The 287,224-nt window shown below is 46.7% G+C and overlaps 5 protein-coding genes, 1 long non-coding RNA gene and 1 other non-coding gene across 12 annotated transcripts; 2 read left to right on the plus strand and 5 right to left on the minus strand.

Moving 5' to 3' along the window:
- Nucleotides 1-30,723: 30,723 nt before the first annotated feature.
- Nucleotides 30,724-113,885, minus strand: SH2D4B (SH2 domain containing 4B). Its single transcript, XM_010984087.3, has 8 exons — nucleotides 111,683-113,885; nucleotides 90,164-90,323; nucleotides 88,901-89,048; nucleotides 77,410-77,557; nucleotides 62,005-62,221; nucleotides 58,945-59,069; nucleotides 38,649-38,869; nucleotides 30,724-33,264 (listed from the first exon to the last, which is right to left on the minus strand). The coding sequence occupies exons 1-8, from the start codon at nucleotides 111,864-111,866 to the stop codon at nucleotides 33,172-33,174; spliced, it is 1,296 nt and encodes a 431-aa protein (XP_010982389.1). The 5' UTR covers nucleotides 111,867-113,885; the 3' UTR covers nucleotides 30,724-33,171.
- On the minus strand, nucleotides 56,420-56,493 carry TRNAS-GGA (transfer RNA serine (anticodon GGA)). Its single transcript has one exon. It is a non-coding gene; the product is annotated as a tRNA-Ser (tRNA).
- Nucleotides 113,886-126,301: 12,416 nt separating the features above from the next.
- On the minus strand, nucleotides 126,302-180,645 carry TSPAN14 (tetraspanin 14). Of its 3 annotated transcripts, none has more exons than XM_031461046.2 (10): nucleotides 180,524-180,645; nucleotides 154,152-154,249; nucleotides 137,329-137,379; nucleotides 135,390-135,536; nucleotides 135,218-135,292; nucleotides 133,802-133,972; nucleotides 131,770-131,895; nucleotides 130,614-130,658; nucleotides 128,692-128,811; nucleotides 126,302-127,992 (listed from the first exon to the last, which is right to left on the minus strand). In XM_031461046.2, the coding sequence occupies exons 2-10, from the start codon at nucleotides 154,230-154,232 to the stop codon at nucleotides 127,921-127,923; spliced, it is 888 nt and encodes a 295-aa protein (XP_031316906.2). In that variant the 5' UTR covers nucleotides 154,233-154,249; nucleotides 180,524-180,645; the 3' UTR covers nucleotides 126,302-127,920. The 3 variants fall into 3 exon arrangements, with proteins under 3 accessions (XP_031316906.2, XP_031316907.2, XP_010982390.1); XM_031461047.2 differs by lacking the exon at nucleotides 180,524-180,645 and adding an exon at nucleotides 170,128-170,147; XM_010984088.3 differs by lacking the exon at nucleotides 135,218-135,292.
- On the plus strand, nucleotides 160,412-174,530 carry LOC135321815 (uncharacterized). The gene is made up of 4 exons (XR_010381909.1): nucleotides 160,412-160,544; nucleotides 169,411-169,460; nucleotides 173,335-173,466; nucleotides 174,321-174,530. It is a non-coding gene; the product is annotated as an uncharacterized LOC135321815 (long non-coding RNA).
- Nucleotides 180,646-206,925: 26,280 nt separating the features above from the next.
- Nucleotides 206,926-226,569, minus strand: PRXL2A (peroxiredoxin like 2A). 4 transcript variants are annotated; one of them, XM_031461056.1, is made up of 6 exons: nucleotides 226,370-226,569; nucleotides 215,550-215,712; nucleotides 214,551-214,642; nucleotides 211,313-211,453; nucleotides 210,577-210,741; nucleotides 206,926-207,679 (listed from the first exon to the last, which is right to left on the minus strand). In XM_031461056.1, exons 2-6 carry the CDS (start codon nucleotides 215,692-215,694, stop codon nucleotides 207,566-207,568), a joined length of 657 nt encoding a protein of 218 aa, XP_031316916.1. In that variant the 5' UTR covers nucleotides 215,695-215,712; nucleotides 226,370-226,569; the 3' UTR covers nucleotides 206,926-207,565. The 4 variants fall into 4 exon arrangements, with proteins under 4 accessions (XP_031316916.1, XP_031316912.1, XP_064344059.1 ...); XM_031461052.2 differs by having other exon boundaries at nucleotides 215,550-215,729; nucleotides 226,370-226,563; XM_064487989.1 differs by lacking the exon at nucleotides 226,370-226,569 and adding an exon at nucleotides 221,603-221,620.
- DYDC1 (DPY30 domain containing 1) lies at nucleotides 225,970-269,210 on the plus strand. The gene is made up of 12 exons (XM_064487990.1): nucleotides 225,970-226,052; nucleotides 230,240-230,460; nucleotides 232,443-234,589; nucleotides 234,717-234,848; nucleotides 243,524-243,755; nucleotides 245,968-246,156; nucleotides 256,957-257,126; nucleotides 257,591-257,692; nucleotides 263,433-263,525; nucleotides 265,910-265,963; nucleotides 266,444-266,545; nucleotides 269,129-269,210. The coding sequence occupies exons 7-12, from the start codon at nucleotides 256,980-256,982 to the stop codon at nucleotides 269,156-269,158; spliced, it is 528 nt and encodes a 175-aa protein (XP_064344060.1). The 5' UTR covers nucleotides 225,970-226,052; nucleotides 230,240-230,460; nucleotides 232,443-234,589; nucleotides 234,717-234,848; nucleotides 243,524-243,755; nucleotides 245,968-246,156; nucleotides 256,957-256,979; the 3' UTR covers nucleotides 269,159-269,210.
- On the minus strand, nucleotides 244,821-253,920 carry DYDC2 (DPY30 domain containing 2). Its single transcript, XM_010984092.3, has 4 exons — nucleotides 253,810-253,920; nucleotides 249,321-249,476; nucleotides 248,858-248,980; nucleotides 244,821-244,983 (listed from the first exon to the last, which is right to left on the minus strand). The coding sequence occupies exons 2-4, from the start codon at nucleotides 249,465-249,467 to the stop codon at nucleotides 244,954-244,956; spliced, it is 300 nt and encodes a 99-aa protein (XP_010982394.1). The 5' UTR covers nucleotides 249,468-249,476; nucleotides 253,810-253,920; the 3' UTR covers nucleotides 244,821-244,953.
- Nucleotides 269,211-287,224: the final 18,014 nt, after the last annotated feature.

Raw genomic sequence — 287,224 nt, forward strand, 5'->3', positions numbered from 1 at the left:
GAATTCAAGTCCAAATGGGCATATTTAGGAAGATGTTTAAAAGTGATTGATTGATCCCCAGACTTCCCGCATCTCAAGGGCAGCTTCTGAGCAAGTGGAATTGGCCAGCTGCATTCAGGGAGGATGTTCCTTCCCTGGTTGGTGGGGAGCACTGCAGCCTGTTCCAGAGAGAGCGCCAGGCTACTGGGGGAAAGCAGAGCCTTCTGGTTGGCCCTGGAGCCTTGCCCACTGGCCACCCTGCCAGCAAGCCCAGGGGCCACACAGAAGCTCTCCGTCTCTCCAGCAAACCCGCGTGTGGAGGCCGTATTTTTCCTGGTTATGATAAATAACCTCGTCCTCACTCCCCAGGAGAGAAGGCACCAGGCCAGCATCCTCCCAGTGGCAGCTCCTGGAGGCCTGCAGTTTGGGAAGTCCTCATGCAGACGTTTTTTTTTCCCAGCCAGTTTGCGCTCCTCAGATAATCGGCTGGATGGCGCCACCTGCTGGAGAAATGGAAGATCTCTCTGGCCACAGCACCAGCGACCCCAATTCCTACAGCTTCTTGCCCTGGTCCTTGTCTACGCCCTCCGCTCCAACCCCGACAAGAGAAAAGCCTTCAACAGAAAGCTTGTGCCAGGGACACAAGTATCAGCATCTGCATCTTCCCCCGGATCAGTCAGCAGGATTGTTGGTTTATTTATCTACACTGCTTTCTTCTTCCTGCTTCTCAGGGCTCTGACCTGCCCCCTCCCAGACCATCCTCACTGTCACCCCATGGTTAGGGATTGTAAGCCCTTAAACTCTTTGAGCCTCAGTTTCCTCATTTATTAAGATGCAGGGCTGTTGTGAACAAGATAGCACACCTGTTTCAGGCATTCAGCGAGGTTGAACAGAGAACCAGTGATTGTTACACATCCGCCTACGTGAAGCCATGTGCTGGACATACGCCACAGCAGATCCGTGGCAAGTGGGAAACGTGTGTCACTAGATGTTCTCAGGGTCTCACATATTACTGGACAACACCATTTCCTCTGTGAAGTGTGTACAGAACAGAGCCCTTTGGAGATGGGGTTCTAGGCAGTTCATTAACTACCTATGGGCTCGCAGGTGCAAACTCAAATCATAGCCCCAGCGAGAGAATGAATTATGTAACACTGGCTCTCCTGGTCTTAACAGAACCGTAGAGGTTATACCTGAACACTAAGCTCTACTATTTCACTTAATACACATTACTTTTCTTCCTTTTCTCTTTTGCTCCTTGTTCCCTATAAGCCTATTCTTTCCTCTTTGTTGTGCGCTAAATTGTCACCCCCCCACCAAAAAAAGTTCATGTGTTGAAGCCTTAACCCCCACTATCTTAGAATGTGACTGTATTCGAAGATAATTACCTCTGTAAGGGCCCTAAGTTAAAATGAGGCCATTAGGATGGGTCCTAGTCCAGTCTGACTGGTGTCCTTTTAAGAAGAGAAAAATTTGAAAACAGAGAAGTAAGCCACGGACTGGAAACAAATTTTCAAAACAAACAGCTTGTTTTCAGATTAATTAAAGCACTCTTACAACTCAGTAAAAAAAAGAAGGAAAAAAATTTAATAAAAAATGGAGAAAAGTTTGGGACAGACATTTCTCAAAGGAAAATCTACAGGTGGCCCATAAGCACATGAAAAGATATTCAACGTCACTAGTCCTCAGAGAAATGCTAAATAACTCACCAGGTGATACCACTGCACACCCACTAGAATGACTAAAGTTAAAGTCAGTCAGTATTAAGTGCTGTGAGGTTGGTGAGAATGTAGAGCAATGAGAACTCTCTCCGATGTTGCTGGTGGGAATGCAAAATGTTACCGCCATTTTGCAAAACAACATAACAATATTTTACAATGTTAAATATTTCTTTACCATATTGTCAGTCAATTCCATTTCTGCGTATTCACCCTAGAGCAATAAAAATGTATGTCTCCATGAAACCATGCATATAAATATTTATGATAGCCTTATTTGTAATGACCCAAAACTGGAAACCACATAAATAACGTATGCATACCATGGAATACTACAGCGCATTAAAAAGGAACAAAGCATTTAAGACATACAACAACATGAATGAATCTCAAAAACATTACGTTAAATAGAATTCAAACAGAAAAGACTAATATTGAATGATTCTACTCATGAAATTCTACAAGAGGCAACACTATAGTGACAGAAAACAGATGAGTGACTGCCTGGGACTGGAGCAGAGGGGCACAAGGAATCTTTTTAGGGTAAAGGGACTGTTCTTAACATCAGTTACAATGAAGGTAACATGATTGAATATATTACTCAAAACTCATTAAAGTGTACTTGGGAATGGGTAAATAGTATTACATACAACTATAACTATTTCCATAACAAACAAAAAGAGGACCAAAAAAAAAAAAAAAAAAGAAAGAAAAATAAATTTGGCCACACAAAGAGACACCAGGAGTGTGTGCACAGAGAAGAGACAGTGTGAGGCCACGGCAAGGAGGCGGCCGTCTGCAAGCCAAGGAGCGAGGCCTCAGGAGAAACCAGGCCTGCCGACCCCTCGATCTTGGACTTCCAGCCTCCAGAGCTGTGATGAAGCCACTCAGGCTGGGGCGTTTTGCCACAGCAGCCCTAGCAGACTAACACACCATCTTAGGAGAATAAAGACAGCGGCTGCTCCGTGATGCTGACTTCCATCCCTGTGGAGGTCAGACGGGAGGCGTGACTCGGTCTGGACTGGACTCGCACTCACAGCCGCTCAGGGGCTGGCGGGCACCGGCCGACAGTGGTTTCCCATCGTAGTTCCAGGCCCTGCGCGGGTATCGAACTGAGTGGGATCACTGGGCAGCCTGGCCCTGGAGGGTGCCCGCCCGGATTTCTGCTCCTTTCCGTCCTTACTGGAGAGTCAGCAAGTGCCCCCGCAGTGGAAACGACACATAAACCACGGTGCCCAGCTGCTGGGGCCACAGCAGGGCAGGGTCACCCCTCTGCAGGCCCTGAAGAGAAGCTGCAGTTTATGGCTGTGTGAGATGTTTACAACAGAAACATTTGTTTCTCAAACTGCGCTTGGGTTGCTGAACTAAATTTCCTCTAAAGCTGAAAAGTACCCATCCATCTGCTTGATGGCAACTTCCCGGAGGCAGAGAGAGCAGAGGCTTGGGCAGCTGGAATGGGGTCGGGCGGGCAGGGGGTGAGGACAGATCAAGCCAAGACTGGTGGCCCTGTGGATGTCCCTCTGCAGGCAAAGCAGCTGCATTTATGACCAGAACATAGTAAAAGTAAATAAATAAAAATGCGAAAGATTGGCCTTGAGATATGAATTTATTTATATGGAAAGTTTTACAAAGATTTATAAAAGTTCAATCATAGTTAATTACACATTGAAACCACTTTATATTGAAAACAGTATAATTTCATTAAAGTATACCAAAATCATTCAAAAGCTAATTTAAATCAAGAATGTCACTAGACGTATGATTATAAGTGATTTTGTTTCTTCTTCATACTTTTCTAAAATTCCCCCATTTTTCTTCAAAAAAATGTGTTACTTTTATAAACACATAAAACAATAACAGTAACATTTTGGGAAAGAGTTAAAATCCTAACGAGAAAATGTGACAGAAATTCATTTACAGCCGTAAACACACACACATACAAGAAATGAGAGGTAGAGAGAGAATGCAGATATCTGCATTAGAGTCACTAGACAGACTTCTTCTCCAGGCTAGCTGGAGCATGGTGGTTAAGATGGTTTTCATCCAAAATAGGAGAGAGAGCAAAAAAAAAGTGTCACTAGAAAACAAACTGGTTACCGGGGGGGACAGGGGTGGGGGAAGGGAGAGATTAGGATTTGGGGATTAGCAGATACACATTACTATATGTAAAATAGATAAACAACAAGGACCTACTGTATAGAACAGAGAAGTATATTCAATTTCTTGTAATGAGCCAGAAGGAAAAAGAAATTGAAAAAATGTATATGTATGTATGTATGCATATGTATAACTGAACTGCTTTGCTGTACACCTGAAAATAACATTGTAAACCGACTACACTTCGATGAAAAATAAGAATTAAATATATAAAGAGTGTCAGGTGTCAGCTTGAGCCTAAGCTGGATCCAGATCTGTGCAAAAGAGGCTGGTGAACAGGGCGGGGGCTTCCCGCTCAGCGAAGAGGAAAGCAGGCAAGACAGGCTTGACCCAGGAACAGGGACATGGGAGGGCAGGGGACCACACAGATGCTGCGGAATCTGCCCACAGGCCAGTCCCAGGAACTCTCTGGTTCCTAAAGGGAACAAAAATCACATCAAAGAGCAGCCTTTCCCTTGAAATTGCTGAAGACCCAGGCGTGGGCAGCACCTACATTGGTCCCGAGGCAAATTAGACTCAAAGCATTCATGGATTTGTCTTCTGTGTACTTCCTTCCCTTCCCCCGTTCATCCTGGGGGCAGCCCCCTTCTGAAACAAAGACACCAAGAGACAGACCTGATCTTGGTAAAAGACAGCAACTCTCCAATGTGTTTTTACCAAAGCAGAAGCTTTTATTTTGCTTCCTGAATTGGTTTAAGACTAAGGCTGGAGAGAAGGAAGGGAGTGGCAGATGGTGACAAGGACAGTAGAGAAAAGTGAAGAGGAAGCAACGTCCTTGCAGTGGGAAGGCAAAGAAAGACCAGCAGGCAAAAGATCAGGGAACCAACCGAAAGGGACCCCCCACAAGCTGTTCTCCAAGGCGACTCCCTCACCAAGCCGTCCCGGAGACAACAGTCCTGCGTCCCTGTACACTCCTGTGAAAGATGGTGTGGGCCCCGGGTACCACTGAGAGGGAGCACGGTGAGAAGACCTAGGCATGACCGTCATGGAATACTCGTACGGTCCAGGGAAAAGATGGGCCTGGCCCCAGTGTGAAAATACCCTCTTAGCGCCTGGGAGCCACAAGGAGAGACAGCATCCCTCCCAGCCTGCCCTGGGGTCCTGCAGGGCTGGCTGCTGCCCTGAAGTCTTCAGAGCACTCAGCGGGGTATCTGGCAGAAGTCTGCAGCCCCCAGTGGGAGAGGCCGGCTCGTGGTGAGAGCTGAACGGATCAGAGAAGCCAAAAGCTCTGGCAGAAGCAACTGCACAGCAGAAAATGGCCAGAAGCAGAGCCATTTGTGAGCACCCTGGAAGTCCAGGAGCATCTAGAGCAAGGAGAGAGGGCCCTGGCCCTGGGGGAGCAGGTAGAGCAGGGGCTTTCAAATCACAAGATTCCCATTAGTGTCACCAACCAGACTGATGAGGAACGGGGCTGACCCAAGATACAGTTGAAAATGCAGCTCCCGTTTGGGAAAACCCATTGGTCGAGGTTATGACATATCTGATGGAGAAAAAAATGCTGCCCCGTACACCACAAATTATGCAAGTAAAAAAGTAATGTGCAATTTTTAATTCCAGGAAAATGAAAATGTAATCATAGGACCAACTTGACCTTCAGTGAACAGTATTTTTTCATTAATATGAGAGGAAGTCAATTGCTTAAAAGTGGGAGGTTGAGAAACAGCAGTCTAATCTTGTAATTCAGAAAAATAAAGATAAATACTAAAAAAAAAAAAAAAAAAAATCGCCAAAGAACTAAGAAAGGTTGTGCTGGAAAGTGGTGTTGAGTGGGATGGGAGGAGGGGCAGCAGGGACCTGCTGGGTCCTGCCTCCAGCTCCGGGGTGACCGTGGACCTGTGAACTCTCCACGCTGGGGCTCATTTCCCCATTGTATCATCGTGGTGCTATGTCCTTGACCGCCAGTGGCTGCCCAGCTCTGTAGTGCGGGGCTCTAGGTGTGTGGGGTTCAGAGCTTATCGGTTTTTGAGGATGGAGGCATTCTGAGCACTAGGTATGAGAATCAGTGCGTTTTTCATGATCATAATAACCTGAATGTCACACAGACCTGGGCCAGACCAGCCCCAGCACCCACCTTAGAATGGTGCTCAGACTCCAACAGGCGTGTGGTCTACCCAGGGCAGCCTCAGAGCATCCCCAGCTCAGGCAAAGGAAACTCTGCCCACCCGCTCCCAGGCTGAGGACCCGGCCACAGGAAGGCCCCTGTGGTGTCACTGAACCACACCTGTCAATTGCTGCTCTTTATTGCGGATCCTGACAGTGACCCCAGCAGGACCCATCTTTACCTCTGCAACCTCCTCTCTGCACTCCCAGCACACCCTTTGACCTCCTCCACCCCATATCCCACATCCCACCCCCACAGACAGGCCACGTTAGTACCCTGTCTGGTGAACAGGACGTGCATCCACGTGTGGAGTGAATGGATGAGTGAGTGAATGAATGAAACCACACGCTAGCCCCCTGAGCATTGACTGTCCTTGTTCCCCAGAACTGAAGGAGATGGGAAGCAGGTGGAGACTGACATGCACACTCCACTGAGCCATAACAAGGAAATGATGGTGCAAAAGACACCCGCTTCCTCGTACGGGCTGTCTCTAGAGGCAAAACTATTGTGGGAAAATGAGGGACGCAGTCCCTGTAAACAGTAGATTTCTACAGATCTTCCAGGACATCTTCCAGGGCCTGGCTGCATGTAGCCATCAGGCCAAACGGCCCTTTCTTTTACTCCTACGGCAGGACAGGCTGGGAAACGCAGACGCTCTGAGGGGCAAGAGAACGAGCATGTGTTTAGCACCTCCCAGACGTCACCGATTTCTTATGTATTTTCTCATTTAATCCTGACAATGACTTTGTGAGGCAGGAATCATCACCCTGACCACAAATAAGGAAACTGGACCTCTTCTGTTAGGGCACACAGCTAGTGTGCGTCAAAGCTGGTGTTCAACCCAAAGGCCACTCTTCTCTCCCTTACAACTACTGACTTGTGCAGACCCGGCTGAGGAAGGACACACGGGGTCAGAGCCCGGGAGGGAATGTGTGTTAGGTGACTTCTCCGTGCCCAGATGACATGCCTGAAGACTAAGCCACGTTTTCCAGGCTACGGTGTGGATGGAAGGTCACGGTAGTTTGTCGGCCAGAGGGGGGCCGCGTGGAAAGGGGACCAGGAGGGGCATTGGTGTGACTGTATTCCATTTACAAATGGAGACTCAGTCACGTTGTACTAACTCTATTCCCTACCAAACAGATCACTCTGATTTTTTCCGTTTCCATGTGTTTTAAATGCATTTAAATGAAGTGATTATTTAACGGTTTCTGTGGGTTTTCTGATATTTGTTTTAGGGGTGGGTTTTTTTTTTTAATTTTGTTTTTGTTTGACAGTGTTGAATCATCAAAATATTGTAAAGCGTTTTTCTGGCTCACTAATTGATACACTCCTGCCTAATTGCCTGCTGTTTCATTTCTTCTTTGTTAAAATGACACAAGGTTTTCTGTCTTGTTGCTTCCAAAAAACAAACGGTGCTGCTTCACTGTGCCTCCATCTGTGCCTTCACCAGGATGGCAGAACACGCCACAAATCCCACAGATTACCAGTCCTGGGCAGGGAGTGGGGAGCAGGCACTAGGAAGGATGGTGGGGGGACAACGTGCCCGGCCAAGCAAGCTCCTTGCGTTGCTGAAGCTCCTTCCCGGGCGCCCCTGCCTGACAGTGTCTAATGGAGCTGCTCGCATTCTCCGCAGGTCGTAGTTGCCTTTGCCCAGAATTGCCTGTGTTCTGAAGTTGGCGGCACCTAGAAGCCCCTGCCTTTGGCTACAGAGACTCCACATGCAGCCCTATTCATGCATCAGAAACCACAGCCTTAAACCAGCTGGCCTCACCCATGCCACAGAGCTGTGCTCCACTGACACCTGGAGCAGGTACATGTCCCATCTGATGCTCAGCGCGTGGACCCTTCCCAGCATCCTGTTTCTGTCCTCTCCCTGAGCCTCCCTCTCCCAACTCCTCTCCAACAGAAATGGGAATCAGGGGCATGGGTACATTTTCCTAAGCACACCTCTGCCCTTTCCAGAGAACCTTGCCAACCAGAGGTTGATTAGAAGCCAGTATTATGATCCTGGCCTCTTACATTACAGAAGAGAAAATACTGAGGCCCAATGAGGGGAAAGTGGAGTCCACAGTCACAGTGTGAGTCAATGGCAGAGCTGGGACCAGGCCCAGGAGCTGGACTTTGAACCCAGTGCTATGCTAATTCCAGACTTCACTCCTGCAGAAGAAAAACCCTGATGTTCCTCTGAAGACCTGGGGATGCCTGGAAAAATGGAGGCTGTTAGCTGGTGGGAACAACTGAGGTCCTCCCTCCCCCATCCTAAGTATTAGCAAATGGCACGAGCTACCCTGAGACTAACAGGAAAAAGAAAAGATCAAGAAAAGCTAGTGAGTGGGGCAGAAATCATGGGGTAAGTCACTCAGTGCCAAAATATAATGATTTTTATGGAAAATATTTTTGAATGTTATTCTAAAGCACAGGGTATGATTCTGCAACAAAGAAGAAGATGATCAGAAAAACACATCAAGTGGCTATTATATGACAACCATTCTGTTAAGCACTTTATAAGCATTTAACTTCACAACAACCATGCAAGATGCGAATTAGCCATTTGCAAAAAAAAAAATTGGTTAAAAATAGAAATTATTCCTAGTTTTATTAATAAGTGAGAAAATTAGAATTCAGACTTAAATCTGACTAATTCAAGGACCAAAGCTTTCCAGACTGAATATAAATATATACATAAATATAAGATGATGGGCAATAAGAAATGAGCACCCAAAATCCTAACCATAGCAGTTAGAATTAAGTTCACCTGCGACTAACAGTGACACAAGATGACAGTGGCCTTAAACCAGTGAGATGCTTGTGTTTCTCTTGTTTCAGTGTCTGCAGGTTAGCGGGCTGGGGCTGGGTTAGTGTCAACAGAATCATTAGTCACACCATTCCTAGGGGACAGCCCTCCTGCTCCTGTTCCAACGTGAGGCTCCAGCTGTCACATCCATATTCCAAGAAGCAAAGAAGGAAGAAGGGTCACCGCACGCCAGGAACTATTATACAACAGTGCCGCTCAGTCCTACCGCCTGGAACCGAATCGCAAGGCCTCATGTAAGTGCAAAGGAAGATGGGAAGTGTAGTCTTTACTCAGCGCAGCAGCATGCCCTGCTAAAAACCAAGGATTCTGTGAAATGGAAAAGGATATTGGGGTAAACAACTAACTGCCTCTGCCACAAGCACTTAATATTAAATATGTCATCTACATTATTTCACAATTATTATATTAATACACCACTGTTTCTGCAGCAACAACCAAAGAAAAGACACATTTTTATACTAAGGTGTGCTCTTTCCGAAAGACTCCAAGCCATGTTATCAAGCCTGGCAAGTCTGAAAGTGAGTGACTGTTAAATTCTAAGTGCGCTGGGGTGAAGTGAGGAGGGGAATATGAGTTTTACCCTTAACTTTGAGAATAAAGAGAATGTGGGTATTTGTAGCATACATACATTTAATGGAAAGCCCTGGAGGCATTTACCCTGCAGTTAGAGACAAGACAAGGATGCCCGTTTCACTGCTCTCACTTTACACTCCTGGGGAGAAGAGCCAATTCAATTAGACAAGAGAAGGAAACCACAAAAGCAAAACAGAATGTATGGCTTTTACATCAGCAGAGAAAAACTGAACCTACCCAATGAAAAGAGGAAAAGCACAACAAACAGAAAAATATGGCATAAGATGGCAGAAATAAGTTCTAATCTAATGATAATAAAGAACCAAGATGGTTAAACTTACGAATGTAAAATGAGACTCCCACATTGGATTCATTAAACAATAGTCACCAATGTCTTGTCTTAGACACATTTCAAACCAAAAAATAGAGAAAAGCTTAAAAAAAATCTTAAATGAGGGAAAAATACACCAGGCGAATATGAAGCTAAAGAAAGTTGGGAGGGCAATCTTAACACCTGACAGAATGGAATTCAAAACAAGAAAAGTAATGTTATATATTGATCAAAAGGAACAGTGAGACAGGAGGGAAGAGGGCCGGGCACAGCCACTCAAGGAATGACAGCAATTTGACACCAAAATGGTGGAAGATTCACCTCCCAGTTGGCCTTGAGGATGAAGAGGTTTAACTTCTCGTAGACCTTGAGCTTCATTATGTGCTCAATGTAACAGCGTGATCAATAACACGCCCGCAGGCGCCATGACAGCCCCAAGGCTAACCGCCAAAGGCCAAAGGATGGGCGGAGGCCCAGTCCCTGGGAACCCCAGCCCCTGCCCCCGGGCAGTTGGATTGTTCCCACCTGTAGGCATGTGAAGCTACTGAGCCCATAAAACCTGGCAACACAAGCCTAGTGGCCTTTTTCGCTCCCTCCCCTTCGGGGACGGCCCGCACTCTGTCTATGGAGTGTGTACCTACTTTTACTCTAACCTGAGCACCCAATTCCCACACCTCTTTCCTTGCCTTTCTCTTGCCTTACACTCTATGCAGTATGCATCTCTCTAAATAAATCTACCTTTACTCAGCGATGGCTCGCACTTGAATTCTTTCCTGCGCAAAGCCAGGACCCACACCTGGCGGGGCACGTCCCAGGGGTTCAGTCGAGACCTGGGAGAAGGCCCTCCTCACGCCCCACATCCGTTTTCTTGCATCAGTAGCAGAGTAAGGAAATACAGTTAGGAATATTTATGCACTTTACAATGTCATTTCAAAATATACGAAACAGTAACTGTCGGAACTGTGAGAAGAAATACATAAATCAACAATGACAACTGAAAATTTAATACTCCCTCCCAAAAACTGATAAGTAAAGCAATAAAAAGGAGTAAAAATATAGATTATCTGAATAATGCAATTATTGAATATAGAGAACTTCATACCCAATAAATATAGAGTATGCATTCTTTTTAATTAAGCCTTAAACATACACCAAGAAATAACCATGGATTAAGCCATGAATGTCAATAAATGCTAAGGACTGACTATCACAGATGACTGTTCTCTACTCATATTACAATAACACTAGAAATTACCAGCAAAAAGTTAAGTTCAAAATCCTATGTATCAGGAAACAGGATTACATGTTACTAATAAACTGAGGGCTAAAAAAATCGTAACTGAAATTAATAAATAGGTAAGAACTCAGTAACAAGACACTCCATTTCAAAATTTGTGGAACAGTGGAAGCAGAACTTTTCAGATATTCATAGATTTATCAAGAAAAACAAATAAAAATAAAATGCAAACATTCAATTCAAGAAGTTGCAAAAATTAGGGCAAATAAATAAGAAAGCAGAAAATAATGTAGGTAAACAAAAATAAATGAAATCAATAATAAAAAATAGACATTTAACAAAAGCAAAAGCTAGTTCTTTGAATAAATTAGTAACATAGAACTTTGGCAAGTCTAATCAAGATAAAAGGGAGAAAAAGTTTTTTACTTTTTAAATTTATTTTTGGTTGTAGTATAGTCAGTTTACAATGTTGTATCAATTTCTGGTGTACAGCATAATGTTTCAGTCATACATATACAAACATATATTTCTTTTTACATTCTTTTTCATTATAAGCTATTACAAGGTATTGAATATGGTTCCCTGTGCTAGACAGTAGGACCTTGTTTATCTATTTTATATATAGTAGTTAGTATCTGCAAATCTCAAACTCCCTATTTATCTCTTCCCACCCTCTTCCCTGCCAGTAACTATAAGTTTGTTTTCTGTGTCTGTGAGTCTGTCTCTGTTTTGTAAATAAGTTCATTTGTGTCTTTTTTTAGATTTAAAAGGGAGAAAATTAAGATAAACAGAACAGAATGAAACAGGAACTATCTATGGACATCATATAAATGAACTGACAATAAGTTAAACTATATACTAAGAGGTCTAAAAACCCAGATAAAAGGAATAGATTTCTTGACAGTGCTTCAGCAGGGTCAGAGCATAGCCCTGACCCAGTGAGCAGCGTAGCCCCCTCCCCAGATCCCTGCCCCACAGACGCCAGCAGATACCCTGAGACCCACCTCTAAGAGAGCACCTGCCTTCCATCACTCTAGAGCCAGTTTTCCAAAACTCAAATCTGACCAGCCAACATCCCTGTGTAAAAACCTTTGGTGGGTCTGAGAAACTGTCACGGCCAAGGGGGGCCTAAGGAGACAACTAAATGTAATACCATATCCCTGATAGGTTCCTGAAACAGATGAGGGACATTAGAGAAAAACTCAGGGAGTCCGAATAAATATGGACTTTAGTTAATAATAATATCAATATGGGGTCAATCACTGTGGCAAAGGTACCATACTAATGTATGATGTTAATAACTGGGGAAATTGGGTGTGGGGCACTCAGAGGTTCTCTGTTCTATCGTGGCAATTTTTTTCTATAACTCTAAAAACTATTATAAAATTAAAAGTTATTAAATTATAAAGAATCTAATGGGGGAAAAAAGCCTTCAGTGGTTCTTCAACACTTCTAAATCCAAGTCCCTTATTTTGAGAAATGCAGCTCCTTGTGAGCTGGCATTACCAGGGGGGCAGAGACTAGTGACCAAACCAGCAAGAATGGAGAGAAACAAGAAGCCTGCTTCGTATTACTGCCCAGGCTATGAAGCAGAAAGGCAGGTGGGAACACTGAAAAAGAGAGGGTGCAGCAAAAGAAGAAAAGAGAATTCTGAGATATGCATTAGGCTTGGGAAGGGTCCTAGCTTGGATCAGCAAAACATTCTACAAGGTTCCCCCATGGGAACTTTGGCATGCCTTGGGGACTTGCAGTCACAGTTGGATAGACCCCTACTGCTCCACTCCCTAAGCTTGAGACCTAGGGAGGTACAGCACCCCAAACTGGAACTCCAACATTGGCTAACAGGGTTCCCTCCACCAGCCAAAGCATCTAGATATGGTCAGTTATGCTTCAGTCAGATTTTAATGGCCTGCTGTGATCAGATGCTGTTCCTCATTGCTGCAGCCACAGATCATTTTCAAATGTCACCCTCAACCCTTGGGTCATACCAAGCACCGGACAATAGCCCCAGGGGTCCTTGCCCTAACTTGCCCCTTCCGGGTCAGGTTCCCAGGGCTCTATCCAAACTTACTCAAAGACTGCTGCAATTTTATAGGGCATAGAATTGACGACTTCTAAGAACCTTTCCAGCTTTAAAAAATTCTCTGAATTTCTCCACCAAATCTGCACAGCTGGACTCTTAAATCCCCTTGCCCTTCCTTCTCCAGACTCCTGATTTTATTTTCAGTTCTTCTGCAGTCCTGCTGTAAAAGAATGAAACCCCTAAGAGCCTCCAGCTTTCTTTCCAACCAGGCCCCCATGAGAAGAGAATGTCTGTGCTTGAACACCCAGTGTGAGCGACAGAGGAAATGCCAGGTGGCCACACACAGAAGCTACTTTGCAGGTTACAGACAACATTTCCATCCGTATCCCCCTCACTCATCTTTAGGCAAAATGCAGAGAAAGGATTAAGAATGAGGAGGATTCCATCAACTCAGGCAAAATTAATTAGCTGCAATTTCACTGCTGAGCTGTCAGGTAAATTTCGCTGTGTAATCACTCCAACAATAATGTCTTATAAGCGTTCAGTATCCCATTTTCCTCCATGCATGGGCAAGCTTAAGAATTAGGTACTAGCCCAGCTGCCATGGTTTGGAGCTGCGGATAATCAAATTTTGTAGAATGTCTCTCAGAGAGAAACACAGTAGCTGCTGTCTCCATTTTGCCTCCTCCAGTCTTTAAATGGGAATAATAATACCCACCTCATTGGGTTGTTGAGATATTTCTAACACAGCACCTGATACGTAGTTAGCGCTCAGCCCAGCGCTGTGTGGCCACAACCATGCGGAGTGCTGCCAACTGCAGCTAACTGAAGACACCAGAATAAAACCTTTAGAGGAGTGAGGGCTTGTGGCATCTGGATCGCACTTTATGATTCAGAAAGCACGGAAGGAAACAAAGCTTGGGCCCCACAATGAGGAGCCGCAGGTGAACTGGAACGAAGACAGACGTCCAACCTCCTGTGCCTGTGGCTCACCAGCCAAAACAGCTTCCACAGCCCCGCGCCTGACTCCGAGAGCCCTGGCCACTGGGGAGTCGTCCCAGTGTCAGATGAAACCTTCAGCAGACCAGGCTGGGCCCTAGCCCTGCCCCTGCTGCTACATAGAGCAATTCTGCATCTGCTTCCAAATGGTGGCCCTCCTGTCTTCACTAAGGACCCCTCACTCCTTCCTCCGTCCCCAGTGCCCAGATGGAAGCGTGTTGCCTGGTGCGTACCTGCAAAGGCTCTGAAGTCAGACCGATGGGGAGGGAATCTAGCGTGGCCCTGGTCCAGTTATGCTCCCCTCTTAGGACTTAACGCCTCTTCTGTAATATGGGGAATCTAATAGAAAAGATACCTCATAGAGTCTTGTGCATAATTGAACACCGGTCTTAACTCATATTAAGCACTTACTAAATGTTCGTGGTTTTTATAAAATGGAGAATTTACAGGAGAAGAGAGCTTACAGTTTTGTGCACAGTGCAAGCATAAGTCTCAATGCATATTAAGCATTCTATTAAATACTAGTAATTATTCTTCCTTCAAACTCTCTTGTTTTTATGATTCTGACACCTTTAACCATTCTGGTAGGTAGGTATGTAGCTAGGTAGATAGATAGCTTACCAGAGTCTTTCCCAAAATATCTAGTGTTCTCCTCCCCCACTGGCTGATACCGACTGGTGTCCTTTGTTAATTCAGGCTCTTTGGATGCCTCCAAATGGTAGGGTGCCCAGGCTTTGTTCTAGGTCCTCAGACTTCCTCTGTCTAACCCTGGCTTTTAATAACATCCCTCTGTCTATGATCCCAACCACGTTAGCTGTAGCTCAGATACTTCCATTGAGCTCCGGCTTATACATCCAACTGTTTACTTCATATCTCCATTTGGATGCTCAGGAGCACTGAGACTAAAACCCTCCAGCCCTTCCCAGGCAGGTCCTAAAGCTCCACCCTTTCCAACATGTCCCGTCCCCCTGGTGGTGTGGTCCTCAAGGTGAACTTGGGAGTTATTCCTGTTAAACTTCACTTTATTGTATATAAATAATAGTTTGTCTCAGGGTGTATTTAATGACTCATCCAAAATTGGGTCAATCTGTGAGTTATTCCTGTTAGACCTCGTTGTATTTTATCTAAATTATCCTTTGTCCCCGGGGGTCTATTTAATGATCCATTGTATTCCATCCAAATTGAGTCAGTCCATGAATTGGTGCCCCCTCCCCTAGACAATGGGGAGCAAAACAGTGTTCTTTCAGCTCCATCTATTAACCTTGCCCCAGACTTCACATTTCGGATGCTATTCCTGTTTAACTAACTGCAGACAAAATTCATAGGCCCTTGAGCCCACCTGTCTGCATTCATTGTGCGTCTCGGACTCGGGGTGGGGGGGGTGGGGGGCTCAGTTCTTCCTGGCCCTGCCTGTCAAGGTCGGTGTCCTGCTACGCGTTCCTCCCCCAACCTTTGCCCCGCGGAGCCTCGGAAATTTCAGCAGGGCCCGTGGGTGTCTGTCGCTGGGCTTTGCCTCAAACACGCCAAGATGTTGAGCGTGAGTCTCTCATTTACTAGTTGTATGACCTTGGCCTCTGTTTCCTCTTCTGTGAGATGCAGTGACTGAGTCGTTTGCGGGGCTGTTGTGAGGATTAAAGAAAATAAAACGAGTGAAGCCCAGAGCCTAGCCCACAGCAGGCCCCCGACAGAGAAAGTTCACAACCTCAAAATAAGACCCCCCTCGTGGGTGTCTTTATGGCACAAGCATCCAGCGCTGTGTGCACTGAGGCAGTAGGGCTGACTGCCTCCTTCCTTAGAAAGGTTCGACGCTGGGCACGCCTCAGACATCATCAGGCGAACTCGCACCTCAAACGGGGGTAGAGCACTGACTCCCCACCAGGGATGGGCGCACAGTTCACGACAACATCTGAAAACAGGGTTCAGGGGCCTCAGTCCCTGCCTGGGCAAGGGTCAGGGGGCAGGGTGTGGGACAGACTACTGACGCAGGAGTTCCTATGGAACTCTTCACCCCTCTGCCCTGTGGGCCTGGCCAACCTCAGATTCTTTAAAGCTTCCAGAGAGCAAGCAAGAGAACCTGCCAGCCACCCAGCCATGGTCCGACGGACAGGCCTGGGGCCAGCTCCCCCTGGGGGAGGGACCCGGTGCTGCAGGGGGCGGGCTGCTTCCTGCTCACTGACTTGGGGGAGAGGCGAGGGGCTGATCAGGCTACAGGCGGGATGAAACCAGGTCAGGACAGGAGTCGACAACAGCCACCTCGCATCCTCTGCGCCCCTCCCCACACACACCCCAGCTCAGAGGCGTCCCTGCCCTGGGAGATTCCCTTCTGTACAGGCTGCAGGGAGAAGGCCTTCACAATAGAGCTGGAAAGAGCACCTCAAAGATACTCCCTCCGGGGAAAAAAGTAGCTGGAAAAGAACGAAAGAAAGAAATCTTGTTCTTTTCATTGCGGTGTTCTTTTCCTTCTCTTACACATCATTGTATCTGAAAGGTCACTCTTTGAAGTTGGCGGCTTTCTTCAGAATGCGCTGTCTTTCTACTCCTGAGGCGTGGGGTCTGCACGTCACAAGATAGAAAGGCTGGCGAGGGGGCGAATCTTCTAAAATCTTAAATTGCAACCATATGAACAGCTAAAATAAAACTTTCCAGAGCTCAGAGGTTCTGGCCTTTTTTATAATTGAATTTATCTATTTCTCTGTTTTCACATGTCCCTCACCAATTCTGGCTTTTGAAAAGAACTATAAACGCTGAGTAAGAAGCTGGTTTTCCAGAACCTCTCAGGAGGCAGTGATTCTGATTCATCCATCCGTATATTCATCATGTATCCAACCATCCATCCACCACCCACCCATCCAGGCATTTATCTGTTCTTACAACAGTGATTGGCTGAGTGCCAGCCTCTGCCCTGTTAAGAATCAACACAGCAGTGAACTCCCAGATGTGGTCCTGGTCTTGGGAACTGGCATTGAAGATGGATGGACAAGTTAATCAGTGTAGCAGGATGACTGGCTAGAAATATACTATAACCGAGTTTAGAAGTAACTGTCTCATCCCCTGAAGCGATAGCCAGGGATGTCATTCCTGATGTCTTGGGCTTCCTTTACCTGCTGGGTGTCCACATGGGTAAGCTCTTGTTTGAACAATTCTGGGCCATAATGAGAAAAGAATATGAAAACATACATATGTATGTATATGTATGACTGAAACATCATGCTGCACACCAGAAATTGACACAACATTGTAAACTGACTACACTTAAATAAAAACTTTTTTAATGTAAAAAAAAAATCCAGTCAAATGGTCCCACACTGGCCACTGAGGGCCACCCTGCAGCCACTGTTTCCAGCCTGCATAAGGCTTTTAAAGACACTGGATTGGGGTGGGTGGGAGATGCGAAGTCCTGTGTTGATGTTAACCACTCACCCCCTGCAGGCAGCTGGGCTTGAGAAATTGGGTTGGCAGTGGTTCTCAGCCTTAACTGCAAGTTAGAATCACCTGGAACTTTTAAGCGTCACTATGCCCAAACTGCATCCAGACCAATTAAATCAGAGAACCTGGAGGTGAGAGCCCGGCATCAGACTGTAAAGTTCCCCAGGCGCCTCCAATGAGAACGGTTAGTCTCAGGGGAGGAGTTTGCAGCTTTGAACCTTGGGGATTGTCAGAAGTGTTGTTCCAGCCCCTCAAGATGGGCCGCAGTGGGGGACGGTTCCGGTTTCTGCTCCTAGCGGGAACCGGATCACCATCACAGTGGCCTTCCCTGGGAAGCAGCAACGTCATTAGCAGATGCTGCAAAGAAAAGGAAACCGGCAGCCGCCGTGGGCGCTTGTCTGAGGAGAACTCAGGAATGGCTGGACCTTGTGAGTAGAACCTCAGAGCTGGATTTTATATTATTTAGAAAAATTAGGAAATGTGTCGCTTTTGTACCTTGAGTATCTTGTGAGTAATTCATCCCTTGTACCCACTCAGTGGTCACACAGGGTAGCAAGTGCTTCAAGGGAGAGAGACCACTGCTGCGGTGACAGAGGGCACCCACACCCACCCTGCTCGGCTCCCAGCCACGCCCCACCAGCTCACCTCCTCTGGGCAAACCTGCAGTGGGACAGAGGCCTTCATCTGGGCTCCCAGGGAGAGGGACACGTTAGCCCCAAGGTGGAGAGACGCAGTTGGCTGGGGACCTCAGGCAGCCGAGTCCTCCTCAGACTGAGTTCTTCCTTGAACTGCGAATCTCAAGGGGCCATGCTCTGCCTCAGGCTCCCCTCCTCCTGCGCCCTGTCCTCCTCACCCCTGCTCTGGCCTTCTTCCCAAAGAGGGAGCGTTAAAGCCTCTGAAATGACTGTCCAGCCCCTCTCCCTTCTGCGGAAAGGCTTCTACCCCACTGCTCTGAATTTCTCCTGAAGCATGTGGCTTTAAGAACCTTCCCTTGTGGCAGGGAGAGTTTAGCTTAAGTGGTAGAGTGCATGCTTAGCATATATGACATGCATGAGGTCCTGGGTTCTAATCCCTGGTATCTCCCCTATAATAAACAAGTAAATCTAATTACCTGCCCCCCAAAGAAAAATTTTTTTAAAACCCTGCCTTGTTTACTGCTGGGATTATTCACTGTATTTCACAGAAATAACAAACTATAAGCTGGCACAGCCAACAAGGAACAGTTGGCAGCTTTGTAAATGACTCCATTAAACCCCAGCTCTGTGGTGGGGCAAAGATTGCCACAGTCCAGTGCTTCTCAACCCTCGGCTGCAACTGGAATCATCCGGATGGGTTCTTTTTAAATAAGATGGCTGAGTCCTCACCCCCACCTCGCTGTAGATTTTGTTTGCGGGAAGTGGGGAGGGCTGTGCATGTGGATTGACTTTTCGGCCTCCCGGGTGGTGCTACAGTGTGCCGGGGGTTGAGAACCACCGCGGTGGAGAAGACCGACCACTCATCCACCAGGATGCCTCTCTCGTCATCCAGGAGAGCATCTCGGAAGTGCCGCGATCAGGGCTGGGTCGTGATGAAATAGAGCCACCTCACTCATCCTCCAGGGGGCCTGCAGTTTCCCAGCTGGTGCTCTCACCGCCTCCAAACTCAGCTCCCGTCGGTACAGGCACGGCCGGGGCCACCCCATCTCTATACAGATACATTTTCCAGGATAAAGTACCTTTGCCTGGTGTACTTTTCAGTCCGCCGAGCTTTTCTGAGCAGGTGGAATAAGAGGGATGCAGCACATGTGAGACCCAGGTCCGGCCCTTCCTCAAAGAGCCACATGCCCCACAGGGGAGCTGAGCAGGTGACCGAAGGCTGACCTGTCCGCTGCCTGTAAATTCAGGGTATACAGTGGGCTTTCAGGGAAGGGGTGGCAGTGTGTGCTGTGGTGGAGACAGCTTCCTAGAGGGGGCAGGTCAGAGGTAAGGAATACAGAGAAGGGTCAGGCCAAGAGGCAGCCTTCCTAAGACAAGGCAACGGAGTAAGTAAAGCCCATGGGCAAGAAAAGGTATAGCGGTGGGAGGAGATGATGGGAGAGCTGGAAAGAGAAAAATGGTTCTGTGGTTAGTCCCGTCCCGCTAAGCCCTCCCCACCCCCTGGGCTGAGGCCACTGTCATCGCCTCTCTGGATTTCTGCACCTGCCTTCTCCTTCCCTGTGGATCCCCTACAGCTGGGGGACGTGGGTAGTAGGGCAGGACCATTTACTGAATCCAAATCCAAACTATCACTGTCTCACACTCAGCCAATTAATTAACAAAAATTCCTTACTATCAGCTGATTTCCAGACCACGTTCAAATGTCCCTACCTGTTTCACAAATGGCCTTTTTATAGGTGATTGGTTCAAGCGGAGATCCAAACAGGCCCGCACGTTGCATTTGGTTGATCTAGCTCTTAAGTTTCTTCTCATCTAGAAATGACTCCCCTCCCCCCATCATTTTTTTCATGCCATTTCTTTTTTGAAGAAGTCAGATCATTAGTCCTGTAGTTTCTCTTGCTCTAAATTTGGCTCTCTGCATCCTCATTTGAGTTTTAATTTAAAAACACAAACAATTGTAAATCAACTATACTTCAATTAAAAAATAATACAAATGAAAAATAAAAATACAAACAGACCAACAAAAACTTAGGCAGAGAATCACCAGCACAGGTGAGAGGAAACCTACCTGAGAAATCGTCTCTAGAAAAATAGAATAACCAAACCAGTAGCTTCCGTTTATGTTAATCCCTCAATTTGTGGTTTGAAGTGAGAGGGGGAAAGTGGGATGCAGCTATTTCCACCCCAAGCCTACTCTTAGTTCCAGACATTGGGAATGTAATGAGAACGAAGTTAATGGAAAAAAGAGGACTCATAGGACAGGAGGGAAATGGCCCTGAGGTTGGAACCAGCTCAGAAAAGGTGAAGAAAGATTACAGCAGTGAAGGAAGTTCTTCCAGTCTCCCCATCCTTCTCTGACACCTTTTTGGGGCAGATCAGATGAAAACCTTGCTTAGCTGTAGCCCATGGCCTTCATTGCCCACCACCCCCAGAGAAAGTCCTTCAACAGCAGAAATGGAATCTCAGCCCAGATTCCCTCCAGAGCTTTGGAGAAAGCAGGATTATAGGAACGCCTTCCAGAAATACTCTACATGCTGACTCAGACGTCCTCTCATGGAAGTACAGGACCCCCAGGGCCAACACCCTAGGAACATGCCCTACTGCGCCTGGAAGTCAATGGAGAGTGAAGGAGAAACAAGGTTTAAAATGTACTGAGCCAGAAGTCAATCTGCGAAAAAGTCTTCAAATCATCAAATGTATACCATTGATGGTGGAGGCCCGAGTTCTCCATGACACTTAGTCAAAATAGAAGTTCTCTCCTCTCCAGAACAGACTCAAGAATACAGTGTAAAAAGTTATAAATGCACTACATATTTTGTCTGTGTTGATGGGACTTGGGTGAAATACAATTTCTCCCATTTTCCTGTAGCAGTACCACAGTGAGTATGTCTTGTGTGAAGACATACGGTTTATGTATTCTAAATATTGAGAATACAACATAAATTTTGATCAACGCTGTTAGAGGAAACAGTAGCTTATCTTATCTTTTTCTTTGTTTGAAAAGTATTACAAAATGACAGTTTTATAGAGAGATGGTCAAAGAGTATGAAGCCAAAAAATGTAGGAAGATGAAATTACGACAGAGGTGTGTTAGTTATTTGGTAGGAATGTTACAGCATCTTTCTGAATTTGAGGATGTTTGTGGTGTTTGGCAATGTATTCAAATGTGTTTTGTTGTGATCTCGTTTCATATTTTAAATATTCACTTTTTTACCCCCCCCAAAAAACCTTAGGCAGAATAAAAGTGAAAGTTATAAAACAGATGAATTAAGGAGTGTTAATTGGCTTTGCACAGTTTGATTTAACAAAATAATTCTTTTAAATAGAAAGTGTTCTCCTGGAGCATTTTAATTATGACTTTGTAGACTGTTGCAGCTTGAACAGACCCGAGGTGATCTTATGCACCTTATCCCTCGGATAGCTGAGGGAACTCAGGCTGAGGAAAAGTAATCCAAACCTCAAAACCACACGGGTGAGTTCGTGGCAAAGGCAGAATTAGAGCCCAGGCCCCGCCCCCTGTCCACACGCCCCTGCAGCCATGCAGTTTACAGGCTGCACAGAGGTGCATGGGCTGTTCCAGGGGGCTAGGGCCGTCGCTTACCCTGAAACACACACACAGACAAATACCCCTCCACTTCTGGGCCATTGCGCTACAAAGCCAGACCCCCCAGGCTAAGCAAGCAGAGAGTAAGGCTTTTTCACCGTGGCGTGACTTCCTGCAATACACCCTCCCTACTGCCAGTGTCTGAGCTTCCCACCTGTCTTCCCTGCTGCTGGGGAGGCTGCCTTGGCAGATGCTGCAGGTGCCCTCTGCTGGCCAAGCTGAGTATCACAGTCCAAGCCGCCCTCCCTTTTAGTCTGGAAACCTGTGCATAAGATATGGGGCTAAAGTAGAACAGTTCTTCACACAGAGGGAAAAGAGAATGTTCCGTGAGACATTGTCCTGTTCATGCTCAGTTGAGACTGTGGCCATAAGAACTGCATCCACAAGACCCTGAAAATATGAAGAGGAGCCCAGAGTGGTGCCCTGACATTTAACATGAACAGATGTCACCTGAGGATCTTGTTTAAATGCAGATTCTGGTTACCTGAGTCTAGGATGGATCCTGGGATGCTGCATTATTAACAAGGTCCCAGGTCATACCGATGCTGCTGGTCCAAGGACCACAGTTTGAGTAGCAAGACTGTGGGTGAAAAGTGCAGGGACTTTGGAGTCAGAAAGAATGGTCTGAACCGCAAGTTTTCCACTTACCACCTGTATTATCTCAAAGGACTTAACCATCTTGAACCTTGAATTCTCTGTCTGTAAAATGGACGTGTCCACACCTACCTCAATGCATTTTGCGTGGACTGTATAGACACCATATATTACTACCGAGGATGGCATCTGGCATGTAATGGATGTTTATAAATAGTGTCTGTCACCATTATGTGAATTTTCTCCCAAAAGGTTCATGTCCTCAGCTCCTAGACACTATAAAAGACTTTTGATTTATCCAAACATAAATCATAGCATCTCAAACTTACGGACGTCATAGTTTCATTTATTAGCCCCTCACTGCCAAGGTTAGATCTACATATAATTGTAAACCCGGAGACTTTTGGTCAGTAGAGCAGAATCCTTAACAGTGGTCTCTGTCCCTGATGAATGTACATCTTCTCTCGCATCCAAACTGGACAGACACAGAAGAAATAAGATTGATGCCTCACTGCCACACTGGAGGGGAGCCGTATTTCACATGTGCTCTAGGCAGACACTGAAACGTGAGCGGCAGATAAAATCTTCAGAGGAGCACGGAAGAGGAGACTTCACGCTGTGAGCTGGGAGGGTTGGGTTCGCATACCAGCATCAGCTTCTCTCACTGAGCCACCTCAAAAAACCTGCTCAGTTATCTGAGCCTCCATTTCCTCATCTGTAAAGTTAGATGATGAAAATAATGCATCCAGATTAGACAGAATGTGAACTGCTTTGAAAACGATCGTCCCCCTCACCTGGCTTCCCTGTGTGAGAGGGAGTAGAATTTAAGGTAAATTGGGACTCTTTTTCCACAGTTAGTTCTGGACTCAAGGACTTAGGAATTTAGAGGCAGCAGGTGTTACAGAAACGTTTGTTTGTAAATAAAATACACTGCAGTTTATTTTACATCAAAGAGATCAATAGGTGTCAAAAGTCCATCCCCCCATTTGGATCACATTTTTAAGGAAGAGTCTGAAACAAGGTAAAAGTCCCATCTTCGAGGCAAAGCCCATAAGAGCCTTCCACATTGGTCCTCTCCAGCCCATCCCTGACTCGACCCCCAATAACTCCAAACTCCCACATGGTGGTCCCCTTTTATACCCCCATGGCTTTTCACATGCCCATCCCTTATCCTTCCCCTCAATTTTCCCCAAACTTCTCACTCAAGGACCAGTCAGGGCTCTTGGTTGCAACAGAATCTGTCCCTGGGTGACGAATGCAGTAAAATCACGTGTCAGAGGCTATCAGGCAGCTGACAGTATCACAAGAAGGCTAGAGAGAGGAGGTGGAAGGGGATGGAGGGAAGCACAGCCAGAACCACAGCCAAGACGTCAGTGAAAAACAGTCCAGGGATGACCTCTCTGCAGCCACCGCCACGGCCCGGAAGCCACAGGTGTGAGCGCCACCAGTGCCCTGCCCCCACGGGCTGGCCCTGCCCCCACACTGCCGCCAGCACCGAGCCAGGAAATGAGACTCATCAGCGGCCACGCCAAGTCCCAGACAGATCTGTCCAGCTGGGCAAGTCTGGGGGATTTGCCATTCTTACCGGGAGGGCAGAGATTGGGGAAAGTGGGCTTTTCAACCTCTGTGGTGGAATCATGCATTCTAACCAGACCCACGCAGGTAAAGGGCTCAGAAGCCAGGTGGCCGAAAGACAGCAGATCCAGGTCTACAAGTCTGGCATCATGGTGGTTCTGAAACTTCCCTGATGCACTTCTCTCTCTCTTTCTCTCTCCCTCTCCCTCTCCCTCTCTCTCTCTCTCTCTCTCACACACACACACACACACACAGACACAGAATCCCTGAACTGTGCTCCCAGCACCCCTTAAACTTGATCACATATTTTTCTGGCTAGGTTTCTCTGACTGCCTTAGAACAGACTCCCCAAAAGCAGACCTTGAGAGGAGAAATCACACACAAGGGATTTATGAAGGAAATTCTCCAGGGAAGCTATTGAGAGGGTGGGGAGCCAGGACAGGAAGGGGAGACCGCCAAGCAAGGAGGAGATCTTGGGCAGAAGTGAAGCAGAGGGTGGCTTTAGGCTGATCCCCACAGGGGACCACAGGTGAGCAAACGACGCCTCAGAATTGGCTCAATCCAAGGCAGGGGGCTGGGCTCTGCGCCCAGCAAGCATGGGTTAATGGCAGCCAGAGCTGGAGAAGGAAGATGTTAAGTCCCAGGCACATCCTTGAAGGTGGCTCCATGTGCCCGAGAACAGTCCCCCAGGAGGAGGAGCAGGTGCAAGCCATCGAGAGCATGATGTTGACAGCGGTGATGGGGAAATGGGGTCTGAGTGGATGGGATGGAGCTCTGACACTGTCTACTCCCATGACCCCACTAGACCGGGAACCCCCTCAACTGCACTGACTGTGGCTGATATGTCCCCATGTCCCCAGCACCCAACCCAGGGCAGGAGCTTAGGAAACATTGAGGAAATGTCCCCCCAAATGAGTAAATGCTGGCTAGAAGGGGCATCTTGCTTCCGGGTGCAAAATGAAGCCAAGAGATGAGTGCAGACCCTGACGGCAGGCAAGAGGCAGAGGTCAGGGAATTCCAATCGGGACTTACCTTCCCTTCATTATCTTGCAAGTCCTGGCCACAATGTCTCTGTCAAAGAAAAGAATTTGTGGCGTTCCCCAGGTCAGGGGGCCTTTGTCATGAGAAAGGATCCAGTGTGGCGTGAAGTCTTGCCTCTAGAAAGTGAACAAGCACTGGGAGTTCTCAGACACGGCCGGCCCACACCCATCCCCTCGGGAAGAGGCTGGAAGCTGGAGCTGCTGCAGATGGCTCTGAAGTCACATAAAATCCCCAAAGGACACGGGCGATTTGCTACGGCAGCTCACGTCTCGTCGCCCACTAGCAGGTGGAAGGCAGGACTGGACAGGCTCATAAGCCCCTAATGAATGTGCTTTCACAGCAGAGACCCTAGAAGAATCCATCCAGGCTGACTTTGGAGAGAGGGCTATTTTTAATCCTGTGCCTTTGAATTGGCTGACCTCACAGAAGGAGCAGCGCCTGGTGGCAAGCTCCCTCTTTTACTTTAGGATCAAGAAGAGGGTAGAGTGATTTCACAAAGGCTTTATTTGGGATGCTAGAGAGATGAGTCCCAGTCCGAGGCACAGATGGTCGCCCCTGCACTGTGGCAGACCACCAAGAGAAGGGACCACCCAATTAGGCCCAGGTTGTGTCATCAGCAGGTCAGTGCTTAACATTCCTGTTGGGCTCTGGAGTTAAGGGCCACTGTGATGGTTAATTTTATGTGTCAGCTTGGCTGGGCCACTATGCCCAGATATGTGCCCAGATGTAATTCTGGATTTTTTTTTTTTTTGAGGATGTTTTTGGATGAGATTGACACTTAAATGAATGGACCTTAAATAAAGCAGAATGCCCTCTATGGTGTGGGTGGGCCTCATCCAATCAGTTGAAGGCCTGGATAGAACTAAAGAGTGACCTCCCCTGAGCAAGAAGGCCCCAGTGCTGTAAATCCATCCTGGGAAGGAGAAGGGTTGTGAAATGACTGACTTTAACCTGAAATAACCAAGTTTTATTTAGAGAATGGGAACTTGAAATAAATTAGGTTCAATTACAGAAAATTAAAGTTGGATTTCTTGCACAGCTAGCTGAATTATGAAGATTGTAAATGTCATCAGCTTTGCAAAGACAGCATGTCCACACTGTCCTGTGCCCCACAGAGGGGACACTTAACCTCAGAAACAGACAGCCTCCATTCTCTTAAAGGAGACAGGTGCAGCGGCCCAGCCCAGACACAGGGTGGCGGCATCTCTGCCTTCAAAGCAAGAGAAAGAGGACCTGGGAAGGTGACCATGGCGGATGGGACAGGTGGGCAGGCAGAGACACTATCTCTGAATATGCAAGAGGACTCAAAGTTGACAAGAAAACTGGGACACCCTCAACTAACTTTGCCCTCCTCCCCAGATATACTCTTGGCCCCTCCACCTGGGGTGCGGCTGACCCACGTAGTTCACTCTAAGCGTTTCAGACCCTCTGGCTATAGGCTGGTTCAGCCACTGGGGCGCCCAACAGAGATGAGAAGGAGGAAGGAGGGTGAAGCCAGTGTATTTATTTCTTGCCCCGCTGCCTCCCTGCAAGGTCACCTCATGCTGGCTCTGTCCCCGGATGCAGTCTTGACCCTCTCAAAACCCAACAGTATGTGTAGCTCCCTCCTCAAGCTGTAACTGCTCCCTCCCTTCTCGTGAGGGTCGGGGTGGGGGGTGTAACTGCTGGGGTGCCACCAACCCACAGGTCACTGCACTTTCCACTGTGGGTCCCCTACACCCCGACCTTTGTGAGTGAAACCTCATCAAATGACCCTTGGTTGAGGCCCCCTCTTCCTTCCTGCTGGGGCCCCCACTAATGTGGACACCGACAGCTCCTGGATCTTTTCTTGGCCGTTCTCCAGCGTCTGTGAAAAAAAAAAAATGACATATTCAGTGGGAGAGAAAAAAATGATTCCATCCAAAGAAGAAACAGAGACAAGACAAAAAGCTTGGGAGAGCCTATGAAATGTGCCTCTAACTTTTCCTCCCTTTTGAGTCACCATCGTGCTTTTGAGTGCAATTGGTTAAAAATTAGTGTTCAGGGGCTTTTAAAATTGCTGGGAGAAATGGTACCTCCCTTAAACCAATAATTGAATTGCTTAATTAGAGCATAAATCTGTATTGTGAATACTGAAGGTTTCTCTTTAATGGCTCTATGAGCTGCACCTCCCAGCCCGGGTTCTATTGTTTTATGGACGCGTCAGGTAAGTGCTTTTAACACAAAGTATTCCTCCCTTGGTACGTACTCAGTAATAAAAGTTAAGTTGTTCCTAACATGGGTTTTGCATTTCTGTTTCAGCTGTGAATTACCGTCTGCTTTTTAAGGTTAAGAGTGTTTCTAATGCAGAGTGTCATTAATTAGTTTTCCGATGGCCCACGTGTTCAGGGATTCCATGCCTTTTGAGCAAATTGCTAAGCGGTTAATGGAAAACAATATTTTGTTGGGCAGACTTGGGGAAAGTGTCTGAAACCTGTGTTAGAGTCAGGCTCTGGGCTACTAGATCACAGATGTTTTTTATAGATTTAGTCATTTATTAGAATACTGATTATTGTATTTCAGCGTAATATTTTGGTTGTTCTGTTTGTTTTTGTTTGCTTCTCAGCCACAAGTGTTCCTTACTTTTCAAAAATCCTGAGAAACTGGAAATGAGGAGAGAGGCTTCATTAGCTCAGAGCTTTCTGTAGTTCTGTTCAACAATCAACTACCAGTAGAAATAAGAGGCTGAAGAGAATACACATGCCTCATAGAAGGGGGTGGGGGCCCCACCTGATCAAACTGCCCAGCAGTTACCCAGGGGAAAAAGAATCATTAAAGAAGGGCCAAATGAAAAGCAGTAACGACAGCCAATTAGCACAAGCCAAAAGGAAGAACCCACCAAAAGCCTGTGAAGATGTGAGAATGAAAAAGAAATTAACCAGAGTCATGCCAGCATAAGCAGCAATACTGATGAAAGGACTCAAGAAAAGATAGATGAGGAACCAACCGAGTCATGGATGGTCTACGCTGAATTTTTGGCAACACCCAGGTTATCAGTACAAACTGTTCCTGCCCCAAAGGCTTGCAGAAAACATCTGGCTGATGACTGAGAATCTGGGCAGAATGTGTCCCTTGTGTCTCATGATGAATTTGGTTGTGCAGATGTTCAGTCTGTGTGATAAGGGAGGGGTAGATTAAGCTGAGGATTCCACTCATGTGCGCGTGCGCACACCTAGACACATACACACAGAGCCCACATTTGGCTCTGAAGGACCCCTGTGGATCATATTTAAGGCCTTTTCCCTAGAACATATGGAGACACATACTGACTTTCATGCCTCCATACCTTTGCTAAGGGACACATTGCTTCCTCTTCCTGGAAGCTGCTTCTGTTCTGCAATTTAGACTCAGATTTATATCGATGACCCCCAGTGAATCACTCTTCCCAGTATACCCTGCTGCCGCCTCCCATCTGGGTGGGGGACGTAAGAGGGGGTGTCCAGGGAGGGTAGAAGCCCCTTGGCCAATGCATTAAGGGTCCATCATAGACAAGCTTGACGACCCCTTTCTTCTACAGAGCACAGATGCTCTTGAGGCCTTTTCTCCTCCAGCTCCCCTCTACACGTTCCCTTTGATTGCCAGGCCTCTGACATTGGGTGCCCCCAGGGTAACAAATCTCCCTTCAGCAGAGGAGCGGGCACAACCATTTTGGAGTCTGGCTCTGGCTCTGCAACCTCACCTCCTCCAAGTTCCACAGTTTCCTGGGTAAGTGCTCACAGCCCAGCAAGTCCATGAGCTCATCCTGTGAGACGAGGGTACAAATGCAGTTATAAAACGTTCATGTGGAGTTACTGTTAGATCAGTTTGTCTGATGTCCTATTAAAACATAGGTCTGCATAGCTGGTTAAGAGTTATATCCTATATTGAAAAGGACTATGAAAAGGAATATATAGGTATATAGAATAATAGATATGTGTATGTATAACTGAATCGCCATGCTGTACTCCAGAAACTAACATAACGTTGTAAATCAACTATACTTCAATTAAAAAAATTTTTTTTTTTAATTTTAAGGGTTAGACCTTAGTTCCTGTTGCATGCCATGGCTTGGTTCAGCTTATCCGTTCTGCAAGACACAGAACAGTTTTGCCAAGAAGTGATTTCTGTTTCAATTCTCCCCATTTCAGACTAGCTGTTAGAACTGTTTTTGACTTTGTCAGTCTCATTGGTTTGTTTATCCGTCTTAACAACCGAACGTAGTGAATTCAGGGTTTCAGCCCAAAGCAGCCGTGATGCTCAGCCCGAGATTTTCGACTGGAGGGCTCCCCTGAAGGTTAAAGCAGCTCTTTGAGATCCACACTGCTTGTTTGTCCCTAATCTGTGACAAATGCCATTCAGCACCATTGACTGTTCTAGGCACCATAAAACACACAGGTCAATGGCACTGCCTGACCTGCAGGACCTCACAGACATATACACAGTGAAGTGCATGTAGGAAAGTATGACAAATTCTAGAAAGTAGATGAGTCCGCGCCCATGTGAAGCACTGTGCAAGTCCTTGCTTACACTTGGTTAAAATCCGTTAACAAAGAAATGAGCCTCCTTTTTGATTACTCGGGATGAGATGTGGTTCAAAGTAAAAAGAGGAATGTGTAACAGATTTACTCAGGTTTCTCTGAAGTAGAAGGGCTGATACTAGACTCTCCTAAGAGTAGAACTCAGACAAAGCAGAGAAAGAGAGCGAGATAATTCCTCACGAATGCACCGTAATTTAGAGCCGGGGTCAGCATACTTTTCCTGTAAAGGGCCAGACAGTGAATATTTCAGGCTTTGCAAGCCATAAGCAGCCAACGCCACAACGTAAACAAATGAGCGAGGCTGTATCCCGATAAAACTTTATTGATGACTGCTGACATTTACATTTAATGTAATTTTCACAGGTCATAAAATATTATTCTTCTTTACAATTTTTTCCAACCATCGGAAAATGTAAAAACCACCCTTGGCTCTCAGGCTGTAGAAACACAGACAGAAAGGCTGAACTTGGCCTTGGCAGCTTCTCTGCGTTCCGGCCAACAGTCCAGCAGAATCAGCAGCGCCCGGGGGCCGAGAAATGCACAGCTTCGAGCCCCACCAGCAGAGCCGCTGAGGGACCCTCTGCGGTGTAAGGGCATCGCCCGTGTTGGTTCGCCCACCCCAGCTTGAGAAGCGCCGTGGAAGGTCTACGCCGACCCCGAAGCCAGACGGGTGAATCTCAGTGCTGTCACACAACTTCCCGGAGAAGGAAGTGGCCCTGGGGAAGCTCTGGACTTCTCCGTGCCTCAGTTTTCCCCCATGCAAGATGGAGATGATAGCACTGTCTCCCTCGGCATGGTTGTGAGAATCTCACACACACACACACACACACAGAGCTTAAACAATCGTTGCTGTTATTACAAAATCTCATGTTATTTTCCCAGCCGCCCTCTGAGACAGCCATTGTGAAGAAACAGTGGCCCAAAGAATTGAAGACACTTGCCTAGGGTCACATAACAAAGGTCTTTCTGCCTCCAAATTTATCCTGAGGATAACAAAAGATGTAAGGCTACAGAAGGGGGCACGTGCCCCAGGCGCTGAGGTCTTCCCGTCCACGTGTCCCTTCTAAGGAGTCCCTCTTGGGAGCCTTTTTAAGCTCACTCTCCTTAGATCTCCTCCGACTCCCCAGGTTTGCAACTCTCCAACTCCACTACACAGGGGTCTCCTCAATCTGTACCCCAAGTACCCCAAGTTACCCTTTCATCCCTTGAAATTTATCTTCCATTAAGGTGCATAGTGTTTTTCACAACTTCTCTGTCTAGTTATAGACTGTAAATTTCCCCTCTGCTGAGTCCTGTGTCTGGCTGACTGTGTAGGGCTCAGGGGAAAAAAAAAAAAAAGGCAATTCCTTTATTTAAGAATCTTGACATTTATTAGCATAGTAAAACTCTTAAGATGAAATTGCAGTTTTCCAGACAGTAATTTCATTGGCAGGACAACTTACAAGGAATTTATTCTAAGGCCAGGTAACACCTAAACTCTGAGACGTGCAGAAAGTGCAGGCTCCAAATAAAAGGAAAGAAATGCGTTAGGCATGGAAGACTCAGCTGTTGTCTCTCACATACTAATTAGGGGTGACGGGAACTACAGCTCGGGGAGTCAGGCTCTCAGCCCACCTTGGTCTGTTTTCAAAGCTGCTTTGGAACAAGAAGGTTCTTCATCTTAGTTTCTTCTGACACCTTCAGAATCATCACATCCTATTCCCCAAATGCGTCTCTGCGAAGCGTGGAACTGTTTTGCTGTTAAAGCGGTTGTGGCTGGCAGTACCTTCCTTTGACAGAGCCTTCGTGTTTATCATTTAGCTGAGCTGCCGAAAAGCCTGGTGATGGCCGTACAGACAACTCTCTGGTTGGTCATACCGAGCTTTGGTGAGGTCAAATGACATGCGTACAGTCACACAGTTGGTAAGTCACAGCCAAAACTGTAATTCGGTTCCTCTGAGTCTAACAGAAAGAAGGTAATTTTAATCATCATCATCATCGTCAGTTGGGTTTGAAGCACTTTACAGTTGCAAAAGCAAGTTCCCTCCATCACTTCACCGTATCCATTCAGGGGCTCCGTGAGACAGCTGGGCAGGAAGGAGGCCGTGGAGTCCAGATGCAAACTTGATGTTACCGAACACGTTTCCACGACGGGGCCTTCCCCTGGCTTCCCCAGAAGGCCCAGCCTGCAGCACATGTTCTTTCAGGGGGAGCAGGAGCGAGAGAAAGGGGAGTGAAGCAGACAAGGAGGACGAGCACCCCGGAGGGCGTGGCACTGCTCCGGCCGCTGCTTGGTTTCATCGGGACTAGTTGCTCCGTCTTGCAGGACTGTCTTCTAAGAGGCCAGGCTTTTCGGCACTGCCTCTCAGAACAGCCCCTCCAGGAGGAGGAAGGGACGAGAGCTGATCTATCAGCCTGTCTCCCGGGGATCAACGGTTCCCTACGTGGGCAGTTAACTTCCCGGCTCTCCTGGGTTGCACGGTGTCTCCATGCCTCTGCAGCAGCAGAAGAGAGGCCCGTCGCTCCACGCGTGGCAGGGCACCAACAGCTGAAGCTCACGTGAAGCTGACCAACACGTGGGGAAGAACAGAGCCCACGTAGAACTGGTTTCAGTGGTGGTGACTGGCGCGAAACAAGTGTCCAAGGTGATCCAAGGAACAGGTGAGGCAAGGGGTGAAGTAGAACATAAAGAGATGTTTCATACACCCACGTGAGGGGACCAGTTGGCTGATGCCCAATCGTCCTTTTACTCCCACCAAATACAACGCTGCCAGCGTCATAAAGCAAGTCAGCTTCAGGGTGGGACTTGCACCCACATCTGCTTGATTCTAGAGCCTGTAATAGCTCCATCATCACATGCTGTCTCCCTGTACGTCCACAAATGCGTGCTGTGCGGAGGCACAGACACCACCGCTGAGAGCGACCAAGGAGGCACCGGGAGAGTCTAACATGAAGAACAGACCCAGAGTAAATGGGCAGCGAATCAAAACCAAAAGGACTAAGAGGGCAGAGGCAATCATGTGCGTAACCTGCATGCAGAGGGCCACATCCTGGAGAACAAAGGCCCTATCAGATGTCCACAAACCATTCTTGGGTCTATAATTCCCGCTGGGTCTTAGGCACATCTGTAGGAATGCATGAAACCACTGCCTCAGTGCTGCAGAACCAGGGCCAAGCTCTGATTCCAAGACAGAGGAGGGACGGCAGAAGAAGAGGTGAAGGCAGGGCAGGATCAGTCGTCTGTTCTGTGAGCTGCGGCTCAGAAGCCTTAAGTGGTTCCAGTGATAACAGCAATGAGAGGGATAATGAGCATCATTAACAACGCAGCATCTGTGTCTTCTACGCAAGTCCTTTACAGTATTTCTTCTCTAATCTCCACGCCTTGATAAGCAGTGGCAAATAGAAAATAACTTGCTAGAAATCATTGCTGATGGGTGTTGGAAAACTTTCAGAAGAAGTGTATTCATTCAACAAACGTTTGTTGACTGTCTACCATATGTTAAATTCAGAGTTCGGCACTGGAAGTATTTGGACTATTAAAATATGATCCGTGTACTCTAGGAACTCAGTTTAGTGCAGCTGTGACAAAAAGGCTTCATCTTCTGAGGTCCTATCTAAATTTTTTCAGGAAAGAGTTGCATCAGCTATTAGCAATTTCTGTCCTGGGCACTGGGTTAGGAACCACCAGCACGTACACTGTGTATTTCATATCCCTCGAAATATACGAAGCTACTTGTCTCTCTGGGTAGTGGTGGATCTTCCAGAAGGCCATAAGGATTTGAGCTGGGAAGTTCTTGAGTTCAAAAAAAGGATGCCCAAAGGAGTCCCATTGCTAAGGAGGGAAAAAAATCATTCAAACAACAGATGGTAGTCTGGGGGGCTGTTTCTCTGTCCACAGGGTTCCTGCAGCAACTCTCCCCCTGAAACAGTGATAATTTCCTCCTAAAAGGAAAAAAAAGAAAAAAGAAAATTCACTTACAATCAGAAAAAGGAAATAAATATCCACCAGAAAGAGAACAGTTCAAGATAGAAAGACTAAGAATATATATATCTGCCTCCTCCTCATTCAGATTTCTAGAAATGACAGGAAATTTTTTTTTTTGCTTTTAAAAAGAAACAAATCCATAAAAGTATGGAGAGATAAGAAGGAAGCTGCCGGGGGAGGATACAGCTCAAGTGGTAGAGTGCATGCTTAACATGCATGAGGTCCTAGGTTCAACCCCCAGTGTTTCCTCTAAGAATAAATCAGTAAGTTAACCTAATTACCTTTCCCCACCGAAAAAATTTAAGAAAGGAAGGCCACCAATAAAGCCAAACTGTTGATGAATACCTGAAAACCAGAAGCAACACAGGATGAGACTGTGAGAGGAGTAGCGTGGGACAGGGTGAGAGCATCAGGGGGACAGACAGGTTGGGGAGCCCTGAATAGCAGGGGTCTCTGGCTCAGGCAGGTCAGGAAGTGAGGAGAGAGACACGCGGTTCCCTGGGAGACCAAAGAGATGCAAAAAGTTCTGACACTTCCATGCCCAAAAGGTGAGCTACTATAACACAACAGGAAGAGATTGGATTTGGGAAACAGGTACTGTATCCACTGATGAATAAACAGGAATTTCAAAGTTCAAAGATTCTTTCAAAGCCCCAAATTTCTAAACATTTAAGGAAAGTCATAATCGTAAAAGAAAGATTCCAAACTCAACAACAGAAATGACTCCCAAGAAAATATCAAGTTTATTAAACAAACAGAAAGAGCCTTTAAGAGATATGTATTAATCTCCTCAGTGGAATAAGAAGATAAATCATCCATGAAACAGGAATGGACTATTATATAGACTTAACTCTATGATTCAGCAATCCCACTCCTGGGCACATATCCGGAGGAAACTCTAATTTGAAATGATACCTGCACCCCAATGTTCATAGCAGCACTATTTATAATAGCCAAGACATGGAAGCAACCTAAATGTCCATCGACAGATGACTGGATAAAGAAGTTGTGGTGTATTTATACAATGGAATACTACTCAGCAAAAATAATAATAATAATAATAATAATAAAAATAATAAAATAATGCCATTTGCAGCAACTTGGATGGACTTGGAGATCATCATGCTAAGTGAAGTAAGCCAGAAAGAGAAAGAAAAATACCATACGATATCTTTTATACCTAAAAATTAAACAAATGAACATACTTCAAAAACAGAAACAGACTCACAATCTGGGATTAGCAGATACAAACTACTATATATAAAACAGATAAACCACAACGTCCTACTTTATAGCACAGGGAACTATATTCAATATCCTGCAATAGCCTATATGGGAAAAGACTATAAAAAAGGAATATATAGATATACATGTATAACTGAATCACTGTGCTGTACACCAGAAATTAACACATTGTAAACCGACAATACATCAATTAAAAATTTTTTTTTAATTAGCCTCAAAACTAAAAAAAAAAAAAGGACTATTATAAAATAAAAGAATCCATTTAAAAATCTTGGAAATGAAAGGGATGCCCATTTAAGTTAAAAAAAATTTCGTCCCTTGATCAACAGTATCACTTGTCTCAGGCCAGACCTACTCAATCAAATACTAGGTGATCCTGATACATGTTAAAGTTTGGGGACTCCTGGAATAGTGGTCCTGGAGAGTCGGTTTATACTAAAGTTCTCCATCACTAGCTTGAATGCAATTCTGCCTGTTAAGTTTGAAAATGTATGAACGTTGGAAATGGGACACTAAAATAATGAAACCCAACATTTATACCTGGAGTTAAGTACACCAGTGACCAAGCCCGTGAATTATAAAGAAATGATGTGATTTATACAGCTGGTGTAGTTCAAAGTTATTGCACATTTACTTGATTGTCTGCTATGTATGTTTGCAGGATTATTTATAAACTTTGTATATGCTTAAACATTTTATGAAACTACATTTTTTATAAGTATGCAAGCTTGCAAGGTGAAAATAAAACTTGTTTGCCTGATAGTTGATGAATGTAGCATTTATACTGGCATTCAGTGAGTTTTCATCTTTTATTAATGATTTTTATGGTAGACATATAAGCTATCTTGGGGAAACTGGCTCATCTTTATCCTAAGGGGGAGCTTTAGGGAAAGAGTGACTTAATTTTGCTATTTAATGAAAATCTGTGGCCTTTTAATAGTAGGCTAACATTCACAGTACTATAGGATAGGTCAGTGGCACTCCACTCTCTTCCTTGCTACCAGCAGCCCATTCATTTTTTTATGACAAAATAATTACCAGTGTTTAGATAAAGGAATCAGAACTGAGCATGAAATATTGGGCTTGGAGTTTAGTTCTGGGACTTAATTAAAAGTAATCCCACTAAAAATTGACCAAAAAACAAAAAAGAATTTCAACAGAAGACCTTGAAGAGCAGAATGGACATAACTAAAGAGCCATTTAGTCATCAGAAGAATTGACACATCAATAAGAAAGACACAGCTAAACAGAAAAATGGACAAAGGATATGAACAGACAATTCACAGAAGAAATCCAAGTGGCCATTAAACATGAAAAGACCCTCAGCCTCAGTGGTAATCAGAGGAATGCAAGCTAAACAACAGTGAGATACAGTGTCTGCCCAGCTGATGGGGAAAAAATTAACATGACTGACGATCCCCAGTGCTGGCAGCCATGTGGGGAACAGCCTCAGACAGTTCTGGAAGAAGCGTGAGATGGCGCTGCATTTTTGGAGGGCAATCTGGCAGATCTTTCCAAAATAAAATGTGCCTAGTCTTCCATCCAGCAATTCCAGCATGAGGGATCCATCCCAGGGACAGATTGTGCATGTGCCCAGAGTGACACAAAAGAGCAAGTCTCTGCAGCACCGTCTGTGATTATGCAAACCTGGCAGCTACATAAGTGACCAGCAAAAGGAGGATGGAGAACGAAACTGTTAATACACATCCATACCAAGGATGCGCTGCCTGCATGGACGTGACAAGATTTCACAGCTGTATTTCACTAACAGCCAGCATGTCCTGATAACTTACAAATGTCAGGTATATTGTTTTAGCACCTTTACACAGTGATGGCTCATTGAGCCCTTCCAGGGACCCTAAGAGGAGAGTGCTATTATTAAGCCTATCTTTAGGAGGAAACTAAGGTCTCAAATTTGAGTAGTTACCCAAAAGTCACACACAATAATGAAGTTTGGATTTAAAACTTGGTAGCCTCATTTCAGGCAGCATGCTTTCAAAAATACATTCTATAATATAGTAAGCATGTTAAAAAAAAAATGAAACTGCTGAGCTCTTGGTAAAGGATGATCCAATTTGTGTGAAAAGTAACAAAACTGTGTACATAAATTTTGTTATGTGCATAACAAAAAAACTTATGCACATAAATTTCTACATTAAAGCCCGGGAAATACCTGGATAGGTATATGGCAGATTAATCATTCAAAGTGGAGGATTTAAAAAAAAAGGGGGGTGAAATGAACAAGCCTTTCACTTTGTATTGTATTTGATTTTCCTTAGAATGTAATCATAAATTAATTGTGTAATTAAAATTTTAATTTATAAAAGCTGGCCACCAGATCTCCACAAGGGCATAAATGAGATCTCTTTTTAGTGTTAGAAACTAAGTTGGCAGGCTCAAACCCTAGATTTGGGAGAGGATAAAGATCTTCAAAGACATCTAGTCTAGCCTTCCTAAGCAGGAATCTGTCCATAGCATCTCTGAGAGTTGGATGTTTACCCTTGAATACTCCCAGGGACAAGGAGATCATCACCACTCAAAGCAGCTTATATTGGACAGAGAAAGCACACAATGTGGTTTAGAGGAAAAAGCACAAGCTTCAGAGGCAGGCAGCTTGAGGCTCAGCTCCTGCACCTCGCTGGTTCCAGCCATGAAAGCTTAGACAAACCTCCTGACCATGGTTTCCTGATCTGTGAAATGGGACTAATACACCCCTCCCAGGGCCACGTGAAGCTCCAGTGAGGACGTGGAGCAGCACGCCCAGCGCCTGACACAGACGGTGCCCGCATCCACACGCCCCTCCCTCCTCTTCCCTGTAGTTGTTAGAAGGCTATTCCCGATGCAAGTAAAAATCCGCCTTGATGCTGGTTAGCCCTGTTTTCTGGGCAGCACTCTCCTTCCAGTGTCTAGATATTTGTAAATGGGCGATTTTCCATTAAAAAAAAAAAAAAGCATTACAAATCCAAGCATCTCTATTTTAGCACAAGCCCAGTGAGAAGGTCAAGTAATTCTGTGAACATTAGCTCAGGTAGATGGGGGATCTCAAGCTGCCACAACTGTGTCTCCCGGAATTCCCAGGTCCCTCCCTTCTGGGACACCGAGTTCCACCCTTGGCTTTCTCCCAGCTACTACTGATGCCAACAGCCACATTAACACAAGCGATGTTTCTTTCCATATACACTGTTTGGAAGGCAACGTCCTTCTCAATGCAAGATCCATGGCAGGGGAACAAACAACAAAGAGTTCTGGGAAATATGAACGTGCACACCACTTCACAGTTACAGGGTACCACTGTGTATACTTCTTCATTTAAGACTCAGAAGATGTGAGCTCTGTATTATTTACATCGCTTGCCCAGTTAGGAAACAAAAGCTCAGTGAGACTAAGGAACCTGTCTGAGGTCACACACCTACTAAGTGGTGAAGCTGTAGTTGGGACGAGAGGCATTATAACTGTACTGGAAAAGCTTCTCTGTGGGGGGAGGGTGTAGCTCAAGTGGTGGAGCGCATGCGTAGCATGCAGGAGGTCCTGGGTGCAATCCCCAGCACCTCCTCTAAAAATAAATAAACCTAGTCACCCACCCCCCAAGATAAAAAATAATTAAGTAATACAATCATAAATAAATATTTTTTTTAAAAAAGGAAAAGAAAGAAAAGCTTCTCTAACCACGAGGCTGCCTACTAAGCTTCAGCTGACTCTACGAAGCTGGCCTGCCTCAGATTTCCTCAAGAAGGACAGGACATCCTGGGAAGAGGGGGAGACATTGGCTTGGACAGAAGACGGCTCAGCCAGCTGCTACCTGTTGACAGCAGTGGGGGCTCAGGTACTCAAGGTGAGCAGAAGCCTGGGGACCAGGGCTGGAGGTGCCTGCACAAGTAGAGGGCCGGCCAGAGAAGAGCAGTGGCCCAGAGCGTGGTCTAGACACCCTCTGGTCTCTTCTACCCAGTTGGTCTAGATCCCTGTGACCCTAAGGACCTTCTGGGGCTGCCTGCTCACTCTGCATCCCCACCTCCTAGAATGCCTGCAGCCTGGCTCTCCCTGCAGCCCAACTTCCTACCAGCTTCATCCCCACGACCAGCACCCCGAAGACGGATACCTTGTGGAAATCAATGAGATCTGTCAGCGTTGCGTGGCGATTGGGGTCCACTCCCAGGAAGCTGTAGAAATCCCCAGAGGCATCCACCAGAAAATGCTTGAACCCTTTCTGTAGGCGGTAGGAGAGGGTGTAACCCCAGATTTTCTCACTGACTCGGACCAGAAATGCACCCTCAGTCATATTCTCAAGGAGATCTTCTGCATCTTCTCGGCTAATAATTCCTGGTTTAGAAAAGAAAAAAAAAATTAGTTACTGCTGCAACCCTTCCCCGCCAGCCACCCTCCCCAGCTCACCCTGCCCCTCAGCCTCAGGCCAAAGGTCCAGAGGAGGGAGGGGCCTCAGGAGCTGTCCAGCACTTGCTTCATTCCACTGATGGGACATCTTGGCCCAGAGCAACCAGCTGTGAGCCTGGGGGGCAGAGTTTCTACTAGGACCCCAGTTAAGCATGCTTTCCTCCAAATTAAGCCACATTAATTTGGATTAATTGAGTAAGCAAAGAATTAGCAATAAGCTGGAATTATATTATCTATCGATTATAAATGCTAGTCAACAAGCATTGCCCTGTGGAGAGACTTAAGAATCCTGCCTTAATGACGAGGCCAGAATGACTTACAGTTACTGCCCTCGTTATCTTTCTGGTACCCGAGAGTGAGCACCTGAAAACTATTTCCTCCTAAGAAGTAAAGCGACTTCCTCCAGCTACCTGGGAACACGAGGCAAACAGTTTCTTTATCGGGCACATAATTAAGCTCCACTGCAGCTCAAAGAACAAAATGTTCTCGGGTCCTACAGTCCTATACAATGTGGCTTCAGCACAGTATGAGAGTCAGGTCTGGCCTCCCAGGTGTTTGTATGTCAGTGTCAACCCCCAAAAGGCTCATAAGGAGCCGCTGTCCTCTGGGGAGTGCCAGAGGGATGATGTGTCGGGTGGATCAGGGTCTGGAGGGCAGGGTGGTGGGAAGAGGAGGAGCAATCAGGAGACCTAGACTCCCTGCCCAGCCCCGCCCTCACCACCTGCCTCTGGGACCTTCAGCCAAGCCTTCAACTTTCCCAGTGTCTTTTGACATTTAAGTGACAATCTTAACCTATCAACTTCAAGGGCACATTACGACTTTTAAGTGAGGGCAAGAATTTAAAATCATTTCATAAACTGAGAAGAGCTGTGGAAATGTTGGCTACGGCTCTCATCTGTTATTTGGCAAGAGGTGACCTGCAGCACAAATCCTCCTACACACCTGCCTGTGTACTGTCTACACACACCCCCAGTGGGATTATATACATACACACGTGTACATCACTGCTGGCCACACCACAGAAGGCAGACGGCAGCTGGGCTGCTCATCGCCATGACTCTGAAGGCACCGCACACTGTGACTTCTCCCCCACTGCACCCCCAGTGCCATTGCCACAATTACCTGTAGGAACATCCCTTCCCATGTCTCTCCTGCTTAACAGGAGGTGTGGCAGGATTTCCTCGTGCCCAAAGCAGAGAACATAGAAACAACCACATTGTCACCAGTCCCCCTTTTAAAGACAGCCAACAAACGGGGGCCACCTCTTTCCTCCTTGCCCAGGACTTACCAAGAGGCAATCAAGCCTGTCACCCCCTCTCCAACCAGGCTGGATAAGCAGAAAATCAGGGAGAGAGAAGGAGAAAGGAGTGGGAAACACTTCCACACGGGGCACCCGAAGAATCACACGTACGTCCCATGCAGGAGGATGCAAACTGGGTGGCCTTGGTGGCTTCAGCCAGAGAAGCAGGGACAGCCAAAAGAGGACCGACTATAAGGACACGCCCAGGATTTGTCAAAAGACTCAGCACTGTCCCTCCCCCACCTCCCTGCCCCTGTACCAGAGGATCTAGACCTTAAAGGTGGCTGGGACAGGGTGGTAAGTAACAGGAGACAGAGGCTGAGCCAAGAGCTCCGAGGAAGAAGGACCAGAAGATGTCACCTCTGTCTCAACTCCAAGTACCTCAAGCTGATGCCCAGTGTAGACTGGGGGTTGGAGAGGAGGGGAGTGTTACAATGGGTGGGAGACTGAACAGTCAAACTTGAATATGACTTGACTTCCTAATATGCAAAAGTGACCAGTAACACCAAAATGACAACGCCATGTCTTTCCATCATCTAAAGCCCTTGAATGGCTGACCTCCGGCAGAGTCCGGGCTCAGGGACAATGGACACCAGGCTCTGAACCTTGCCTCCACCCTACCCCTGCCCCGTCTCTAGACTTATTCACTCGAGCACTCATGCATCCGCTCCCAGCTGCTCACCCCAGTGAAGGAAGCCTCACCCTCATTCCCATCCCGCTTTGTCCCAGCTGACCCTGAATCCTCACTGAAGGATTTCTTTTTCCTCCTGGGAACCATAGGCTGCTGGTCGTCCACAGTCTACCTCTGTGCAGGTTAGAAAAAGATGTCCCTCTGGCTGGATGAACTGGGAAAGGGTGCCTCTCTGGGCCCAAATGGCTGAGCTTCTATTTCTGCATTTCAGTCCCTCCTCTTGCAAACTAGCCTCCTTGGCTTCCCTTTATTCAGTGTACAACCTGCTCGACCCTATCACATAATCATTTTGATCCCAGGAGGCTACTGGGACATCCCACTTTGGGGCTTTCATAACATCCTGCCCAGACTCTACTGTACGTTAGTAAACGGGCTGGGAACAGCTCAAGGCTGGGGCCTGTGGTGGCCGCGGGGGTGTTCTGCTCAGCCTCCCTCGGACAGACCCTGCTTCGAGGAGCAGCATCGTGAGCTGACAGCCTCCAGCTGCTGCCCCTTCGGAACCCACCCTGAGGCATGCTCCCCCGGCACTGCCTCCAGGACAGGGGGTACCATGTGCCTGACTCAGGACAAGGGGCACTGTGACTGAGCACGAGGGTACCAGAGCCGCCGCGTCCCCCAGCATGGGGCTCCTCTAGTGAGCGGTCTTTGCTCGGGGCTTCCCGTCAGCCTGACCGAGATGTTCTCTGAGCTGTGCTTCCATTTCAGGCTCTTCCTCCCAATTGTCTGTCCTTCCTTCCCTCTGTCCCCTCACAGGTGTCAGACCTGCACCATGTCCAGAAGACCCTCCCCTCCTGTCCTGCTCCTTCCCTCCCTTCTCCTGCACAGGAATTTCCTCCAGTAAATCTCTTGGGACTTTTACTCCTGGAAGACCTGAACAGACGAGGACACTTCATCTTTGAAGTCTAAGTGCCTGGGAGGCTGGGAGGCTTGTTTGGAACAGTAATCATACACATGAACTAAAATTTCAGCTCAGGGACTTGATCAATAGGTGGCCTTGGGCAGCTACTTGAGCCCCTCTGAAACCCAGTTCAGTGATCTCATCTATTAAGTGGTGCTGATATTAGCACCTACCTCATAAGGCTGTTGGAGAATTCATTACATTAATGCATGAGTGTGCTTATCACAGCGCCTGAGAACGTAATGGCTAGTCCAGTGTAACCCATTTGCCCTGAATACACTAAGTACACCACACGTGTGCTAGTGCTGGATGTTACCTTGTACTGGGAGCGGCAATGGTCACCGTACCGCCAGGCTGTGCAGCCCATACCAGGCACATCCATCCTCAAACAGAGGCGGCTGAGGGTGACGCCCTCTGAAGAAGACACTTGGGTCCCTGGGCCCTAGCCTGGGCCATTCCTGGAAGACTCCCCAAGTATCTCAAACAGTAAGGATCAGTGAACTCTGCCTCCTCTTTGACACCTACCTAGGAATCAGAATTTTAATTCAACCCGAGACCAAAGGTAATACAGCAAAGACATTTTACAGAAAACCTGACCCCCCAAGAGAATTAGTTGGTTGCTGGGGGCTGCTTGGGAGGAGAAGCTGCTATGTTTTCCTGCCCCATTCACTCTGCTCTCCATCCCTCTCTCCCCTGGATCACGGTTAAGCCAAGTGTACTGGGAATCAGCATTAATCACACCCCATCCCATCCCACCACACCCCTGCCTCTTTGAAATACTCTGCAATCTCCAGGCTGAGGGAAGGTGGGGGGTAGCTCCCCTCACCACTTCTGGCTGCAGAGTGAGCACACTGTCAGGACTGTGGAAACTTTCTACGTCTACTAACGAGCAGGATCTTCAGCTGAGGGATGTGGCCCGACCAGAAGACGTTCCAGGGTGGTGGCTCTGGAACGATTATTGGAGAATGCAGCGACCGACTCTTTCTGAGCCAGTTCTCATGCTCAGACAAAAGGAAACATCGTTTTTCCTGTAGTTTCCAGGAATATTTCCTCTCCTTCCTTTCTTTCTTCCTTTTTCCTTCCTCCCTTCAATAAATATTTATCAAGAACTCTCTAAGAGCCAGGCCCCATGCTGGGCACCTGGGAGTCAGCATTGAATGAGAAATAATTTCTGCCTTCCACAATCTCTGATTCTGGACCAAAATCAAGATTGGCAGCAATTTTTTTTTAAAGTTGGGGGTGGGAAGGACTCACTGTAACCAGTAGTGACCAAGGCCATGTTGGGTATGGACTCAGAGGGGCACCCCACCCAACTCTGGAGCCCAGGGATGGAAGGGCCAGTTAGACTGAGAACAGAAAGGCTAAAACAGAGGGGCAAGAAACGGAGGGCAATTTGCTAAAGGAATGAGCACATGATTCTCTGTGGCAGGAGGGAGGGGGAAAGTAGGAGCCGGGCAGTGACGAGACGTGTTTAAGTAGACGGGGTCAGGCCCCAGAGCACCCTCCATACCATTGAAATGATTACGGACTTAATCCTGAGGGCACTGGGGAGCTACCCATCTTTCCTAAGCAGAGGAAGAATGTGAGAACATTCAAGGGTGTGGAAAATGGATTGAAGGGCGTGGACTAGAGGAATCCAAGCCAGGGCTTTCAGCTGAGTGAGGGCTTCCTTGCCTAAGGTTTGCTTCACAGCTATGTTTCCACAGTTATAGTGCTGGTACCCAGCTCCCAGGCCACCAGTCTTCCAGAAAGGGCTTCCATTTTGAGGCAGAAAGGCAGAAGGACAAACCAAGGGTCTCACGAGAAGGCTTACATCAAAGCCAGCACAGGGCACTACCCGGGGACTCTGGCCCTCCTCTCATTTAGGCTTCCTGACAAGCCTACCATCATCAGTTCATAGCTGAGGACACTGAAGGGCAGCAAGAGAAGTGACCTACCCAAGGTCACAGAGCTATGAAGTGGTGGAGCCAGAACTTGAACTCAGGTCCTCAGACTCCAAGTCCAGTGCTCCTTGCTCTACACCGTGTTATCTCATGCAGAGGACAGCAAGGGCTGTGAAAGACACAAGAGGCCGGTAGAATTCAGGGCAGGATTTACAGAGGCAGCCAAGGGGGATGTGAAGTGCGCCTCGAAGGCTGGGTAGATCCTATGTGAGCAGAAAGGAATGGTGAGGAGGGGAAAGGGGAGGGGAGGGGAGGGATACGTGAGTGAAGAGTCACAGTGAAGATCAAGAATGACACGTCCGTGGGACATTCATATAAATGTAACGTAAGTTTAATGTAAGACTCGGGAGGTTAACGGACATGGAGGAATAAAAGGGTAAAGATATATATTAACTTTAACTTTAGAACATGTTAACTCGCAAGTGAAATCATCTGAATTAACCACAAAAAGATAGGCATTGAGAATGGTATAACTTCCCAAAAATAGAGATGGAAAAATGTAATGAGAAAAAAATTTTTTTCAATGCAGTGTGAAACAAGCTAATAACTGAAAAGTGAATGCACTATAGTTTCATGTATATTAAATTGAAAAACTCACAAAGCTAAACACTCTTAGTGTTTGGAGATCAATATAGAAACAACAGACAAAACAAAGAAATGATGGACGAAATTCTCAGGCGAGGGAATCACATCTCTGGGAAGGAAGAGGTCTCCAATCGTGAGAAGCACACAGGGCCTTCCAAGGAGTGTTATGTTTCAACCTCTTAATTTTTCTCTCTGTCCTTCATATATGTATGTGCACACACTGTGTACATTCAATGTTTAGTATTAAAAAATATTTTAACATCATTGCTCTGCAGCTTGCCACCCATCACCACTATGACATTCAGTCAAAATTAGTCAGTGTCTTTTAGGGATGGGGAGGTTATCACCTAGGGAAAAACAGTCGCTGCTGAGCTTTAAACATTAATGCGAGCTGTCTTGAGTCTCTGGAGCATAGTTCTCAGCCCTGGCCCATTCCCAGAGTCTTGTTTAATTCATTTTGGGTACACCAAGTCTCAGTAATGTTTAAAATCTTCTCGGGTAATTCTAATAGGTAGCCACATTAAAGGCTCACTGAGCTAGAGAGTAAGGAGTCTTGCAAGTCAGGATGGGCAAAGACATAAAAAGCGATTTTTCCATTCTAGAAACTCCTTCTGTATTCAGAGTGATCCTTGGAGATCTGAACAGAGTTTTACTCCGGAGGGATATAGGCAAGATCCTCAAGAAGCCCCTGCCAGACAAGAAAGGGCAGGAAAGAGCTTTTCTTGGGCTGGGGCTGAGCAGAGGGAGAGAATAATTGAGGGGCGGGCCCTCGCTTACTCCTCTGCACCCCACACCCCAAAGAGACTGAGAAGTAGCCGAAAGTAGAGGAATCCTGTACCCCAATTTTTGTTGGAGAATCTAGCAGGTGCCATGTGCCTGCACAACGCAGCTACCATCAGGTAGAGAAGGTGAATTGATAAGAAAACAGTCTGAAGATGGTGGCTGCCAGCTCCCCCAAGCCCACGTGAATCACCAAGGGGATGCAGGACTTCTACCATGCTCTAGTGTGGGGTTTGGAACATGGAAGTAGAGCACCCCTCATGTATGGCTGCTGAGAACCGAGACTGGATCAGCCTTCTGGAAAGCCATTGCATCCTTAGTCCAACTAAGACCATGTATACCCCCTGGCCCCACAATTCCATTCCTGAGACATAAAGAAATCCTTATGCAGGTCCGTAAGGGTCCAGTGCAAGGACCTTATCTGATTCTTAGGTTAATATATGTGGAGGTGATGAGGTGGAGGTGATCTCTGTGTCCATGACTCAGGCAAAATTAGGTGGATGCACCCTGTGGAACACTTTACAGCAATTAGAAATAATGGACCAGAGGCCATACAGCATGGATCTCCTAGCACAGTGCTCAGCGAGATAAAGTAAGAAACACAAATAATCTCAAAGCACCTCGCCTTTCCCATAAGTGTTCTTAAGTGCAGCAGGAGGGGTAGGTTCTGGGAGTCTATGGTGCCGGGAGCATCACCTTCCCATCTTTCCAAATCCCCAAATAAATACAAGCAGAGCAACTAAGGAACAAAACTTTAGTCCATGGGCTACGTTCACAACAAAACGAGGTGCCAAGATACCCCATGAACCCCAAACACAAATGATGCTGGGAACAAACGATCAATACAAGACCTTCAGGACTTACACGGGAGGAAGAAGAAAGAAAGGGGAGTGACCAATGGACCCAAGAGCAGTCAACAGGAATTCACTGGAAAGCGAGAGGCCAACCTGAGAATGAGCAGCTGAAAGGACGGAGAGATCTGCCCTCCCCAGTCCTGGGTGAGTGCAAGGGGCCCGTGGGCAGGCCCTCCAGGGCCGCCTTCTACCACTGGGAGTGGAATCGAAATTGAGCAAGAGAGGAGCAAAGAGAGGAAAGAAAGAGAAGGGCCAGACCCCCGTGGGGCGGGAGTGGAGCCTGGCTATCCCAGGAGGCAAGACCCTTATTTGTGGACACATCACAACAACAGCAGAAGAGGCAGCTCCGTGGAGTTCAATACACTTTTCTGGCCTTTGCCTCATTTGAACAGTTCAGGAAAACTAATTTCACGTGAAAATTAGCCACAGGAAAGCACCAAGGGCAAATCACATACAATATTATCATGATAAAAATATAAGGAGCGAAAGAACCTCCCTCCAGGTAAGGTGTGTACTATCATAGAAACAGGAACCCTTCCGACAGACGGAGGTTAAACCCATCAGAATGGCTGCTCACCGAGGAGGCAGGGGAACGTGGGTGGAGATGGGAGATGGAGGTGAGCAATTACATAAACAAATAAGGGTTAGTCTTGCCGCTTCCAATAATGGTAAACTGTGGGGCAGGGAGGGAGGGAGTGGCCGATGAACCCAGTCCTCACGACTTAGCCTTTTTCAAAGGCAGAGATCATTAAGATCATTTGATTGTCATAATAATCCCTGGTTTTTGGCAGGGGCTGTGCCCGGAGAGGCCCGATGTGGAGGGCAGAGCAGGGTCACAAACACCTGCAAACAGAAGCTGAGCCCCGTCTCCGGGGCAGGAATCCCCAGCTGGATAGGCCCGTCCTCGGGGGCAGTGGAATTCAGTACACTGCCGTGTCGAAAGCGGCGCTAACCCAGACAGATCTGAGTTTCCAGTCAGGTCTCTGCTTCTCATGGCCTGATGCTGCTGAGCAAGCAAATCTCTCATTAGTGGTGAAACAGACTCATGCTAATATCATCCAAAGTCACTGGCCACATTAAGTGGATCAATGCCAGGAAAACAATGGTGGGTGCAGCCATGTGGCTGCTGCCCCCGGGACAGGCACAAACCCAGCCTGGCCTTGACCTAGGCCACATAGGCCAAGGGTCAGCAGCAGAAGCAAACAGAGCTGTCACCTGGAAACAGAGGCAAAAGCCCAGCAGACAGATGGAGGCCTCTGATGGGGACCAAGGTGGGGACAGGGTATGGCACCTGGGCAGGCCCACAGGTCCCGGGTCCCACGGGGGCCCAAGGCTTCTCTGGGGGGTCAAAGGCAATCCGGCTAACTACAAGGGCCTCTGCCAAAACAGACAGGGCTGAAATCAGGGCACAGAGGTCCTTCAGGGCAGCAGCCCCCTCCCCATGGTTGCCCCGGGTGAGGGTGAGGAGGTGGGGAAGGCCGGAGGGAGCATGTACCCCAGCGTAGAAAGAAGTCCAGGCTCGCTTCAGGCTCCCGGCACCTGCTCATTAATATCACAGGTAGGAGTTCAGTATCCGGGTGAGGTGGGGCCAGCTGCTCGCGACTCCTCTCTGTGACCACACTGAGCACAAATCCCCATGTGTTCTTCCTCCCCTGTCACCTCCCTGGATCCCACGCAGAAGCTCTCAAACACCACCACCAACTCTGTGTTCGCCATCAAAAGATTTACTCTGTCAGTGCTAATCGGCGGCAGCGCCAGGAAGGGAAAGGTACTGTGAGCAGACTTTCAAAAGACGGCTCTGCTATAATGCATCCATAAAATCACATGTTCGCAAATCTTAACGCAGACCTGGGATTCAGTTCCCAACCCCTCCTCCACCTCCGAGCCAGTCTCTGAAATCATCAGCTTGGAATTGAACCTGAGTAACCAAATGAGCTTCTTTTATTTCTCTGTTAGGGCTTCTCCCTGAAAAGAAAGAAACGCAGGCAGGCCATACACGACATTTTACTTTTCATGGGTCTCAGTTTATCTGACATGCATATTTCTTAAAGCTTTCACCAAAGCTACACCTCACCGGCCAACGCCTCCATCACCGCTCAGCTGTTTCTCATTCATTTCCGTGACTCTCCTTTCTTATTGCCATACTTTCCAAACGATATCATTAAAGGGGCTGGAATTAGTAAACTCTTCTTTCTCAACAGTTTCTTGAAGCATCCTAAAGCCACAGAGATTGTGATGAGGGAGTTCCAATGCCTTCATTTTTTATAACTCCTAATGAAACTTAGCTAACTGCCGAAACAAGGGTTTCACTGGACAGGCTTCTTGGTTCCAGATACATTATGCACAAGAGGCAATGTTCCATGCCCACGACTGCCTACGCCAAGCTGACATGCCACTGATGCCACTGTTCACGACAGGGCTGCCACCACCAGCAAAACGACTTCTGAAACTGGCTACACAAGGATCCTGTGTAGCCCTAACCTCGACTGAAAGTACAACTTCGTTATCTGAGTCACTCCAGTCTCCCTGAGTGGCCAGTTTCACTTGGAGAGTTATTTTCCCTTCTATGGTGGACATCAATTGTTCTTGCCCACACAGGAGCATTTGTCCTTCTTCCAGCAAGGGAATGATGAGCGTCTTTTGGAAAACCACACCCTCCCACTCAGCCTATAGAGTTGCAATGGGATGGACTCTTCCCTGTTCCAGGGACAGTCATGTGACTCAAGCCTAGCCAATCAGAGAGCTCATCCTCTGGCTATGGTGACTGGTTCAGGAATGGGCATGTGACCAAACCAGACCCAACAAAGCAGAATATTGGGACCGATACCAGGACCATTGTGAGAAAAGTATGCCCTCTCTTCTGCTGGACTGGAACCTAGGAGAATGCAGGTATGCAACCACGGGCTGATGCATTGCTTGAGAATAAGAACAACATGGAGAGTAGATGGAGAGATGCCAGTTGCTGAAATCTTAAGCTCCCTGGATCAAACAGAGCCTGAAGCTGGACCTATGTTTGGGTTTTTCCAGTCATATGAGCCAATAAATTCTCTTTTGAGTATACTGGTTTGATTTTTTTTTTCTGTTAATTGCAAGTGAATGTAAGTGCCATGAGGGCAGGGAAGCTGTCAGTTTTGTTCACCACCACATGCCCTGTACTTAGCATGGTGTCTCACACACAACAGAGGCTTAATATTAAAAATCAACAAATTCTTTAAATGCCTTACACAGGGACCCTAGTGCCCCCACCCAAGCCATTCAACAACCCCAACCTGACAATTCCCTGTTTCACTCCATTTATTGCATTTACTCCATTTATGGTGTTTGGAGACTGTGATGGCATCCTTCAGGAATTCTATGGGAAGGTGGCACCAGCCTCAGGGGGAGCAGACACTTCCCCAGCCAAGAACAAGGCATGACCCCATGCAAGAAACAGCTGACCCCATGGCCCAAAAACAGCTGGATGTCTTCCAAAGGAACAGCCATCCCTTCATCCTCAAGGAGACATCCTGGACTGGAAAGGAACTGACCCTCCTGGACACTGCATGTCCCTGGACAGTTACTCCAGTTCCTCACCTGTGCGATGGCAGCCAGGCCACAGTGTGTCACAGATAAGCATGTGGACTGTGGAGCCAGAACAGCAGGGTCTGAACCCCACCCCACCCCACTTACGAACAGTGGACGGCAGACAAGTGCCTCCACTTCCTCATCTGTGAAGTGGGGCTGATGCCAGCTGCAAGCACACAGTGCTGTTGTAGGAATTAAAGAAGTGAATTTATGTGACGTGCTGAGCAGAGGGCCCAGAATACTGGACCAATATGTGGACCTAATTGCTAGTATTACTCCCTCTTCCAGAGAGTTGTTGTGTGAGGAGTGAATGAAACACCAGATATTCAATGTTTACTGGACGCAAAGCTAGCACAAAGTAACTGGTCACTAGTTACCAGTTAAAACACAAAGGCCAGTGGGACGCCACAGCTGAAGCCAACCCACCACACCCCATGGATACAGACCAGTGCACATCGCGGGGTGGTACCAGGAAAGGTGCCCCTTGCCTGGGGATGCCACCAATCCAAGTGGTGCCCCTGTGCACCTCTGGGTGGACACAGTCCCCTACAGGGGACAGGACTTAGAAGCAGAGTAGGGACCCAGATCTCGGCCTCTCTCATCCCCTCAGCCGCACACCCTCATGCAAGATGAAGTCCACACAACTGCAAGGCAGCCCTGCCCCGACCTCCTCCCCACAAGCCCCCAACACCCAGATGCACCTCTTATAGAGAAGCAAGGAGGGAAGGAAGGCAATCCTAAAGACCTAGCCTCCCCAAAGGGACCAAGTTCACTAAAAACTACCCCGCTGAATAGGATGAAGTTAAATAAAATGAACTAGAGTTTATTTTTTTCCCCACCACTTGAAGGGGGAAGGGGGCTGGTGATAACTTCATGAGCTTAGAGAAAGCATAAAAAAGTAAACTGCATTTTCTTGGTACACTTAACTAAGCTCAAAATATGGCTGTACAAATGTTGGTAACGCCTTACTGTCTGCAGGGTGTAGACGGTGTATTTGTGATGATTTTCAGGATAAAACACACATCAATTATAAGCCATGCAAGCCATGTGGATCCCCGGCAAGAAGTGTTTCTAGAAGGTGGCGTCGGGGGTAGGGGACACCCTCCTGCCTCATGCACCCCCAGGGGCTGGTGAGAAGGGGTGTGAATCACCACACCCAAAAGCAGCATCACTATTTTAAATGAAAGTTGTAAGCACATGACTCTGGCATGTGAATCTATAAAGAACTTTGGTACTAGACAGAAGGTAATTTGAGTCTGATAAACTTTCAATAATTAAGCATATGTATTATGTAAGTCATTTCCAGAAAGCTTCTCAACTACTGTAGTGGCTGGACTTTATTTTCTAGCAAATGTCAAAGCTGCCACATTTGCTCCTCAGACGAGCAGAGAAAGGACAGCTCACGGTGGGAAGGTGGGATGAGAAAAGTCGTGTAATCTGATCTAATCGCCATCAGACTGGACCACCCCTGCTTTCCCTGTCTGACTGAAAGGCTGTCTGGCCTCTGTTCACACATCCCAGCCGTGGGCGCTCACAACTCCTGGCGGTAGTTTATTCCACCACAGGACAACTAATGGCTAAAACGTTCAGCAGACTGAACCACAGTCGGCACTCTGCGGTTTGCGTCAAGTGCTCCATTTCCTGACCTTGCAGCCGCTTACAGGTTGGAGGTCATTAGTCATTTGAAGACAGCAACTGTGCACCTCCCACACATACCCCAAGTCTTCCTTCTCAACCCCATTCCTGCCATCACAGACCCGTGAGGCCAAGGGCTCTGGCATGAGCTGGGACAAGCCTGGGACTGGAAATCAGTGGGAAACTAGACTCCAGGGTCTGGAGCAAAGAAAATCCGAAGGCAGCTTCCTGGAGCCAAAGGGTCTAACCTTGAGAGAAACTTCCCGGAGTTAGGGAGGTAGGAGGAATCTCTTGTAACCAGCAGAAATATGATGGGACTGTCAGAAGTATAATAAGTCAATTACATCAACAGAAATCACAGTTTATTGTTATTCTGTGCTTTTAAAATAATCCAGATAAAATTTTAAAAATCAGTTCTATCAAATCCAAGTCGTCTAGGTCCCCCAACCTCTGCCCCTTCCCACATATTTTATTTGAGGGGGGGAGGGAAGCAGGTAATTAGGTTTATTTACTAATTTTTCTAATTTTTTAAATGGAGGCACTGGGGATTGAACCCAGAACCTCATGCATGCTAAGCACACACTCCACCACTGAGCTACATTCTCCCCTCTGTTTCCCACACATTTTTGTTACCCACACCTGGGCATCAGAAAACAAAGATCTCAGAGAAACATCCAAACTAAAAGTGTTAGGTAAATAAGACACAAAGGGTCTGAAGTCAGAAACACAGAACTATAGATGGCTGAAAGGACAGAGCTGAAATCTGGGGAACACCATTACAATCGATGCTTTCCAAAAGCCAAAAAATAATTTTGCTCTTCTTTGTAACCGTTTTCTGAGACTATATAGCCAGTGCACAATTTTTTTAAAAAGAAGGAAAAAAACTCCTTTATTTCTTAGTGGGAACAGCTTAAGCAAGAACGTTAGAGGAAAGTAGGTCAACTGACCTACTTTTTTTCTTCCTTAGAAATTTTGTACTTGGGAGCAGAGTTGGTGGAAACTTTCCCTTCCAAATTCTGCTCAGGGGAGGAAAATTAGCAACCTGCCTTGACATGATGGGTCATGACATGCTAACCGTCCTTCCAAAGGACCCATGTGTTACCCCTCACAGCTTCTTTTGAAAATTTCAAGATGAGTGTCATATTCATAACGAAAGAAAATTCAGACGTTTACTTTTTTGTGGGGAGAGCTAAACAAGTACCACCTTCCTTTTGTGCACAGTCATTTGATGTCATCTTCTTCTTTACTTCCAAGTGACAGCAGTGCCATCCCCTAAGGGTACGAAGCCACCATTTACATGCCTCAAATCCTGGTATGCATCTCCAAAGGCTACCATGTTTATTTTTTCCATATAACAAGTGGAAGCATTTATTACAGGTTCTAAACATTTCATAAATGTTATACATTTAACCCTCATGACACCGCCATACTTTTCTCTACCCCTGGCTTCTTCAGCTATTCCTCACCTAACGTGGATTTGGGGCCTGGGTCCACAATGCCCAGGCCCCCCATTCTGTGGTTTTTTTTTAAATTAAGGTATAGTTGATTTACAATGTTGTGTCAATTTCCAGTGTACAGCATAGTGATTCAGTTTTATATATATATACCTTTTCACATTCTTTTTCATTATAGGTTATTACAAGATATTGAATATAGCTCCCTGTGCTCTACAGAAGGACCTTGCTGTTTATCTATTTTATATATAGTAGTTAATAACTGCAAATATCAAACTCCCAATTTATCCCTTCTCATACCCTTCCCCCCCCCCCGGTAATCATAAGTTTGTTTTCTATGTCTGTGAGTCTGTTTCTGTTTTGTAAATTAGTTCATTTGTGTCAATTTCTTTTAGATTCCACATATAAGAGATGTCATATGGTATTTTTCTTTCTCTTTCTGGCTTACTTCACTTAGAATGACGATCTCCAGGTCCATCCACGTTGCTGCAAATGGCATTATTTCATTCTTTCTTATATTTGAGTAGTGTGTGTGTGTGCGCGCGCGCGTGTGTGTGTATGTGTGTACCACAACTTCTTTATCCAGCCATCTGTTGATGGACATTTAGGTTGCTTCCGTGTCTTGGCTATTATAAATAGTGCTTCTATGAACACTGGGGCGCATGTATCTTTTCGAATCAGAGTTTCCTCTGGATATATGCCCAGGAGTGGAATTGCTGGATCACAGGGTAAGTCTATTTTTAGTTTTTTAAGGAACCCCCTTACTGTTTTCCATAATGGCTGCACCAAAGTACATTCCTACCAACAGTACATGAGGGTTCCCTTTGCTCCACACCCTCTCCAGCATTTACCATTTGTGACCAGGTCCCCGGCTCTGGCTGCCACTTCCTAACAGGTTCCAAAGCTTCACCATACTTTCCTATCTTCCCACTGATCTTGGAAGACAAGGACGAGAGCCTCGGCGGCCTCACTCTCTCCATCCCAGCCCCAGACACTCTAGCTCCTGGGAGTAATCCCAAAGACCAAACAGGGCATTCCCAGATTTTCCCTCAAGCGAGGCCGAGAGACCAGCGGCAGCTCTGCTCTGCAAGGCCCCAGGAATGACGAGGGGTGAGATTTAAAATAAAGAACCCAGGCTGTGGGTAAAAGAAGTTCACATGAAGATACAGTAAGGGACTGTGAATCCAGACAGAGCACTTTTGGCCCCAGTCTCCCTCTCTGGCTAGCAGTATATTCAAGGAGCCACCAGGATGGAGTAAGAAAAACTGGGAGCCGGATGGAAATTCCTCCAAAAAAAAGCGGTGGTGGAGGGATAAATTAGGAATTCGGAAATAGCAGATACAAACTACTGTATATAAAATAAACAGCAGGGTCCTGCTGTATAGCACCAGGGGCCTATATTCAATACCTTGTAATAACCTATAATGAAAAAGAATGTGAAGACTGAATCACTATGCTGTACACCAGAAGTTAACACAACATTGTAAACTGACTACACTTCAATAAAAAAAAAAAATTAAAAATAAAGCTTTAAAAAGGATAAAAGAGAAAGGAAAGAAGGATGGAAGGAGGGAAGGAAGGAAGGAAGGAAGGAAGGAAAGGAGGAAGGAAGGAAGGAAAGAAGGAAGGAAGGAAAAAAAAACTGGGAGCCGAAAGCCCTGCATCTTGTCCCAGCTCCCATGCTTACTGCTGGGTAAACAGGGGTGGTATCTCAAGTTTTCTGGACCTCAGTGCAGTCAACTGTAAAGGGTTAACCATGACCAGCTCCAGGAGCAGCTGAGAGTATACCCATGAGATCAAACCACGATGCACAACTACACAGCCAGGCAAACACACAAGACTGCAGGGCAGCCTCCTGCCCGGAGGAGTGAAGTGCTCATCCCTGGTCAGCCAGTCCAAGCCCTTCCTCTTCTGTGCAGCTCAGAGAGGATGTGCTCTCCCAGTGCACGCAGCTGGGGACCACGAGACCCCATTCCTACTCAGCCTCTGCCTCCCCCAGGCACCATCCCTCCCACCTCCCTGGGGGCTGCCTCCCTGCAGGACAGCCTGGCGTGTCCACCCCTCGCCTCAGGACTCTTGGAAGGGCCATCAGAGGGGGTGCCCACTTCCCATGTCTCAGCTTCGGGACCAAAAACAGCATCAGTAACAGAGACACAAGCAAGGCGAAGAAGCCCAACAGCCATTGGAGGAACAGCCCTCCTTCCTCAGCCCACAGACTCCAGCCTGGGTGCCTGCTCTGTGGCCAGCCTCACACCCTGGCCAAACTTTCCCAGGCTCCTGACCACCTGAGAAAACTTTGGAGGCTCGGCGGAGGCAGGACTGGTGGTCCTGGATCAATGGCAACAGAACACACTCTCAGAATCCCACTACATCACCGACGCTAGGGGCAGGAAGCCCCAGCCATCCAGACTACCCAACAGTAACCGCACCCACCTTTCTTCTATGGAAATGAAATGTGTCTCTTTAGAACTCCCAGCCCCAAACCTCCGTTCCGTCCCCTCTAACAATCTCCCTTTCTCACGACAGGACTCCAGAGATTAAGGAGCGTTGGCTCTGTTCCCCATCCATCCCTCTCCAAGGCTTCTCTTTCGCAAGACAAACTTTCCCTCAAATAATCACTAAAAGTTACCGCTGTGACCTCTGCGTCCTTCCCTCCCTTCACACACATTCGGATGCACCGTGGTTGAGAGCAAAGTGGACAGGGAGTCTACAGGGGTGGACCCATCCTAGAACCCTGCAGCTCTGGGACCTTCAACATCCCTCTCCTCTAATTGTGCTCTGAAGTCACAGTGTGGGAAGGTAGGAGGCAGTGCCCATCCCACCTGGGAGTTCTCGCTTTGCACAGAAAGCCATCTGCAACTGCTGGGCCCCCTGCAGGCTGCACCGGCCACACGAATGGGGATTGCCCCGCCCACGTGCTTGTTAGAAAAGGCATGGTATTAACACCCCACCTGAGTGCGGGACGGGCCATCATGAGATCCACTTCCAGCACCTGAGCAGGGTCCTGTGGGAGTGGTTTACCCACATCAGCGCCACCATCCACTACCCAGTGACAGTCCCCACCAAGCCCCAAGGGCATGCCGCAGACAGCCAGAGGGTTGCTGCCAAGACAATAAACCATGGACCAAATTCGACTGTTTTCTAGAAGTAAAACTCAGGAAGAGAAATAGGTTCTGACTGAGCCAGTGTTCAGACAGAGAGTGTTCTTAATAGTTTTAGATACATACTGAAATCCAAAAATAGATTTTTCCCCCAAAGCCAAGTTTATATGCATTAGCTTTTCTCAGGAATATTTTTGTATAACTTGAAATCTCTCTTATAACCCCTGGAACATAACAATCAACAACAGAGAAATGAGGAATGACTTTGCCATTTTTATCTCCTTTTTTAACAGAAGGGCTTTTATCAAGAACCCTGCGGTCCCAGTGGGAAGCCAGCTCCTCCCCCTCTCCCTCTCTGTGCTCGGAGCCCAGGGGACGTGGGGGTCTCTGGTGGTCCACCTCAGACTCCAGGAGACAACAGCGCTCACACTAACATGGACAGAGCACACTTGTTGGCTTGATCTTCTTAAGTATCCTGTGGAGTTGATGTTATAATCACAGACGGGGAATTTAAAGGACACATCCCAGGTCACAGAGCTGCTAGGTTCCAGAGTGGGCCCCGTATCCTCAAACCCCTTGTCCACGCTGCTCTTTGGATTATACCTCAACACATCCAGATGTGTCTGATGGAAGGCGTGAAAACAGAAGTCACAGTAGTCATTTATTTTTTTTATGGAGGTACTGGGGATTGAACCCAGGACCTCACGCATTCCAAGCACACGCTCTACCGCTGAACTATACCCCTCCTCCCCCACAGTACTCATTTTTAATCTGCATCTCAAATCCAGCTAAATTAACTATACCCGGAAAAGAAAGGATTTATATCGAGATTGTGATAGACTGCATTATTGGCTCAAATTCTCCTCCCCTCCCTGTCTTCACACCCTGCGACACTCCGCTTTGCAGTTCCTCACATGAAAGGAGCAGAATGTATTTCCCCACTCCTCAACTCTGTGACACATTGTGGCCAGTGGCATGAGGGGAAAGGGCAGGGTGCTGGTTTGAAGACGAGACTTCGAGAGTCCAGCATGCTGCCCCTTGCTCTCTGGTCCCCGAGAAGAGCATGGCTGGGCCAGCTTTCTCTGGAGGAACCCAAGAGATACACAGAGCAGAGCCGCCCCCGCCTAGATGCCCAGCCACGACCAATCCAGAGCAGAGCCCGGGCCAACTTGCAGCAAAGAGTCCCTACCCATTACACTGCAGGGCAGGAGGCTCCTTCTCCTGTACAGATGAGCAAGCGGAAGTCCCACCAGGGATGCTGTAGGGAATTGCTACATTGGGAAAGGAATCGGACCACACCAAGAGTTCCAGACTTTTAGGTATAAATAAAAAGTCTGAAAACCAATATGGGGCTGTTATATTTTTGCTTTTCTGAGCAAAGGCAAAAAACAAAAACAAAAACAAAAACAAAAACAACTGCTGCTTGCTATCACCAAAAATTCATAAAAGATAGGACATTTTAACACTAAAACTGAGGGAAGGAGATCATCATAGACTACGACCTAGTCCTTTCCAAACAAAGATTGTTGGCCACCCTCCATATGCGCGCTTTTTCCTTTCCTTCTGTCACAGATCAATGAAAACTTTGTTACTAAATAGCCCTGGTCCTCGCATTAGCAACCTTCCCGCAAGCTTTATGGGAGAACTGTTCGAAGAACGTGACATCAGTTACGTAAATTGCAAGACTTAAATCGTGGTTCCGTTTGTTCCGTGACAATACAAAAATTACAGTTGTTTTTCATCAGGAGAGAAAATAAAGTGAAAGATAAATTTGAGCACCTCTCCGTGCCTTCTCCATTGGCTGCCACCAGCACGGCAGAGCAGCCAGCGGCCCCCACAAACCCCCACCTCGACAGAACTCCTGAGCTGCACCATGCAGGCGCCTAAGAGGCTAGTAATGTGCTTCTGGGATTACAATCACGTACAAAGGAGAAGGAGAGCCATGATTCAAGTGGAGGCTCTCTCGGGGGCTACAGGGACACAAAACCAGGACAGAAGTTAGAGGCAGGATATCCCCAGGACCAGCTCCGGGGCCACATGGCTGAGTCATACATGTCGACTGTCTTCTTTCTAAGCCATAAAGAGCCACCCCATCCTTCTGTTGGATACATGGAGGCCTAAGAGAAGGAAGGGGTCTAAAAGTGGGTGGTGGTCATAATAGACTCATTCAAAAGTATCCACACTGCAGATGCCAGGCTGGCTCTAGCCAAAGAAATGCATGTGTTCCAGGCAGAAGCTTCGGGAGCCAGTGCGTCAGTGGCCATGCCTCCCTCTTCTCTCTGTTCCCAATAGAGGTAGCTCCTTCAGTCTGAGGCCGATTAAAGTCCACCACGAACTCCCGATGGGCATGTAACATGGGTAAGAAATAAGTCTTGGTTGGCAGAGGTCTCCGAGACTTTGGGGTCATTTGTCACTGCAGCATAACTAAGCGTAATCTGACCAACACAGTGGGGATGCCATTGAAGTGAAGATCTCAACATCAGTGGCAACAGAGAAAGAGGCTGCATTTGTCTTGGATGTGTTTCTGTACCTGATCCCTGGGCAGTAGGAAGCAGAGGTGCGGGCTGCATACAGAGGTGCTAAGAGGTACGGCCCTGGCCCCAGTGAGCACACGGCCACTGAGAAGGCTAGCCTAACTCTCGTGAGGCTGGGTTTTCTGATTGCTCCCAGATTAACTTCACTCATCAGGCTCATGACACACCTACCAGGACGCAATGCAGAGAGAAGATGCCTCTGAGGGGCCCTTTTTGGCCAAGGAGGCTGCGAGGTGAGGGCAGCCAGCAGGAGCCATGTCCATCCCTTCCCAGCAGAGAGGGGAATGGGTGCATGTTCAGAACCCCGGCTGGCTCCAGTCTCCTGGACTCCCGCTCAAAGACGCTGTGGCTTGGTCTCTAATGGCCTCCATAAAGGTCACGGGCTGTTTCAGCATATGCCCTGGGAAAATCAAAACCTGCTCCTTGAGCTCAGAGCACTCAGTGAGCCAAGAAAGACAGACATGGGATGTCTCTCCGCTCCACTCTCAGCCAGGCGAGCCAGGAGTGCAGATCCTTAACCCTGGGGGGCCAGCCAGTCTTTGTGGGGACAGAGCAGAAACAGCAGAGTCTAAAGTCCCCTACTGCCCCTGATGGTCCTTCAGGACCTTGTCACAACCCCAGGGATAGGCTGAGATCCACCCCAGGGGTCGGAGAGCCATCCTACCGTGGAACCAGGGCGCGATGGACTTGGTGTTCCTCTCGAAGCCGGCTCGGCGAGGCAGCTGCTCCTCCTTAAACCACCGGACTATGACTTCCCTGGAGACAGGACGCAGGGGCCGCTCCCAAGTCCTGCAGAGAAGAGAGAGGAGTGTGGGAGAGTCAGGGAGTTGGGGAGAGAGGGAGGAGGGGAAGGAGAGGCCGAGAGGGAGGGGAGCAAGCGGAGGGAAGGAGGGGGCGGGAGAGCGGAAGACCACGGCGGTGAGAGTGAACAAGCCCCAGTGCCCACACTCACGTCTGGGAGAGGAATAAATGAGTCCAGGTACTTGAAGGCACTCTGCAGATTATAATGTACCAGCTGTTATTATTTTTCCCAAAAGAAAACTGTTATCATTTGCTTCGAAAAAAGCCACACAGGTGGGAGTGGGAAACAGGATACGGGATGTCTGAGGGAGAGAGAAGGCGTGTTTGCCCCAGGGCATCAGCAGCAGCATCTATGAAGAAGGCTGCTAACGTACTAGGAGCAAAATTATTATTATTTTTTAGAGGCATCCTCCACCCTCCCCAAACCCCCACTGAAGAGAACTCCTCTGGTCTTGCCCCTCCACGTCTCCCCCTGCCCGCCTTCTAAGGGGTCACCTGCCTTGGCCGGCTAGCCTCCATGCTTTATGGGACAGAATCAGAACAGTGAACACCAGCCTCAGTTTGCTCTGGAAATGGCTGAGCTTCGCCACCGAGAAATAAAAAGGATAAGGACAGAGGGAAAGGATGGAGGAGGGAAGAAGGCTCTGTAAGGGTTGAATTTGGACGGCAGAATCTGATGAGGGACTGAGGGTTCTGGGAGTGGGTGGACAGGGCATCGGGAGAAGTCACCAGTAATGAATTAGACGCTTTTTGATATTTTCTTACAAGTAAGCCAAGACTTTAATTGTCTTCGTGTTTAAACTCTGGCTCTTCAATGCAGGCAGAGACTGAGCCACATAAGACCCCTGTTGTGCTGGAGTCACACTGACGTTAAGCACAGTTAAGGGTTTGACAGCACACGACCCGTAACAAGCACGCACCCCTGTGTGTTGAACGAGTATGTATCAAGACCACATGCATTAATTTATGATATGAAAATAGAGCATCAGATGAACAGGCCTTGGGCCCAGCTTGAACCACACAGCTTTCTCACCTTTCCACCCGGCAAGGTGGCAAATGGAAACCTGGCAAATTCTCATGCCATCACTGCTGTTCATCTAGTAGCAGTGTCATTTAGAATTTCCCAACACTGTCACTGTCATCTCCCGTAGTCTTTACATTTGCCCTGAACCAACAATTTGATGCTCAGCCCGGCACCTAATGGCAAATCCCAGAATGAGCTTCTGTTTCTACTTGCCCTAAAATGAAACCACTTACACACACGCACACAGTAGTGAACACTGTACGCAGGTTTTAGAACACATGTAATAAGAAAGACAGAGGGTGAGGTTGCATCAAATGGCTTAAAGCCATCATCAGTGGTGTCTGTTCTCCAAAACTTTCTTCCCACTGCCTCCTCCCCAGCTCTAACTGACCCCCCTCCAACCAGCTCTGCTCCTACTGTATCTGCCCTCAGGGATTTCCCCTTCTCAGGAATCACGGATGCCCTCCCTCTGTGAAGCAGCACATGGCAGCCCTGCCCCAGCCTCTTCCTTCACACTTGGCGTCCTCAGTAAATAACTGTGCTGCGGGAGAAAGCCTCTGGTTCCTAGGACTTGTTCTCCTTTGAAGGCAAGAGGAGGTCATAAATAACAAACGGCAAGGAAAAGTCGTTCACTCTTATCCCTCTGTTTCTAAGCAGAGAATCTGATTCCCCAGTATATAAATGCTAGGCTGGGGTGCTCCAAAAGGCCACCTGGCCAGAAGCCTTGCTCCTGCACCTGGAGCTCTCTCCCATCAACAGTATGTCTGCCCCCAACACAGCCTGGTGAGGGCGTGCTGGCCACCGGTGCCCGCACCACGGTGCTGAGAGTGAGGCCGTGGGGACCTGTGCCCTGAGGCAGCCCCAGGAAGGAGGCTGATGCGTGGCCTCTTCCAGCGCCTGGGTCTGCCGCTCCATCTGCATGGTCCCTGGTCCCCCTCCGCAGCTCCCTGTGGCTGTCACTGCTCCCCTACCAACAGGGCCAGCCTGGAGCCAGACTGCAGTGTGGTCCATTCAACTCTGCTTCTGGGCCTGAAGGACAAATTATGTTCCCTTATAAAAAAAAAAACAAAAAAGCACAAGGGAAGGGGATTTTCTAACTATGTCCCCAAATCCAGGAAACATAAAGGAAAATCTGACCTCATAAAAATCAAGAATTCCTGCATGACAGAAAACGTAACCGGAAAAGTCAAAGGACAAATAACAAATTGAGGGGGGAAAATGTTTAACACCAAGAAAAGGATCCTTTTCCCTAACATTTAAGGAGTCCCTAGAGATAGCTGAGGAAAAGACCAATTACACAATGAAATGGCAGGTAGGGAAATGAACAGACAGACAAGGAAATACTGAAGGCCCTTCAATGTACACAAAATACTTCATCTCACGCATACATAGAAATGAAAATTTAAACTTTCAATAAACTATCAGAACCAGAGATGTACCAACACCACCTGTGGTTACAAAAGCAGCCAGCTCTGGTTCCCAGGCTGCTGGGCCACATTTCACACACCTGAGGTCTTATATAAGTTCTTACCCTGGAGTCTATAGATCATTACGAGCTTGAAATTATATGCAAACACTTTGGGGCATTTATATATGCACATTTTGGAGGGAAAAGGGTACATAGCTTTCTTTAGATTCTCAAAGGAATCCGAGATCCCAAAAAGGTTAAGCCTCCCACAACTCTAGAGTTATTAGAAATCTCCAACCCCAACTCCTCTCCCTGACACCTGCCCCCATTACACAGACTAGGGCACTGAGGCTCCCAGAGGAGAAATGAAAATGACTAGCCTCAAGTTTCACAGCAAGTCGGAGGCTGAGCCAGACTAGATCCCTGGAGCTCCACACCCCAGCCAGAGGACCTCCCCCAGCCACACCGCAAATGTGGAATCTGCAACCTACCGGCCAGGCACAGCCAGGGGTGGAGGCGGACCTGGGCCCGGGAGGTGGTGGCAGAGTCTTGCCTCCTGCTTGTGGCTCTGGCCAAGCTCTTGGAACCTGGAGCTGAGGCCGGCGACCGTGCCCTTCTGGATGGCACGGAGCGAGTGGCGCCGGTACTCGTCCCGGGCGCGCTGGGCTCGGCGGCTCCTCTCCTCGTCAGCTGCCTTGGACCGACGCACTGGAAAGGAATAGAGAGCGTGTTTACCCAGACCTGCAGCCCAGGCTGTGCACTGAGCAAGCCGGGACTGGGCCAGGAGCCCTGGGACTTATCCAGGGTCCCAGAATTCACCCAGATGCACCCACAAGGGCTGTCTGGAGGCGGGGCGCCTGGGAATGGCAGGGCAGGGCAGGCCCCGCCGGAGCTGACAGCCCTGGGTTAGCTTGCCCCTGTGGGAGTAAAGACACTCATGACAGGTTAGAGTGATCTGGCTATACCTGTGGCCCTGTTCCAGAATGAGCATGCAACCTTTGGGTGGAAATATATATCTCCATGTGTATTTCTTCCTGGGAGTGCCTTGCTCAGAGCAGCTCCTCAAACCCTGTGCCCACCCGCCCAGCCTCAAGGGCGCCTGTTGAAGTGGTTAGTATCACAAATACCTCCGCCAGCACCCGTGCTGATTATAGGCTTTCTCTCGGCCAAGCCCTGGACTCCACTCCCTCCCAGCAACATCTCATCCTATAGACACTTCCCCAGCTACAAAAGGGAGGAGGGCATATTTCTGCATCAGAAACCCAGCCTCCGGGAGGTTAAGCAACTTGCCCGAAGTTAAATAGTTAGTAAGGGGCAGAGCTAGGATTGGAACCCAGGTGTATCTGGCTCAAAACCCCGCACAGGTCTCTACACCACTCTATCCACCTCTCAAGCTTCCTTGGTTTTAAAACCGGGTGTATCTGACACCAGAGCCCCTGCTCTTTCCTACAAAAAGCCAAAAGAGCACTTCAGACCCTCTGGTCCAACCTCCACACGTTACTCATGTGGAACCTGAGTTCCAAGGAAGCACACTGATTTGCACAGCCTGGTCAGTGGCCACGCCCGGTCAGGAACCATCCTCTCTGCTACCGCAGGATGAGTGGTTGGAAACTCTGGTGTCCCAATTCTTGTGCCCTTTCTCTGGTTTCCTGCAGCCTTGACACCTGGTGGGTGATTGTGGTGGAGGCAGACGGAGAGGACCCTTTGCTAACTCTCACTCCACAGGTTCCAGAACTCCACGAAGCCCCTCTCTCTAGCCTCTATCTTCCTGTGTTCCTCAAGGCAGGGTGGACATCTGCAAGTTGTTGCTTCTGAAACCGAAAAGGGAGTCCTGGGGCTGGGCAGGTGCACCAGGAAAGGAAACAAAACCCATTAGAGTCACGGTCTAGAATTAAAAACAATCATTTTGTAGTCTGATCACATCTTGTCAGGCCCGTATCTGCCTCTAAAATCCAGTCCTTTTGTAGAGAACTCTTGGAGCTGACAATGTTGTTCCTTTTTTTTTTTTAATTGAAATGTAGTTGATTTACAATGTTAGTTTTAGGTGTACAGCACAGTGATTCAGTTATACATATATATATATATATATATTTTTTAGATACTTTTCCATTATAGTTTATTATAAGAAATTGGGTATAGTTCTCTGCGCTATACAGTAGGTCCTCATTGTTTATCTATTTTATATACAGTAATGTGTATCTATTAATCCCGAACTCCTAATTTATCCCTCCCCCACCGCTTTTCCCTTTTGGTAACCATAGTTTGTTTTCTATGTCTATGAGTACATTTCTGGTTTGTAAAATAAAATTTGTATCATATTAAGTGAAGTAAGTCAGACAGAGAAAGATAAATATATGATATCACTTATGTGTGGAATCTAAAAAAAAAAAGATACAAATTTTATTTACAAACCAGAAATAGACTCACAGATTTAAAAAAAAAAAAAAAAAACTATGGCCATGTTCTTCTAACTGTGCACAACTAGGGATTGCCCTGGCCCAAGCAGATCACCTCCCCAGTGGAGTAAAATCTTACCCGTAGCCTAATTCTGCTCCAAACGCCATCCCATACATGTGTGGCAAGCACCTACAACCTACTGATGTCAGAGAACTATGTCCTGTTAGCATTTGGAGGTTACAAGGGAAGTGGCCCTGGTTCTGAAAGAACGTGCTTCTTGGTCAAAGATCATTCTCAGAACATAATTTCCCCCAGATCTGAAGGCAGCAGGAAGACTTTCCCTCCAAAGGTATTTACAGAAGTGGAGGTCAGGTGCAGAGGATCTACCAGGCTGTAAGCTCCAGGGCAGGAGGGGAGTTTCTTTGGTCTTCTCACTGCTGGTTTCCAGTGCCTGGAATGCACATGCACCAGTCAGCAGGCGACACGTAGGCTGTGACGACTGTGCCTGATCGTGGTTACACACCTCACTCTGCCAGGCCCTGAGCTGGACGCAGAGATAGCAAAGCCTAGACCCTTCCCGCAAGGCACTCAGAGCCTAGCTGGGAAAATAAGACAAATTAAAAAGCTCTAACACAATGAGAACAAGGACCGACCAGGTACCATCAGAGTTTAGGGGCAGTGGCACCCACATTCTGCGAGGGAGCCAGGAGTCATCGCAGGAGAGGCAGTACCCTACTAAGTCTGGGAAGGTCAATAGGAGTTTTTCCAGAAAAAGAAGAGGGAGGAGTCCTTCCCAGAGAGAAAAACCTCAGTTTCAGTGCCCAGCTGGCTCATCTGTTAAGTACCAGGCACTAAGAACACCACGATGCCTGCCTCGCCTGTGGTGAGAGGCGCAAACAAGGCCAGGTTCCTCAGGCGTGGGCTTTGCAGTCATAGACCGAAACTAAACAGAAGCTCGTCCCCTACAAGGGCCAGTGACCTTTAAGAGTTGCCAGCCTCTGAGAGACAGGGACACTCGGTGACAGAAGGAAGTCATGCAAACTAGGAAGACAGGTTTTTGGAACTCAGCTAGGAGAGGGCGGGAGCTGGTGGGTCACACAGGGATAAAGCCAGCCTCCTAAAGCCCAGCTCCAGTCCTGCCCTTCTCTTCCTCAGAAGCCTGCAGCAGCTCCCAGTGCTCATGGGACAAAGGGCAAACTGCTTGGCCCGCCCACCCTACCCGCTTTCCCAGCCCAACAGGCCTCTGAGCTCTTCCCCACACTCTGGGCTCAGGCTCCCCACGAACTCTCCTCTGTGCAGCTGTGTCCACTGACTCAGACCAACCGTGACACACAGGCAGCCGGGCCAGCTCGGAAATGCCAGTGGCGACACAGGGGACACTCAGAGGTGAGGACGTGGTGAGGCTGCAAGCAGGAAGCTGGACTTCTGCCTTGGCCTTGGTGCAGCCAACCCTGCCGCCCAGCCCTGGTTATTATGGAAAAGGGACCAATGCCGAGGCAGACAGGGTCAAGGGCAGCTCTGAGAGCCCTTCCTTGGGTCTTTTTCTCTCCTTATGTTCTTTTTTTTTGAGACATAACTGACATATAACACTGTGTAAGTGGAAGGTGTGGTGTACAATGTGCTGATTTGATACACTCTCTATTGCAAAATGATCACCACCACCGCATTAGCTAACACCTGCATCGGGTCACATAATTGCCATTTCTTTCTTGTGGCGAGAACATTCAAGATCTAGTCTCTTAGCAACTTTGAAATATATAACAGATTACTGTTGCCTGTAATCACTAGGCTGTACATTAGGTCCCCAGAATTTATTCATCTTCTAATGGCAAGTTTGTACCCTTTGACCAACATCTCCCCACCTTCTCCCCGCTGCACCCCCCTCCCCGCAAACACAGCCCCTGGTAACCACCATTCTACTCTGTTTCTGTGAGTTCGGCTTTTCTAGATTCCACGTGGAAGTGATATCATGTGGTATTTTTCTCTGTCTGACTCATCTCACTTAGCATAATGCCCTCAAGGTCTATCTATGTTGTTTCAAATGGCAGGATCTTCTTTCTCATAGCTGAATTGTATGTGTGTGTGTGTGTATCTATATCTCTCACATGTTCCTTACCATTCATCCATTGACAGATGCTTAGGTTGTTTCCATATCTTGACTATTGTGAATAATGCTGCCATAATCACACGCGTGCAGACATCTCTGCAACAGCCTGTTTTCATTTCCTTTGGATATATACCCAGAAGGGAATCCAGATTGCTGGGTCACATGGTAGCTTTATTTTCAATGTTTTGAGTAACCTCCTTACTGTTTCCTACTGCACCAAGTATATTGCCACCGACAGTGCACAGGGTCCCCTTTTCTCCACCCCTCACCAACGCTCCATGCCAGCTTTCTTAAGAAAGTCTTTGATAAACAACAATTTTCTTCTGTATAGCACAGGGAACTGTATTCAATATCTTTCATAACCTGTAATGAAAAAGAATATGAAAACAAATACGTGTATGTACATGTATGACTGGGACATTGTGCTGTACACCAGAGGAATTGACACACTGTAAGCTGACTGTACGTCAGTTTAAAATAAAAGCCCTTGAATGCCTCTAGGCCTCAGTTTCTACTTCTGTAGAAATGATTGCCTCACTGGGTTATTACGAAGATGAAATGAAATATAAGACCCTATGAAATGTGAAATGCTGTGGAAAAGCAATGTCTTACAAAGTCAGGCCTCTGACCTTGAATCTCTCTTCAAGTTTCCCAAAGCCTGATTCTGGAGCCTGGGTTCGGATCCCAAGTTCATTTACCAGCCGTGTGACAGTGGACAACTTACTTAATCACGCTGGGCCTTCATTTCCTCATAAGTAAAATGGAGAAACTAACAGTCCCCACCTCATAAAGTTGTGAAGATTAGAAATTGGGTCAGATAACTTTTAAGCACCGAGGTACGTGTTAGCTAAAATGTTTGTTTTCATCAGCCCTGGTATTGCCATGTTCAAAAAGCAGCCATAAACAGTTCTTGGCCAGTCCAGGAGGGCACACCCTTGATGCTCGGTCACACAGAATCTGTTCTGGGTCTGTTTAAAGGCAGATCTAAGTTATGCTTTGAAATCTTAAAAGGTTGCTTTTGTTCCTTCTCTGAATCTGGGATAGATTTGAACTGTATCATATGAATCTACCACGGAAACCTCAGCCAGAATGCGAAGTTTTTTTCTTCTATGCCAGTGGCAACAACCACAAGCATCTTCTGTCCCAGAGGACCACTGGAGAGGTGAGGGCCTCAACCGAGTCCCCTTTTGCTTCCTCCCATGGCCCACGTTCTGGCCCAAGAGGCCCTCCCACCGGCCTGTCCAGCAGGCACTACAAGGCCTACCTGGCATGCAGAACAAAGGGGGACTATGGCCATTCCCACTGCTAAAGTAGGTTCCGGGGTCTCCTGTCTCCATCTGTTAAAGGGAGAATGTGCCTCATCTCTCAGAAATACTGTAAAGACAGCTGATGTGAAAACACTGAGGACCAGAAGAAGAGCTGAACTTAGATATTGAAAAATGGACCAAACACAGTGAGGCACCGCTTCACAGCTACTAGGAGAGCTACTATTTTTAGTTATTTTTCTATTTAAAAAGGATGAAAATAATAAGCATTGGCAAGGATATGGAGAAACTGGAACCTTGTGCATTGTTGTTGGGAATGTGAAATGGTACAGTTGCTGTGGAAAACAGCCCAGCAATCCCATAAAAAATTAAACATACAACTGTATGATCCAGCAATGCCAATTCTAGATATATACCCCAAAGAACTGAAAGCAGGGATCGGAACAAATATTTGTACACCCACGTTTATAACAGCAATTTATAACAGCCAAAAGGTGGAAGTAACCCAAATGCCCACTGATGGATAAATAAACAACATTTACATACAAGGAATATTATTCAGCCTTAAAAAGGGAGGACATTCTGACACATGCCACAACGTGGATGAACCTTAAAGACATTATACTAAGTGAATAAGCCAGACACGGAAGGACAAACATTGTATGATTTCACTTATATTCAACTTATTGCACTTAGAATAGTTAATTCCAATACAACAGAAAGTAGAATGGTGGCTGGCGGGGGCTGGAGGAGAGGGAAATGGGGGATTAGTGTTTAATAGGGACAGAGTTTCAGTTTGGCAAGATGCAAAGAGTTCTAGAGGTGGGGGGGGTGGTGGCACCGCAATGTGACTGTATGCAGTGTCACTGAGCTATATACCTAAAAATGGTTAAATGGTCAGTTTTGAGTTGTCTATTTTACCACAATTTAAAAAAAAAAGACATTCTGGCTTGGTGAGCACTGGGCTGAGAATAAAGGGGCCAGAGCACAGCAAGGTATCAACATTAGCTCGATGTGTCCCCAGCTGTGTCCCCACTGCCATCTCTCAGTTCTCACCTGCAGATCTGCGGGCAAAGTGCCTTCACGAGGATGCGCCCACATCTGCCAGCCTGGGGCCTCCTCCCAGAACTGAGACATCACTCTCCAGGGCTGCCTGGCCTGGAACCCTCCTGCACAATAAGAAACCAAGCCCCACAGTTTTGGGAGCCCAGCCTCACCCGTGTCAGACCTGGGAGTCTTGGCTGCCCCAGGCTCGGTGGTGGGAAGACAGCTGAGCATCCTGCTTGGCTTTGCTCCTAACTAACTCTCTGTCTAGCCTGGGACAAGTTTCCATCTCTCTGGGTCTTAGTGTTCCCTCCATGGAAAATAGAGCCCATCCCCTCCTTCATCCAAGGGATGCCCAAACTGCCAGGCTGCTCTGGAATCATGTCCCTGCCTATGCTCGAGACGCCTGCTCAGTTCTCTAACACTGAAATGGCAGGAGTCAGTTTTTCTCTTGGCAGGTTCTCTGTGAGCAGTTCCAGAGCTCCAGAAACATCTCCAGGCCAGTCACTGCAAGAGGCAAGGGTGTTAACACCTTAAATAACACATTCGAGCACTGAATACACATTTATTCAGCCCCGGTGTATTTAGTGCCTCCCTTGTACCAGCTCCATGCTGCGCAGGCCCAAGCTGTGAGTTGCACAATTCCAGGGGGCCCTGTCACCCGTGTTCATCCTTGACTTGTACAGATGTTGTAACAATTTCTGGGTAGATGGTAGTGCAGCATCTTGCAGAATGGGCCCCTTTCCCTAAGTTTCACAAGGTCACCATATCAGCTGGCCGCCTGGCTGGTGCTAGGGGATGTGGATACAGCAGTGAACGAGACACCATCCCTGCCCTCGGAGAGCTTACTGCCTGGGAGGGGAAACACGCCAGCAAATGGTGAATGGAGCTGTGTGGTGGGTGCACAGGGTGTGGCGGGGCCCCAGAGGAGGGGAGAGAAATCCTCTGGAGAAGGCATCTGAGCTGATGCCTGTTGGACACACAGAATTCAACACAGAGAGGCCAAGGAGAGGGTATTCTAGGCAGGGGAAGCTCGGGGGCAGAGGCCAGAGGCAAAAGGGAGTTGAAGCAGCCCTCTTGGAATGGGTCAGTGTGGCTGGAGGGAAGCTCTTGAGGGGAGGGGGCAAGAGGGTAGGATGCAGAAACAGGAAAGGCCGTTTAGGAGACCAATAAATACCGGCTAATGAATTTTAAAACTTTATCAAAGGATGGTTGGAAGCCACTGAAAGGTTTTAAGCAGGAGAGCAGGATGCTGTTTGCACTTTTCAAAGGTTGACTTGGCTGCAGTGTTGGGAATGAATCTGATAGGAAGGAGAATAAAGGCTTGGAAAACAGAAACCGAGGCAAAGAGCAATGCGGGTCAAAGGTAAGACAGTGTCACGACAATGGGAGGGGGAGTGTAAATTCAAACAATACTAAGGAGGTCAAACCTTTACACTTGGTGGGTTTAGGGATTGACAGTGAGCAAAAAGGAGAGACCAGAATGACAGCCTAGTTTCCGCCTTTGTCAGCCAGGTGATGAAGCAGACAGGGGCGGAGGGGAGGACTGAGCTTTGGACGTGTGGAGGTGGAGGTGGAGGTGCCTATGGGGTTGCAGGGGGGAAGGACCAGGGGGCACAAGGTTCCAGAAGATCATCAGCTGCCTCTCTTCATGAAACCCGTCCCTAGAGCACTAGCCCATGGTTCTCCTGCCCAGGTAGCAAAGACCCCATGCTGAATAGAATTGAGATGATCCACTTACAGCCTCCAGAGAAACCAAACGCCTCCAAGCAGTATCAATTTGTAGTAACCCCTTGGGTGAACAGCATAATGTCTCTGAAAATTAATGAACAATCCTATGTACAGGAAAAAGCACCAATAAAAGACTTAAATTGTGTATGTGTGTAGATGTGTTTAAACTCTGCCCCATTTTCTGCTTCATGTGAACCTCGGGCAACTTAAATGACCAGATCTATACTTTCATTTCCTCATCTGTAAAATGAGGACCTCACAGGGTTGCTTTAAGACATTGGTGAGATTGTAGCTAGTCGGGGCTTGGACAGTTCCTGGCGCACTGTAGGGGTTCATTAAGTATTATCTGTTGTTGCTGTTGTTGCGTTGTGTTTGCTGTGAGATGGGGACTGGAATACTGCCTTTAGAAAGGGCCCCTCCCTGTGAAGGCAGAAAGGAGGGGAGGCAGGGAAGTGGTGCAAGGGTGGGGTCTGGGTAGAGTCAGGCGCTCTTGTCAGGGAAATGGGGGAAATGAAACTCTGTGAGAGGGGAAGTTTCCTGACCCCTGGGAAAGGGAAACAGGTGGTCCAGGTGTTGAAGGGGATGAACACAGGCCCCTGGGGACTCCGCCTGCTGGAGCAGCCGTCACCTGGGGAAACGGTGAGTTTGGCACCAAGGCAATGAACCCTGATGAGCCTCAGGGAGACCAAGTGAGGGTCACCCACAGCTAAACAAGGCCAAGTTAAGGGGCTCTCTCTACCTGGACCCCAAGGCTTCAGAGGACAGCTGCCAACCATCCTTGTTCTGCCTGCAATCCTGATGGCTGCCAACAGTGACCCCTTGTGGCCACCAGGAGCAACTTCAGGGGTTCCTTAAGCCCAGAACGGTCCCCGATGTCACTGTGAACCTCCCAATGACTTCTCTTTGGGACAACGTAAAGTCCCCAAGGATTCTTGAGCAATTCAGGAGGAGAGAGAACCCTAAACAGGACATGAATCAGGCGTGTAGGGACTGGTATTCTGAGTTAGAAGGCCAAAAGTAGATGGCACCCGAGATGGGGAGTCATTGAAACTGGTAATTTGCAAGGAGCAACAACACAATTTCCCATCCCATCAGTGGAGAGAAAAAGCCCTTCTGTGTTATCCCTCAGCCTTCCTTCAAGCCCAAAAGTCTGCTCTGCCCCACCCTGTCTCCACAAGCACCTTCGAGTTCTGCCTGTCTCAAGCACAGAGCGTTTTGGAACCACCGACTTTATTAAACCCAGACTCCAGAGCAGACTCCCTTCCATGAGGGAAGAGACCGGAACCAACGTAACAACCCCATACTGGAACTGAGCACACATCTTCTCACTTAGCTTTTAACCACAACTCTGCAAGGGGGTGCAACACGAGGGTGCAGGCTGTGGGTTAGATGCCACGATCAGAATCACACAGTTCAGAGAGGGAGAGCAGGGATTAACAATAACACAGTCCCAATGTTTGTAAGTAATATCATTAACCAAGTCACGCTGGCTCATCTCTGGGCCCCTAGATGTTACCTAACTCACACTCCTGCAGGTTCAGAGTTGAGAAATTATTGAGTGAATTTCTGCCTAATATATTTAGAGCTTCTCAGAAGCCAAGCTCCCGCTCTGCTGTTTGAACTGAATAACTAACTCTGATTCCAGTGATTCTAAAGGGAACAATTCTCTTTTTTTCTAACTTGAAGAATTTAATTTAGGTGTTTTATCAAAAGCTGCTGCTCCCAGTAGATTAATGGCCCACTATATCTTTCACATTAAGTTAATTGAGTGCGGAATGGGGCTTTGCTGGATTTGAATGACAGCCTCCAGAGTTTAGCTCACCATTCTTTGAGAAAGCACACAATGAGGAACCAAAATCACGGGCCTGAATTACCACATTTTTTCCTTTGTTTGGGGGAGGTTTTTCCACTTTCAGTTGCCACACAGTAATAAGTTAGCAATCAGGCAGCGCTTGGGCCAAACGATTTCCATCCTCCATCCCCAGCGGAACACCAGTCCAGCCCGTAACTTTCCATCTCATGGTGTAGCTATGAAAAAGAGGACTACTTTGTGAGTGACAGCCCTTTACAGCTTAGAAAGCACCTGTGCCTCTGGCCTCTCGTTTCACCCTCCCAACAAGCTTCAACTCTCTGTGATGACCCTGAAGACACTGAGCAACCGAGCGAGAACTTGCTCAAGGTCACGCTCGTACGCGCTTCCCAGCCTAGGGCTCCTTACTCCACACTCCAGCAGCCTCCTGTGACTTCACTCTGTAATTTTTTACTATTTCTTTCACTGCAAAAATTTTCACTGTTTTTTTCAGTACAAGCTTTGGCCCTGCCTCCTTTTTTCACCGATCACTTCATCCGTTCTGAATTTAAATGAATGAATTCTTGTTTCGCTCTTGACCATCTCATCTTTCTAGCCTCACTTTCATCATTACCCACCATGAACCCCAGGCTGCAGCCACATCAAAACATGTGCTGTGTCCTGTGCACCTAATGACCTTGCTTTTGCTCCGTGCTGTTTCCTCTGCTACAGTGCCCTTCCCCGCCTTATTTACCTCCCCGCGTTTCCCACACCAAATGCCATTTCCTCCACAGGGCCTTTACAAATGTTCACATATTTTGTAACAAAATATTACAGGATTTTTGCATCTGTGTTTATCCAGGACATTGGCTTGCAATCTTTGTGTGTGTTGTCTCTCTCTGGCCTTGGTATGAGGACAGTGCTGGCCTCCTAAAGTAAGTTTGGAAGTGCTCCCTCCTCTTCGATGTTTCAGAATATTTTGAGAGGGATTTGAATTAGCTCTTTTTAAAATGTTCAGCAGAATTCATCAGTGAAGCCATCTGGTCCTGGGCTTTTCTTTGCTAGCAGATTTTTTATGACTGATTCAATGTTTTTACAGGTAATCAGCCTGCTCAGATTTTCTACTTTTTCATGATTCATTCTTGGTAGGTTGTGTGTTTCTAGAAGTTTACTCATTTCTTCTAGGTTATCTAATTTGTTAGAATATAACTGTTCATAGTAGTTTCTTCTCACCCTTAGTATTTTTTGTGGTATCAGCTGTAATATCTTCTCTTTCATTTCTGGTTTTGTTCATTAGCGTCTAATTTTTTTCTTAGTCTGGCTGAAGGTTTGTCAGTTTTATTTATCTTTTCAAAACCCAACTCTTAGTTTCATTTATCTCTTCTAGTATTGTGTTTTTCTAGTCTCCATTTCATTCATCTCTGCTCTGATCTTTGTAATTTTCTTCCTTCTGCTAACTTTGGGTTTAATTTGTTCTTATTCTAGTTGTTTGAGGTGTAAAGTCAGGTAGTTTATTTGAGTTCTTTCTTTTCTCTTTAGGTAGGCATAACCACTACGAACTGCCCTCTTACAATGACTTGTGCGTTGCATTGTTTTGGTATGTTGTGTCTCCATTTTCATTTGCATCAAGATATTTTTTTATTTCCCTTTCGATTTAGTCTTTGACCATTGGTTGTTCAGAAGCGTGTTTAATTTCCACATATTTGTACATTTTCCAGTTTTATTTCTATGACTGATCTCTAGTTTCATACCATTATAGTCAGAAAAGATATTTGATATGAGTTTAATCTTCAATTTGTTGACCCTTGTTTTGTTGCCCAACCTACGATCTAGCCCAGCGAATGTTTCAGGTGTGTTTAAGAAGGATGTGTATTCTGCTGCTATTAAATGGGAGGTTTTGTACATGTCTATTAGGCCCATTTGGTCAACAGTATAGTCTTATCCAATGTTTCCTTATTGACTTTCTGACTGGATGATCTGTCTACTTTTGAAAGTGGGGTTTTGACATTCCATACTAAAATTGCACTGTCGTCTCTTCCTCCCTTCATATCTGTTAATATTTGCTTTTTATATTTAGTTGCTCTGATGCTGGGTGTATATATATTTATGGTTGTTACATCTTCTTAATGAATTGACCCTTTTATCATTATACAAATACCTTCTTTTCCCGTGTTACCATTTTTGGCTTAAAGTCTATTTTGTCTGACACAAGTATAGCTACCTCTGCTTTCTTTTGGTTTCTGCTTGTATGGAATATCTTTTTCCACCCAAGAAGGGGGGCATTTGGAAAGGCCCTGTGGAGGAAATGGCATTTGGTTTGGGGAAAGTAGGGAGATAGGCAGGGAAGGACATCATGGCAGAAGGAACAGCATTGATAACTGCATTTGGGAACTCCACAGGAGGGAATCAATGAGTATTCATGGCTTCTTTGTGAAACTTCCTGGGCACAGACCTCTGGAGCCTATGAGGCTGATGGCCAAAGACATCCCTCCTGCATCTGGCTTTTGCAGGACACTTAATCTGCAGGCCAGACACGAGGCCAGGAGGAAAGGAAAACAAAGACCTTCATCTGGGCAGGATCCCCCATTGTGCCTCCTGAGGCTGAGCTTCAGTTTTCCTCATCAATAAAATAGAAATACTGATACCTGTTCTAAGCATATGAGTAATGTCTGAAGGCTTTGTGAACCCTCCGAATTTAGGGCATTCAGATGAATTTAATGAGGACACGGTTATTAGTAATATTTGGTAATTCTTGAAACAGTTCTAGACCATGTGTGAATGGGCATGGAACAGTTAAAGAGTCATTATTAACGAAGGGGTGGGACATTCTCCTCTCTCGTGCTAGAAATTAACAAAAGGCTTACAGCAATCTGGGGAACATTTATTCAAGAAAAATGTCTCAAAACAAGTAAAAGCCTTAAATTAGTAATAAAAAAAACCTTCCCACAAGAAATCCCAGGACTACATAGCTTCACTGGTAAATTCTACCATATGTTTAGAGAAGAATTAATTCTAATCCTTCACAAACTCTTCCCAAAATATAGTAGAAGGAACACTTCCTAACTCATTCTTTGAGGCCAAAATCACCCTGTTACTGCAACCAGACAAAAACATCACAAGAAAAGAAAACTACAGACCAAAATCTCTTATGAATACAGATGCAAAAATTTTCAGCAAAATACTAGCAAACCAAATCCAGCAACATATAAAAAGGATTATACACTGTGAACAAGTGGGATTTATCCCAAGAATGCAAGATTGGTTCAACACATAAAACTCAACCAAGGAATATAACATATTAATTCAAAAAGCAAAACCCACATGATGATCTCAATAGATGCAAAAAAAAAAATTTTTTGACAAAAATCCAAAACCTTTTCATAGTAAAAATACTCAACAATCTAGGAAAGAATGGAACTTCCTCAACCTGATAGTTTGTCTTAAAAAAAACCTACACCTAACATCATACTTTATGGTGAAAGGCTGAAAGCTTGACAAAGATGTCTGCTTTTACCACTTCTACTTAGTATAGTAGTGGAAGTTCTAGCCAGAGCAATTAGGCAAGAAAAATAAATAAAAGACATCCAGATTGGAAAAGAAAAAATAAAATTACTCTGCACATGAAGTTATCTCATAGATAAAAAGTATTAGTAATGCACAAAAAACCTACTAGCACTAATAAACAAGTTTAGTAAAATTGTAGGACAAAAGATCATAATTAAAAAGCCAATTACATTTCTATACATTAGCAATAAACAATTCAAAAATGAAATTAAGAAAATCATTCCATTTCCAAAACATTTATCAAAACAAGTTGAAGACTTCGATGCTGAAAACTACAAAATACTATTGAAAGAAATTAAATAAGACTTAAATAAATGGAAAGATATCCCACATTCATGGATTGGAAGAGAAAATATTGTTAAGATAGCAATACTCCCCAAAATGATCTATAGATTCAATGCAATCACTATCAAAATCCCAGCAGGCATCATTGCAGAAATTCTAGTTGATTCTAAAATTCACACGGAAATGCAAAAGACCCAGGATAGCCAAAACAATCCAGAAGAAGAAAAGCAACCTCGAGTGTCTCATACTACCCAATTTCAAAACTTACTACAAAGCTACTGTAATCGTAATGTTTTGGTACAGGCATGAGAACAGGCATATAGATTAAAGGTATAGAATTGAAAGTCCAGAAACAAACACTTACATTTTTTGGTCAATTGCTTTTTAACTAAGGGTACCAAGAGTATTCAAAGAATGATATTTTCAACAAAATGGTGCTTGGACAACTGGACAGTCACATGCAAAAGAATTAAGTTGAAACCCTACTTTACCCAAAAACTAACTCCAAATGCACCAAAGACCTAAATGTAAGAGCTAAAACTATAAAATTCTTAGAAGAAACATAGGTGTAAATCTTTGTGACCTTGGATTAGGCAATGGTTTCTGAGATATGACATAAAGCATAAGCAACCAGAGAAAAAAAATAGATAAACTGGATTTTGTCAAAATTGGAAATTCTGTGCTTCAAAGGACATTATCAAGAAAGTGAAAAGAAAATCCACAGAATGGGAGAAAATATTTGCAAGTCATATCTCTGAAAGGAGATTAAGGTCAGAATACATAAAGAACTTCTACAGTAGGTCATTAACAACAAGGAAGATTTTCAAAAATGAGCAAGGGATTTGAATAGACAATTCTCTGAATAAGATATATACATGGCCAGTGTGCACAGGAAAATATACTCAATATCATTAGTCATTAGGGAAACGCAAATCAAACTTCACAACCACTAGGATGGCTAGAATCAAAAACCACTATAAATGCTGACGAGGATGTGAAGAAGCTGGAATCCTCACACATTGCTTGTAGAAATGTAAAATGGTACGGTCACTTTGGAAAAACAGTGTGGCAGTTTCTCAAAATCTTAAACATAAAGTTACCTACCATATGACCTGGAAATTCCATTCCTGGATATATATCTGAGAGAATGAAAATATATGTTCACACAAAAACATAAACAAGTGTTCCGAGCAATATTATCTATATAGCCCCAAAGTGGAAACAACCCAAATGTCCTTCAACTGATAAGTGGATAAACGAAAATGTGGTAATATGCACACTTTAGGATTTTATTCGGTCATAAGAACAAATGAATTATTGGCCCATGCTACAACATGGGGCCTCCCTCTATAACTCCTCACCTGGAACCCCACCAAGGTAGCCACCCTGTGCTCCAACAGAACGTGGTACGTTTTCCCTCAAAGCCCTTGGCCTGTGTGCCTGTCTCCCGCCTAGCCGACGAGTCCCTCCAGGATAAAGACCATGATCCCTCATCTCCAGCTCCCCAGGGCTTAGCTCAGAGCCAGAATATTATTGGTAACTTAGCAAACGTAGGGTTTTATTCTTTAGTATAAGAAAACTCCCCAGCCAGCAAGTTAAGCCCCTGGAGGATGGCACCCTTACGCTCTGGGTCCTAGCAGGACCACCCACATACATGGTTGACCCTGGGCAGAGGCTTCTGGGTGAACTGGAATGATGGCTGAGCTCTACTCACACTGCTCTTCCCACTCGCGCTCCTCCTTCTCGCTGGCGTGGCTCTGCAGCTGCGCCTGCTTCAGGGTCCAGTACAGTTCCTTCGCCCTCTGCTCTTCCTGGAGGCGAATCTGCTCTTCTCCCCACTTCCTCTCCTCTTCCTCTTTCCTCTAAAACAGCCCGCGGACAGAATGATGTTAGGTGACGGTAACAGGTCACGAGAGAGGAGAAGTGCCGCTGGTCCTGCAGCAGGGCAGGGCTGAGCTGTCCCACGGGGAGGTGGCCCGGGGGTGGCCGCTCCCGTCTCTGTCTCTACACACATGAAATGGTGATAGTTACACCTAATCAGGCCGTGGTAAGGATCCAACAGCTTGAAATATGTGGAAGAATTTGTAGACTCTGAAGCCTTCCACAATAGTAAGAGGACTTGGGGCCATCCTTGGTCACACTTCCACTCTGGGGGGAGAGAGGCAGTACGTTAGGGGAGGGGTGCCGGGTCCTCCTGGAGGCTGATTCAGCAGGATACAATCAGGTCTGAACCTTATTTCCGGATGAGATATTTCAAAGAGAGAGCAGGTTGTGGGGGGCGGCCAAATCTCCAATTATGGTTCCACTTTCAAGCTCCAAAAAGGCTCCATGCGAGGAGGGGATATTTTCCTCTCCCTCTGTTTACATCAAAGCAACATGCACACACATCAGACATGCAATATGCACTAAAGGCTTGTTACAAAACACAGTAGTTCTCCAAACCACTTCACCCCAACCTACCCCACCCTCGTCTAGTGCCCAGAGGCCACCATTCTCAATTATTCTAGCTGCTCCTTCACGTGGTCACATCCATGTCTGAATAATGCTGCTAATTCTTGATTTACCAAATCTAGACATTAACTACTGCCTTTTTTTTTTTAGTACATGAGTATTTAGCATCTATATTTCCCAAAGAGATACACACCCATACTTTTCCTCTCCTCATCCTCACAATAAATTTACATCACAATTTGTGGTTACATCAATGATCAGTGCAGAACTAAATGTAGTCCCCTGCAGAGCCAAATAGGGTGCTATTTCCACTAATTCTAAGAATTACATTTTTTAACTTTCTAACATCTCTAAAATAAGAACATGTCCTACAACTTGCCTTTTTCATAGCCAACAGTTTTTTTCTTTCTTCCTAAAGTAATGATAGACTTTATAATTAATGGCATCTGAAATTCAGTAAAATATAATAGTATGATGGATTTTTCTTCCAAATAATTTCTTTTTATTTTTTTTCCTGAGTTACTAATCGGCTCATCTTGAAGTAGAGCATTGAATTTGGCCAAACTTCTCTCAGATCTGCAGTAAATCTTTCCTCTGTGTTTAACCAAGTGCTTTTTATTATAACAGACAATACAGTAGTGATCTTTTCCAGGGGACACCCTGACCCCGCATGCATCTTTCCTTCCTCCCCCATCTCAGGTGGCTGTGAGCTAGGCCTCCTGTCCATCCCTCCTCCTGGGACTCGCCTCTCAGCCTCCTCCGAGTTGTAGCCCCTGCTTCCTTGTTCCATGTTCTCTTTCCTGTCCATGTCTTCATTTTGCAGCAACGCAGCTCACAGCACCTCTCAGGTAAGGATGCACAGAGAGACACATTCTGAGACTTGTCTGAAAATACGTCTGTGCCAACCGCCCAAGTGACTGCTAACTTAGCTGGGCATTGAATTTGATTAAAACTCATTTTCCTGCAGAACACGGAAGACTCCACTTCCTTGTCTTCTAGTATCCAGTACTGCCACTCGGATTCTCATTCTTCTGCATAAGGCAATCATTTTTTCTCCATCTCTGAGTTCTGAACCTTTTTAAATGATGTGCCTTGTTGTGGATTTTCTTTCATTGATTGTGTGAGGAGTGGAGTTTTGGGTCCTTCGAGTCTAATACATCTTTGCTTAGGATTTCTTTGATAATTTTTTCTCCTCTCATTTCACTTTTTTCTTTCTAGAACTCCTATGTGTCAACTGCTGGACATCCTGAGTTAACCCTCTAAGTGCCTTATCATTTCTCTCCTATTTCCATCTCTTGCCTTTCTGTTCTACTTCCTGGTTGATTTCACTGACTTTGTCGCCCAAACCTTCCACTGACATTTTTATTTCAGCTAGTGTACTTGTAATTCCCAAGTCCCCTTTCTTATTCTTCGGTTGTTCCTTTTTGCTTCATTGCACCCTGTACTTGTTCCATGAACGCAATAGCTCATCTCTGAGGACTTCAGAGATTGTTTTCTTTCCCATATTTTGATTTACATCTATTTCCTCTGTGTTTTGCCTCTTGTTTTACGTTTAAGTTTGTTTTATTTGGTGCCTGTCATTCATGTCAGAGGCTTCCCTCTGATGTCTGATTTTTCCTGACTGCTTATATTCAAGAAAGTCAGTAAGTATGTATCTGAAACATAGACTCAGAGTGTGTAGTCAAGGCTTCCTTAAGAGGTAGGCTTCACCTAGGAAGACTGGATGAGGGACCAGCCATCTTGTTGAGGGCCCTCAAGTGTATCTGGTCCTTTCTCTGAGATTATTCAGTGTCTTCTCTGTCCTACCTGGGTAGTGTCTGACCACCAGCTTTCCAGGAGTCTGTGCAGGAGGCAGGCTATAGGTAGGGCAGCAAGCAGGACCCCTGGCCTGAGCCCCACACTTCACAAGAACCCCATGCTTTAAAGTGCCTTCTTTGCAAATTTCCCCTGCCAAGTCCCCCCAGCACTAGTCAGAAATAGTACCCCCAGGGCTGGCAGGAGCAGCAGTGTGGTCCAGGTAAGATGTCCCAAGCCCAGACTAGGTCCCACATGAGCCCTAGTCCCTGTTTCTCCCCTTCAGGGTGTTCTCCGACCCTCTCCTCCATGCAAGGGGTTACCCAAGTGCCCCAAGGACCTCCAGGATTCATATTTATGGAGTCATCGCGGGGCCCAGTGGCCAGGCCATGGTTCTAGAAGGATGGCCCAGCAAGCAAATGAATCCTACTGGCCAACACAGTATTTTGATCACAGGATCACTTGAGATTAGGTCACTAGAATAGACCTAACAGGCTGATTTTATATAGTTCAGATTGTTAATCTGCTCTAGACAAAAGCATCACCAAAAAAAAGTTGCCAGGCCTGCACACCCTAGGGGCAACCCTGCTGCAGGCCCTATTGTTCAACGAGTTCAGACCTTTACTTCCTCCCCATTTCCCACCTGCCCCCCACCTACTCCTTCAGCCTGATATTCTGAGCCCCAAACCTCTCTCTTTCAACTCCCCACCTCCTTCGGGTCAGAGGGAGGGATGAGGTCGCCTTGAAGAAACAGGTAAAAATGGGGACCTCAGGGTCTAGCCCCTCCACGTAGAAACTTGTCCCCAGTCCCGCATTCCCAGTACCATCCTTCTCTGTGTCTGCTGCCCCCAAGTCCTGAGCCTTAGGGTTCTGGACTGAGCCGGCTCAGTGCCCCAGTCCTCTTCCTGCAGGTGCCGGCTGACCCCTCACCGCTCTCCCTCTGACTTCTAGAAGCCAAGCTTCTGTGGCCACTTTCTCCTCTGTTCTTCCCTCCTCTCATCGTCTCTGTCTCTGTGGCTTAAAACTTTTTCAGGCCATTGCTATTTTAATAGATCAACAAGAAAAGAAAGAAAGAAAAAAGGTAACTGTGACTTTTGAATCCCTCATTTTAAAAAAAAGACAAGGTTTTTGTTGCTTCTGAAATGGCACAGATTGAGTACTTTTCGCCAATTCAATTGTCATTTTTTTCATTCTAAAAAAACAGACAAAAGTCTGACTTCCTAACAGCCTTTTCTCTAAGAGTTGGGAATTAAGGGCTAAGGAAGTTGAGTGGCTTCCTCCAGCCATGCACCAAACACTTACTGAGCATCTAAGAGTCTTGGCCCGTTCTAGACACCGGTGAGAAAGACAGACGCAGCCCCACCCTCTCGGAGCTTGCCTTCCAAAGAGGGGGAAACACTGATCAAGTGAAATAAAAAATATGTCAGAAATAATAAAGCATGCAGAGAATTAAAACCAGGTAAGTGATAGAGAGCGTCTAGGAGACGACTTTAGGCTGCGTGACCAGAAGTCCTCTCGGAAGGGACTGGTCTGAGATCCGGAAATAAAAGGAGGCTGATAAGTGCGTCTCAGAGAGAAGAAATTTCCAGAGAGAGGGAGACACAGGTGCAAAGGCCCCAGGAAGGGAAAGGGGTTTGGCATGTTTGAGTAGAGAGTTCTCCACTGCGGCTGGAAGGAAAAAAGTCAAAATTCTATCTTTAGTGTGTTTGAGATGCCATCTGGCCTCCAAGAGGCCTGCCATGGGCAGTGGGATGCAAGAGCCCAGGACTTGGGACAAGCTCAGGCTGCAGATGCTGACTGAGAAGTCATCTGTGTAAGGGTGACGCTTCTCAGCCACGCACTTAGTGTTACCACTGAGAGGAAGGACGTGGATCAAGAGAAGACAAGCAGAGTGCCTTGGGGCGCTCTGCCATTTCAAAGTTGGAAGAGTTGGAGCCGGAGGAGGAGACTGAGAAGGCAGGCCGAGGGGTAAGAGAAAAACCCAGGAGGGGTGGTCTGTGGGGGAAGCCGAGCGAGGAAAGCATTTCAAGTAAAGGGGGTGGTAAACCGAGCTGCACGCCGCTGAGACATCACAAGATAAGGAGAGAGAAGGGACAGGGGACATGCAGGATGTGGTCACAGGACATGATGGGAGATCTGTGGATGGGCAGCCTTCCAGGCGGCGTAGGGGAGGGAGGGGAAGTGACCACAGACAACCTTTTCAAGACACTTCCTGTAAAAAAGGAGCAGAGACAGGGAGTGGCAGCCAGAGGGGAATGTGGGGTTAAGATAGAAATGGGGAGGGAGGGTGGGTGGGTTGGCTGGATGTCTGGTTTTAAGATGGAAAACATTAAAGCAGAGAGTTAATGACCAATGCAAAATTGGAAACAAAGTCTGACCCAAAGCAGAATAAGCTGAGTTTTACCCCAGAGCTGTATTTCACCTTCATCAGTCACTGGCACCCTGGCAGCACGAAGATCACTCCTCACGCTTGCACAGCACTTCCCAGTTCACACAGCGGGTTTCCCACTGCTGCCCCGGGAGTCGCTATCTGACCGCAGTCACCACATCCCTCAACACATAGGGCACCCGTGGAGACAGCTTCCGCCCAGGGACTACAGCTCCATCATGCGCCCAGCGGAGTCTTCCAGGCAGGAGCAGATCTCAGGGAAAATCCGGACAGTCGAGGCATGTCAGAGCCAGAGGGGCTTTGACTCCTGGTCCGACTCCCTCGTAAGGATAAGGGGTGTACCAGCTTACCCGGGCTGCCATAACAAAGTTCCACGGACCGGGGGCCTCACACAACAGACGTTTACCGTCTCACAGTTCTGGGGGCCATAAGTCCGAGATCAAAGTGTCAGCAGGGTCGGTTTCATTCTGAGGCCTCTCCCTTCGGTTTGTAGATAGCCATCCTCTCCCTGTGTCCTCACACAGTCTTTGCTCTGAGTTCATCCATGTCTGTGTCTAAATTTCCCCTCCTCAGAGGGACACTAATCATATTGAATTAGGGACCTCCCTAAAGATCTCATTTTAACTTAGTTTCCTCTTTGAAGACCCTACCTCCAAATACAGTTACGTGCCGAGATTCTGGGGGTTGGGACTTGAACATATGTATTTTAAGTGGACACAGTGCAGCCCATAACAAGCAGACTGCATCCCAGAGAAGGGTCATGACTGGCATACTCTAACCAGCCCCCAGACTAACCTTTCCATCTCTGTGCTATGGGGGGAAGCGTGATGAGCTGTAGAAGTAGTCACTGTGTGTTGAACAAGCACGTAGGGATGTATGTAACATAAAAGTTGTATAACGCTCCTATCAATCAATCAATCAATGGCATTGACCAACCACGTCAAGTTAACAGCAGTGTTCCTGCCCCACCCAGCTCTGGCAATGTGAAGCAGCAAGGTAAACCGCAGCACCCACTTCCCCCGCCCCCACCCCTGGCAACCCCTTCCTACTCCCTGATTCTACAAGTTCAACTTTCTTAGAGTCCACATTTAAGTGAGACCGTGCAGCACCTGCCTTTCTGTATCTGCCTTATTTCTCCCAGCGCAGTGCCCTCCAAGTTCATCCATGTTGTCACAGGTGGCAGGATTTCCTTTTATTTTAAGACTGAATAATATTCCATTGTCTATATAAATATACTACTTTAAAAAAAATCTATTCATCTCTCTATAGACACTTAAGCTGTGTTCGGTGAAAAGGCATAAAGTTTCCATTATGCACGGCGAATAAATTCAGGAGATCTAATGTCCAGCATGAGGACTTCATGCTTACACTGTATTGTATATTTGACATTTTCTCAGAGTATAAACTGCATTCACATAGTGTCAACCACAGAAGAATGGTTTTTAAAAACAGGTTTCCAGCTGTCTGTGTCTTCTATTTTGAAGTTCCCTCTTTAACTCTACACAAGGTTCTGGGATTTTTTCCCCCCTTCTACCCCTCTCCATAGTCACAGACTCTGTCCAGACCCTCATCATTTCCCACCTTGACCACCACAAATATCTCCTAACTGGCCTCTCCCTCCCTACAAACTTCCATCACTTGAATCACACCATCACCACCAGCTAAAACTTGGTCCAGCCATGCCCCTCACAGCTCTGTTTTGCCTACAGAGAACAGTCCACCTTCTTAGCATAGCATCCACAGTCTACTTTTCCAGGTTTACATCTGGCTCCACCCATCATGTGATTTTTCTCTCCCCAACCCACCAGACCATTCATCACTCCACATAGCTCTTTTCCGTTTGCTGTCTTTGCTTGTGCCCAGACCCCTGGAGGGATCTTTGTCCCCTGTTGCAGTCCCCCAGGCATGGCTGGGGCTGTGGGTTGCTCATAGGATTGTCTCTCTCTCCCTGGTACCCTATGAGCTTTTTGAGAGCAGGGAGTTTATTACTACCACCACCACCCTCCCCCAAACAATCTGCACTTAGGTTCTCAGGGGGAAAAAAAAGAATCAAATTAAATGAACGTTATTGGTGCATTGTTGCATGCAAGACTCACGTTATTTTAGAATCTTGGTGTTGAAAGACATGATAAAAATTACCTAAACCAATCTCTAACCTGAGGTTTAATCCCTTTGGCAAAGCTGGTGCAGTGATCTATTGCTAAGTAACAACAAACTATCAGAAAATTTAGTGGCTTAAAACACAACTGTTGTAGCGGGGAGGGTATAGCTCAGTGGTAGAGCATGTGCCTAGCCTGCACAAGGTCCTGGGTTCAATTCCCAGTACCTCCACTAAATAAATAAAAACTTAATTACCTCCCCCAAAACAAAACAAACCACAACTGTTGTATGTGCTTGTGATGCTGTAGGTTATTAACCTAGGCTTGTCTGGGTGGCCCTTCAGCTCCACATTGTGTCAGCCAAGGTCAGTCACTTAGTTGAGGTCATTTACTGGAAGAACCATGAAGGCTTCACTCATGAGCCTGTGCCTCGGTGCTCTTCCGAGTGGCCTCTCTGTGTGTGGCTGGCTCAGGGAGTCTGGGGTGTACTGAGGTGGGAAGCCCCATGAAAAAGACCAGCAGGACCCCCAGGCAGGGCCACTACTCTCCTGCCAGCACCACCCAGTTCCCTGACCTGGCGGCATTATCTCAGCTTTTGCTTCTGTAAAATGGCTTGCTTCTAGAAAAGTGGAACTTATGCCTAAGATTCTATTGGTTCCCTGAGCTAACTCCTGATTGGTCCATATGTGGCACCTTATTTGCATGGAGCTCACTCCTGGTTAGTCCATTTCTATCACTCCTGATTGGTCCATTTCTACAAAGCTCGTTCCTAACTAGTCAACTTTGTTACAACTTATTTGCGTATGATGTTGCAAAGTGCAGACTGGCAGCCTATAAAAGCCTGTGTAAACCTACAAACAGGGTCCAGAGCATAGAGTGTTAACTCCTCTGGGTTTGCTGGCATAATAAACCTGAGTTCTCCAACCCTGAGTGCTGCCTGGTGTCTCGCCCGGATCCAGGTAGCTGTCACAACTGAGCTGTAGCACACTTTGCTGCAACAGTAGGATTTCTCACCAGGCAGCTTCCAAAGTGAGCGCTGCCAGAAGCGCAAAGGTAGAAGCTGCCAGTCATCTTACAGCCTGTCCTCAGAAGTTACAGTCATTTCCACAGCATTCTACAGACCAACGCTAGCCACGAGAAACAGGCCCCACCTCTCAAAGGGAGGAGAGGCCAAGAATTTGCCATCAGCCATATTTAATCCACCACAGATTCAGGTACCACTTCAGCCTATGCCTCATCATTTCCCTGTGATGAGGAGCTCATCACAATACAAGAGTGGTTCATTTACAGACAGCTCTGACAGAAAATACCTGGGTGCGTAAACCTGGAGTGTCCAACGCCAGAGTCTAACCTGATGTTCCTAACGGACGCTGCCCTTAATGAGCCCCTCCAGGGCCTCGCAGAAGCTACCTGCATCTCTGCGGCTCCTCAAAATGCAGACATGCCCATCAGGGTTACTGTGTGTACTCAAGTTTAAACATTCACATCTAGCAAATTAATTTTTTTATGCAATTAAACAGATAATAACAATAACTTTCATTGGAAATAGCACCAAAAGCCTGCATTTGGGTCCCTCAGTGAACCTGAGTGAGGGCCTGGCCACAGGGATTTACTGACCCCTCCATGAACCCTGACACAGAGCTGGCCCACAATATATCATCCCTCCAACACTGAGGTTCTCAAGGAGAACATCAACCAGAAAATCTCCGCTGGGAACTCAGTCCCTCCACAATATCCCTGTGAACCAAGCCCCAGGACCCCAGCTCCATGGAGCCCCCCTCCCAGCACTTGGGACTCAGCCCGCCTCTGGGGAAGAGGGAGATAGGCTGGTACAGGTGACTCTTGCTGTTGGAGATATATAAAAAGTATTGGTTTTCTTCCCCAGCAGACTTAAATAATCATATGCAAAATCCAGCAATAGAAGCTAAATATCTCTCCCCCGTGGACTGGATGTGAGTTACTATTATGGAATTATTGTTCATTTCAGTAGGTGTAGTAATAAGTATTGTGGCTCTGCTGGGAAATGACCTTTTTCATGAGAGATGCATGCTGAAGGATTAGAGTTTGATCAGGAGGCAGCAAACTAAGGCCAAATCTGGTCAATGTGTCTTATTTAAAATAAAGTCTTATTGGACCACAGCCACACCCATTTGCTCCCATATTGTCTGTGGCTGCCTCTGGGCTACAACAGCCTGGTTGAGTAGTCGCAACAGAGACAGTACGACCCACAAAGCCTAAAATACTGATGACCTGATCCTTAACAAAAATAGTTTGCTAACCCCTAAGTTAGAGTGTTCTATGTCTGCAACTTTCTTTCAAATTGTTCAGCAAAAGGACAGCAACAAAAAAATGCATATATGTTTACGTGTGTGTGCATGCACGTGCGCATGTGCATGGAGAAAACGAGAGAGAGGAGGAAAGAGAAAGAAAATGTGGTAAAATATTAATCATTGGTGAATTTAAGTGAAAAATATGTGTTCATTTTATTTTTCTTTCAACTTTTCTTCAAGTTTGAATTTTTTTAATAAAATATTTTGAGAGTAAATATTGCTTCACTTAAAACCTCAAGAGAATCTCCTTTAAAAAGTACAACTCATGGGAAAGTTATTGGGAGACCAATAACAATATAAATATGTAACTAGCAGTTTCAATGGGTTTAAAAATAATGAGCACAATCACAATAGCAGTAAAAAAATTAAACCTCAAGTTTAATTAGAAAAGAAATGGAGAGCACTTTTGAAACAATCCATTTTACAAAAGTCCAAAAAACAGAAGCCCATAGGCATATCTGTTATTGAGAACATTTGAGACTGGGTGGCCAGTGCATTTACAGGTGTTTTAAAAAAAAAATCTGTATCAAAGACAAAAAAAAAGAAGCTTTGAATAAAAAGAATATACTACATTCCTGAGCAAGAAGACTTAATGGTTCAGTATTATAAAAATGTTCATCTTCCACAAATACAGCTACAATGTTGATGCAATTCCAACGAAAACCACCATGTGGGTTTTTTTTTGATGTTGCAGGGGAGAAGGGGATAGGGACAAAATAATTTAAAAGTTATCTCTGAGAGGAAAAAAATGGATGAGATTAGCCAAGGGCATTTTAGAAATCAAGAGTAATGACAGACTCTGACTTTAGTAGATGGTAAAAATTACGTTAAAGCTGTAATAATTAAACAGTTAAATCTGGCTCAGTGATAGTCAAAGATGAAAAATCAAAGAGATACAAAAGGAAATAAGAAGCAAGAATCAAGGCTGCAAATCCAATGAGAGGCGAGAGGATGGGCTGTACCGTAAACAATGTGGGGATAACAGACTAGCCATTTGGAAGAAAATAAAGTGCGAGCCGTGCATCATACTACACTCCAAAGTGGAGGCAAATTAAGTGCAAAGAAATGAAATCAGGAAAAATATTTAAAACAATGTAGATCAGTGTTTTTAAAAACTTGTGATGGCATGGATCTTTCTATGCATAAAACAAATAATAAAGAAAAAGAGTGATATCGTTGGTTAATAAAAATTTTAATCTTCTGTGCATCCAAAAGCACTAGAACCAAAATTAAGAAACAGCAACAACACTGAAAAAAATATCTGCCATAGAAATGGTCTTGAGGGACCAGTGTCCCCAGTATCTAATCATTATCGGGGAAAAGGTTATTCAAAATTGAAAAGTGGGCAAAAGCTATAAATCTGTAATTCACAAAATAACATAATAGTTGGGATTCAGCATGATTTTTTTCTTCTCTTTATAGTATTTTCTGAGTTTTCTACCCCCAAAAAATGTACTATTCTTGTAGCAAAAAAAAAAAAAAAAAAAAAAATCTCAAAATAGGGACCAAGAAAAAAAATTTTTTTCAGGAAATCTAAGCTTCTTACCAGAGGACAGTAAAGCTCCTTTGCCAGCTCCAGACTCTCCCAGAATGAGTAAACATGCAACATTACAAACCTTCTATCCTAGGCAGAAAATGTATGTTTTTCATCTCTTTGGTATCTTACAAAAATCTCAAGTAGGGTGTTGTTATTACCCTAATATTACACACAAGAAAGTGAAGACTCAGAGAAGTTCAGCAAGCTTCCCAAGGTCACACAGCAGTAATCAATAGAGTTGGAACTGGATCCCAGGCTGGTCTGATCACAAACTCAGCTCTTTTCAAGCCCCATTTCAGGACCCTTGGTTTGGGATCCATAAGGCCTAAGTTCTGATGCTGGCTTTGTCCCCAGCCACTACTGCACATAGCCTTGGCAAGTCACTTCCCTTGTCTGACCCTCAATTGTCTCGTCTGTACAATAAGAAGTGCATTGGCTCAGATGGTGTATCAAGTTCCTTCCTGCGCAGACATGCCAGATTTCTGTTCTCATGAAGCACTCCGTACCAACCATTGGTCAAGGACTGGTCCAAACCAGAGATCAGCCCTGGGGGTCTGGGGGGGTAGAGCAGGTGGCCTCACACAGATGCCCATGCCCTGGCCCACCTTGAATTCCTCGTGGATGCGCTCCTCCAGGACTTTGGCAGCCTTGCGGTCCTCCATCTCCACTTTCCACTTCTCCGCCAGGATCCGGGCTTTCTCATTGGCCAGAGCGTCCCGGAACTTCTTGGTGATCTCTGCCTCCTTCTGTTTCCTTCCAAGAGAACACCAGCAGGCATCAGATGGTGTAGGAGACTCAGGGACCACATACCAACAGAACTTCAAGTGAAAACAATGCGCAATCATTCTTGGTCTATCAGAACGGCGAATATCTGAAGTTCACAAAACTCAGTGTTGGCAGAGGTGGGGAGAAATAGGCACTCTCTGGCATAGGAGTGTAAACGGCAGAACTGCTCTGGAAGCCAGGGGGAAAAGAAAGTCAGAAATCCCATTCCTCACTCAAGTTTACAAAGGTGTAGGGAGATGTTCATCAGAGGATTTTTATAACATAAAAAATGGCAAACAATCCAAATGTCCTTCAACAAGCCCAATAAATTGAGTTTCTTATGTAACGGGATACTATACAGTAATCTTAAGTAACATTGTGGATCTATATTAATCAATTTATCAAGGTGAGTCTGAAGCAGTTCACAGAGCACCTATTGCCCACACGCTCACTGTGGTTATCTTAGCTGGTGGGGACTGGGCTGTTCTTTAATTTATTCTTTATAGTTTTCAATGTTGTTTACACATTGTTACAATTTTGCGATGAAAACACTGTCATTAAAAATTGGAAGGAAAATGCTGGAGTCAACTTCATATGGATTTCCAAGTTAGGCAAAGTGTGCTCAAAGTTGTTTATGAAACAAGTCTGACCCCCGGTATCACTAGGGGCTCAACTGTCTGTCTTGTGTCAGAAATGGAGGTAATATGAAGAGGAACAAGCAGGTTTAAAACTGAATTCCAATTGCTCTGCTGTCCTGGGGACAACTCAGTGAGGGAAAAAGCAAAAGGATATCACATGTATTATCTCAATAAATAAATCCAATCTATATCCATATAGAAAGGATGCTGTGATGCCCAAACCGCAGATGTGAAAACTGAGGCCCCAGATAGGCTCGCCACTAATTAGTGGAGCCAAGAGTCGAACCCACAAGGTCTACCTGATGTAAGACTAATGCTTTGGTCACCTAATCTTAGCAGAATTCCAAACAGCCAGCTAGCTACCTGATGCCTCCTCCCTCCCACCTGTCACCTATTGTCCTTAATTTGAACCCACCCTAAGCCTCTGTGTTCAGGTCCCACTGCACACCCATGGGCGCCTCTCACCAGAGCTCCTCGGCCTCCCTCTGTGCCTGCAGCCGCGCCCTTTCTGCAATCAGCTCCTCGGAGATCTCTTCATAGGGCTTGTCACCGGGGCCCTCTCCCATGATCCAGACCCAGACCTCTCCATCTGCCCCCAGGAGCCACTGGATGTGCTTGTCACTCGCTGCCTCACAATAGAAGGAAGTAAAAGGAAGAAAATAATAAACAAGTCTGAGTTGTAATTAGCAAGGAATGACCAAGGAGAGCCAATGGTGCTCAGCCATCACCACTCTACTAAACGTGGTCATCTACACAGAGGGCTCCAGACAGTGACCAAGCGCAGGTCTGTGGCCATCTCTCCCTTCCCTTCCCTCTAGGGAACAACGCAGCAAAGTCAGCCTGCTGGAGCACGTGCTCAAGGCTGGAACTGGTGTCTGAAGCCCAGGGACCCAAGATCTTTGGCAGAGAGGACATCTGGTGACAGCACAGCGCTCTCTGAAGGAGGACCTGTGTCACTCCCAAGCCAAGGTAGTTAGTTGCCCGTGCATCTGCTCTCTGTCTCTCTCTGTCTCTGTCTCTCTCTGTCTCTGTCTCTCTCTCTGGCATGCTCTATTCTCTCCTGTCCACTGGCTGGAAACAAGGAATTGGAGACAGTGGTGTTATAAGATGAAGCAACTAGGCCTCTGAGTCTCCCTGACCCACATCAGCCTGTTAACCTGAACGAGAAATAAACCTGTGTTGTACAAAATCACTGAGATTTTTCAGTTTGCCTGTTGCAACAGACTCCATTGATAACCATGACTAAAATGGAAGTCTATCCCCAAAGTGAGGTCCTGCAGAAACAGGAATATGAATTATGTGCCACTGCCTTAGCATCTGGGTGGTGAGTGATGTTTAGCAGGCTGGGTGGCTGGAGATCAGTGTTACGCAGGAGCAAAACATTTGGTAAAGTTGTCAAACACCGTAACTTAAAAGGCAGACCTTCATGCCTTCTGAGCCTGTCCCTCTAAGGGAAGAGATTAGAAAAGAGAACGGTGGTCGTGCCTGCTGGTTGCTAGGCACTGTGCTTGGCACGGTGTTAGGGGAAAGAAATGAGTTCAAGAAGGAATTGAGCGCTTTGCAAATAGAAATGAAAGGGAATAGAAATTTGGGAATTTGAAGGATTGGAAAAACCATCTCTTTCTAGGGCCCAAATTGCAAGAGGTGGGATTTGTATTAAAGGTTTTGCATGACAGAGGCCAGTAAAACTTCTCAGGTGAATAAAGTGCCCTAGGGCACAGAGTACCGCGGCTCTTGGACATCCAATGACAGGGAGTGTAGCTGACCGAGCGTGCCAGCTCCGGTGCCCTGGTGTTTGTCCAAGGCCAGGCTTCCAGGGGCAGCTGCCAGACTCTGACTGAGCATGGGAGGCTGCTTCCCAGGAGACATGGGACTCCTCTGATGGGCAACCTCCCTGAGGCCCTGACAAACCTTCCTTGGACAGCAGGGTTGCCCAGGACACCTCCACCCAATCTGCCTTCCCCGTCTCCTTCACTCAGGGTCAGACCCACACCGCCGTGTGTCCGCTGTCCCGGCCTCCTCTCTCTCTCTCTCACAGGCCTTTCCTGAATAAAATTCTTGTGTTTAATCCTAACCTCTCTGCTCCCCAGGGGAGCCAGGCTACCACAAGAAAGCACCTAAGAGTGCACTGTCTCACACTTATTTCTCAAAGAGCCTAAGGTAGACGACCTTCAGCTGAAAGGTAGAGGCATGGGGGAAAGAGGCAAAGAAAAAGAGTCAATTTGTGAAACATGCCCAGAGAAGAACTTTAGATGCTGTTACTGCACATGGAAGCAAGCAGATCAGAAGCCTCCTAAGTTTCTGAGTCGGAACTAATAAAGCCCTTGATTGCTCAAGACTTAGCAACCCTTGGGCACCCAATCTCAATGAACAGGAGGCAGGTTTCAAAGGCTATACTGGTCCAAGGAGGGTGCGATCCTCAACACTCACTTGCAATGTGGCCAAGGGGAATCATGAACAAGGAGGCGCCCCCCTGGGCACAGACAGAGTCCATTCAAGGCCATCCCTTCATGGCCAGGGCAGGGGGACCTTGCAGTGCCTGACCTGCAGGACTTCAGGATGCTATAAACAGACACTGAGTGGGGTTCACATGCCCCCCTTTTCCACAGCAGATATGCTGACCCTGCTCCCAAACTGTATATTGTGTCTGAAAGTGGGCAGTGTTAGGATGACAGGTCTTTCTAGTCACATCAGGACCGGAGAGAGACTAATGCAGAACACGTGCGGACTGCAGACTGTGGGCTGGGTGCAGTGACCAGATGAGACTTGACAGCATCCCCATTAAGGAGGTGGTGAGTGGATTTATGTGCAGAACAAAATGAGTGAGTGACCAGACTGACAATGTGACAGTGACATGCTGTGTCCATCACCCCTGCTCCTCTCCCTGAGCCCACCAGATGACCACTTTCCTCAGCTTCCCTTCAGTTCCATGGGGCCATGTGACTGATTTCTAGCCTATGGAATGTCAGGGGAAGTGATTTGTGCCACTTCCAGGCTGAGGCTGTTTGCAGTCGGTGTGCCTTTTCCACATTCCCTCTCTCTCTCTCTCTCTCTCTCACCCCTCGGAAAATAAGTGACTCCAATATAGTGGAGGAAAAATGCAGCCTGATCCACAAGTCAGTGTTGGAAAGCAAGCCACATGGAGAGCCACCCAGCCCACATTAAACTGTGACGTAATAGGAAACAAACCTTGGTTAAATCAATCCGCTGAAATTTCAGTGTTTATTGCAGAAGGCAGTATTAATTCCCCTGGCTAGTTTACAAAGGCATTGCTATTTTTTAGGATGTTAAAAGCGATACGAAATAGAGGAACATAAGTTTAATGATGACTGATAGAGGCAGGGAAGCAATCATTACTAGAAACACAGAACTTCCAAATTAATAGTGGGCCAAAGTAAATTGGTAAGAGGCTTACCAATCCTGCAAAAATACTTAAAGGGCAAAGAGAAAACAGCAAAAAAAAAAATGTGTAGCTATTACAGCAGACACTGTCAGTTACCTCCTCACCATCCATTCCGGCCACCTTCCTCCCTTACTAAAAACCCCAATGTGTTTCCGGAGTAACAGACATCCCCCAGTTTCAGGAGAGGCAAGTTTCTACCCCAGCCTCAAAGGACAAATAAAATTGGCCTAAATCCATCATGTAATATTATTCTCATTGGCAAGTAATCGATCCAGGTGGGACCAGACATCCCCATTTCTTACTAGGGAGGTGTAGGCAGAAGTCCCAATGAAAGCCTCACCTTCTCTAAACTAAAGGTAAAGAATTCTGATGAGAAACCCTTTTTCCCTTTTTGCTCTTTTACTTCATCTCCTTCTTCCTCCCCAGAGTGAAGAAGTGATGCCAGGAGCTGCTGGATGACTTCTGCAGCCATGCGGACAAAAGCCACGTGCTAAGGATAAGGAAGCAGAAAGATGGAGGGAGGTGGGGGTCTTGATGGCCTTGCTGAGCATCTAAATTGCTCTGCCCATTGCAGGACTCCTCCAGACTTCTTACCGCTTGAGAAAAATAAGGAACTCCAAGGAATAAAGTTCTGTAGCTACTAAGTGAAATGTGGTAAAAGAAATATGAAAGATTTCTTTAATTAGGCAACTATTAATCATGTATTCTGTAATTTAAGGTCAAGCCCATCCCTAACTGGTACAGATAACAAACAAAAAGTAACACAGAAGCCCTAAACCCAAAGTATATTCATTAACACAAAAATCTGAGCAGAATTAATTTCCCTATTAAAAATCTGAGACTGTCAGATGCAAATTTTTTAAAAATCCAATTGTGTATTACTTAAATAAAACACACATGTTAAAAAGAAAAAGGTTCAAAATAAAGACTAGTCAACCAGACCATGCAAAGGCAAGCAAAAAGCAGAGGTGGCAACATCAGACAAGGCAAATTCAAGGACAAATGTGTTGAAGACAAAGAATATTATGTGATAATAAAAGATGCAACCCACAAAGAAGATGTAACAGTCATAAAACGTTACACAACATACAGCATGGCAGACAACTGCACAAAACAGAGGCTCCTAACAATGCAAGGAGAATTTGAAAATGTATATATACTCATGGTGAAGAGTTTTACTATATTTATTTCAGAAGTCAGTAGGCCAGGGGGAGGGTATATAGCTCAGTGGTAGAGCATCTGCTTAGCATGCAAGAAGTCCTGGGTTCAATCCCCAGGACCTCCATCAAGAAATAATAATAAAATAAAATAATAAATAAATTAACTTAACTACCTCCCCCCCAGAAAAAAACAATAACAACAACAAAAAAAATCTAAAGATTAAAAAAAAAGTTGGTAAGCCAAATAGATCTTAAAAATTAATATAGAAGACTTCAATAATATAGTCAACAAATCTTATTTAATAACTACAGAACTTTACTTCTTAAACACTGAGAATACACTTTTCTTCTGATCTTGCAGTTGTGAGAAAAATTTTCTAGGCCACATTTTCTAATAATAATATAAAAATTAGAAATCAGTGGGGGAAAATAGCCATCAAGAAAATATCTCCTAGATAACCTATGGATCTTAAAGGAAATCAAAATTGAAATAACACGTTATCTCGGGGGAAAAATTGTAGCAGAAAAAATATGGGCACGGGGAACAGTGAGCTCAAAACAAAAATTATAGGCTTAAAGGCTTTTCTTTTTGATGTCCCAGTAAAGATACAGCTCTATTCTCCAAACACATAACAATAATACAAAATAACAAGAAAAAAATTGCCTCCATGGAATCTATATCAAACACAAGTGTGAAATGGTGAGCAGGGCAGAAGCCTCAGGCTCCCATGTGGGTCCTGAAGCAAATGGAGGTCACCAAGAATATGACTCCTACAAGGTAAAGAGGGGTAAAACTTCTCCGGGGACCTGAGCAGGATCACTGTTGAAGCCAGGTGTTGGTAATTCTGCGGCAATTTCAAGAAACAGCAAGGAGGCCACTGTGGCTGTGGTGGATGAGCAAGAAGGGAAACAGGACATGCAGTCAGAGAAGCAGCAGTTCAGTTCATCCAATGCCCCATCAAGTTGGTCACTGTCGATCCTGGTAAGGGCTTTGGACTCGACTCTGAGGGAGATGGGAAGCCAGCAGAAGTGGAGACTGGGGAAACTGACATGATCTCATTCACATTTCAAAATGCTCTCTCTCCCTGTTGCGTAGAAAACAGATGGGGGACAAGAAAACCTGTAGGCCAGTTAGCATGTGTAAAAGTCCAGGACAAAAATAATCATTTCTTGAACTAAGGTGGTCCTGGTGGAGGCAGTATAAAGGGGTTAGGATATAGGATATATTCTGAAGGAAAAAGCAGTATTTGCTTAAATTTTGGATAGGAATTGTGAACAAATGAGAGCAAGAAATCTCCAGTGTTTTAACTTAAGCAATGGAATAAGCGGTTGTGTTACTGAAAATAGTTAACATGAAAGAATCAGCTTGGAGAAATCAATGTTTCTGTTTGGGCCAAGTTAAGTTTGAGGTGCTTATTAGAGCTCCAATAGGCAGCTGAATAAAAGAGAGTTCAGAGGAGAGGCTGGAACTAAGGTAATTTTTTGGAGGCATCATTGTACAGATATTTAAAGCCACAAAACTGGAAGAGAGCAGGTAGAGAGTGAGCACAGAGAGAAAACAGAAGAGGTCAAAGGATGGAAGCCCAGCACACTCCAACACTTAGACGAGAGGAGCCCCTCAAATAGACAAGGACTAAGAAGCCTGTGAAGCAGGAGAATAACCAAAAGAGAACAGTCTTCCACAGGCCAAGGGGGAAGAAATTTCAGGAATTAAAGGGAAGTCAACTGTGTCAAAGGCTACTGATGGTCAATGGGATGAAGATGGAGAATTGACCACTGGATTCAACAACATGGAAGTCACCAATGACCTTGACAAAGGTGGTTTCATGAGTTTGTGAAAAAGAACACCTGGAAACTTTTAGAGGAAAATAACGAAAGCATATCATTGTAACTTCGCAGAAGGGAAGAATTTCTTCTATAAGGCATAAGAAAGAATAAACTGTTGAGACAATGTTGATAAATTTGAATACAGATTAAGGTTTAAAACTTCTACACATAAAAAATACCATAAAAACAATTAAAAATCAAGCCACCAAAGGAGAGAAGATACTTGAATACACACAGCTGTCAAATGATTGCAGCAATTAATAAAAGCAGTAGTAACATCTGACATCTACAGATGGCTTATCTGCTGATCATGGTTCAACAAATTTTGCATGCATTAAATTATTAATGTCTAGAACAATCTTCCCCTATTGGGTTCTGTGAGAGAAATAAGCCCTACAAAACATAATTTGAATGATTTTTTTCTCAGTTCCCCCAAAGATTACAGTATATGGACAATACAGGTCTAGATGCACGTTAGAAAAGTTAACTCATTACATACAACGTATCCTTTAGGGCAGCCGTTATCAAATAATTTGCTCTCAGGATCCCTTTACATTTTTTAAAAATACTGAGTATCTTGAAGAGTTTTCATTTATGTGGGTTACATCTATCAATATTTATCATATTTGACATTAAAACTGAGAAATTGTAAATATTTATGTATTTAAAATAATGGCAAGGCCATTACATAATAACATATATAACATTTTGATGAAAATTAGCTATATATACTAAAACAAAAATATTTAATTGGGAGAGTGGCTGTGTTTTCCATTTTTGCAAATCTATTTAATTTCCATCTTCATAGGAAGCTGCTGGATTTTCATATGTTTCTGCATTCACTCTGTTGCAATATGTAATTTTAGTTGAAGTAAATGAAAAAAAAAGTGACTTCACACAGGTATATAATTGGGAAAAAGAAGAAAAAAGAAAAATTCATAGTTTTTCAGGTATTTATTGATAATCTTCTTTGATACCACACCAAAACTGATGTGGTATTTTCTTAAATGTTAGTTATGATGAGGAACATGAGACTATATCAATGAATTTATTGTATTTTGTTATATTAAAATTCACTGGTCTTGTTAATATCATAGTTTTGATCAGTGTATCATGATGACATAAGATGTTACCATTAGGGGAAGCTGGGTGAAGGGTGTGTGGAAATACTCTGAACTCTGCAACTCTTCTCTAACTGTAAAGTTACTTCAAAATAAAAAGCTTAAAAAATTTTTAAAGCAAAATAAAATAAAAATCCATTGGTTTATTTTGTACTTTAAATGAATCTTTTACTCATGCATGATTTTGCACCATTATTCATTGGTCCTCTGGAAAATATTGGTTCATTGAGTAAAGGAGATTTTCCAAATGTGGACCCATTTTATTTTACAGTATCAGAAAATCATATCATAGTTAATATCACTATGAATCTCAGAGAAAAACCTTAATGTACTGGGAATCTAATAAGCTCATTATGGCTGATACAAGTTTTCCAAAAATTCTAATTTCTGCATGAAAGCTGGAATTTTTTCACCGGCATAAATTCTGTCAGTTGTTTCCTGAAGTAACAGATACACTTTGTTCATTTTCAGATACCCAAGTCTGAAAAAAGACACTGTCTGTCAGTCTTTTTTCAAGTAAAAACAGTACTCCACAAATAAAGAGGCTAGTTCAGCATATAACTTAAAACATCACAGTGCTTTTCCACAAGACACTCGTCATACTTCAACACGCAGCAGCAATGCTTTATGCATCCCTCCTTTTTGTCATATAAAAATGAATAATTTTACTGTGAGTAAATTCATGTGTGTGTGATGATGAAAAAATACAATGACTACTTCTGCTAAGATACCCGCAGATTTACCTACCCTTGATTTTGCATCATGAGTACAAGTGTAAACATGGTGAAGTGGACAAATAATATTTTAGTGTTATTGTGAAAACAGTTTTGACACTGTCAACATGGAAAAATCTCAAACCACCAAGAATTCATGGACCACTCTTTGAGAATCACTGTTAGGACATCAGAGCTCAAGTTTCTCACAGAATTCTGATTGGAAAAAAATTTATCTAGAATATACAAAGAATCCTTATAAGTCAATAAGAAAATGACGAACAACCCTACAGGAAAAAAGGGCAACAGATATTGTCTCAAATGTTATTAGTTACCTACGGGTTATCCCTCCACCCTCCTTCCATTGCTTCCTAGCTTTTAGTACTATGAGTATCATCAAAAACAGCAATACGCTTATTTAAAATTCTCATTTTCAAAGATACATGCACCCCGATGTGCATATCAGCACTATTTACAATAGCCAAGACCTGGAAGGAAACGCAATGTCCGTCAACAGATGAACAGATAAAGAAGATGTGATATATATATATATATATATACACACACAATGGAATACCACTCAGCCATAAAAAAGAATGAAGTAGTGCCATTTGCAGCAACATGGATGGACCTGAAGAGCATCATATTAAGTGAAGTAAGTAAGAGAAAAACAATTACCATATGACATCACTTATATGAGGAATCTAAAATATGGTACAAATGAACTTATTTACAAAACAGAAATAGACTCACAGACATAGGAAACAAACTTATGGTTACCAAAGGGGACAGGGGGAGTGAGATAAACTAGGAATTTGGGATTAACAGAAACACACCACTATGTACAAAATAGATAAACAAGGACCTACTGTATAACACAGGGAACTATATTCAATATCTTGTAATAACCAATAAATGAAAAGATTCTGAAAAAGAATATATATATTAAGCTATACATATAATTCAGTTATATATATATATATGCATATAAAATTGATTCACTTTTCTGTATACCTGAAGCATTGTAAATCAACTATACTTCGATTAAAAAATTAAAATAATACTCTCATTTTTCTCAGTCTCCCTTTCAGGTAAGAGTGGCCATGTGACAAATTTCTAGCATTAAATGTAAGTAGAAAGTTGTAAGAGAGTTGTGAGAAATGTTTTGCTGTCCTGATACAGACACCACCCAGTCTTTCTCTGCCCTGTTCTTCATGACTGGGGCACAGACGTGTTACTGAGAAGCACAGGAACCACTTGAAGACCCAGAGTATGAAGCCACCATCTGAAGATCACAGAAAAGCCAGAGACATTAATGATACCACAGAGCCACTTACCCAGCTCAGGACTGCCTCCTTCTAGATTTTTTTGTCAGATGGGAGGAAAAAAACCTATTTATGGAAGCCCCTGTGACTGGACTTTTTTATTCCTTGCAGCTTAACACATTCCTGTCAGATTATTGATTTGAACAAGCATTTCACAGGAGAGAAAACACAGTGAACTAACATATTGAAGATACTTAACTTCATCACTAATTAGAGACTCGCCTATGAAAATAAGAATAAACTATCATTTCACTCCTACAAGATCGGAAAGAATTTCTTAAAAGCCTGATGAAAAAGTCTGATTGTTGGATAGGATATAGAGCAATGATAATTCTTACAAATTGTTGATTGGAGAAGATAGTGACATAACCAATTTGAAGGTATTTGGCAATATTTAGTAAAATTGAATATGCTATATGTTATTACCAAGGAATAGCATTTCCAGGGACCTAATGAGCAGAATCTCTTGCACAAGTGCCCAGAGAAACCTGAAGAAGATGGTTCAGGGAAACACTGTCCAAAATGTTAAAAATTGGAAATAACACAAATGCCCAATAAAGGAAAACAGATCAATAAATTATGGTATGTTTTTATAATGCAGTACTCTATAGCAAGAAAAAATAAATAGGTTTAAACAATACAAACATACCTCCTTTAAAAATGAAGAACCATAAAATTAAATTCAGATTACTTATAGTATAATGTCATTCATGTAGTGATTAACCAACATATTGCTTACAAAATATATATATTAAAGTATGGAAAAGATGTAAGGATGACACATGTTGGATTTGTAATCGGGCTGCACGTAGGGAGAGAGATGGGGAGTGAAATTTTAGAAAGGCATTAAAGTGGGTCTCAAGTGTATATGAAGAATTTAAATAAAAACAGAGAAGGCACTGATGTTAACACTTAATAAAGACAGTATGGGTCCATGAGTACTTATTGATTATCTTCTATTTTGCCTATATGTTTAAATATTTTATAATGAGAAATGTTAAAAGCTTTATTTTTAAATAGATATGACATGAATAAGCTAACTTTTCAATCTAAGACATTAAAAAAGAACAACAGAAAGAAAGTAGGAGAAACAAATTAATGAAAGAAAAAGCTAATATTAGTGAAGTGCTAAGCATATACATTATAAATATAACCATTTGTTCTTTGAAAAATGTAATAAAATAATCACCCAGCATGCTTAAAACATATATATACATAAGTTATATATGTTATATATATATATGCCATACATACGTTTATATATATGTAATATGTGTGTGTGTGTGTGTGTGTGTATATAAACATACATATGGCATTAGGAATAAGAAAGACAATTTAAAACAAGAAGTGATTAAAAGAGAATATTATTGTTAACAAATTTGGAAATATAGATACAGATATAGGCATAAATCTTCATGACAACAGCTTCTTAGAAATGACACAAAAAGCACAAACAACAAAAGAAAACATATACAATTTGGACTTCATCAAAATTTGAAATGTAAAACCTTTATGTTTCAAAGGATAAAGAAAGTAAAAGGGCAACTCAAAGACTGTGAGTAAATATTTACAGATAATACATTCGACAAAGAACTTGTGCCTAGAGTATATAAAAACTCTTACAACTCGATAATAAAAAGATAAGTCAGTCAAAAAAGGGGCAAAGTATCTAAATAGACATTTCTCCAAAGAAGATATTCAGATGGCCGATGAGCACAAGAAAAGATGCTCAACATTTCTACTCAACAAGGAAATGCAAATCAAAACCATAATGACATAACACTTCACACCTCCCAGGATGGATTTAACCAAAAACACAGGCAGTAACAAGTATCAATGAGGATGCGGAGAAACTGGAACTCTCATACACTGCTGGTGGGAAGGTAAAATTGTGCAACTGTTTTAGAAAACATTCAGCCAATTTCTCAAGTTACTAAACATAAAGTTATCAAACAACCCAGCAATTCCACTCCTAGGTACACACTCAAGAGAAATAAAAACATCTGTCCACACCAAAACTCATATGTGGATGTTTATAGAAGCATCACACATAATAGCCAAAAGTGGGAATAACCCAAATGTCCATTAAAAGACGAATGGATAAACAAAATGTGATACATCCATAAAATGGCATATTATTCAGTCATAAAAAACAATGACATACTGATACATGCTACAGTGTGGATGGACCTGGAAAACATCATGCTAAGTGCAAGCAGCCAGTCACAAAAGTCTACATATTATTCCATTGATATGAAAGTCCAGATTAGGGAAATTCACAGAGACATAAAGTAGATTAGTGGTTGCTAGAGGCTGGGGCAGGGAGAGAAGGGTCTGGGAGGTAATAAAGTGTATGGGTCTTCTTGATGTGATGAAAATATTCTAAAATTGACTGTGGTCATGGTGGCACATACATATGAATACACTGAAAAGCATTTAGTTGTACACTTTGAATGGGGGGCTTGTACGGTACATAAATTATATCTCAATAAAGCTGTTTTTGGCAGCAACAATAACAAACAAAAACTCTTCTGGTAATTTATAGGGTAAGTAGGAAGAATATCCATTAGGGTATAGAGATCTAACTTATCAGCCAACTTAGCCTAACTGACATTTATAAAACACTGCACCATACAGCAGAATATTTTGTTTTCAAGTGCACACAGAACATTCACCAAGATAGATCATATTCTCAGCCATTAAAAAAAAAATCAACGAATTTTAAACATTTGAAATCATTTATGGTATGTGTTGAGAACCCAACGGTGGTGGTCAGATAAGGAGCACGTCAGTGAGAAGACAGGATAAGGATAAATGCTCTCCGAGGCCCAAAGTCATGTCATTTTGAAAGGACACGGGGAAAACAGGTGTGGAAATGAGCCCCAATTATTTAAATCCCAAAGTCAAATGCAAAATTTGGTTCCCAATGGGAGAATCCTAGGAAGCTCTGCTAATTCGTATGTGAGAAAAACCTGGAAAGCAGTAATACTAGCCCCTGGGAGAGATAACAGAGAGGCAGGCAGCCGCCTGCAACCTGCTACTTCAGCCCAGCTCCCTGGAGTGGAGCTGAGACCTGGGTCCGGTTACAGGGTGCCGGGAGATAACCAGCTGGTGGCCTTTCTCAGAAGCTGCCCCTGCTGACCTCCAGGCAGACAGGGAAGGAGGGAGGTGGCAGGCATGGTCACCCCTAAAGCAAGGGAAGAAAATTACACCTGGGCAGCTAGCCTAGCATCCCCCAGCTGGGACCCTGCAACAGGCAGGAGAGGTGCTTCCTTCCATCCAGAGCTGAGCAAAACCCGGTCTGTTCAAATAGCCCATGGGCTTTTGGCAGCATCTGGGAGAAACTGAGGGGTAAGGAGAACTGGCCTTTATCGACCCCATCCCTGTGGGTTCAAGCTCTCTGGGAACCTGCAGAAACTCTGTCCCTCTTTAAATGTCCCTCCTCGGCTGTGTAGGTGACAATCTCCTTCCCTGAATCCTCATCATTATTACTAACAAACCTCTTTAACTTTTCCTAGTTTTACTGTTTTAATGTGCAATGATGTGCTTTACTAGTGAGGTTGAACCCCTTTCCTCATGGTCTTTGTGATTCGAAATTTTACTCCTGTGAATGGCTTCTCTACATTTTGCCCCCATTTTTCTACTGTTGGTCTTTTGCTAATGGATTTAGGGAGCTTTTTTATGTTCTCTGGATACGAGTCCTCTGCCCTTTACGTACGTTGCAAATATTGTACTCTCCCTTATCTCCTGTTTTGTTCTTTTTTAAACTCTGGTATCTTTTAACAAGATTTTAAAAATCTAGTCATATTTATCTTTCTTGTCCTTTTTTTTCCTAGTTGTGTCTTCTTTTAAGGAAGACTTCACTCTCCCCAGTATTCTCTCATATTTTCTTTTTATATCATTTCTCTAATTCTGTTTTGTTTTGTTTTGGCTTTTTCTGCACTGGTCTTTAATCACCTGGAATCTGTCCTTTGACCCTGGGAGCAGCTGTGAGGACAGGGAAGTGGTGCTCCCGCAGGCCTGGACCAGGATTCTAACTCCGCCTCAACTCAAACTGAGATAATAACCTGTTTCATTACTTTGAAGACATACATTTTAACAATTCTCAAATCAAGATGTGTCTTACACACAATGGTGTATCATGGTTTAATTTACAGCTTTCTAAGTAGTAGCTTAAAATGGCGTGTCTTTCAAGCTATGGCATCTTAGATATCATGCAACACAAAGGACCCAACCCCAGGTCCCTAAGCGGGTGAGATAAACAGGCACTTTGTAAAGCACCCCAGACAGGCCAGACGCAGAGGCAGCAAGGCGCTCCACCTGGGTGAGTTCTAAAGAATGCAGCTGCTCTGGGACCTCATTCTTCCTACTGCCCTGACCCTTCCTCCTTAGCTTCCAGAACCTGAGCCTCCTAGAGAGGGAACCCCTCCCGGCTCCCCCTTACCAAAAGCCTCCAGCCAGACGAGGCCATGCCTTCAGTTCTCTCCTTCCAGATACAGGCTGATCTCTCTCCACAGCCCAGAAAACTGCACCCTCAGCCCTGGGGACACCCATGCCTGCTGAGCACCAGGAGCCATCATGATGGGTTCCCCTGTGTTCTCTTACAATGGCTTCTGCCTGGCTCCTCCCTCTGCCCGCCCGGCGAGTCTGGGGCTTTGCAGCTTCTGCAAGGCTGGCACTGGAGATGGGGAGCCGTGGGCGCTGGTGGAGCTGCTTCAGTCAGAACCCCAGCACTGGGCTTGGGGAAGGCAGAGGGGAAAGGGGAGTGAGGGGTGAGCTACAGAGGCCCCCAGCCTGGGCTGCCTCTGGAACTTTGCCCAGTGGCTCCTTCAGCCTCACAGCCACCCAGAAACTCCAACCCTCATCACAGAAGACGGAAGTGAGCTGCAGGGAAACCGGGAGACATCATCCCTCAGCAATGCTGAGACTGGACCACTGAGAAGCCCAGTCACCAGCACTGCTGCCCCACCTTTCTGTCTGCCATGTGGGGGCAAACCGGGCTGAGTAGGCAGAAAGTGGGGCCCCACCAAGGTCAAGTCCACACACCTAGGCCGAGCATCAATGGCATGGAAGACCCACGTGGGGTCTCACAGTCCAGGCGGGTGGAGTGGTCTGGCCCCCAGCCCCTCTCTCCATGCCCTAAGCCACCCATGGAATGCAAACCATTCATACACACACAGAGAAAAAAACACACACAGCTCTCAGAGATTCCTAGGGTTTTTTTGCCCTGGTCGGGGTCCCACGCCCAGCTGCACAGTCATGACCAGGGTGGTCCCAGGCCATACCCTGTGCCTCCAACTGTCAGCAGATCACAGCAATTCCCCAAAGACAAGTCTTCCCACCCACATTAATGACCATCTTTGCTTCACCCATAGGAAGCTTATCAGCATCCCAACCACCAAGGATCGCCTTTTACAGCAGTTTCCTCCAATGTATCCTAAGAAGCAAAACCACACAAGGGGCAGTGACTTGACGGACTCAGTAAAGTCCCACCCCGACCTTCATCCCTGAGACTCCAAAAAACTGAGGTTGGAGAGGCAATGATGGAGCCAGTCCTATAGCCAGGGTTTCGTGGTGGAGCACACAGGAAGAGGCTGCACGAGGTCCAAGGGCACCTGCCATCAGAGGCAGATGTGTGGGGAGGGGGGTGAGGAAAGGAAGGAGGTGAACAGGACTTGGTGGCAGGAGCTTTCCCACCTGCTGAAGCTTTTTGAACCCTCCCAACCACTGTTACTCCCACTGCACAGGTGATGTTCCAAGGTCACTCCAGTGGAACCAAGATGACAATCCAGGGGACCTGATTCCATTCCACCATGCTAGAGGCATGCTGAAAATAGCAAACACAACCAAAGGGTCTGTAACACTGTCATTTCCCACGCTGGAGCCCCTCAGGAAATGAGCTAGTGGAACATCACTTCGGGTGTGGGAGTCTGGAAGACGGGGCAGGATCTGGAGAGCTGCAGGGCCTAGCCACAGGCGGTGGGCGCTAGGCCACGTCTCTGGGGTCAGGTAGACAGCCCCGTATCATCAGATACACTACTTCTCATGACGTTCTTCTTGCCTAATGTCAGGGCTCCGGCAGGGAAGCTTGCCGCATCCACCCCCACTGCTCATCTGCTGCCTTCACTGGTCCCTCAGACCCACACTCAGCCCCAGTTTACCAACTACCTTGGCACAGGGGACTTTTTACCTCTTGTCTGCCCTGCACAGGACTCTGGACACCCTCCTCCACCACCAAACACCTTTTTTTCTCTCCTTATTACATATATTCCCTGAAAAAGATCAACCATTCTCCCTCCCCACAGAATTAGTCTTTGAATATTTGCTGTGGACTGGAAACATTTTCTTAATAAAAGGTATGAGGAAGTACTGGTGGATAATCCAACACTGTGTGAAACCAGGGGGAGATTCTGTCAGTGGCGTCCCCCACCCTCCCCCCGATGGCACTGTCCTAGAAGCACTGTTCCCAGCGCCCAGGAAAGGGACCATGAGCAACAGCTCCAAAGAGCTACGGCCCAGAAATCCAGGCCATCCATGCCTCTGATTCCCCAGCATTCCACACAGTCAAGACAATCCAAGTGGATCTATCAGAAAATTGTTGGAACTCACAGAAGAATTCCAAACGGGAGTTGAAGAAAATCAGCATGCCCAGATCAGGGGTGTCCCACCACACTGTGACAGCAAGAACAGGGCTGGTTCAGGAGACAGCTTCAAACGTGGATTTCCCTTGATGTTTAATGACGCCCATGTGACGTGCAGAGAATCCTAACAGCGAGGGGTGTGCTGCTGGGTGGGCCAAATCGCTTGCACAAGGGGGCAAGGGGGGAATAAAATATTTATCACTTCCCCTCAGAGGGAAAAAGGTGAGGAACAAGGAGCACTAAGTGGAGATCATGTCCAAGTAATTATTGTTACTATGATTTGATTATGAGACTACTATCAGCATAAGAAAAAAAGGTCTTGAAAGATAAATAAGTAAACAAAATCAATCCAAAATTCTTGATTATACCAACAAAATCATGGAGAGGGCTATTAAAATATCCTTAAGTGTCTCACCTTCTGTAGATAATGTTTCACTCTTGATAAAGAAAATAAGCTCGAGAATATTTTTTAAATCAGTTTTTAAATGACATATGCTATTTAATACACATTTTTCAACAGACTTCCTTAAAACAAAATGGCATCAGTGGGTGGTGGGTATAGTTCAGTGGTACAGTGTGTGCTTGGCGTGCCCGAGGTCCTGGGTTCAATCCCCAGTGCCTCCGTAAAAGGGGAAAATTTTTTTTAATTTAATTTAATTAAAAAATTTTTTTTAATTTAGAAAAAAAGGGTAACAAAAGGTAGGGGGAAGAAAAGATCCAGGCAAAGCACACTGAGCAGATGCAAAGGAAAAAAAAGAGCATTGGTCAAACTAAAATCTAAGACAAAATCCTAAAACAAGAAATGAAAAGGAAATGAATAGTAAGTATGCAGCAAAAAAGTGACAGAATTGTCGTTACTTAGATATTATAGATTGTATCTCAGCTTCCACAGCGTCTTCCAGAACACAAGTATATGGGATTTTTATACCTTTACTGAAGATTTCCAAGGTCTAGGGGAGGGGTCCTTCTGCACAGCTCACAGCCTTTGACTCAAGAAAGAAATCCTTTAACACCTGCCTCTTCCATCACGCCCCTCTGGCACAGCTCGCATGCAAGGGTCTTAGCAGTTACTCACCCGCAGCCGCTGCCAACCTTATCCATAAGCTTTGTTCCAGATGCTGGGATGGGAAAATGCAGAAACATCCACCGTCTCACGGCACTTTCAGGCTAATGGAGGAGACGGACCATAAACAAGCAAACAGATACATTTGAAAAAGAAGGAGGAGGAAGAGGAGGCAAATCCATAGAGACAGGAAGCAGATGAGTGGTTGCTGGGGGCTGCAGGGAGGAGGGGATGGGGAGCGACTACCTAATGGGTACACGGTTTCCTTTGGGGGTGATGACAGTGATAGAGGTGGGGGCTGCACAGCATTTGAATGGACTAAATGTCACTGAACTGCACACCTTAAAATAGTTAAAATGGTCAATTTTATGTTGTGTGTATTCTGTCACAAGAAAAGAGAAAAAGATACTTCCAGATGTGGTAAGTGTGATGAAGAAAATCAGGCGGGGTGTCCTAAGAGGGAGGCTGGGGTGGGGTCCTTGAGAGTGGTGCTCAGTGGAGAGCTCAACACTGAACTGAGAGATGAAGGCGGGGAGGGACCAGACTCACAGGGACTTGGGAAAAGAACATTCCACACAGAGGGACACGAATGAGTGGAAATTAGGTCAGAGACTGGGCAGAGGCCTGTGACAAGCATTTGTGTTTCTTTGCGTGCAGTGGAAGCCACTGAGGCAGGGAGATGCATGAGCTAATTACGGTGTTAAAAGGGCACTTTGGCTGCTCTGTGGAGAAAGGTTGTAGGGCGTGAGGCAGGGGGACCACTGAGAACATGGGAGCATTGGGAATGTGGGCAGGAAATACAGGTTCCCATGACACACCGAGGCCAGGAGGGCCCAGGTCCAGCAGGTGAGGTTGCCACGGTTACTGGACAGCTCCCAGGAAACAGAGAGAAGGCAGATGCCCAGTGAGAAGGACTGAGTCACACAGCTTTCACGACAGCGTGGGCCAGGCCCACCTGGGCACCGAGTCCAGGGCAGACGTGCAGCGGCCGTGGCTGAAAGCTGAGGGACGGGATGCTAGGGAGGGCGTCTCCAGCCCCAGGTCAGGGCTGCTTGTGGGAGCGGCACAGGCTGGGCGGGCAGAGAGAGGTGGGCCCAGCAGGCGGGAGCAGCCTCTTGACCCCAGCTGTGGGGAATGGGAGCAGTGGGGGCTGGACAGCTGGACTCAGAGCCCTCCAGAGGCTGGACTGGGGTGGCCAGTGGGCCAGCGCAGGCGGGATGCAGGGATTCCAGCAGAGAGCTGGCTGTGCAGGTAACAATAAGGCACCTCCGTGAGGCTACAAGTTTGGTTTGCTGCGTGACGGGTGTCAGCCATGGTAAAGGAGAAAGTAGGAAGGAGGGTGGGGAGAGAGGTCTGGTTCCTAAGCAAAGGAGGTCTAGATGGATAGGAGATGGTCACGGAGGAATCGGTTTAACACTGACAGAAACTGCCAATCATGGCAGAACTGACAAGACCATGTGGGGAAGCTTGCTGGCTCACAGCAGCAGTGTGAACACGTGTCCTGTGTCCCAGGTGACACCCAGCTCCAGCTCCAAGACACTGGGATGACCGGGCAAGCAGAGACGGGGCCGGGAGGTTGTGAAGGCTGCAGCTCCTTACACGGGGTGTGGGTTCCTGCGGTGACAAAGGGCACTGAGACGGGAAGGGACTGAAAATGGCACAGTAAGGCTGGCGGGGCGTGGCTTAAATCTTGCAGGGACATAATGTGATAACATGCCTTCCCAGAGTCTCAACACACCACAAAAATCCCGTCAGACATCAAATTTTATCAGAAATGTAACACACAGCAAACACAATGGCAGATGGGAAAACAACATAAGCTGAGGGTCTGTATCTTCCACATCAGGGCAGAAGCCCAGAAGCTTCTCAGCAAAGTATAAAGCGAAAACAGAAAGACATGCGCACATGGTCAGGGGATTGAGGTGTGCCCAGCCGTGGGGTCATCGTTCACCCCAGCTTACTTCTGTGGACCCCAAACATGTGTCTGAGGATCAGTACAACCCCTGAGGGTCCTGTAAACTGGAAGAATCCGTATCACCAGCATTGACTCCCTCCCTCTGCAGGCACAACTGAAAAGCAGAGACGTTCTCAGGGACAAGGCACACCCTGTCCTACCTGAGCCCTAGGGATAGTGAGGGCAGGCTGCTTGGGGCTGGGAAGCGTCCTGATCAGAAGAGACGAGGGAGGTCTCAGGGGACGAGCAGGACTGGGCCGATGGGCCGGAGGATTTAATGTTATTCCAGGCTGACCAGCACTGAGTGAGCTGTGCTCAGGGATCCCAAAGGGCTGGCACACACGTCAACAGGATACAGCAGATGCTTCCTTCAGGATAAACTGGAGGGAGGGAGGCAAGAGCTGGGAAGGGAGCACCTGTGAAAGTAAGGAAGAGAGAAGCTCTGGCCGATGGAGCCTGTCTCCACACACACCGCTTTGCCCCGGAGCTCGCGCCTGACTCTCCAGGTGGCTGGGTCCCTGGGATCAGTTGGTAGGTCACTTTCAAGAGCCAGCGCTCTGTCCCGTTCACCCAGGTCAGCACTTAGTAATGTGGACGAAGGGAATGAATGAGTGAATAAATGAATGAACAAATGAATGTGTGCATAGATCATCAACTGAACTGAAGTCCTAAGTTCAGAAATGAATGAATAGAAAAACATCAGTCAGTGGACCAAGGCCAAAGTCACAGGATGGGTATCCCGTCTCCATTCGTAGCAGCTACGTAACTTCGGGTGGACTGCATCACTTCTGAGAGCCTAGGCTTCCTTACCCGGGACAGGGCCACAGAGCTAGGGGGCACTCAGTGAGGGCAGGCATCTGATACACGGAAAGGTCACAGACCAGGTCGGGGGCTGCTGCAACTCTCCATCCTGATCCCAGGACGGGAAGTGGGCACTGGGCATCCTGGACCCTTATCCAGAAGCCCTTCAGCCTCTGGGGCTGAGCCCATCCCCCAGAGCATCCCCGCGGTCTGTTCCACAGCAGGACCGAAGCAAAAAGCTGAGATCTGAGCAGGATCCTAACCTGGAAGACAGACATTCCTCCGTGTGCTTCCTCCTCTCCTCCATTCTTTATAAATCAGAAAATTAATTATCTGGAAAAAGAGTCTTCTGCACCAGAAACCCAAACGAACTTAATGTATAATTTATACGTGAAAATGTAGATGTCAATGTGTGACAGATCGCTATAAAAATATTTTTGCAGTTAAAGCTTCAGGCATCCGTCTTCCTTCCAGAAGAGCCACCGTACAGATGACAGGAGGCCCCAGGGTTCGGGCCGGCGGGGACAGGAAAGGCAGCCTGCCATTTTCACCATAAGTGACGCAGCTGCCAGCGCAGCCCCAGCCTTGGCACTGCCACGTGCAGCCAAGTCACAGCTCTGCCCCCTTAGGGTCCTGCTGTGTCTCATTCAAAGCAGGATTTAACACTGCGCAGCTCCGAGCTAGACCCAAGGATGGAACACAGAATGGATGACTGTCTCACACTCCCGTGGCTTTGAGTCTCCTGGCAGAGCCAGGCAAGCAGATGGTGAATGATACTGACAGTGTGGCAAGTACTAGGGCAGGGAGGGGACCCACATGCCAAGCAAGGAGCCACTGAGGAGCAAGTACTTCCCTGTGCCAGAAGCATCCCCAAGAGACTCTAAGAGGCAGGGTTCACTCCTGCAGGAGTATGTCAGGAGGATGAAGGTGGGAGAATATCCCCAATGGGAAGAACCATGCATGTAAAGACAGTGGTCAGATCAAGATGTCCAGATGGGGGCAAGGGTGGCCTGTGGCACACGGCTGGGGCTGTCTAGCAGTGAGCCTGGGGTGGAGAGAGCGATCCAGGTCACCAAGGGGGTCTGTACGTCCAGGCCAGAATCAGGACTTTGTCCTTGATTGAAAACTTAAAAACAGATCAAGTCTACACTTCGCTCTTGGTGAACAGTATGGAGGCCAAGAGGGGGTTGTGGACAGCAAGTGAGGCAGAAGATGAACAGGCTTTGCAAACTGTAAAGTGCAGCGTCCACATGAAGTACCCTCCCCCGCAGGATGCGGAGTCCTGCTCCAAGCCTCCAGCCCGACTGCTTCAGGTGCGCCCTCACTCGCAGGTGCCCCAGTCCTCGGGCCTGACTGGCATGTCACCACATGAACGTAGGTCGGGCCCTCGCTTCTGGTCTGCAGTTGCTGTTGTCACTGGAGCCGGTCACCCTTAGTGCCGGACTTTCCCTGACACCCTCTCTCCTGATGACTCGAGCACAACCTAAAGCATGCTCTCACACGGGGACAGGGAGGAGGGGCACAGGGCACCGTGCTGGCCCGAGCTGAGGACTGCCGTGCTGTGCACATAAGGGAGGGAGGAACTGCGTGTCTTTATTGCACTCCGGCCCTCTCTGTCCAGAGCCACCAGCAAGTGTCAAGAACATGGCTTCTCCCCCACCAGGCAGTCACCAACAGTGTCTGAGCACCATCTGAGATCTCGATGGTGTCTTCCCAGAACCTGGACCTCCCACAACAAGACACAGCAAGTCCCCGTGCCCCAATGCCATTAGGAAGCCCCCTCTGCAGGCCTACAGACCCTGTCAAAAGATAGACGCCCAGGTTAATGGGACGGGATGCTCACAGAACAAGGGTTTCAAGCCCCCAGCTCACATCACACCAGCGCCCATTTTAAAGAAGAACACAACCTGACATCAACAACTTTCCACCTCCTGGGAGGCCAGGGGTCAGCCCCTTGGTGACTCCCAGCCACATACCTCGCTTGACCTTCGGGGGCCTGAGGCCCTCAACCTGGGCCAGGGCCTCCCAGGCTTCACGCTCCCTCCAGCGCCTCAGCTGCTCCTCTCGCATTTTGTAGAAGAGGATGTGCTTCTGCACATCGCTGAGCTCGGCGAGGAGCTCGGGGTCGATGTACATGTCGTGCAGGATCTGCTGCAGCATCGTGCCACCGGGATGCACACGCCAGGCCACTCCTCACCCCTGGCTCCTCACGCCAGGGCCACTCCCAGAGTCCCCTCTCCGTGCAGCATCGTCACTCTGCCTCAGCTCCCAGCCAGCGACACACTCATCTCCCGTGCCCTGGACAGCAGCAGGGACCAGGCAGCGGGAAGTAAAGAGGCAGCTGGGACCCGCAACGGGGATCCAGCACCAAGAGCAATCTAGTCCTTCTGGTGGGTCACCGAGCACCACATCCCAGCAGAGCCTGTGTCCTGACTGCCCCTGGGCTCTGGGACAATGGGAGCATCCAAGCACTCAGCTCTGCAGGGCGATGCCCAGGCCCAGCCCTGCCGGGCCCAGCAGGTGTCGAGTGATCTGTTAGTGGAAGGTAACGATGACACCAGCTGTATCGATGACACTGCCCCGGCCAACCGGGAACTGATCTGTCCTCCACAGGTAAAAGGAGGAGGGGGAGGAAGCTTCGCCTATTAATTCCATGTCTCTTGAGCCAAAGTCGAACAGGCCAGAGGAGCCAGCCAGGAGCTTCTATGCTGCTCAGCCTCTCACTCTACCTGCTCCATCACTGCCAACCTTCCTCTTTTCCAGGACATCAGGCTACTGAGGTAATGCTTCTAACTGCCTTGGAGGAGAAAATAGCTCTCCTTCTCTCTGTGTTGCAGCCAAGGAAGAAAACAAAACGGAATTGGTAGGGACACCTGAAGGCACTTTATCTAGGAATTTAAGGACATGAAGGAGGCAGACATCCTCTCCCTTTTCCCTACAGTGAGGTTCTAAAGTTACTCATGTGCTGGCAGATTCACCCCCAATTTGGGGTCATTTTTGGTCGTTGCTGATGTCTTTGGTGTTGCAAGTATCCAGAGAGCACCGCAAAGAAAGCAGGAAAGTGTGGCTCCTCTGTCCTCCCCACGACCTGACCTGAAGGCCTAGACAGAGCCCATGTTGCTTCCTATTTGGAGGGAACCCACCTCTCTTTTGACCGTGAGGGGGGTAGGTGCTGCTCATGCTGAGACCCAAAGCTCACCCAAGCAGGTGCTTAGAGCTCCTCCCAGCTGCCCTTTTATGAAGACAAGGAAACTGGGGTTCAGAGAAGGTAAGCAACTTGCCTACCACCACCCAATCGATAGGCTGCCACCCTGGGACTCCATGCAAATTTCAGATTTGACATCCACTGGATACTATGACTCTTTGGATGTTTTGCAGCCCCACCAAGAGAAAACAAATGGGGTTTGGCACTGTGACCTCACTGGACGAGTGACTCTCATCTCTGCTTCCCTCTCTGTGAGGACCAAAGGTGGATCAGGCAGCCAAGAGTGATGGAGACCAGGTGTAAGTGGGCGCTCTTCTCCTGCAGGGACAACGCACCACAGGAAGGATTGAGCGGCTTCAGATGAGTTTTAAGGCCACAGGATCAAACAGAAGTGTGGAGGGCCAGGCTGGCCCTCCCCCAGGTCCGGCTGGCTTGTCCCCATGTGACCCAGACCTTGGAGCCTCCACGCGTTGGCTCCAGCCATGCAGCGCTGGCCCTGGACTCCTACCCGTCCTCTTCTCTTCTCCCACCAGACCTTTCAGTGACTGACCCCACCTGGCCTCCTGGCTCCCGCAGTTTCTTAGACGGAGGCCTTCCCCAGCCTCCTCCCGCCTCCAACACAGCTCTTAACGTCCTTGTCCTGACTGTGGCTGGGTGGGAGCCGGCGTGCGGAGAAGAGACGGACGAAGAGGGCACGAAAGGAGTGTAGCCTTCCACTGGTCGCTTCTTTCTTTCTGGGTCCCCCAGACGCCTACAAGAAGGGAGCGGAGAGCCCCTCACCTCCCCCATACGGAGCGGCGGGAATGGGCAGACTGCCGTGGGCGTCAGGTCCAGTCCTCTGGCCGAGAGGCGATGGTGTCACCCTTGCGAAGGTGACACTGTCGAGAGAGGGTGAGTGGCGGCCAGATGCGAACCACCCCGGTAGCGCCCCGTTTTGTGCTGCAGCAGGCGGAGCGGCCCCTGGCAAGCCCAGGTCAGTGGGGCAGGAGGCCCAGCGCGGAGCGCAGCGGAGGGGCAGGCTGGATGCGGTTTCCGGGAAGACACGCTCTGGCTGGCGCGGCTGGGAGCTGCCCTGCCCGGTTGGGCGCCACCTCTGGCCTGGCGTCTGCTTGCCAGCTGCCCCCCTCCTACCGAGGAAGCCGCTCGGCCCGGCCTAGAGCGCCCCCTGGTGGCCGATCGGAGCAGGAGCGTCTCCTGCACCTGGGCGAGCGGGCCCAGCAGTAACGCAGCGGCGGCCACGCGCGCCATCATCTGTGTGGAGGAGGACCCCTTCGGGCACCCAGCGCCGGTGCAGTGGGGACACAGAGGCGGTCAGCATCCAGGGGCAAGGGCCACACAGATGAAAGGAGCCCACGGCAAGGGGGCCCAGAGGTAATCAGACAGGGTTTTCTGCCGCCTTCCACCTGGTTTTATTTTGTTTTCATTTTTTTTGTTACAGCAAAGTGTTCACAGCTCAGTTGCCACAGCAACCTGAATCTGGGGGACAGATCTGGATCTGGGGAACAGACCACTCGGAGGATTGGAAAACTCGGGTTTATGATACCACGAAGCCCAGAAGAGTTAACACTTCAAGCTCTGGACCCCATCTGCAGGTTTACACAGGCTTTTTATAGGCTGCCAGTCTAGACTTTGCAACATCATATGCAAATAAAGTATAACAAAGTTGACTAATTAGGAATGAGCTTTGTAGAAATGGACCAATCAGGAGTGATAGAAATTGACCAATCAGGAGTGAGCTCCATGCAAATAAGGGGCTACAAATGGCCCAATCAGGAGTTAGCTCAGGGACCCAACAGAATCTTAGGAGTAAGTTCTGCTTTCCTAAAAGCAAGCTGTTACAGAGGCAAAAAGTGAGATAATGCCGGTGGGCCAGGGAACCAGATGGTGCTGGCAGGAGACTGATGGCCCTGCCTGGGGGTCCTGCTGGTCTTTTTCATGGGGCTTCCCACCTCACTTTGGCCGATTTGATGTTTTTAACTTTGCATGTTAACACACTTGCCCCTGGGGGCAGGAGGTGTTGCACGCAATGTTGTTGCAAGCGACTGGAAACCACCTGAATGGTCCTCAGTGGGTTGGGGGCTGCCCAGTAAGGAAAACTAACACTTGTCACAGAGCTTGGAGTCTGTCTGCTTTGGCCAGGGAAAATGTCCACGGTGGAAAAATGAAAAGGCCACATGCAGAATATTGGGTACTGTGCAATCCATATTAAAAATTCTATGTTTGATTATTTTTGTATAGACAAAGGAAAAAAATTTGGAAGAACACACACATGATTTCTTGCTTTCTTCCTGGAAATGGGAGGGAGACCACTTTAGAAAATTCTGTATTGCTTTGTACAGTGGATAAGGTATGTAATTCATGTGACTGAAATAAAATGTATTTTAGAGGTTTTAAAATGTGACCACAAAAAATTGGCCTCTGGAGGTCAGTGCTGGTGGGGCAGGATGTACACAGCCTTGTCCACACGGACGCCCACCCCCAGAGAGGGACGTGCAGGCAAAGCCAGACATAAGGTGTAGCCAGGAAGGCTAGAACTTGTGCTCCCTGGAAGGCAAGGTGGAGTGATAGCCAGAAAACCCCATTATTTTGTCTCCGGCAGCCCTGAGCACAACAGTCACCATGTTAAGATGGGCTGCTGGAAGCCCCCCCCTTACATCCCACCCACCTCCCTGGCACATAGTCACTTGGGGGAGTTGGTCCCAAGAGCACATTTAAAATCTTACCTGGTCTCAGTTTTAGGATCCAAGGGCTCAGTGAAAGTCTAGAGGAATTTCTGCTTTGTCACCAGTTAAGCTCCAGTGAAAAATCAGGGCCATAAAAATCAATCGTGTCCCTGTATGAGTGCAACCAACCGCTACTTAGAAAATACAATGTGAAAGAGATCCTCGTTCACAATAGTAACCAGCTATGAAATATAGGAACAAATTTAACAAACAATATGTGGACCTATATGAAGACAAGTAAAAATCCTCTGGTATAAAATTTTTTTCTTAATTTTCAAAGAGAAAATTAGTAGACATATTATAATGAGGATAATTATCAGACTGTACCCTTGGAGGATTTCCCCAAAGAGTCTTCCTGTTCCAGATGGCAACCAGGAAAATAAGTTTTGGAGTGAGCCCTCTTGACATAGATCTTGTAACTAAGTAGCCTTTTGAACTCTTCATAGTATTTATGAACTCTCCAGGGGTAAGTGTGTGTGTGTGTAGGAAAAAAATAGAAGCTATTGGCCACTTAAAAAAAAATACAATAAAAGTCCTCCCTGAGAGCATCCCTAGGATTTAAGTTAGTATAGGGACACACCATGTCATGATCAGAAAGACCTAATACTGCAAAACGTTCAGTTCACCTCTGTGCTAGTTTCAAGACGCTTCCCAATGAGCCCCGCCTCCCGGTATTCCTGACCTTGTTAACGCCTCTCACACATGTCAGGGTTGGTCTGTGCGATCAGTAGGGTCGGCCAGTGATGGTCTGTCACTTTTGAGATTAGGTTATAAAAGACTTTCCTGCTTCCACCTCGGGTTCCCTCTCTCTCTCCTTCTCTCATCATTCACTCATGGGAAAGCCACGTGTTGAGGAACTGAAGCCTCCTACCAACAGTTACACGAGCGAGGCTGGCCGAGGATGTAGTCAGGTGAGACTGCAGCCCCTGCCAACAGTTTCACTGCCACCTTACCAGAGACCCTGAGTCAGAATCACCCAGTGAAGATGTTCCTAGAGTCCTGACCCTCAGAAAGGATGTGACATGTAGAAGTGCTGTTTTAAGCTGCTAAACCTTGGAGTAATGTGTGATGCAGCAATACATAACTAATACAATCTTGGGTAATTCATACATTTAATACAGTTTCAAGACAATCCTGAAATTTACTTGGGATATGGAGGAGAGACTTGATAAAACGGTTCCCAGGGTAGCCAAAAGAATGAACAGATGAGAACAGCCTAGAAAACCCTGAGGACCACTGAACTCCATACCGCCGGTATTCAGACTTCTAAAACAGACATTTCAGTTCTGACACAAAAACAGGTAGAATGATGTGAGAAAGCCCAGACACTGATCCAAATACATATGCAGTTATTTAGTATGTGGTCAAAATGACCGTTAGTAACAGGGGAGGAAGAATGGATATTTGCCCATTTAGCAGGTAGATGATTAGCTAGATCCTTGCCCATTACCTGTGATTCTCCCAGGATAGCCCTCAGGGGTCATGACCTTGGGGGTTCTGTGGCATACGTTAGAATAATTAGTACATCATGAGTCATAACTGTGGAAATTTCAAAATTACTGATGGGTGCAGTAAAGGGGGTTTAGATTAATCAATCATGGCCTGTCTATAGGATGAAATACTATACAGCCATTAGAATTGATGCTGAGAATATCTGTTGGCATATAAGTGTACTCATGATGTATTACTAGGGGGGACAGCCTGTGTAGTATAATCCTGGCTTTACATATTGGGAAAAAGACTATTTTCACCCCATTGCCTTCTAAGGAGAGTAAGCAGGTCCTATTAAAAGGAAAGACCCGTGAACTTCCGGAAACCTTGCTAGGTTTGGATACGCACATTTGGGGAGGCCAAGCTGGGGTAAGCTGAGTTGCCCCATACATAACTCAGGACTGAAAATCAGGGTTCCTGAGCCCAGAGATGGCAGGGGACAAAGCAAGGGAGCCAGCCACACACCCAACGCTATGGGCCACCCTGCCCCGAATCTCCATCAAAATGATTTCAGTCACAAAACACTTGCTGTGAGATTTCTTATTTACAAAATAAAAATCCAATTCTGCCAGGACTGAGGAGAGAGAAAAAGGGGTCACTAAGGGACACAGGAGTGCCAAGAATTAGCAGAGTTCGTGGGGAGGGCTTGGGGCCTCGCAGGATCCGAGTACTTCTACAGGGTGAGGACACCCACCCTGATATTTGTAAACAAAAAGACAACAGCACAGACACACGTTTGATTACAGCTTCAGAGCCCAGGGTTGCAGCCGGCCAGGCCCTTCCTCCTGAGCAATGTTTCTCAAGCAATCAGGGCGCTGCTCTGCTCCGGGCTTTTGTCAGCATAGGATGGATGAGGTAAGTGATGTCAGTCACAGGGCCAGGCTCAGAGTAGGTGCCAGTGGGAGTTGTTCCTGCTCCTCAATCTGGAGCCGGGTTCCTCACTAACTTGGTGAATCAGTATATTAGGCAGGTGGGTATTGGTAGCTAATCCTGTGTCCCCAGCAAGCTTCCCCAGACTACTGGTTTAAAGGGGAAAAGTCCTGAGACCCACACAGGCACGTAACTCAGGCCTGGGACTGCTATACAAATACCAGGAGAAATTGGCTGATTTTGCCACAACAGTTCTAACATGGGGCTGCTGGCATGCGTCTCCCGGCATGGGACGGGGTCTGCGTGCTGCAGAGGAGAAAGGGCCAACATGCAGAGAGGGGGGAGACGCTGCTGGAGAGAAGCGCCCCGCAGTGTGAAGTCCGTTCCAGCCCCCAAGGCCCTGACTCCTCTCTGTGACCGTCCCACCGTTCCTCCTTGTCATAAGAGTCTCCTTCTGCTCAGCTTTGTATGAGTTAAGGTCATTGCCACCAGTGCGTCCTGACCAGGACAGTGGCTTGGCTCTCTCTCCATTTGTCCTGCCAAGGACGCTGCAAAGGTAGATAAGTTGCAATGCTAAGGACCTGGGTCAGACCCTCTCCAAGGGCCCTTCCTAGTGGCCCATTTCCTACAGGGGGTCCTCCCGGGCCCTGCTCCCTCTGAGTGCAGCCACCCCACCTCCTGGCTGCCCCAGCACCCCCTCCTTCCTTTGCCTCCCTCTGGGAATCCAGGGACAGAGAGAGGAAGAAGCAGTTTCCAGAGGAGGCGAGCCCTCTGCTCAGAGGATGCCGAGTCCTGTGGCCTGCACACAGCCAGTGCGGTCGGAAGTAGGGTCCTCAGGGTGGAGGGTCTATTGAGCCAGCTGCCCCCTCTCCATCTGCCGTCTGACACAGACAGCTGACCTACACCCGCCTGCACCCCTGCGCCCTAAACCTCTCCAGGAGCTCCGGTCCTGCTCCATCCGAACTCTCCTGGAACTAGACCACTCAGCCACAAGTGGAACAGACTGACCAAGCCTCAGCCCAGGACTGATTCTTCTTAACTCAAAGGGCAGGAGGCAATTCTGGGGCCACAGATGGCACGCAGGCTTACACTCTGGGCGGCTGCCCTCAGAGGTCCCCTGGCACCTACAAAGACCAATCTGCCAGCCCTGCTGCCCCCTCAGCTGCAGACAGACTCACCTCCACACCACAGCCCCAGCCCTCACCAGGCCTGAGGCCACCCTCACCCTGTCAGCAGCTGAGAACTCCAGGGAGCCCAGCTCCCCAGGCCAGGCTCTCAGGCACCAGGGGAGCCCTGGACCCCTAGCCCCAGGCCCTCCTCGCAAGAGCAGCCAGAGATTACTGCTCATAGTTCTCACACGCCCGCCCTGCGGCAGCAGGCTCTGTGCCAAGCGCTTTCTTCTTCCATCTCATCTGATTCTCAGAACAAGGTTACGAGGCAGGCAATTTTATTACCCCAAGGTCGATTTTTTTGTCGAGGTCAAACAGCTAATGACCTAGGAATTAAACCCAAGTCTTGTTGAGCCTTTACATGCTCCTGCCCTCCTATCCCTCCTCCCCAACCCCTGGGCACTTGTTCTGAGCTGGACAGTCCTTCCAGGCCACGCAGCCTGCCCAGGGGTCAAACCGGGAGGGCACTGACAGGAGTTCATGTGCCGTCTGCCCCCAAGTCGGCTCACAGACCACATCTGTGGCCCCGTGGGATCCCGCACAACCACCCAGCTTGTCGAAGCACCTGCCTCCCTCCTTGGAGCAGTGAGAAGGATGAGCAGGGGCCGTGAGCTAGGCTAACAGCTCTCTGCAGGCGCAGATGGGGCCTTCAGTGCCCTGGCAGATTCCAGTCCCAGCCTTCACTTCCCTGAGCTGTGGGATTCGGGGCACTGACCACTGGTGCCCTGGGTACCTGACCTCACCTCTTCTTCCTGGCCCACACTGAGACTTTTGCCCGCCCCCGGTAGTTCGATGCGGCTTCTGAGTTCTGGTCGATGGAACGTGAGCACAGTGGTGTGCAGACCATCCAGGCCTTGCTCCTAGGATTGTCTCTCCCTCCATCCTCACCCTCTTCTCCAGCCTCCAGCTGACCAGAGGTGACTTCAAAGACCTGCAGGAGGGTGGAGTCACAAGAAAGAAGGAGTCCGGGCCTCTGAAAGACTGCAGGGTATTCCCCACCCCAGGGCCATATAGATTTACAGTTCATTGCGATTTCTCCTTTGAACTGGTTGTTCATCTTACCAGCTCTGTCCTTTAATGAGTGAGTTAAATAAAATCTTTGACATGTGCCTATGTAATATTTAGATGAGTGATGCTTATTTTTTGGAAAATTACCTCAACAGAGAGCACAGGGAATGACCACTGCCTCTCAGGGGTGGGAAGACTTGCCATGGTCCATGTGTCACCCCCACCCCCAGGCCCATCCATCACCCCCAACAGGAGGTATCCAGCCTAGGTTTGCACATCTCCAGGGACGGGGTGCTCAGTCCCTCCCAGAGATGACTCCAATTCTTTCCATGTAGCACCACAGCTGTGTTGATTTCTAAAAATAGAACAAAATAAAAACAGATCTAAAACTGAAAAAACGAGAAAACCCAAACCCTCCCTTCCGCACCCCCAGCTAAGAGAGAACGATGGCCTCGGACCAAAGAATCACCTACAAACAGGGCCTGCAACCCCAGGCTCACGGTGAGGTCGAAACGTCTGGGCGGTGAGGGCGAGGACAGGGGCCAGCATGCCCATGCAGGGCCACCACAAGGCAGAGCACGGAGGTGAGACTGCTGGGCTCACACCACCGAAGAACAGACCCTGAGGTGCTGTTTACCTGGCTGCCCTCCTGACCTTGGGGGTCTAAATAAAACCTGCACGGTTTTAAACACAAAGATTCTTCTCCTGGAAAATTCTCATGCACTTGTCTTCTCCACACACACACACACGCACACACACACGTCATCCTGGCTCCAGGCCTGCTGAGGTTGTCCTGCGATGGGGAAGGACACCCACACTTGTCAGGGGTGGGAGCGGCATGGATGACCTCTTGGCCTCGGCTTCGGGACTGGACTCAGCCCCTCACTCTGAGGCCTCAGGCAGGTCCCAGCACTTCCCTGGGCCTCTGTTCTCCTTACAGGGAGTGGAACCAGATGGGGTCCCCCCCAGGACCCTCTACCTGCATCCAAACATGTCATCCAATGCCTGTTCCCAGGGTTTTCTTCTTTCTAGCCTGAGCTCCTCTAGCCCCTGCTCTCCCCACAGGGCATCGCTCCTGGAGCCCTCGGCGGCAGGCTGTGGCCGTCTGCTGGCCCCCTCAGGCCGGCCCCTGTGGCCTGGCTCCCTCGGCAGGCGGGGGCCACTCTGCTTCCTCTGGGGACTTCTGGGGCAACTTGTTGGGCTCTGCTGGTTTCTGGCAGGATCCACACTCCAGGCGAGAAGAAATCCCCTCTCCGTCTCCCCACCCTAAGACACAGAAAGCAAACAGACTTTGAACTCCAAGTGCCTGCTGAGGCTCCCTACAGAGCTCAAAGCCTTGCTCCTAAAAGGGCAGGGAAGCAGGTCTTTTCATTTCAGCCGGAACCCAGGTGGCTCAGCAGGTAGGGCCTGGTAGCTCCGGATAAAATCTCAGTAATCTGGGGGTACACACTAACTAACCTAGACCTATGTTAAATGCTTTATGCACCTCGTTTAATCCTGAAACAACCCCATGTTCTGGTGTTCGTATTCTTATTTTACAAAATAGACTCAAAGAGGTTAAGCGACTTGCCAGAAGCCACAAGGCTAGTGAGCAGTAGGTGGCTGGGGAGTCAACACCACCTTCCAGTTTACCAAGCGCTCTCATCTGCATCAACTCATTGAATGCTCCCAGAAACCTTGTGAAGAAAAGAAATCAAATTATTTCCACTTGACAGATAAATTGAATCACTAAGGTGTTTCTGTTTTTCTGTGTGTGGGGGTGTGGTGTTTTGTATTTGAGGGTTTTTGTTGGTTTTTTTTTCCAGCCCAAGTTCAAACTCAGGCTCAGTGCTCTTCCCAACCACAGCACACAGCACAGGCCTTGGTCCAAAGCAGTGGGCCTGGTGCTCAGAGGAAGCCCCACCCGCCCCCATGGGAAAGCTCTCCCGCAGAGCCCAGACCCGCTCCTCTCCCTTCCCCACTTACCCTCAGTCCGCCCATCCCGTTTTGCCTCTGGCACGTAGCTGCCTGTCTGGGGAGGTGGCCACGCAGGCCAGCGGAGCCCAGCAGAGCGTGCCGTCCTGCTCCAGGACGGGGATCAAGCCAGCAGTCAGGCAGTGAGCCACCTGGACCCCAAAGCCCCATCGCAGGCTTCCCTGCCCAGGCTCTGCAGCTCCCTTCCTGGCAACCTTGGGGCAGCACTCCAGTGCGTGTCCGCACTCACACACAAGGATGCCACCTAAATCACCCCTTTCCCACCTGACCAGTTATCTCCGAAGGCAAAGAGGGACTGCAGGGCCACCCTGCTCAGGCTCCCTGTGGAATCTGAGCTGTTGTAGACCACGGGCTTCTGGGGGAAGATGTCGCTCACTCACCTCTCCCCCGACCCCACCTCCACCCAACCAACCCATACATCCCAGGTGCCAAGGCCGCCTTCACCACACACGAGCCACGGCCTGGTAGCAACATGCACGCCCCAGCCTGGAGTAGCGCTCATTATGATGCCAGCCCACCTCCCTGCAGAACTTGTTTGAAAAATGTTCTTAAAAACCTTCTAGGAAGTAATTCTAATAACAAAACACCGTGGAGATCTGATAAGCCCTCCTAAGAGCAAACCACCACTTAACGAAAATGTCCATCCCGCCCCCACAGGAGCCTGGTTCCCCCACCACGTGGTTTCAGTGGGATGGACAAGCACAGGGGGCCCAGAGGGCCGTCCCTCAACTTCACCGCCACGCCATCCTCACCAGAGCGAGGCTCAAGGTGATCTGCAGTGGGGTCTCGCCTTGGGCGATGGGGACACTGCAACAGGCAGAGCAGACTGGGGAAAGGAAACCAGATCCAGCTGGCATCACTGAGTCACTCGGATCCTACCCTGAAACTCACCCCACCTCTGGACTTTCCAGGTCCAGGAGCCAAAAACCTCCCCTCATTGTTCAGGCCAGTTTGAATTGGGTTTTCTGTTACCTGCAACTGTAAACATAATCCCCAGTATCGAGCGAGGTTCACTCAACCATGGCAGCCCAGCAGTGGACGGTGAAAACGCACTGTGGACGGGTATGCACCCACGGAGAAATATTTGAGGTAACGGTAAGTAAGATGAATTGTAAAACACGATTTTCATGTGTGCAAAAGACATTTGAATATGCCTGGACATTTCCTGCGAGGGTACTTAGCAGTGGATGTGTCTGGGGAATAGGACACAAACTTTTTACTTTACACTCTGTGCTTGGATTGCTTCTACTTTTATATAAATTAAACAACAACAAAAAAAGAGAGACTAGCTTCAAAGTCATCTGAGGTGCTAAAATTAGTCTGAGGTGATAATTTAGTTTGGTGGTTATTAAACCATGCTTTTGATGTCCCTGCTGAAGAGGAAATAATTCTCCCAGGCCGTTGTAAGGCATTTGGATTTCCTCCTTTTCCAAAGCTGGCATCTAAAACCGGTAACTTCACCAGAACAGTATCTACTTGAATGGAGCCTTAACTTTCTCCCTCCCAAAGTTACACCACTGTCGCCATGCCATCCTGCCCATGTCAGATTTTCCTGAGGCACCCTAGAGACCCCAAAAGCATTTCAGAATGAATATATCTTTATTGTAGTCTTTGAGGAGGAAAAGTCAGGTCTCGTTGAGTTTACAAGGAGCTAAAAAGGCCCTAAAGGTGTACAGTTCTCTGGGTTTTTGGAGAGAGAGCCCAGATGAAGGACAGCGGTGCTGCAGGAGGCCCCGTCTGCCCTGAGAGGCTGGACAGCATCCTCCTGGGTGACAGACAAGCACGTGGTAGCAGCTCCACCAAGATCACCACTGGGGACAGGTTACCACAGTTTGGGGGCAGACATCCTACACACCCTGTGGCCCTGTGGTCTGACACCTCACGTGACCCTTGAGCTGGAAAGTCTCACTTGTGAAGGTCATACAGCCACCCTGCTCATCTGCGACAGCTGAGGGTGCTGGACCACAAGGTGACAGGGCTGAGCTCCCGACACCTGGGCAGGAGGATGTCTTGGGTGCTAGGACCACTGTAAGAGCCCCTCTCCTTTCTCTGTCCCTTTGAAGTCCACCCTCTGAGATTGCTGGCTGAGAAGCAACCAGGTGGTCCTTGCTGCAGAGAATGGGTCTCTCTCTCCTCTTCTGGGGAGCCCTCTCCCAGGGGTCCCTAAGATTGCAGTCGCCTACGCTCACATGCATGCCCACTACTATCCCGGGCCAGCTACAGAAGAGTATCTCCTGGAGAGAAGGCTGTGTCCGATTCCTCACCAACCAGCAGAGAAAGCCCTGCACAGGCTTGCTGGGTGGATGGCAGCTCTGGCCACACAGAGAAGTGAGCCTGCTGCCCAGAGCCAGGGCCTCCAGTGCAGGGTGGGGCCGAGCCCCTTGGGAATGACATCATGCTCCCCCCAAAGCCCTCCCAAACCAAACCGGACACCCAAATCCAAGTACAGCACTCTCTGGCTTTCTCCAGATGCTTGTCAACCTGCCACAGAGCCCAGTAACTGGATAATCCTCAGAAACTGATGCTTCTCAGCCTTGCCCGTGGTGCTGGTTTTGCTCAGCAGGAGCCAATCAGAGATTCAGAATCAGGGCTAGTAGGCACCGAACCTCCTACTTCAATTGCAGGTAAGGTTCTGGGGCAAGGCTTCCAGAGTTTGAACCCAGCTCTTCCAAATCCTCGACCAGTAACTTACCTTCCTCCAAGTCTCATGTTTTGGCCACGAAAATGGCTTTCCCAGAGCTGTTCCCACGACTGAACCAGTTTTTAACTGATAGGTACTGTGAGTGCTTCCTGTGTTCCAGGAAGTTCTGTGTCCATTCGTCTTTACTGTTATTCATGTGGGGAAGCCCAGCACAGCAGATGGCTTCCTGCTCGGCTCACAGCCCTGCCCTTTGGGCACGGGAGCCCCTGGAGACCGGTGACCAATGGCCGGGCAGCTGGAGGCAGGACAAGGATGGGCAGGAGGTCAGAGACCTGGGGAGCTCGGGCCGCAGAACTAGAGGACTCTGAGGAGGGGGTGGACCAGAGTGGCAGGAGCCTCAGAGGCCGGGAGAGGCACTGAGTCTGGTGACTGGGGGAGAGCAGTTTCAGCCAAGTGAAGAGAGTAGCCGGCAGTGGCGGGAGGGGGACAGAGAGCCTGGACAAGCAGCTGCTGGGAAGGAAAGGGGGGGAAGGCGGAGGGCCAAGAAAGCTTCCTGGGATGGGGATACGCGGGACGAGGTGAGAAGGAGAGGTGGGGAAAATAACAGTGCGGCAGAAGTGGACAGGATACGGAAAGACCCTGAAACTTTAAAGGGGGAGTGTAGGGGGAGCCAGGAGGGGACGTACAGAGGCCACAATGGCCTCTACCCCAGTCTGAGAGGACAAGGAGTGGCTGGGGATTCAGGGCTGGCTGGGCGGGGAGTGGCCAGGACGGCTGCACTGTGGCGCCACAGAAAGAGCCCAGTTCGTTGGAGATGCCCCGTGAACAGCCTTTATACTGCATTTCTTTTCTATCCAATAAACTCAGTCAGACGAGATGACTGAAAGTGGCCACAAAGGTTTGTAACCTAATTGAAAAACAAACCCAACTCTGATAAAGTCACAGCTAGACTTCACCCTGAACTGGGCTGTGACCTGTGAAGACACAAGTGGTCCAGCCACCAGATCCACCTGAGAAGATGGGCCAGCAGAAGCCGCCCAGGAGCCATCGGTGCCCACACACCGCGTAAGGACCGACTCCCCCAGGGCAGGCTGGGTTGTATGTACCTAGTGAGGGGGGCACTGCCACTCACCCCCTCCACAGATGGGCCAGGACACGTGGCTCATGCAGCAGCAGTGCCCAGATTCCAACCCAGTGTTCCCAAGCTCTTCTGCCTGAGGCCATACAGTTAGAAGCTAAAATAATGTTTCCTCCAGACCCATGGAGTCGAAGTTCTACCTTGTGCTCCGGCTGGGCATGACCAAGCCACAAGCCATCTGTTCCCATTGTAACCTCCATACAAAGGATCACTGGAAGTGGCACACGGAATCTAAAAAGCACTCGATGAAGTTTATTTCATCTACCTCCCTGTTGTGCCTAGCCACACCCGATCCCACTGGTTCCCTCGGCAGCTGAGAGAGATGCTTAATGCCCTCTTGATGTGACCCAAAACAAAAGCAATCAAAACAACAGCATTAATAGAAAGATATATTCCATAAAAGAGTTTGGCAGTCAAAGAAAAGCATCACGCTTCCTAAAAACAAGCATTCTTTTTCCTCTAGTCTACAGAGAAAATTGTAAAAAAAACAAAACCAACATCATCAACAAACACCCACCAGAATACACCACACGAGCATGTACACTTGGGCAGTAAGTGAAGGTGGCACTCCACCTCTGAACGATGAGGACAGGCCGGTACAAGATCCAGAGAAGCGTTAAGAGTGTCGCCCAGCCAAAGACGCACGAACGCCCCAGCTACCCCCGGGGGGCTCTTCGGCACACAAGTCAGACTTCATTTCTAAGAGCAAGCCCCCAACAGCCCGGACAGGACACGGTGACCACAGATATTCCGGTCGGGGGGTGGGGGGGTCATCACGAAAGTTAGCAGTGAAACACCCCAAGCCCCTAGGCAGCTGCAGGCTGGGGTCCGTGGCTCGGCACAGGGCCCAGGGGCCTGGCTCCAAGGCTTCTCTCTCCAGGGAGAGGCAAATGCCAGGCCGGCCTGCCGGCCCGTAGCACATGGCCTGGAGAAGAGCCCTGGCCAAAGGGTTCAGGCTGGCCGTCTCTGGCTGGGGCTCCCTGGCCTTGCAGTGAGGGAGGGTCAGGATTCAAGTTCCGGGTAACGGTTTCAGTAGCACCAAGACCAGAAGACGGTGAGGCTGAGCGGGGAGGGCAGTGGGGGTGTGTGTTGGGGGTGTGTAGAGGAAGAGGGGGCACATCTGTGCAGCTGGGCTATCAGGGATGAAAAGGAGAAGTTGATGGGGCTGGCTCGGGGGACACTCAAGGGAGCCGAAAGGGGAGGCTTCAGTCCCAGACACTGTGTAAGGCTGCTGAGAGGAGAATGCCAGAGGAAGTGAAGACGTGGTGTGGAAACATTCTTACCCCTATAAATAAACTATTTACACACTTTAGCAAAAGGAGAGCTGTGTCCACCATCCCCTTGTGCCATCAGGGCATAATGCTGTCAAGATCGGAGGCAATTCTTACCCTGGGGGAGGAAGGGGTGGACAAGGCACTCCCGTGGCACCAGCCCACGCACTGGCTCAGGCTTCCTTCAGTTGGATGTGGCTGAGCATCCCGCCAACACCCCTGGCTTGTGCACTCAGAGGGCACAGGCAGCACCCCTGGGCTGCTGCGGGAAGTCTTGCCAAGGCCGGCTGGCCCCCCAGCCCCGCCCCACTCCCAGAAGATGTGGCTGCCCTCCAAGCCAGCACCGATGACATGGGTGGTGAGGAGGCCAGGGTGCAGATGCACTTGGGCCCCAGAAGGACTGGGCTGAGCCGTCCTCACAGCCACGAGAGCTGTCTGTCCCTCAGAGTCACCTCCCCGACTTAAAGACACATCCTCTGACTCTGGGAAGACCCCAGGGCGGGGGTCTTGGTGACAAGTCTGTGCGGGGGGGGGGGGGGGGGGGGCCCTCGGTCTTCAGCACCAGCAAGTAGAAACAGAGAGGTCACATCACGCTGATACTGAAGATGGGGTGCTGGCTCTGGCCGGGTGCGTCCATTTCTCTCCCTCTGGACATAAAGTTGAGGGCGGTGAAGGGCTTCGGCCTCCACAGCACGGCTCAGCTCTGCTCAGACAAAGTGGCTCCTCAGAAGTGGTGGCCTGCCTTCACCGCCTCAATGTCCGAGATCAGGGTCCTCGCCAGGAAGATGCCGAATATCTGAAAACAAAGCCAGCAGAGGTGGCAGTCAGTGTTAGGGTGCAAAGGGCGAGGAGGGGCAGAGCCTGAGGACACAAGGAGCCACAACTGGGCAGGCAGCAAAAGGAGACCAACCCACAGTTAAAACAAATGAGCCCCGGGGTCGACTTTGCTGTGTCCCTAGAGCCTAGAAGGGGCAAACAGCAGGCCCCACAGAAGCAAACAGACGTCCTACCCTGCCTCCAGCAGGGCCACACATGTCACATACCACGGGCTGGGACACACTCTGTAACTCGGGTGAAACCGAAAATAGCAGGGTCACCCTGACTGGTTCTGATTCCCAAAATAATAAATCTTGAATGCTTCCTGTAAACCTGGGTTCCATAATAAAAGTAAGGCTGTCCCCGATTTGGGCTGCGCCGATGTCTGAAGCTACATTCTGACCTCAGTGACTGGGATAATCATGTGGGGAGACTGATGTCCTTCTACCAGAAACAGATTCACATGAACTTGGTCACCTTAGGAATTTTGCTTTTTTCTGCCCCACTGTAAATTCCTTCTCCTGCCAGTTCCTCTCCAGGCAGACACCAGCCGGCCTGCTCACCCTGGCCTCACCGCGCCCTCCGCCACCAGCATCTTTCCACGTGTGGAGTCTGGTTCACAAGGCTGGGTGCAGCCACAAGGTGGGCAAGGCAGCCACAAAGGGCGGTGGGAACAAACCTGCAGCAGTGAGATGGCGATGAAGACGCCGGCCACGATGTAGATGTTCCGCGGGAGCCAGCCCTCCAGCGCCTGGATGCAGCCTTTCGTGAAGATGGACTCGTCCCACTTGCTCTTCAGCTGCAGGGAAGCATCACAGCCGCCTGAGCCCGCGACACACAGGCGGTCCCCAACCTGGCTCCCCAGAGGGCTCCCGCTGGGGGCAGGACAAAGCTCGGGGAGAATGAGGAATCTGGGAGGCAGGCGCCGAGGGCGGACGACACAAAAACTCTCCAGGAGAAACGCATCTACTTGCCTCGGTCTCTGCCCTTCCCTGGGCAGCCTGAGTTTTATAACCTGCCTAACCAAAGGCTCCCTGGCTATGATCTTTAACTCCTTTCTGTTAGGGCCTCCACAAGTTTCAAGACCAACTTGTTCAACACACCTCCACAGCCCTCATCTGGAGAAAGGGGAGGGGGTTGGAAGGCTTGGAGAAGGAAAGTGTGCCTTAAAGAGAGAAACTGGGGGAAGAGGGTTCACCATGTTCAGAATCAGGAGAAGAAAGGGACAGTGGCTTCTCAGACTGTGATCCCAGCCAGGCAAGCCTGGCTCTAGGAGCCAGAGCCAGCAGGAGAAGTCATAAGCGCTTTCCAATCCTGACCCCAGGCAGAGGCTCGCTAAGCACGCTGGGATGTGGCCACAGCACATACACTGCATCCCCACCCACCCCACACACAGCAATCAGCCCCGGCCCCCTCACCCATCAGCCTCTTCCATGAAACAGTGAGGGAACAGTCATTCATTTTAGCAGTGTTCGGGGCTGAACTGTGTCCCCCTAAAATTCGTATGTTAAAGCCCTAGCCCCCAAGACCTCAGAATGTGACTGTATTTGGGGACAGGGTATTTAAAGAAGTAAATAAATTAAGACGAGGTCCTTGGGGTGGGGCCTAATCCAGTATGACTGGTGTCCTTACAAGAAGAAGAGATCAGAACATGAAGAAACACAGAGGGAAGCCCATGCGAGGACACAGGGAGAAGGTACCACCTACAAGCCAAGGAGGGGGGTTCTCAGAAGGGACCCACCCTGCTGGCACCTTGATCTTGGACTTCTAGCCTCCAGAACTGTGGGAAAATAAACCTGCTACTTCAACCACACGGTCTGGGTGCTTTGTTATGTCAGCCCTAGCAACTAACACGAGTGGCAACGAAATCTGTAACTGGAGAAGCTGATGTGGACACAGCATCCCTGTGAAGCGGAGGTCACTGCAGAAGGAGCCGAGGTTTCCCAAACTGGAGGGTCACATCCCTAGTGTCCTGGCCAACAGGAGAGGTGTCTGCAGGTTCCCAGAGACCCCTCCTCTTCAGAACAGCTGTTATTCACATCACTGAAGGCCACCAGAGCAAGGACTGGGGTGGGGACTCGCTCCTCTTCACATCCAAGTGCACACTTCCTGTGGCCTGAAGAAAGCCTAGAAGACTGGGCCCTGCTCCTGCCATGAGCCCCGTCTCGCTCCTTGTCGTCACCACCACCTCCATTCAGCAGTGGTAGACCACTGGACAAGCCATACGCTCCTGCAGCCCATCCTGAACCCCTATAACCGACACCTCCTAGGACTCCAAAGAGGCTCTTAAGAACATGGTCTTTGTCCCCCAAAACTTCCGTCCGATCTTTTTCCATTAATGTAGCAACTGCTAGATTTTGAGACTGTGGTTCACAAGGCTTGAATCACACCCATCACTGTTCCCGTGAGTCTTGCCACCCACTTGAGGAGGGTGTGTGTGCGGCGGTGCGCTCCGCTCGCCTCGCTCCCGGCTTAGGTGGCACCCGTGGGCTTAGGCTCCCCTGGCTTTCCCTCTCCAGTCTGCACTTGTGCTAAATCAGGAAGTTGGACACTAGGGAATAAACCTAAAGAATTCAAAGCTATATGCATTGGGGCTCTCACCTGAGTCCTGACATCATAGCCACACTGTGTATTCACAACTTTTTGCTGTAAGAAAAGCAGAAGAAAAGATGAGTTATTTTTGTGCTTTTGAGAAGCCAGTGGTAGAAGGCTTCCACCAAACAGCTGTACTGACTCCATTTCAGCTCACGCCCTTCCATCACGCTGCCAACTAACGTTCCGTGTTAGGACAGGGGTCGGCAAGTCTTCTGTGTGAAGGGCTAGACAGTAAATACTTAGACTTGTCTGTGTAGCTCCTACTTAGCTCTCCTGTTGTAGCATAAAGGCAGCCACTGACAATATATAAACGAACGGGTATGGCTGTATTTCAAGAAAACTTTACAAACACTGAAATTTGAATTTTCACATGTCACAAAATGTTATCCTTCTTTTGATTTCTTTTCAACCATTTAAAAAATGGCTGAAACCATTCTTGGCTTGCAGGTCATCCAAAAACAGACAGCAGGCCAGATTTGGTGCACAGGTCAGAGCTGCCAACCCCTGTGCCAGAAAGGAAAAGTTGCCCTTGCCAAAGATGTCACAGTCCCAGTGGGAACGTCAGCCGCCGGCTGTGGAACCTCCGCGGCCCTGAGCCTCTCCCGGGCTGGGGAACCCGCCCATGCTTTGGCAACGCCGCCATGTCCACCAGCACCAGCCAGCGTGACTGCACGGAGAGCGGTAAGGGCTCCCCTCTGCTCGGGCTCAGTTCAGGTAAACCCTTAGCTTTCCTTCAAGGACACCCAAGAGCTCAGTTTCCGGAACCCAAGGACCTGGGTCACAGACTGGGGATGAAACAGGTAAAGAAGAAAGAACGGGAGAGAATTCTTCCCCACCCCAGATGGTGGGCTTCTCTGACTGAGTGTCTTCTCCGGCACAAGGAGACTAGGGCTCATTACATTCACGGCATCCTGGCCAGGTCCCCCGAGGGAGAGCCCCTCACAGGAGGGGTAACACTTTTTCTTCCTGCTTCACCCAGAACACTAGAGCCAGGGTGAGCCGTGCAAATATGTTCCCGGAATTTACACGTCTAGGATTTCAGAGCTGCAAGAGCCCTGGGGCAAGCAGAGGGGGGGCCGGGCGCTCATTCCACCTGCAGAAGTGAGGCAGCCAGAGCCCTCAGGGAGGCAGGAACTGCTCTCCTCCTGGGGGACCGACTCACCGCGGGGTCCGGCACACAGCAGGAGAAGGGCACCCCACACTTCTCGCGGCTGTAGCTGGCGCCACTGCAGTTGAAGTAGACGTTGAGGTCCCAGTCTTCAGGGCCATATGCCCCGCAGCACTGGTTCTGCAATCACAAAGCCAAGAGCCATTGGAGCCCGGGCTGGGGCTGTGGCTGCTCGGCACAGGGCATCAGTCTTAGGGACACGAGGCTAAGTGCACCGCTGTGTACCGCACAGAGATTCAAAGCCCACCCCAGGGACCTCCCCTCACAGAGATGCGAATGAGGTGACCCAGGTGGCCTTTTAAGAAGGAAACTGCATCCTGTCTGGGCCCAACACACTGGCTGGCTCTGTGGCATCCCCTGGCCTCCGGTCCACTCCCTCCTCACAGTGGAACTTTCCCTTCCTCCCCAAATGCCCACCCTCCACCCGCCAAGTCCAGAGCGGGCTTCCTGCTCTCCTTCCGATGTGGTCCTCTACTCCCCCTCAAGAAAACACCTCCTTGTGGGCAGTGTGTCTTCCTCCCCAAGAACCATCCAAGCTGGCCCCAGTTACCTTCGTGCCTCTCTACAGAAGACAGCTGTAGAACGTCTGCTCCCCAGGAAGAGTTACGACTGGGGTGATGCTGACGCAATCAGAGCTCGGCCCCGACCCGGGGTCTCCGCCCTCCCTCCCCACAACCTCCCACTATCTGGTGAAGCAGCAAAGAGAACCCCCACTTGTCTAAAAAACAAATCATAAAACCAGACACAGTGAAAGCGACACTGTGACGTCAGTGGCATTCCAACCCAACAGCAGGTGTCACTTTTGCACTTGTCCTCACAGCTGACGTGGCGATGGCCAGAATCACAAGCCCACAACCAGGATTTCTGCCTCACTCTCCATTTCTGAGGTAAAAATCCTGTCTCCCCCACCCTTGCCCCAGCCCCCACCTCTCCATGGTTCCAGGGGCTCTAACTCTAATCTAACATTTCACCACGAGGATGCGCTATAATTTACTCTGGTTAAGGTATTTTTAATGAGAGGGCAATGGAGAAAACTACAGTGTCTTGAAGGCCAGTGCAGGGAGGAGCCACCCCAGCATCCTTGACACCTGCAAGCCCACGGCTACGTGGAAACAGAGAACCACTACCTTGAAGGAGGCGCAGCAAGGGAGGGGCGTCAGAAGAGGAAGGAATGAGGGACTTCCACAGACGAATACAGGTTGCTACTAACACAGGAAGAATCCCTGGTCACATAAATGGGTTTTGCTGACCCCATGATACATGAAATAAGGGTAAACAAGTTCTGGTTAATAAACAGAATGGATCAGAGTTGGTTTTAATGCTAATTTATTTTCTTCTCAGAACCAAAGGGTTCCATATAAAAAGTTCCCGAGGAAGCCAGGTTTTCTGGCAGACCCATGCACTGGCCAGCATGGTGGGGAATGGGGTCCTTCCGGGGAAGGGAGCTGATGGTGGGGGTGGCTGTGGTCCCACAGCCTCCAAGTGCAGCCTCACACAGGAGGGATGGAGACCAGATGGAGAAAAGGCCACAGCCTGGGACTGCTTAGACAAACCCCCGGGGACATATTCCAGGGAGGTTACATTCCTCTCCCTCTGAGGAAGTTCCTCCAGGCAGCTCTGCCCTCTCAGACAGGAAGGGGAAAAGGTCCCAGAGAGGAAGGGACAGGAATAGCCTCAGACAGGGAGTCACGCACTCAGCTCTGCCCCTCGGCGCCCACAGCACCCAGGGAACTGCAGCCGCCTGCATGGTCAGGGTTGGAGAGATCTGGGCCCTGCAGGGGAGGGTGGCCACAGATGCAGCTGGACTGCCTGCCCAAAGCAAATGGGGGAGGGCACCCTGACAGCAAGCCTGGCCCGTCAGCATCCATAAGCAGGCAAAGCTAACTAGACCAGCGGTGGAGGTGGCCCTCCCATGGGCCTCCCCACTGTGGGCAGAGCTGAGGAGGGGGGCCCGTGTTCCCCCCAACACAGACTTAAGACAAGACAGCCAGGCTGTACTGGGGAGAAGGCTGGGGCTGGTGCTTACAGCTTTCTGAAGGGAGTCGATGAGGTTCTGCAGGTCAATGTCGTCCCGGTAGGATCTGATGTTGCTTTCGAAGAACTCCCGGAACCGGTCCCTCACCCAGTCCTGGAAGAGGAAGGCCAGCACGGCCACGGCCAGCTCCAGGAAGAAGATGAGCACAATGGCACTGCAGAACTGCAGGGGTGACACGGGGGGACAGGGGGGTCTCCCTCGTCTGACCCAGAACCGCTGTCTGTTGCTGAGGGCACGGGCTGGAACCTGAGAGACCGAGCTGGGGCCCTGGGAATCCCATGTTATTAGCTGGGTACTCTGGATAACTCCACCTCATCTATAAAACCAAGATAGCCATCCCTACCCAGGTCACTGCACTGTCAGTACAAGTCAGATGAGCAAAAGTATGAGAAAGAAAGTGCCAAGACAGAGTGTCAACCATCTCCCTCCTCCAACAAGGACACCCCATCAAGGGAACGAATGGCTCTCCCACCCCAGCAGGCGTTCCGCCCCTTTAGGACACACTGTCTGACCACTCTCCTCGCCCACACCACCATCCTGCTGCTAGAAATCTGTCACTCCCATTTCAGGGATAAGGAAACTGAGGCTCACCTCAGTTTATCAGTACCTACTCTGTATGTGCATCAACTTTATAAAGACCTCTCCAGAAGCACAGCTGTCCCTGGCCATGAGAGCGGTGGAATTCTGCAAGGGCCAGTGCAGCCACAGGTCCACAGCCCCACCCGTCGAGGCTGCCTTCCAGCCTGCAGAGCTGGTGTTATCACAGCCATTATCACCGGCCATGCAGCACGTTGTGAAGTTACACCACAACCGGCAGATATCTCAAAATAAGACACGCACACATACAAACAGACACACACCCGGGGCCCTCCAAAATGGAATCTCCATTCATGTAGGAGCAAGATAATCAAACACAATAATTGCAAGAGAAAAAAAATTAAAAAAAAAACAAAAAAATATCCCCATGTGTTTGGCTTTTAAATTAAGCCCAGAAAAGAAAAGCTTGATCGAATAAATTCAACAACAACGATGATGTGTTTTCCCTACCAGGTGCTTTTTAATTTTAACTGAGTGCATTTCAAAATGAACGTCTATCTAAATATAAAACTCAACTCTTAGTAACCTGAAGTTCTGCCAGGAAATTAAGGATTCTGCATTGCACATCCAACAGACTCACATACCCTAGAGGGGGGACGAGGTTTCCTAACATTACCAGCAAGGTCGTTTGATCTTAGCCAGGAAGGGCAAAGGTGAGTAGCAAACAAACAATGCCTTTAGCACGTCAGAAGGAAGATAAAAGGGAGCAGGCCGGCAAGCTGCCAGCTCCACCCACCAGGAGCTGAAAACCAGAGGGGCCCAGCTTCTCCAGGGATGCCGAGCTCGTTCATCATTTTCCTGAAATCTCACCTTTCGGGGGGCAGCAGAGTGCAAAGGGCAGCCTCCTCCCAGCCACTGGCGGATCCTCGGGGAGGCCTGTAAGAGCTGCTACCCCTCCAACCAGATAAGGGCTAAGCCCGCCCAGCAGAGCGTATGTCCCTACCCCACCCCATCTCCCCCCACCACATCTGGGGCCACTCACAAAGTTGAGCAGGCAGATGTTCTCCCGCAGGGCCCCCACACAGCCAGCGAAGCCCAGTGTGAACATCACCACGCCCACCATCAGCACCAGCACCACAGGGTCAATTCCATGCATCCGGGTCACTTTGGTGAGGTCGGACAGCACACCCTGAAAGAAGCAGAGAAAGCAGGGCAACATCAGCCTCAGAGAGAGTCGGGGTGCCCAAGGGGGCAGGGGGGAGGGGGGAGCCTGGGTTCAGAACTAAATGAGGACAGAGACCAGCCTTCTGAAGCTCAGTCATTAAAAGCCAGGCCAGAGCCTGGACCCTGCCCGCCTGCCCTCTTAGAGGCCCCTCTGCCCAGCAGATCTTTGCCTACCTTGGCCCCCAGGTGCCCTCCTGTTCCCAGTCTCTGTCTAGGCTGTGAGCACCTCTCAGGCAGACCTCACACTTCTTTTGTGGCCTGCAGGGTGCCAATGCCCAGGCCTTGGGTGGAGGGGACTCTGAGGGGCCTTGTGGCCTGTGGTCAAGGCACCCTGGGGCCATGGCCTGAGCCTGGCCTCTGGTCATCTGACAGCTGACTTTGTATTCAATTCATGGAGAACCCCAGTATCCTAAGATGAAAAACAGCTTCAGTATGAACACTCTTGTGAAAAACGTATCCAACCAAAGACAGATGAAGGCAGTGCTGTGTGATCAGCTTTTTGTGATGATGGAGATGTTCCATCTCTGCACTGCTCAAAATGGTAGCCACTGGTCACATGTGCTATTGAGTACTTGAAATGTGGCCTAGTAGAAATAAGAACTGAATTTTAATTTCTATTTCATTTTAATTTAAATAGAATTAGTCACATCTGACTAATGGTACCCGAAATGGGCAGAGCAGTTCTACAGGATTCAAAGGAGGAGGGGGAAAAGAGCAGCTGGTCCAGGCACCCGGCTGGAACCGGGCAGCCAGGGCAGCCAGGCCTAGGCTCAGGGCTCTGTAGGCTTGGGATGCTGCTGTTCCAGAAGTGGTCGCACGGTGGCGCTATGAGTCATGGTTTGCACCAGAAGCGCGGTCACTAGGGCAAAGTGACATTGCACTGCAAGCTCTTAGAGGGGCCCAAACCCAAAGGCGGACCTTATCCAGTTCCTAAGGCCATGGCAAGAAAGCCCACAGCCTTAAGTACTCCTGCTTCCTTCTCCTGGAAGCAAGGAGAGGTTCCACTCAAGGGAGAGGGCTCTGGGCCTGGAGTCTGAGAGGAAGAAGCTTTAGCTCCCATTGTTTCCTGCCCAGCCTCTCCGCCTCCCCAGCACCCACCCACCCACAAAGCAAGAGGTGGCACCACGGTTCCACCCTACCCACATCCAGTCTAGGCCCTCTCTGCAGTTCCAACTGCCCTTTATCCTTCCAGACAGTAAGAGCCTGGTTTCCCCTCCTGTCTCCCACAGGCTGGGCAAGAAGGGTCGCTGGCAGGTGCTAAAGACCTGCTCCGGCCCCACAGGGCACCCTGGGGGCACATCACAGAGCCCTGCTCCCTGACTCAGGGGTCCCTTCCGTGGGCAAGAACAAGATCTTCGGGAATCAACACAACTGTGTCCAGGGACCTGCGGGCTCCCAGGGGCACAGACAGGGTCCATTCCAGAAGGCAGCCCCAGGTCTGCCCTGGACACAACTGCAGCCAAGCCCCTGGGTGACTTGGGAACAGCAGAGAGGACTCTGCTCACAGGGCTCAAAATCCCAACCAGCCCCGCCTGGATCTCTAGCAGCCACCCTACCACGGGGAAGCAGAGCCAGCCACGGGACTCCAGGGGTTTTCATTCTAAGTTCAGTAATTTCCATGAGCCGGCTCTGTAAAGATTAATGACTACAAATCATTACCTTGCACGAGAGACGCTACGCAGGAAGAGATAATTAACACTGAGCAAACCTGGCTTGGGCTGATTGATGCTCAGGTTCCTAGTGACGGTCACACCTACCTTTTCGCTCCATGCCCAAAGTCCGACTCCGAGGAAGACAACTCCAGCCAACTGAGTGGGGGCAGGGGGAAAAGAGAAACAAATTTAGATCAGAAACCAGCTCCATGACGTGCTTCTTAGAGGAGCATCCACACTGCTAGTCAGATGCTGTTCCTGGCTCATGTCCAGACTGGGTGGAGCCAGGCCAAAGCGGCCCCTTGGCCTCTGCAGAGGACAGGGACTCTACACCAGAACAAAGGACAGTGAGCGTCTTCAGACAGCCCACACCTACCTTCCCTGACTGCGGGGCCAAACTCCCTCAACCCTGGCTGACCCCATGCTCCAGAGAGCAGAGACAAAGATCCCGGAACAGACTGTCCAGGAGAGATTACGGAGTTAGAGATAACAGGCCATGCCCCATTTCTCCCCCTTTCCACAAACCCCCCTACTTATTTCAATGCACTACCTGGTGTGTGAGAAACATCGCCCCTGGTGACTGACGGCCGCCCAGGTGCCTTCCCCGCATAGGACAGGGCACCCCTTCTGCCGCATGCCTCAGGCGTCCACTCCTGGAGACAGACTCAAGGCACGGGCAAGAGGCTGCCCAGGTCATTTGCTGGCCAGGCTGAGCCCCCTCCCCTTGGTACCTACACTCTGCACGGGGCCCACCTGGGCTGGGGAAAGCTGGGTCATGTTACTGAACTAAAAGAGGCGGGCACTGAGCCATGAGCTCACCCCAGAAAAGTAGTGACCCCAGCCCTGACCTCTCGCCTGCAGGAACCCACTGGGGCTGCCTCACATGCATCATGACAAAAGGGGGCCCCCCAAATACACCTCAAAGGTCCCTACACCAGGGAGGATTTTCTCTTAGAAAATACACACCTCGTGGTCTCTGCAAATTAAGCAGCCTCTTGTTTTTCTGCTTCACTGCTTTATACCCTTCTGGCATTTTCGCTGCCATCCATCAGTACCTCATAATAAGCAACAGGGCCTGGGGACTCTGTGACTGCAACTTTTCAGTGTAGCCTCCAGCCTCAGGACACTACGGCCTACTGGAGCCACTGCGAGGCCCGGGAGGCTGGAGCGGGAAGGAATGGCCTTCGAAGAAAGCCCCAGGGGCTTCCCAACCTCCTCTGGATCCCAGACCACTTTCAGAAAATGTGCACATGCCCAGTATTTTGGGAGGAATTTCTGAGGGTTCACAGACTCCTCTGTGGACCCCAAGTGAAGGAGCCCTGCCAGGACCTGATCCCCCTACTTCATTAAGGATAGCAGGGGCCGAGGAGCCAAGACCAAAACTCTGAAACCAAGCCCCCTGCTGAGTTGATGGCTAATCTCCCTATCCAAAACTTTATTCCCTTTCTTGTCCTGCCCCCCATTCCCCTGAGGACTGAGGAATATCAAAGAAAAGAGGGGACTGAAACTGAGCAGGACCCTGTGGGGCCTTCCTGGGTACAAGACCCTCGTGTTCCCTGCTTCTTGTTGGCCACCCCCAAGTTCCAAAGAGCAGACTCATGCAGTTAATGATTAGAACAAGAGTCACAGGATTCCTAGTTCCTCTGGAAGGGATTGATTGACTGATTTACTTGTTCATGATAAGAAGACAATCTTGTTAATTCAGAAGAGATTTAGATAACAATCTATCTTTAGGCTGTTCTGCAGAAACTAACACCGCTACCCAGTTGAGGATGGTGATCTGACCACAAGCCCATAGACCCCAGACTGGCTGGAACCAGAAGGCAGATAATTAAGATTCCTGAAACATCTCCCTGTTACCTCACCGCTAACCAATCTGAACAAAGTCCATGAGCTGATCACCTATCTTGCAATCTTCACCCCTGTCCTTGCCCTTAAAAACCTTTCTCTGAAAGCCATCAGGGAGTTTGAGTCTTTCGAGCATGAGCTGCCTGTTCTCTGCACTGGGCATCCTGCAGTGAACCCAGTACTTTCCTTCACCACCACCCGGTATCAGCAGATTGGCTTTGCTGTGCATCAGGTGAGCAGACCAAGTTGGGTTCAGCAGCGAAGGAGAAGGGCCAGATCCCAAGTCTCTGTTTAGTTCATTCATTTACTCACTCGTGCATTCATTCAGCAGACAATGACTAAGTGCCAGGAACCATCTCAAACACTGGAGACAGCACTGTGCCGACGAGGGCAGAGATTCCTCTGCTGCTGGAACTCAGGCTCAAGGAGCTGACATGCGGTGGTTTCCACCACACCGAGCTCACTTCCCACTTTTCAGTCTTCTCATTGGATGAACCAGCTCATGAAGGGCTCAGGCTTTCCTGACGAGGTGCACAACCTCTTCCCTCCCCGCCCCGAATGTCTGACCCTGCACAGTAAGCAAGCACGAAGGTGACCAGTCACTGTCCACTCAATACTGCAGAGGTCTCTCCCCACCATTCCTCAAGGTCCCCAATGACTCACTTCCCTCTTGCCAAGCTTGACAGCTCTTTCCCTCCAACTCCACGTTCAACATACCAGGACCCTCTGTCAGTCCTACCTTCTAAACACACAGTGTTCACTCTCTGCTCCCACCTGTCCATGCTTCATCCCTGCAGGGGCTTCCTCATCATCACCCCATAGGTTCCCCAAGCAACTCAAACAATACTTTAAAAATCCAGATCAGATCACTCCCCTCCTCAAAATGCTCCACTGACTTCCTTTTACCCTTAGAATACAATTCAAACTCCCTGCCGCAGCCCACAGGCTGTGGACACATCTCTGACGTCATCTCCCACCCGTCTCCCCAGTCCCAGTCCTACTCTCTGGGCCACCCTGGCATTGTTACTATTTCTTGAACTCACCAGACTCATCCTGCCCTAGAGCTGTGACGTGATTCCCTTGGCCGAGGATGTTCTTCCTCCGGATCCCTTACTGGCCTCCTCCCTCACTTCATTCAGGCCTCTTCAAGTTTCACCTCCTCAAATACAGCTCTCTTTGCCGTCCTATGTGGACCGTACCCCATGCATCACTCCTGACCCCCTTCCCTGCATGACCTTCTTCACGGCACTTATCCAAGACCAGAGCTGCCCGTCTGTCTGCTGTGTATCCTTCCCCACTTAAGCCCTCTAAGGGCAGAGATGTTTTCCATTTTGCTCAGTGTTGTGTCCTAAGAACTTGGAGGACTTGGCCACGGTAGGTACAGAGTAGGGGTGAATGAGTGAGACCCCAGGGCTCCGAGACCAGGACAGGCCTTTCCTGTGGTCCTTCCCACTCTCCTCCCAGGACTACCTGAGTCCAAATGCATTCAGAGCAGATGAGGGCCATGCAAAAGCCCAGCCTAACCCAGATCCAGGGTCATGCCCCACACAGCGGGGATGGGATCAGAGCAGAACAGGGCTTAGAGACTGCCTCACCCGCTGCCCCCAACACAGGGCCTCCAACAAGCATTCCAGGCCCGGCCCAAGCACTTCCCATGACAGACCACCCACCAGCTGGTGCCACGTGGGACAGTGAGGAAGGTCTGCCCCTCCGAAACCCGTCACTGAAGACAGTCAGCTCGAGACACCAGCTCCCCACCACCGCAGCCCAGTTTTCCTTCTCACAACAACCGGGCTCTGAGAATCAGAGCTCATGGGTTTTTCCCATTCTGTTTCAAAGGAAGAACTAAAGTTAACTTGCACCAGAAAGACAGGAACCAGGGGGTCACATGTCAGACCACGGGTGCAATGAACACTGGCCCAGGGCAGGAATTTCAGGGACCAATAGCTGTCTTAGAGACATGGAGACTGAAGGAAGACCAGACAGGGGAAGTGACCTGCCTGGGAGTTCACACGACAGCCCCATGAACGGGCCAGGATGCTGGCCAGCTTCGCCTGACTCCCAGCAGAGCCCCTTCCCTGGACCTCCCTGAGACATCTGGTCTGTGGAGCTGCGCTGTCCTGGCTGTCAGCCACCTGGGAATGATGGTTTTGGTACCTTCCAGCTTCAGAGTAAATCCTTGTCTCTCTTCTATAACCTGATTAAATTCCCTCCCAAAGAATGGAGCCCAACACCCTCCATGCCCAAAGGGAGGCCAGCCTTGGATCAGCAGGTTCATACACTGTGGTGGTCACCATGGCAAGCAGCAACAACTTTCCAGGGTGCCAGGTGCTGCATTAAACACAATGTACCTAAAGAGGCCCTCCACACCCCGCAACACTAGTACTATTACCCCCACTTTTCAAATGGGAAAGCTTAATACAGAACAATTTGGTTATGTGCCCTAAGTCACAGCTAGCTGATGGCAGAGGTAAGCAAACCCACGTGTCTCTGACTGTCCTGATGTTATCTCACCACCCACAGGGCAGCCCCCCAAGCCAGGAATAGCGAGCCCCTGCCTAAGGTCTCTACCTCAAGGGGCAGTTACAGGGCCCAGTGGCGCGGGACTCCGAATAAGGGGTTCCTGGCTGAGCGACCCTAAAGCCACCGACCCACGCTGTCAGGTGGGGAGGATCACTCTGTGTCCTACAGGGTGGGTGGCCAAGGGAGCAGGGCTCTTTGGTGGTGGTGGTGGTGGGGGGTCACTGTAAAGATTCAATAGTGAATTGAATCTTTCCACCCCAGGCAAGGAACCCTGGGAAAGAAGTGAGCGGTCTCCGCGGGGCACTCTGGGCTGGGCCAGCCCTGCCTTGTTCTGGGAGCCACGCGGAGTCCGCTCACCACGTGGGCATATCTTTGCCCAGCAGGTTCCAGTCACAACAGAAGTGCAGACACCTGGCCAGGCCCTGCTGGACTGGGGGAGGGTTCCAACACCAAGTGGGTCAAAAGCAGCTCCTCATCACCCACAATTTAGTGGCCTTGGCCCCTTGCAAGATTTCATTTCAGTGTGTGAAAGCACTTTGCAGTTCTTGCAGGCCCCACAGGCCTCTCCTCCATGAGCTCAAGGAAAAGCAGCAGCAGCAGCAGCAGCAACGCAGCATCGCGCTTTCAGGCCCTGCCCTGCAGCCCCTGGTTCTTGCAGGGCCCCCTGGCTGAGGCAGGCTGCCGGCCAGAGCCCCTGCGCCCGGGCCACCCAAGGGAGTTTCTCAAGAGTAAACACTGAAACTCGAGGCAGTTCAGGGAAGCGCTGAACAAACGGCATGGGTCAGCTGGTCCTGGTTCTGGCTCTACTCTGCGACTTCTCAGTAACAAGGCTTGTGCAAGTCCAGAAATTTCTTCCTCTGAGCCTATTTGCCTCTGCAAAATGGGGCTGACCCTTCCTGGGTCATAGGAGGGTTGGAAGGACTGAAAGAAGGATCATGAGCGGTGTGCTTAGCCCAGGGCCCTGCCGTGGAGGCAGAGCACAGACCTGGGTGGGGAGAGGGGGCTGTCAGATGCCAGCAGCATTTGCTGGACCGAAGACACTCTGCACTCCACCCTCCAGTGACTCCCAGCACCAGTCTTTGTTCTGAGACAAGGTCCTCCTTTCCAGAGGCATCTGTTTTATTGGGCTTCTGGAGACAAGAGTAAAGCCGAGTTCAGGGAAATGGGTGCCTTCTGGAGGCTTTTCAAGTCAGGTAAGGAAAGGATGGTGGAAGGAAAACAGAGCAGGAAGTGGAAGAAGGGAGAACAGTCTCAGCTCAGTTCCTAACTCACCCTATGGCTCGGAGCAAGCCACCCCTCTCCTGGACCTCAGTTTGCCAACCTGCAAAATTGAGCAGTTGGAGACCAATGATCTCCAAGGGCCTCTGCACCTCCGGGTGCGTAGGCTCTGCCATCACAAATCATGCCAGGTGGAACCCACGGTCCTGCCACTCACTTTCCAGAATCGGAAATCCTGGCTTTGGGCTGGGTGAGTCCAGGAAACAGCAGAGATGCTCGTGGCCACTTGAAATGCCAACGATGCAATTATTGGCCAGAAAGGACACCAGAGGGCGCAGACCCTAGATCCAACCTGGCCCTAAGAGCCCGAGGGGCTGAGGGGGAGTCTCAGGGCATCTGTCGGAGTCAGGAGGCCTTGCCCCTCCAGATTGTGACCACTCTGAACCCTAAACAGAGCATAAAAGTAATGGACCTTTCAAAATAGTCCCACATTAAAAAAAAAAAAAAAGCCTGAACCAAGCCACTTCTCCGTGGGAGTTTAGAAAGTCTGGGAGCAGGAAGGGATGCTGGAGCCCAGCTTCCTCATCACAGAGGGGAAAAGGCCCAGGGCAGGATGGTGCTTGGCTCAGGGTCACACAGCTATCACACACCAGCTTTTCCTCCTGCTGGAAGGGTGGTTCTGAAAACAAGGAGCACATGCGTCCTTCCCAGTAAGCCTGGGGAGGAGGGGTGAGGACTAACCACAGGGCTCTGGGGCAGCTTCAACTCCCAGATAACAAGGAAGCCCACACCCACCGCAGCCACCACACCCGGCCCAGGAATCTGACTGTGAAAGAAAGGAAGGCAGAGTCCTCAAGGGAATTTACAGGCAGCTCCCCAGGAGAGAAGGAACCCCCAAGCCCAGTCCCTGCCATCCCCCTGGCACAGTTCAGTGGTTAACGGTGGGTAGAAAACAAGATCCGCAGCCAGGGGTTGACAGTTCTGTTAGCCAGATAGTATTTTCAGCTTTGCCTGCCGGATGGTCTCTGTTTCAACGACTCAACTCTGCAGTTGGAGCAGGAAAACAGTTACAGATAAGATATAAATGAATGGGCAGGGCTGTGTTCCAATAAAGTTGTATGTGCAAAAAACCGGCAGAGAGCCAGGCCTGGCCTGCAAGCCACAGTCTGCCAAGTCCTACACTAAACTATCACACTAAAACCATCCGGACCTAGACAGGATTTCCTTCAGCTCAGCCACATGAACCCCGGGACATTCCTATAATTCAGGTCTCCAACGCTGCTATGTTTTTATATTACTTCAACCCTGGTATGTCTTAATAGCCTAAAACTGCAAATAACCCAAATGGCATATTCCCACAATGGAATATCCCATAACAGTGAGAATCAACAATCTACAACTACGTATCACAGCATGAATGAAATCTCACACTGAATATTTAACAAAAGATGTCAGACTCAAAAGACTTAATACTGTGAAAGAAGTGTTACGGATCGAAATGTCGTGTCCCTCCAAAATTCCTAGGTCGAAGCCCTAGTCCACAACGTGATGATATTTGGAGGTAGTAAGACAGGACGGAAGGGGTCAGGGCACAGCCATTCAAAGAACGATGCAGCAATTAACACCAAAATGGCAGAAGATTCAACTTCCAGTGAACCTTGAGGATCAAGTTGGCAGGAGATTTGACTTCTAGTAGACCTTGAGCTTCATTACACGCCCATTGTAATATATTAGCATGGTGAATAACATGTCCACAGGTGCCATGACAGTTCCAAGACTAACCATAAAAGGTCAAAGAGTGGGCAATAGCCAACATCCTGGGAATCCCAGCCCCTTCCCCAGGGTAGTTAAAATGATCCTCCCACTTGTTAGCATATGAAGCTATGGAGCCCATAAAAACTGGCAATGGGGCGCCTCGTGGCTGCCTCTAGCTCCCTTATCTTTGGAGATGGCCCGCACTCTGTCTATGGAGTGTGTAACAACTTTTACTCTAATCTGAGCACCCAACCCCGACACCTCGTGGCCTTTCTCTTGCCTTTTGAAACAGCCTACACTCTATGCAGTATGTATCTCTCTAAATAAGTCTACCTTTACTCAACTGTGGCTCGCTCTTGAATTCTTTCCTGCAAGAAGCTACATTTGGTGGGGCTCAGCTGAGACCTGGGACACGGCCCTCCTCACACCCCACTTCCATTTTTCCTGCCTTTAGTGGGGCCCCTGAGAAGTAAGCAGGGTTACAAGAGGTCATGAGGGTGCAACGTCCATGATTATTGTCCTTATAGGAGGATCTCCCCCCACTCCTCTCTCTTCTGTCTCTGACATATGAGAACACAGCAAAAAGGAAGCCAAGTGCAAGCCAGCAAAGAGAGCCCTCAACAGAACCTGACCACGCTGGCACCCTGATTTTGAACTTCCAGCCTCTGGAAATGGGAGAAAATAAATTTCTGTTGTTCAAGCCAGACAGCCTATGGTATGTTGTTATGGCAGCCCAGGCTGACCAAAACAGAAAGAATACTTGGGCAGAAAAACTGCATCCAATCAAAAGTTACTACATAGGCAAGAAGGAAGACAAAAATGTGATCTATAACAAGGAAAAAAAATTCAGGAACTAGAAAAAGACACCCTGAGGAATAACAGAGAAGATGGAATTAGCAAAGACTTTAAAACAGACATTGCTCAGGGAAATATACTCAGGGATTTAAAGGAAAGTATAAATATAATGAGAAGAGAAATAGAAAATATAAAAAAGATCCAGATAGAACTATTAGAAATAGAAAACACATTAGAAATGAAGACTTTGTAGTAGAGAATAACCTTTGTTTTGTTGGAGGTAACAACATGGACACCATGACCTAGCCCACAGGGACGGCTGCAAGAACAAAGAATGCCTGCAGCAAGAAGATTGCAACACTCAACCACACCCCTCTCCCTTATTTTTTGTATAAAAGGAGCCTGTATTCTGACTAGAGCAGGATGGTTCTCCAAGACATTAGTCTGCCATCCTCTTGGTCTACTGGCTTTCCGAATAAAGTCGCTATTCCTTGCCCCAGCACCTCGTCTCCCGATTTACTGGCCTGTAGTGCAGCGAGCAGAACGAGTCTGGACTCAACAACAAATTCACTATATAGGTTTAACTGACAATAGACATTATAGAAGAAAAGATGAGTGAACTTGAAGAAAAAGCAATAGGAACTATCTAAACAAAATGATACAGGGAGTAAAAAACAGCTAAACAGAGCCTCAGTGACCTGTGGGACAACAAGGAGTCCAAGGTGGGAGGGTGTATATTTGAAGAAATAATGATCAAAGTAATCACAAACTTGATGAAAACTACAAACCCAGCCCAAGGAACTTAAAATAGAATAAACACAAAGACAACCACACCAGCACATATCCTCATAAAACTGCTGCTATCCGGCAGTAAAGAGAAATTCCTGAAGTAGAGCCGGAGAGGGGAAGACAAGACACATCACCTAGAGTATGCGTATACAACCAAATGAAATGAAAACATATCAAAATGGGGGGGCGTGCAGAAAATGCAGAGCATCAAATACAGGCATACTTTGAAGATACTTGGGTTTGGTTCCAGACCACCGCAATAAAGTGAGTCACTGAATTTTTTTGATTTCCCGGTGCATATAAAGGGTTATGTTTACACTATACCATAGTCTAAAGTGTGCAACAGCATTATATCTTAAAAAAAAAAAGGTACATATCTTAATTTAAAAAATACTTCACTGCAGGGGGAGGGTATAGCTCAGTGGTAGAGGTCATGCTTAGCATGCACGAGGTCCGGGGTTCAATCCCAAGTACCTCCGTTAAAACCAACTAAATAAGTAAATAAAACCTAATTACCGCCCCCCCATACTTCACTGCTAAAAATTGCTAACCATCATCTGAGCCTTTCAGCGAGTCACATCAAATATTATTAACCACAGATCACCATAACAAATACAATAATAATGGAAAAGTCTGAAACACTGAAAGGAGTACCAAAATGTGTCAGAGACATGAAGTGAGGCAAAGCAATTGGAAAAACGGTGCCGACAGACTTGTTCAACGCAAAGCGGCCACCAACCTAATATTTGTTAAAAATGCAGTATCCGGGAAGCAAAATAAAAGGAGGTATGCCTGTATTTATACGATAGGAAAGAAGAAAGATCTAATACCAATGATCTAAACTTCTACCTGAAGAAGAAAAAGAACAAGATATTCCCAAAATAAGTCGAAGAGAGAAAATAATAAAAATAAGAACAGAAATCAATGCAACAGACTGGAGATGGATGGTGGTGATGGTGGCACAACAATGTAAGTGTACTTAATGCCACTGAGCTGTGCACTTAAAAATGGTTATAATTCTACGTTTTGTTATACACGTGTTATGACAGTTTTTAAAAATAAAAACATAATTTAAAAAATTTTTAAGAAATTAATGAAATTAAAAACAAAAACAGCAGAGGACCATCACCTAAAGGAAGTCAGATCCGAGAGTGAAATAGAATTTACAGTGACAGGAGGCAGCTGGATGGCTGCTGGAGGAAAGGAGGGGAGAGGGTGGCTGCACAAGGACAGTTTCTGGAGTGATGGAAATGTTTGATGTCTTCACTGTGGCGACGGTGGTTACATGGAGTAGGCAGCTGTCAACTCAGTGAACTATACACGTGAAACGGGTACATGTTATTCTATTTAATTTAGATCTCAATAGAGGTGATTTTTTACAAGCATTTCTGGAGGTGGGGAAAGGAAAAAGGTACAAACAAAATGGGAATCGGGTACTCCCTTACAGATGACAAATCACTCCAGCAGACTGGGCCATGTTGACTATTTACTGACCAAGGAAGCAGAATTATACACACCACCAGTAACTTAGAACTGACACCACCCTGTGAGTGTGTAACAATCACGGCCTGGGCAGTAATCATAGTGCACCATGTAAACAGCCCATCCTTGCAAACCCCTCCTAGTGGTCCCCTCAGATGTGCCTAAGCCAGTGAGATCAGGAGCTGAGGCCCTACAGGGATCAGCACCACAGGCAACACCTAGTCCTACTGGAGTCTCCGATTAAGCAATCCTTGCTCTCTGCCTTGGCAAGCAGAAAGGTGGAAAAATATACACGCACCACACCCTCACGTGCCAAAAGATAAGGCGGTCTATTTCCTATGAATTGGGGCAGCCCTTCTGGCGAATATGACTATATAAATATGTCAGGCAGGTCAAAATAATGGACATACCTTCTGACCCATTTAATCTTACTCCTGGGACTCTATCTCAGCAAATAGTGTCTCTACTTTCCTCAAAGAGAAGAATCTGTATTACAAAAGCTAATCATTGCATCCTTATCCAAGACAGTAGAAAAATTGGAAACAACCTAAATGTCCATTACGGGAATTTCCAAAAATACAATCGGGAAGACTATGTGGCAGCCTGGAATGTTCTATGCTAGGTGATACTGATACGAAAACACAGGCTTCAAGATTACGACAATACCCTCACAAAGATGGGAAAACATGTGTGACTGCAGCAGGAAAATGGAGCCTGGAGGAGGGAACGCAGTAAAGCTGGGATGCTTTGTGCAGTCTTCTAGAATTTCCACGCAATTACAAAAGTTTATGAAATAAAACTGGAAGAGAGAAAGGTACCACTTCTCAGCAGTGAAAGTGAAAATACATAATGCACGTTACTAAAACACTAGACTTCTCCTTTTTGACTGCATTCATTACCAAGAGATGGGAGCAGAGAAACCATCCGCGTTCAGACCTAGGCCTTGGGGTCTGACGTCCCACAGACAGCGCTCAGCTCAAATAAGGGCAATTCTCTAGCAGATCCAGAGTCAACAGCCCATTGTAGGACCAGACAAAGAGATTAAGACCGTGCATCCTCAAAGATGCCAAAAATGGCGGCAAGGGCAGGGAGCTGACCGTTAGGTCCCTCCACGTCAGACTGGCTTTGCCTCTCTTGGGTAAGGTGACCACATGCCCCGGCTTGCCTGGGACAGTTCTGGGGCACATCTGCTGTTCTGGCAAAATTCTTAATAACCTCTCTCTCATTCTAAAAGTTTCCCGACTTGGACCATGAATTACATGTTCACCTTGCTCATGGGAGAAATCTGTTACTTTGAAGGAAGGGGCCTCAAGCCATGCTGGTCACAGAGCACAAATGTCCTTGTTTCTCACCCAGAAGCAGGCTGCACATTAGGCTCAGAAGCAAATTCCTGCATTTCACAAGTGTGGAAGCCACGGCTCAGAACCGTCCACGTCACTGAGAAGGCCGACGGCAGGGCCCTCTCCTCTGTGAAACACAGGCTGATGGTCTATGCCTACAGGCGGCCTTGGTTCTTCACTTTTAATCCCTCTCTGAAATAGATCCAGGCAAGGGCTTTATTGGGACCTTTGCAGATTAAACTCAGTGTTTGTGGTGGGAAACAATCCTGGAGGTGCAGGCATCATCGGAATCATCCCTTGAGAGGATTCACTCAGCAAAACCAGGGAAGCTCAGAATTCTTTGTGGAACCAGCTGGGGTGAGAATAACAAAGACAAAGGCTGTATACCACTCCCAGCTTCCCTCCCTCTGCAAGTCAAAGTGAGATTTTTTTTTTTTAAAAAGAATTTTAATCATGGTAAAGTACACATAATATAAAACGTACCATCTTGGGGATGGGAAGGGATAAACTGGGAGTTTGAGATTTGCAGATACTAACTACTATATATAAAACAGAAAAACAAGTTTATACTGTACAGCACAGGGAACTATATTCAATATCTTACAGTAACTATAATGAAAAAGAATATGGAAAAGAAATTACATATGTATGTTTGACTGAAACATTACGCTGTACACCAGAAATTGACACATTGTAAACTGACTATACTTCAATTTTAAAAATAGAGAAAAGAAAACCCACAAAAAAACAAAAAACCATCTTAACCATTTTTAAGTGTGCTACTCAGAGGCGTTAAATACATTCACGGTTTTGTGAACTCACCACCACCATCCACCAAAAGAGCTCTTTCCATGTTGCAAAAACTGACACTTTGTCCCCATTAAACAGTAATGTCCCATTTTCCCCTCCCCCCCAGCCCCTGGCACCCACCATTTTACTTTCTGTTTCTGAATCTGACTACTCCAGGTACATCATGTAAATGGAATCATACAGTATTTGTCCTTTTGTGTTTGGCTCATTTCACTCAGCATAATGTCCTCAAGGTTCGCCCATGTTGTAGTATATGCAGAAATCTCCCTCATTGTTAAGGCTGAATAATATTGCGTTGCATGCATAGACCATATTCTGTTTATCTACTCATCCTTCGCTAGATGCTGGGGTTGCGTCTACTTCTTGGCTGTTGTGAATAATGCTGCTGTGAACAAGGGTGTGCAAATATGTCTTCAAGATCCTGCTCTCAATTCTTCTAGGCACATGCACAGAAGTTGAGTTGCTGCATCATATGGTAGTTCTATTTTTTACTTTTTGAGGAACTGCCATAGTTTTTTCCATAGCAGCTGCACCATTTTATATTCTCACCGACAGTGCACAAGGATTCAAATTTCTCCACATCCTCCCCAACATTTGTTACTTTCTGGTTTTTAATAATACTCATTCTAATGAGTGAGAAGTGGTATCTCATTGTGGTTTTGATTTGCATTTCCCTAGGTCAAAGGGAGATTCTGCCCTAGAAACAGGCTAACACAACCAAGGAATGATTATAATTTAAACAAACCAACCAACAAAACAAAACAAGGTAAAGTGTTAGTGTCCTCAAAATGCTGTGTTGGCAGTGTTTCCCTGGCGTCCCTGCGATGAGACCCCACGAAGCCCAGCTCCACACTCACTCAGTAAAACGTGCAGCTCGGAGCAGACGCCAGCATCAGGGGCATCCACATTTCTTGCCCTGAGCCGGTATTAAAGGTCCCTTGGAAAAATCTCAGCCCTGAAGTTGGAAGGAGACAGCTTTAAAAAAAAATTGTACTGCTATAGATGTTTGCCATAAAAAACGTTACTGGGCTAATAATTCTGGAAGGGGCAAATGGCTAAATAAAACCTCTGCTTGTTCCAGCATCTAGAATTGGTCAAAGAATCAACAGGTTGCTTCTGCATATTCAAACCTGCCTACCGAGCCCAAGTCCACCATCAACACTGCCACCCTTCTGCTCCACTGCTCACTGTGAATTCATCAAAACCAAACAAATACGAAAACGCTGTGCAAAACAATCTATCCGTGATTTGCTTCAAAATAATCCAAGGGGCAGGGGATATAAATTTAATAAAAGCGGCTGAGTTGGTAATTTTTCAAGCCAGGTGATGGAAACATGGCGGCAGGGGGTGGGAGGTTCATTATATTCTACTTTTGTATTTTTCTCCATTTAAAAAAGAAGACTTTTGTGGGGGGGGGGGACATAGTTCAGTGGTAAAGCATGTGCTTAGCATGCACGAAGGTCCTGGGTTCAATCCCCAGTACTTCCATTAAAAAGTAAATAAATAAATAAATAAATGTATACATAAGTGTAAGTAAGTAAGTAAATAAATAAAACTCTTCTAAGGCGGTAAGCGTTTGGCATATCATTTTACACATTTTTAGCAACCTTGAGAGGCAGGCAGCAGGCAAGTGAGAACAGTATTTCACAAAAACACTGAGGCTTATCAAGGTTGCTCAGCTCAGGTGAGAATCCAGACTGGCACCCGGGTGCACCCTCCCTCACCCCCGCTGCACCGTGCACTTCCCGGAGGGCTCTGCACCCCAAGTCTCAGGCCTCATTCCACGTTCCCAGCTCCTATGCAGATGAAGACAGCAAATCGTAGCCAAGAACCCAGCAGGGAGGGGCCGGGCAGCCTCCCCATCTCGTTTTCCCAACCAAGCTCTCATGATTCGTTTTCCTGACTGTTCCTTTTTATCCCTTCCTGTTCCGCCCCAGTGCACACGAACTGAAAAATGATTAACTCTCGACCACACACACTGTCAATTCTGCAAAGCTCTGATAACACTGCAGCACCCTTCAGTCACCGAGCAGACTTGCTACCACTCTGGATTCACGAACTCCGCTCTTTGAACTTGGTGCTGTGAACGTAAACACTTCCCAAGAGCAAAGAATCTGTTCTGAAAGGCTCTGAAGGAATGGAGATTACCAGGGGCCTCAGCCACAGAAGCAGCAGCAGGGCAGTTTCACTCCAGCTGCAAAAATCAGGATGAGAGTCAGAGGCTGGGGTACAAGGCCAAGCCAGCACAGCTGGTGAGGGCACGACAGCTGCGTGGACAAGTGTCTAAAGTGTCAACCGTATACCTGGCTGGGGGCTGGGGACTCCAGGTGGGGCCAGAGGGCTCTCCTCCAGGCGGGGCAATGCAGGTCGAGGAAGCCACACATTTCAGGGATGGGGCAGCCACAGCCCTCCCATGAGGAAGGGTCCACAGGAACCACCTCAAATATCCAGCACTGCCCCACTTCAGGGACAATGATGAAGTTGCTGATTAAAATTGTCTGGGCACCGGAAAAGTCCTGGGGTGAATGGCGAAGCCACTGAATCCCACCCTATTTCTCCAGGACAGAAAACCCCTGAAACTTTGAGATAAATCATCAGGAGATATGATGCTGGAAAATTCAAGGGTGAAAGGCTGAGAAGTCTTGGTAAGTCTGTCTTGTCGTCAAGAGTTCCAGTCCAAATAGGAAATGCCAAAACCCATAGCAGAGGTAAATGTGGCATCATGGCCACTCATCCTGTCCCTCCTTCGCCATCTGCCCCTGCCCAGACACTAGGTGCAGACCCAGACACAAGAAACGAGGCTGGTATTAAATGGAGGTTTTAAAAGCCTCCGTGCACGGTCATGGCCATGTCGCCTTGCCTTCCTGCACTGAATCAATCTGCCTCTCCCTGGACCAACCTCAGTGACACACTCTGATATCCCTCTTAACCCCGCGACCATCTCCAGTGCCCAGTTTCTCTCCTCCTCTTTAAGGCAAGAGTCCTTGAAAGAACTGTCACGAGTCCCTGGTTTCCACTTCCTCAAGTCCCACTGGCTCCTGGGCCAACTCCCGGTGGGTTTCTATCCCCAGCAGGTCTGGTCAAGTTCACAACAACCACCACCTGGTCAAAATCAAAGCCAAGTTTCTGCCCTCCTCCTACTTCACCCACCTGCGGCAGAGCTGCCTGCTCTTCTCTGCATGAAGGGCTTCCTCCTCAAGGCTCCTATGACACAAACTCTCCTGGTCTTCCTTTTACCTCAGGCCACCCACTCACAGCCAACTTTGGAGTGGGCCTTCCTCCTCAACCCCACCTCTAGCATCCCCAACTCAATATTCAGACCTCCTCTTCTTAGTCACCGTGCTCTCCTATGATCTTGTCTGGTCCACCGCTTTCTCTGATGGTGGCCAAGACATTCATTTCCAGGATGGCCGCTGGCACAGGAAACTGACATCTCCATGTGGCTGGCTAAGAGACCATTCAAACTCTTCTGCCCCAAATTCCATCTCTGAACATGGGACCACCATCCATCCCTTCACTCGGCAGAATCGTTCCAAAATCAGATCAAACACCATCCAACTTATATGGAGCTACTAAAGAAGAGCTACTAAAAGAAGCAGAAGGTAATTCCAGCTACTTACTGAGAACCATACAGTCCTACATGAACTGGCTTCTTCATGCCCATGTCCTCACCTGTGTCTCCTCTACCTTGTACTCATTCAGCTCCAGCAACATGATTTTCTTTTTGTCTCTTGCACATGCCAAGCTCATTCCTGCCTCAGGACCTTTGCACATGCTGCTCCCCCTACCAGGAGCTTTCTTCCTGAGACCCCACATAGCTTTGTTTTCACTAGTACACAAGTCTCAGCCCACAATCCACCTCCTCAGAATGCACTTCCCTGATCACCTTGGCCAAGGGGCTTCTCCCTACCCACTCTGAGGCTCAGTAGGCTAACACCCCTTCTGGTTGAACCACAAGCACAGCAAGGACAGGGCTTTATTGCCCTTGTCCACTCTCACCTCCCAGAGCCCAGAACAGGGCGCACAAAGGACCTGGCTGCTGATGTTTCCCTGGGGCATTCCTGGGGTGTGGGTTGAGGGACACAGACATGCTTCTGGGCCAGAGCCCCAAGCCTTACAAAACCCCCAAGGGTGGGGTAGGGCCCCTTAATCTGGTCTTCAGCCACCTCTTGGCCTTTCCCATCGCAGCACTTAACGGTCTATTTTATAATTTACTTGTTGCTAGTTTCATGAGGACAGGACTCATCAACCCTGACCACCATCTCCTCCAGAGCCTCACAGGGGGCCTGGCAAATCAGAAGTATGTGAAGAATCACAATTTACTATTTAGGACTAAGCCAGGGAACGCATCTGCTCTCATCCACTCACCCAGAAGACGATGTTGTAACTGAAAAGGAGGTACTTGTACCAGCAGCTGACCTCGGCGTTAGAGTATCTATAATAGTGCATCTTCTGAGAAGCAGGATCTGTGGAGAGAGGGGGAGGGCAGTGATGAGGCAGCAGGTTCAGTTTCAAAACATCTCCCCAAAACCTGCGCCCCAAGGAAAGAGCAGAGGCAAGACACACACACAAGCTCCAGAAATCCCCAGAACATCTCCCGTGTTCTTTCACTAGTCCACACATAGGTTTACTACCAATGCCGGCTACAGGTTAGACAAAAATCAAGTGAAGCCAACTTTCCACAGACCGCCAAAACACTAAGAGGAGAATTCCTAAAAGAATGAACAATGGTGATTTTTTTAAAAAAAGTGTCTCCTCCCGAACACCAGGACTTCGGCTGAGAACCTTCCCGAACATTTATCTTATCCCTCTCTGCTGGGTACTCATTTCCCCACTTCATGCTGGAGGAAACAGGAGTTCAGAAAGGTCATGTGACTTGCCCAAGGACAAGACAGAAACAACAGGGCCCAGGATCTGAACCAAAGATGGAGGGTCCACAGTCCACGTCCTTTCTTCCCACCACCCAGGGCAGAGTGGCTAGGAGTTAAGGGAACCAAACAAAGAAACAAGGGCTTGACCACTGAGAGCTGCATTTGGAAGAAGAGATGAAAGGGCAGGTCTGGACGTGATCTCACCGTGGCCGGTAAGGAAAAGCCATATTCGTTCATCTGAAGTCTTCTGCGGCAACCTCCCAAGCTCAGCCCTCAAGAGGTGAGGAAGGCGAAGCACCCCGGGCTGGGCAGAGGGCTCCAGCGCACACACAGAAGCCAGCCTTCACCCTACTCCTCCGCGCCCTGCCTGGCCTGCCCTCCAAGCCCACCCAGCCACCAGGACGGCCGCCTTGGCCTCCTGGGGCTGCCGTGAAGCTCAGATTACAGAACACTGAACTGCACAGGGTGAAGTGTGCGCTATTCTTTTTTATCTGTGTCCATCCCCCAAAGCCTACACAAAGGAGGGTGCCCTTAAAGGATCTGGCCAACCTTTACTACACTCTTTTTGAACCCCAGTAGCAACCCAGGTGGATCCCTAACTCCCCTTGACCCCCAGTGCCTGAAAGGTGGGGAAGGAGGGAGATGCCTCAAGCTGCCCCCCAGCCCCCTGTGGCCTCTCACTCCCCGGGGTGAGGAGAGGAACAGAATGTAACCGAGGGCCTAAGGCAAAGACAAACAAGGCTACTCTGGCAGTGGGGAGGCTGCCCACCACCCACCCACAACTGCCAGTAAGAGACCAGCTTCTGCGCTTTGCTGTGGAGCAGCCACTGCAAAACCCCTTCCTGGGAGGCGGCCCCGGCTGCCTGGCCACTGGTCTGTCATGTTCTGAGAAAGTGGTGCCGGGCAGGGACATGAAAACCACATCCCTCTGGAAATGGGTGCTCTGACTGCTCAACCATCCTTCCCACAGAGCAGAAGCAACAGGCAGAGTCTGGACACCACCATCCACCCGCCCCCTCCCTCCAAGAGGGATGGGAGCGTGGTCAAGGCTCTGCTGGGAGCGCCCGGCCTGCCTGGCCTCAGAACCCAGCCAGGAAGGGTCAGAGACCCAGCAGCCCCCATCCCCACCTCCCAGTCCCACCTGCAGAACACCACTTCCACAAATTTCCCCTTCAGGAACGTGTATGAACAAAAGCCGAAGTACCGAAGGACAGTACCGGACACAAGGACACACAAGAGGCCTGAACACGGCCTGGGACATACAGAGTGGCTGCAGGGAGGATCAGGAGCCCTTGAGCAGAGACTGCATCCTTCAGCCACATGACCTGATCCGGGGCAAGTGTCTGCCTCTCAGGGCCTCAGCATCCTCAACTAAAATGGGGCAATGACCGATCCCTAATGTCACCAGTGTTGAGGAGAGCAGCTGGCAACATCAAAATGACTAATTCTAAATACAGATTTCTGGAGGTTCCAGTAAGTAGGCCTGGGTTGGGCCCGAGAATCTACATTTGACAAATTCCCCAGGTGATCACCCAGTGGACCCGGTATCAGCTTGGGCATGGAGGACTGCGTTCCCTCTAGGGATCTTGCAAAGGCGGGAGGACCTTTTTAGCTGTGCTGCAACAGAGACTGGGGGTGCGGTAGGTAGTGATGGCTCCTGGTAGGCAATTAACTAAAAGTAACCAAAATTCATCCATCTGTGTTTCGCAGATTACAAAGCCCCAAAGCACTGGTTTGCTTTCCTAGCTACGGGTGACTGGATTAATCCACATAAAAAAATTTTTTTTAATCTAAAACTCAAGTAAGCTCATGACAGAGAACAGCCAACTTCACTGGAAATGACCTATGAGGCAGAAAAATGTTCTAAGTGGTAGAAACCTTGTTCTTTTTATGGACAAGACAATCCTGCTCCTCAGAATGCTAAATGCATGCCCCCCCGCCCCCCCCTCCTTGTGGCTCCTAAAGAAGCCAGAAGGTGGATGGCATGCCCTCCATGGAACTGGGCCCCAGAGATTGGGGAGGGCTGCTAAAGCATGGTACCCCAAAGTTCAGGAACCCTAGAGGGCGCTCCTTAGACATCATTTAACCTGACTAGAGTTAAGACCTCTCCCCAGAGCTCTGAAGCAGTAAACAAAGCCAGGCTCCCTTCTTTTTCCTTGCTCTGGGCTCCACAAAGAAACCAGCTAACTAGCACATACCTGTATGCCTTCCACAGCACTGCAGACCTCATCCCTGCTCCTTGCCCAGGGCCGCTGGAAAATGATTACCCTGAGGTGACACAGGGACTCCCCAGTGGAGGTCCTGGTCAACTTCAGCTCTAGCCAGGTAAGTGGGGAGAGCACGGAAAGGCCACAGGGAGCTCCCTGGCACGCAGGCGGCAGGGAGCCAGTGCTCTGGAGTGTGGCTTCTCTGCTGGGGGCTGGCTTTCTCACCACCTGCTCCTCCCTCTTCCACGGGGCTCCAGGGTCTCACTCCACAAAGACACACAACCAACCAGGAAACAATTCTGTTTTCACAGCTGTCAGGGTCCAAACCCATACCCAGAGAATCTCAACAAATATGACATAGACCCCAAGCCCTCACTCCCTGGTAACTTAAACACTCGGAACTATACTAGCCCCGTCTACACCAGGGAATGATCAGAGAGAAACACCCTAATCATCCATGAGACGGTGTGCCACACTCAGACATGTCCCCTTCCGCGACTACCCCCACCCCCCGACACACAGCACTAGCCTGGGCGTTGTGCCATTTTTGTTGGACCAAACTAACCTTACGAGGTCTTGGGGTGCGATGTCCCAATGACACTTACTTCCCCGTTCCACCCCACAGAAGAGGAAACTGTCGAAAGGGAACAGCTTAGTCTTTCTTCACCCACTTGCTTATTCCTCCCCATGGAAGAGAAGGCACTTAACTGACCAGGAGGTGGGGAGAGCTCCCTCCTCACCTAAGGAGCGAAAGAGATGAAAGGCTGCCTCTTGCTCTTGACCTGCTCGCTCTGTTCTGGGATCAGGCGGTGGAGAAACAGGTCCTGAACTTCAGCATCACCAGGAGGTCCAGGGCTCCACATAGGCAAGTCCCAGAATTTAAATGGAAGGAGGTAGTGGGAAGACTTGTCTGGACCCCAGCCTAAGCCACATCCTCCAACACAGGGCCTGATGGCTGTGGACTTCGGGGGAGTGAGGCCAATGCCGAGCATCTGAGGTCTGGCTTGGCAGCTTCAAAACCTCAATGGAGAAAAGACTGATGAATGCTACCCAGCCACCAGCCTGAGGTGTTACCCACATTTACAAAGAAGGCCAAAGGCAGTGAGGGCCGGGGTGCTGAAGTTAGTACCAGATCTGACTCAAAAGTTAGTCGAAATGACTCCAAAGTAGACCCTGACTTCTCACCTTATTTGCTAACCCGAGTCACATCAGAGGAAGGCAGAACTTAGCTCTCTACCAACTAATGAATTCAATGAACACCAAGACCATTCACCTTCAAACACAAACACAGAGACTAAGAATCTTAGCTTTCTAAGAGAGGATGGATAAACTGTTCACAAATACTAATTACCACAACTGAGAAGAATCTCCAAAAGCTATTTTTTGTTTTTGCATAGAAAACAATTATCAGAAAAATTTAATTCCAAGTCCTCAAACTGTCTCAACTCCAAAACTTACTAAAACAGAATAAAGTATTTATGTGGCAAATAGAAAGCATGTGTTTGTAAAAACATCAACTTCTTAAAACAAGGGGGAAAGCTAGAATCATGTAAGTGTTGAGAAAGCTGGTTTGCCATCGAAGAGGAACTGAAGAATACATTAAAACCAGTCGAAATATTCTAAATTTTAAAGGCTTCATGTATACAAGCATGCACACAAGAATAGGGCATTTCAGGCCTATGTTAATCTCCTTCACTTTTAAGCCAATAGGGAGAAACAATTCGAAGTACAAACATATCAATATAAAACAGATAAAAAGTTTTAAAATTCACATACAATTAAAAGTAACATTAAAATTAAAAAGAAAACACACAAACATGATAAGCCCCCCGCAGGCACAGCAATCATGGCAAAGGGTAAATACTATCTACGACATATCAAAATTCACACTTAACAAAAGACCCCAAATTTAGACAAAGGATATATGGACATTATACTGAAATGGAAGAACAATACAATTAATAGATGGAAAAATATTCAAAGTCACTAGAAATGAAACTGGAAGACAATCCATAGATCGTGTTTAACTTTTTTTTTTAATTAAAAAAAACTTTTTGGGGGCGGTAATTAGGTTTACTTACTCATTTTTAGAGGAGGCACTGGGGATTGAACCCAGGACCCCGGGCATGGTAAGCATGTACTCTACCACTTGAGCTATACCCTCCCAGCTACACTTTTTGATTTAACAAAATCACCACCAACAATGCTGGCAAGCCCATGGTGAGGCTGGTGCAGGCATATCTTGCTGGCAGTGGAGTAAACTGGTACCATCCTTTGGTAAGCAATACAGTTACAGGCATTCAAAACCAAAAAAAAAAAAAAAAAAAGGAAAAAAAGTCAGACCCTTAATCCAATAAACTCATGACTCAGAATTTGCCTCAAGCCAAGAAACCAAAAGAAGTAAAAGAATATGCAGTAAGTATGAAATCTAAACATCCTGGTTTGCAATTATGAAACAATTTGTAAGTGTGTGGTTAAAGGTCAAAATGGAACATAAAAGCATGAAAATGCATGGGGTAGTAGCCTTACAAGTGATTTCCTAAAAAGGTTTCCATTGTCGCACTTACCGTCACCACCTTTGTATTAAACTGAGGCCATTACTGGTAGAGGATGCTGTGATGACCTCTGCTGTTGTAAACAGGGCTTGTCTACTTTGGGATTAGATTAACCTGTAAGATTCCTTCCTTCTCCCTCTTCCCCCTTTTTTTTAATTAAAAAGGTAGCACATGCTCACCTGTAAAATATATGGACAATTCAGAAGTGTGCAGAGAACCAGGAATGAGAAACCACAATCAACGGCTTTTCTATTTTTCTTACTATGGTCCACAGTAAGAAGCACATTTAACAAATCAGTGCACACACTCCCATGCACATCTAAGTTTCAAGAAAACAGTACTTTCCTTTATCACATGCTACACGTTCTAGATTTGCCATTTTAATTTTTTTCAAAATCATCCCTGCACTTAATCAAAGAGTCAACAATTGTAAAAGCTTTGTTGAGAAAAACAGCAGATCCTGAGCCTTAAGGCCTGGCCTTTCCCTTTCCAAGGACATTCTCCATTTCTAGCTGGTCTTGATGTTTACACCCCAAATATCTCTTAGACAGTTCTATATATAATGTGCTTGTATCACTATTGCCTGGTTTTTCACTGTTAGGTATTACCTATCCACTTCCTGCCCTGGAAGCCATAGATGTAACTCTCTTCACTCCTGTACAAACCACCTCTCTGCCCAGACTACCCCCTTACACTTCTTTCCCACATCTCCACTCCAATTTACAGTTAAACAGGAGTGTTGGCTAGGGTGATTTTCGGAGTGTACATTATTAGCACCATGTGAGCCAACAGAGTGAGCCATGTAAACCATGATCACTCTTCCTCCCCTGTACAACTTTTTGTTCTCGGGAGTTAAGAATTCTCTTATTTTTCTGTTTGCTTAATTTTCCACAAACTTATAAATCTTCAACCCCAAATTCAATGCCAGTTGTCCAAATCTTTCAATAAGTTCATTAACATCAGATGTTCTATTTCTAATACTTCTTCCAGAAGAACTCTCTCCTGGAATCCGCTGAGCTGTTTTAATCTGGACTGGTGCCCAGAACCCCCTTTGCCTCATTTGGGATACAGCCTACGAGAGAAATTAGTCTTTGCTCACCTTCGTAGAGAAAATCTTCAGTGCAAAAGGTAAGCTTTTCAGACCCTGTATGTCTGAATACATCTTTATTTTACCTTCTTTCTTGAGTAACAGTTTGGCTGTCTATAGAATTCTATGTTGCAAAACAATTCCACTGAGATGGTGGAGGCGTGGCTCTACCATCTTCTATACTTCATTGAGAAGCCTGGAAACACTTTAGGCTGAGTCCTGATCTTTGTATTTAACCTTTTCCTTTCTCTGTTCCTATGAACTTATAGGAGCCTCCCTTTCTCCTCAATACACTGACACTTCAGGGTACTGGTCTGACTAGTCAGGGTACTGGTCTATCTTCATCCACTTGGCTCAACATTCGATGAGTCTATCCAATATGAAAACATACTCTTCAAGGAAATTTTTTTCTTAATGATTTTCCCACTTGCATTTTCCTCTGTTCCCTCTTTCTGCAACTCCTATTAATGGATATGGGAGCCCTGGCTGATTCTTTAGATTTCTTACCTCTTCTGCTCTATTATTCATCTCTTCATCTTTCTTATCTATTTTCTGGAAGACTCCTTCAGTTTATAATAATTCTAATTATCCTAATAATTCTACTTGATATTTTTGCTCTGCCCTTATTCTTTTAAACTTTTAGCATCTGAAAAACTCAGGAAATAAGCATAAGATAATATTACCTGGGTATTTCAGAGAGAAGCTACAGCAGAGGATATGGGGGGTGGAGGGTCTGTCCAGGAAAGGCCCCATGGGGTCCTGCTCCATTACAACCTGAGAAAATGCCAAATTTTTTTTTCAAAATATTCTCTCTAAATAGAATATTTCTTTTAAGCTGCCTTTTTTCACCTATTTGTTTTGCTTTATTTCATGTTAGGCCCTTTATTCAGTTACTAGTAATCCTTGGTCATCCTCATGACTAAGAGTAAATGCCTAAGAACTGACTGGGAGCGCTGAGTCCTTGGGCAGGAGAGTTTCTGTGCAGGGGCATCTGACTGGGCCATTTGCTAGGAAATCCCAGTCATCGGCATCTTTAGTTCTTTCCTCTTAGGCTAGTCAGGTTCCCCACTGAGGTCTCTTTTAACCTCCTGCCTGGAAAGTAAGAGGCTGGCTGTCAGTGTTCTAGAAACCAAGTAGAATAGAAGGCTGGGGAATGGAAATGGTCTTATAGGAACCTCCAAGGACACATGGCATCTCCCAGGCTGTTAGTTTTTCCTTCAGCAGAATGAGTCACCAATGTCCAGCTAAAGGGGAGAGACATTTCCCAAACATCATAAAAAAAAAAAAAAAGAAAGGACACTTATCTAACCACATCAACTGCCTTCACACACTTCTTACATTTAGCCACCTCTGATACTCCTCCCCTCCAAACCCCGCTCCCCCCAAAAAATAATAGGTGACACCAACTCCTATATTTTATACTGGGTCACTCATCCATCTATTCCTGGTTTGCAATTTTTTTCTTGCTGGTGTTCCCTTTCCCACTCTCTGTGTCCTTGTAGATTGATTCCTTTTTAAAAATTCCCTTTATCTTAAATTTTGTGAGGTTTTAGGATATATCAGTAAAATTAGGTGTGTCCACTCAATCCACCATTTTTACACAGATCTCTAGAAGACTTCAAAATATTTTTAGTTGCCATCTTTTTGTTGAGCAAAGTAAAAAGGATAAAACAACTGGAAGTATAATCTATAACCATATAAAAGAAAGGACAAAAGAGATTTTGCAGATGTAATCAAGATGACTAATCAATTTACCTTAAAATAGGGTAACTATCTGAATGGGTCCAATGTAATCACATGAGCCCTTAAAAGCAGAGCTTTCTCCCAGCTGAGGGCAGAAGTAGCCAGAGAGAGTCCAAGCCTGAGAAGGGTGCTATGGGCTGTGACTGGGCGTGAGACAGAGGAGCTGCGGGCAAGGACCAGAGTGAGGCTCCAGGAGTTAAGGGCAGCCCTGGCTGACAGTTAGGAAGGAAACAGGACCTCAGTCCTACAACAGCAAGGAACTGGATTCTGCCCCAGAACCTCCAGAACGCAGGCCTACCAACACCTTGATCTGGGCCACGTGAGACCCCTAAACAGAGAGCCCAGCTGGATTGTGCTGTACCCGGACAACGCCAGCTACCCATGCCCCGAGTCGTCTTGCTGGCTTCTCTCCCCTTCATTCTCCAGACTCAGCCATTTACGGAGATGTCAACCTTTCCACCCGGCCTTCGAGGCTCCTGGTACTGGTACCTGCCCTAGTCACAGGCCCAGCCCAGGGAAGGGCAGCCATTATTCCCTAGAGAGCTGAGGACCCTGCTCCACCTCTAAGGAGCACACCTTAGGTCCTGGACTTTCCAAGTCCTCAGAGCCCACTGGGTACTGAGGAACATTCACAGGAATAGGTAGGCCCAAGGGGAGAAGTCTAGGAGGGGACAAGTGAATACTGAAGGGAAATGGGTTCTGGTAGGAGAGATGGCCACAAAGGCAGGCCAGAGCAGGCTGCCTCATTGCCCATGGCAATTTCACGCGGAGGAAGGACACTGTGCCTCAGCCCCAGGGCACTGCCACCCTGAGAGGGGAAGGAAGGGTTCAGGACCATGGGCTCCCCACTTGGCTCTGTCTCACCCTCAAGAGTCAGAAGTGTCTATGTTCCATGCTAACCCACACCCCTAGGACCCAACTCCCCAGACTCAGGGTCTGCCAGAAACAGTGCAAAACTGGACACAGCGGCAGCAGCCACTCACAGGAGTCCAGAAGTTTGACCCTTCACCGTGGGCAGACACTACAAAGCCACCCAGGGCTTAGGGTGGGCCACCACCATTCCTTATCAAGGGGTCACAGGCATTGGGCCCTGCCATATGGGTGTGGGGGAAGGGAAGTTCCCAGCGTTCAGAGACACTCAGGCCTCTGACAGCTGGTCCTGGGATGGCCTCCAAACGGAGGTCCAGGAAAGCCTAGGCCACCAGCTCTGAGCCCTACCAGGCTCTCCAGCGGGCCTGGGATTCTAAGTGCTTGGCTTCCTGTATGAAACTCTGTACTTAGCAAACACAGCACTCTGAGCTTCCACAGCCAAAAACCCACAACCCCAAACCTGCTGAGTTTGAGGAGCACAAGGGGGCCCCTTGCTCGTCTGGTGAGGAGACATGTGTCCGCCTCAGTCCTGTCATCAGGAGAGAAGCCGAGGGAGGGATGGATGTGGGTCAGAGGATGGGAAGCGGGGAGGCGAGGAGGGCTCAGCAGGAGAAGTGCTGGGCCAGGAATGGAGGTCACCTAATCCAGTGATTTTCAAACTTACTATTTTTACTACTTTTTAAGCTACGGGAGCCTTTGTTCAAAGAAACTCTGACCCAGAAACCCAGCACGGAGGTGGGCAGAGCAGGGCACACATCTCTTCTGGTGGCTGGGAAAGCGGGGGCTCCATGAGGTACACACTTGAAAATGACAGGCCTGGTCCAGCTGGTCCCAAATTCCACAGAACATGAGAATCACTCAAGGAACTTCTTCCAAACTGCACATGGAGACTAGTTCAATCGGACTGGGACAGACCGGGAAATTCACATTTTTAAGAGCGGTCCTTCACAGCAGTCAGTTTGAAGAGATCCCCACTGGCCAAATCTAGAACCAGGTGGGCATTAAAAAAAAAAAATACTAATGCATTTTAACTCACTGAATAAAGTAAGACCCCATGAGTCCATTCTAATATATACAAATGGATAAATAAACAAACAGGGGAGAGAGGAAAGTTCTTTACGGGAGAATGATAAATGTAAAATTAATGTAATTAAATCATCACCATTCAGGAACCATGACAGAGATAACTGATTCCGTCAAGAATCATCAATCAGTTCTTGGTCTGTTCCAGTAGTTAGAACAAAATACCACAGCCTGGTCAGCTTACAAAGAAAATAAATTTATTCCTCACAGTCCTGGAGGCTGGGAAGCCCCAGATCAAGGTGCCAGCATGGTCGGGTGAGGGCCTCAACCTGGTTCAAAGCTGAAACCTTTAGCTGTGTCCTCACGTGGTGGAAGCAGCAAGGGGGCTCTGTGGGGCCTCTTGTAAAGGGCACGAATCCTCTTCTAGAGGGCGCCACGCCCACAACGTAAGCACCTCCCAAAGGCCCCACCTCCTGACAGCATCAGATCAAGCATCAGAATTTCAATATGCAGAGGGAACACTAACCTTCAGATGGTAACAGGTTCTAAAACCACTTGATGGAAGTTTGATGAGAGATAGCAAGTTTATAGTCTCCGAGTATCTCCCCCACAGGACACTCATTAATTACAAAGAGCATAGCAGTAACTCAGCAATGGAGAAACCCAGCAGGTACCACCTTAACCCAGTGATCACCGCTGCCCTCACCAGTAATGAGTTGAGCCAACATCCCACCCTCCTGAGGGGATACAGTGAGGACACCTCAATCCTGTGGTATTCCCGGTGCAAATGCATAACCTGAGTATAATCACGAGGAAAGATCAAAAAAGAAACAAACAAAACAAATTAAGGAAAAGTCTACAAAATAACTCCCCTCAAGTCAAAATGTAGAATTTGTGGCCATTCTCCTTTAAAAGAAAAAAATAAAAGGAGAGAAAACATTTGGGCAACAAATAAGCCTGGGGCCCAAACAGGGATCCTGAGAAAGATTCATCAGGCAGCTCATTCAACTGCCCAGGCAGCCTCAGCGCAGTGCCTGCCCAGTCAGGTGAGGCAGGGCCCGGGCACCCACAGCTGCTGCCCCACAACCTCTCAAAAGGCTGCAGGGAAGGAGGCCCAGCACCTCTGCCGCCGAAGGTGAAGCCTCCTTCTCATGTGAGGCTGGGGAGCCACGCTGCCATGGTGCATGGTGCATGGTGCACGGTGCCTTGTGCCTGGATAATCACCGGAGGCCTGTTTCTGAAATCCTAAGTGCACACAAAATGTCTACACCCAGAGTCCAGCTGCATACAAAGACAAGGAAATCTGGGCCCACTGACATCTCCAATGTGGACTAGAACCCACAAGGCCTATGTGCTGGGACCTCCGGACCTCAGGAGGAGTGGGCTGGGCCCTCTGTCCACTCTGAAATTCCCCATGAAGGGCCTGAGTCAAGGCTATGGCATGACTGAAGCCAAGTGCACTAACTCACTCTGCGAGTCCCTGTTGTGGGAGACAAACATCTCAGGACCTGTTTCTACAAGTCCTGGCACCTGCTGCGTGCAAGGCGCCCGGAATGGGGCTGTGGAGACTTAGAACCCCAGTAAGACCGGTGCCTGATGCAGGAGGCTCAGAACACACTTCCCTCTGCTAAATGCAGAGCCAGGTAGGTGCAGGAGGGCAGGATGGGCCCGGCCCAGGAAGGAAGGAAGGAAGGAAGGAGGCGGGAAGCTGGTCAGGAAATGTTCCACAAAGCAGTCGATTTAACCACTACAACCCAACATGGCAGCAGCCAAGAGTCTCAACAGAGCCCCAGCATGGGGTCCGACCCTGTTGGTGGCATTTAGACGCCAGCAGCGTGGCTGTCTTTGCAGGGCTGACACAGTTGGGGTGGGTGGGGGGCACTCCTAACAGCCACAGAGTGACGAGTAGGCCTGCTCTTGGGGAGAAATAAATTCTGCTCTAATAACTGAGTCCTGGGCAGCCCTTCGGGGAGCTGCTCAAGCACAGTGCGAGGAAGTGACCCACTTGTCGGATGTAGACTGGAAATGTTCTCTTTGCAGGGGCTGCCCTCCTCCCACCCTCCTCTCCTCCAACACAAAGAAACTATATAGGAGAACTTAGAATTACACATTTACTCCTTTTCTGCCATTTTTCCCTGTCTGCCATTTTTCCCTGTGGCTCTAAGATGTTAGAAATCCCTGTATCCAAAATTGCAGTTTATTACAATGTACTGTGTTTTAAGACAACCAACCCACTTCACTCCAAGGACGGCATTAGGGGTACCCCCTAATCCTGCCCCAGGGTGGGGCTCTCCAGGCCAGGGCAGAGCCTGGCTCCTGGCCCCTCCAGTCTGGCAAACAGCCTGGGGGAAAAGGCTCACAGAGGGAAGAAAACTAACTTCGCCAATAAGCTATAAAAAGAAGCCTGCTGGAGAAAAATAAAACAAAGTGCATTGAAAATATAAAGAGAGAAAGCATAAGGGGGGAGGAAGAAGCAGATTTTTAAAAAATGCAAATCACTGGTAGAACTCTGCTGAAACAGCTGGGAGACTGCAGAGATAGAAGATTAGCAGCTTAGTCCCTAAAACAGTCCCACAAGGCCAAGGGCACCCCCAGGCCTGGGGGCCCAAGCTCACCCCCCAAAAGCCCCCCACCCACCTCCACCAGAATGAAGGGGAGGGTAGGCAATCCTAGCAAAATCAGGAGTCATCTCAATCATTTTTCCACTAAAAAAAAGACCACAAAAAATAAATTTACGGTCCCTTTTCTGGATTATTTATTTAAACTTCAACGTAACACCAAAACATCTTAATAAGGAATGCTTTGTGTTCCTAAAAAAATCAAACAACATTTACAACCTGATTCTGATGGTGTCACCCAGCTGGGACAGACGGGGCGGGGTGAGTGGCACCAGATGGCGGAGTGAGGCTCCGCACCCCCTTTCACAAAAGAGGGCTCCGATTACCCCTAGGCTCTGCCCCAAAGTTGACCTCGGCCGCAGGCTTGGGGGAGGTGCCCACAGCTGCCAGGCGGCTTCCGAGGCCCCGGGACCTGCCTCCCAGACACTCCCCCCCACCCCTGCACCCAGGGCTACCTGCTGTAAACTGCACGCCTGAGAGGGTGGGGGTCACAGAGCCAGAGCTGTCAGACCTGTTTAAAGACAACAACTTTAAGGAGGGCAGAGGGTGAAGACAGCAAAACCACAAAGCAGACAGAAGAAGGTGCGAGAGCATCGGGCGGGGCAGGGCGGGGCAGAAGTGTCTGAGCCAGTGCTTCTCAAACTTGAAAGTGCATGCAAATCACCTGGGAATCTTGTTGAATGCAGATTCTACTTCAGCTGGTGTGGGGTGAGGCCCACAGGAGTATGCGCTGCTACAAGCTCCCAGGTGCTGCCAGTGCTGCCCACCGGCGGGCCAGGGGCAGTGCTGTAACGGTGAGGATATGAGAGGCCCGAGGGAAAAGCAGCAGCACTGATGGAGGGAAAGGACCCTCAAGGCAAGTCCAGGAGGAAAGCCCACCCATCTTTACCGTGCAGCTGCGGACAGGGGTGCAATCAGCTTTCCTGGAGGAATGCTTTAATTTTGGAATCTGTTCAGTATTTTAGTACATCCCACTGGATCCTCACAGGTTATTTTTATTCCCATTTCACAGCTGTGGAAGCTACTCTAACCAGATGTTTATCAAAGCTGAACTCCCAGCCCCTTGGGCATCTTCCAAGATCACAGGCCTCCTGTGACGCAGGGCAGAAACACACAGCCCAGAGCAGCGTTAGAGGCTGATCCCAGCCTGATCCCAGCCGGGAGACAATGGGAGGAAGGGCTGGGGTACAGGAGGCCTCCCAGGGGGTGGAGGCTGGGTGGGGAAAGGGAGATAAAGGGCCAGAAACCATTTTGCCTCCTGGAATTTTTGACAAAATACAGACAAAATTTAAAGCCAGGCCCCCCAGGAGGGACAAAGGATATTAAAGGACAGAGGGTATCTCCATCTTACTGATTTTGTTTTCACTTTTAACAGCCTAGCCTCACTTTGGCAGGAGGTAAAATAGAGAGTTTTACTCCCCTCCCCTGCAGGTTCCATTCTACCAGAGAGGGAATGTGGCGTTTCCAAGAAAAGGGGCAATGCCGTGGTCTGAGGCAGGGCAATTTATCAGTGGGCTCCTGGTGCCACACTCAGCCCCTGAGCACTACAGTGTGCTTTAGGGCTCAGGGTGGGCAGGTTTCCATGTGGACACCGCAGACATCTGTGGAGGTGATCGTCACCCCTCCCAGTCCCTCAGGAACCTGAGGAAGGAGTACCCTGAGGGAGGGATGCCCTCTGTTAATCCCGTCTGATGACCTTTCTTCCAAAAAAGTATCCTGAGCTGCCCAGAGAGGCTCAGGGTAGTGACCAAGCATTTTGGAGTCAGATCCATAGAACTCAGCTGAAAAACGTCCAAATTCATCTGAGCAACCCTTCCATTTTCCAGACCTACACCCACGGAAATGAATTGCCAGGGTCACCCGGAGGGCCAGTGGCACAGCTGGGACCCCACCCTAGCCTTCTACCTCCCTGTGCTTTCCGGGAGCACTGTGCTGCCTCAATCATGACCTTTCCCACCCTCGTTTGGGCCCAAGTACCCTAAAAGCTGCATCTGTGCTTCAACGCATCAGACAGCAAACTTAGCTCTTTATGCTGAGACTTGTACAACATTTGCTGAAATAAGGACACTCCAAGGGTTGGGACTTGCTTCCTCATTAAGGCTTGGCGATAAGAGTCATATAAGACAGCCAGGCTGATCTCAAGATGGATGGGTTTTGAAAGGATGAAAGAAGATGCTGAACACACAAAAAAGGAGTGAGAGCCCCAGAGTTCTCATACAGAACAACTCTATGTCAAAGGCAGGGGTACTATTACACACGCTGGCTGTGGGTTAGAAGGCTGGAGATGTATGGGTTGGGGTGGGCACACCTCCGGAAAGAGATGCCAGTGAGTAACCCTCAGCTTGCCCACTATAAGCTGGGGGATAAGAGAGACCTGCAGACGCAGAAGGGGAGGGGATGGTTCTCCTCAGTTGGAGAAAAATCCCCACCACCCTACAGAGACCAAAATAAAGAAAAGAAACTATTTTCTCAACCACCTCTTCCACTAAATGCTAAGAGCATTTCCTACACAGACTCATACATGGAGAAGGACCGGGGGTAAAGGAAGATCGCACTTTGTGCCTGGGAGTGGCTTTTTTGCCAAAAACCAGGAGGCACCTGTGAACTCACACCCGCCCCCCCCCCCATCTTTCTCTCTCTCTCTCTCTCTCAGGTCTTCGGTGGCACAAACAGATGAGACCTCTCTCTGTCCTCACAACACAGGTCAGCATCATTCTGTTCCAATGAGACCCTCTTTGAACAAAGAGGAAATCTCAGCACCACTGGGGCACGGAGGGTACAGCTGGGGGAAGTGAGGGTACAACCGGTAGACTACAGGCCCTCGGCTCAGTGGAAGATTCATGTCACAAGGGCTTCCGCTGCTGCTGTACGCCCGCTGCCTGCTGCCCGCCCGGCCTGCCGCCGCCTGCCTGAGATTCAAGAGCCCGGAGATGGCAGAACAAAGAAAAATGGCTGTGGCAGTGGCTCAGGCAGCAGGGGAGGCTGCAGGCCAGCCTGCCAGCAAGCAGGCTTTTCTACAGTGAGTGCTCCAGCGAGGCACCGGGGACAAGGTACAAAGGAAAATGGGGGCCTGCAAGACTGACAGCTACCCAGGCACACGCCTGGCCCCCGCCCAAGGGCGCAGCTGGGCCGGAGAGCTCAGGCAGAACCCCTTCCAGAGGCGGCGGGCAGGTGGCTGACAAGACAGGCCCTGGGTACCCCTGCTCCTTGCCCAGCGGCTCAGAGGTCTGACCCAGGGGGGTTCCAGGCACAGCATGGGGAACTTGGGGCGGGGTGATCCTGACAGAGGCTCCCACAAAGGGCAGGGTCCCTCCAGAATCCCAGGGATGGGGAGCCCTGGGAGAGGGCAGGGTCAGGCTGAGCAGCTCACCGCATCAGAGAACAGAGAGGGGCCCTGGAGTGGCTAAGATCTGTCCCCCGAAGGACTCTCTTAAGCATAATGGGCTCCTGCTGCCAGCAACAATAGCAGCACTTGCCACCCCCTCTCCTCCTCCCCTCCCCCCAAAAATAATCCACAATGGGAGGCCGCAGGAAACCAGGGCAGAGCCCATGAATAGCTCCACTGTCAGTCCCCAGGCCCCACCTCCTCAGCCCCACAGGTCAGCCCTGGCTGCCACCCCACCACAATAGAAACTTCTGTGCTGCCCAGGCCCCAAGCCCCACATGATAGGGCTGTGGGCCTGGGAAGCTCTGGACTTCTCACAGGGGCGGCATGTAAGGGCGATGGTGGGAGGGGCAGGGCAGGGACTCAGGCCTCGCAACCCACCAGGTCAGGGTCATATCAGGCACCTTTCTATTCAGGGGGCTATCTGCCAGCCGGTCCTAAAATCTCACTGCTTCTTGCCCTGCCCTGCCCAGGCACGGGGAAGCCAGAGCCACCTGGGGAAAGATTATGGTCATCTCAGGGGCACACGGTGGCCACAAGGTTGGGGGAACAGCCAGACGCTCCCAGGACTCCCAGGAGGAGCCCAGTGGATGAATCCAGTCCTCTTATATCCCTCCCTCCCTCCCCTAAGCCATCCCGGGAAGAAAACCTCATCTGCCCTCAGCCCCTGCTTCTGCTCTGCAAGGAAGCTGCCTGCTCAAAGCAGAAAAACCCATCTATTATTTACACCAGGTGCCTTCTACACAGGCTTTTAAAATCACGGGGTGGCACTCAGGCCCAGAGCAGCCTGAAGCAGCACAAAGCCAGTGAGGTCTGCTGGGCAGGAAGCAGACAGGGGATCCCAGAGCTGTAGAAGGTCCAGTGAGGCCTGGACAGGAGGCCTGACCCTCATATCAACCCCTTAAACCCAGGGAGAATCTCTTTTTCTAACAGCTGATTCCCAGCCACCCAGCCCAAGTCCTGCAAACTCCTGGGGCCACCGAAACTCACATATGAGAAGCCTCTCCTATCTGGCTCTGACTGCCTCTGCACATTCTTATATCACATTTTTGGGTGCACTAGCTGCACGGCCCACTGGGCACAGCCAAGGGCCACAAACAGCAGGTGCTTTAGAGATAGGCTGACCTGAGCTGAAACAAAGACACTGCGGGGAACCGCATCAGCATCACAGGCCCTCCAGTTCTAGGCTCCAACCCGCAGAAATAACAAGATTCCCCCAAAAGAAAAACTCAGCAACGTTCATTCTCCCTCTTGGAATAAAAACAGCATGTTTCTTTTCTGGTCAACCACCCTGTGCGTGGACCCCCCCAACTAAGCATTCCCGCAGCTTGGCTTGTAGCAACCAAACATGGGAACAACCCCAATGTCCATCCATGGGGGCGCTGATAAAGTGAGTCCCGGTGGACCACACAGAGGAATAGCATGCTGCTGTTAAAAAGAACAGCCTAAACTGTGTGGGCTGAAATGGAACAATCCCAAGATAAACTTCAGGGTGAAAATCAGTAAGTGCAGAACAATGTAAGTCGTGTACAGCACGGGTGTAAACAGGAGGAGGGTGGAGACGCTTCCCTGGCACCCGACACCTAGTGACGGGGACAGACCTCAGGGGGGCAGGACTGAAGGGGTCAGGGATGGAAATATTAATTTTCACTATATATCTTTATGTATTTTTCACCACATTTTTTTTTTAAATAACAAGGTTAAAACTAAACTGACACTTAAAATCCCTAAAGTTTGTGGCACAAAAAAATTTGACCTGCAACTCTCTGCAGATAGTTTCTGGTATCTACCTAGAACAAGGAAGGGGACGGGGGGAATGCCAGCCTCTGGAATAAATACTGATCTGCTCAGACCCTGCTCACAATTCCTCCCCAAGTCCCAAAATAGTTTTCTTAGGAACACCAAGAGTAGATTCTGACAAAGGCAGACGGGAAACCTGAAGTTGGTCCACACAAAGGACCATCTGTGGCTGGGTCCTCTCTGCTCGTTATGAGACCATAAGACCCCCAGGTTCAGGGGGGTGCTGAACCACAGGGATCCCAGGCCTCAGCAGGGACCCTTCTCAGGGCCCTCCCCAGTCATCAGTGAGACTCAAGGGCCTACGAACCCATCCCAATTTTAGCAGCTGAAGAAAGCTATTTCAACAGATTTCTAGGCCTGGCCCAACTCCAAGGACAGGCTAAAAACAGTTTCTCCAAAATCCCAGCTCAAAACCCCAGTCCCTTAATCACTAAACTCCCTGTACCTTTCAGGAAATGCAAGCTGCAAAATGGAGTTGTGAGATGAGTTTGGGCATTTATTCCTTACTAAAGGGATACACACATGTTGTTTAAAAGCCTACTTTACCTGACACATCGATAAATACTCTGCACTCAGAAGCACTGATGTCTTTCCTCCAAGTGATTTTCCCCCTAAGGAACAATATAATAACCCTCGCAGTCTCTCCCCCGCTTCTCAGGGGGATGACACAATGCCTATTAGAATCAGGACTGTCCAGACCATTTGGGTGAGACTTCTTGGGGGGCAGGGAGTGGTTCCTGAATAGAGCTCTCTCTACCTAGCAGAACTCCCCTGCCCCACCCCAGGCCACCACAGAGATCTATCTCCTAATGACCGCAAGCTCACAGATGGCCCAGGCCACAGAGAAAGGCAGCTGGAAAGTCCTGCTCCCCTCTTCTGTAAGATGCTTTCTGATGAGTGCTCCATGTTCAACAAATAGCCCCGAAATTAAGGAGCACAAAATGAGACTTCACAACAAGTAGAATCACGCTGGCACTTGGAGCCCTCAGACCTCAGCTGCGGGGAGCAAGTTCCTGGCCCCTCGGTGGGCCCTCAGCAGCTCTGGCCCAGAAACCTAAACCCTCCACCACACCAAGACCAGCCCCTCTTGGCCCGCCTTTCTGCAGGAGTGGGCAGGGCCCCCACACCCAGGAGGCGCTGGTCCTCAACACACAGAATTCTGCAGCACCCCAGCTGGCACTCGCCACCCCCAACATTTGGCTTCCCACAGAGAGAGTTCCAGGATTCTCCAAGCCCAGAGCAGCCCTGGACAGACCTGCCCACCCCACCCCTGCACCTGGGCACATGCCACTCCCTCCTCCCGGCTCCCAGGGAAATGAACACCCCACCACTACCAGGCCTCTTTTGTTGACATGCTCCTTATCTGTTTATATCATTACTCGTATTTCACAGGAAGCAGCTAGGACAACAGGAGACATGACTGTGGAGGCAGGATGGCGGCACAGAGCCACAGTTCCCCTGCAGGGGTGGAAGCCCGCCTTCAGGAAGTGGGGAAGGCCCCTACCCACCACAGGCAGTCACCAGGTTTTCTTCACACACCCTTTTTTCTCACAACAGCAGGTGCCCTGGTTCTGAAAAAGCTGGCTGTTGAGACAGGAGCCCCCCCCCCCAGCAGCAGCAAAGGCCCAACAGGGTCATGCGTGCAGGGTGTGACCAAGCAGAGAGGAGGGGCAGGGAAAACCAGGAGGAAGACCTTAGACAGGAGAAGGAAGCTGGGGCGGGGCGGGGGGGTGCTCCATAAGGTCCCTGGAGCCGCAGTCCAGGCAAAGAGTGGGGGAGGAGATCACCCTCTGCACCTCCTGCAGCCCAAGCCAGGCAGATGAGACAGACGTCCCCAGGCCTGTGGGAGAGGGAGAGAGCCATAAAGTTGTCAGACTGGTTTGCCCAGGATGAGGAGAGCAGGAAACACAAGGTACAGAGGCCAAGGGAAGGAGGTCGAGCAGGGAGGGTTGTCCAGAGCCTAATGGCTATGTCAGGCTCCCAACAGATCTGGCAACAAGGGGATCCAGTGCTGGGGGGTGCCGCAGGGCTCCGAGGCCCCGGGTCCACACTGTATCCTGCAGGGTGCAGTGGGCGGTCCGGCGGCCAAGAGTGAGGGAGCTGGGGGACAAGGAACCAGCAGCCACTGAAAAGAACAGGACTAGGGATTCTGGAAATGAAGGAGTGATGCCCACAAGGAGGGGCACCACTCCTGAGGGACAAGTGTGAGTGGTGATGAGCTCAGGCCAGCGCAAGAACCAACCGTGGGCAATACTGAACACAGGCTGCAGCAGGCCTCAGGATACTAACAGAGTCTCTTTTTGACCAAACTAGTCAGGCTCCTCTGAGCCCTCTGCTCAGCGAGACCCAAACTTGGGCTTCCATCTCTGTCCTTGTAGGGTCCAGTTTTAGCAAGAATCCTGCTAAGGCACTTTAGCTGGGATGCTCCACCTTCCGCAGCTGACCACTTCCATATCTGACCAGTGCAGCATCCGCCACGTGATATCTGATCACTCTAGCCTACCTTCAGCAAGAATCCTGTTAGGCCAGGTAGCAGAGAATTATCCCACCTTCTTCTAAATTTTCTATCCATCCACCCCCACCCCCACTACTCCTTAACTATAAATTCTCAATTTTCCTTGTAATAATCTGGGGTTGAGTCCAATCTCTCTTTCCTACTGCGAAACCCCATTGCAGTAGTCCTTAACACCTGTCACGATAGTCCTAAATAAAGTCTGCCTTACTGTTTTCACAAGTGTCAGAATAATTTTTATTCTTAACAGTACGGAGCTCCAAGACTTCCTGGACCCCTCACCCAGAGTGTGAGAACCATGTGGGCTGGGGCTGGCCTCCCCCACCAACCCCAGGGACAGACCCTGTCTGCCTGGCCCACAGATGAAGGGCTGAAACCAGACAGCCAAGCCACAGGGTGGCCAGATGTTAGGGAGGTCATCTGGAGAGGAAACAGGGTCTCTTCATAGCAGTGGTCACTCAGTGGGCATCCAGAGCCTTTCCTTGGAGCAGCTGGTGGGAGCTGCCAGGAGGCCCAGAAGGCAGCCTCAGCTACCTGAGCACAGCTGAGTGTGCACCCTAGACTGGGGATCAAAACATTTAAAAGCTAAAAGTCACACCATGGCCTAAACTGCCGCAGTGGGTGTGTGGGGCCCAGCCACCCCTCCCCGTGGGACCCAAATCTGAAGCTGAGGCAGCCATATTCCTTATTTCCACTTGTCACTTTCCAATAAGGTTTCCGGGAGGTTCCCCGATGGGCTTCTGATGCTTAAGCGTAGACCCTGACTTGGGACGCTGTGTCCTGGGATACGCTGCTGCCCTTGGCCCTCCCAGGCTCACCACTCAGACCTCAGGGCGTGGATTCAGGGGACGCTCATTTAATTCCCTGCTGCTGTGAAGGCCCTTCTCCTGAGTATTAGGACAACAAACTCCTCGAAGCCTTTGTTTTCAGTGCTCTCTGGGCCCTGCAGAGTAGACTGGCACAGGCCGCAGCAGCCAGTACAAGCAGACAAGGAAAACCCAAAGAGGGGATTCATCAAACCTCTCCTCCAGGTCAACCTCTGCCCAGCTCCCTGTCTTGACCCCTCCCCAAACCTCACCCACGCAGCAAAGCCCAGCCTCAGCTCCCTCAAATTCCAAGGGAGACACAGAGTCTGAGGCAGCACCAGGAATGACCCTCTGACCCAGGATCCCAGAGGCCAGGCCATGGCTGTCAGCCACGCAGCACAGGAAAACAGAGCCCAAGAAGGTAGGAGCCAGTCCCTCCAGCTATCTAGCTGTGCACACCGGGGCCCAAGAAACTTCTCCCTGGCTGCTGGGCAAGGGAGGCAGAACAGACCTCCAGAAGCCTGCCCAGGCCCACTTAAACTCAGATTATCAGGCCTACTGCCTCCTAAGAGAAAACCACAGCCCCGCCCAGCTCAGCCCAGCCCCACCCAACCCCACCAGGCCCAAGAATGGAGGAAGTGGGGTTCCCAGAATCAGCGGCTGGTGAGCACTCCGCTGAGAGCCGTCAGCGTGATGGGCAGCAGTCCCAAACCGGAGCATCGGCTAACCCAGAGGCTTCGCGTGTCGCTTCTCAAAACTGAACTGTGCACTTATGCTTCACAGGGGGATGTGAGGGACAGGAAGGGCAGATTCTTCTCACTTTACAGATGAGAAAACCAAGTCCAGGAAGGAAGGGGGAAAAAAAATCAAAGATTGGTCTAGGTCACTCAGCTAGAAAGCAGATACACCTCGAAAGCTGGCCTCACCACTGCTCTACGTGCTGGACAATGTCATTCATCACCATGTTCCACTGGCAAAGGCACTCAACACTTCCCACTGACCAGGCCCTGTACTGGTCCAACACAGCCACCTGCCCTGTCTAAACCAAAAAAACACATACTGTTAAGGGAGAAAACAGATGTGGAGATATTATGCAAACCCCACACAGAGTCAGTCAGAGGACACTGCTACTCAAAGGCAAGACAAACCAGGAATGCTGGCGTTCTCCTAGATCAGATTCTCAAAACACTAGTCTTCTCAGTCCCTTGGGCACTCAGGTGGTGACCAGCCAAGAGTGCGACCGCTGCTACAGACTGCCATCACCTCTCCCTCTATTCCAGGTGGGAAAACAGCAGCCCTGAAAAAGGAGGAAATATGCCTAAAGGATGGTAAGTTAACCACACGTGGAAGAATGTGAGGTCTCGCCACCTCCACCAGTGTTTCCTGGCCCTGCTGGAAGTCACTGGATGCTAAGCAGGCGACAAAGCACAAAAGCAAAGTCCAGAGTGTAGTGGGCTCTTTGACACCCTCCAAGGGTGGCCTGAGTGGAAAAATGCAGTTAACAAAGGGGTTCTACCCACTTCTACAGGCCAGAGAACCACCCCAGCCCCACATTCAAGCCTGTTCTCCATATGACCCCATCCTTTAGTAACCTGACCATCTTACCTTTCCACATCCCTAGGCCTGCAAGCTCAGCCTGAGCCTCATAAGAGGAAGGGGAAGGGGGAGGCCTACAGGGGTGTCTCTACCTGCTCCTGCTTCCGAGAATGGTGGGAAGTCCAAAAAGTCCAAGGGCTGATGTGCCAGGGCAGAGGGGGGAGCAGGAGCCTGCTTCCCTTCCCATGGGCATTAATATCCCTCTTTAAAGGCCATCGGGACCCAGCAGCAGGGAACAGGGATCATCAACCCCCAGCTCACAGCCCCTAGCACGTGCCTAATAAGAAGCCCTGGCCTGGGACTCACCACTAGTCCCTGAGCCCACAAATGAACGAATCAATAAATGAATGAGCAAAAGAAGACCCAAAGAACTCAAATAACTTGCTCAGGGTCAGAGGAGCAAGCTGCCTCTGCAGACTACCTCTGACTACCCTCACATGAATTTTTGTTCACCATAATACCTCTGCCCTTCAAATGTGGCACCTCAATTCATCTTTAACCTAAATGGCATTTCTTTAACTAATGCATGATCAATGTGCCTGGCGACACAGAAACGTATGATACTCAGACCTAGACCTTGGGAAGAAGTCACAGAGAAGGTACGGTGGTAGGCAGGTGGTAGGCAGGTGGCAGGCATCAGTGCTGTATACCAGATGTTTCCAGTCTTCTTTCTCTCCCCACCCTGTGGGGAAGTATGGCCATGTGATTGCTTCAGCCATTGAAATGCCACTGCTGGGTGGAAGCTTTAAGAGCCAGGGTAAGATTCATCATGCTTTCTGTACCTCTGTCCAAGTGACCAGGAATGTTCCAATTAATCAGCATGGGTCCCACAGTGAGAACAACATAAAGCAGGTATGCGATGGATGCGGTGTGAGCAAGAAATAATCCTTTGTTGCTTTAAGCCTCTGAGATTTGAGAATTGTTACCACAGCAAACCCTGATCTATCTGGACAGATACAGGCAGTGACTCACTCCCCAATCTTCTGTGCATGGCAGTGCTGGTCTTCCCATTCCCTGGCCTTAGGGAGACAAAAGCTAAATTGCCAGTCAATCAGCAGGGGTTCAGGGGTTCATCTGCTACATGTCCAGACGGATGAGATGCTTTCAGAAGCAGGGACTATAAGGGCACCTGCGCTGAAGGGCTTACTAGTTCTGCTCTGGGTCAGGCTTGTTCAGTGTATTAAGTCAACTTTAATCACTTCTTAGAGGAAAGCATGATCTAAATTAGATATGAGGAAACCCGGTTCACAGCCAGACCTTAAGCAAGTTACTCTGTGATCTCTCAAGGCCACAGTCTCATCGTCTGTAAAACGGGACGTTAACAACATCTACCAGACTGAGTCGTTTCAAGGATTAAATGAATGACTGCAAGTAAAGCTTCTAGGATAGTACTTGGTGTAAGTCTCACTCTCACTACATGTTTAAACCTTCCACATAAGTGCTGTAAGCTTATCCATAACCTCCTCTAGATTCTAAAACCAGCAAAGGTTTCCCAGGACTGGCACTTTGTAGGCAGTGCCAAATTGAACTCTACCCTAGTTGAAGCTAAACAAGTAACAAGTCAAATCCCTGAGCACTCAGTAACCTAGAGTGAGGCCTCAGGAAATGTTCCCTCCACCCAGAGTTTCCAGAACTCCCTGCTCTCTGGCCTCGCATGGGAACTCCACTACCACCAGAACCTGCAGGGCAGGGGCCCCCTCCCCTCCCACAGAGCAGAGCTTGGTCCTCCCACTCCCAAACACGAAAGGGGAGCTGCCCTCACCTGTCCTCAGAGATTAGCACAGCTGCCCTGCTGGTAAAGAGGGAACTTTCCTGGGCAGCCAACCCTTCTGCAGCCCCTTTCTTCGCATGCCTTCTTCCTAGAGGCAGCCACAAACCTCCAGACCAATGGGCTTGAACTCCTGTTTGCCTGAATAATGCTGCTAAACTGAGCTCAAGCTCAGACTAATAAACACTACTGAGCGCCTACTGCATGTCCAGCCGGAGACCACACAGCGCTGACAGCCAGTCAGGGAGCTGCGAGCCTGGAAGAGTACTTAAAACAGCTCCTGGCATCCCTTATTTAACAACCATGCTTAAATGAACTGAAGACCACGTTTGGTGGTCCAAGCAGTGGAGTTCAGAGAAGCGGGGATAGAGAAATAAAGAAATTCTCCAATAGAAGATGGGGTGCAACAAAGAATGATGCAATAAGATGGGAGGGGAAATCTGTCTGCTAGCCTGGGCTTCCAAGGCCTGTCTCCCAGGCATTATGGATCCTCAGGATGGGACAAAGCTTGGAGACAGCTGAGAAAGGAGCTAGAAGGGCATATGGAGCCATCGTAGTGGAGGCTTCATTCAGAGGGTGCCAGGGCCCAGGATTATCCCTGGGAAGAAGGGCGTCTCAGCCTTCCACAGGGCTGGATGAATGTAGTGGGGGCTGTGGGAGTGCTGGGGTGCTCTGATGGTCTAGGCCCCAGGCTTCACAAACAGGGAAGAGTGACCCAAGCACTCTGCAGGCACTAACTTCCCCAACTTTGAGGTCAAGGGGAAGGGGAAGGCTACTTTTGAGGATTTGGCAAGCAGCTCCACCCAATCCTATCCGCCCAGGAGCAACCCCCATCTCAGAAGGGAAGAGGACTCCTACAGAGCAGACCACTGGAGAGAGCACACCTGCAGAGGCGCCAATACAATGCCCTGCACTCAAAGTCCAGGACACTTGATGCCCCCAGGCACCAGCACCAGGGACAGCCATCGAGCTGCTGCAGACCACCGCACTCAACACTGTTCGGCAGCCAGCCGACAGGACAGGCCAGTACCGGGGCCAGCCACTTCCCTGCGACTCCCCACAGCACCAACCGCTTCTAGCCGGAGACCAACTTCGTGTCCCCCAGATACGGGTCCAATACACCCTACCCACCGGCACCACCACTCCTCCCAGGCAGAAGCAGCGGCCCGAGACGAGCCAACTCTGTAGCCACAGACCCAACTCGACCGAAGCTCCAGTTAGGTCAGGAGTCGGGCTTTGCTCCCAAGCACAGCCCCAAAGGACCAATACGGAGAAGCTGGATCACCACCTACTCAAACTGGCCGCCCCAAACCCGTGCAGGACAGAGTAGGACACACGGCAGGGGTGGGCGACTCAGAGCACACCCAAGGCGGGGCGGGGGAGGGGACCGCCTTCCCCTGTCCGAGCCACCCTCCACCCCTGGCCCGAGCTGCAGGCGGCCGAGGTTCCAAGCCTGAGGCGAAAGGAGCGCCCATCCCCGGACTCGCAGCTGGGGAGAGGGGCAGAGCCCTGAACAGCGGCGAATCAGCCCCTCCCTCCCTGAGCGTTCCCACCCCCGCCCAGCCCCAGCAAGCACCCGTCCCGGAACGCGGACAGGGCGAGGGCGACAGAACCCCGAGCGCCAGCCGGGTCGCCAGCTGCAGCTCTCACTCCAGCCGGCACCCGAGTTCGGCTCAGCGGGGTCCGGGTCAAGGCCTCCGGCCCGTCGCCGGCGATCTGGGCAGACAAAGCCAGCGCCGCCCGCCGGGCCGACCCCGGGACAGGAGCGGGGGAGCCGGAGGGACTGAGCCGGGACTTGGGGAGCAGTCCTAGTCCCCAGGGGGCGCTCGGGGGAATCGGCCTCAGACAATGAGTGGGGCAGGGCCCAACGCTCCAGCGGGGGCTCCGCGCTCTACTCACCCGGGCGCGGAGGCAGCGGCGGCAACGGCGCGGCCCAGCTCGGCCAAGGAAGTTAGAGCAAGTTCGGCAGCGCAGGGCGGGAGGGCGCGATTCAGGCCGTCCGAGCGCGGGGGCGGGGCGCGGAGGGGCGGGGCCGGGGGCGCGGCGCCCGGCAGCGGCCCAGAAAGGGGCGCCACTTCCCTGCGCAGCTGGGCGCCGCCCCGCCCCTCCGAGCCCCGCCTCCGCCCGTTCGCCCCGCCCCCGCCCGGCCTTCCTGCCCTCTCCTCTGCGGAGCGGGCGGGGCCGGATCACTGGCCCGCCCCTTTGTCCCGCTTTGGGCGGGGTCGGAGGCTCGGGCGGCCCTGGTCGGCGCTCGCGCAGTGGGTGCGCGGCGCAGGCTGAGCCGTGACATGCACCCAACACTTGGGGTCGCCTCGGTCCGCTGAGGCGCGCTGTGCGGAGGCCGTGTCGGCCTTGCCTCTGACCCGACCCAGACCCCACACTGAGAGAAGCACGAGTTGTGGGGGCCGAGGGGAGGCCACACCTCGGGGCTTCGGGGATGACGGGGTAGAGAGGTGAGCGCAGGGTTAGAAAAATGGCTGAATTGAAGATGCTGGAAGGCATTCCTGCCGGGCCTCAGAGGCTGGGGTTAGGGCGGAAGACTTCTAGACCTGGGTAGTAAATTAACATTTGCTTATTAATTTGTAAGCCGGTCGGTAAAGACTGGCTCCCTCCAGCCCTTGTGTTAAAAATACTGAGCTTTCCTTGGATCGCCTGCTGAGATTTGTCCCTCGCCTTCATCCTGAGGAGATGGCTGAGAATTCTTGAGAGAAGCTGGGGACTGGAGGTACGGCCTGTGGTGGAGGGATGTTCACGCTGCTGGCTGGGCTCTGGTGTTAAAAAGGCTGACCTTTGGAGTCTCAACGCCTACCCGAAAAATGAGACCCAGGCACACCACTGATCCTTAAACTCATTCGAGTGGAAGAGAGCTAGGCGGTTTGCTCTGCGGGACAACAGGAAAGTCGAATCTGTTAAAAATGGGCCAAGAGACTAGTTGCACCACATTCTAGTACAAGCAAGTACAATGTAAGGAGGAGATCTTGAAAAGGAACTATTCAGTCCATTCCCAGTTGTTGTTTTGTTTTGTTTTAATGGGAATGCAGACCGCCTGTGACACCCTAGGCAGCTCAGAAACGTCCTTGGGGAACCTGTCCATCCATTCATCCTTGAGCAGGTAGTGAGTGCTTGACTGAGTGCCAGGCCCTGTTTTGATGCTGGGAATACAGCAGCAAACAAGACAGCTGAGGCCTCTTGCTCCATAAAGCTGATTTTTGGTGGAGAAGACGGATAATTGCAAGTTGAAGTAAATACTGGGACCAAAACAAGGGACTGGGATAAAGAACAAGAGGTATTTTAGTCGGAGCCAGCAGGGAAAGTGTCTTTGAGGAGGTGATGTTGAAAGAATGAGGAGATAGCCTTGGGAAAACCCGGACAGAGACTTTCCAGGTCAAGAGCAGTATGTGCTGATGCCCTGAGAAAGGTAAGCTGTGGCTGGTTCCAGGAACTGGAAAAAAAAAAAAAAAAAAAAAAACCAATGTGGCTAGAGTAATGAGCCTGGGAAAGAGGACCAGGATGAAATGGGGAGGTGGGCAAGGGCCAGGCCATGCAAGACCGTGTCTAGGAATGGAGATTTTTTATTAAACCACTGAAGAGTTTTATGCAGAAGACTAACGTGTTCTGATTTTCTTCTGTGCGAAGAATAAATTCGGTGAGTGGCAGGCAAAAATAAAAGCAAGGAGACAGTTAGACTGTTGTGGCAGCCCCAGCCGAAACTAATGGTGGTTTGGACTAAATTGATGGCCACACTAAGATGAGTAGTTGAGAGATGCTATTTTGGACATGGACACGTTGATAGGATGGATGTAGGGGGAGGGAATGGAGAACCCAAAGATAACTTTCAAGTTTCCAGCTGGAGTAAGTGGGTAAACAGGGCCTTATTTATTGGATGGAGTAGCCTGGAGGAAAGGAACTGCAGCTCAGAGAAGCACATCAAGAATTCTGTTTTAGGGGGGAGGATGTAGCCCAAGCGCTAGAGCACATACTTAGCATGCACGAGGTCTTGGGTTCAATCCCAGTACCTTCTCTAAAAATAAAGAAATAAACTTAATTACTGCCCCCCCCCAATGAAGAAGTCTGTTTTAGTCATATTGAGCTTGAGATGCCCATCAGAGATCCAATTCAACTGTCCAATCATTAGGAGCTCAAAGAGGGGCCTGGGCTGGAGATGGGGCTTTGGGAGGCATCATTTTAAAGATGGTAAATGCCCTGGGATCTGAGGAGGTCGTCTAGGGTAGGGAGGTAGATGCGGAAGAGGAGAGGGCTCCAGAGGGACCCAGGGGAGTCAGACAGAGGAACCAGAGCTGCAAAGAAGACTGAAAAAGAGAAACTGGGGAGGTGAGAGGCGAACCAACCAGGAGAGTGCTGTACCCAAGAGACTGAGAAAGGAGTATTTCCAGAAAAGAGTGGCCAGCTGTGTTAGGTGCTACTTACTGATCAGATTAGATGAGGGAAGAGAAGGATCCATTCACTCTGGCAACACGGAAGTCACTGATACGCACGATAAGCTCAGTGTCCCTGGAGTGTGGGGTGGGAGCCAGACCGTGGTAGAACCGTTGTGTTTGGACAACTTGTCTAACAGGAAACAGAACCGGTAGGGGTCTAGAAAGGGATGTTTTAGCAGAGGTTGCTAATAACCCTAATAGTCATTCTCCCCCTTTTCCTTTATCATAGAATTTCCAATTCTAGCTGGCCAGATGGCTTCCCTGAAGAAAAGCAAGTTTCTAGGACTCCCTCATGGCTAGGTGTGGTCACGTGACTCGGTTCCAGCCAACAGGAAGTAAGTGGAGGTGTCCACGTGCAACTTATGAGAACTAGCTTTAAAGGGAAGTGGTGTGCCTTCCTCAGCCATTGCTCTCTCCTGCTCACTGGAATATGCAAATATGGTGCTGAAGCTCCAGCAGCCATATTCGACTTTGAAGTGGGAGCCATGTGTTGAGGATGTTAGGGCAGCAAGTTAGAATAAATCTGGGTTCCTGATGTTTAGGGAGCCACCATACCTGCTTTGGGCTACTGACCTTTTGACTTTGTATATGAGAGAAAGAAGTTCCTGTCTTGTTTAATCCTGTTTTCCAGCCATCTCTAATTTTAACTTTAGTTAGAATACAGAGGGCTTTATTAAAATATGGAAGTGACCAGAGCAGGTTTGCAGAGTGATGTGAATGATGCAGGAGAAAAGGCAGGAGTGATGATGCTGAAGGAAAGGTGAAAGGAGGTGGGATACGGGCATGAGTGGAGAGGACACCTCTGGGAGAGGGCTGCCTCTGCCATTGTTAAGAAGAAGGGGGATGTGGAGGTAGAGAAGATGATGTCTCCAGTGAAGGTTGGGATTGGGAGGATGATCGTTCACACCTGGTAATGTCTGCTCACTCCTGGATATGAAGGAGGTCATGAGTTTAGAACAAGGAGAGAGTGGAGCCAACTTTGTGAACCACTGACCCGATGATGTTGGAGGTCCCACCAGCCTGAGCAGCCTCAGGAAGACAGCTGCTTTCTGGAGTAGTTGGCCACATTGCTGCAGGGCAATGAAGAGGGTGAAGAGGGTGAGGGAAATGCCCACAGAGCCAGCATGGCCTCCACCCGTCCCCCACCAGGCCTCACTTGACAGTTACTTAGGACACACCTATCGTTCCCAGCTGCCCCATGAGAGGCAGTAAGCTTTACCTGACCCATTTTTACAGTAATACGGAGTGGCTTCAGAGAGCATCAGGGTTACTCAAAGCACAGCAGGCCCACTTACTTTTCCTTTCTTAAAAAAATAAAAGGAATTGTGGTGGTGATCATTTTGAAAAGTATAGAAATATCAAATCACTATGTTGTGTACCAAGAACTGACATAATGTTGTAGGTCAATTACAGACTTCAAAAACAAGCAAACAAAAACACTCATAGAAAAAGAGATCAGATTTGTGGTTACTGGGGGTGGGGAAGAGGGAATTGGATGAAGGTGGTCAAAAGGTACAAACTTCTAGTTTTAAAGAAGTGCTAGGGATGTAATGTACAACATGATTAACACTGCTGTATGTTACATGTGAAAGTTGTTCAGAGAATAAATTATAAGAGTTCTCATCACAAGGAAAAAAGATTTTTCTTTATGAGATGATGGGTGTTCACTAAACTTATTGTGATTATCATTTCATGATGTGTGTAAGTCAAGTCATTATGCCATATGCCTTGAACTTATACAGTGCTGTATGCCAGTTATATCTCAATAAAACTGGAAGAAAAAAAGCACAGTAACCTAAAAAACGAAATAAATTAAGAGAATTGAGATATGGACAGTCCCAGTTCATAAAAGGGCTGTATTGTAAACGATGACTTAGTTTCCGGGCTATCCCCTAGAACTGTAATTGCCAAGAGTATAAATGAATTATAGCAACAGACTGCAAGCCTGGGGTATAGGTTATAGGGACAAAAAACAGTACAGGAGGGGGTAAAAGAAGTTGAGTTTCTTTTCCTTTCTCTGGACCTGGAGTTGGCTATAAATAAAATTTTAAATGAAGGAGTTTGGCCTTTATCATCCTGACTTCTTCCTTACCACCCTGTCCCAGTCTGGTCCCTGTCCCACTGCTTCTCTGCTTCACACCAGGCTCCACGCTGGTCCCACTCTGTCTTTCTCTGTGTACAAGCCAGGGGGTGCGGGATGAGAGGAAACAGCTGGAATAGAAGAGGGACTTTGTATCCAAGCTCTCTCATTCTCAGCCTCTTGATCTTGAGCAAAATACTTTACATCTCTGAGCCCTCAGGGATTTTTTGTTTCGTTTTTATTTGTTTGTTTGTTTTGGTGGGGTTAGGTAATTAAATTTACTTACTTATTTATTTTAAGAGGAGGTACTGGGGATTGAACCCAGGACCTTGTGTCTGCTAAGCATGTGCTCTACCACTTGAGCTACATCATCCCCCCGAGCCCTAGTTTTCTTATCTGTAAGGTCAAGATAATGGTAAAACCCACTACACAAGCTTACAGCAAGAATCAAATGAAATAACGTTTGTAAAACATCCTATGAGCTGGAAGGAACTCTGTAGTTGTTTTCTGGGAAGATGCCTTGTTAGGGCCAGATGACCAAGGAGTTTCACATTAGTCAGGATGTTTTGGTTGGAAGTGAGAAAACCCCACTCAAACTAGCTTAGGCCGAAGGAGGAAAGATTACTGGGAGGATACTCGGGTCACTCACAGAATCAAAAGAAGAACTTGAAATCAGATTGATTCTGGACACGAGGGGCTGATCCTGCAGGCTACCCAGACCAGGAGCCCTTCCATCTGTCTCTTCTAGTACTCAGAGTTTGCTCCATGTTGGAGATGTGTCTCTGAATAACTCTTCACTCTAGGTTGGTTTGAACAAATTCCAAGGAAGGACGCTAATTGGTCCAGCTCTGGTCATGTGCCTACTCTTGGACCAATTACTGTAGCGAGGGAGACCTCGAAGATTCCTTAACTGGACCAGGCCTAAGTCAACATGCCCATCCTTGTCATTGGAGCAACACCTATGCCAAAGAGAAGTGTTGTGTGCAGGACCGATGTCATAATTCCTGGCAGAGTCTTACAGTATATGCCTGGTATTCCTCAGGCCCTAGCAGTCACTGAGAAGTTTTAGGGAGAATAGTAACATTATTACATTTGTGCTTTTGGAAGATCCCTAAAGCTGCAGCAGGAAGAGTGGACTGCAGAGAGCAAGATCAAAGAATAGTTAGGAAAGAAACTGTTACAGTGGTTCGGGGGAGGTTGGCGATGAGGAAATGGTAAAAGGTGAACAGATTAAAAATACCTTAGTGGGTAGAATTGATGGGTGACTAATAGGATTCTGGCTGTGTAGACAGTGATGCTGATCACTGAGACAGGAAATCCAAGTGACTTTGTGTGTGTCTGGTGAGGAGTGACAATTTGGACCTCTTCCGTTTGAGGTATCTCTGGACAGAGAAGAGAGGTCCAGTTTGCTGTTTGAAGTGTAGGAGAGACATCTAAGCAGAAGCTATACATTTGGGAGTTGTATTAATGAGAGCTTGTGTTCAGCTCCTGTCACGTCAACCCAACCACACTGCTTTAACTAGATGGATTTTGTTGCGGTTTGTTGCTAAACTTACTGAAAATTCTGGCATAATGCAAAGTCTGAAGGTAAGCAGAGCAAGGCTGGTCAGCCGTTCCAGTCATTCAGGTCCCAGGTTGGCTGTCGGTCTGCTCTGGCTCTCCTTACTAGGAAGCTTGCATCCTCAGAATCAGCCCTTGGTCATAGAATGGCTGCTCCAGCTCCAGCTTCCTACCTGCATTCCAGATAGGCAGAAGAGAGAGCAAAAAAGGATGAAGGAGCAGCACCTGTGTTAGAAAAGCAACACTTCCCCAGAAATCCCCACTGACTGCTGCTTATGCCTCGTTGGCCGGGTCTGGTCACGTGGCAATCCTTAGCTCCAACCAAGGCTGGGAAATGCAGTTTTTGAAAATTAGATTCCTGAGCCTGTTTGAAAGAAGAGAATGGTTACTGAGAGAGCTGCACATAGATGATGATTAAAATCACGAGAGTAGAGGAAATTATCCTGGGACTGGGGGTTGAGAAGGGAAAATGACCGAGGCAGAATCCTGATGAACATGGAGACAATCAGAAGGAGAAAAAGGAGAGGGATTAAGGAGACTGAGAAAGAGCAGCAGTGAGGTAGGAGCAAAGCCAGAAGGGGGGTATGTATGGAAGTCAAGGGAAATGAATGTTTCACGAGGGCAGGCGTGGTCCCCAGTTTCCAGTGCTGCAGAGAGGGCTGCAGGACAAGGCTGAGAAGGGACTGCTGGGGTTGGCAGCTTCAGAGAGCCGTTTCAGTGGAATAGTTGGGTCCAAAGTCTGTTAACAATGGGCTGGAGAATAAATGAGGATCAGAGTGAGGTTGTTACCTGGGAGATGATGAGGGTAAGAAGCTGAAGGAGAGGGGTTTTTTTTTCCTTTAAAAAAAGGAGAGACTTGAATATGTTTAAATGATGAAGGCAAGAAGCAGTAGAAGCAGAGAGACTGAGGAGTCTGAAGGAAAAGAGATGATGCTTGCCGGAGAAGGTGGGAGGATTGGGGTTCAGGACAAGAGGGTGGCCGAACACTGGAAGATAGGTGGGCTTCCATGGAGACAAGAGGAAGGGGGAAGAGCTGAGTGAGATGTGAACATTTGTGGGTTTAGTAGGAGTTCCTGAGTGAAGGCTTCCTTTTTTTTTTTCCTGGAAATAGGAGTAATGGTCACCTGATGAAGGAAAGTGGACATTTGGTGGGATCCAAGGATTTCAGAGGAACTCAGTAGAAAATGAGAGAAGCTTCTGAGGAGGGGCAGGCAGGAGGGTTTGAGGAAGGATCGAGAGCCCAGCTAAGGATGCAAACCAAACTAGAGTCAGAGTGACAGCTCAAGTGACACAGCCTTCATCAGTCCTCAGCAGCTGGGTAAGTCCAGGTGCAGAGAGCACACAGACAGTAGGATTGACCAAATTGGAGGTTTTTCCAGAAAAGCATGATAGAAAAATGGTGGTGCAGAGGATTGAAGAATATTGAAAAGAAGCACTGAGGTGTTGTATTGTGAGTCTTGGCTGGTAGGGGAGAGAATTCACAGCCGGAGGGGCCAGTAGATGGGGAGAAGGAAAAGATGGGGGTCTGGCTGGAGGGGACAGGAATGGTTGCACGAGGCTATGGTCAGACAGAGGGATGTATCCACAGGAGTGAGTAAGATGGAATGAAGGAATCAGTGGCCCTTGGGGTGAGAAAATCAGGGCCAAGAGGCCAGGGTAAGGACGGGTCACCCCATGAAGGTATGGCAGCACTTGGGTGAGCCAGGTACTAACATCTTTGTTAGACCTTTCACTCCAAGCTGTTTTAAATTGATGTTGCCTTTCTTGAAAAGGTCAGGGAGCCCTAAAGAAAGGTTAAACAGAAAAGAAGTTAATTTCTTGGCTTGTCACCCAATGCCTGTCCTGTTTGTTCCAGAACAACCTATTTTAAAGAATCTGCAGATTTCCAAGGGCTTCTTGCTTCTATTTACATCCGCAGCTTCAGCCAAGAGACCTCTGTCCTCAGATGGTGTTCCCTACTAAAGATTTGTGATCGGAAGCCATTTGTGAGCACAAGACACAGTGGAGCATACTTTAATGATGGATAGTGGTGACAAGGAGTCTTTCTCACCTTAGTTGTCTAACTCATAAACTGAGGGTGGGGGAGAGGACAGTTGTTCAGTAGGTAACCACTCAAGAGCCCTTCCAGCCCTGATTGTGAGTCAACCATACTGTAATTTCTCCAAATGGGAGAAGATGGTTTTGCCAAAGAAGGAAGGCCTAGATGTGGCCAGACAGGCGATCAGAGGGAGGGAGCAGATCAGAGAGGTTAAGAACAAAGTCAGGCTGCCTGGGCTCTACCCCAGCTTTGCCCCTGAAAGCTGTGTCTACCAGGGGAACTGTGGACTACATGCAGATGTGAAAGCCACTTGACAGTGAAAGACTGTTTCTTCTGAAAGAGCCTTCTGTGAACTGATTTTCACAAAGCTATGCATTTGTAAAACAAATAAGGGAAGTAGGTCCAGCGAGAGTCACTCTTCCCGTAAGTGGTAGAAGCAGAACTATCAGCTTTACGTCCAGACCTTTCTATCTCAATCTTCCACCCAAGACTGGAGAGTCGCGAACACAGGGATTTGGGATTCTGCTAAGTCCTTGGGACCTCTATGCTTGGGTCCTACCAGGAAGGATCCTGATAGAACCACCCCCCCCCACCGGAAGGCGAGAAAGAGGCATCCATCCAATCCGCCCGAAGCAGAGCAAAGCACAGGTAGATGCCGCAGGCAGAACAGGTGCCTCTCCCTGTCCCTATCCGAGCTCTGTGGACTTTTAGCTGGTCCCATGGGAGAACCTGGCTGTCCCTGGGGAGCAGTGCCGGCCAGCTGCTGCCACGTGCACACAGTGCCATCTAGGGGCAGTCAGCTGAACTGAGTTTATGGCGCCACTGCTGTGTGTGTCTGGAGAAAAGGGCTTCCAGTCCTGGTCTGACACAGGATCTCTCCATACTTCCTGGAGCACCTGTTCCCCTGGCTCCCTCTTCTACTTACCCACCCAGGAAGGACCACGTTTTGTGCACCCACTCCTTTGAGTATCCTGAGCTCCCCTCCCTGTAAATGTTGCTGCTCTTCCCACCCCCACCCCCGCCACCCCCATCTCCATAGGCTCTCAGAAGTCTCAGCCACTCCTGTTTTTACTTACCTTCCATGCACTGGGCGCCCTTCATGTTTACTGCCAGACTCGCTCTCTCTGCTGAGCCCTAGCTTCAGTCTAGAAGGAAAATCTGATTCCATCACTCCCTCCCCCAGACCAGGAGAAGTTCATTTACAGGCCTGGTCACTGTAACCACATGTGAGCAGGTCACTGCAACCACGTCTCTGACCACAGGCCTCCTTCACCCTCGGTGACCCAGTCTGTCACCTCTGGTGCAGCGGTGCCTGCACAGACTTCCCTTTAGAACCAATTGTTGGAATCTGATAATGCAGGAAGTTGCCCCCAGCAGGAGGAAGCTACCTTACCCGGGGCTCTTGGGCCCAAAGCTCGCTAAATCCCCCTTTCCTCGTTTCCAGACCACTGATGAGTGATCCCAGCTCTGGCCTCCCCATGGGGTCGGTCGAGGCCTCCCTTGGAATGGCCTCACAGTACAATTTCTCCCCCTGCCCCATCCTGCTTCCTTCACTCCCACACCCAGATCACTGGATCAGCTTCTGTTTCCTCTGCACTTGGCCTCAGCATGTGCCGTCACCTCAGTCCAGAACATCTTTTGTTCATTCCCTGTGCCTGTGTGAGGACAGGCAGGGAAGTGGAAACCACCCAGCCTAGCCCCTCAGCCAGGCTCTTCAGGAGAATGGGCCTGGGTGTCCCCATGTCACCGGCTCCCAGATTATCATTTACAGTCTGACGCAGGTGTTTCACTTGGTTTCTGCTGCTCCAGCTGCTTCTGGCCAACTGGTCCCCAGCTTGCCCTCAGGGACCCTGCCTGGCTTCTGCCCACTGCTTTTCCTCTGTGAGTCTTTGGCCCTTGCCCCCTTCCTCTCTTGGAGAGGCACATTCAGGTGCCCCGAGAGTGAGATGCTGATTGCTTTGGTCTGCTGTCATCATCCACATCCCTTCTTGGGCAGAACTTTTATGCCAGTCTCACAGGTGTCTGGCCAACTCAGAGTCCAGGACCCACCTCTGCTTCACTCACTCTGCCCAGGATGGAGAGTTTGTGGTACAGAGCCCTGGTGAGTGGCTTCCAACAGGAGGTGCTGCGTGGCCAGCTCCCTGCGATCCCCAGGAGAGGGCAGTGATGTGTGGCAAATGGACACATAATGTCTATCCTGTCTGCCGCTAAAGCTACTGACTCCAGATAATAAACAAACAAATTTAGATCCACGAATTAGTATTTATAACCGGTTTTAGTATGAGTATGCATACCTGGTTTTGTGATGATTATATTCTTATTTGTTGATTTTTAAAGGTGTTGGGGGGGTGGCTAGTAATAGAGTGCATGCCTACCATACATGAGGTCATGGGTTCAATCCCCAGTACCTCCATCAAAAAAAAAAAAAATAGACGTAATTGCTAACCCCCTCCAACAACAACAACAACAACAACATTTAAAGGTGTTTGAAACATTTATGGAACTCTGAGCCATTAGAATTGGGAAGAGTGTAACTGATTACATTTAACATTCCAATGTTCAGAGAGATCTACTTTTTTTTTTCAGTTCTTTTTGTTGTTGGTTTTTTATTTTTTTTATTTTGGGGGAGGAGATAACTAAGTTTTTATTTATTTTTTTGGTGTAGGTGCTGGGGATTGAACCCAGGACCTTGTGCATGCTAGGCAGGCACTCTACCACTAGGCTACACCCTCCCCCACCCAGGGAGATCTACTCTGTTAAAATTATAAAAGGTCAATTTGTTAATTGTAGAACTAGTATGTGAACATTTAGAGAAATGTTAACGGTTTCAGTTTCCTGCATTGCACATTAGACAAGGTGTGGAGTTGCATATGTTTCTCTGTGTGCACAGAGCTCCTTGGGCATTAAAAAGCAGTCCAGGGAGCGGGGCCTTCACTGTCTGTGCCCCAGGGGATGGGAGGGTGTCTGTCCTGTGCTCTGCCCCATGGCCCAGCTGGGGCCAGTGAGGGGGGCTAAGCCTGTGCACTAGGATGAGGGGTTCACTGCTGGTGGCCCCCCAACCCTCACTCTGCACAGGCCTCAAGTTGCCCCAAGGTTCTCTTGAGTCACAAAGCCTGGGGAAGAGATGAGGCAGATAAGGGCAGCAGAGGCCTCTGCCTGGCAGAAGCTTCAAAGCCTTCCCGCTTCAAAGGGAGAGCAGTGCCACCCACCCCAGGAGCTGACTATCTCTCCAGGCCCAGCTCCCCAGCCCCTCCTGCCCACAGGGCGCTGGCCTCCTCCTCCTCCTGTGTATGAGCAGTGCTGGGGTAAGAGCCTGGGAGCAGAACTGGCCTTCGGTCCCCCAGACAAGCCAAGCACAGTCAGGAAGGGCGCAGGGAAGGCCCAGGGCCCACTGGCTCAGGGACAGCAGCTCTCCCAGGTGCTTGTCTGAATTTGCATTTCTCTCCGGGCCTCTGCCCACGCGGGCCCAGGGGGCTTCCCCGGCTCCTCAAACCTTATTAATTTAATACAGTTTGCTGTAGCCAGAAATTTCACGCTGCATTTTTAACCCTCTCTGAAGGGGTTAGGTTGAGCACACCAAAAAACTCTGTCAGTGAACCAGCTATGGAGATTTACTAAGCACATAGGACAGTGCTATTTTTATTACTCTTAATTAATTAAGATTTAATTAATACATTTACATGGGACACTGTTGGTTGAACCCTCAAATCCATTCTGTTTTCTTTTTTTAGGGATAGAGTCACTAAAGTTGAGCAGGGTGTATAGACATCTGTCCACGAGAAAGACTACATTTCCCAGCCACCTTTGCAGTTAAGTACAGGCATACTCATTTTACTGAGCTTTGCTTTATTGTGTGTTTTTTTAAAACATGTTTTTATTGAGTTATAGTCACTTTACAATGTTGTGTCAAATTCCAGCGTAGAGCACAATTTTTCAGTTATACATGAACATACATATATTCATTGTCACACTTTTTTTCACTGTGAGCTATCACAAGATCTTGTATATATTTCCCTGTGCTATACAGCATAATCTTGTTTATCTATTCTGCATATCCCTGTCAGTATCTACAAATTTTGAACTCCCAGTCTATCCCCTCCCACCCCCCCTCCCCAAACTTTGCTTTATTGTGTTTTTTAACCCTGCATCAAACAATTCTATAGGTGCCATTCTTCCAATAGCATCTGCTCACTTTGTGTCCCATTTTGGTAATTCTCGCAATATTTTAAACTTCATTATTATTATATTCGTTATGGTGATCTGGGATCAATGGTCTTTGACACTACTATTGCAAAAAGATTATGACTTGCAGAAAGCTCAGATGATGGTTAGCATTTTTTTTAGCAATAAAGTATTTTTAATTAAGGTATGTACATTGTTTTGAGACATAATGTTATTGCACACTTAATAGACTACAGTATGGTAGAAACATAACTTTTATATGCACTGGGAAATCAAAAAATTCATGTGACTTGTTCTATTGCTGTATTTACTTTATCGCAGTAATCTAGAACTGAACCTGCAATATCTCCGAGGTAGGACTGTACAGCCTTGAGTCCTGGCCAATGGGATGCGAGCAAAAGTGATGTGTGCTTCTTCCAGGTCATAGCGTAAGGGAAAGAAGCATGTTTAACATTTGACAAAATTCAACATCCTTTCGTGATAAAAACTCTCAACAAATCAGGTTTAGAAGGACTGTTCCTCAACATAATAAAGGCCGCATATGACAAGCCCTCAGCTAACATCATACTCAGTGGTGTAAAGTTAAAAGCTTTTCCTCTAAGATCAGGAACAAGACAAGGATGCCCACCCTCACCATCTCTGTTCCTCATAGTACTAGAAGTCCTAGTTATAGCAATTAGGCAAGAAAAAATAAATAAATAAAAGGCATCCAAATCAGAAAGCAAGAAGTAAAATTATCTCTGTTTGCAAATGACATGAAATAGAAGATGCTGAAGTCCACCAAAAAGACTGCTGGAACTAATAAATTAATTCATTACAGTTGCAGGATACAAAATCAACCTACAGAAATCAGCTGCATTTCTATACACTAACAACAAACTATCTGAAGGGGAAAAAAATCAACCCAAGTTTTCTAAGTTACTAGACATCTAAGCTAATAGAAATCTGTAGAACACTACATCCAACAACAGCAGAATACACATTTTTCTTAAGTGCCTAGGAAACATTCTTCAGCATAGACCACTTGTTAGGCAACCAGATAAAACTTTAAAAATTAAAAGAATTGAAATCATACAAAAAGTATGTTCTTTGAGCACAATGGAATGAAATTAGAAATCATTAACAGAAGGAAATTTCAGGAATTCATAATTATAGGGACATTAAACAACATACACCTAAATAACCAAGAGGTCAAAGAAGAACTCACAGGGAAATTAGGAAATATTTCGAGATGAATGAAAACAAAAACACAATATACCAAAATTTATGCAACCAAAATGGTGCTGAGATGGCAAATTATAGCTGTAAGCACCTATATTAAAAAAAGAAAGATCTCAAATCAATAATCTAACCTTACACCTTAAGACACAAGGAAAAGAGCAAACTAAACCAAACACAAACAGAAGGAAGGAAATAATAAAGATTAGTGTCAAAATAAATGAAATAGAGAGTAGGAAAAAAACTAGAAGAAATAAACAAAATCAAAAGTTGATTCTTTGAAAAGATCAAGAAAATAGACAGATCTTTAGGCAGACCAGCAAAAAAATAAAAGATTCAAGTTATGAAAATCACGAATAAAAAAGAAGGGCCATTATAATGAACTTTTCAAAAACAAAAAAAGATTATAACAGAGAAAAAGAAAGCAATTCTATTTACAATGACATCAAAAAAACAATAAAATATTTAGGAATAAATTTAACCAAGGAGATGAAAGTCCTGTACGCTGGTAAGTATAAGACAACAATGAAAGAGATTGAAAAAGACACAAATAATGAAAAGGAAAAAAATATATATACAAATAAGTGGAAGGATATTCCATGTTCTTGGATTGGAAGAATTAATATTGTGAAAATGTCTATTCGGCCCAAAGAATCTAGAGATTCAATGCAATCCTATCAAAATTCTAACGGCATGTATCACAGATATGGGAAAAACTATCCTAAAACTTGAATGGAACCACAAAAGACCCTGGTTAACCAAAGCAATCCTAAGAAAGAAGAACAAATCTGGAGGCATCAGACCTCCTGATTTCACACTATATTACAAAGCTATCGTAATCAAAATCAGTACTGTGGTACTGGCATAAAAACAGACACATAGACCAGTGAAACAGGATAGAGAGCAAGTGACATGATCATCTGTGTGGTTTTTAAATAGATATTCTTTATCAAGTTAAGGACGTTTCCCTCTATTCCTGTTTACTGAGGGTTTTTATTATGAATAGGTTTTTTTTCACATCTTTATTTGTTTAATCATTTGTTAAACATTTATCAAGTGCTTGCTCTAATAATAACAGTAGTTGTATTTGACATAGTTAAAAATTTTTTTTTCATTAAAGTGTAGTTGATTTACACTGTCAGCTTCAGGTGTACAGTAAAGTGATTCAGTTACACATATACATACATGATATATATTTTCTTTTCAGATTCTTTTCCATTATATGTTATTATAAGAAATTGAATATAGTTCCTTGTGCTATACAGTAGGTCCTTGTTGTTTATCTATTTTATATATAGTAAACTTGATACAGGAAAAACAAATGGGCATGAGAAGGGTCACATCCCAGGTCTCGGTTGAGTCCCTCGGACGTGCCCCACTGAGTGTGGGTCCTTGGCTTCATGCAAGAAAGAATTCAAGAGCGAGCCACAGTTGAGTAAAGGTAGATTTATTTAGACAGATACATATTACATAGAATGTAGGCTGTTTCAAATGGCAAGAGAAAGGCCATGAGGTATGGGGGTTGGGTGCTCAGGTTAAAGTAAAAAAATAAATACATACTCCACAGATGGAGTCCAGGCGTCTCTGGGAGTGAGTGAGAGAGGCAGCCTGGAGGTGTGGTATTGCCAGTTTTTATGGGCTTGGTAGCTTCATACGCTAACAAGTGGGAGGACCATTCCAACCACCCTGGGGAAGGGGCTGGGATTCCCAGGAATTTGGCCACTGCCCACTCTTTGACCTTTTGTGGTTAGCCTTGGAACTGTCATGGCACCTCTGAGAGTGTCATTTATCATGCAAATATATTACAATAAGCATATAATGGAGCTCAAGGTCTACTAGAAGTCGAATCTCCTGCCAACTTGATCCTCAAGGTCTGCTGGGAGTTGAATCTTCTGCCATTGTGGTGTTAAATGCTGTATCATATGAATAGGTTTTGGATTTTATTAAATACTTTTCCTGCATGTACTGATATGATCATGTGACTTTTTTTCTTTAGCCTGTTGATGTGATGGATTACATGTATTGATTTTTGAATGTTGAACCAGCTCACATACTGGGATAAATCCCACTTAATTGTGGTGTATAATTCTTTCTATATATTGTTGAATTTGATTTGCTAATATTTTGTTGAGGATTTTTGTATCTATGTTCATGAGAGTATTGGTCTGTAGTTTTCTTTTCTTGTAATGTCTTTGTCTGGTTTGGGTATTAGGGTAATGCTGGTCTCATGAAATGAGTTAGGAAGTATTCACTCTGCCTCTATCTTCTGAAAGAAATTGTAGAAAATCGGTATATTTTCTTCCTTATATGTTCGGTAGAATTCACCAGTGAACCCATATGGGCCTAGTGCTTTCTGTTTTGGAAGGTTATTAATTATTGATTCAATTTCTCCAATAGATATAAAACTCTTCAAATTGTCTATTTCTTCTCTTGTGAGTTTTGGCAGATTATGTCCTTAATGGAAATGGTCCATTTCATCTAGGTTATCAAATTTGTGGGTATAGTGCTGTTCATAGTATTTCCTTATTATCCTTATAATATGCATGAGCTCTGTAGTGATGTCCCCTCTTTCACTTCTGATGTTAGTAATGTGTGTCCTCTTTCTTTTTTCCTTAGTTAGCCTGGCCAGAGGCTTATCAATTTTATTGATCTTTTCAAAGGATCAACTTTTGGTTTAGTTGATTTTCTCTGTAGGTTTCCTGTTTTCAGTTCCCTTGATTACTGTTCCTTTATTTCTTTTCTTCTGTTTACTTTGGATTTAATTTGCTCTTCTTTTTCTAGTTTCCTAGGGTTGAAGCTTAATTATTGATTTTAGATCTTTCTTCTTTTCTAATATGTGAATTCAGTGCTATAAATTTCCCTCTAATCACTGCTTTCACTGCATCCCACAAATTTTGATAAGCTGTATTTTCATTTTCCTTTGGTTAAAATATTTTTAACTTCTCTTGAGATTTCTTCTTTGGCCCATGTATTATTTAGAAGTGTGTTTTTAATCTCCAAGTATTCGGGGATTTCTAGCTATTTTTGTGTTATTAATTTCTAGTTTAATTCCATTATGGTCTGAGAGCAGACATTGTATGATTCTATTCTTTTAAAATTGTGAAGTTATACTTTATGGCCCAACTGTAGTCTGTCTTGGTGAGTATGCCATGTAAGCTTGAAGAGAAAGTGTTTTCTGCTGTTGTTGGACAAAGCAGCCTATAGAGGTCCATTATATATGGTTGATTGATGATTGTTGTTGAGTTTTACTATGTCCTCACTGTTTTTTTGCCTGCTGGACCTAACCATTTTCTGATAGATAGGTGTTGAAGTCTCCAACTATAGTAACAGTGGATTCGATTATTTCTCCTTGCAGTTCTGTTGGTGTTTGTCTCATGTATTTTGATGCTCTGTTGTTAGGCACATACATGTTACATGTTAGGATTGTTTTGTCTTCTTGGAGAATTGACTCCTTTCTCATTATGTAATGCCCTTCTTTTTCCCTGATAACTTTCCTTGCTCTAAACTTTGCTTTGTCTGGAATTAATATATCTACTTCTGCTTTCTTTGGATTAGTGTTAGCATTGTATATCTTTCTCTGTCCATTTATTTTTAGTGTTATATATATCTTTATATTTGAAGTGGATTTCTTATAGGTAACATATAGTTGTGTCTTGTTTTTTGATCCACGGTGACAATCTTCTTTTATTGGTGTATTTCAACCATTGACATTTAAAGTGATTACTGATATAGTTGGATTAACTTCTACCATATTTGTTATAGTTTTCTATTTGTTACTTTTTTTATATTGTTCCTATTTTTGTCTTCCACTTTGTTTCTGTCTTTTGTAGTTTTAATTGAGCATTTTATATGACTCCATTTTCTCTAATTTTGTAGTGTATCAGTGATACTTCTTTTTGTTTTTAACTTTGTTTAGTGGTTGCCCTAGAGTTTGCAGTATACATTTGTAGCTAATCCAAGCCCACTTTCAAATAACACTATACTGTTTCATGGGCAGTGTGAGTACCTTATAATAACAAAATAATTAGAATTCCTCCTTATCCATTGCATTGTTGCTGTCATTCATTTCATTTATATATAGCATATATATAATTTCATTTTCCTTCTCTCTGAAGAACTTTTAACACTGATTGCCAAGCAGATATACCAGCAACAAAGTCCTTCAATTATGTTTGCTTGAGAAAGTCTTTATTTCTGCTTCATTTTTGAAGGATAATTTTGCCAGATACAGAATTCATGTTGGTGCTTTTCTTTTTGCCCCAACACTTTAAAAATTACAGTCTACTCTCTTCTCGCTTACAAGGTTTCTGTGGATAAGTCAGATGTAATTCTTATCTTTGTTCCTCTATAGGCAAGGTGTTTTTCTTCTGAGTCTTCAAGGGTTTGTATTTTTGATTTCTCTGAAATTTAAATATGATAATTCTAGGTGTAGGGTGTTGTTTTGTTCTTGTTTTTGTTTTGTTTTGTTTTGTTTTGTTTTGTTTTGCATTTATCCTCCTTGGTATTCTCTGAGGTTCCTAGTTCTGTGGCTTGCTGTCCGACATTAATTGAAGAAAATTCTCAGTCATTATAGCTTCAAATATTATTTTGTTTCTCTTCTCCTTCTGGTATTCCTATTATACATCTGTTACACCTAATTTTCAGTTGTCCCACAGTTCCTGGATAATATTCTGTTCTACTATTTTCAGTCTCTCTCTCTCTCTTTTTTTTTTTTTGCTTTTCAGTTTTGGAAGTTTCTATTGAGATATCCTCAAGCTCAGAGATTCTTTCCTTGGCTGTGCCCAGTCTATTAATGAGCCTATCAAAGGCATTCTTCATCTCTGTTAGAGTTTTTTTATCTGTAGCTTTTCTTTTTCTATTCTTAGAATATCCATTTCTCTGCTTACATTATCTATCTGTTGTTTCATGCTATCTACTTTATCCATCAGAGCCCTTATTATATTAATCATAGTTGTTTTAAATTCCCAATCTGATATTTCTAACCATCCCTGCCATATATGAGTCTGGTTCTAATGCTCATTTTGTCTCTTTAAACTATGATTTTTGTCATTTAGTAGGCTTTGTAATATTTTCCTGATTGCTGTTAGTAATGTGAGGTGGGGGAGCTGGGGGAAGCGTTCATAGTCCCATGACTAAGTCTGAATCTTTTAGTTGGCCTGTGCCTCTGAACTTCCCAAGTGCTTCTTAGTACCCTAGCCCCCCATAGATGGGACAGGATGGCTATAGAGTGGGTTCTAGTTAGGGATTTCCCTTCTCCCACATGGAGGGCTAGAGCCTGCTAAAGTTGGGTATTTCTTTTCCCCCAGGTCAGCTAGGCTCTGGTTTAATAGTTTCTCCTGAGGGCACATCCTGTTAAGAACAAAATGCTCTGGCATATTTCAGAATGATTGCTTTCCCCCTCCCCTTGCCAGAAGCATGAGGGGCTTTTTCTTCAGTATTTACTGTGAGAACCTGGTCAAGTTTCTGGAGGTAAAACTCACAAAAGTGTGGGGAATCCCTATGACTTAGTCCCCCTGGAGTTTTTAACATGCAGACTTGCCCACACTGAGCCGCCAGCAATTTACAGCTACAGTTTAGGTTTTCCTATCCTGGGATTGCTACCCACAGAGGTTTCTACACATGGACTGCGTCGGTGAGTTGTAATTCTTTGCATTAGCTGGTTGGACTCTCCAGTTCTGGGGTCAGCAGTTTTCCCTGTTGCCTCATTTCTTTGACAGGTCTAAGAAGAGTTGTTGACTTTCTAGTGCGCTTAGGTTTTTACTTCTTGTTAGGACAGGATATTAACATCCAAGCTCTTTACTTGGGGGGGGACTGGAAACTGGAATTCTGTTAACCTTTGTAGGAACTGTATTTGAAAAACCAGCCCTTTGCGGTTTGAATTACAAATATTTTTTCCCAGTTGTTTGTTGGCCTTTTGACTTTTCTCATGGTCGTTTTTGCTGTCCAAGCTCTATCATTTATTGAGGGCCAGGATCTGTGCGGGTGCTGAGGAAACCAGGATGAACAAGACCAATTCCCTGCTCTCCTGGAATGTCCAGTCCATTGGTCCAAGAAGGGTGGGTTCAGTAGCAACAGCATAGAGATCTGGGCTGTAGGTTTGGTCCTGATGAATGAATTATAGGGCCTGTGGTTACCAAATCTAGGATAGCCCATAGACAGTACATAGACAGCCCAAAGACAAGTGAGGAAACAGACCTAGAGAAGGAAAAGACCAGCCTAGTTTGCAATTCATGTCAAATTGCTGTCCCAGCTTTGGAGGCTTAGTTCAGAGCTCTTTTCTCTCCATCAAAAAGCTGCTCCTGACCAGCTTTGCGTCTTGTAACCTCATTTCCCCAGAAGTCTGTTCTCCCCCCATTAAGTGAGGGGTAGGATCAAGATTTTAACTGACTTTCTGTATTAGGGGAGCATTCGGAGTAGGAAGTGGAAGCAGCATGTCTTGCTAGATGAAGAGAGTAGTTGAAGCATCATCTGCTGGGAGGAAGCCCTGTAAGGAGCTGCCCTGTGGATCAAGCCTGAGAGGCGTTTTCAGGGATCTGGCCTTTCCCACTGGCCACCCCGTGACCACTCCCATTCTAATTATGGCTGAACCAGCCCTGAGCAAGTACTTCTGTAATGAAAAACTTCTCTCATCAACTCCTTGGTTTCTTTGAAGTAACAAAGGTAGGATAAGATTTCTTTCTTTTTCCTTTTCCAGGTTTTAAGAGGAATTGATTTCTTAGAATCATCCAAAGATTTTTATTTTTAAAGGATCATTATGAACTTATGAGTTATTTTAATCCATTTTAACTATAGATGCTCAAATTATCCTATCTCTAGCAAGGAAGAGCCTCTTCCAGGTAGATCCTAAGCACTTTCTTTCTGAAGCTTTCAGTGGCCTTTGGGAGCTTGCTTGATACCTGATAAGACAGAATATCCCAGGCTCATCTTGTACATTGCCTGCCCCTAAGCCTGCAATCAGCCATTTCTCTGAGGAATTCCTTGGATGTTGGAAGACCACAATCTGGGCTCATCTGTCTCTTGGGAAAGTTTCATGTTTCCTGGCCGAACAACATGGAAATTAGGGCATAGGTATCTCTTGCCTAACACCAAAACAAATACTCTATTCAAGGCTTAGGTATAAAGGGAAAATTTTCTCTAATATGTCACATTGTTTCTCAATTTAAGGCACTGGTTTTCCACCTTGCCTACATACTAGAATCCCTTAGGGAGCTTTAAAAAAAAAAAAAAAAACAAAACTGGATCCATCTTTAATCCATGCCCAGATATTCTGGTTTAGCTGGACTAGGATCTGGCCTGAGCAATAGGATTTTTAAAAATGTGAAGCAACCAGATGGTGTCCAATCCTGGCTTCACACTGTTTATCATTCCATATGTGTTCTTACACTTTACTACATATGTATAGAATTTAAACAATACTGTTGTACAGCCTTAAAAATTTATGTAAGTTGTACCCTACTCAGTAATACCATTAGGAAGCTTGTTGTTCATTTCGTGTTGCTTTGCTGCATCCCAAATGGTATCTTTGGTTCAGTGATTGTAACTATTGTAGCCCATTAAAACCTTCCCTTTACACTATCATTTTCTGCTCCCTTTTACTGCAAAATTCATGTGTAGTTAGTTGCTCAGGCCCAAAATCTTGTAGTCACCCTTGACTCCTCTTTCTTTTATGTCCCATAGCCAGTCATTCAGGAAATCCCCTTAGCTCTGCCTTCAAACCTATCCAGCATCTGGCAGTTCCTCACCACCTCCACTGCTACTGCCCACTTGCAGCCAAAATTATCTTTTGCCTGGATTATTGCAGTAGCATCCCAAGTGGTGTCCCTGGTTGATCTTCTATAACTGATCATCTCAAAGCAGTCAGAATAATAGATCATTCCTCTTCTCAGAACTCTCCAGTGGATTTCCATCTCAGTAAAATTCAGAAGTTTTGCCTTGCTCTGCCAGAACCACATTTCTACCATCTCACCACCTTCTGATCATTACTGAGTCTAAGCTTGTACTGATCACTGCATGACAGGCCAGTAAATCAAGAGATGAGTTGTTGGAGCAAGGAATAGTGACTTTATTTGGAAAGCCAGCAGACCCAGAAGATGGTGGACTAGTGCCTCAGAAAACCCTCTTAACTGAGTTAGAATTCAGGCTGCTTTTATACTAAAAGGGGAGGTGGGTACCTGGTTGTTGCAAAATTCTTGGTGCAAGAATCCTTTGTTCTTGCAGCTGTCCCCCCAGGTCTGGTCACAATGTTCCTATAAACCTCCAACAATATAGTTGTTCTGCAACTTTTTAAAGGCGAGAGCCTTAAGAACGGGGCTCTCCCATATATTTCAGGCTACAGGCAACATTCTTTCACAAAGGTGCAGAGCCAGCATGACTCAGCACAGGCAACAGAGCTCAAGGGTTAGAGCTAAAGGAATAGATCCAATATGGAGTCAGGTTTGTTCTTCTCTTTTATAATCTCATCTACCTCTGCCCCCTCACTCATGTTGCTATAGCCACACTTGCTTGTTTTGTTCCTTGAACGTAGCAATCTCATCCCTACTTCTGGGCCTTTGGACTTGCTGTTTCCTCTACCTGGACTGTTACTCCTCCAATATTTCTAAAACTCACTTCCTTACTTCCTTCAGTTGTCTGCCCAAATGTCATTTTATGAAAGAGGCCTCCTTTCTGGCCAGCCTATCTACAGAAGTACGCACATCCCAGCACTCCTTCTCCTTGTGCTCTTACTGAATTATGAGAAGAACTGACTCCTACCCTTATCAAGTTTTGTTACCATACTGTTGCCCCAGTGTCATACCCCTGCCCCTCCCTCGAATGGAAACCAGCTGCCCTTAGCTAAGTTTCAGGCTCACCCACGAAAGGAGGAAGCTTCAAAGAGAAAAATAAAAACCAGTTAGAACTGTAATGGAGCAGGACCCTGTGGGGCCTTCCCAGGACAGAACCTTCCCCCATATCCCCTGCTGTAGCTCCTCTCTGAAGTACCTAGATAATAGTATCTTTCCTGAGTTTTTCAGATGCTAAAAACCATACCACCAAATGGAAAAAGTTAACTATCTGATAATCATGAGTACCTGTAACCCCAGACCTGTTACCTAAGGATGGATCACCATCAACCAGAGAATTATGTGATCAGCTGTGCTGATCACATACCCTGGGAGGCCCCTCCCTCATCTGGCCTTTAAAAATGCTTTGCTGAAACCCTTTGAGGAGTTCAGGTTTTGAGGGGAATGAGCACCCATCATCCTTGTTCAGCCCTGCAATAAACCTTATCTGCTCCAAACTCCGAGGTTTCGGTTTGTTTTGACCTCACAGTACATCCAGTACATGAACTTGCATTCAGTAACAACCAGCGAGGCCCAAGATGGCATAAGACTCGCCTTGCAGTAGACCTTGAGCCTCATTATACGTTCATTGTAATATATTAGCATGCTAAATAACACACCCACCAGCACCATGACAGTTGCCATGACAACAACAGGAACGCCCAGACAAGGACTGAAAAAGAATATTGCCTGAAAAGATGTGTTGCCTCAGTTCTGGGTCCAGACCACACCCCTGTTCTGGAATAAGTTATGAATATTCCTCCTTCTCTTCACTCAATTCCCTCCCTTTTACCTCGACCCACCTACATATATGGTGTCTCCTTCAGAACCAGGTTGAGAAATTGATTTGCAAACTAAGTTCCCACTTCTCCAATCTTTGGCCGTTGAATAAAGCTTGTGCTGCTCTGGTACCATCATTGGTTTCCTTATTGGCTGTGCGAATCCAAGCAGAAAAAGTGACTAGGTCTACCTGGGAAGAAACATGTCCTTGAAAGTTCCTTCCCCAAATCCAGGGATCCCTCCCACAATCATCCTTTATGGTCATTCCTTAAAAAGCCAGCGAACCAACCCCCAAACAAACCTTTAAACCTAGAAGGGATTTGAGGGGTTAAACCAGAACAAGACAACGTTTCCTTCCCCTTCTCTCCCTAAGCATAGTTTAATATACACTTGCCTACTTGCCCCATGGGACATTAGCAATTGCAAATGGAGGGAAGGTAGCCAGGGCTGAGGAGAAATGCTCAGTCTGGACCTTCTGATTTCCTTTGCACTCACGACCCCCTACAGACTCTTCCCTACAGCTCACCTTCATACCTCCCTTCACCCCCCCACCTCCCAGTGGTGTTCCTAGCCATGGGAAAAGAGAGATAAAGTAGCCTGAAGCCTCCTCCCCACCCCCAGTAAAATTGTTTCATTTAATATTAAAATAGTCATCCTTGTGAAAAGGGTGCTGCTTTTTGAGAATTCTGTATTGGGGAAGAGAACACAGAATCAGGTAAACAATACGGACCAGACTCCCCTCTGTTCTCCCATGCTTACTACTTACTTTCCCTCTGGCTACCTCTTGGTTCAAAGGCTTGATCCTGCCTTAAATGACCTCTTTACCCTGTACACTTACCCAAATCTCCTCCACTTTTAAGGTTCAGTTCCAACCCAGGCTCCCCCTATATCCATGTCCACACCATCCCTGACCTTTGCCATCCAAAGACAATTTTCCAAAATGCATCAGAGATTACCAGGGTCAGCCTGGTTCTGGGTAAGTTCTCTTAAGGGGTGAACACTGGCCTTCTAGTCTTGACACTAAATTATTTTAGGATGATCCTCAACCTTGGATGCATGTTGAAATCACCCAGGAGCTTTAAGAAATATTGTTGCCTCTGTCCCATCCCTGAGATTCTGATTTAAGGGGTCTGGGGGTGTGGCCAAGGTATCAGAATTTTGTTTAAACCTCCTCAGGTGATTCTACTTTGCTTCCAAACTGAGAACCATCGGCTTTCTCATAAGGACTCTTTCTTGCATTCTCATGGTAGTTTGAATTATTATGGATTCTCGACTAGTTTACCAACCTGCTATTGTTTGTCAAAGGCTGCTGAAGCTTCCAGCCCAAAGTCCACAGATATTAACGTGTTTGATTTGTAGGGTCCTTTAGATTTTTGCTTCTCAACATGTGATCCACAGACCAGTAGAACAGCATCATCACCAGGAGCTTGTTAGAATTGCAGGAACTCATGCCTCACCCCAGTCTTGAGAACTGTAAAACTTTCAGTACAAATTATTTTGTCCAATTCCCACACTAGGAGACTTAAACAAACACTAGCATAGTTTTTAGCACTCAAGGCTGTTTCCTGGGAAGATCCGGCCCCCTGAGTCCTTGCCTGGGAAAGCTCTGGGCAGCCAAAAGAATTTACCCTTTGTTCTAGTCAAACACCTGACCAGAGGCCTCTGACCTCCCTTTTCTTGGGGCTTTTACTTTAAAAAACAAAATTTACAATTGTAAATCCTTTCTCTGTCCCTTTGAGATGTATGTATATCTCCTGAAACCTAGGACTGTCTTTAAGCTCAAGAACCTGGGAACATCCCTTTGAAATGTCCTCAGCAAGACTGATGGGGCTCCATCTCCCAGTCTCTGTGGGAGGGCTGACGCCTAACTTGAGCGAGCCAGTTTAGCAAACACAGACAGACGGCCTGATCACAGTGACCCATCCCTCCACCCGCTTTTTGTAATTTTCTACTTCTCTGGCTTTGCTCAAGCACTTCCTTGTCCCCCCTCCCACTCCTTCATTTTCCCTTTACAATTCCAGTCACCTTTGTACACAGCCCAGCTGAACTCAGTTCGAAACTGAGGCCTTTCCTCTACTATAGCAGTTCCTGAGCAAAACCTGTCTTCACTGCCTTTAACTAGTATTTGGTTTTCTTTGACCATCTCCATTTTAACAAGATCCTCAGGTGATTTGCATGTATGTGAAAGTTGGAGAAGCACTGTCTCATATTTGTCATTCCCTCAATGACTTCTAATAAACAGCCCCAAATGGTAGGCAGGAATTATCATGCCCATTTCCCCAGTGCAAGGTGAGGGTCGGAGCTTTGCTCAGTCACACAGTTAAACCAGAACTCGAACCCACCTCATGACTCAGTCTGGTGGTCTTTTCATAAATGCCATGCTAATGCATGTGAGAACCCAGGAGAGGAAGAGCTAGTGAAGGAGATCACAGTAAGGTTCCTCTCTCTGCATCCACTGCTGCGATGTCCTTGCAGGCTCTGCTCTTTCTTGGTTGTGGGAGAATTGTTTCAGAATCAAGTGTCTTCTAGGTACCAAAGAATTCTCACCTGAGTTATCCTATCAGGAGCTGAGGTCCCAGAGATCACAGCTGCTGGGGGATGAGTCACTGTATTGACCCCATCAAATACTAAATCATGTTGCCTTCAAGTTGGCGGAAGCCCAGTGCTTCACGGGCCTGTGCACACGCCACACAGCCGCCACTGTATGACGTCAGGCCAGTCCTGGTCTTAGTCCTAAACCAGCACCCCTACTCACTCTGCCCACCAGTGCCGACCCTCCTACCTTCCCAGCTTTACCTCCAACCTGTCTTCATTCTTGCCTCCATGGATAAACACTGACTGCCCTCCTCCTGGCTGCTCTGGTCCCTTGGGTAAATACAGTGATTTCCCCTTATCTATGGTTTTGCTTTTCACGATTTTAGTTACCTGCGGTCAACGGCCACCTGAATATATTAAATGGTAAATTCCAGAAAAAAACAATTCATAAGTTTTAAATTGCACGCTGTTCTGAGTAGTGTGATGAAATCTCACGCCGTCCCTCTCTGTCCTGTCCGGGATCCCCAAAACCTCGTAGATCACTGGAACCAGAGGAATTCCTCCCCACAACCTACCCCATATGCGTGGAGAATACCGATTTCTCATGTTCGGTGTCTTTGGCACCAATGAGTTAATAAATTCAGCCATCATTATGGTAAATATTTTATTGTTAGTTTTATCAGAAAAACTTGTATATATAGGCGACTTATGATGCATACTTTTATTAGAGCCACAGATGATCATTTCTTCCAGAAAACAAACCTCTGGGGTTAGAATGGGAGACAATGAAAAAATTACATTTCACTTTATAATTTACCTTTATCAAGCCATCTGAAGCACATCAATTCCTTTATATGAGTATTACTTTAACATTATAAAACAAGTCATTCATTGAAAACACAAGAAAAACCTTATATTCTTAATCTTCAGGTCAATCATCAATTTTTCTTAGATATTTGAAGACATGAAAATAAAAATCATTTCAAATAACAGCACTGAAACACTGCATATGGTAGCAATGAGGTGCAGTGGTCAACATTAAGCCTCAGATTTTCCAGGTTTTAGCTGAAATAAGCATCTCTAGTTCTTAGATTTCTATCAGTCCTGTTTGGGGGCCAGTTTCCCTTATCCGGCCTGAACAGAGTAAATGTTAAAATATGTTAATCATCTCTACTAAAGATACGGCATAAATGGGTTTCTAACTCCTTAGGGACTGGAGTGGAAACACAACACATCTCATGCACACAGGTGAGGGCCCTGGTTGTCCCTGAGCTGGGCAGTCTCACGCAATCATTTTTTCTCTGAGGCTGAAGTCTGTGGTTTGATCCTCCTAGCAGCTTCCAGGACAGAATCTGGGTTTACTTTGTCTCCAAATTCTTTCTCTCGGTGCTCGAGAAGAATACCCTGAAGGGAAACAAGAGGGAACATCAGTTCTCAGTGTGAGTCGTTCACTCCTGAGACAGACCCTGAGCACCAGCTGTCCGTCAAGCCCCCTGCTTGGGCAGCAGGGAACAGAGATCCGAACCAGGCCTGGCTCTGCCCTGGAGGAGTTCGGGAGATCAGGGAGGCTCCCTCGCACTATTTGGACTGTACAAGCAGCACTTTGGGAGCAGGAAATCAGGAGTGATTAATATAACAGGGTGACTAGGGAAGGCTTCACAGATGATGAAGCATGGACGTATGTAACCAGGATGTCTAAGGTGGAGGTGCAGGTGAAAGAACAAGCAGCAGCTTACATAGAAAAGCCTGAAGGGGTGGAAGTGGAGGTCCGAGGTCAGACCTTGGCAGGCACTGAGTGGCCACCTAGAGAGGGAGAATATTCCTCCTTCTCTTCACTCAGTTCCCTCCCTTTTACCTTGACCCACCTACATATATGGCGTCTCCTTCAAAATCAGGTCGAGAAATTGATTTGCAAATTAAGTTCCCACTTCTCCATTCTTTGGCCGTTCAATAAAGCATGTGCTTTATGTTAGTTTATGTTATGTTAGTTTTCCTAAGAAACTGGAGGCTGCTCACTTTACCATGAAGCAAAATGCACTAAGACACAGTACACTCCAAGTACCCTAGAGTGGTAAAAAAATATAAAATGTGCTTGAAATCAACATCAAGGAATCCTTGTTAAAGAGTTCCTTAACACATGATGTCTAGGAATTCAAACTGAATTAAAAAAATATAGCCATCTGTAAGCATGTTCATTGTACCACTGTTTATAAAGACTTAAAAAAAAAACCTAACAAGGCCCACCACACTGTGGTGACTACAGGAAAGCAGATCAGGAAACTGAATTTATTTGCTCAGTAGAGCAGTTTGCAGACATTAAAACCTCTGAGGAAGAAAGTATGATGAATGACATGGCTAAATGTTCACGATATGGTGCTAAATGAAAAAAGAACACCTAGTTTAGTAAGATACCACTTTCTAAGAAAACAAAACAAAAGGCCTCTCAGTGCAGCTCTGTTCTAATGGGCTGTCCCTGGTAACTGAGCTTATAGAATGGCTCTCCCCACCTTTTCCATTTTCAAATTTCCTATGTTGAAAACACATCACTTCTTTAAAGTAAATATATTTTAAAGATTATTATTACAAAGGAATCCCTACTGGGGGTTGCAAAAGCTTTACTCTCAAGAAACACAGAGGTAAGTCCTGAAGCTGGGCCAGCTCAGGGCACCTTCCACCAGGAAGGAAGAGGGCAGGGGATCCAGGGAGCACCAACAAAGTCAAACAACACACCTAGCAACACCAGAAGCCAACTGGCTCGGCTTGCTCAGCCCGTGAACACCGGTGAGTCAGTGCCCGGCAAGAGGAGGCTGGCAGGTAAGCCGAGCCCTGCCCCGGGGGCTGAGCAAAGGCAGAGGTAGGAAGGGGGAAAGAATCCCAGGGCCCAGAGTGGGAAGAGGCTGAGGGCTTCTCTGAGGAAGTGGCCTGCCCAAGTGCAAGGACATCTGGAAGGGGTCTTTTGGAGCCAACTCCCCAGAGGGGCGATGAGCAAGGGAAGGGCAGGGTCTCTAGAACAGGACGAGTCTGCGTGCCTGAGATTCATTTCCGTTGTGTCACTTACTAGCTGTGTATCTTTGGCTGACTTATTTCCTATCTCTAGGCCCATTTCCTTACGTGTATATGAGAATAAAAATACCTAGCATTCCAGATAGGTTGTAAAGAAGACGTAAGATCATGTATACGAGCACCTGGCACAAGGCAGGCACTCACTGGCAGCCATTCTCATTAAGACATTTTGGTAGATTTACCCGAAAGTGAGCAAATAGGTTTATGTTACATCAGACACCAATTCGTGCTAGACTCTAATACAGACAAGCAATAGCAGATACCAAGGTTTAAAAGGAAGAGACTCAAAATGCAGCTTAAAACTGAAGGCTTTCTATTCCACTAGCTTTATTCTTTTGCAATTGGGAAAAATATGCAGTTATCAGTTTCAGCAGCAAGCCCCACCAGGCAAACCAATCCTGTCTTCTTACTGACGGGGCCGAGTGTTAGCATCATCATGCCTGAGGCTCGCAAAGACAGGCTTAGGAGTCAGACTATGAGTCTCTGGGTCCTCCTGCCAGCCCCTCGAGCCTGTATCCCCTGTACCTGTCCTTGCTCTGTGCCCATCCAGCCTCTGTGGGCACCACCCTGAGTCTGCGTGGATCATCCACCCACCCACCTGCCTCCTGGGCCCACAGAGACCTCATCTCCACACCTTCCTCTAGGCCCCCATGCCAACTCTGGATCCCCATGGCCAGGGCCCAAAACAGTGAGTCAGCAGAGAAGTCTGCCACCTCTCCAGAGGCAGCCCTGCCACCAAGACCCCCTTGGGGAAAGCCCGCCTCCCACCACCACTCCCTCCTACTCCCCACACAAGGCTTGCTTCCATTCCTTCTCTCCTCACTCTTCTCTGCTGTTCATTCTCGATGACTGGGAACACTGCAAGGGAGTAATTCTTGAAAGGATGAAGACTACGTTTTTGTTCGAGTACAGAACTTGACATCAGAAAACCCAGGTGCAGGCCCCCGCAGTGCCACTGAGGAGCTCCTTGGTGCGGTCACTCGCCCCTCATCCCAAGTTACTCACCTGCAGACTCAGATATGTCACAATGTGACTGTGATGAGGGAGGCGACTTGCATGTGAGGTGTGGGGAGAGCAGGCGTGTGATAAATTATTTTCCCCTCCCTTCCCCTTCCTCTTGTTCCCGGGCTCTCTGGAAGGAAGGCTGGGAGACCCCAAGTAGGGAAGTCGCCACCCTCCACCCCACACACACCAGGGTCTTGTGCTCACAGACCCCCAAGTGAACACTAGGAATTTACCTGCTTTCCTGGTCCCACCACAAAAACTCCCCCAAGGATGAAGCCCTCGCCTTCCAGGTTTCCAGAGAAGCCTCCACTCCAGGCGCGGAAGAAGTTGTACCAGACCCCCAGACGGACAAATCCCATGAACATCATCTTCCGCCTTTGGGGACCATAGAACTTTTTCTGTAGGAGCGAGAAAGACGGACCCCTTATGAGCAGCCTGTATGCCTGCCTTCCCCGGGGAGGTAAGTTTCCTAACGGGGCATTTGTCTTCAGACAAAGACCCAAAGCCTGCTGGTTCGCGTCCTCCCCCACCCAACACACACTGCTCCCACCCAGGAGCACACTCGACCGCCAGAGCTAAACAGAACCCTGCAGCTGGCAACGCTGACTCTCATCTCTTGCTACAGACATACATGGCCCTTGACAGAGTGGTAACAGTCCTACGTTCTGCAGAAGTGAGTAGAGGGGAAAGAAGTAACAGCTGCAAAGAATTAAGGGGCGGGGGAGCCCGATGGAGTTTTCAGCTATTCCCTACGCTCCCACCCACCCCCCAGGTCGCAGTCAGGAAGGGCTCAAGTAAGAACTGAAGGACAGCTTTTAAGTGTTCACTTGTGCTCTGCTCAGAGGGCTGAGGAAGCCCCTGCAAGTTCAGGGCAGCTGAAAGGGAGGGAGGCTCCAGTTCTGGGCCAGACACACTCTGGTCCACCGAACTCCCAGAGCTCTGTGTCCGACAGGCTCACGGCACACGTACCTGCTCGTCGAGGAAGATTTCTCCCTTGAAATAAGGCTGGAAGTCCCTCACTTCAGTCCTGACCTGCTCCTTCACCACTGCATAGAGGGGGACGCCCAGCTCGTCCAACCTGGGCTTCAGGGAAGACAGGTCCGCGGCCTCCTGCAGAAGACCGGGCGCGTCAGGGGCACGGACTCCAGCTCTGCAGCCAACCCACACCCTCCTTCCCACAGGCCCAGAGCGTGGCTGGCACCGAATGCAGAAGACCAGATGTGATGAAATGCGGGGGGACAATTAAGGCCTGTGTAGCCCAGCAGAAGACTGTCCCCACTGGGCACTAGGCCTCAGGATAGGGTGTCGCTCCTGTCCACAGAGGGAAGGAGAGGCTGGCCTCCTGTTACAGATGTCCTAATCATGGCCTCGGAAGCATCTGATAACCAAGAGCTTGCACGCAGATCCGATCCCCCCACTCCTAGCCACAGCCCTTCTCTCCTCGTCTCCCAGCCCCTCCCCTGCACTACAGCAAACCATCACAGGGGTGGTCAGACGAACTTCACTTAGGCCTTGTGAACAGCTGCCTCTACACCTCTGCTCAACTGGCTCCCCACCCCCATTGCAATAACCTTTTCCAGCTCAAATCCTACCCTCTAGAAAGGGACCCCTGTTCTAGAAAGTTCTCTGTGGCTAGCCCAGCCTGGAGTAAAGGTCTGATCCTCTGTGTGTATCCAATCTTTCCTGCTTGGTGACATTTTCTGTACTGAGCCCAGTGGGTTCTACTAAGTCGAGCTTTGTCCCTTAAGTCCCCAAATGTGTCCCAGAGTTAGAAACTGCCTTCCATGTCTTGTATCCCTCGGTGCCTAGCTCATGGCTGGGTATACAGAAGGTACTAGGTACCAGGGGAAAGACTGGAAGGTGAAGGTGGTCCATGGGGAGGCTGCAGCTGAGCTGATGAAGACAGACATCCCTGACTCTCAGGAACTGCGTGCTGGGTGAACAAACAGAGCTGCAGGTGTCAGGGGATGTTAAGAACATCGATGTTAAGAACAAAATCCTTTTTCACATTTGGTATCACAATTAAAGAAGTAGCAGGAAATCCTTATGAAAAGCAGCCTACTCACCTCCAACACAAATACACTGCTCTATGGTGGCAACTGCATTTAATTTTTCATTTATTTTCTAGAACCATGAAAGGATAGCTAATGAAGCACAATTCATTATAATGCATTTGTCAAGAGGCTCAGCAAGTGACAAACTGCCCTAGAGCAGAGAGGACCACCTGTGGTCAAGGCCACCTGCGTGTGAGAGGAAAGGTTTTACTCACGTTTACGGGGCTTTTTACTCTGCAAGTGTGAAATGGAAACTGAGTCACATGCCTCCTCCCTGGGCCACTCAAAATAACGCTGACTGCCCTCCCTCCATCCATCCTGTCAGAAATGTCAGTTTCCATAAAATGCTCTACCAGGGCCCAGAAAACAGGTTGTCATTAGAGCAGCTGTTCCTAGAACCTTTCAGGTGTAAATGGCCTTGAGAAATTGTCACAACAGGCTTCCATCTCGGTATTTGGAGGCATCACAGATTGGAATCAAAAGCCCTGATTTTAAACGTCACCTCCTGTGGCAGGCAGAGGAAGTGACATCCGAAGCCTAGGAACCTGTGAACGTGTTTTGTTACATGGGACGGGGGGATTAAGGCAGCGGATGAAATTTAGGTTGCTAAGCATCTGATCTTAAAGGAGGTCATCCAGTATTACCTGGGTGGTCCCAATGTCACAAGGGTCCCTCACTGTGGGAGAGGAAAGCGGAAGAGTCAGTGTCACAGTGACACAATGTGAGGAAGCCCTGACCAGCCATTGCTGGCTTTAAAATTGGAGGACCAACTGGACTATGGCCAAGGAATGCAGATGGCCTCTACAAGCTGGAAAAGACACAGAGATCATTTACCCAGTGGAGCCTTCAGAAGGATTACAGCCCTGCTGATACCTTGATTTTAGCTCAATGAGACCCATTTCAGAATTCTGACCCATTTCAGAATTCTTAAGAATAAGTTAGCGTTATTCAAAGCCACTGAATAAGTGATCACATATTACAGTTGCAACTGGAAATTAATACACATCCCACAGTGACGTGACACTGTCCGCACCTCTGTGCCTCAGTTTCCTCCTCTGTAAAAGGAGACTAACAAGAAGAAGCTGTATTTTCCAGAGATACAGTGGGGAGCCAAAGAGTGAGCAGCGTGTAAGGTACCCTCGGGCATCATGCTATGCAAGCAGATTTGCTGCCGGCCCAACCACACGAGCAGGAGGGAGCTCAGCGAGGCTGAAAGGAAATGACTCAGGGTGAGGGAAGAGGGATGGCAACTTGGACAGGCTAAGGCCACAACTTGAAAAGCAAAGTTATCTTAAGGTCAGGAGTAGTGTCCGTTCTCAGTTCTGCCCTAGGCAAGGCAGTGACCTCAGAACCTGGGTTTTCTCCTACTGACTGTATGACCACGAGGTCACCAAAATACTCCTGTCCTCAGTTTACCTTTATATAAAGTGAAAAGGCTGGACCCTGCCTTCCCAGACAAGCTTTCTCACTTACTGAACAGACGACAGTGGCCTCCTTTTGAGCGGCCAACCTGGGGGCTGCCCAGTTAGTGAGCCCCAACTGCACCCACACTACTGTCATGACTGAAGTCCACTGAGCTATAGATCCGATGCCAAGAGCACAGTGAGACAGCAGAGCCACCACGTGCCAACGTGCGGCTCTCAGCCGTCCAGCAGGGATGCTGGGCTCCCCGAGAAGAGGCAGTCAGGCAGGTCCGTTCTAACAGTGTGGCCAGTACTTCCCCGTGTGCTGTATGTAAGCACCACAGGCGAGGCTGACCGTGCCTGTACCAGTAACAATCCAGACACTCCATTTCAGTCAGCAAACCCCCGTGCTGAGAATCAGGAGTGTGGAATTGGACCTGGTCTCATCCTTGGTTAAATGAGAAGACAGTCGTAGCACAAGAGAGAAAGGCCTTGGGAGGACGAAAGGAAACTCAAGTGTGTTGCTAACCCCAGGATATGGGGAGTTGTTAAATAAACAGACAGAGAATTAGACCAAAACCAAAACAAAACAAAACAAAACAAAACACAAACACCTAGAGCAAATGACAGAATGGGCCACTGTTGATCGAAGGCTAAAGTGAGCCCACAGGCCCTTGGTCCTGGCTGGAAATGCACCAGTCCCCAACTGCTAGGATCCCTCTCTCTGAACAGATCCTCGGATGTACTCACCTCTCGACAGAGGAAGCAGCCTGGCCTCCGCACAGCCATAATCACAGCTCCATTCTTTTCCCAGAGCTCCTTTGCTTTGAAAGTCCTTGGTTCTGAGGAGAAGAAAAGGGAATTCAGTATCATTTCCTTCCAGCCCAGCCCCAACCTCTAAACAGCTTATAAACAGCACCGGGCCTAACAGAGGACGTGGACAGCTATTTCGTATGTGGGAAACGGCAACTAGGAAACACAGCCAAGGAATTTTCGTCCTTTGAGGAAAATGAACAGAGTGTAAGGATCCTACTGTACAACCCAAAGGCCCCTCCCCCATAAAAATCTAGTTGCAAACTTGAACATCCCAAACTGGAGTAGTTCTGAAAATTAGAAAACTATTTTGCTGGTATCAATGGACTTTGTAACAACATCCTTTCGGGCAGATACACGGCTAAAACATGATAGCGATCTTGCACTTTGGCCAAGAAAACCCCAAGTCTTAAAAAAGTAGTCAAAGAAATTAGGTCAACAGAAATTTTTTTTTAAAATTTAACCCGAATATGTTAACTGCAATATTATCATTGGGGAGGAATTGGTCACAGTGTTTCTCAAACTTACTTGACTCGGGAGCTCCTTTTTTTGAAGCTCCAGGAGCTGGAATTCCCTAGAACACACTCTGGAAGGTTTGGTTGAGTAAACAGTGCTACATTATCACTAAATACTATGGGACAATTATCCTAACAGAGAAACAACAAGAGAAAATAGAAAATGCTTTTGACAAGAAAAAGCTAAAATGTAAAATATCAAGTACACCAAGATCACAACGACCTATTATTGTGTGCTTACCTGGAAAAGAACGTGCAAAAAATAACAATGATTATTGTGTTAGGGTAATTGAATCATCAGTAATTTTGAAAGTTATATTGCTTTTTCAACTAAAAAGAGAGAGAGCTATTTTAGAAAGAAAAATAAATAAGTGAGCTTGCATCCCAGCGCCCTGGAAAAGTACTGGGGGTCACTGCTTACCCTTCTCCAGTGTTTTCAGGTCTATATCCTCCAGATACTCCAGCGCGGCTTCCTGGGGCTTGGACAGAAATACGTCCGTGTTGGCCAGGAGCAGTGCCACGGCGGCAGCCCCGATGGCCCCCGCACCAATGGACCACATTCCCATGGTGAAGAAACTTGGATCCTGGAGGAAAGACATTTCTGGGGATTGAGAGGAAGGAAGAAGACGTTACCGCTCCCACACGATGGCTGGACTCTGATCTCCCGGCCAAGGCTCTGGTTGGGTGGCCAACCAGGAGGCCAGAGGCAAAGGGAGGGGACCAACAGCGTCAGAGATGCGGCTGGACAACGGCTGCTACCTAAGCACTACAAGTGCTGGGGAGGAGAGGGGTAGGGACAACACACACGGAGAGGAGATTCTTGCCCCAGGGAGCTCACAAGCGAGTCAGGAATGATGACAGAGAAGTGACAGCTTCCCTTGCTGCTCCCTCTCCTGTGCCCAAGGCTGTAGCCTCCCAGCTCTGTGGAGCTCCTCCAGGCTGGTCCTCTGGCACCAGACCACCTCCCCCTGCCCCTCCTTGTCAATGCCTGCTTCTCCCTCACAGTCCCTGGGGAGGGGGCGGCTTTCTCCTCTGTGATTAGGTTACCGAGAGCGCCAATCACCCTGTCCTGTTACCCTATCCTTCCTCCTCTCCGTGAAGCCCTCAGACACAGTGACCAGACCCTGTTCATCCAGCCCCGAGACAGTGACCAGTGGGGCCTCAATCGAGCTGGTCAGGCAATCTCAGTACGTCTCTCCCAGCTGAGAATACCTTTACTTTTACTCATTATATGAGTTAAACAGGCTCACAGTAAAAACAAAACAAAAAACAAAACCCAAAAAGCAGCAGTACAGAAAACCACAGTCCACAAGAAAGCAAGTGTCTGCTAAACATCCACCACCTGTTTATACAGTTTAATAGAGATGGCCACTATTAAATGCAAGTGTCTACTCTGACATTTTTTCCCCATGAACAGAACTACACAGCTGCCTGTCCAATGAACAGGAGTAGAGACTGAGGGTAAGTGCCATGGAAGAGAAAGCACGGTGTAAGTGTGTCTGCTGCAGAGGGCCAGGCAAAGGCGTCTCCTCGGGCAGGGGACCAGACAGGTCCCACAGCATCCAGCCTCATTCCCGGGTCATGCGCACGGGCTGCACTGAGGCTTCCTCTAGTTGGGAAGCCTCGTGCTCCTTGGTGGGGGCTCCTGGAAGCAGCTTACCCCTGGAACAGCAGTAGGTACCCTATCCAGCCCTCTTTTCCTGACAACCACTTACAATACCTATCTTTCAATTTGATGCCCACAATCTGACTTATACCAGAGCCTGCCTAAGAACCTGCATGATTCTGTGTGTGGAGATCAGCAGGTAAATACCTGGGGGGGGGGTGTCCCATCTAACCCCAACCCCCCAACCAAAGACTTAACTCTCCCCTGCAGGACTTAACTAGGGAGAGGATTTTTCCAAGATTAGGCAAAGGCCCAGAAATCCACGTGTCACTGCCAAGGAGAGGGGCTGTGAGGGGGCCACTGTCACGAGGTGGGGCTGGGAGTAGCCTGGTGGTGATGACTCTGGGAAGAAAAGGGTAGGTCTGCCTAGTTTTAGGCCATCCTGGGAAGTTCAGCTTTGAGAAATAGAAGGGAACTTCCAGGCAGGGGGTGTGGGATGTTCGGTGGGAATGACCAGGTGAAAACAGCCTTAAAGAAAGAGGAATTTGGCCTCTGTAGGCTAGGGAAGAGAAGAGAGAAGGGGAGGCTGGTGTGTGCGCTGGGGGACAGGGGAGCTGGGAGAGAAGAGTTCTCATAACCTCACTGTTCAAAACGTGCTCCCCCGGGCTGGCGGCACTGGCATCATGGAGAACTGCAGGATTCCCAGCCTTACCTCAGAACTAAGGAATCACAACCCGCATTTTAATCAGATCCGGCAGGCAATTCCCAGGCACATTAAAGTCTGAGAAGCATTGTCTTAGAACAAAGTCAGGTTTTGTGCTTGGTTGGCTATAAACCACAGAACAAAGGACAGCCACGAGGGCAGGCTGGCCTTGGAGAGCTGGGCCTTCCTCAAGGGCCAGCCTCTGTTCCCTCAGCTCACTGTGGGAGGCCAGCCACAGTGGCAGTGAGTCAAAACCCAGGACACACTCCACGGCTCTGCCTGAATGTCCTACCTCATTCGTGCTGCTCAAGACTCAAAGGCACCTCCAGGGCTCTTCCCGGATGCTCTGCCTACACCGACTCCCACCCACCAGAGGTGATTATTTACCCCCACCTGTGTCCACATCACACCCATGATCCTTCTGATGTGTTCAACACACTGATTTGGACCTACTTTCCAGTTTTCTCTCCTTTGAGTCTGTTCCTCAGTTTATCTCTGAATCCCCTGTATCCGCCCTGAATCCCAGCACAGTGCCTGTTTGTAGTCCACAGTGAGTTCTCCATGAACGTGTGCTGAAATGAATTCAACAAGATTGAGTGATGAAAATAATGACTTATGGAGGACTGAAGTGCGTGAGCTAAGCAGGAATAACATTCCACAGATTGGCGTCCAATTCTTTTACGCAGCAGTTACACATTACTGGATTACAGTTCACAGAACAAAATCAGGAGGAAAACTGTAGCTCTCACCTGCCTGCTGTAAACAGGAGAGTCCCCAGACTGCAACAATTTCTGTCTCTTTATGCACTTTCAGTACCTCCCTGGACTCCTAACATGTGTGCATGATTCAGGCGCACACGGCGCGCTCCCTGATCACAGATCTGATAATGTTCCTGCATCAGTTCGCAAAGGCCACCTTACGAAGCTCCCAGAAGGACTGGCTTCAACTCCTGGGACACATCGCTGCACTTCAGGAAGTCCAGGGACTCTGACAGTCAGCTCCAATCCTTCCCACACACCGCTGCTGCTCTTGGAGGCAAACAGACTCCATCTCCCCGCTGCCCGTCAGCAGTGAGCACAAGGGAATCAGACTCACCGAGACTCAACATGGATTTCCAAACACTTATTCGGCACTGACCTGTTCAATAAATGGCAATTTGGGAGGACATAACGCTAAATGATAAACAGTCCTCAAGGAGATGCAGGCCTAGTACACAGAACAAAAATTCAAGTGGAAAGGCGGGGCAATACCTTGGGCAAGGTATGAAGACGGAGTGATGGCAGTGCAGGGGCGAGAACCAGATGTGCCTGGGCTGGGCAGCCACAGAGGCACCCAAAGGAAAACAGCTCTGGAGCAGGCATAGGACTCAGAGCGCAGATGCAAGAGCTGGGCAGCCTGGGCTCAGTAAGCCTGCAAAACAGTGGGCTGGCTGAGGGTGAATGTCCCAAAGGCCCCCGATTCTCTTTCTCGAGTTCATGAGCTGGAATACGAGATGTGGGCTTCCAAACTCCCAGGAGCACTGTGCAGCACCCCACCTCCAGCCTCACCTCCAGCAGTGATCCGCAAAGCGTGAGCACAGAGTCACACCCTTAGGGAGTTGGCCCCGAAGCACTAAGATGTGAGAGCCTTCGATATCAGCACCAGAGTCGACAAGCAAGCCTCTCCATGAATTTATGTTCCCAGTGGGCCTCTAACTGCTGGCTCTTCTGCCGGTGGGAAGCAGTGAAAATTGACTTCTGGAAACACCTAGAGAGGGTGCAGATCCAGCCTCTCAGCTAAAAAGCCCCCCTGAGCTACAAAGCAATTCCCATCCAGGCCTGTCTCAGAGCACATACCACGCAACTTGCTGCACAGCGAGAGCTGGCGCTGAATCCTGAATCACAGCTAATCCCGCCCACAGGAAAGGGCCGGAGGTAGTGGGAACCTTAATGTCCATGTGGAACAATGCACTTTCACATGGGCCACCAAGGCTACTAACTGGAGAGACAAGGAGGCCAGTAAACCAGCATTCACTTAGTGCCGCCCAAGATGCGTGGCTTAATTTCATTAAGTCTTATGCTGCAGATGTTATCCTGTTACACAGCTGACAACACTGCCGTTCAGAGGAGTTCAGTGCCTTCTCCAGTGTCACAGAGCCAGCAGGCAGCGGTGCTGCAACCTGGACCCAGATCACTAGGATCCAGAGCTGGTGGTCTACCATCACACCTTGCTTCCCAACACGTTTGTTGGTGGGTTTTTGGAGGTCAAGGGGCAGGATCCTTTTTATCTTAAAGAGAATTTTAAAAGATCAACTCTTTTTTTTTTTTTTTCAGTCATCACATACAGTCAGACCATGTTTACCCTAAAGGAAATGTACCATCTGACAGATGTCCCTTCTCACCCCCACCCCCCTTCTGTTAGGGAAGGGGTCACTTTCTCTGAAAGATAATAGCAAGGCTGTTTACAGAAGAGCCAGCCCACACCTGACATGGCCCCAATATCGGGTTCCCCACTGTGGGGCTTATCTGATCCGGCCTCTCCCACGGTAAGAAGGGGAAGCACGATAAGGCCACAAACAACAGCTGTGGCAGCTCAGAGTGGCAGCGCTGGTCTGGGATGAGCGGGCGGGAGGAGACCCAGCCGGGCTCCTGAGGCCCAGCTGGCTTGATCCCTCCCTCAGGCTCGTTTTCCTCAACTCCAAAATGATGGGGCTGGACAAGGTGAACGGTAAAGCTTCCGAAGCATCCCAGTGACATCGTGGGATTCTATCAACAACCCTCGGTTCCTCATCATAACACTCCCCCAACCCCCTCCCCTCCATTTCTATTCCCAGAGTGTTCCTTCCCCACTACCCAGAGCTTCACAGGGCACCTCCCCTCTCCCACATGGTCCCTTCTCCCCAGCCTCAGGCTGTTCAAACCTGGGAACCAGGCACTCACCATCCACAGCGTGCACACCCCAGCTTCTGCTGACGGCAAGGCTGACCCACTGGGAGCAGGCGGGGAGCAGGCGGCAGGGGAAGGCTAGAGGCGGGGCTCTGGAATCCCGCCTATGACCCTAAGCTCACTCACTCCATAGGCAGGACCAGGCCACCCAGAAACCCTGGGGCTCCTTCAGCTGCCAATAGTCAATCTCCAGAAAACATCAATATGGACAGCTGCCAGGACCCCCTAGCCCTTCAAAAAGTTGAGCAAATGTTGAGTCATTTGCAGTCATGCAGATTATAACATTTATCAAGTGCCAACAGACTCCCTCTCTGCCTTCCAGTGCAAACTAATGAAGCGAAGCCCTTAACGCAGCCCTTAACGCAGCCCACGGGTCACACTAACTGAAATCGAAGGAAAATGTTCCTTTCCCCATGGCCGCTTGTGTAACAGAGAGGAACAAACCTGACTCCATATTAGATCTATTCCTTTAGCTCTAACCCTTGTGCTCTGTTGCCTGTGCTGAGTCATGCTGGCTCTGCACCTTTGTGAAAGAATGTTGCCTATAGCCTAAAATATATGGGATAGCCCTGGTCTTAAGGCTCTCGCCTTTAAAAAGTTGCAGAACAGGAAATAACCATTATCTTTTGGAGTTTTATAGACCTGGGTGGACAGCTGCAAGAGGAAAGAATTCCTGCACCAAGAAGTTTGCGGCAACCCTCCCCTTTTAGTATAAAAGCAGCCTGAATTCTAACTTGGGTGAGATGGTTGTTTAGGACACTAGTCTACCATCGTCTGTATCTGCTGGCTTTCCGAATAAAGTCGCTATTTCTTGCCCCAACAGCTTGTCTCTCGATTTATTGGCCTGTCAGTGAGCAATACAAGCTTGGACTTGGTAACACTCGTACAACCCGCTCCCTTGCCCCATCCTCCACCCCACACCGCTGAGGACCCTCACCTGCTGTCTATTCTTTACCTTCCCTTCTTCTCCTGACACTTCAAGACTCCTCTCAAGCCACACTCCCTCCTCACCTATGGCTTGCATCTCACCCACCACCTTGGTCTTCATTTCTGGGTTCCTACTGCTGCTCCTGATGCAAAGTTCCCAGCTGGGGGTTCAATAGGTTATCTCTGTTGCATCATGAGGAAAACCAGTCTCTGATAAAATCAGGTTCTCTCCCGGAGCTCTCTTCCCCTAGCTCAGTGAATGACACAAGCATGGAGCCAACTGCTCAAGCCAGAAACTGAGAGTCACGACTTACTCTTTGTTCTCCTTGCTGCCCGTAGGAAATCAGTCAGGAAGTTCTGTCCGTCCTGTGAAACGAGTTTGCGACCCACCTTCTTCTCGGCCTGACTGCTGCTGTCCACGCCCAAGCCCCTATCACTTTGTACCGGGCCCATCTCGGTCCCGGCAGAACTGAGCGTGGCGGCTCCACTCAGGTCCTCTTCCACTTACTCTCCGTGCTGCAGCCAGAGTGGTCGTCACGCACCCCGGCCTGACCACATCCTTCGCTTGCTCTCAGACCCTCACCAGCATCGAACTCCTCAGCACGCCGCCGGGGCCCTTCGCAGCTCAGCTCCAGGTCACCGTTCTGGCCTCACCCTGGCCACTTCAGCACCCTGGCCAGGCCACTCGATGTGCGTGGAAATGCAACAGGTTTTGCTGGGCATCCACACTGTTGCTCGTGCTGTTTCCTTTAGCCAGAATGCCCTCCCCACCCATGCCAACTAGGTAAAGGACAAGCACATTTAACACCTTCCCTCCAGAGCCTTTCCAGAAAGCCCCGACAATTCTCCCTCACCTCTGGTTAGATAGTGTGCATGTATGGGCAGACACACACACACCTTTGCACACTGCACAAGCAAAGAGACTTCGTGTATTTAGTTATTTACATGTCTGTCTACACAATACGGTGGAGCAATCTAAGGGCAGGGGCTGTTGCCTTATTCACTCCTGCCAATTCAGCGTTTAACACAAATCCTGGCAACTAGCAGACATTAAGTGTCTCAGTGAAATGACCTGAATTTTACTCTTTAAACTTTAAAGGCAGAGCTGGAACTAATTTGTAGCTGGTTTGACCTTAAAGAAAGCACTCAAGCCTGGGGCTTAGGTGACCTTGGGTTGGGTCCCAGCTCCACTGCTCACTGGCAGGGTGACCTGATACAGGCTATGAAGACACTCTGGACCTGGGTCTCCTCATCTGAACAGAGGAAGGAACCAGAATGTCTACGAGGTTGTCTCAGTTCTGGCAACCAAAGACCCTGAAGTATCGCATGTTGGCAACCCCAGGGTTCTGACCTCAAGAAAGCCACGGGGACACCTGCCATGGCTGCCCTCCTGCTGGGTGTGTGCAGTCTCACACCCTCTGCTTCCCCAGGCCTAATTCTGCCTGTTGAAGGAGCTACCCCTGGGCAGGAACTGATAAAGTCTAAATAAAACAAAGTATCAGCACTGAGTGGTTAATTCATGCCCCAAACAAGTAGAGACAGCATCATATGCTAAACGTTAAGAGGACACCTGCCCAGCCAAGCCCCACCCAGGGAATCCTCCCTCCTCAGAATGAGCTGGCTTGAGGCGGAGGTAGGGCAGAGGGAAGAAACGGGTGCTGAGGGAGACAAAAGGGACTAGGAGCGTCCACGGGCTTCCCTGCCTCTGGGAACGAGGCTAGAAAGGATGCTTCATCTTTTCTCTGCTCGCCTCTATTCCTCTCTTCTTCCCTCAGAGCTCTAGTTCAGCCCCTCCTTCACCGAGTAAAAGAGGAAACTAAGGGCCAGGGATGGGGCCAGCTAGTCCAAGGTCCCTTGTGGGGAGGACTGGTCAGCGGCTGTGCTGGGACTCAGGTCTCCCAACTGCCGGGCCCCGGCTATTTATCCTACACTGGACACTCCTGCTGAGGCTGGAACAGTGTGGGGGTCAGGGCTCAGGAAGGGGGTCTGCAGGTCCTCAAGTCTGCTCACTGGCCTAAGGAAGGATAAAAGGAAAACTGCTCCTGAAAAGAGCCCGGGAAATTTGGAAATCAAGTCCAGTGCTTCATGAGCAGTTTATAATTCAAATAGAAATGTTTTCTTAAGGGTCACACTGCCCATTCTCAGCTGAGAAGCCATTCCGTATCTCTCCTCCCCACAGCAGCAAGGTCCTGTCAATCCTGGATGAGAAAGAGACAGTCTTGAAAATGGTAATTTAGCAGCCTGGTGACACGGGCACCCAGAGCAGTAGGGGATGTGCTCCCACCCACCTTGTCGTCAAGCACTGTGGAGCTGGACAGCTGCAAGGAGCGCTCACCCCATCTGGTTCATCTCCAATTTCCTGCCCTGCTCTTTGGGGTGACCACCTGCCTAACTCTGGCCCGGGGTCCTCCTAGATGCCAGATTCAGAAAGTTCTCAGCAGATGCTGAAAGCCGGACAAGAGGACGTAATCAGCTACTGGGAAACAGACACATTGCCGAGCATGAGGGATGTGAGGACTGGGAGACGGCCTTTCCTCCGCTCAGTTACCCTGAGGCTACAGAGCCGCCCAGAATGCCTGGGCGCTCTACCCCTTGCTTGCGCAGCCTCCTGTCTGGGCTCCAAATATCTGCTCTCTCAAGTTCCATGAGTGTGGGTGGGAAGGCAAGGGCAATACCACAGGAGACACTGGGCTTCAGGACAAAACTCCTGGGTTCTCACTCTGACTCTGAGAAGTCATCTTGTCCTTCTGGACCCCAGTGTTGTATTCTTAAAAATAAGGGTACTTTGTGGGGAGAGGGTATAGCTCAGTGGTAAAGCTCATGCTTAGCATGCATGAGGTCTTAGGTTCAATCCCCAGTACCTCCATTAAAAAAATTAAAAACAAATAAATAGATAAATTTAAAAACCGAATTACCCCCCCCTCAAAAACCCCAAAACCAACAAACAAAAAAGGCACTTTTGAGGGCTGCAGGAAGAATACGTGAGAAGAGCAATGTGGAAAGCACCTCAGAATTGAATGGCAGCACCACCTCTTCTCTGTAGGGCTCAGATTCACTCATTCTCCTGTGAGGGCAGGACATCTGAAGCAGAATGGACACAAAACACCGAACAACTGCTCCAACTGTCACTGGAGACCTGCCTCCTGGGTGGAGGCTCTAGGTCTGGAGGGAACCCTGGCTTTTCTAGGAGGCCTAACTGCCCACCCCACAACGCATGCTCCATGCATTCCTTCTGCAGCCCGCCAGCAGCAGAGGAGGCACAGAGCCCTGCCCAGCTGTAATCTCCCTGTGCCAGAGGCCACGGAGCTCAGGGGTGAGGCTGGCTCCCTCACAGTGCCTCCAAACAGTTCTTGCCACACATGCCTCCACAGAGGAGATTTGGAGTGCCTCTGCTCAACATTGCACAAAAAGACAAGCACCCAGTTGGCAGGAGAACTGCCTTATTTCTGGGACACTGACAGAGCCCCAGAATTCCAGTCCTCACCAAACTTCCCAAGCACCATTTAAGTAACAGACGCAGATAAGATAATCATAAGAAATGTCACTGTACCACTCAGGAACAACGCATAAGATCTCAACTAAAGGGCCTGACCTTATAAAAGAGGGCAATACAGGAAGGGCACACCAAGAGTAACTAAAACCTAACTCAAATTCCTACAAGCCGTTAAGAATCTGGACAAGGAACTGTTTCTGCATCAGTGAAAGAGGAATGATCCCCAAACTACAAAAGGTAACCTACACAGTTGTAAGAATCAAAGGATTTAACATGTAGGTGGTGCTTTGTAAGCTACCTTACAAAGAGTGCCACAATTCAAGATATAATTCTTACTCATTTCCAGATTAGTCAATGATTGCCCCCAAAATGTACATGAAATGGAGGGTTTCTGATGACTGGGTATATTCCAAGGGGTCAGGGTTTCTGAATCCCAATTCTCAGTGTCCAGGACTGGGCTGGAGCAGGAGCATCAGAGACTATGCAAGCTGGCACCCTGACAATGCTTTTCAACATAAATCCAAAGTAATTATTTTTGTTTTTTAATCATCTGCCAAGTTTAAAGGAATGTAAAGGAAAATACAGTAAAATAATAATAAAAAAAAAACTAAACCGAGGGGTAGGGAATTGGGCTGTGGAAATAGCCTGGTGTGGTATGGAAAAGACACCCAAAGTCAGCTGGGACCTTAACTCCAGGTCAGCTTCTGGCCTCCCGGGGAGTGCGGTCTTTGTAGAATCCTGGCCAGACTGGGCCTTAACCATCTTCTTTGTCTCCTTCAGCTCTGATTCCTGCACCAACCTTGATGAGAGATTGTCTGATCGGTGCCATGTTCGTCTTTTCATACCCAGAAGTCAGCACTATGTATCTTTTTTTTTTTTAATTTTAATTTTTGTCAGTGGAGGTACTGGGGATTGAACCCAAGACCTCGTGCAAGCTAAATACGCGCTCTACCACCAAACTATTACACTCCTCCAGCACAATGTTTTAAAACGTACACTTGGGCTTTTTCCAAAGTGTCAGGGGGTTGTAACCTTTGAGGGAGGGAGGCAAAGCAGGTGCCTCTGAGATGATGAAAAAAGTGAGAAATCGCAGCCCCACAAAACACCGGACTAAGCAAGCACAAAGCCCAAGGCCCTCGGCCTCCACCTGCACATCGCCAGCTGCTCTGTCTGCCACTCCCTCCCCCCGCCCACCCTGCGCTCGGCACCGCGGGACGGCCACGCATGAGCAGAGTCCCTTTCTCAGTTCTTTGTCTCAACAATCCAGGCAGGTAGGTGCCATCAGCCTCCTTCAAAACCCGGGGGCGGGGAAGAGAGGTGTTCTTCGCCACTCAGATCAGCGCGGATCCCGGCCCCGGGTCTTCTGACCGCAAATGCGGAGTTTTTTTTCCGGGAGCGCGGGCGCTGGGGCGAGGGAGGTCGGGGCCGCCTCGGGCTCCGCAGGTGCGGCCGCGCCCCACCGGCTGGGAAGGAGCTCCACGCGGCCTCCGGAGCCGCCCGAGGGGCGGACCTAACCAGCCCGGCATCGAGCCAACCCGCGCGCGCGCCTACCGGCCCTGCTCGCCCCGCCCTGCCTCAGTTTCCTCACCTGCCTTCGCAGAGGTCACGTGCGTGACTCGCAGAGCCCTGCGCGCCGCACGAACGGCTCGCTCGTCCCTCCCGCCCGCCTCCTCTCGCGCCCGACGCCGGGGTCTGGCGGACCAAACCCTCCCCGGCCCCAGGGGTCCCGGGGTGGCCCCCGCGCCTGCGCACGATCGCGCCTGCGCCGCCCGCCGCGCCACTCCCACGTGACCCCGCCCCACCCACAGTGGCTCGGTGCCAGACCTGCTTTGGCGCTGTCGCCGGCTCAGAACTCGCGGCCAGCTCTCTGCGGCTCTTGCGGCCAGGGCCGTTCGCATGCGGTCCCTCGTGCTCACAGCTCTAGCTTCTCTCAGTCCTTTAGCAAGTGGTGACCCTAGACTCCTGAGTCATTCGTTAGGAGCGCCTTGTGGAGCAAAAGGAGGCTCCCTACCGCTCTGCTTCAATCTGGAAGTCCTGTAGCCAAGGACAGTCCCCTTTCAGTTCTCAGCGAGTTTTTGAGCAGTTATTTTTGGATGGCTTTTTCTGAGTTTTTTTTTTGGGGGGGTTGGCATAGGGAGGGGCAATCTTTAGGATCGACGCATTCAGGTGAGTGTCCCTTAAAGCTTTAGGAACAAATGCAGAATCGCCAGCCTCTGACCCCATTCCCCATCCTCTTTCACCCCCCAATGCTGGCCATTTAGTGGAGGGTGGTGAGTGGCGGCCTGGAGCACTGGTTCCTGGGATGTTGCATGACTTCACAGATTCTGAAGTCGGGATCTAGTTTGACCCACATCGTTCATCCATCCAGTCATTCATTTACCCCTCATATGTTAAGTGTCCACACTCTTTCATAAAAATAGATGATTGAGGGGAACACCTTTTCTGAGACAGGAGGAACTGATTCACATAAAATATTACTGGGACAAGTGTTTGATCAGTCACAGAGCAGTGTGCAGTGAAATAGCAAAGCGAAGCTGACACAACCACTGGTCAGAGGTGGTGATCTGCCTGTGAGTGGCTCTCCTGGCAACTGCCTAGTGGTGTACAAAGTCCAAAGGCTTCTCTGATTCACCTTCCTGACCTCCCAGTTGGATGCCAGTTTCCTTGTAAATGTATGGACCAATAGAATCCATTCAGGAGGTCTCTTCTTAACCAGATTGTGATTTCCTTTGCCACACCTCCAGGACCCCAGGGCCAGCGTGAGGTGCACTGGGGACGTGTTGTGAAAGAGAGGGTGTTTCTAGATTGGAGGTGAGAGTGATCAGTTTGAGTGATCATGCAGGCTTCTTGCAGGAGTAGATGTTTGATTTGAAGGCCTGAAAATATTTGGTATCATTTGGTACAATGTGGGTGTAAGTCATAAGAAGACAATTTACCTCCAGAGAACCTTTTTTACTCCTGCTTAATTCCTTCTTACCCCGTGAAGAGGAGGGGGAAGAAGGCTTATTCTAGCCATCCTGAAATAGGATATTTGGCCAACAATGAGGAAGATTGCAGGAAGAAGGGCCACTTAGAACAAAACAGGAAGCCATTTCCTTTGGGTATGAGTCCCCAGAGACTGATCATTAATTGCAGAACCACTCTGGGGTCATGGGTAGCAGAATCCTGAGGTGGGAGGCTCCCTGAGGTTTCAGCTGTGATATAATTACTAAATTCAAAAAGCCACAATTATATTTACACTCTTGTAGCATTCCAAAGCGCTGGACTTCAAAAGCCAGGCTGGATCTGATAGCTAATTAACACACTCCTCACACTCCCAATTTGTCTGAGAAGGCACAGGCTGAACTCATTAAAAAGCAGTCAGCAGACCAGAAGAATAAATTACGGGCAAATAGGCACAGGAAAACTTACTGAACTCAAGAATTAAAAACAAAAACACCAATCTGCCACATTTTAAAGAGAAAAGTAGTTCTGGTGTAAAGAATAACATGGAATAACCTAGATTTTTTAATATAAGGGAGTAGAAATTAAGGTTGACTAGGAGTTTTGTGACAACTTAGATAACTTAGAAATGTTACCCTCTAGACAGGGATGGAGAAACTGTTCTGGCCTTTATAAATCCCCTGGGGCAGGCAGAAATTGTTGCAAACAGGAGGCAGATGTGCATAAAGGCTTGTTATTCTTTGAGAGTCACAGCCACCTCTAGATTCAGCTAGCTTCATCTGCTCACTCAGCTGTGATGTGGGCCAGCAGCATAACATTATTTTTTTTAAGCTGATGGTCTTGCAGTGTGTCTGGACTCAGCGGGAACAGTTTGGGAAGCAGCTTGCATCAACATGAAAATAAAGTAAAAATGGGTGCTTGACTTCATTGTCTCAGGGCTTAATTCTCATTCCATGGATGTGTGAAAGTCAAATCAAGATCTGGAAACGTATACGAACCACAAAAAGAGATATGCACAGATCAGCTCCAAGTATCTTCCTACTTGCCAGTATCCCTAAATTCCACTCTTATTTTTAAAAAATATATAAAGATGCTCTACCTCCGCAATGTGCCTCACAGAGGCACAGAGCTTTTTCTAGAGTCCTCAGTAGACGCAACCAGTGGTTCACCAGGTAGATCAGTGACTGACTGGGCACTGGGCGGTGGGATAATTCTGTCCTCAGGCCAGGAAAGCAGGGCTGCCGTAAGTCATCTCTAATTGTCTTTTGTTCTATCCATTAACATGTATTCAGTTAGGAAGCTTTTAGTTTGTGAGTAACAGAAACCCAACTCAAACTGCCTTGAGATAATCCTTTGGTTCAGTAAAGTCATCAGCAATCCAGGTTCTCTTGCTTCTTTGTTGGTTCATGTTAAGGCTGGTTCCTCTTGTGGTCACAGGATGGCTTCCAAGATCCAGCTTGGGGAGGGGGCAGTTAGACTAAGGAGTGAACAAAGCCCAGAGCCTCACTCTGATTGGCCAGTCGCTGTGGCCAGGGTCTTGCTGTGCTCTGATTGGCCTACATCTGGGGTAGTGTCCATGTCATACATCATTGTGTGCACATGTAAAAGGAAAAATAGAGGTGAAATAAACATGTTAAGGTTTTCCTAAGACATCTTCACATCCAAAGTCCAAACTTTCTCTGTAGTTTTTGGACGCAGAATCACTGATATCTACATGCCACACAGTATTATCCTTTGGCTATTAGAAACACTGGTGAGGCAGCATTTCTTAAAAGTGCTCCACTGTTATCTTGTACTCAAAATCAGCAGGAAGTTTTGATAAATAGATGTTTTACCTCTTAATGGTAGTCTTTCAAAAGACATGGCTTGATGACACCGACCTCTCATTGCCTTGAAATTTCTTTTATCTATTTCCAGAGATTGGGAAATTTTCCATTGCATTACAGTCCTTATGCCTGGGTCTTGTAGTGAAACATAATAGACTTCATATGTGTGTGTAGGGAGGTGGGGGGGTAGCTTTGTTTCTTAGTTCTATTGACCTCTCAGTTGTTGCTTTGCAAGAAAGCAGCAAAATGAAGTCATTCCTCTGATGACAAAATTTCCTTTACTAATATAAACTTATGTTCCACTTGCTGTTTCCATGAATGTCTGCATTCACAGTAACTTTTTCATTTTAGAACCAAATCGTAATGTAACCTCTTAGAAGATTTTTATGCAGCAATTAAACTCAACTCACGGAATATAAACAATTTGCGCTTGTAACTGAATGCAGCTTATCTAATACACAATCCCAAGTTTTATAAGGAAACATAAATGTCTGAGAGTAGTTGTAAAAGTTACATGAAAGAACAATGAGATAAAATTTGCCATACCAAACATCAAAATACACTATAAAGTCATTGTAATTCAAATTAATATGGTATTTTCTAAAAACTCTGCTTCATCTATAGTTATGTTCCATTTCTCAAACCTGGTACCAATTTCCTTCTCTTTTTTTTTTTTTTTTTTTTGCTAGACACTACGATACTGGTGAGCTTCTGGTCGCCAATATTCTGTGCCTATTTTCAGACATCCCTGCTGGAAAAGTAACCCTTCATGACGGCACAGTTAGAGGATGACCGGGAGCCCTGAGTTTGGTACATTCTTAGACTCTGCCCTATGCGCTCTTCCCTTGGCTAATTTTAATCAGTATCCTTTCCTTATCATGAAATAAAACTATCAGCATAACAGCATTCGGTGAGTTCTACGAGTTCTTCTAGTGAATTTATTAAACCGAAGTGTGGTCTCAGGGACCTCAAGTGCAGCTGAGGTCAAAAGTGAGGGTACGCTTGTGGACTGTGCTTCCTCTCTCCTCACTGTCCGTGGTGGGCATCTGTGTTATGCTGGCATAGTTAAACCAGTTAAGAACTTTTCTATTGACTCTGTTTATTAAAGTTTATTTTTTTCCTGAAACATTATCCATTTCAACTAAGTTTTAAGATGGACCTATTTAAAGTTCTTCCCTAATGATTTTCTAAAAGCTCTGCTTTTCCTGTAGTGATCCCCTATTTCTCAGTTGTGTTATCACTTTCTTTCTCACCATTTTTGCTTGAATTAAAAAAAAGTTTTGTCAGCTTCAGTAAAGTACAATTTTTTATTAAATTATAATTGAGGTAAAATTCACCAATTTTGACTGTTGTATTGAAAAGTTGGGACACCCATAGACACAGTCTCATGACCCTGTGTGGTCAGTTCCTTCTCCAGACCCCCAGCCAAGGGAGATCGCTGATCTGATTTCTACCACTCTGGGTTTGCTTTGCTGTAGAAGCTCAGGCAAATGGAATCATGCCATATGTAGTATTTTGTCTGGCTTCTTTCACTTAGAATAATGCTTTTGAGATTCTTCCATCACCAGTAATTCAGTCCTTCTTATTGCTAAGAAGTAGTCTATTGTATCGATATGCCGAATTTTGTTTATCCATTCACCAGTTGATGGACATAATTGTTTTTTTTCTAGCTTTTTGGCAGTTACGGATAAAGCTGCTGGGAACATTTGTATGCAACCTCTGTTTGAACATATGTTGTCATTTCTCTTGAATCAGTGTTTCTGAGTGATCATGGATGTCTAACTTGATAAGACACTCTCAAACTGTTTTCCAAAGTGTCTGTCTGATTTTCATTCCCACCAGCAACGTATGAGTTCCAATTGCTCTGCATCCTCACCAATATTCGGTATTGTCAGTCATCCCCTGTGGCTTCCTCCACTGACAGCACACTTGTCATTAGGCCCTGAAGCCACTCTCAATGCTTTAGGGCATATGGTTCCCTTTCTACAAAGATCCTGCCACAATCCAGGGACAGAGAGGGTTCAGGCCCTCCAGCATGTCAGGTAACCCTAATCCCATCTCTTTTGTTAGTCTTAAAAATCTCAACATCCCCACAGGCCTGGCTTCTCCAGCCTCTCCTTTGCCCTAAGCATTGGCTTGTTTCTCCTTCCCAAGGGGATGCTCTAGTGTCACTCTGCTCCGCTAGCTGGAAACAGAAAATGTACTCCTCACCCACTGTTCCCAAGAGCTGACCTCTTCAGATTCCCTGTTCCTGATGAACAGGAAGGAACAGCTGACATCAAATGTGTCTCTAACCCTATCTGTATTCCAGTTCTGGTCCTGTCTCTCTGTGCCTACACCTGGCTATGTGTAGGTCTGTATTGACACACACTGACACTATATATTCATAGAACAAGGTCTAGAGAGAAACACTGCAAATTGATAATGAAAGTTACATTTTGGGAAGGAGGAAGTGCTGGCGTAAAAGATGAGAGGAAGACTTACTTTTCAATGTGTAGATTCATGTTGACATTTTAAAAGCAATATAATTAAAACTAAAAGCAATATAATTAAAAAGACAATAGCTAGAATGCTAAAAATAAGTTTCCTCACACTCCATGTTTTGGGCATCCCCCTGCTCTGGGAGTTCTCTGTAGTTCTTCCCAGCTCTGCCTATCTCTCATTGAATTATTAATTATTATTTTGAAAAGTCGTCTACACTTTCTGGAGGCTGGAGAGACACTGAGAGCTCTCAGACAAAGAATAATCTGTCTAGCAAGACAAGGCTGCTCCATATTCATTAGAGGCTCTCCCAAGAGACTCAATTTCATTCTAAAAATGTTTAGAAGGAAGAGCATCCCGGAGAGAGCCTAAGTTTGCCTAACACTGTCTAATTTCTGTCTCTTTTCCTAGTGTCCCAGATAGAAGAGCCTTGGTTGGGATGATAAGAAGCGTTGCCTTCCAAACCACAGGTAACCTGCTTTGGACAAGATCAGGCTGCCACCAGCCAGTCCTTCTGAGAGAAGACGGCAGTTTCCTCCCTGTCTGTTGTCGCCTGGCCTCATGTTCTCTTGCTGACATCTCCAAGTGTCAACAGCTTCCCCTTGGTGGCGGGCTGCCAGGACACCCAGGGACCTGGTTGGAGCCCGTGGTTGCTGCAGCCCAGGAACATTAGTGAGCTGCAGGTCAGTGGCAGGGCTGCTGCAGGAAGGGGCCAAGAGGTAGGCATTCTCTGCACTCTCCTCAGCTTCACTGGAGGAAACGTCCCATCAAAGCTGGCAAGATCTCCTCTTTGGTGACTGAGCACCTCCTCCCCGATTTTGCCATGAATGCGGTACCTGTGCCTCCAGTGAATCAGCACCTGTTCTCCATCCTTGGTTCTGGGCACACAGCCACATGGTGAGAGCTGTGGCTTCTCTCTGGTCAGACACCGTGGGGAGCCAGGGAGCCAGGGAATGGGACCAGGTCCGCCCAGGGCTCCTGACAGGGGTACCATGACCCTGTTCTGCAGTTCTCACACTTCATTAAGAGGTCTTCCCATGTCTCAGTCAATCGCATGTGCTGTCTGTTATTCAGCCCTACTGCCATTCTCACACATTTCTGAACATCAGGATACCTTTGTGTGTGTGCTGTTCCCCCCAGCCTAGACTGCCCTTCCTTAGGCTTTTCTACCTATAAAACTCCTCATCCTTCACCACCCAGGTCAAATGTCTGTGTGATGCTTTTCCTCACATGGGAGTTAGTCCTGCTCTCCTGGGTTTCCCTCGGGTTGTTCCTACTTCTGTTCCCACACCACCTACCTCTCTCTGCCTCCTCCACTGGACGAGGCCCTCAAGGCTCGAGAAAGACAGGGTCCTGGCAACTGTTTTTCAGAAGAATGGCTTGGCTCCCCCCATAGCATCCTGAAATAGGAATTCTGATTGTGGCAATGAACCCAGAGAGAGAGAGACGTTTCAATGAATCAGCCAGGTTTCACTACAGTTTTCTCTAAAGAGGATTCTGTGATTAGTGACTGAAGGTTCTTCTGCACCCCTGCCAGCAGGCACTCCTACACCGAAACGTTAGTCATCTAACACCCGCCCACCACCCCACCGAGTCATCGTGCTGAAGGCACGGGTTCCAGTATTGAAAGGAACATGCCTGCCAACCTGATCCTTGGCCAGACCTTTCAACCATGCTACTAAGGAGAGAAAAGCAAACTTTTCTTTCAAAGGAAAGTGTATGGATCCTAAATGTTTTCCCCTGGAGGTGGACTGAATTTGAAGAATGCTTTTCTGCACATCTGGCATATAATTTCCCATATTTCGCAACAAGTCAATGCATATATCATCCAGCAAGTGATTTATATGAATAGATACCCATTATCTCTGCTGAAAGGGGTTTCTAGGTAATGTTATGACTGAAGTTCATAATGAGGCTACAGAATGCCAGGACTTTCTCTGCAAGGCCCCGATTTATGGCTGTTCTGGTGATACAGCTTTAGGACTTTGTTGAGTGCCAAAATCTTAGCTCTAAGTGTCCAGACTTGCCAAATTAATGTCACCCTGCAGCACCCAAAGTGTTCATTTCAATTTGTTCACTCTTCAAGAAGCTCCATGTTTGTTTAAAGAAAGCAGTAATAAAACATGTAACTGAATTGATTGCATCTTAAACCTGAGAGTCAAGTTGGGTCTCGAAAAGATATTTGCACACCCGTGTTCATAGCAGCATTATTCACAGTGGCCAAGAGGTGCAAGCAACCAAATGTCTGTCAGCTGGTGACTGGTTAAACAAAATGTGGCATATATACACAATGTTCAGCCTTAAAAAAGGAAGGAAGTCCTGTTACATGCTACAACATGGATGAACCATGAGGACATTATACTAAGGGAAATAAGCCAGCCGCAAAAAGACAAACACTGTATGATTCCACTTGTACAATGGATCTAAAGTGGTCAAACTCACGGAAAGAGAAAAATAGAAGGGTGGCTACTGGAAGGTGGGTGGACATGGGAGTTCTTGTTTAATGGAGTTTCAGTTTTGCAAGGGAAGAAAGTTCTGGAGCTCTGTTGCACAACAATGTGAGTATACTTAATCCTACTGAACCTTGTTGTACTTGAAAATGGTTAAGGCGGTAAATTTTATGTTATGCTTTTTTTTTTAACCACAAAATTACAATAGCAAAACAAAACCCCAATGTCTCTTCAGGATCACCTTGTCTGTCTACTATTTTACAAATGGCACAGGGATTTGCCCAAGGTCATCATCCGTATTCAAGGAGACTTGACTCAGGGTTGGATGCTGTTCGTGCTCCAGCAGCCTGACTCTCCGGTAGTTCTGGTGAGTTTCCCCTCCTCCTTCCTCAGGGAAAGGGGGAGCCCAGGGCCCCCTGTGATGCTCCCAAGCAAAGCCAGGGCAGCAGGGGAAGCCCTGCAAGGCACTAAATTCTCATCAGCTCCCCTCTCTTCTCATCAGCCTCCTGGGTAGCTCATTTTTACTGGGAACAAATATGTATAAACATGGAAACAAGTCAAGTGGTCCTTGGGTTCTACCGATGACAGAAATGCAGACTGTTGCTAAAGAATGGCAGAGTGAACACACCCAGCCCCGGGAAGACTTCCTGTGCCCTGGACCTGGAGTAACACTGGATCCAGATCCACATATGAATAGAATCATTTACCAGATGGACACATGGTGTGTGCCTCTGTCTTACTTCGCACTTCTCCCTTCTAGAGCATCTTCTCCAAATCCCACCAAGGCCCGGATCAAATCCACCTCATTCTTGAAGACTTCATTGACCCTCCCAGCAGGAAAGTCTCTGTGCTAGAGGTTGCTTTGTGTCACTCTGGGCTACATGGTAGCTGTAAAGATACTGTGTTACAGACGGGCCTTACTGAAGGTGTCCTCAGGGGTGGTCACGGAATGCAGGAGGCTCCAGGACCTGACATAGTGCCTAGTCTTTCTCTGGCAGTTTGGAAAACTCTCTGAGCAGGTCTCACCGCCCCTCTTTTCACAGGGCATCCGTGAGACCTCAGGGAGGTACCTATATGACTCAGTTTGTCAGCTACGGCAGCCCTTGGAGAAGAAGGAAGCTTTCTTGAGGCTGTTGCATGGTTGCTCCTGGCTGGCTGTGTTCCCATTTACCCAGTAAAAGCAACCCTGGGTGGTGGCTCCCTCTGTACCTTTTGGGTCCATGGGTCTGACCTTTGCCTCTCTATGCCCTGCTTGTGTTTTGATCCAAAGGTGTTGAGGCTAATTCTCCTTTCCTATGTTCACAGCAACTTCTCCTGCCTTGGATTCTCTTAGGACTTGTGGTTCCTCTCTTGGGCCATGATTCCAGTCAGTCTTGTGTGATTACTATGTGGTATATGATTTGCTCCTCTGTTGGATTAGACGCTCCTTCAGGGCAAGGATGATGGTGAATCGATCTCTCTACTGTGCGCAGAGCCAAGATGGTGCCTGGCTCACACTTGGTACCTAGTGGTTTTGTGTTAATTGTTATAATAGGTAGATAATAACTACCAATTACCATGTGTTCATGATCTGACTGGCCCAGTGCTAAGTGCGTGACATACATTATCTCAGGTAATCCTTACATTAGTTCTGTAAAAAAAGCATTTCGATCCTCCACTTAAAGATGAGCACTGGAGGCTTAGAGAGGATAAGTGACTTGGCCAAGGTCATAGATCTGGGGCTTTAATTCATCTCCACGTGACTGGATAGGTGCATGGATGGCCAAGTGAAACATACATACGGACTCAGCATTGCATTTACAAAATTTCCACCTCACACTTAAAACCAGTCCCACAGACCCGAGGACAGCTGGCTCCCCCCGGATAAGGTGACCCAGCACCATGACATCAGCTGCCTGTTTGGGTGCTGCCGTCGGTCCAGACCCAGGCTGGGGCCGCCAAATTTATAAGATCCTGAACCATACAAGATCATCTGCACCATGGCCTCCGTCCTTCCTCTAGCTTCATCTTCGTGGTTGACTCAGCTTACTCTGTGAGCTCCGGGAGGGCAGGGACTCGACCTCACCTGGGACGGTGCCTGCACCTGGGCGGCGCTCAGTAAATAACCATCATTATTTTCCAGTTGCTCCTTGGTGTATTTGCTCCTTCTTAGCATAATGAATGAGAAATAAAGAGACTAAAGCAGGGGCATTTTACACAAAATTAAGTGCTAAACAGATCTGCATGAAAACGAACGCAAAAAGGAAATGTTTTCTGCAATCTGTGGAAAGATCTGTCTGACTAGGCTTGGCTTTTTGTATACAAAGGGTAGACATGTGGCCCTGATCAGGATCCCCTGCTGAAAGTTCTGAAATTATCAACAATCTGTCTTTTCAGAGGAAATTTTGTGAAGTGCTGGTGACACCACATGGCTGTGAGAGGAAACACAGTCCGGGACTTTTTGTTGTAGAGAGAAAAATGATGGAGGGGGTGGGGGGAGCTACAGGGAACCCCCAAGTTTCACAAATGCAGGTTGAGAATTATGTGGGTCTAACACAACAGCGGCAGCAGCAGAGATAACAGCATCCCAGCACCTGCTGTTACTGAGGGTTTCCTGTGTTCCAGGCACACTAGTCTAGATGCTTTATGTGAATTAACTCATTTAGGCAACACAGAGGGTAGTGGAGGTTGGAGGTAGATGTTCCCTGAGTGGAATAACTAGAGACTGACTTCTTGAGTGTGAGACCCCCCCCCCAAAAGACTATGCCTGGAAGAAAAGAGATAAAGCATTTAGCTAATGATGATTATATTAGTGATCATTATACTAGCCATGGGCAATGGGTAATGGCAGTTACAAAGGACATTTTAATAATAATCACCAGAAGGGCAGTGTTTTGACAAGAGAGCAGTTTCACCTGGGTTCTTCTGGCATTTCAGTGGAGTGATAGTTTATTTAGGATTATGTTCAGAGAGCTAGGTAATCAGCTAAATGAAGGCTGTGGTAGCATCTCCCATCTCCTTCCATGAGCCTGACTTTCCCACCAAATTGCAGGTGGAGAAGCTGAAACCAAGAACCTGAAGACCTGCTGAGCCTCTGACAAGTACCGACAGGTTCAGGAGACCAGGGAGAAAAGAAAGTCCCAGACAGTGTGACATTTAATACATTCACCCTGCCCAGCAGAGAAATGTGAGCCCAAGACTAGCAGGCACCTAACAATCTCAGCAACCAGAGAGGTCACTTTTCCTCCTGGTGAAGCAAGTAATCCAAAGAGTGCACTCCATCACTGTCCCATCTGGAGGCTGGTCCGGAAGAATTCTCTTGAAACACAAAGACTGGGAAGTAAGCATACCATCTAGCAGTCACAGTGAAAGCTCAAGTTTAAATGTACATTTCACACTTGAAAAAAAATGGAGCCTCTCAGGTTCATATTGACGAATTTTACTTTAAAAAATTTTTATTTTCCCGATGGAGAAAATAGCTTTCTTTCTTTCTAATTCTATAGAAGATTCATGATTATTATAAAGACGTTTAAGTGATATAGGAAAGAATAACAAAATATAAATTCAGTAGTATTCCTATCACTCAAATGAACTTAATTCTATATATTTCTCTATGCAAAGACACACACACACCTGCCCTAAGTTAATATATTTGCTACACCAACACATCTTTCTACATTATTGCTTTTAATGGCTGCATAAGAGTCATAGTGCAATGTTTCCACGATGAATTCCAGTAATGCCTTTTGTTCCATCTATTTATCCAGCTCTGAAATCCACAAGAAATTAAGTACCAAATCAACGTACTCTTTTCGTAATCAGCTCAAAAATTTTGTCAGTCTGTGTTTTGCTTTTGTTTTGTCAAGTTTTTTGGGAAATGTTCGTATTTTTGTTTCAGGAAACGGTTAGATGCTAAACAGCTTGGAATCTGGGATAGAATACCGCAAGATTCTGGGGTTCATTGAGTCAGTTACATAAAACAAAACTGTTGGAAAGTTGGGCAGTTCAGAAACCTGGAGCTGCTCTCCTGCCCACCTACCCTTGTCTCTCTGATACTGCCCCCTGGTGGTGGTGGTGGGCAAGGCTGGGCTCAGCAACCTCCAGTCCTGTCTGTACTTTCCTCCTTTTCCCCTTCCTTTGGATACTTGGAGGGCACTACTTAGGCAGGAGGAAGAACTATTAAAAAGGAGAGAAGCTTTCTTTTTAGTCATGTAGATTCTAAGTCTAATAAAATAGTTTTGGAGTAAGGAGAAGAAATTGACCCTTTTTTTTTTACAGCATTGTTTAAATCCCTTTTCTCCCACATCTCTCTCAGTCTCTGTCTCTCTGTCTGTCTCTCTGTCTCTCTCTCTCTCACACACACACACACGTATTCATACCCGTACAAAAATCACATGATCATCTAGCTGTACAATACTCTCCCTATTGGTGGACATTCTTACTGCTTTGGGTTTTTCACTTTTATAAACCAGTTTTGATGAACCGCTCTGTACGTACATCTTTAAACAGCCTCATAAATTTAAAAGCTTTTTCATGTCTTACCTCCTTTGTGGGAGAAGAGGGGCTGCCATCAGAAGCTGGAAAAGCTCTTTCCAAAGAGAATTCTTCCAGACTGGAGGCGACAGTAACCTGCTTTCAGGACCAGGTGAAAACAGGTGGCGTAAAGTGGCAAGAGGTCCACTTCTGCCAGAACGGCCCACAGCGCAGGCCTCCGCCTCTGGACAATGTGGTGCTGCTTTAGCCCTTCGAGGGTGAGCAGTGCAGCCACGGAGGTGCGAGGCAGCGGTGACTACGTGGCAGCAGAAACCTTCAAACCACCTCTCAGAGAGTGGAGGCCTGGGGGGCAAATTCACTGAGTGGGAGAGGCATTACATGGTGTCCCGTGTGACCTCACGTGATGAATCCGCTAGGGATGACAAACATCATCTAGGGAAAACTCTGAATTAATAGGTGGAATAAGACCTTAAAATATGCATCATCACTCTTACTGTAATGGTTTTCAGAGGCCAGTGTTAAGCTGGAGAGATATGGCCAATAACTGCTGTTCACTGAGCACTTGAATTTCCACTTGCCTCATGGAAATCCCCCCAAAAACTTTACATAGTAAAGCTTATTAGTATCCTAACTTTAGTGGGGGAAGGCACGTGGGGCACTGAGCAGTTAAGTAACTTGCTCATGGCCATTCAGCCGGTAAGTGCCAGGGCTTGGATCTGCACCCAGGGCTTGTGGAGGCCAAAATTCTCGCTCTTAATCCTTAGGTTATGCTGCTTGCTTTTCAATTAATTCACTTGAGGTGAAAGTCAAGTAGAAATTGACCAATCTTATCATCAATTAAAATTTTTTTATTAAAGTATAGTTGATTTATAATATTGTGTTAGTTTCTGGTGTACAGCATAGTGACTCAGTTATACATTTATATATATTCTTCTTCATTATAGATTATTACAAGCTATTGAATGCAGTGCCCTGTGCTGTACAGTAGGACTTTGTTGTTTATCTATTTTGTTTATAGTAGTTTGTATCTGCTGATCCCAAACTCCTATCTCTGTCCCCCCCTTTGGTAACCATAAGTTTGTTTTCTATGTCTGTGAGTCATCTTCTATTTTGTAAATAAGTTCATTTGTCTCATTTTTTTAGATTCCACTTGTAAGTGATATCATATGATATTTGTCTTTCTCTGTCTGACTTACTTCATTTAGTATGATAATCTCTAGATCCAAGCATGTTGCGGCAAATGGCGTTATTACATTCTTTTTATGGCTGTGTAGTATTCCATTGTATACATATACTACATCTTCTTTATCCAGTCATCTGTCCATGGACATTTAGGTTGCTTCCATGTCTTGGCTATTATAAATAGTGCTACTATGAACATTGGGGTACATGTATCTTTTCAAATTAGAGTGTCCTCCAGATATATGCCAGGGATTGCTGGATGTATGGTAGCTCTATTTTTAGTTTTTTAAGTAATCTCCATACTGTTTTCCATAGTAGCTGCACCAAATTACATTCCCACCAACACTGTAGGAGGGTTCCCTTTTCTCCACACCCTTTCCAGCATTTATCATTTGTGGACTTTTTAATGATGGCCATTCTGACTGGTGTGAGGTGATACCTCATTGTAGTTTTGATTTACATTTCTCTGATAATTAGCAATATTGAGCATCTTTTTGTGTGCCATTTGTATGTCTTTATTGGAGAAACATCTGTTTAGGTCTTCTGCGCATTCTTTGGATTACTTTATCATCAATTCTTTGTTTTTATTTTGTCTCCGTTATTCATTGAGCTAAGGGGCTATGCTCCTCTCATTTATCCATCAGGTACCAATGCAGTCATTTGTCTTTTTCTTCTGGTGTTTAAGTATTTGATGAATCTTTTGACCTGATATTTTACTATATTTTTGGTGGAAAATCTCTTGAGAAATAGCTTTGGAGATAATTTCACCATCAGTTTTTGTGTCTAAGGGATATCCCTCAACCATGGTGGAAAAGTTATAAAATAACCACTTTCAAAAAGGAATTTCACTCAGACTGGTGGTACGGTAACAGGAGCAATTCAGTTTTGATGAACAGCCTCCAGGGTATTTGCCTCTTGTGATGACACTTCTTTTAGCTCTTCTTAATGGTGTCTGTTAACCAGCTTTACCTCCAATATCTTTACCACCAAAAACTGGTGGCAGTTCGGTAAACATCCCCTCTGACGTGCTGTCTTGTCTCTGAAGGAAGAAACACCGTGGGAACTTTACTACTTTTAGACGGAAAGTCTTTGGGAGTCATTTCTTGGGTCACTTCATCCTGACTGACCTCACTCCTGGATGCTGTGACTTTCATTTCTGTTTGCTGAGAGGTACCATCTTTGCTACTCTTAGTCTGGAGTTAGCTCTTGTGAAAACTTCTGAAAAGATTCTTCTTGAAGCCCTAAAGGTAAGCAAATTAACCTTGAAGTGGAGAAAATCTTCATGCCTTCAAGGCTATTCAGAAATGGGTCATAGACTACAGAGGGAAGAGCTGCTGAAGCTGTAACGTGGGTGACCCTGACTGCCGGGTTTGCGCTACAAGATGACATCGGGGCACTACTGGCCTGGATTGGCTTCACCTTGGCCATCTCTTCTTCCTGAAAAGAAATTAGTGGAGAGAATGGAGTTCGCCTCAGTAGAGGTAATTTCTGCAGGGGAGAATGGGCCGAGCTCGTCTTTCTGATGGGCTACAAGCACATGGCATTGCGAGCTCAGTTCTCAGCTCAGCCTTGCTCCAAACTGCTCCTGATTCCTAAGACATTTTGTCTTGGCTACTTTTTCTGAAGATTTTCTTCCTTCGGATAGTGTTTGCCAGGGAACTTGCCTGAGTTGGATCCTCTCCATAGATTTTCTGACAGCATTTGCTGGGGAGAATTCCCTGGCTCAAAGCATGCCTTTGTTCCTCTCCTGAAGGATTGCTCGCAAGGTTTTTATCCTGACTAACCGTATGCTTGAATATCTTTATCTCCAGATGGCATTATCTGACTAGACTTACATCCTATTATTTGTGATGACATTTGCTGAGAAATTTGTTCTTTATTTAAGGGTTTTTTTTGTTTTTTTGTTTTTTTGTTTTTTTTGGTTTGGTAGCTTTACCCATGACAGTGACATTTCTTTGATGTTTTGTTTTGAAGGGATCTGGTGATAGGTACCAATGTGCCCAAACACATGATCTCAGGGCTATTACCCTGAAGCACCTCTTAGGTAAACCTGGCTACTTCTGGAGAGTAATCCGAACAACCCCTGCCCTGGGGCTTGCCCTTATACAATGGTTTAATTTCTATGGATTTCAAGATTTTCTTAGTTTTATCATTTCTCATTGAGTCAACAAACCATTCTTCAGATTCTGCCTCTTTTGAGAGTTTTGTCTGAAACATGTTGATCTTTGGGCATTATTTATTTTTCTGCATGAACTTTCTGAACATCTGCTATTCTGGCCAATCCTATTGGTGGAAGCTTCTCTTTCTAAGGCCATCTTCTCGGTAACTATATTCTAAATGTATCCCTGGAAGTGCTTCTTTCAGACCAAAATTGTTGGGGAATTTCCCTCTGGATTTATGTCAGTTTGACTGAAATGCTCCTGAATAGACTTCTGAGGAATCATGTCTTGGTCAACCTCTTTTCTCCATGATAACTCCCATGAAGGAACTGCTTGGGAAATTGGGTCCCATTTACATTTCTTCACTGATGTGATATCAGTTGATGTCACTTGAGAAAGTGTGCCTTAGTTATCCTTAAAAAAATTATATATATAAATATATATTTAATTAACTTAATATGTATTTAATATATATATATATTTTTAAGCATTGCTTTTTGAAGAGCCATTTCTTAAATATCCTTATCCAAGGAGCTCAGGCCTCCTGGACTAATTATTTTGCAGCTAGTTTTATTCATAGACTCTTTTTATTCAGCAACTGATTTCTGAGGAGTCTCATAAACACTGGTGTTAAGCACTGACTGCGACAGTGATGAATACTGAGGAAGTTTTCTGGCTAACTTTGCTCATGAAATTGCGTGCTACTGGCCATTATTCATGAGGGTTTTCCTTGGCTGGGCTCATCTGCAGAATTTATCTCCCCTAGTGATAATTCTTGCACAGTCACCTCAGCTAGTTGCATCCATGTAGTTTGTTTTTCAGACAAATGAGCTGGAAGTAATTCATTCTGGCCCATTATGGTCTTGGAATATGTCGCCAGTGGTGACTTTTTTGGGGCAATGGGGAATAATTGCAGTCTGGCTGAAGATAAGACACGGATTTCATCATTAGGGGCAATGGTCCCTGATCAGTTTCTCCCTCTGGCATTGTATACGTGGGCTCTTCTTTTCTGGTGCCTCTTGTGGAGCAATTTTTGCCCCCAAAACCCCTATCTGTGAACTGTATTTCTCCTGATATTTTTGATTGTTCCATTTCACTTTGGCTAAACTTATCTACAAGTGGGATATTTTTAGACAATATCTTTGGATGCTGTCATTTTAGTCCTAGAGGCCATCCTTTTTGACAAAGGCAATAAATCTTTTTCTTCTTTTCTAAAAATTTCTTCTAGGAGGATAGACCCAAGAAATTCCATCTAGTGTCTGGATGACTTCTGACCATGGCTTCCAAAGGTCTGCTTTCCGGGAGCACTTCCTGGGACCTTCTTCCCTCTGGGATGTTTGGACTTGCCTTAGGTTGAAAGGCATCAGAATGGGTTTCTTCTTGACAAATAGAACTCCAATATGAAAACAGAAAGACCCAGAGAACCTTCCCTTTACTGAGACATGCAGCAGGACTCAGCTGTAAGTCATCCTGGTGGAAGTGTTGGCTCAAGCATTGAACTTTCTTCGTACAAATCATAAATTTTAATCCTGCCTGGAAAGTCACTTGCCAGTTTTTCTTTGCTGACAAGTATCTTCTTATAGCCACATTTTTAGTTGATTTAAGCCATTTCATTCTCATATTCTGAAAATATCTGTGATATCACAGCTTTTGCATTTGTCTTCCCCAAAGTCATTCTTCCTGTTCTTGTTCCAAAGACAGAAAAGGGGGATTTATCCCCCTCCACACAGGGTATTATTCAACCTCTTGAAAAATATTTACAGTCTACATAAAAATATAACAGTGGTATCACCAGGTACTAATTATTCAAAAGAGTATTTTCTTCTGTAGCTCAGGATTGGCTACATGATATGCAGGGCCCAGTGCAAAATGAAAATGCAGGCTGCCTTGTTCAAACTTTTGTACGTCAAGATGGTGACAGCAGTGCATCAAACCAAGGGTGCAGCCTTTCCAAATGTGGTTCCTGTGTGACTTTACAGGTTGCACATGCATGAAGCCAGCCCTGCTCCAGCCAGAGCTGCTGCCCTCACGGCCTTGTCTTCCCCAACCATAAGGCCAGGCCTTAGCGTGGGCAGATCAAGTCTATCAAAGGTCACACTACTACTCTCTCAAGAGTGGATAAGCACTTCCACTGGCCTTCCCCATCACTCACACACAGAAATCAATCCAATGCTGCCACATACAGGACCCCATATATGCCAGGATTAAGGAAAGTGCTCAGAACTTGGGAGCCCACTGCTACCGTGGTGGCCCCTCTTTGCTCACAGGTGTGGATGGCTAGCCCAGGTTTGAGCTGGAAATGGGCTCTCCACAGAGCCCCAGAGAGTGGGAGTCCTGACCACCATTCATAAACATTATGGTCTGAACAGGCTGCTATAGGCTAGCCCAGTAACCTAGTATCACTTAGAATGATATTTCTATGGAAAATTCTTTCTTGTTGTCAGATAAGAGAGGTGGAAATGTGTTACAGACAATAATTCAGTTTACTGTTGGGATCTGCCTTTCTAGTATTCTAGACTCTTGGTGTTTAACCACTACCCTGTACTGCCTCATGTGATACAAGAAAAAATTTTAAAGTAAACTTGAGAATTTGGTCACTGAATAGGATGAGGAGGGTGGAGGCAGGGGAAATCCACGATGGCTGCCAGGTTTCTAGCTTCAGTCGCATGACGATGGTGGTGGGTTTTCCTGCAATAAAGACACAGTGGTGGGGGAGGGTACAGCTCAGTGGTAGAGCACATGCCTAGCATGCATGAGGCCCTGGGTTCAATCCCCAGTTCCTCCATCAAAAATAAATATATAAACCTAATTACCACCCCCCCCAAAAAAAGCAAAAAAATAAAAAAACAAAAAGACACAGGGAAGAGCCGGTGTAGGTGTGCTAAGTGTATACTGCTTATGAAAGGGAAAGGCAGGGTGATGCCACAAGACAGGGCAGCCTTGAGCCACTGCCCCTTCCCCTCAGCCTGAAGGAAATCCAAAGATCCCAGCTCAGCCCTGGCTTTTCTGTGAGATGCTAGAGCAGAGGGTGAAACTTTCTGTATATCATCTGAGGGGCTTGAGAAGGTCTGAATTTTGGCTCTGAAAATGGCAAATCAGTACTTATTTCCAAGTTTATTTTAAAGATCTGACATCTTGTGGGAGACACTTTTAGACATTAGCAGACAATAATGTTTGGCTTAGAAGAGCAACTTTTTCTTTTTCTTCTGTCCCAGAAACAAACCTAGGTTTTTAGCTGTGTTTTAAAACCAATATTAAAATGAAGTGTACGCTGCCTGTGTGGTGGGACAAGGCCACCTTGGAGTTAGAAAGCTACTACAAATACTCCCTTAAAAGATTCCTTTCAAAGTGAAATCAGGTTTGTTGTGGGACTGGCAGTTACTGGCCAGGGGCTAGTGTCCACTCCCCTAGCCTACCAGGATACAGGGACACTCTCAGTCCACCCAGGACACAGAATAGGCCCAAGAACTTAGAATCACTTCTTACTTTCTAATGATGCTTCAGCTGAAATTGTGTAACATCATGTTTTCCTTTAAGATTACAAAATTGGGTATTAAATATAAAACGGACATGGAAACCCAACAGTGTCGTAATATCAGTGAAAATGCGGGCTGTTTCAAAATACAACTGAAAATCATTTTAATACTGTGCTGTTCTCTTCCATCTTTCCAGATGATCCTGGCACAGGGTTATTTGGCTGGTGCGTCATGTTATGAGTTCAGCTGTGTCAAGTAAACTCTTGTGGGATAAAGCCAGCTGACTCAGCGGGCATCTGAGGAAGACAGCGTCCAGGACGGCAAGGGAAACTTCGTTATCAAAGAGCCATTGAGTGATAGCAAGAAATCAATGGAGGCCCACAAGGTAAATTCATCTTAATTTTGTGTTTTCATATGAGCAGAAATGAGAGAAAATGCCTAAATCATTTGCAGCAGTGAGTGACAACAGAGGTGAATAGAAACATGTGAATACTCCTTAAGACAACCCCTCCCATCCCTAGGGAAACTGCCATGATGACCCACTGTCACTGATACTCTTTTATTTAATTCCTTCTGGCATGCCAGGGTGGAGAATAGACTAAGCACCCGCTGTTCCACATTTTAACATAGAAGGCTTAACGTACTAATTTTCTATCACTGTGTAACAAACGACCACAGACTAGTAGCTTTAAACAACACCTATTTGTTATCTCACAGTAAAATCCAGGCATGAATCAACTGGGGTCTCTGTTCAAGGTCTCACAAGCTGAAATCAAGGTGTTGGCTGGGGCCACAATCTTATCTGAGGCTCAAGGTCATCCTTCAAGCTCATTGGTTGTTAGCAGAATTCACTCCCTGCCTCAGTAGAAATGGGGTGTTTCCCCAGGACCCTACCTTTCCAGCAGTGCTCCCTTCCAGAAGGCTCAAATTCTTCAGACCTCCAGTTCCTGCTCCCAAATCATTACTTCCCACCCTCATTTTAAAATGATTCCGTTGAAACACATGCCATCCATCAGAACAACTCTCTACTTCTGATGATTCTTAATATTAATGTGGTTGTGTCTCCTAACATATTTCATTGACTGTTTCAATTTGGATTTCTGCATTGCTGTACGTCTTCTGTAACTGTCCAAAGGTCTCTAAGAAAATAGAGTTCAAAACTAAAACTGTGAGTGATACATGGCACTAGTGCCCTTGAAAATGAAGGGTTAAAGAAGAGTGTCTGACTACAAAGCAAAAACTGTGTCTTTCTCAATTGTTCTTTTCATTTCTTTTATCCACTAATTGTACAGGATTCTGTTGGAGGACCTTGCACTCACACTTACTTGAGTGCCATTTTTTTTCTTTTGAGGGAAAGATTTATTTATTTAACCTCTTGTCTAGTGTCTCACTGCTCTCTCCAGAGTGCTCAGATGTACCAACCCATGGCCTGCTTTAGGTCTCTCAATATTGTTTTCCACTAACAAGATCTGAAACAGGTCTCTTCAAAAAGGAGAAGATTCCTTCCTGTGTGCAGGAGAGCAGAAGATGGATCTGAGATGTGTTGTTATCAGAGGTCAAGGATGCTTTCAGGAGCCCCTGGGTAGAGGAGTCAGCCTGGAAAAAGAGGCTCTTGGTGACCCCGTGATGACACTGGGTCTCAATGAGAAACCAGCTCTGTAATTAATCAGAGCTCTTGGAGCCCGTGGAAAACCATACGTTCATGCTGACAATCAGAATAAACAATGAGTGTATAGAGCAGCACTTCCCAAACTTCAATGTGCATCCAGATCACCTGGGGAGCATGCTAAATGTCACCAGTCCTGATTTGTCAGGTTCGGGTGGGATCCGAGATTCTGCATTTCCAACAGTTTTCTCCATCATGCCCAAGCTGCCAGTCCAAAGACCACACTTTGAGTAGTCAAATGCTAGAGCAGAGTTTCTCAGCCTTAGCATTATTGACATTTTTTGTTGTAGTGAGCTGTCTTGCATGTCGTAAGACGTTAGTAGCACTCGTGGCCACTACTCAATAGAATGGCAGCAGTACACACACATACCCCAGCTGGAAAACCAAAAATGTCTCCAGACGCTGCCAAATGTCCCCTACAAGTGGGGTGACCCACAGTCCTAGTATACCTGGGACTAGGGGGTTTCCCAGGACACAGACTTTCAGTGCTAAAATCAGGAAAGTCCTGGGCAAACTTGGACCACTCATTGGTCACCCCACCTGGGAGAAAACAGTGCCTCCATCTGAGGACCACTGTGCTAGAGGAAGGTTGACTCTTCTACCATGGGTTAGGTAGCCATGTTCTTTTATAAAAAATGATGGGGGTACACCAGAAATTGATACAATATTGTAAGCTGACTACACTTCAGTTAAAAAAATAAAATTATAGAGTGAAAGAAAAAAAATGGTGGGGTGGGGCTGGGAAGAACAAACCATTTATTGGCAAAGAAATATGAAATACTGTGATTTGTATAATTTATTCCTCATTTATTTCAGATAGTTACTATGATAATGGAAAGGCAATTTGTTTTGTTTTCTACCTGAGATGCAAGAATATTTTATGCAAAAAAATTTTTTAAAAAGATTAGACTTACTGGTTCTTCTAAGTTAATAATTCATGACCACTATTAGAGCATCACAGAGAAGACATCTATGGCTTGATCCATAAATAAATGGCATATATTAAATAAAATCCTTACGTAAATAGCATATAATAAGATAATATACCTGAAGTATATACTGGTAACCATATTTGGTTTCAGAAAAATATTAATTTTTGAAAGGGGCTCAAAGGATCTTGTGTGGAAATATATTTGTTCCAACTGATGCATTAGATATTTTTAAAATCTGATTTTTTAAAACTAGTAACATCTAAGGTATTCCCTGCAATCTAAAATGGAATTGTCTTTAAGGATTTTCTTTTCTTCATTGACACGGACTGTCAGTAAGTATGATTTACATGTAAACATATGAATATGGAGGGACAAGTAGGCTGATGCGAGCCTCTGTGCCCATGGCCCTGTGGCTGAGCTGACCTGTGGATTTCCCAGTACCCACCCTGGGATGTGTGTGTGCCCAACGCGGAGCTCCTCCTCCCTACCTGGTGACACCTTTCATACTTCTGCTGAATCTCATACTCTTCCTGCTTCAGCATTTCTGCCATTTTGGTTTCTTTGAGGCTATTATCATATTCTTGCTGCAGCTGGATCTTCTCTTGCCTTTCCTGGGGTGATGTGACAGAGTGGAATCAGGGCAGCCCCCGGAAGCACGGACCCCTCCCTGGGATAGACCACAGGCCCCGGGCCCTTCAGGCCTCCTGGGTTTGCTCCTATAACTCACTAGCTTTAGCGGGCTGGTAGCTCCCAACCCACCACTCCACAACTCCTCTGAGTTCCATCTTTAGCCCCCAGGCTCCCTGCACTTCAGGACCTACGCCATCCTCACAAGTGGAGTAAACCAAGAGACTCCCCAGGCCAGCTCCAGAATCCTGCCTTGGACTTTAGATTATTTACTCTAGGAAAGCTGGAAAGCCCTCCCCAAGCCAACCCAGCACACACACCCACCTTTTCTTTCGCTTTCGCTGTTTTCCTGTAATGATAAAGCCAGTGAGCCAGGTACTCGATGGGGTCACTGGGCTGAATCTTTGCCACCTCTGCCAGCGCCTGGGCCAGGCAATTCCCAAAACACCTCTTCAGGTATTCAGTTTCCATCCTGGTGGGCTTGGGAAACATCAAAACAGGGTCACACTACTTTACAAATCTAATGGGACTTTAAACATAGACACATTCTGACCAGTGCAGATTCACTTTAGGATAAATATGAGATGTTTCCAGAGCCCACCCTCCCCCAAAGAACCAGTAAATAAATGTGTACTTGCCAATAGCTCTTACATTCAAATGGACTTTTTTTCTAAAGCTCTCCAGCTGTCCTAGGTCAGAAACTAGGTCCTGGGGATTATCAGGCCTGAGAGGAGCTTGGTGGATTGGTGTTTAAGAGTGGCTGAGGCCTCCACTTACCCACACATTTCTATCCTTGAGTAGGGAGGAAGTGACTGAGCAGGCAGGAGGTCCTGAGAGGGGCTTTGAGCACCCAGCAAACTGTGCTATTGTGAGGCTGGAGGTTCAGTCATCTATGACATAGATAAAACAGGCTTATATATCTCACAGGGGACCACTGAGAAGCCCTGAGGAGGGAAAATGCCAGGCATTGTAGCTACTTACTGCTGGCCAGGGGCTCTGCCAGCACTTGACATGACATTCCACTCTTTACTGCTTAAGCAAGAAACTGCTTTAGGTTGAGTTGAGCCCCTGATTTACCCTTAATCAGATATTATGACCTGGAGGGAATGAAGCTTCAGTTAGACCATAAATTAGGAGTGGAGGTGTAGTGCAGCAGTAGGAACGCAGGCTCCTGGATCAGACAGACCAAGGTCCAGTCCTGTCTGCCATTTATTAGCTGTGTGGCCTTAAACAAGTTACCCAGTCTCTCTGAGCCTAGGTTTTCTGATCTGTGGAACAGAGCAACAAAAGTGTGTATCTCACAAATGTTAGGATTAAAAGAGATAATAAATACAGGTAAAGTACACATCCTGGCACGTAGTAAGTGTTTAATAAATATTAGCTATTACAGGGGAAGATTGTGGCATGAAATGGCCTAGCCCCCCATCTGTTCTTGACCATCTCCATATTCCTGAAGTTTACATACCTTAACTCCAAAAGAGCTAATAATAAAGTGAATAATAAAGGCTTAGATCCAACATTAACATTTTCCGGAGGTATTTTTCAGTTTAAGGAGGGAAAGATAAATAGACAGATTAGATAGAAAGGGACCCAAAAAAATTCCTAGCTCTTTCCACTTCAAAGGTCTAGAAGCAAAAACACCTCAGAGCAATGAACACACAGAATTTGCTTTTAAATAGCCTTCACCACTTAAAAGGAATCAGGGTTCCTTGGAGAAATGACTAATTCCAAGGTCAGGGCAGGAAGAGGCCAATAAACCTGGAACATTTTATTGACCCAGAAAGTAAGAAAATGCTTAAAAAGTAAAATGGTTGGGGACACAGGAGCCAGCTTGAGGGGGCTGTTACTAGCCAAATCTGGGGCAATTTGGCCACCAAAATTAATAATGACTGTAAGGATTATAACCAATTGAACAAAATAAGAACCCATGAGTCCATATAAGAATAAATAAATGAAAGGGAAAGAAGGCAAGTTCTTTCTTAAAGTAAAATGCCAATTAATAAATGTGGAAAGAATAATGGACTTAAAAAATAACTTTGTAATCACATGATAGTATAAAACAGTTATAAATGAACCCTAAAACTTGGTGAATAGTTAACAGAGAATACGATATTCATGTATTCCCAAAGTTTCTCCCACAAATTATTAATTCCAAAAGGAAATACAGAAACTTTACACTGGTGAAACCCAACACAACCAAGTGATCAAAGTAAACATCGCCAATAAAGGGACAAAATAATGTCACATGTCTCCTGATGTGATGCACTTCTTAGTGGGTCATAATACATTTCTCTGGATTCCTGCCCCAGGTGAAAAACTGTAATCTGATTGAGGAAACATCAAAGTCAAATTGAGAGAGTCTGCAACTCTTAAAAATGACAAGATCATGAAAGATAAAAAAAGATAAGGCACCATTCCAGATCGGAGGAGCCTAAACAGTCCTAACTCCAGGCAAAATTGATCCTGGATTGGATCTAGATCAGAAAATAGAATTCTATAAAGGATGTTGTTGGGAAAACTGAATGTGAATTGTAGATTACATAGTAGAACTGCATCAAGGTGAAACTTCCTGGGTTTGGTGATTGAAATTTGACTAACAAAATGTCCTTGTCCTTAGGGGATACACAGTGTGGTAGGGCTGAATAATGGCTCCCACAGCTGTCCACGTCCTAATACATGGAACCCATGAAATATGTTACCTTCTATGGCAAAGGGGACTTTGCAGATGTGATTAAATTACAGATTTTGATTTGGGAAGATGATGCTGGATTATCCAGGTAGGCACAATGTAATCACAAGGGTCCTTATAAGAAGGAAACAGTAAGATCAGATAGGGTAGAAGGAGATGTGCTGATGGAAGCAGAGGGAGAAAAGGGGATGGGATTCAGGGTCATGAGCCAAGGAGCACAAGTGGCCTCTAGAAGCTGGAAAGACAAGGAAAAGGATTCTTCCTAAACCCTCCAGAAGGAATTAGTCCTGCTGACACTTTGGTTTTAGCCCTGAAAGACTCATTGGATTTCAGATTTCGAAAAGTGTCCGACAATAAATGTGTGTTTAAACTCACTAAGTTTGGGGTAGTGATGGAGGATGGGGATGGGGATGGGGATGGGGAGGTGTGGTGGTGACTTCTGCCAATCTGTGACCCATCTGAACCAATGCACCTGAATAAAGTATCTTCTACACCCCTTCTACTCAGCGAGTGGTCGACGATCAGCAGCAGTGCATCATCTGGAAATGCAGATTCTCTGGTCCCACCCCAGACCTACAGATTGAGCATAAGCATTGTAACAAAATCCCCAGGTGATACACAGTTACAGGTCTGCTTGTCTTTATCATCATAGAACTGCCCTTCCCAGAGGGCAGAATCACCAACTCTGTATTCCCAGGAAGCCTCTTCACTGCCTGGTGTTGGGTGGCCGCCACGCCACACTGCAGTAGGTGTGGCAGACCCTTTTTGGAGAAAGCATCTTCTCTAAACGGCTCGTTTTCAATAATGATCTCAACAAAATCTGTTGACCTGGCCGTTATTAAGACTTGGTGTGAAAACAGTAGAGCCAGAAAAACAGAGCCACCATGTGAGGTCTGGAGAGGGAGGAGCCAAAGGGATCAGTTTTACAGCCTACTCCCCACCATCTCAGGCCGCACTCACCAATGAGGAGGGGGCTGTTTTTCAGAGCTTCCCAGAGCTGCTCTGAGGGTCTGCTTATCCTGGTCCTCCTTGCTCATGGCCTTGTATTCAGGAGGCGGGGTGGTAAGTATAGAGATTGTCTTTATTCGTACTATATGTCTAGTGCTGGGCACATAGTAGATGCTCAGCAAATATTTCTTGATTTAATTAGGGAGAGCTCTGATGCTTGTGGGCTCATGCTCCCTTCCCTCCGGCAGTGCCCACGCTGGCACTAATTACCTTAACCAACGTTTAGTGAGCATCTCCTGCCCAGCACTGACCCACACATAAATTAACAGAGAAAACGGGAGATGCCAGCTGAATACCGTGCACAAATGACTAGGCCAGGGAAGACTGCAGATGGCTCGGGCTTGACAAGAGGGTGGGAGGCTTCTTGGAGGTGGAGGCACCTGTGCTCATTTTGAAAGAAATGCCAACTACAGAATGTCAGTGTTGCTGGCCATCTGGCTCTACGGGGATTGAGTTACTAGCCACTGCGGTTAATTGAGTCATTAACACACCCTGAAAGGAATTCAGGGTGGAGATCATGAATGAGGCTCTGGGAAAACTGACAGAAAAGGCCTTCAGATAGTTAGATATTTTCAGGAGAAATTTTTATAAACTCAATTTTTTCATCTTCCCATACTTAGAAAAGCTCTAAAATCATTAACTAGGATACCTGTGCCTAGTGACTAGCAGGAACCTTCTACCTAGATATGTATTTGATTGTGGGTAATCCTGCTCCAAAATCACATATATGCTGACCTCCCAGCTTACCTCTTCCAAAATAAAGCAGCTGTCTCCAGGGCTATAGTTCTCAGTTAAGTCCCCAAATAAAACTGAACGGAGAGCTCTCACATTGTGCACTCCCCCGCACCCCTCAGTGGGCAGGACCCAAGCAGAGGTCCCCAACAAGTGCAAAGATGCTAAGTCGGGAAAATACCAGGTCACCATGTAGGACAGTCTCCTCTGACTCAAGGCTGTGGAGGCTTCACCCACAGGCAGCCTTTGCAGTACCTCTCACCCCAGGCCAGCCCTCTGCCCTTTTTCTCTCCTAGTGTGCACACGCCTGCCAGCCCCGCTCCACTTATCTTTTGGGTTGCCCCTTCCTCACAGCCTCTAGGTTGCACGTCTCTATTCACCTACCCTGGTGGTCCCTGCTCCAGCGGGCACCCTGCACACTTCGCGCGCCCCCTCTTCTCTGCTGAATCTTTTCTGTCTTCCGACCTCTGCTCAGCGAAACTCGCGCGCCCCTTCTTTGCAGGGGGCAGGCTCCCATACCTGGGGCATGCGCGCTCGTTGCCTAGCGACCGGACGCGACTCGTGATAGGCGCATGCGTCCGGCGCGCGCACCTAGGGCGCAGGTGCGGTTTGGGAAGACCGGTTCCTGGTGCTGGGCTGCGTTCCGGCGGGGAGAGGCGGTTTTGGCCGTTGGACCTCGGAGTGGTGTAGGACTCAGGCGACGATGCCCAGGCTCCCCAAGCCGAGAGAAGGTTAGTTCAGCGCCTGGCTCCTCTTCCCCCTCGGTGAGCGGCGCCGCGTCTGGCGGAGAGGGCCGGGGAGGCGGACTCCGGGTAGAAAGCAAACGAAGGGCCCGGAATCCAGGGTTGCCAGATAAAATACGGGATACTCAGTTAAGTTTAAATTTGAGAGATACAAGGAATCACTTTTTAGTACAGGTATAATATAATACAATCATTTGTGGTTTATCTGAAATTTAAATTTAACTGGGCATCCATATTTTTATTTAGAAAATTGTGGCAACCCTGCCTTTCGCACTCTGGCTGGCTAGCTTTCTCCCAAGCATGAGCGGGAACCTCTATTTCTTGATTTGTTTGTTTTTCTGCTAATGAAGAGCTATTTTATTTTATTTTCTCCCTCTCGCTCTTTTAATAGACTTTATTCTTTTAGGGCAATTTCAGGAACCTCTATTTCTTGTGATAGCTTCTCCAGGCCTGAGGCAGCTGTTTCTGTGGGTAGGGGTTTTCTTACGTTGAGCCAAGATGCCTGTCGGTGAAAAATAATATTCCTTACCGTAGGCTTTTGAGATGGGTTTTGTCGCCAGTTCATGGGCAGGAAAAAAGCCAAGCGAGGTTAATGAGTTTCACCTGGGTTCCGCGTTTCACCTGGGTTCCTCTCATAATGCGATGCTATGCGCGTAGATCTGAGACCAGTCCTGAATCTGAAGTTTCTCCCTTACCGACCACGGACCTCTTGTAGTAGTCTTTCTGGGGCAGCAACAGCAGCAAGGAACCTGTTCTCTTTTTAAATGTTACTCTGCTTCAAATGACATTGAGCTGTCAATGTAGTTATTTTTGAGTTTCGAATATTATCCCATGGAAGAAATACAACAAAGATACTGTGTTCCATACTCAGTTGTAATCATTCTGTTCTCTGTGTGGTTAAGACACCAGTGTCAGCTTGATAAGGGAAATTAGGTTCATTTGTGCCAGTTTTTAGAGTTTGCTTTTATGACTACATTTATATATACACACACACATTCCTTTCCCCACTGCTGTTGCTAATACAAAAGATGGCATAGTATATGCAATTTCTGCGTCTTGCTTTTTTTTTCCCCCCACTTCACATTATGTCCTAGAGCTCACTCTCTATTTTGGAGATCTTCCTCATTCTTTCTTATAGCCACACATTAATCCATTTTGTTGCTGTAGCTCATCAGTCCTTTAATGATAAACATTTGGATGGGACCCCAATTTAGCTCTTCTAAGTAATGGTGCAGAGTAACTGTGCATATATCACTTCAGATTTTTGCAAGATAGGATCCTAGAAGTGAGACTGATGGGTCAAATTGTAAATGCATATGTAACTTTCTAGATTTTTCCAAATTCTTCTCCATGGAGTTATACCATTTTGTACTCTACCACCATCGTATGAGAAAGAGCACTATTAGGGGTCTGAGGATGAAACTCAGGAGGTCATTGTTCATGAAGTTTTATGCAGAATGTTGGGTGCATTTGTCCAGGGACAGGTCTAGACACACTGGCATTCTTTCCACTATCATTGCTCATGCTGACATATAATAAGTACTCAATCTATATTGGTTGAATAGTGAATACATTCAACAAACATTGTGTTAAAAAAACTGATCACAAGATGATTCATTTTGTCAAAGCACCTGAGATAGAGTGGCTGCTGCATCTCTTTCTCTCTCTCTCTTTTTTTCTTTTTCTTTCTCTCTCTCTCTCATCTAAGATTACTTCTGTCCATGTTCATAACTGAATAGACTAGGACATTACTGGGAGAATGGAAAGACTCATTCACTCACCACCATGGGGAGCCAGCTGTGTCAGCATTGTGATTGAAACACACTCCTTGAGGAGCTAGAGGAACTTACCTTCCAGTGGGAGAACGGACATGTGCGTACACAGATAATGCTCTGTTAGTGTGACAGGTTCTGTGTGTGAGCTGCTTAGGGAACGGGGAACATCTTTGCGTTGCCTAGGAGACAGTTGTATTAGCCAGAGCAGTGGGGAATGAGAGATGCTTGATGTCTTGCAGGTGAGGAGATATTTTCCAGGCTGAAACTGAGGGGGTAATCATGTGCAAAAGTCATGGAGATGGAAATGTGCAAGGTGTGATCAGCAGAATGGCAGGATGCTGTGTGTAGTTAGAGCCCAGAGTACATAGGAGGCAGAAGGGATATCTGGAGGTGAGCCTGGGAAAAAAGTGGGGCAGAGCCTGAGGGGCTTCATGAGCAGTTCTTTTGAAGTTTTGTATTCTTTGGCCATGAGATTCATGGACTTGTTGTTGCTGTTCAGGTGGACTGTCATGGTGTTTTCTAAAAATGACTCATTGCTCAGGAGGGCATCTTAGTAAATCATTTAGGGTAATGACTCTGGAATTAGAAGTTGAGTATGAATTTCATTTCACCATGTGCCACTTGTGTGATCCTGGGCTGACCACTTAATCCTCTGTGCTTGGGCATCCTCATCTGAGGGACTGATGATACCATTTCAACTATGTTGTAAGGATTAAGTGAAACATGCATGGCTTGCCATATAGTCATCTCACAGTCGATCATGACAGTCTCCATTTTCTGATTCTTGGAACTGAGGGTCCTTCAAGATTTGGGAACTGCCTTAGTTGTAGCAACTTCTGTGGAGACTTTTTGGAAACTGCTAGAAGTTTCCTGGAGCCAGCTGTCTTATGCCATCCTTGATGGGAGGTGCCCATGACTAGTGACAGGAGGTAATGCTTTGCTGGCTTCATTGCACTCTACTTTGTGCCTTAATTGAAAATTTCCTGCACTAATACAAAACGTTCATCTTTTAGAAGTTTTTATTTAGCAGTTAGAAATGGAGTCGGCGTATCTTCAAAAGAATCTTGGGACATGTCTAACTCTGGGTCTTGCAGAAGTGGCAAGGATGCGCCCAGTGGATCCAATAGAATACTTAGCATTGTGGATATACAAGTATAAGGAAAACTTGACCATGGAACAACTGGTATGTGTGGATCTTCTTTTATAAAATTAGAAGAGTAAAATAATTGGTCCAGCCTCTTTACTTTCTAAAAAAATTTCCGTATTATCATTTCTTTCTAGTATAAAAATAGTATGCTTATTATACAAAACTTGGACAACATGAAAAAGTAGAAAAAAGAGAACAATATCCAAAGAAGACCTCTGTTTAGATTTTTAGGTATTTTCTTCTAGGCTTTTTTTCTACACATTTGTCTGGAGATTTTTTTTTCTACATAATTGTGATCATATTCAATGTGTAATTTAATTTCATGCTTTTTGTTTAAATGAAATACACGTTTCTCCAGATTATTATTACAGTTTCCAAATGGAAAGACTATAATCTGTTTAATCCTTTCCCTTTCATTAGAGATGAAGATGCTTTCAAGATTGTTTTTACAAATGGTTTTAGCTCTAATTAGTCACTTAATGTTTTTTAAACAATGCTAGAGACAAGAGGAAATGGCCCAGTTGGAGCGTGAAAGAGAACTAGCTTTGATGGAGCAGGAAATTATGGAGAAGCTTAAAGCAGAGGAGCTCCTGTTTCAGCAGGTGAGACCAGAGAGCTCAGCAGTGGCTGAAATTGGTGGTGTCAGCCTCAGGGTGGTGCAACGTAAATGCTGAGAAACTCCTCATCTCTGATTGCTTAGATGTGGCTTTCTTATGTCTTGTATCTTCATCTTTATGTCTGTATGTGGCTTCTTTGCTGGAGGAGAAGCAACAGTGAGTGGGGGATCTCAAAGAGTGTGCTGTCACAGAAGCCAATGGGACAGCATTTTCAGTGAGACCTGAGTGGTCAACCATGTCTATTACTGGTCAAGTGAGAACAGAACTGCCAAGTGCTCATTTAAGGCTGCTGGTGACCTTGGGAGCGGTGTGTGTGGGGTGGGTTAAAGCAGGGGAGATGGAGATGGTGAGTATAGGTAATGCTTTCAAGGAGATTTTCAGAGAAGGAGTTTGTTTTGTTTTGTTTTGTTTTTTAAGGAATAGAGTGGAGAGGGAGTGGCTGATGTAAAGAAATGGTGGGAATGATTCCTAGAGTCAACTTTCCATGGAGACAAGAGGAAACTGGATCTGGAACATAGGTTAGGCAAGTGGAAGGGCTCTTCTTTGATTAGGGAGAGAGGAGAGCAGGGAGTAGGTGGTGTGTTGGTTTTGTGGCACAAAGTTGAAAGCAGTTTTGGTGTGACTGTTTCTTTTTTAAGTAGGAACTGTGATTATCCACCAAGAATGAGGTGGTGAGGTAGGAGGTGCGGGGAGAGTGGTGAAAGTTTGAAAAGGTGCCTTTGGAGAAGCAGGGTTGACCAGCGTAACTTAGCATCATTTGGTAGCACTGAGTTCCCTGAGACCAGTCATTCATAATGGGGCCTTTTGGTGTGAGTATGTGATTTTCTCCACTTAGGCCTAGATATCTGAGTAAAGATACGGAGGAGGCAGACCTTTTGACTGAAGTAGGTTTGGGTTTGCAGGACTGGGGAGCTAAAGATGTCGGTATGAGAATGGTTGAAGAGATAGGTCCTGGAGTATAAACCACATAGGGGAAAGTTCTGGAGTGGCTTCTGGACTAATTTAATTTATGGAGAGCTTCTAAACCAAGTTTAAGTCACCCCTAGGTACCGTGTGGTACCTAACTCTAGAGCCTCAATTCCAGTTTACTCATTGTAAAAAGGAAGGAAGCCTACTGTTTGGGAGTGTGGATAAAAAGGAAAATATAGACATGGAAAATAGCTTCTCCATCTCACCTCCCATCCTGCATACTGGGCTAGAATATTCTGGGCACTTTAGATGGATACGCTGTGGAAGCCTTTGCTGCTTCTGAGTCTTCATTTTGCAGTCATTTGGCTTATTTTTGTGGGGAAGTTGCAGGGTTTTGAGTTGGATGTCAAACGACCATCCAGGTGGGTGAGCATCTGCTGCAGGAGCCCCGACTATGAGTTAGGATCTGCCCTGCCTCGTCCAGCTCCTGGAGCGAGCATCGGTCCCGTGTCTCTCAGAATAAGGGGAACTTTTCAGCAGTTCTCCTTCCCCAGGATAATTAGATCACAGGTTTGGAGATACTTAGCTTTCTGTGACTCATCTTCTTTACCTTGCTTAAATAAAATTTGGTAATACTAGAAACCAAACATTTTTCTAGCTGTATCAATGTGAAACCATCCCTTGTGCATCAGACCCTAAGCATCGTATTGGGGGTGGAAGATAAGTGATATTCTGCAGAAGATGTGATAGCCAGTTAAAGAAGTAGATTGGTGGGCAGAAATAGATGAGAGGAGGAGAAGGGGCGTGTGGAGAGATGGACCAGCTGAGAAGAACCTAAAAGAGAGCGAGGCCGAGATGAAGCAAAACAGAGGGGCCTCTCCATGCCCCCTGAGTCAAGTAGCTGGAGGGTCAGGAGTCTGCTCACCTGCCTGTTGGTTGTGAGAGCAGGTGTCCTCATAGTACTGCTGACTTGGAAGTCCTTGAAATTTTAAGCACTCTCCAGCAAGCCTGGGTCCTTGTGAACTGGGAATCATCTTTATTGCTGTTTTCTACTGAAGAGCTTATTTTGGAAGTAAAAGCTTTTTTATTTGAATATTTTCTAATGGTTTTACTCATGTGTGAAGAAAGCAATTGGCTTTCAAACATTTCCTGAAAATGTTAAGAAACGTTCTGTTGACGAATGTGGATGGTGTTTAACAACTGCACTTTGCATTATTGTTGAGAGATTAGAATTATTTCCTCCACCACTGTCTGAAAGTTGATTGAATAATATGTTCTTGCATTTCTGCTACCTAACCCATCACTTTTATCTTCCCTGGGATAATATAGGAATATAAAGAAATTACCTTTAACAGCCCTTTGTGAATAATTAGTAATCATTGTTTATTATCTCTATTTGTAAAAACTATTATTTTTTAAAATGCATTTTAAAACTACATTTTAAAATGCTCTTAGTGGAATGAGCTTATATTAGCTTGTTTATGGGGGGTGGCACTGGACTGACGGTGAGAAATTATAGCTTAGCAAACTCTTTCTTAAAGATATTTTATGATTTGCCGGTCAAGAGGCAAAACTAAGGCTATTATATATTATGTAGATAGAGCAAGAGAGAAAACAAATTTCTACATATGTTTTATTGATGAAGTAAAAATTTGAAAAAAATAATATGAATACTATTTTTTCTTTGTAATATAGGCTTTCTGCTGAGAAGAATTACATTCCTTTTTTAAAGATAACATTTCACTTAGTTGGAGTTCAAAGATAATGTTTCCTATCATCAAAACTGATAGAAAATGTTTATCTGTTAATGCTGATCTGTAGTGAGATTTTATGTATTTCATCTTTGAAAATATCTTTTCACACAGATAACTCCTACCAAATATTGGTATCAGTTCATGTGCATATAATTTTGAGCATATTTATCTCTTGGAAAGCATTTGTAGAATTCTGTTAGATTTTTCTCTTGATACTTGTCTTTCAGCATATCATTATCTTTTAGATTAATCACTTCCAGTTGAAGGTATGTAAAAGCTTCTCAGTTACACAGTTAAATGGATTTCGAAACGTGGAAGTTTCCTTTTCACTTACATCAAACCCTAAAAACACTCGGAGCTTGGAAAATATATCTGCCACAAATTGGTGTGGGAATGGAGATCTAGTTTCTTGTTTTGGTTTTTGACAGCATGGGAAGTGTATAAAGCAGCTTGACATTGGGATTCAGACAGTGTTAGTTGTTGTTGAAATGACAGTTTTTTTTGTTTCCTACAGTGTAAGTTTTACGTATAAGTGCCATTTTGCCTTATACTTTTTGATTGACTTGATTAAAAATCATTAAGTCTGCAGCAGAAGCTAATATCCAAAGCTATTTAATGTTTGATAATTGTGGTTGAAAATGGTTCTTCTCATTCAGAAAAACATCAGTCTTGGCCCTCAGTTCAAAAATTCATAATAAAATATTACCTTTGTTAAGCCCTGGAAATATTGGGTGGTAGGGCAAGTCAAGATATATTCAGCTTCTATTTCTGACAAAAATTCACAGAATTGATGATGTTAAATTCATAAGGGTAAATGAAGGTCCCTGTTGACACTGTTACTGAACTGAACTCAGGTCTGCTTGCCCAACGTGCAGCAAAGCCAAATGTACTGACACTGGACTGTGGTGAAGGAAAGTACAGTGTTCATTGCAGGGTGTCTAGCAAGGGAGTGGGAGACAAGCCCCACTACAACTTGGTCTTTGAGTAAGGGGTTTTCTTTAGGGGGAAGAGCCAAGAGTCTAGGATTATTCACCATCTTGTGACCTTTCTTAATCGTGGTTCTGGGGTCAGGATGTCCCCGGTTTACAATTCTCTGGCTAGGCGGGCCTTGGCTGAGGGGTCTGTTAGCTCATCTTGCCCTGGAGAAACAACCCGAGTGTCTATGTTAATGGTGCTATGTTTTAGTACATTAACGATGTTACTGACAACAGCAGTCTTAGTCTTCTGACTGGTTGATTAGTGTTCAGTTAGCACAGGATTGAGGTCCATGGGGACAAGAAATGGAATCAAGTTTTAGATAGATGAGTCGTAGGCTCAGTGAGGGAGCTTGGTGTTAGGGGGATCGGTTTCAGCACTCCTGGCTCAGTAGCACGATGGAGTCAAATGTTTTCTACAGAGTAGCTGCTGTTGAATCATACAATGAAAACTTCTAGGCTTTAAACTATATTTTCACCAGTTTTGTAAATTTGTCCAACTAAGCCTTTTTCTGTTCCATACATACATTCATTACCATTGGTCGTGACATGTCTTAGCAGATGTCACATGTGGTTGTACTGAATTAATGTTTCTCAGTGTCTTTGAAAATATTCTTGCCTGTAGTTGTCCCATGAAGACTGTTCATAGTGATTGATTTTTCAGTCAATTCAAACTCAGCATCGACTCCTTTGATAAACAACAACTGAGCAGTGTTGGGAACATTTGTTTACTCATCAAGAAAACCAGCCAATGGAAATCACTCAAAACCATTTGCCTTGTTTTTAATTGACTATTGATGTTGCTCCCGGTGTCATCAACTCTCTGAGCATCTGTTCTCACCAAAGGGCTAATAATCTTAAATATGTTTATTTTTCTTGGGACACTGAAATCAAACATGTTTTAATTAAAACACCATTGATAAATGTATTTCTTTGCTTGGTTAACAAATGAGCCACTTGGAAACTTAGTTTTGTTGCAACCTCAGTTTCATTTTTAATTTTTTTTTAAAGAAATTCTGCTCTGATTAAATAATTCTGAAGATTTCTGACCTTTACTTTCATGTGAGTTAAGAATATTGTGATGAGTGCTTATTCTGATGATGTTGATATCTAATGTATTTTTTTAGTACAGTGTCATTACGTGAGAAACACCATCCTTCGCCATTTAATTTGATAATAAAATAATCCTGCACTCCACTGTGTCTTAAAAGGGTGGCATTCAAAATCTACTTTCACTTGTCTTGATGTGATGGGTAATGCACTGGGAAAAAAAAAGTCCCAGTGTACTGATACTGTGGCACTTGGAACATTGTTATAATGGTGTCACTGTGATTTGTAGCCTGCTGAGAAACAGTGCGAGGCAATGAGAGCACCACCTATAGTCTGCTGCAGCTACTCAGCTGTGCTGGGTGGGGCAGAAGCCGTCACAGACAGTAACTGAGTGAGCATGGCAGTGCTTCAATAAAGCTTTATTTGTAGACACTGAAATTTGAATTGCATATCATTTTCATGTGTCATGAAATACTATTTTTTGGATATATTTCAACCATTTAAAAATGTATAACAACCACTCCTTGCTTGTGGGCTGTACAAAGATAGGCGTTGGCTCAGGCTTGGCCTGTAGGATTTTGTCTGCTGACCTCTGTCCTGGCATGGCTAGGGTGTAGGTTGAATTGGGACCAAATAGGTTGTTGATCATCTCTGGTGTCAGGTAATATTTTCTCATCTTCTATTCTACAACCAAGATTTGGCTACTTGAAGATCCATCTACGCTTAAAGAGATTTTATATGAGAAAAATATCACTGCAGTCCCATTTGTAGCTTCAAGAAGAATAGAGAAACTGACTTGATTTTAGACAAATAGTGCTTTTCCAAAATTAGCGATTAAGGAAGCTTCCTTTTTTGTTTTATGCTTCAGGAAATATTTGTAAAAGCTAATGTGTTGGGTGGGTGTGGCCATTTATTTTTGTAAGTTTCTAAAATTTAGGTGGGCATAAACTTGATATCCTGGGAGATTTCAGACTAATAGAGTGAATTCCTTGTGAATGATCTGACTCTAATACAGATTATTTATTTTTGAATATTCAGCAACAGCTGGCATTCCAGCTGGAGTTGGAAACGCAAGAAAAAGAGAGACAGAAAATAGAAGAACTGCAGAGAGTGCAACAAGAGTTGGAGAAGGTGATTTGAGGCTTCATGAACGTCTGTTTTATTTAAGGCCTCTTAGACTCCTTGGACTGTTTCTTCCAGCTGTCACAGCTTGGGGTTCGTAGTCTAAAACCTGCCACACGTCATTTGTGTGCCTTATATAACCTTTTCCATTCTCAGTTTACCTTTTGAAAAATAGGAATAACAGTATATAATAACCAATGTCTCATTGGACTGTTGTATGGATCAAATAAGATTGTGTGTATGGAGCTGCTCTGTGAGCAGTAGAGCTCTCTAATACTGATATTGTCAACGTTTTAGTCAAGAGATAGTTGTTCCTAATTATGGTAGCTGATACTGAAGGTTTAGGTCTTTGTACAATTGGGGGTATTCTGATTTCTGAGACAATAGTATGTCTCTTTTCTTCATCTTAGATATTCTATCAGTAATAATTTACATTTAATATATGTGGGTTCTTCATGTCTTTCTTCAAATTAACTATTCAGTAACTTATGTCAAAAAAGTCCATCTCCATTGACTGTGTCTCTCTTATGTCAAGCCTCCAGTTTGGCCAGTGTTTCCTTGTATCCGAAAAGGATGTGTCTTACAGGCCAAACTTTTGCGTGACTGAAATTATACTTTTCAACTGAATATTCTATATTGTATATGCTTACAGCTAATGTGTTACTCAAATGTTACTCCTTTATTTATTCCATAATTAAAAACAGAAGCAGATTTTATAGCATAGATTTATTAATGGCTTGGATGAGAGCATAATTATTTAAAGCAAATTTTAAAAGTTGGGGGAACCCTCCTACACTGTTAGTGGGAATGTAAATTGGTGCAGCCACTATGGAGAACAGTATGAAAGTTTCTAAAAAAGCTAAAAATAGAGTTACCATGTGATCTGACAATCCCACTTTTGGGCATATATCTGGAAGAGATGAAAACACTAACTTGAAAAAACACACGCACCCTAACTTTCATAGCAGCACTATTCACAATAGCCAAGTCACAAAAACAACCTAAATGTCCATTGACATATGACTGGATTAAAAGGTGTGGTATATGTGTATGTATATGTGTACACAAACACACACACACACACACACACAGGAATATTACTCAGCCATAAAAAATGAAACGTTGCCATTTGCAACATGGATCCACCTAGAGGGTGGAGCCACAATAACTTTAATAATCCATATTCCTACTGGCTTATCACCCCACTCCTTTCTCCTGCAAAGTACTACTGCCTGACCCCGTGCTCAGAGACAAATTCAGTAATGTCTTTTAGTCCTGGCCTTCTTGTGCTTTCAAAGACAAGACTTAAACTATCATTTGAAAAAAAAAATTGAAAAGATCCTGGATTGAGGAAAAGGATTGTATACTTGAACTGTGAAGGGCTCTGGTAGAGTTGGATCTTTCAGACCTTTGGGAGCGAGAGCATCAATGCTACCAGGGCTCTCGCCCCTGGTGCTCTCTCTCACTGTGGCCTTGTTTGCTGCACGTGGGTGAGGATCATGGTCTTGTAATGTTGTGGCTCCTACCATCTGAGAGGAGTGGATTCCTTTTTGGGAGTTTCAGTTAAGAATCTTGGGGAAGGATTGTGGCTGGCTTAGTTTGTGTCAAGTATCCATCTGTTGGCTGAGGGGGGACAGAATCCTATGAGAACACGGACTTTCCCACCAGAGCCATGTGGTTGTGGGATGAAACATACCTAAGAGAGGGGAGTGATCTTGAGAAAATAGTACCACATACGTCCCAAATAATCAGGGTGACTGTCTGTGTGGTCATGAGATCGCTTATCTTTGGACAGCCGAAATGAATCAGCCCAGGAACAGTTAGGTCAGCCTGCTGCCTTACAATGAAGAGATAGAGGCCCCAGCAAGGTTTGGCTTGGTTAGAAGAAGATTTTCACGTTCAGAAGGAGGTCTCCCATGAGCTCAGGATTATAGAGGGCATTGCCCAGGTACCACAGAGAGGATTCATGCATTGGATAGTGACTCGGCCAGATTAATTCCTTCTAAAATATCTACTTCTTTGCTGTGTATAAAGTTCTACTTAATTGCAAGTTCTTTTTAAAATCTCTTATTCTAAGGGTTCATTAAAATTTTTGCTTTTTCCCCACTTTTCACATTTGCTAGTAATTTGGCTACAGGTTTAATGTTTCAGCTCATTTCATTTTTTAAGAAATTCTATTTAACTATAGGCAAAGTGTGATAGTTCTCTATTAACAGAGTATTAAATGAGATTGCAGTTTTGTATGAAGTGTATTCAGATCACTGCTTTAAGAGTGACAATGTTTTTGCTGTTAAATTGATCATAACATAGAAGTAAAAATGCTTGAAAATTAAATATGGAATCAAAATGAAAAGTATATTCAGAGTATTTTTCTTCATTTTTATATGTTATAGATGAGAATGAGCTCGGAAAATACAGTGAGGGGCGAAGATACTTCACATGGAGAGGTGAGGAGAAAAATTATTCTACTTTATGGAACATGAATAAGTGTCCTGAAACGTAAAGCTTGGTTTTGATGCATTTGTGGCTACATTTTCAGTCAGGAGATTTTCAAAACTGATAGTCCAGATGCGTGTTCTAGTAATAGCGAGTCACAGATATGATGTGCCTTAGAGCAGAAACTCAAAGTGGGTCAAACCAGGGCGTTCAGTTTGTTGCTTTTATTTTTAAAAAACAGAATATTGTGAGATTAATGACCACATGATTACTGACAATGATATGTTTTAAATTTCTGAGTGTATTCTTTTTAACACATTTTGGCGTTTATTCCTGGAATTTTCTTGTCATTAGCAGGTATTGCTTCATCCCATTAATTGACAATGTTGAATTTTAATGCTGTAATTTAGAAATGTCTTATCAAAACTGAAAGAAACTTAATGCATTAATTTCAAAGTCATTTAAAGTGAATATGACTTCTATGACTGTAGGATGTAGCCGACTCAGGCAGAACGCTAGCTGAGATTAGTGATCGATATGGCGCACCTAACTTGAGCAGAGTGGAAGAACTCGATGAGCCGATGCTGTCTGATGTAAGTAGTCTGAGGAAGGTGTTTTGTGAAAAGCAGCTTTTTTTTTTTTTTTAACTTTGGGAAAGCCTAGTACATCTGAGGCCAGGGTTGATTGGCAAGGGGGCCTTTTGCTTCACAGAAAGAAAACCAGTTCCCTGGGTACTGACATATTCCTGATTGGCCTTCTGCCCTTTTGTGCAGTGTGCTGTTGGCCCCAAGGGGGTGCGTGGGCACATGTCTGGCTCCGCACACATGTGTGGGCACTGATGGGGACGTTGCTGGGAGTTAATGTTGAAGTAGTAATGTGCCCTCTTGCGCAGAGGGGGATATATATATTTTGCAGTGAAGTTTTGAAAATTTCAATATCTCTTCAAAATATGTATTTAAAATCATGTGGTGAAGTAAACAATCAGTAACTTAAATTTTGGGGGCCAACATTTTGGTTCTCAGTAAGCAAACCCTGGAGCCAAATAAATATCCTTACGAGAGTGCATGCTTTTACAGCATATAAGCACATTTGCTTATTTAATAAACATACAATATTTTCTGTGTGCCAAACATTGTGCCCAGTGCTGTTATGAGTGAAGCAGGTAGTTTTTGACCTTGTCTAGGGGAGAAACAGACAACTGGACAAGCAAGTAATAGTCACTGTTAGAGTGATAAGGTAATTCATTGTCCAAACCAATATGCTTTGAGAGTGAAAGAGGGAGCTGTTGACAGTTGAGCCAGATCAGCAGGTGTAAGCTGGGACTGCCCTGGCAGAGGGTGCATTTGGTCACCTTAATCGTCAGTGTGCACTGACAAAGTGGGACAGCCGCCCAGCTGAGGAACCTTGGTCAGGGCAGGCTTCCCGAAGGAAATCAGCTTTGGCGCTCAGTGGTGGGGTGGAAGGCTGAGAGTGCAGAAAGTGTGAGGATGCAGCTTGGGGAGAATAGAGAGTGGGAGGCCAGGAGGGATGGAGACAGCCGGGGCCAGACTGCGAAAGGACTTGTCATTGTGCTCAGATGTTTATATTTCGTCCTAAATGCAGTGGAGGCCCGTATGATCAGAACTGCATTTTAGGAAGGCCATCTGGCTGTAGCATGTAGAAGAGAATGGAGTAATAGATTTGAGGAGGCCCGCTACTAGATTTCTCTCTAGATTTTTACTCTTTGTAGTAATCTAGAGAGAAATGACACTGGTGGCCTGAAGGAGTAAATGGTATTTTTAAGAGCTGTTCAGAAAGTGGAGCTGGAAGGACTTGGTGCTCATCAGTCAGTGGATACACTTTTATTAGATGTCTGCTGTGTTTTGGTACATGCAAGAAGCTAGAAAATACCAATGAACAAAACAGACTGGGTTCCTGCCCTTTGGGGGTCGATGGGCCAGTGGGGGAGGTGCTCTGAGAGGACAGAGCAGAGAAACCTGACCTGGCCTGGATGAGTCTTCTCCAGGAAGTGACGTATAAGGAATTAGCCTGACTATAGCTCAGTGGTAGAGCACATGCTTAGCATGCACAAGATCCTGGGTTCAATCCCCAGCACCTCCATTAAAATAAATAAGTAAATAAATAAAACCTAATTATCTCCCCCCAAAACAAAAACAAAAACAAAAACAAACAAGGAGTTAACATGAGACAGGCCCAGCGGACGGAGAGAGCAAGATGCCTTCAAGGAACTGGAAGAGTCCAGTACCATGGCTGGGGCCCGCGGAGCTAGGAGAATGGTGTGATTTGAAGCTGGAGAGGTGGATAAAGACCAGATCACACTGGGTTCTGTATGTCTTGTTAGGGTTTTGGACTGAAGTGCAGTAAGAGTCATCGAAAAGGTTTATGTAAGGATTAAATATGTGTTTTTAGAAGGTGGAGAGAGGATTTGAATGGGCAGGAGTGGAACCGGGGTTATTACAGTCATCCAGATGCAAGTTGTCCAGGGAGCAGGCAGCAGAAATGGGGAGAGCTGAGTGGATCCGATGTTGGCTGGGAGGATAAGGGAGAGAAAGAAATCAAGGATGAAGCCCCTTGGGCAGCTGGACTCTTCACCATTTTTTGAGCTTTACCATTCGTTCAATTGAACATATGAAGAGGAAGTAGGTTTTGTGAAAATAATGGCTTTGGTTGTGGACATGCTGAGTTTCAGGTGACTTCTGAGGTTTGCAGGTGAAAATGGCCAAAGATCAGTTGATGTATGATACAGGTCTGGAGGACAGGAGAGAGGTCCAGGCAGGAGATATGAATCCAGCAGTCACTGGCATATATGCTAAGTGGAGCTAAGGAGGGAGTAAGGTACCCAGGAGAGCAGGCAGAATGTGAAGTGGGGCGCTCAGGGCAAAACCATGGGAAATCTCAACATTTAAGGGGTGAGTACGGGACCCCAGCAACAAAGATAGGGATAACAATAAGAGAGACTAGCAAAAGAAGTAGAATGAAGGATGGGTTAATAAATACATTGAGAACACAATTAAATTATTATCTTGAATTTGGATTTTATTTGAAATAATCTGAAACTATCAAAAAAACTTCGCTTACATAGTCATGTAGAAATTACATAAACTAATTTTCTGTGGCTTGTACATTTTCACAATTTAATTTTATTAAAGCATATTCACTTTTTATTTTGTTTTTAGGTTGCATTAAACATTGATCAAGATTTGTAGGATCAACCAACCTAAGAACAATAAATTTTTCTTCTTGTTTCAAGTTTCAGAATATGAGGTCCCCAGTTGTATTTTTTTTCCTCCAAACCTGAACTCTATCGTTTTCCTTCCAAAGACAGCTTATAAATGGGCTTCCAAGGTGGCCTTAAGATACTGTTTTGGATTCCCCAATGCCACTGGTTATTTATATATTCCATTGGGAGAACAGGAGAGAGAGTATCCCAGAGCAACCAAAAGGGGCAAACGGGAGAGGAGCTGAAAAGAGTAAGTGCGTCTGTGTGAGAACAGGATTGCCTGAGCTGAAGGACTAGTCCGGGAGGCTGTCACTGTGCAGGGCTCAGGAATATCCAACATGCTTTAGATACAGTGTTTCCTCCTGGGAGTGAACAGCAAAGATTTCCCCAGTTCGCTGGGAAGTGGTGCTTTGTGGTATCACTTAATCCGTGCTTATTGATGGGGCTGGAATGGGGAGGGATGCCAAGTTCCCAGGTACAGAGAAGCATCATTTCTTCTGGAAAAAATCAGTGGGCAAAAGTACTGTGCTGCTGTTCAAGAAATCACTGGATATAGGCCATGCATAGTGCTTCCTTGAATGGGCGCTGGGTGGTCAGTGGACCCTGACTACACTCTCAGCCCCTTGGAAGTTTCAGGTCTAGCCTTGAGCTTTAGGAAGAACCTTGATTCCTTTATAAAATTCTTCCAAAGCTGAATTTATGCTATGAGTCCTTTCCGTTCTTCTGGAAGGGTATAGGTGTGGAAACATAAATCCGGGGAGAGGCTTCTTTAAAAAAGAATTCTGTTTTTGATTGTAACGTACTTTTCCTGAGGCAGTGAGAGCAGAACAGCCTTGTTGCTTAAATGGGAAAAGAAAAAGGGGAAAAATAATGGGAAAAATATTGATTGCATTAAAAAGAAATGTTATCTTATATCAGTTCTGTACTTTTTTGAGAAAAAATGTCCCAGGTTCCCTGGAGCGATGACCTCTGTGTTAGTCAGGCTACCGGACCCTGGGTCCCCTTCACAGATGCCCTGCATTCACTCCACCCAGGCAGGAGTGTCTAAGGTAGCATAGAGTGTCCTTTGAGGCCTCAGCCTATGCAGGCACCATCATGGAGGGCTCGGTGTGGAATGGAAGGACAGGCTCAGAGGGCATCTGGGGCTCAGCACAGCCCATGCCAGCCTCCAAAGGGTGCAGTCTGGTGCTGGGATTCGACGGCAACAATCTTGTTGTTAGCCAACACTCAAAAGTCTTAGTCAGAGTGAATCATTGTGGTTCTGTGGCAGGGGCTAGTTTTGTTTGAAGAGCTCCCAGCCAGAGCTGGGCGTTAAGAGGGAGGGAGAATGGGATAAGAAAGGGGATGAAACAGACTCAACCTCGGGGAAGAGGGCCCTAACGGAGATTCAGCTGGTGATCAGGGTGCCAGGCAAACGGGCCAGTGTAAGGGAAGAGGCTCCTGTCCCCACAGGGAGGTGACTCGCAGGTAGAGCAGATGCCTGTTGCCCGTGGGGCCTGGGGCCAGGCTGTCGTCTGTGGGCAGGCAACTATGCCAGTGACGGCAGGACTTATTTTAGACCCACCCGAAGGATGGGGTGGGGATGGTTCCTGTTCTTGCCAACTTTTCTGTTGCTAGGTGACATCTTAGGCTTGGTTGAGTATTCTAGACTTTCCTACTGATCTGGGCTCATGGAACGCAAGGATAACAAGAGGAGGAGGAAATGGATGAAAGAATGGAGAGATAAAGGATCTAAACAGAAGTAATTAAACTAGACTTTCTCATCGCAAAAGCTGAGGTAGAACAGGCCATCAAAAATACAGGTGCACTAAATAGACACTTTGGCTGAATCTTGAACGACCGAGTGTTGTCTTTTATTGCCGTACGTTCACTGTCTTGACAAGTGTTTTATGTATTTTGTCCTGGTTTCAGTTGTTTCACATGTGAGGGTAAGTCCTGTCCCTTTTAGACCATTTGGCTTGAAGCCAAAGATCAAATACTGTAGACTTTTTCTGATGAAAAAGTGTTCCTTTGCTATAGTCAACTTCCCCAATTAAGTTTAATGTGATTGTTTTCTGAGAAAAATTTTGGGGATACTGGAGGGACCTAATTAATGACTAGTCTCTCTTATGCTGTTGGAAGCCAGACAGAGGGGCCAAATACGAGTCAAAGAATCAGCTTTACAGGTGCTAAGACTTCATCAGAGAGTGCACTTTGAACAGACACCGGGCCAGAACCAGATGTTTTATTCCTACCGGCTGATCTGAGGAAAGCAGGGAAGTGCAGTTCCCTCCGGTGTCAGGTGGAGAGCCCAGCCGGCCTTGCTTCTCCAATGCGAGACTGAAGCACAGAGCGGCTGTGGTCAGTTCTCATCGCTGAGACATTCAGGAGCAAGGGCTGGAAGGCCTGGCTGAACATGGGGCCTTTACCCCAGACCAACTCATCCTTCTCCTAGGAGAAGCCAGAGAGGAGGGTGCAGAAATAGCCCGGCTTCCTCTTCTGCCATTCCATTCTTTCTGGAAAATGATGCCATATCAGTCTTGTTTTGGCTGAAATAATCGAAAACCCTGACTCAGCTGGCTTAATGGATCAAATGATTTATTGTCTCCCATGAGAAGTGCAGGGGATGGGCAGGCCACAGACATGGAAGATGAGGGTGCCAGCTCCACCCGCTCTTGGCTCTGTCTTTCTCTTCCCTTGGTTTCATCTTGAGGTTACTCCAGGTATGGCTGCAGTGAATAATTCCGGGTGTTATATTCAGACACAACAGCAGCTTGTGGAAAACACGGGGAGAGTCTTCCTGGGTGTTATTTCTGTTCCTAGAACCTCCTCAGCAGACGTCTTTTCTGTGACTATGATTGCATGATATGCCTGTTATGTCCAGTTTTATTTCCAACAAGGATTAAGTAGTCATCACCCAAAGTCCTGATACTAATCTCTTAATGATTCATTGGTTTATAGATTCATTCATTCTCAATCCATGTCAAAGACATCACTAGTTACAGGGCTGAGTCAGGGTGAGGCAAGTGAGGTGAAGTTTCAGTACTGGCCCTGCAGTTACACGACCCTGAGGATGAGTGCCTCTGAAAGTTTGCTCCTAGGCACCCTGCCCTGCCCTGCAGTGACTGTGGGAAGTAGGACTAAGACATGACTGTTGCCCTTACAGAGCTTCTTGTGTAGTTGCAAAGCATAAGTTGTGTGTACACATAATTTGAGGCGTTGTGTATGAAGAACTAATAACTGGCACAAATAGGAGGTAAGAATTTAGAGGGAGGTGTGACTTAAGCAAGAACCTTAAAGGAGAGGTAAGTCTTGAACATGTGAAACTCATTAGGGTGTGACGGCAACTAGCCTGGAGGGACTGTTAGGGACCAGATCCTGGAGAATCTGGATGCCAGCCTCGAGACACGGGAGGGCCCATGATGGCTTCTGAGGACTTTTTACAGTTTTCATTAAGGATGTTGAGGTGAAATTCAGATCTGGTGGCTAAGGGTGTGAGTTTTGGTAAAGAAGGGAAAAAGATGTAGAGCTATTCTTTGGAGAAATTTGGTGATGAAAAGGAGGTGGCTTGAGAAGTTTACAAGGTTGAGCAGGGATTCTCTCTGTGGCGGGGAAACAAGGTTTTGTTTGTGTTTTGGCAATAGGAATGTTGCTGAGTTGAGGGGTAGAGGCAGAAGGTGTGGTTCAGGAGGGTTAGAGCAGGGTTCCAGAAGAATTGAGCATGGGACAAAATGACAGAGGGAGGAAAGCACTTTTAGAATTACTTTCTTCTCTCCTCTAGGAGGAGGAAATACAGAGAGAGACATTTTGAGTGAAGGTGAACATTTGGGATAGTAGTGTTTGTAGAATGTGCAATGTGTGCCTCTGATCCTCTTGGTAGAGGAGGAGAGAAGGACCGAGGTTGGTCAGGTACTTGAGTGAGGATGAATTTTAAAATATCTGCTGGGAGAATGGATGAAAAAAATGATTGCTGGACAACTCTGTGGGCCCACTTGAAGTTGATTCATTTTAAGAACACTAGGAATGCCTACTCTGCCTGTTTCCTCATCTGTGTAATAAGTAAAATAATGGTGCCTACCTCTTAAGGTTGTTATAAAGATTAAATAACTTAATTCACATAAAGCTTTTACAGCAGTGCCTAGCACTTAGTAAGCACTCAGTAAGTAGTGAAGTTTTTACTGCTACTATTACGTTATTGCGTGCTAAGTACTATGCTAAGTAAGTGGAGACCTCATTAGAGTTCTTAAATCATATTCTCCAGTAGCCCGTAACAAGCTCAGAGATGGAAGAGCCAGTGGGTAATGGAGGTGCCCTAGAGCTGAGGGTTGGTAGACCGTCACGAGGCCACCGGGTCTGGAGGCCAGAGAGAGCAGCAGTGGAGTGTGTGGCTCCCAGGCTCACTCTCAGCTGGGTGGCAGCACTGTGGCTCTGGGGAAGGAGGTGAGTGGCATTTTCAGTGTGGATTCTCGGCCAGGAGCAGGGCAGGAGGGGTGGGGGTAGTCAAGGAAGGAGAGGAGACAGCAAAGGATGTAGCTCATGGCAGAGGGTTTTGCAAAGATTTGGCCCCACTAGGTAGTCAGTGTTTAGGAAGGACTCTGGCCCTGCCACAGAGCTTGACTGGAAATTAGGAGAAAGATCAGTGCCCAGAGTCTGGGCTAAACACACACTGTAAGGACTGGGGCAAGACAGGCGGGGGCTTGTGCGTGGCTGGGAAGGGGTCGGGCATGAAGTTGCTGATGGAGGGAGAAGGGGCCTAACACTGAGCACTTCTTAATGCCAAAGGCTCTACTGGGGGTTTCCAGGAGTGTTGATAGGAGCCTGTGTTTGAATTTGTAGAGAAATGAAGTTTCAGAAGGCTGCTGTTCAGAGCTGTTCTCTCGTGTGTTGGAGCCGGCCTTCCTGCCCAGTTGTGTTCGACATATTTTAACTTCTGAGTGTATTTGGGTCTGCTGAGAGCATTAAAAAAACAGCATTAAAAAAATCTGAAGCAGAGGTTGACTTTGTTTTCCTAGAAGCTCTCTCCCCTCCTCACCTCTTCAGTGTCTAGGTGGCTGCATTACTTAAGTCTAGTGCCCAGTTTATAACGTGGGAGCCATCCTTGACCCTTTTGTGGTTATTACAGTCCTAGTCCCATCCAGTGGGCAGGATACTCACTCCTCTTTCTCTCATGTCCTGAAGCCACCGGTGATAGGTTTCTTAGGTTGTCACTTTCCTGGTGTCATGTCCCCAGTCCCTCATCAGTATAAAAAAGATTTGCTCGTTTAACACAGTATTCAGAATCGTGTGCCAGCTACCTCCAGATTAAGGATTACAAAGGCTTATCCCAGTTATAATCAACGGCCTCTCACCCTTTACCTGATTTCCTTACTTCAGCAAAGTCTCCCTTAGTTCGCTCCCTTCTGAGGACGTAGCTAGTCTCCGACTGCACAGACTGGTGTGAGCGGTGCTCAGTGCCACTGAGGAGCAAGGGCATAGGCAGGTAGGTAAATAGTGATGCAAGCTCCAAATGACCTGCTGGGTAGCTGGTGCCGTGAACTTTTTACATGGAGAGAAGTCACTTAGAGCTTCATGGCAATGAGAGATCAAAACAAAACACGCAAAAACCAAAGAGCAAAGGTACAGAATTGATTGTGGGTGGGCAGGAGAAGTGAAGGTGGGAATGCCCGCAGGATGCCTGAGGAACAGCAGAGCTGTGCAGGGATGCAGTAGGAGGAAAGTTCAGGAAAGTTGATCTGCACCAGATTGTGAAGCACATTGAAGTCCAGGCTAAGAAGTAGAGGCAGTATCTACTGGCGGTGGGCATGGAAATGAGAAGTGTGCATTGACAAACTCTGCTGGGAACAGGGGATAGGAAAGTGGTGTTATGTTGCAGAGAGATGCTTTAAGATGTTTAATGGGTGGTATTTAGGATGGTTTTGGCTGAGGACGCTATTGTCATAGTCTAGGCTTCAGGTAATGAAGGTGGGAGCCTGGGCTGTGGTAGTGGAAGTTCATTCAGTGGACATTGATTTTGTACCCACTCTGTGCCAGAAACTGTTCCAGGTTCTCATGGGGAACATATGTGCCGGGCATGGTTCCTTCTCTCAAGTCATTCACAGTTTAGTAGGGGATGCAAAGAAAACACGTGATGGGTGTGGCACATTTTATAAGTGAAATTGGAAGCTGACTGTATGGATGTGAAGGCCACAGCAAGAGCCTGGGACCTAGAGCAGTGGTGGGGCCGCTGAAGGCTTAGAGATACGCAGGTCCGGGGAGGGAGGGACCCCTGGCAGCTGGGTGTGTAGCAGAGTGTAAGGGAGAGGCTGAGCCTCTGCTGGCTGCTCTCACTGCCCCAGAGAGTGGGCTGGCGGGGATACCATTGTTTGGGGAGACGCTAGAATTGACATGATTGATACATTTTTCAGGATACCGGTGGCTGAGCCATGTAGTTAATGTATATAAGATAATAACTTCATTCCACAGTGTCATCTAAGTTTAAAATATGCACGTATAGGCCACTGAAAACACAAATAAAAACAAAAGCTCAAGCTTTAAAAATTTTGTGAAATTTAATTAAACCAAGAAATCAGATATTAATAATACGTTGGGTCAAGTTTGTTTCTAATTGTTTTAAATTGTAATTATTTCTGCTACCACTAGATGTCACAAAGATTCAGTTTTTGAAAGCCCTAGCTCTTGAAGCTGTGGGATTGAAAGATTTTTTTTGTACAGAAATAAGGTTTTCTGGTATTCACAAATGTGATGAAATACTATTTAAAATTTTTTAATTATTATTGTGAAATACTCCAAATATGTACAAGAGTACACAGAATATTATAAGCGATATCTTTTACCCCAACCTAGATTTAACAGATACTAGCTTTTTAATCGTATATTTGACAGTTCAAAAAAGACGAAAATCTTACAGCTGACGTTCTCTTTGTCCTCCTTCATCTCATGCCTCTCGTTTCTTGCCCACAGATAACCATATCTGGAGATCAGTAGATACACTCCCCCAGTATACATCCCTCATGTTTTCATACACATGCTTGCTTACTTATTCAAAAATAGTATTGATTTTGGGGGGTGAGGTTTTAACTTAGTGTGAAATGGTATCCTACTGTAGTTGTCATTCTGCAATTTGCTGTTTTTCATTCAGCATTATATTTTGAAGATTTATCTCTGCTGATTCATGTATATCTACTTCATTTGTCTCCACTGTATAATGCACCACTGTACCCATTCTTCCATTGGCAGCTGTTTAGACTGCTTTAAATGCTTTATTTGTATACATACATCTCTGTGTGTATCTCTGTGCAGGTGTGTACCTTTGAGGAAATCTGATTGTCTATACACTGTCCCTTGATGCTCAGTGGTACTCTGTCCTGTAAACCAAGGTCTGTCCCTGGTATTCTGACAATGTCCTCTTGAAACAGGTGAGAACTAGTGTGTGAGAGCAGCTCTGGCACAGTGGTTCTGATCTTGAGCGTGCGTCAGAATCTGCTGGGAGCCGCTTAGAGTGAGTGCACCAGGTAAGGCAGTACGTCCTGGCTGGGGCTGGAAAATTTGCACTTGTAACAAGCTCCCAGGTGGTGGCGCTGCAGCTGCTCAGGCATCACATGTTGGAAAAGGGGAGTTGAGGCCCCCTGTGTGCTTCCTGGTGCCCCTTCTCAAGCTTCTGGACGTTGCTAAATTCCTTTCCACAGTGGCCATGTGAGTTTACTAGACAGTCCTACCGGCAGGATGTGGACTTCCTGTTGTGCCGTTTCCTTTCCTGTAGTTGGCAATGTCACACCTCAACATTTTTGCCCATCACAGGAGTGTAATGGGGTAGCTCCTTTGTTGTTTAATATACATTTTCTCTGATTATTAGTCTGGTTACAGATCTTTTCATGTTTATTGGACTGTGGATTTGCTTTTCTGGGAACTGCCTGTTCGTAATATTTGCTTATATTTGTTATTGATTTGTTTGTCTTTTTCTTATTGACTTTCTTTGTTGATTGTATGTGTTGGGAAATCTCTCAGATGGTGGGTTGCCTTTTAACTTGGTTTATGGTTTTACTGTTTGGCAAAAATGTTTTATTTTAGTTACACGTGCCCTTTTTTCATTCATGTTTTGTGCTTTTTTTGTCTTTTGTTTAACAAATTAATGCTTTCTGAGAAGATATTCAGTCTGATTTAAGGATTATCTTTAAAAATTATTTTCATTTATTTTCGATTTTTCAAATTAATTTCCTTCAGGTATAGTCAGTAATCAAACCGACAATTTAAAAATCAGATTATAGACCTGCAGATCATCATACTAAGTGAAGAAAGCCAGAAAGAGAAAGAAAAATACCATATGATGTCATTTATATGTGGAAGCTAAAAAAAACGACACAAATGAACTTACTTGCAAAATAGGAACAGACTCACAGACATAGAAAGCAAACTTATGGTTACTAGGAGGGAAAGAGGGTGAAAAGGGATAAATTGGGAATTCAAGACTTGCAGATACTACTATGTATAAAATAGGTAAACAACAAGTTTCTACTGTATAACACAGGGAACTATATTCAATATCTTGTAATAACATATAATGAAAAAAATATGAAAAGGAATATATGTATGTATATGTATGACTGAAACATTATGCTGTACACCAGAAATTGACACAACGTTGTAAACTGACTCTACTTCAATAAAAAAAATTCAGGTTAAAGCATAATTTTATCAGTTGTATTGAATAACAAAAACAATTCTAGTTCATAATATGTTCACTGATGATATTGCTGAAATGATATTTTAAGTGCCAAAAATGAACCTGTTGCAGTTTAAACATCTCAGCCTGCTATAATTTTCTTTCTTCTTCTTTTTTTTAATAGAGGTTCTGGGGATCAAACCCAGGATCTTGTGCATGCTAAGCATGCGCCCTATCCCTGAGATATACCCTCCCCCCTATGATTGTAACTTTCTTCCTCTACAATTTTTCTTTATTGAAGAAGATATTGAATATGATTCCCTGTGCTATGTAGAAGAAACTTACTGCTTATTTTATATATAGTAGTTAGTATCTGCAAATTTTGAACTCTCAATTTATCTCTTCTCACTCCCTTCCCCCTCCTAATAACTGTAAGTTTGTTTTCTATGTCTGTGAGCCTGTTTCTGTTTTGTAAATAAGTTTATTTGTGTCTTTTTTTTTCAGATTCCACATACAAGTGATATCATATGGTATTTGTCTTTGTCTGACTTACTTCACTTACTATGATGTTCTCTAGGTTCATCCATGTTGCTGCAAATTTCATTACTTCTTTCTTTTTTATGGCTGAGTAGTAGTCCAGTGTGTGTGTATGTGTGTGTGTGTATACATGCACATGTCTTCTTTATCCATTCATCTATTGATGAACACTTTGGTTGCTTCTGTGTCTTGGCTATTGTATATAGTGCTGCTATGAATGTTGAGGTGCATGTTTCTTTTCAAATTTTTCTCTGTAATTTTTGACTCTACAAGTTGTAACTCCCTGTTTAGTTGTTTGGGATGGTGATTTATGTAGTGGAGAAACTGTATTCCGGGAAAAAGGCGACTTGACTTCTGTCTCTGCCATACCCTTTAGCTGTATTGTGAAACCATAGGTCGGCGATTTAACACCATTAAGTGAGTGCGGACTGAGGTCAGATGGTTCTCTGTCAATCCATACACATCCCAGACTACCTACCAGTGTTGTTGAGTTCATGATGAATTGACTAAGAGGGAAAGAAGTACATGATATTTTAAATTCCTATAAATTCAGTAAGGCCAGTTGAGACCACCTTCAGTTTTTAAAATAAAACTGATTTATAATAACTGGCTATGGCCATCATGATTTTATTACAAAATGGAAGTTATGTGCGTGCAAACCATCTTTAGGGGTATGCTGACAGAGGTCTAGATACATCCTGGCTGTCTTCTTAGTTTAGAGTTGAGAGATGATGGCTGATTTCTTGAAGCCATGTATACTATATTTAACATTCATACTGATTGCTATGAATTGATTCACAGATTTGACTCAGTTTTTTTTTTTTTTTAACTTTAAAAGTACTAAGTCGTTCTACAGCAAACTTATTATTGGCTGAGTAGAGGATTCCATGAAAGCACTCGCAATTTGGAATAGATTCCCCGGCTGACAGTAATAACAATTGGACTTTTGTAATCCACCCCTTCCTTCCTTCCACCAAGGTTACGCTGGCCAGTCATACGCTGTGCTTCCATCCCACCCAACTTCCTGCTTTTTCCTCTGAAATGACTGGCTAATTTTAAGCACACCCACGTTGGCTCCATCTTCACTTCAGTTGGATATTTACCTTAGTGCGTTTGCTTTTGTAAAATGAGTAGTGTTTACTTAGTGATAACATCCTTCAGAATATTGCTTTTTTTAAATACAGAATCACATATTTATAGAAATCCTTGTAGAAATTGCTTTATCAGGTTACGGGATTATTTTCATATTTTCTATCTGCAAAGAATGTTTACTTTAAATTTTCTGGAGGCTCATTTAATGCATGCTGACCTGTTGAGTAAGACCTGAGGAATGCATATAAAAGGCAACACTAATATTTGCAGGATGCGAGACTGGACCAGGTCACTGAGAGTGCCCAGTCCTCCCCAGGGTACCAGCGCTCAGTCACCTCCTGGCAGTGTCTAACTCATCCTGGGAACACACAGTGTTTGTGTTTATTGTCATTGTTTCTTTACGTTGGCATCCCGTGTATTCACCCGGGTCAGTCACTTGGAAGTCATCCTTGAAGCTCCCACTCTTCTGCTTCCTACATCCAGTGAGGTATCAAATCCCACTTCTGCTTTCTGATTATGCCATGTAATCTCTCTACCTCTGGGGTAGTGTCCCTCTCTAGTCCAGTCCCCACAGTGGACAGTAGCAGCAGCTGGCAAAATGGTTTCTGTGAAAGTCTACATCTGGTCACATGCCCCACCATGCATATCTTTTGCTTAAAACCCTTCATTGACTTCCCTTTGTCATCAAGAAAGAGTCTAAACTCCCTGTAGGACCCACAGAGCCCTTCATAATCTGACCTCTGCCACCACCTCTAGTCTTCTCTCTGGCAGGTCCCCAGCCCACACTCCACACCTCAGCCTCACTGAACCACTGGAAATATTATGAAGGTTTCATTCAGTAAATGCTCTTCCCATGACCTTGAACATTTTCTCCTAGTGTCACCAGGAATATCTGTCTGTCCTTACAATGGAGGGCTGACCCTATTCCTGGCATACAGTAGGTGTTTAGTTCATATTCAGAGAATGAATGTGTGGTATGTGAGTGTGGGAGGGTGGTGGATACATGGATCCCTGTGCTGCTGTGGTGGAGCCTGTCCTGGTCATGCTGCCCCACGACCTTCCTGCTTGCACAGCCGCTGCTGAGACAGCTCCCGAGTAGGGCATGTTACCTCCTGTCCACGTCTTGCCCCCATCACCATCTGGCTTGCAGAGAGCCAACAGCTCACCTGGCCCTCTGGGGTAAGCCCAGACTCAGGGTGATTGTTCCCGCTAAGGCCAGGGGCTGGGCTCCTTCTAGGGACCGGCCTTATTAGGCTCCCGAGCTGCCTTTTACTCCTCTGGAAATCTTGCTCCTTGGTTGTCAGTTGCAGATTGTGTGGTCTTCAGCCTGGGACTTTAACTTCTCAAAGATTTTTCTTCTCTAATGAAGACTCAAAAAGATAATTTTTAATGTTAAAGGTGGTGACTTTTTTTCTGTGGCTTAACAACCCCTGAGTGGTGGTGGTGGTGGTGGTTTCATTTTCTGCTGTGTTGTCAGCTTCTTGATGGCAAGAATCATGCTGAATTTGTTTGCTGTTTGTATCTCCAAATACTAATGCAGTGTCTGGGACATATTAGGTGCTCAGTAAATAATTCAATAAACAACATAAATGAAGACAGAAGTGAATGAGCCAAGATAAATATTTAGGTTTTAAAAAAAAATTTTAGAACACTTTTAGATTTATAGAATTATTACAGAGATAGCACAGAGTTTCTGCTTCCCCTGTTATTAACAACTTACAAGGTTATTGGATCTCTTTCTTGAGCTCTTCCCTCTGTGATCTTTCTCTGGGCCTCCCCTTTTTGGTCCTTTGTCCAGAAAGCTGGGTTTCAGTTACTGCCTGCCCGCCACACGCTTTGTATGGCTATGCCTGCATCTGAGGCCAAGTGGCAGAAGGTATATGGAGGGAAAAACCAATAGGGATTGGTCCCACTTTCTTGGAATCACAGCTTCTCCAGTCAGAGAGAGAGTTTCCACTCCCTAAGAATTTTGGATGCCTGCAGACCCTCACTGCCAATTTCATCACCACAGAATTGTCTGGGGGCTGAGGCTGAAGAGAATGAGGGAAAGAAAAAGAAGTAAAAGGGATTTCCCTTCACACTCTCAAACTTAAGAGTTCCCTTTCCTGCTCTTGAGTCAAGAAGTGGGCCTCTCCTGGAGCTTTCTCTGTGTGTGTCCCCGTACCCACTTCTGAGTTTTGTGCTGCCTTGGGTCCGGAGCACAGGGGGCGGGGGTAACTTTACTCCCTTTTCAGTGGTACTTTGAATTTTGGTCTTCTTCCCCTATTTTCCGACTACTGTTTACTTCTCAGAGTCCCCAAATAGCTACTCCATGCATTCTGTCTAGATTTTGTAGCTGCATTCAGTGGGGGAGACAGTGTAGATTTTGCTTATGGTATTTATTCCATCTCATCTGGAACTAGAATTTCACATGTTTAACTCTTAAATTTTTATATAAGTAATACATGCAGGGGACTATAACTATATAGACATACAGATATATTTCCTTCAAGAGAAAATAAACCAACATATTAATTATACTCATCAATCTGTGAATGAGTTAATATAATATATTATTTTTCTTTTCTGTATTTTCTTTTTCTTTAAAATGGTGCCATTTTAATTTTCTTGTATCTATACTTCTTTTTTGGGGCAGAAAAGGTTTTATTTATTAATTTACTTAATTTTTTAATTGCAGTACCGTCAGTTACCATGTGTCAGTTTCTGGTGTACAGCACAATGTTCCAGTCATGCATATAAATACATATATTTGTTTTCATATTCTTTTTCATTAAAGGTTATTACAAGATATTGAATATAGTTCTCTGTGCTATATAGAAGAAATTTTTTAAATCTATTTTTATATACAGTGGCTAACATTTATAAATCACAAACTCCCAAATTTATTCCTTCCCACCCCCTTTTCCTGGTAAACGTAAGATTGTTTACTATGTCTGTGAGTCTGTTCCTGTTTTGTAGATGAATTCATAGTACCCTTTTTTCCCTGTTTTTTTTTTTAGATTCCACATATGAGTGATATCATATGGTATTTTTCTTTCTCTTTGCTTACTTCACTTAGAATGACGATCTCCAGATCCATTCGTGTTGCTGCAAATGGCATTATTTTATTATTTTTAATGGCTGAATAGTATTCCATTGTATAAATACAACTTCTTTATACAGTCATCTGTCAGTGGACATTTAGGTTGTTTCCATCATTTTAATTAGTGGATTGAAAAAAAAGTGGATTGAACCCAGGACCTTGTGCATGCTAAGCATACACTCTACCACTGAGCTATAACCTCTCCTTCTTTTCTGTATTTTTAACATTTTCCCCACAGTTACTATAAATTACCCCAGAATAAAACCAAATGTTTTCCTTTTTTTTTTTTTAAAGAAGCCCAATATAATTGAACATTGTAATTAGGAGCTCCCACTGCCATTTAATATGAAACATTTTACTTTTATTTCTATATGAGAAACCAGCCTAAGAAAGCCCAGAAATTTGGGAGAGTTAGCATTGCTTTCCAGTTTTAAGAACATCTTGCTCATGCCAGTATCATACACTATTTTGATCACTGTAGCTTTGTAGTGAGTTTTGAAATTGTGAAGCATATCCTCCAACTTCATTTTTCTTTTCTAAGATTGTTTTGGATATTTGAGATCCTTTTCAATTCCATATTAATTTTAAGATAAGCTTTTATATTTCTGCAAAAGAGGCCTCTGGGATTTAGACAGAGATTGCACTGAATCTGTAGATTAGTTTGAGTAGTATTGCCATCCTAACAATATTGTCTTCCAGTCCATGAATATGGGATGTCTTTCCATTTACTTAGGATTTCTTTATTTCACCAATTTTTGGTAGTTTCCAGTGTATAAATCTTGAACAGCCTTAATTTTTTTCTAAGTATTTTATTCTTTCTGATGCTATTGTAAATGGAACTATTCTCTTAATCTTCTTTTCACATTGTTCATTGGTAGTATAGAGAAATACAACTGATTTTTATGTGTTGATTATGTACTGCCAAACTTTGCTGAATTAATTTATAAACTCTATTAGTGTACTGTTGTGTGAATTCCTTAGGATTTTCTGTATACAAAATTATATTATCTGCAAAATAGAGATGGTTTTACTTCTTCTGCTCCAATTTTGGTGCCTTTTATTTCTTTTTCTTGCCCATTTGCTCTGGCTAGAACTTCCAGTACAGTGTTGAATAGCAGTCGTGAAAATGGGTATCCTTGTCTTGTTCCTGAACTTAGGGGGAAAGCTTTCAGTTATTCACCACTGAGTATAATGTGAGCTGCAGCTTTTCCATAAATGCCCTTTATTTTGTTGAGGAAGTTCTCTTCCAGTCTAAGTTTGTTTAGTATTTTTATCATGCAAGAGATTTGGATATCTCAAATGCTTTTTCTACATCAGATGAGATGATTGTGGTGTTTTTTTCTCCTCTGTTCTGTCACTGTAGTGTGTTACATTGACTTCCTACTTTTAACCACCTTTTGCATTGCTGGGATAAATCCCCTTTGGTCATGATGTATAATTCTCTTAATATATTGCTGGAATTTGTTTGCTAGTATTTTGTTGCGTGCTCTTTCATCTATATTCATAAGGGATATTGGTCTGTAGTTTTCTCCTCTGATGGCTTTGTCTAGCTTTGGTGTCAGTGTATTGATAACCAGATAGAATGAGTTAGAAAGTGTTGTCTCCTCTTTTATTTTTTGGAAGAGTTTGAGAAGAATTGGTGTTAATTATTTTTTAATTAAGTATTTTGAGGGAATTCACCAGTGAAATCATCTGGTTCTGGGCTTTTCTTTGTTGGAAGGTTTTTGATTGGTGATTCAATCTCTTGATTTGTTGTTTTCAGATTTTTCATTTCTTTTTTGAGTCAGTTTTTGTAGTTCGTATGTTTCTAGAAATTTGTTCATTTTATCTAGGTTTTCCAGTTGGCTTACACTTGTTCATGGTATACTCTTATAATCATTATTTCTGTAGGTCTGCACTAATGTCACTAACTTTATTTCTGCTTTGAATAATTTAAGTCTTCTCTCTTTGGTATCTTTTAGTCCATTGAGCTAAATGTTGATCAATTTTGTTGATTTTTCAAAGAATCAACTTTTCCTTTTGTTGATTCTGTTTTGTTTACCTGTTGTTTCCTTAATCTTTGTTCTAATCTCTATTATGTTTTTCCTCTGCTAGCTTTAGGTTTAATATGTTCTTTTTTCCCTAGGTTTTTGAGATGTATAATTACATTATTGGTTTGGGATATTTAAAAAAATATAAACATTTTTGGCTATAAATTATACTCTGAGCACTGGTTTTGTTGCAGAACATAAATTTTGTAATGTTAATTTTCCTTCATATTGATGTATTTTCTAATTTCACTTGTAATTTCTTTTTGATTCATCTTTATCCAAGATTATGCAGGTTAATTTTCATGGTTTTGTGAATTTTCTAGTTTTCCTTCTGTTACTGATTTCTGTCTTCATTCCATTGTGGTCAAAGAAGGTACTTTGTATGATTTAAATCTTTTCAAATTTAATTGAGAGTTTTGTCGCCTAATATATGGTCTATCTGAGAGAATGTTCCCTGTGCACTTGAGAATAATCTACATTCTGTTTTGGGGTGGAATTTTCCATATACATCAGTTAGGTCTAGTTGGTCCATAGTGTTGTTCAAGTCCTCTGTTTCCTTATTGAGCTTCTGTATAGTTATTTTATTCATTGTTGAAAATAGAATATGGAAATCTCCACTATTTCTGCCATCAGTTCTATCAGTTTTTGCTTTATGTGTTATGGTGGTCTGTTGTTAGGTGTGTATATGTTTACACTGGTAATGTCTTCTCAGTGGATTTATCTTTTTATCAACATATAAAGTCCTTGGTATTTTATAACAATTTTTGACTTAAATTCTATTGTCTCATACTAGGTTAGCCATCCTAGCTCTCTTCTGGTTGTTATTTGTATAGAATATCTTTTTCCATCCTTTCACTTTCAATCTATTTGTATATTTGAATCTAAAATAAGTCTCTTGTAATCAGTATATAGTTGAATCATGTTTTATTTTTAATACATTCTGCCTTTTTTAATTGGAGAGTTTAACTCATTTACATTAAAAATAATTACAAATGAGAAAGTACTTCTTCCATTTTGCTATTTGTTTTCTATATATCTTTTTGTTCCTCTGCTTCTTCATTTTTGCCCTTTTTGTGATTGATTCTTTTTTCTTGTTGTACCATTTTGATTCTTGTTTCTTTTTCTGTCTATGTTTTATGGGTTTTTTCCCTTAATGCTTACCTTAGTGGATTACAGTTAACATCTTAAGTTCATAGCAATCAAGTTTGAATTAAAACCAACATAGTTTCAATAGTATATATACAAAGACAGTGTTCCTTTATAACTCTGTCTTCCCTATCATGTAATTATTGTCACCAATTGCAACTTTATTCATACTTTTTCCATTAACAAAGATTTATATAATTATTTTATACATTTATCTTTTAGATAAAAAAGAGGAGTTATGAAATAAAAAAATAATACTGCCTTTTATATTTACCTATGTACTCATGTGTGTACCATTGTTTCTTTCTTCATGCAGCTTTGAGTTACTGTCCAGTGTGCTTTCATTTCAGCCTGAAGGCTTCCCTTTAGCATTCCTTAGAGGGCATGTCTACTGGGATAAAATCCTCCAGTTTTTATTTATCTGTAAATGTCTTTATTTTCCCTTCACTTTTCAAGGGTAATTTTGCTGGATATAGAATTCTTGGTTGGGAGGGGTTTTTTTCTTTCAATACTTGAAATATGTTACCTCATTGCTTTCTGGTTTCCACAGTTTCTGAAAAGAAATTGGCTGTTAATATCATAGTCAATTTCTTATGTGTCAAGAGGTGCTTCTCTCGCTGCTTTCAAGAACATCTCTCTGTTTTTCAGAAGTTTGACTATATGTGTCAGGATGGATCTCTTTAGTTTTAGCTTGCTTGGAGTTTGTTGAGCATCTTGAATTTGTAAATTTATGTCTTTCATCAAATTTGTGAAGTTTTTAGGCATTAATTCTTCAAGTGTTTTTTCTGCCCTTTTCTCTCTCTCCTATGCCTGTGAGATTCCCTTATGCACATATTGTTAAACTTCATGGTATCCCACATGCTTCTTTGGCTCTGTTCATTTTTCTCTTATTCTTTCCTATTTCTGTTCCTCAAACTGAATAATCTCAGTTGGCCCCTCTTCATATTTACTGATTCTTTTGTCTGCCTGAATCTGCTATTGAACCCCCCCTAATGAAATTTTCATTTCTGTTGTTACACTTTTCAGCTCCAGAATTCCTAGTTGGTTCACTTTTATAATGTTGATCACTTTATTGATATTCTCTATTTGGTGAGACACCATTCTGGCTTCCTTTAATTTTTTGTCCATGGTATCGTTTGTATCTTCAAGAATATATTAAAAAGTTGATTTTAAGTCTTTGTCTAGTAAGTGCAATGCATGGGGTTCCTCAGGGACAGTTTCTATTAGTTTCTTTTTTCCCCTTTGCATATGGGTTGTGTATTTTTTGTTTGTTTGTTTCTTTGCATGCCTGGTAACTTTTTGTATAAAAATGGACATTTTGAATATTATAATGTGGCAACTCTGGAAATAAGATATTCCCCTCTCCCTGACATTTGCTGTTGCCATTTGTTGTGGGCCATTGTTTGTTTGTTTAATACTTTTCTGAACTATTTTTGTGTTCTGTACTTTTGTGGTGTATGCCGGTGAAGTCTGTGTTCTGTTAGCTTAGTGGTTATCTAGTGTTTTGACAAAGTTTCCTTAAATACC

The sequence above is a fragment of the Camelus dromedarius genome, chromosome 8 (genome assembly GCF_036321535.1).
Source record: "Camelus dromedarius isolate mCamDro1 chromosome 8, mCamDro1.pat, whole genome shotgun sequence".
NCBI classification, from domain to species: domain Eukaryota; kingdom Metazoa; phylum Chordata; class Mammalia; order Artiodactyla; family Camelidae; genus Camelus; species Camelus dromedarius.

What these genes read in the sequence shown, in the direction of transcription:
- DYDC2 (XM_010984092.3), bottom strand. Translation starts at nt 249,467, where the DNA reads ATGGAAACTGAATACCTGAAGAGGTGTTTTGGGAATTGCCTGGCCCAG. An exon ending in CAGCGAAAGCGAAAGAAAAG is followed by an intron (nt 248,981 to 249,320) that starts GTGGGTGTGTGT and finishes ACATCACCCCAG; the next exon opens with GAAAGGCAAGAGAAGATCCA. An exon ending in AGTATGAAAGGTGTCACCAG is followed by an intron (nt 244,984 to 248,857) that starts GTAGGGAGGAGG and finishes TCTTTATTGCAG; the next exon opens with GAAAACCCACCACCATCGTC.
- DYDC1 (XM_064487990.1), top strand. Translation starts at nt 256,980, where the DNA reads ATGGAGTCGGCGTATCTTCAAAAGAATCTTGGGACATGTCTAACTCTG. An exon ending in TGCAACAAGAGTTGGAGAAG is followed by an intron (nt 263,526 to 265,909) that starts GTGATTTGAGGC and finishes TATATGTTATAG; the next exon opens with ATGAGAATGAGCTCGGAAAA. An exon ending in ATGAGCCGATGCTGTCTGAT is followed by an intron (nt 266,546 to 269,128) that starts GTAAGTAGTCTG and finishes TTTTGTTTTTAG; the next exon opens with GTTGCATTAAACATTGATCA.
- PRXL2A (XM_031461052.2), bottom strand. Translation starts at nt 215,727, where the DNA reads ATGTCTTTCCTCCAGGATCCAAGTTTCTTCACCATGGGAATGTGGTCC. An exon ending in AAATCTTCCTCGACGAGCAG is followed by an intron (nt 210,742 to 211,312) that starts GTACGTGTGCCG and finishes TCGCTCCTACAG; the next exon opens with AAAAAGTTCTATGGTCCCCA. An exon ending in TGGTGGGACCAGGAAAGCAG is followed by an intron (nt 207,680 to 210,576) that starts GTAAATTCCTAG and finishes GTTTCCCTTCAG; the next exon opens with GGTATTCTTCTCGAGCACCG.
- TSPAN14 (XM_031461046.2), bottom strand. Translation starts at nt 154,232, where the DNA reads ATGCACTATTATAGATACTCTAACGCCGAGGTCAGCTGCTGGTACAAG. An exon ending in TCGACTCCCTTCAGAAAGCT is followed by an intron (nt 131,896 to 133,801) that starts GTAAGCACCAGC and finishes TTGTGATTGCAG; the next exon opens with AACCAGTGCTGCGGGGCATA. An exon ending in TCGCCATCTCACTGCTGCAG is followed by an intron (nt 127,993 to 128,691) that starts GTTTGTTCCCAC and finishes CTTTGTTTTCAG; the next exon opens with ATATTCGGCATCTTCCTGGC.
- SH2D4B (XM_010984087.3), bottom strand. Translation starts at nt 111,866, where the DNA reads ATGCTGCAGCAGATCCTGCACGACATGTACATCGACCCCGAGCTCCTC. An exon ending in CCCCTGGCTGTGCCTGGCCG is followed by an intron (nt 59,070 to 62,004) that starts GTAGGTTGCAGA and finishes TCTTCTCTGCAG; the next exon opens with GACTTGGGAGCGGCCCCTGC. An exon ending in ATCTCATTGATTTCCACAAG is followed by an intron (nt 33,265 to 38,648) that starts GTATCCGTCTTC and finishes TTTTCCTTTTAG; the next exon opens with GAGGAAATTATCACTGTTTC.